Source organism: Ruditapes philippinarum, unplaced genomic scaffold (assembly GCF_026571515.1).
Source record: "Ruditapes philippinarum isolate M1 unplaced genomic scaffold, ASM2657151v2 ctg1239_1_1_1_1, whole genome shotgun sequence".
Taxonomy (NCBI): domain Eukaryota; kingdom Metazoa; phylum Mollusca; class Bivalvia; order Venerida; family Veneridae; genus Ruditapes; species Ruditapes philippinarum.
Window position 1 is genome coordinate 7,049 of NW_026866030.1, and position 241,253 is coordinate 248,301.

Here is a 241,253-nt window from a genome sequence, read left to right on the forward strand (position 1 = left end):
CTCATGTAGACAATATTTAATTGATTTAATCTTGTTCAATTAATTTGAACTTTGATACACGCATAGTTCCTAACATGACATATACATGCATATTGAATATTAAAATATTTCACGCCCGCTAAATTACGCTTTCAATTTTATCTCATCAAATGGCATGGACTAAATATCACTAAATATATTCTTACAAAGCAGGTTCAAATTGCAATACAAATGAAAAGGCACAATATGAGAATAGTAAATTTATGGAAAAAAATATATCAACTCGAAGAGTAGTACGAATAAGACAAAGAGACATGGAGACAAACAGATATCATGACAGTGTAAGAGCTATTGTATCCGTATCAAAAATGAATATGTTGCTGTCGATTAAGGATTTAAGTATATATTTTATACATAATAAACTAAAGCAAACAATCTTGGTATACATAGGTCAAACAGATTGATGACTCCTAAGTTCAACTTTTTAAACCCTGACATAATTATATAGAACCATATCTAAAACGGTCTTTATCTAAGGCCTTATCTATATAAACAAATCTAACAAATTGTGGTGTCTTTAATTTTTCTACACAAAACCAAATGGATATTATTAGTATATTAGTGTTGGTAACAGTTGCCCTGATTAATGTCGTCACATGTGACGATGGAATATCCAATAGTGAAACGTATACAGAAAATATCATTCCAGATGATGTAAAGAAATATGTATCTAGTAAAATAGAAGACTTAACAAATACATATGAAACACGAATTCGCGCTCTTGATGATACAGTTAGAAAACTTCAACAAAAATCTCACAAACAAGGGAAAATAGTTAAGAAGCTTGAAAAGGAAAATTACAAGCTACAGAAATCTATTTCGCAATTGGAAAATCAAGTTAGACATGATGTCAATAATACAATTTGCGCTTCTGCTTCTAGATCAAACGGCAATACTAAGCCTCGGGAAAATGGTGAGTACTAGTACTTTATAATAACAAACCATTAGACAACCGTCGCTTAGTTTTGCATGATAGATTTAAACAAATATTCTCATCAACAGAGCATGTATAATAGCTCGCTGTTTCATTGACATTTAAATTCACTACAAGATATTTATGCAATAATTATCAAATTATCAAGATAAATATCTATATTGCAGGATACATTGGCAGGGAGAGCAGAAGTAGCATCAACGGTCGGGTTGCATTTTACGCATACAAGTCTACACCAACGCCTCATCTTGGTGAAGGTCAAGGCATCGTATTTGATCACCTGACAACGAATATAGGCAATGCCTTTAACGTACATAACGGTATTTTCGTCGCTCCCGTTACCGGAGTTTATGTTTTTGGTGTGACACTTGGACATTATAGTACTTTTGTTCAGTCGGACAACGGTGATGGAAACTTAGTTGTGAACGGTGTAATTGTAGCAGGCTTATTTATGAGCAATGATCAGTCATCCCAGATGGTTGTTGTCAAGCTCATGATTGGTGACAATGTCGCAGTGCTTAACAGAGACGCCGATGAAGGGATAGATGGCAAAGCTTACAGCTCATTCTGTGGATTTCTGTTGTATGAATATACGATAATGTAGTAATATACGATAATGTAGAACAACATCTGTTGGTTAAGACAATAAATATAAACAAATATATTGATTGTTATGGATTATTTCGATAGGGGCTGCTTCAGTTGTAACCTAAGAATTTAATCAGGATGATTTTATTTGAAAGCATTTTAACTTGCGTTTTGTCACTATCAGTTATAGATATTTTTGTTCCATTCTTTTTGATAATAAAATAGGGCGTTCTTAGAAAATGTTACTTCACAACTTGTTTGGAAAGGTCCTTAATATGGAAATATTAAAAGTGCGGTTTTTTTTGTTAGAGACAGAATCACACATTTACAACAAAATGTATTACAATATAAAAGGGTATACCGGTGTATGCATTGCTTATACACAATAACTGAACTATTTCTTTTTGTGACAATTTGGGCATGAATTTATGCTTCTGTTATATACCAACTAGTATTCCTCTCTGTCAAACTCCTGGTTTACCTTTATTACCACTAGGTGACACTGAACGTCTCATTTAACTCAGCATTAGTTTATTAAACTACTACATACAATGTACATGATAATTATGTACATGTGCGTTCTTCCTTAATTAGGGTCCTTACGCCCGGATGATTCTAAAGATAGCAATGGACCCGGTCATTTAACCATCGGCATTTAAAGAGTAGGCTAATTTAAGATGTGGTGCGATGAAAAGATAAGTAGGTGGGTCGGTGGTTGGATGGTCGGGTGGGTTTTTGTCGGTCGACAGATAGGCAGGTAAGCAGACAGGGCACAGCAGGACATCTGCAAAGAACTTCTAGAAAGGCCTATAACTGTGGGTTTGGTCAGCTTGACTGTATCCCTTGAGGCTGGAACCGGACTAAGATTTCTGTTAAGAACTATAAGAAATGCCTACCACCATGGGTTGGTTAGCTTGACTGTATTCCATGAGGCTAGAAACGGACTTTCCTTTAAGAACAACTGCAAAGGCATATCACGGTGGGTTTGGTCAACTAGACTGTATTCCAAGATTAGTTTTCCATTAAGAACTACTCTACTAGAAATGCCTTCCATCGCTGGTTGGGTCAGTTTGACTGTATGCCTTGAGGCTAGATCCGGTTTTGGTTTTCCGTTCTAAAAGTTCTTAATGGTAAACCAAGTCAGGTTCTACTCTCAGGGAATACAGACAAGGTGACCAAACCCACGGTAATAGGCATTACTTGTAGTTCTTAACGGACAGAAAAGTTCGGTCTTAGCCATAGAGAATACTGTTAAGCAAACCAATCCCACGATGATAGATATTACAAGTACAGTATAGTTCTAAACGGAATACTGAGTCCGGTTCTAGCCTCAGGGAATACAGTCCAGCTGACCAAACCCACGGTGATAGGCCTCTCTAGTACATTTTAACGGAAAACAAAGTCCGGTTGTAACCTCAAGGAATACAACGAAGCAGACCAAACCGACAGTGATACCCTTTTAAAGTAGTTTAGTAAGTTTCCTATCGAACTGTACCTTTTTCGAGGACGAAATTTTCATAGTTTTCAAAATCAAAATTATTCAGACTTTCTTAGACGTCTGAATGTAGACAAAATTGCAAAAAAAAGATATACTTAAGAGATCTATCTAGATTTCAAAGATAAATCTAGAACCTTCAAAAACACTTTTGACTTCTGAGACCATGATCATAAGACATCAAATACTCTTTTCAAAATAATTTTTATTTTTTCATTTATAGAAGGCATTTGCACTAAACTATATTAAAATAACTTCAAATTTCGATTGGGACCTTTTGTGAAGAAGCTGGTACAATTTGGAAAACAAACACTTTACATTTACGTAAGCTTTGACACGTGCAATTAATGCAATGAAAAGAGAGAGAATATTTTATGAAAGTACTTATTTCAGATAATTATTATTTTCCCTGTCAGTAATTTAAGAATGACGGACTATTTAAATTTAAAGTGAATATACATAGCATAGTACTTTTAAAATTAAAGTACATTTAATTTTATAAACATATCCTGAGGAAAATCTCAAAGCATCAGAAGAAAAAGGTTGAAAAATAACAAAGTATATGACGAATGAAATTATATTGTACAAACTATATTGTTCTATTGCGAACGTTAGTTACTTAATAACTTTAAAAAACGACGTTCAAAAGTTGTGTAAAATCGTTATGGGCTACTCCTATAGATATTTCTCGACAGTGACTTAAATTGATTGTTATAAGAAATCTTGTTCTATTCTCGAACCGCAGTATGCTTATGCGGTACTTTACTGTTTAAACATATATGTCGTTCATTGCGGATATTCTTCCACGCCGCATACTCTGTCCATCCGGAGAGAAACCTTAAAGCACTTACAAACCAATGATCTAGTCATATTATCATGAATTTATGTATTTTTTTATCCGCCGATGTCTTTACTGACTGAAAGCAAAGAAAAACGTATTTGTTTATGAAGATTGTGGAGAGATGAGGCACATTCAATTTTCTCTTGTGAAAATATTTTTTTTAAATTGAGGTCACGAGACCATTACTTCGTCTGGACCGCGCATGGACGTGTGCACAAGAAACCCCAACTACCTTGAAATACACCGATACAAAAAAAGAATTATGTAAAAGCTGAGTTAAGAATAACTATATTAAATTTTTTCAACTCCTTGGGTTAGTTTTCAAAATTCTTTTTAAATTGAAAGGTATTGAACAGCTTTCTGAAAAAGCGGATTAATATTAAAAATCGTGTTGGTAGTAAAATATGTTGTTTTTTTAATTTTGAATTAAAGTGTTCTTTAACTATACAAAATATATCTCTGTAATAATGTTTCTCATCTGATAGTAAAAAAAAAATAAAAAAAAAATTTAAAAATTTAAAAAAAAAACAAAAATATTAAAAACAGTTTTTGAAAAATAAAAAAAATTAAAAAATTTTAAAAACAAAACAAAAATTGAATTTTTTAATTTTTCCTTTTCAAAAAAAAAAAAGAAAAAAAAATTTTAAAATTTAAAAAAAATTTAAAAAATTTGAAAAAATGTTTAAAATTTTTAAAAAAATTTAAAATTTTTAAGGATTTCTAAAATTTGGCCAGAATTTTTCCCCTTTAAATTTTCAGTAATTTCAATTAAAATTCCCCTTTTTTGACCAAAAAAATATTTTTAAGAATTGAGAATTTGCACAATTTTTTATTATTTTTAAAAATTGATTCCAACCCCTTTCTGCCGGGGAAAAGGCTTTTTACCCCAAAACTAAATTTTTTCGAAAAAAAAGAAAATTTTTAAAAAGTAAAAAAAACAAAAATTTTTCATTTTTATTTAAATTTAAAATTTTTAATTTTTTTAAAGGTTTAAAAAAAAATTTAAAAAAAAAAATTTAAAATTTAAAAAAGGCCCCTTTTAAAACCATATATTTGGTTTTAAATTTAATAGAAACAAAAACAATTATATAACAATCAAACACTTAAAGTAAACAGAGGTAATGTTAAATAATTTTAAATAAAGGAATATTGCGAAGTTCGTGTATATACAAGTGATTTGTTGTTTAAATTAGGTTATAGCCCAATTGAACTCATTGATAATTCATTTCATTGAATGCCAAATTATTTGTCACCATACTTAAACTATGTCCTTTGGTTCAAACAACCATCACACTCCTTTTTTGTACTACAGTTGAAAAAACCATGTCATAACAGTAAACGTGTCAGCTAAGCTGTCTTCTTTATTTTTTTAAGAACCTTGCAGTACAATATAAACACTTGAATTAATTGCATCGTTACAAGTGGCCGGCACCGTTACACTGAGAGTGAGACAATAAACAATTAGAAGCATAGCTAAATATGCTAAATTCATATAAAAACATATGATATAACTGTTAAGTAAAGCGTCGTGCTCAGTACTGTTCATATGTTAACATTGAACAATCCACGTCAGCAAAAATGAAAATTGGATATATTATTTTTCTGCATTTTTTAAGGAATTGTCTAGGTAAGATAAAAAAAATACTTTTTCCACAATTCAATTATCATAGCTGATAGAAAATAAATGATTGTAGATCATTTTGGTAGATTACAAAAATATTAAAAGTAATCAAATTATCACTGAAATCCTGAAATTTATATGATAAATCACCAAGAAAGTACTCCAAAAGCTTTGTATGTAAAACTTTCGTAAGTAAATCTGATAGCTTATGTGTATCACCTGTAGGTCAATGCGTCGAGAAGTCCAAAAATTGCTGCAAAATTGTACTTCATGCAATTTGGTTGCAAAACTATTCCTATCATTTATAATCAATATCAAACTGCAAAAAGGTTTAAAAAGGATCATGTTTATTAATCACAGATATTTCCTGGACAATTTGATACAATTGTGTTATTTTACTTGCTTTTATCAATATTATTTTATGGCTTTAACATTTTTAAGTGTTTCCTAATTTCGTTGGCAATTGTTATCATTAATTGGTACGACCAGGCCTTGTTCCGCCTTTTATGACTCCACCTGCTTTTTGTTCAGTGCCCTACTGGTTGTATTTGGGGTGGATCAGTGTGGCAGGATATTGTCAGAGGCTGCATTCTTTAAATGCCGCTCTGTTTTGTTGATCTTTGTTCTTACACATTTATTTCCAACCATAAAACATGTTTGCACTTGTTAATTGTATTTTTCTCACTTCTTTAATAAAAAAATCTGGGAAATAAATTTTATAATTTAATGTTAAGTTGTCAACTAATTTAACAAAAGTTGGACGAGATCAAAATGAAATGAAAGTTGAAAATACTGTAGTGGCAAAGTGTGTCATCATAATAAAACTTCTTAATAACTTTCATCATGAATATTGAAGCGCAAGGACGTTTACGAGTTATGGCTAAGAGTTGCTGAAGTAAATGGGCAAGATCAGTTATATGTATCAAAAGCACAAGAAAAAAGTGGGTTTTTTTTTTCGAATATCACCAGTTTCTTATTTATTTTTATTGTGGGCTACATCTCACTTGAAAATAGTACATCTGATATTCACTCACAACCAACTCTTGTTCTTGCAATAATACAAATATCCTTTATTTTATGTTTGTACGTATTAATTACTTTGACCTGTCCTTTGAACCGTGTTGCAGAGGGAAGATGGTAAATTCAAATTAATAAATGACGAAACATGACGTTATTTCCTTTTTATCCGTTATTTCTTCATTAGCATTTTAGTAATTATCTTTGACGGATTCCAAATAAACAAAATATTACAAATAATTATTTCATCAAAGGAAAGTTCTATCAACACAATTTAAACAATATGATTGACGCATAGGTTTACAACAATAAATGCTTGAATTTGAACTTTGCAACAAAATTGCGTTTGAACACGATTTTTTGTATATAATTTTTATAGCAATAACAGAAACATATTTTGTCTTTTTTTATAAAGATATGAATAAATGTGAAGAAAAAAACGACCAGGAAAGTCACTTTTCAAATCTCAAAATGTGCACATGACAAATTTATATCTTCAATAACTTCGTCAAATTAGATACTAGGAAGCCGAAACTTAAAACTTAATTAGTGTGTCATAAACATAAACTTAAGGAATGGGCATATTAAAATAATACAAATGTATCTTGAGAAAAAACTTTCGACCTTTATAATTTTTTATGGCTCGGTATAATAATTGGACAGTCATATAAATGGCGGCAACTGTAAAGGAATATAACATTCTTTTCGTAGTGTTTCATAAACTGCTTTTAGCATCGCTGATTAAATCTTTGATAAATAGCAAAAGACTATGCATATTTTCAGTTACAGCTGTAGTTTCTACTAGGTAACCCTGAGAATTTCATGGACGAGTTTCAATACAGCGTGGGTTGATCTTTTAACTTATAAGCCGAGCAACTGTGTCAGAGGGAGGATAGCTTAATCGCTAGATACTCGGTATGGTCTTCCAAGGGTCATGGGTTCGAGTCCCGGTCAGGCTGCACAATTTCTCACCCTGTGACAAGATGATTTTCATAAATATATAAACGATTTTGAGGAATAGCACAGAAAACACAAAATACTACAGTAAAAAATTAAAAATTCATAAGCCCGTAATCAAACACTAAATAAATTGATAACTTGATTGACATGTAGTTTAAAATTATCTGTAACTCAAAAACAATTTATAACTTCATCTTTAGAAAGTGTTTCAAGTGAAGGTTTTACCAAACTTACATCATTAGCCTCAACAAATGTGTCTGTGAGATCTATAAAATCTAAATCAACGGTACCAGCAACATCTTTAGTGACAAGAACTGTTCTACCCCCGACTACGACAACGTTACCGCAGGTAATGTATTGTTGAATATTTAACTGTTACATCGGCATATTATCATCGTCATAACTGGATTTAACAAAGCAAAATAAATGCTGCAATGTCTTAATTACAGTCTTGGAGATTTGTGCATACCTTCTTTTCTGCTGTTTTAAAGGAAAGTGTGGCATTGGTTGGGAAAAGATTCCAAATTCAAACACATGCTATGAATTTGTTATCCAGCTCGCAACTTGGTCTGATGCAAGCGACAAATGTAACGAGGATGGTGGTAGTCTTGCAAGCATAACTTCTGATCAGGAACAGTCATATATTGCAGGTATATTGTTTCAGGCCAAAACTGGACTAACAGGTTCAATTGTAAAAATTTCGTTAAACTAATTTTAAGCAAATAATATAGTGTTTGTCAGATAAGGATTGCATGAGTTTGCTCATAACATATTTAATCTTTTATTATTGTTCACAATAACAAAGTAAAACGTGGTTTACTTTGAACAGTTCTTTGTTTGTCTAATATGCCCAAATGATGTTTTGTTCGAAGAAAAAAACGTACAATTATATGCATGTGAGGAGAGTAAATATACATGTCTTTTCAAATAAAAAAATGTTGTTTAAGAGTGAAGTTTGCCTAGCAGATATTTAAAGACGCATTTTATTTTTTTCAGGACGATTAAAGGGAATTACCATCGTGCCTGAAGCTATGTAGATAGGTGCTAATGACATTGACATTGAGGCAGGATGGAAATGGACTGATGGACAACCATTTGCCTACTTGAACTGGGCTCAGGGTAATACACCAAACTACAATAATAATTTCTAAAGTGGAAATGATATATGTTATATAACCCGATTCACTTTTTATAAATAAAGCATGAAAATTGGCAAATCTAGTTATAATTTTTCTGTATAAAATGTTATATATTTATTAGGGGCACCAAGCTATTATAAGACCGCAGACGATAATGATGGAACTGAAATTGCAGAAGATTGTGTAGTTATAATAACAGGCAACAACGCTAAATTTGGTCAATGGGAAGATTTACCTTGCTCTAAACAAGAAGGTTATGTGTGTAAGAAAAATGGTACGATGCAAGAACTTGACATTACGATTTTTTATTTAAGATATTGATAATTATAATGAAGATAAAATTCTTTAAACAAAAGAGGCAAAACGTAAAAGCGTAAAAGTAACAAAATAAACAAGGCATAGCACTTAATTCTGTGATTGAATTGTGTTTTCCTTTCGAGCAAAATGTCATTTTAAAGATGTATATTATGATGCATTGTCACGTTTTAAAATTGACTTGCATTTGAAGTGAACAATATGTAGTTGTTCATTTGAATCATCAAAAATCAAACTTTAAAACCGAAACGCCGTTAAATAGCTCAACCAACTACAAAATAGCCATAAAGACATAAAGTAAGCTTAGTTTCCATCGAGTTATTAAAATGACTTTAAGTACAGGCTTATTGTAGAAGCAGTATTCTTATTACGAAATTAAGTGGAATGTTGATATTGCAATTGAGTTGGTTAACCAATGTTCTGAACAATTCTCGAATTAATTAGAATTTTATGAGACAATATCAACACGTTTCCGAAAGTAAATGCATGTACATTGGAAGCCAATGTATAAGATGAATCAGTAATTTCTTTTATGTAAGGCCTTTTTTATAATATATTGATGACTTTTTATCTGCTACATGCATAGTTAAGTTTGCCTTTTTGAAAATAAGCGCATTAGAACATTATCATTACAGAATGTTTTTATCATAAATTCATATACAGTTGATGAAAGAAATGGCACCACTACTACAGAGATGCCCCCATATATCGCAGGTAAACTAATGTATTAAATTTTATATATTTTATGAAATCTTACCCTGGATTAAAAGAGTTTGCAATGTTACAACGACAAAGAAAATATTGCTTAGTAAGCATTATATTGAATACTAAATACTGCATAGGCGGTGATAGAGATTGTCGAGATATATCTGGGTTTTTTTTTCAAGAGTTAACTTTTAATTGCTTCTTACTGTGACATTAAAACGTTTAAGGTGTTAAGCGTTAATTTATATTGTTGTAAATCCGTGCATTCAGATCAAATGAAAAGATCAAATTATGATATTTGTATATACTATTTAATTTATTCATTTATTTCATGTGACAGTCATATAAAAATCAATATTTTTACAGCCATATGATGTGTCGTAATAAATAAAAAGTAAACAGATGTCTAAAAACATACATTGTTTTTTGCTTTCACTTAAATTTTATACATCTATCTTTGTTGTAAAATGTTGTTTTATTTTGTATATTGCAGAAACAGACATTGTGGAGGTCTATCAAAAACCAACTTATCGTGCCGACTTTAAATCTGTTGACCTGTTTGAGATGGGTGTACGAGTGATGAATTACTTCAGATTTTCAGTGAAAACTAAAAGAGATGCTCATGTTTTACTGCAGAATAAACGAACAGATTTTACAAATGATGTCTACAAAGTAATCATTGCTGGTTGGTGTGGTGGAAAGTCTATTATATTTCATGCTGGAAAGAGTGTTGAGTATTTACAAACTGGATTAGTATCGGCAGATACATTTACGTAAGAACATAAAACAATATAATACTAAAATGTCAACAATTAATAAACTGTTTAGCAAAAATGCTGAAAGGAAGGGCGTCTTCACGATAACAATCAATCTTAATGTATCACTTTAATTTAATATTCGTGTAACATTTCTTATGCTGTTAGATATATTCTACTTTATTTTAATCAATACTATGCCAGAAGAGTCAGCGTATTTCAGTACTTGTTACGTCATTTTTATGCTCCCCGAAGAATTTTGGGGGATCATATAGTCGCCGGGTTGTCCGTACGTCCGTCAGTCAGTCCGTCCGTACGCACGTATGTACGTCCCGAATTCATGTCCGGCCCATAACTTCGTTATTTGAAGTCAGATTTTACAACTATTTCACAGAAATTATCACCATATTATGACGACATGTTGCGCGCAACATTTGGGTCGCTACCTTGAAGGTTAAGGTCACTGCATGACCTTGCATCAAAATCGTGTCCGGCCCATAACTTCGTTATTTGAAGTCGGCTTTTACAACTATTTCACAGAAATGACCACCATATTGAGACGACGTGTGGCGCGCAACATTTTGGTCGTTACCTTGAAGGTCAAGGTCACACCATGACCTTGCAGCAAAATCGTGTCCGGCCAATATTTTTATGATTTGTCGTCGGATGTTACAAATATTTCACAGAAATGATCACCATATTAAGACGACGTGTCCCGCGCAAATTTGGGTCGCTATCATGAAAGTCAATGTCACAGCATGACCTTGCAGCAAATTTGTGTTCGGCCCATAACTTCGTTATCTGAAGTCGGATTTTATAACTGTTTCACAGACATAATCTTAATATTGAGACGACGTGTTGCGCGCAACATTTGTGTCGCTACCTTGAAGGTCAAGGTCACATGACCTTGCAGCAAAATCGTGTTTGGCCCATAACTTCGTTATTTGAAGTCGAATTTTTACCACTGTTTCACAGAAGTGATCACCATATTTAGACGACATGTCGCGCAACATTTGCGTACCTTGAAAGTCAAGGTCACAACATGACCTTGCAGCAAAATCGTGTTCGGCCTATAACGTTGCTATTAAAAGTCGGATTTTACAACTATTTCACAGAAATTATCACCATATTGAGACGACGTGTCACGTGCAACATTTGGGTTGCTAAAATGAAGGTCAAGGTCACAGCATGACCTTGCAGCAAAATTGTGTCAGGCCTATAACTTTGTTATTTGAAGTCGGATTTTACAATTATTTCACGGAAAGTATCACCATATTTAGACGACGAATCAAGCGCTAATTGTTGGTTGTTTTTACACTTTGAACTTCGTCTGTGACAAAACTCTGACACTACAAGAGGGATACCTTCCTGTTTCCAAAACCTATTCGGGTTCAACCGGCTCTTGTATCGTTTAATTATTATTATGAATTATCTTTGAACGTCCATGATCGAGTGGTTAAAGTCGTGGATTTAAAAAAAAACTTGCCTTTTATTGATGTGTTTAAATTACTCTAAAGACAATTCATTCCTTTGATTGAGGAAGGTTTTAGTAAGTTATCGAGCTAGTTTTGTATTTTTATTGTGTAAAAAAAAAAAGAAATTTGTCTGGAAATGTTTTGTTTTCTTATTGTGAATTTCAGCTGGTTTTGGATAACATGGACTTCAAAACATATTCAAGTGGGAATTTCAGAGGAGGTTGGAAAGAATATGATCTTAACATTCAAAGATGAAATAAGCGACATAAATTATGTATCAATTGGAACGGACTGGAGTACCGATGCTTATTGGCGTATTCCTAAAGGTTGGACAAACTGTTTTAATAAGCTCGGCTTTTTTGGCAGATAATTTTAGCTTTAGCTACGGTCAAGCCCTAAAAATGATAATGACCAACTAAAACAACCAACATGTTGCATTATACAAGTCTGACCTTTACTATAAACTGACCTTGTCTGTGAAGATTACAATTCTGGTTTTTGCTTAAATCTAGACAAATTTGTTAATCATTATATTAACAGATCTTATTTTTATTTGGACAAAACGACACAATCGCGAAAACTGATTAAAAATGACCTTGACCACATCTGCTTTTTACCATAAAATTAAACAATATTTAAATTTGCTTAAATTTTGTAAACTGTTATTCATTTAATATTTTGTCTTCTGTTTAGACAAAACGACACTTAAAGCCGACATGCTGAATTATTTAAGTTTTTTTTCTTGACCTTAAAATGTCTGTAACTGTCATCGGAAAAACATTGAAACTTGCTTGAACTGCGATAATTGCTATAGCTGCTATTCATCTACGAATTTCACCCATATTCACATAAACGTCACTTATAACCCAATCGACATGTTGAACAATTCAAATTTGATTTTGACTCTAAAATTATATTAACCGGCAAGGTTCAATTAAACGGTGATACGTGTAGGATCCATATACAGATTCGATTAAAATCTTTGGTCAATCAACTAGAGATAAATAAAGAATCCCTTAAAAAAGCCCAACAAGACAAAATTGAAAATGTTGCAGGCTCGGTTTGATTGAGCCTGTTAACACTTGTGATGAAGAATGTAAATTGGACCTTTGCCTTTAAGTGACAGTGGCCGATATGTTAAAGTGTGACTGAATTGTGGTTTAAATGCCACCACTTTCGATTTCAATTATATTGGATGCTCATACCTCTATATAGAAATACCTTAACATAGCGAAGAACTTTATGTATGAACAATAGGCTTATCACATTTATTAATATTCAATTATCATTACATTATGATATAAACATTTAGTTTTAAATATTTATTCTTTAGGTGATAAATATTACGGTTGCCCTGGTAAAGGATGGATAGGTCACAAAGGCTCTTGTTATCTTGTTGTTCAGGAGGAACTTGACTGGAACAGTGCAAATGATTTTTGTCATAAAGAAGTTTCTGAACTTGCAAGTATAAAAGATGAAAATGAGCAAAGTTTTCTATTTAGTCAGCTTCCTCAAGGTGAATGCACTTTCAATATTTTTTTTTCCAAAAGTTATGTATAAACTATGGATTCCGAAGATAAAATAAAGAAAACTTTAAATTCATAATAGCTTATATATAAATATATTGCTTTGTTTACCCGAATGCTATAATTATTTATATTACTTAGTAAATAAAAGAAAACGCCATAAAATTGTACAATTTAATTGCTTTTCTATTTGTTCATTAAAGATAGTTATTGCTTCAATACATTTCACAATAATACGATGTGTGACAAATGGGCAGAGTTCGGAGAATGTGAACGGAACCCGGTATGGATGGCCACAAACTGTCACCTTGCTTGTAAACATTGTATGCACAATTGTAGGGACATGTAAGAAACGTTATCTTAAAATCATTAACGTATAAACTAAAATATTAAATTAAAATTTATTTTTGAAGACAAGATTTTATTTTGTTTTGCAAATGTCGGTCGTTGTAGCAAGTTGTCGGTATGTCAGTTGGTCGTTTCCGTTCAATAATTTAATCTATAGCTTTAAGATTTCATAGGATGATAACTTTTATTTAAAATAAGATCCCTGCTGTTTTTTTGGAACTGATGGATTAAGATTAGGATCACAATGACCATGAATGTAAAACCAGTTTACGCTTAATTACTACAATAACCTCCAAACATCATAGAATGTGTATCATTTTGGGCGTTTTTGCATACAGGAAGAGGTCACAGTGACCTTGAGTGTAATTACGTTTCAGTTTGATAGTTAGAAAAAAAACATTTTTTTTTCAAATTGCAAACGGTGATTGGCATTGCGTTCAAGACCCAAGCTAATCGTGTGATTGACTGTGAAAACCGTTTTTACTCAATACTTAGAACATACGTTTAAATGATTGGTTACATTCTGATCGATTGTATCGGAAGACATGTGAAACATAGATCAGAACTTATTTTTGTTAAAGATATTTAGCTGTAACAGGTATAACATTTGAAAGCGTATAAAATAATTGAACATATAACTGTTACAGATATAAAAGCTTTAAGTGTTTAGAATGGACGAAACAAGGAGAATGTGCAAGAAACCCAAGATGGATGCTTAGAAATTGTGCAATGTCATGTGGGGTTTGTCAAGGAGGTATTCTAATTTAACGTGATACACGAAAAATGTATTTGACAGATCTAATCAGTACATAGTTTTTATATAAAAAAAACCTGACACATAGTTTTTATGGTCTGTTAATTGACTTTTATTCTTCTAGGTGAATTATTTTTATTTTTATTATTGTAAAGTAAGATTATTTTATGCATTTTATCTTTTTATAACTTAAAAATTAAAGTTGAAATTTAAATATCAAAATGCTTGGAGGATTACCTGAGGATTATCTTTTTTACAAGCACCGACACGAGGTTATTGGATAGGTTTGCAAAGCACTGGAATGGACCAAAGTTACAGATGGTCAGATCATAGTGAAGTTACACATACGAATTGGAACACTCATCAGCCCCTCTGGTTTAACCTTCGACCTCGAAGCTGCGTCGCCATGTTCGTGCAAGTCAGTCTTCTTGATTACAAATTTGAACATGGTGTCATATAAATAATATACAATCAAAATAGTTCTGTCATATTTTGATACATGAACTATTACAACGTTGTCATTCACGTGATTTGCTACCCGATACCTCTGTTTTTTCACGTTCCGCTACTTTACTTAAGGCCGTGTCATACGTTTTAACTTGAAATTAATATTTAACTCAATATTTTAAGGGAGAATGGTAGCCTAGTGGTTAAGGTGTCTGCCTCGCAACCCAGGGATCATAGGTTCGAGCCCGAATCGGGTCACGACCATGTTTCTTCATTTGACACCAGTTGGTTCCAGGAAGCGGACTCGAAAGTGATTAATATAAGTTGCAAGAACTTGTTTCGCAATCGAAGTTAAATAAATATGTTTAAACTAACTCAATTTTTCAATATAAATGTGTTCATTTTATAAAGGAATATTGTAAAATCTCCTCTGATATAACCAAATGTCATCATTGTCTTACTTCATATAGTCTGATTTTATTGACCTGTCAATTATGAATACATTATAGCACTCATTTACATATTCGATCCCACTTCGGTTTTTTCCGTTTATTTTACGAGAATTAATATGGAGTGTACCACTTACGTTTGGAAAACTCTCACTAGATTAATGTAGGTTCTTGTAACATCCGCAATAGCACAGTCGGTTAAGTGATAACCTAATGCATGAGGGGTCCGAGGTTCGATCCCTTTTTTGACATTCTTTTTAGACTTATTCTATCTTTATTTTTAAGAATATTTTAATGAAAATGGTCAAGCGCTTGCAATTTGTCTACACGGATATGAACCAACTAAAACACTGAATTGTCACATTTTATATTGTATAATTACATTTATTGATTTTAATCGGAATGAATTTTCAGTATTAATTCTTAAACATTGTTATATACAAATGTAAAGTATTTACAAAAAGGTGCAAAACATATTAAAAACGGAACAACCATAACTTAAAAAACATGTTGAAAATAGTAATGAATAAGAAAAATACTGGACATACTCTGTCTCGATCCTACAACACGTTGAACATTCAGATAAAATATACCAGTGGTTTACTCTAATGCACTATAACGGTCAGTGTAACTAAGTCAAAATAACAAGATGGATTTAATCACATCTTACTGCGCACATCTCACGGAATTTACCGAACATTTATCGAATATTAATATATTCTGTGCATTGACCGTATAATCAGTATGGAATTGACAGGTTAATAAAATCAAACAATAATATGTGAACTACATTGTATGTTACAAAACGCGTAGCTCATATCTTTATGGTTGTTCTCCAAAGAGAAGTAGCATGTCCCTGTTATTTTACACACACCGGTGTCAAAAGAAAAAATAAACGAATAACGAAAATTCTAATGAAGTGTGGTGTATAAACAGCAATTTAATGAAAACAAAACGATGAGCTAAGCTTCCAAATTTTTTTCAAAGTTTAAAATCCTGTATATTTTATTGTTCATAGTTTTTATAAATTCTTTTTGAAAACCAATTTTCAAACTCAAAGAATATGTTAAAAAAATCCACTGCAAAAAATTTTTTTCACTTATATCTAAATTCATTCATTCTTTTTTTTATTTGAATAATTTTACTCAGACTTTCAGAAAATAAATTTCTAAAATTATTTAAAGCATACGAAACGATGAGCTAAGCTTCCATTTTTTTACAAAGTTAAAAACCCTGTATATTGTTATTGAAGTTGTTACCATGCTGAAGTAAAATTTCATATGTGTATATAAATATGCTTCTGAAACAATTTTTTCAACGTTTTTTTCTAAACAATGGAGATAATGGATAATAACGATGAATATGGAACTTGCAACGTCTTCCACGCCACTAAGCCTTGACTTATTGATGTTTTTACATAAACATTTTTAATCAATGATTCCGAAGGACCAAAAATATAACAACACTTAAATGAAAGGGATGGGATTTTAATTTGAATGGCTTCATGCGCTGACTTTTGTTGTATAATACATGTACTGTGAAATTTATAACAAACATTAAACATTTGTACTGTAAAATTTACAACAATCATTGCACATTTGTATCTTCAAGTTGAAACAAATCAGATATTTTAGAAAGGTGATGATTTATTACAAATTTCTTTTAAGAATGGCCAATGGAATGATGGGCAGTGCTCTGATCCTCTCCCAGGATTTATATGTAAACAGCCAAAGATGCTCTTGTCCATAACAACTCAATCACCATTCAAAGAAGGCTGTTCTATGGTATGTAAACAACTTTCTCTAGAACGAAACTATATCAGTATTATTGATAATTACATAATTAAGATTATGTCACAATTAAATTTATTTATTTACTAACAGATTGAAATAAAATTCTAGGACAAAATAGAAAGTTTATACAAATTTAAAAGGCAAAGAGCAACAATAAATTTGAGTTTCTGTATCTTTGTGGTATAGGACATCGACTTTGAATCATTCACCCTCATAATTCGGTAGTCTAAATCTCACAAAAAAAATTGAATTTTCGCTGTTTGATCTAACCAGTTATGGAATGACAAGACCGAACCAGAACAAATTATAACATAACAGGTAATGTAGATGATTAAAATAGTACAGACAAGTATAGACGGTTCCATTACAAGGACATCATTGATGCACGAACTGAATAAATGGTAAAGGTGACAACTATGTAAGCTAACGCCTCAAGTTTTTATGTGTGTTGTACCTGCTCTCAACTGAATAATAAATTGTTGTATTCTTATTTATTGATTTGAACACAATTCTTGATTTGTCTATAGAAGAATGGGTACGGATATGGAGTGTACTGTTACGTTTATGTAAAGGAACAAAAAAGTTGGGTTGATGCGCAGAAAAACTGCGTTTCCAAAGGAGGTACATTGGCCTTTGTTGGAGATGCGTAAGTATTAATATCTGTTGAAAATGTAATAAAAGTCGGATAAAATTCATCTCTTGATACTTGTAAAGAAAGATATAGGTTCACAATTTGGATCATAATCAAAAATCAAAACATCCCATCAAGCGTGATGAAATTTCTTCTAATTGGACATTGTCTTATTAGGTGGAGACGCATAGCATAGTTGTCACAAACAGGTTTCAATTTTGTTAAAATGTGAACCAGTAGATTATAATGCCATTGAGCTTTCAATTTTGAGAGTAAATTTAAGCATTTATTTTACTGTTTCCATGTGAAAACAAATTTGCCATTGTCGTCATTCTATTTTTGGCATTATGTGCATTATATAAGAAATATGTGTAATCTTTAAAATCATGTTTAAAAAAAATCACTTTCAAAATTGTTATATTTGGCAAAATCGCCTCTTTAAGAATAATTTCGTTACAACTATCAGGTACATACAGGCGTTTGTTGATAGTGAACTGCAAAACCAACTACAAGATTATTGGATAGGACTGTCGGTTACAAATGGAAATTGGTCTTGGGATGGATACCAAATAGACGATATCAAGCGGACTCTGATACACTTGGATCGGAGTGTAAAAGGTTATAATGTGGATGTCCAACCATTGTGTTCTGTATTGTTTTAATAATTTATGGAATTGTTACACTAGTTTAAGACTGTTTTTATATGACTAGGTGAACAAATAAAAATCAAACTTGACCGCTCAAGCCGATGCTAGGGGGCGTGAGGGGTGTTGCACTTATTCATTATCCCTCATGTACAGACTCAATCAAACCGAGTCTGCAATACTTATGTAATTTTGTTGTGATTAAGGCTTCCGAGGGATCACTTTTTTCCATATTATTTTTACTTCACAACAGCAGGTGTCAAGTGCCGTGTGGCAGCTGTAAAAAGTTGCCCCGTACTTCACTTCAGTGTTGTTATATTTTTCTGGTCCTTCGTAATCATTGATGTCAGCTATATTAAGTGTTGAGAATTGAGTACCACTCAAGCCGGCGCTAGTGGGCGTGAGGGATGTTGCACTTATTCATTATCCCTCATGTACAGACTCAATCAAACCGAGTCTACAATTCTTATGTAATTTTGTTGTGATTAATGCTTCCGAGGGATCACTGTGTTTCCAGATTTTTGATTGAGACAGTAAATTACACTTTTACTGTATATTGAATACTATGAACTATAACAAACGCGACTCTGATTATAGTTGAGTTACGCCTCTTTTTGGTGATGTACTGATATACAATTTCATTAATCTTTTTTAAGTTAACGAAGTAACAGAAGGCTGCTTTGCAATGTCAGCTAAAAAACCTATCGGATTATGGAAGATACACACCAACTGTTCTTCCGAATTACCATCAGTATGTCAGGTACCAAGACCTGGATTCACCACCACGACTCCTCCAACAACAGTATCGTCAACTGAACCTCTTCCACCTTGCGAAGATCCTTGGCAATCATATGGGCAACATTGCTACAAGGTAAAGAGTTTGAAGTTAAGATTAAAGGCACAGTTTGTAAAAGTTATTAGAACAAATATACCCGTTACGGCTGCATGTCTGCCGTATGTCGATTTGTTCTAAATACCATAAGATTAGTTTTACATTGAACATGTATATACATCTTAAATGTGATGAAACGGAGCGGACATTATTTAATATAATTGTTTCAATGTAAACTCAAAGTAAACTCAACAATTTTATGCATTTTGATCAGAAAATTGATTGAGTGGCATTTACTTGTTCTTCAGCGTAACTTATAAACTTCTTTCAAGAATCAACTTGCAGAGGTTCTTAAAATGTTTATTACAATTTTATTTGGCAAGATGTTATATATTTGGAATTTTTTATTTATATTTCTACATAATACTTTCCTTTTGTGATAATTCAACTTGTACCTGTCTTAGAGAGATGCTGGATAAAGACGAAGTGTTTCAAACGAGAAATTCGAAAATTGAAAATACTTTATAGGTTAATTGAAATCATTTGTATATGGAGTTTTATTAAGACGTTTAAGAAAAGATATTGAGTTTTTCTGATACCTCTTCATGTATTTTTCTACACCACAAAGTTCTTCTAGTTATTTAATGCAAATTTTTTACCAGTCAAATTAATAGCGTGTTTTATATATAATTCATGTAACAGTAACTTTACAAAAAAGGTAGTCAATGTTTTATTCCTTTTTGGAATTCAGGTATCTGATGAAAAACAACAATGGCGCGTGGCCCGTGAGATATGTATTCATTATGGTGGTGCAATGGTCACCATTAATGATGCTGATGAAAACGATGCTATAAAAAGAATGTAACCATTATTTTTATATTCATATCCTTAATTTTAGTTTGCCGTGCTTAAAATCTCAATTTGCTAATTGTTAGCAATTAAATTTCTGTCTAAAAATGTTTCTTAATTTGAAATGAGTCTGGCATACTTTATAAATACCTGTCGTCTTAAACAACTCATTTATTGCCATCGCAATCATGAATTGTATTCTGAACAAAACCAGTTTTAATATTTGTTAGACTCATTCAATTAAAGCCGATTAGCTTAAAGAAACTCGTTTTTTATAGATGTTGAATATTATACACATTCAAATAACTAACAGCTTGATATTTTTATATATAACTTTGAAATTGTTCTAAAAGACACACCAGTATATAATAAACGAATTTGTTCTAGATAAAGCATGCCTTAACAAAATGATCTTAGTTATACTTATATTTATTTACATTATACTGTATATTTGAATAAAGTTGAACGTGAAAGAATCAAACAGCTGTATTTTCAGTGAATATGCTAGATTATTGATAAAAATATTTTATATTGGTCAAGTTTTTTTCCGATTGCTTTAAAATTATGTGCCGTGATAAGAAAATAGGGAAAAAAGAATGCTAAAGAATGTCCAAAACGGCAAAATAAAATTGAAAATTGGGAATTTAAATTGACTTATAAAATTGCAATGTTAAATAGGAGTTTTTCCTAATATTTTGTGCTCTATAAAATAATAAAATGGTGTCCATTTTATAGGTATATTGATTGCTGTATCCCCTATTACTTACGAAACCGTGGTGATAGATGTATAATTTACTGTAACTTTGTTATTTGCTTTTCATAGATACATTTGATTTTAATTTTACCCTTTATTGTTTCATTTTTCTTTCATAAAATTGTTATACTCTTTTTCCAATAGTATACATTTGAATGATATTCACTTCCTTTATTATTCAATGTGGGGCATTCAAGTTGTTAGGAATACATCTTGTTGTCTCATCTTAGGATTGATGAAAACACTTGGCTTGGTCTGCATGATACAGAAAATGAAGGTGGTAAGCATTAAAATTTCCAAGTAGCATACACATTTAAGTATTATAAAACAAACTCTAGCAACTAAATTGACTATTAATTTGCACTTGCGAATAAAGCAATGAATTCTTGATGTGTGGTTCTGATATTTTATAGACACTACCTTAACCCATATTCAACGATCCAGTGAAAATAGCCAAACATTTTCGTCATATTTGCTTTCCAAGAAGGCAATGACAGTTATATAAAAGAGTGTTTTGTCTTTCAAGCATGAATTCATGTTCTTTATTATACTTGGAAGTTCATTAGTTTGTCTTTGCTTGTTCCCAAGAAAAAGGGACATAAGCCAACTGAAACGATTGTCCGCCCGATGTCAAAAACCAAAACAAAACTAGCTTCATGTCTGCGCTCTTACGCATTCTTTGACACAAAATGACATAAAATATTTTTAAGATGCGCTCTTAGCCCTTTATGTATCGTGGTTTGACAAACATTTGTAAAATTGTTTAAGCACTAAGATTTGAAATTGACATCGAAATAGGTGAGAGCATGGGTTATTATGTTTGTATTTAATTTTTGAAATACACTTTAGTGTTTGTTTGGGAAGATGGATCCCCGACTCTGTATTCGTCTTGGAATTATAATGAACCAAACGATTTTGAATCTGACGAGGACTGTGCAGTTATTATGGGAGGTAACGGACTTTGGAACGATGTCAGATGTTACTTTGTGAGACGTTACATTTGCAAATTACCAAGAGGTACGTTCGATTCATTTGATACATGATAATTTAATAATACACTTACCAATTCAAGAATTACTTATATTGCCATTATATTGAACACTAAACGAATATGATAAAGTTTAGTTTATTCAACCATATTCACATTGACCAGTAGAATTTAAATGGCGACTATCCAACTTTCCTGGTGAAGAAAGCCTTAAAGTTTCACATTCATAATTTAAGAAGGTAGCAAGCGCCCGAGTGGATCCATTAACCTTTGGTAAGCTAGGTTTCACACATGAAAAAAACCCAATGTCCCCGACGAGATTCGAGCAATCAACAGTGAGGGATAAGTAGTTCAAAGTCAGCGAGATTTACCACTTGGTCAAGGAGGCTTTGTCCAATTAAAATGTTTTAGTATATTTCAGTTGGTAGATCCCTCTGACCTTTTATTTGAAAAACAATAGATTTAACCACAAACATTTCAGATGCCTTTTTGTTAACAAGTCTTTTATGGTGAAATTATAATTGTAATGCACTTATCTGATTATTTGAATTAGTTAAGTTAGGGTCATTCAGGGATCTATTCATTAAACTGTCAAATGATTTACATTTTTCTGTTGATTATATCAGATATTCGATAAGGTCAAGTATATAATGTGTTTAATTATTTGATATATAAATAACTATCACTAGCACCATCACTTTTTATCATGATAAGTAACTAGAGACATTTTCCTTTTGACCACATTGTTAGATAGAAAATTATTTTGAACACTTTTGACTTCACTTAAACCTAAGTCAATGTAGCTATATTGCCATTGTTGTTTATCGCTGTACCACTGATGTAAACTACTGTTGCTACATGTGGAAACAAAAAGACTTTAACATTTTTTCAAGATTTGTAATTTTTATTTGAATGATTTCTTTTTAATTCGTTTCAACGAAAAAACAGTTTCTTCAAAAATAATATGTCATGGAAAATAATGTTTATACATTTGGTTTCAAAGAAGCAATGACGTTACTTATAACTAAATAGCTACGTATTTTATATACCATAGCTACGTGTTATATATAATCAAATTATATATTAATTGCAGGAAAAAGCGTAAATAAAGATCCGCCTAAGATAAGCACTTTCCAAGGTATTTACGTTAACTTTAATTCATCTCTTAGTATCATGTAATGTTATGTTATTAAGCATTAATGCTATATAATTAAAAATAAAATAAAAATAAAGATGACTAAAGTAAATCAAGATTTTTTTCAAGCATAAAAATTTAAAGTATTAAAAAACCTTTTCAGAAAGCGAATTGTTGCATGCGTGAGAAAAGTGTTCCAATAGGCGGTACAATATTAATTTATGTAAGAATTTCCTTTAAAGAAATGTTCGAAACACAATATTGAATTCCATCTTTATGCTATTCCAGCGTGTGATGAAAGTAGTCCTGATGACGGGTGGAAAGTCTTTGGTGACTATTGTTACTTTTTTGGTTATAATGAACCACTAACCTGGCATGAAGCAAATGCAAACTGCTTGGACAAAGGCAGTAATTTAGTCAGCGTTCATTCTGAAGAGAAAAATCGTTTCTTACTAAGCATGGTTTGTATATAAATTAGTGTTAATCATGAGCTCTTAACAATCGGGAAATAACAACTAGGTTCGGGAATTATCGTAATCCACAAGCAAACCGCTGTCGATATCTTTCAACAGTTTTCTGAATACGTATATTTCATACATCCTTTTTATGCGAGATAGTGCTCATTATTAAAACAATACGAATTTTATTTGATGTTGACATACTTCCTTATTGGGTTTTACATATTCCATGTATTGTTGGCGAAATAAGGGTTGTATTAAAGACAAACACCCTGGTTTCCTTTCGCGAGAGAGTATGCTTACAGAAAATTAACAGCTTTTCTTCCCATATTTGACAAAAGAGAACAATTTCAATTAGATAAAAGTATTGTGTGTTTTTCTCTTATATTGTCATATGAACAGGTATTTCTTGTTGTAGGCATCACAAGAACTTGGTGTGTATTGGATTGGTTTTAATGACTTAGATCTCGACAATAGATTTAGGTACGCTACCTATTCAAATGTTGCTCAATTCTATTTTGACGTATAAAAAGATGAATAGAATGAAATCTAATTAAAATTAGTCTATAATACTATTATCATTTAACATTTATTACAAACAATCCAAACTATTATATAGAGATAATTAGAACAAATAGTTCGCATTTATTTTGAATACATTATGACATGTTGATTGTTAGTTCGGTTTTAGCCCTGTCAGGCAATGGCAGTACAAGCTTTTAGGATCGTTTTCTGTCCGTTTGTTATCAACATTTTATTCATATGACATGTTTTGTCAAATTCAAAGCAAGGCAAAACTGTACCGCAAATCAAGAAGGTATTAAAAGGAGCCTAACTATTTTCAAAAGACTTTGACATAACCATATTAATAATCGGTCGAATAATGTAAAAATGAAACATCGTTGTAAAATTGAAACATTTTATACTATATTATTTTCATAAATGATCTCTTCTTATCTACCAAACAGCTAACTAAAAATAACTATACAAATGTACTTTTCATGAGGTTAGCAAAATGAATATTAAATTAGTTTAGAATAAAAGGTACCACTTTAATTTTCAAGTTAAGGAATCTCTTTAACTAATACTTTAATTAAAGATATAACTTTATTCAGTTGGAGCGATGGATCTGTCGTTGATTTTACAAATTGGGCAAGCGGGCAACCAAATTATGGCGGAGAGAGGTGTGTCACGTTTTACTATCATGGTAATTAATCAATATTATCATTTTAGTTTTCTATTGTATAAAATTCATAAGACGGGTATAGAAGAATATTTGTTTCATTTCTTTTAGCGGTTTGAATACAAATCTCTTTCTATTTGCAATTTTTGTTGCAGAAATGACTAATAATTAACTTACCGAGTAAATTTGTTGTTTAGGATCATGGCACGATTATCCATGTAGCGACCGAAGACCGTATATTTGCATGAAAAGAAAGGATCGTGATACCATGTCGACAACAACACCAGCAAAAGTAGTAATAAATGGAGGATGTCCAGAAGGATTCAACCACACATTCGGTATTGTCTACCGTAACCACAATAATATTTCTTATTCAGTATAAAAAATAAAAAATTGAGTCAATAACTATAACTGTTTAAGAATCTATACTAAGGTTTAAAAGTCTGAAAACTTAGATTCAAATAAAGTTTACATAAGTCAACTAAGGGGCACTAATAACAGAAAAATATGCAAACGATTTTTGCGAAATATACTCAGAAATAAAATGAAAATCGTATTTTTGAGCCGTCAATCAAAATGTTCTGTCCCGTCATGTTAGAAAACCTTAGTGTAGCCCCTTTAAGTATTAAAAGTGTTATTGAGCTTTCAAGTACTTACATGTTGACTGAAACACACATTTTACCGGCATGATATTTTCCTTGGTGTAACCATTTGAAATACGTTATGTCTTTAGTCCATAATAATACATTTATTTATTTGATGATGTAGTGCATGTTTCAAGCTATCATTACATCATTACATAAAATTGACTTGTGGAGTTCTACTCTTTGCAATAAGTTTTGAAAAAAAGTAAAATTAACGAGGTATCGACTGCTTTGATTTGTTTTATGTTTTCAATTATATTCACTTTTTCTTTTATCTGTTATGCTTTATTTGATTTTTTAAATACAATAGTAATTGAAGACCTAATTTATTTCTTACTCAAATTTTTACAAATTTAATTCTAATTTGCTTTATTTTGCAGGCAACAAATGTTTCTACTTTAATTTTGATGACAAAACATACTGGGCCCATGCAAAAGATAAATGCGAAATGATACGAGGGCATCTACCAAGTATTCACTCTGAAATCGAAAAAGGTATTGCTTGCGAATAAACCAAGGCTGAATGAAAGCTGTTTGGCATTGTCCGCTAAACTATTCGTCCTTTCTTCTGTCTATTTTTTCGTCCTTCTGTCACACTTTAACTGTTACGTGAACCTAAAACTATATATGCTTATAACATAAATCTTCATATGTTTGTACATCTTATAAAGGAGAAAAGCAGTGCCTAAAAGAACCATGACTCTTTTTTGAATAATTTAAGTTATTTTCCTTTGAAATATCTAATACTGATCTTTTGCAATGGCATATTTCAAAAAGTAATAGAGATAACAACTTGATCTTTCAAACATTGATAGTTCTCATAAAAAATCATAACTCTCTTTCATGAATTGCTCTAGTGCTTTCTATACCTTTTGAGCTTAATTAACAAAAAGTTTAATTTGTTACATAATGCGACAGACACACTCTCACAGTTGTGAGCATTTATATCAAATCACATATTTGTGATTACTTAAATCATATAAACGGTTTCCTCTGCACATTACCTGAACAAAAAATAAACTTTGCGCACAGCTATATGCTTTACATTTACGGACATTTTGCGGAGTTATATGACAATTATTTTTAAATTAAGAAGTTGTGTCCTTGACCAGTGGCATTGAGGCCTGATTTTTGTGTGCATCGCTGCGTCTTATAAAGTTTAAAAATATATAAAACATGGATTATAGAACGCAATAGTATCTTTCCATCTAATTATTCTTCTCTGCTTACCTTGACCTTGTATATATTGGCCTGAATAATGCTGACAATACTAAGCCTTATGTAAAATTAGAAGATATGCTCTATACTAAATGAATGCTGCTTAGACATTTCATCTTGTATCTTTTGTCATTTATATATGAGCCTTTATTATGCTTGAAAGACTGGCCGAATGCTGGTGAACATTTTGATATATTGCATCGATTCATGTCTACTAAATAATCAAGTCACGTATTTTCATATGAACTTTGACTTTTAAATGTGATCTTGGCTAATACACAGGGACCTTGATATTGTGCGTAAAACATCGCCTAGCAATGATGAACTGCTTTGTCAAGATTTGTTAAAATCTCTTTATTCATGAACACATTTTGTTCTTGACAAGCGTTGTTAGTTGATCTCTAGGTTATACCTTGACCTTTGACCTAGAACTTGGTTAATACTCACGACACAACGACTAGACATCTCCCACAACGACTAACATCTCCCCAACAGAAAATTCCTTTCATTCCGGCCAAATTGTCCTTACACACAATTTCCACTTTTTATCTGACCTCCACGGTGTCCCGTTAGGGCCAACGCGTCATACACTATTTCGAACAACGAAAACATGATATAAGGACGGTGAAAAGTCGTTCGAGGAAACCACGATGTTAAAATGTTGCACGTACGATGATGAAAAGTTTAAACACACGATTGTGATATCTACCATCGTACTTCCGACCTTTCATCATCATGATTTCGTTATTTTGAACTTAAATAGTCGTGGTTTCGTATTTTCGAGTTTTCATCATTGTACTTTCATATCGCCAACAAAAGGCTTCGTGTCCCTGTATTTTGCGTTCCTTTGCTTGTATTATATAGATGTGTTCCAGTCAATGCGACTGCCCTTAAATATGGACTAGTCATAATGTTTCTATTTAATAAATGTAATTTGTAGTCTCTGTGGTACACATGTAACCACTCGATGGCTTTCATATGCCAAATATGAAGTATATAACTTCATAATCGTTAAATCATCAATACTTTTTGCTCTCCTTCCCTTTTTTCAGATTTCATAGCTTTGAACGTTTATGGAATATCTACTTCAGTCTGGTTAGGAATGCAAGATTTAAATACTGACGGTCATTTTGATTGGGCAGATAATTCTCCCCTGGACTACTCAAACTGGGCAACAAATGAACCATCTAGTAATCACTACGATGCCAACGCACATGTAACTTTATGTTCTTTAATTTATTTATCTATTCGTATTTTGGTTTTCTAGAACACATTATTATTTCAATCAAATATGAAAATGCCTACTTTTTATATTAAATGTTTTGGTCTTTCTAGAACACATTATAATCTCAATCAAATATGACAAATGCCTACTTTTTATAACAAATATATCATTTTAAGGGATAATTCTAGTCGAAAATATAACGACTTCTGTTGTTTGAAGTTTCCTGTTGGTAAATGAATGTTTCAAATTCAAATGGATATTTTGTAAGAAATGGAAAACAATGTGAAATTGTTAAAAAAAACAATTACAACAAAAATCATATTCATAATTCAGCAGGATAAAGGTTCGTTTAGAGGTCATAATATCATTTATGATCAGTCTGTTGATAATTTACAATGGCTATGTGGTAAGGTGTAGGATTTCCTAAGTTAGACTTTTTTACTTATCCATCTATCTATCTATTTAATTACATAAATTCTTGATTTTATTATTCTAAATGAGACGTATTTGATCATTTTAACACATAATTACATATCACACCAAGGATAATGTGTTAAAAAGATAATATATTGTTTTAAAGGAGCCATGTGTTGAAATGTGGACAGATGATGCTAATCTTGGTTTATGGAACGACGTAAAATGCTCTGTTCATAGAGGATTTTTGTGTTCAACATTTAAAGGTTTTCATCTCTTTTTATATAAGCATGTATTTGTTCAAAGGTATCATTAAAATAAAAGAAACCATTTTAATAAGGGGCCTTAGTCATGTAATATCATATTAAATTTTTTGTGGGCCCCAAATAACTGTTTACTTTCACAGATATATAAACAAATCTCGTATACAATATAACTGTCATTTTGTATATGTTTCAGACCCTTCGATGCCTATTCTGAGTGTATGTCCTAACGGGTATATTTTACTGAAACAGATATGCTATAAGGTGACAGCCGCAACACAATCTTGGAACCAAAGTCTGCAGTCATGTTCAAGTGATGGTGCCCAAATGATTTCAATTGCTAATCCAGTTGATTTCATCCTGTTAAGGGTGCTGTTAGGCTCTGTCGACCTGACTGAAGTTTGGGTAGGGGGAACTTTAAACGATGTAAGCTTTTTCTTATTTCTTTTACTGATTTACCAGCTGCGATTCTTATATAAACATTTTTAGAACATTCTGTATTTGAAGTTGACTATTCAACAATGAAGAGCTTGTCAGAATATACGGATGTGCAGACTGGTCCGGTTTTATTCTGGTAACAAAAGAATAATACATCATTTTCGGTTTCAAATGGAAACAAAACAAATACAACTTACCTTTTAATGTACGTAAAAAAGTCTAGTAAATAAATGTTGCTCATACTGACACTGCTTAATCAAAAAAATATATTTCAGTACTCTTGATAAACTGTTGTAGAAAACCTTCAATAAACATTGTACGAGATCAATATCTAGAGTTTTGATAAATAATCAAATTGTGTTTTTTTCTCAAAAGGCATCTCTTATCTTTCTGTGTTAATATTCAACAATTTATAGAACAATTTACAATGGAATGATGGATCGAGTCCAACTGTACCTGCTCGAACTTCGATATCAACAGGATGTCTTTATAGCCAGACAAATATCTTGTCAAGTGCTGAATGCAGCGAAAACCGTGCAGTTATTTGCAAAATAGATAACAGTAAGAAAATTTACTACGTACAATAACTTGTATTCATGTTTGAAGAAGAATCACAAATATCTCATTTAAATCATTAAGTGTTCAAGGCTTCGCACCATTTTGGGAATTCTTGAAAAACTTAAAGGTAGTTTGTCAAGCTAGCAACTTTGTCTTACCATTTGGTATTTTATATACATGTATTTCAATTTTTATCATCATTGGAGAGCATGACTTTAGATGAGTTTGTTTATAACAATACTGATATTGACCGTTTGTAACGTTGTAATTATAAAGTAGTTTTAAAGCTTGATGGCAGGCCACATGACTGTTTATAAACCCTTGTATGCTATGTAACCATTGCCTAGCGACTTTGGTTATGTATGCAAACAACCATTCATAGAGGGCCATATAACTAGTTGCAAATCTGATAACTGATAATATAAAACGGTTACTTGGCGAATTTGTTTCTAATCTAAGAATACAAGTTTACTTCCTTTAAGTAATGAATGGAACTGAGCCAAAAAGTCCTCTTAAAGTATTGAACCGATAAATTCTATCACGAACATGTGAAGATCATGGGAATCAAGAAAGAAATGTTTGCCAGTAAAATATTCATTGCAAGCTTTACAAAATGGAGCATCGTCTCGTGTTAAAATTTTAGAATGTGTAACTCTAGTATGCATCTAAGATGAACAAATTGACCATGACAGTTAAGGAGAGATGGAGATGTTGATTTATCAAGGCATGGGTTGACATCATGAAGTTTTTTAAATACAGCTTTGTCCTAATTCAGATGAAATAGGTTTACTTATTGCGGGTTTAAAATCCCTTTTTGTAATTCCTGATAATTCTAGTGGTTAAGAATTATGATTCTTTAGCCAAAATATATACTTTTTCATTTCCTCATATTTCTATGTGGCCTGGGATCCAACATGTTTTTAAGATATTATGAAATCGCAAAAATGTTTCTTAATTCTTATTTGATCTGTAAAGGACCTGACTTCCTACTTTTAAATAAAAATAACATGGAAAGTGAATTTGGAAAAAAATATGACAATCGTGCTGTGAAATGTATGGCACTGCAAGAAGAATGGCGTTAACTTCAGCAGTAAATATAGATGCATTTTCAGGTAATCTTAGTAAAGGTGTAAATGATTTTCAGAGACGATTGAACAAATTTACAACCATACTTGAGCAGTGTTAATTTGGACAAAATGTTCATGTACTTCTGTGAACAATGAAAACAACAACGGAAATTAAGCCTTCAATTTAAAAAAAAATAGTTTAGAAAACCTTAAATATGCCTAAAATATTTTCTTTAAAATGTCGGGAATGATATTCTTCAATGGACTTACAAATCCCCAGAAGTAAACATTAGTTTTTTCATTTTAAAAAAAGTTAACCAATCCTTTTAAAATTTTCAAAGGATGATGATGCAGTATATAAGAATGAATATCAATATAAAAACGTTGTCTACACATCATTATTATTTCAGGTGTAAGCGCTTCCACTTCATCCACTACAGCTGTTACAACCGTAACTGGGGGCCGTTTTATCAACGCTCTACGACACGTCGTAGGCTAGTTTTTTGTCGCAGACATGTCGCAGAACGTTAAGACCGTTTTATTACCGTTTGTCGTAGCCTACGACGTCGTAAAAAATGTCGCAGCTCTACGACAGGGTTAGGGCTGTCGTACGACGTTACTGTAACGTCAAGACTGGCGATCACTGTTTACATGTATACATGCTTAGCACATTAATTTTTATGAAATAACTTTTTCAGAATAAAAAAAAACAAACAACATATTTCAATTTGTTTTCTTTTAATGTCAATCGCTTATAAAGGGACTTTATACATGCGCTTTTATTTCACATTAATATTGGAAAAATCGTAATATTTTAACTAGATTTTACATAAATTTAGACATTTCTTTGAAGAAACCCATATGGTATAAAATCAAGGACACAGGAAAGTTACCGTGGTCATGACTCCGGAAAAACAATTTTAAAAAGAGAAAAAAAATAGTCAATAGAATATAAAAACGATCAACAAGACAAGGCGACATTGACTAAAAGTTACCGTGGATGAAAAGCACTAATGTTTAAGTTATCAAATTTTAAGATAAACTGCAATATACAGTGTACATATAATAATTCAGTCTGCACAGTCTGCACAATTTGCATGGTGTATTAATTATGCATTTTAAATCTTTAAAAAAATCTAGAATCCGAACTGTAATTACGTAATTTGCAATCCGGATGGGGAGTTATTTAGTATACTACAACTATATGAGATATACGTATATATATGTATAAGTAGCCTGTGATTCATGCGTTGATATATTGTTTGCTTATTCATAACTTACGCGCTATTTAATACTCGATCGTCATAGGTAACACAACATCTTTGGTTTTGATAGTATCAATATATGAGCCGCGTCATGACATGATCAGGATCCATGCTGTTCGCTCTCAGTTTCTCTACTTGTTATATGGTTTGTAAGCGAACAGCATGGATCCTGATCAGACTGCGCGGAGGTGCAGGCTGGTCAGGAGCCATGCTGGTCGCAAACCCACTATGTTGGTTTTGTCATGACGCGGCTCATATGTCAATTTGCCGACAAGAAGCACATAAAAATCGACAGATTGGAACCCAGGCTAATCTATGAGAAAAATTAATCCGCTTTCCGTAAAAAAACGCAACAACAACTAAAACAACAACAAAAAAGCTACATTTTAAAGTGAATTATTACATATAAATTACAACAAAAACAGCGTGGGGCGTTTCAATTTAAAAGCAGTGCGCTTAATATAACTTTACGAAAATATGTCAAAACATCAATTCATTATTTCAATACTTTAGCAATAGTAAATCTATAAGATTAATTATATATATTTATTTCAAACAACGAGAAGGAACAGAACTAGTTTGAAATCTTGTGTGTACTGAATTCCTCGGAAAATGGGTAAAAATGTGCGCCACACTTTATACTACATTGGGTGCCATTTAAGTAAATCATATGTACAAATATTGTTTCTAACGCGCAAAAATCTTTCATAAAGGCCCATAAAGCCCTAGAAATGCTTTTATTTTGTAAAGCTTTTTATTTATTTTTTTTATTATTTTTATTTCCATTATCATTAACCTGAACTAACGTTTTCTTCTGTTAATTTTTGCCAATCACGAACGGTGTTAATGATTTAGTAATTTGTATGAAAGTCAAAATTTTGCTACAGTAACAATTTTAATACTTTCACATTCACAACTACTTTCTTTAGAAATACAGGCAAAACAAAAATGTAAGTCTGCACAAACTGCATGATATATTAACAAGTTTGCTTCTTTAAAAAGAAGCATGCGAGAGGTCTTTTTGCTGCTGTGAGAGATTTGTGTAATTCGAAAATATTTGGGGATATTTTTTGCATAAAAGACACAATGAATGGTTATTAATTACAATTATTTAACAAAATAGAATTTATTATCATATAGTATCATAATGAAAGTTTGTTTTACACTTCATTTTTTAAAAATGTTTTGAAAGATTATATGTCGGAGATACTTAAAGCGATACTTTTTCTACAAAGGAAATAATTTGTGTTATGCCATCAAACTAAATTTAAAATAAATGATAAACACATGTATATATTTATATTAAAAGTAGTATCAAAAATAAAAGTGTCTTGTAAAATTCAATAAGCACATTTTCGGTTCATGTTTTGGTAAGTATACGGAAACATTTCCTCTACAATTTCCAAAACGGGCATGAAGTTTGTTAATCAATTTTAAGTCCCATAATTTACGTATACGTACACATGTCGAGACAAATCTTGGATACTCTACAAAAACTACTGCTTTGCAACTGTTTTAGATTTAACCAGCTTTCCTTACACAAAATGTTCCGAATACGGCATGGCTCTTGCAAGTATACATAGCGCAGACGAAGAGTACAACATAACGACACGAATATTACAAAGATATTCATCGGAAAGATATCACGGACACTACCCTTATTTTTGGATTTGTCTTTCATTGCTTACAGGTATAATGTTCGTTGTCATATTTCATACTCTGCTTGGTAAAGTGTTTTGAAAACATATGATGTTCCTTACTGAGTTGACATTTAAACTGTGAAATGTTATATTTTTAAACATCAGAAATATTGTGTTAGTGTTGTCTTAATTCAAGTCTTGTAGTATTTTTTCTGGTCCTTCAGATCGTTGTTTACAGCACTTTTTGTGTTGAAGTGCTACATTCGTTGCATTAAGAATGAGATATTTTCCAATAGTCTTGATCAAACATAGTCTGCCTATTTTCGCGTATTTTTAAGTTCTGTTCATTTCTCCCAAGGGATCTTTTTGTAAGAATTTTGATCATTTTTAAATGGAGTATTTTGAACAATTTAGGGGATGAGCCAGGAATAATGTGGACAGATGGTAGCAAAGTTGCTTACTCTAACTTTGACAAGGATGACAATAACAGAAGACAGGGCTGTGTGTATATGGTGCTAAATACACTCCAGTGGCGAGTAGGGTCCTGTATGGATAAACATTTTTATATTTGTAAAGGACCTGCAGGTAATATTATAATTCAAATTTCAGTATCTCTCATTACGTCATTATCACATGGCAAAGAATGTAATCAACGTAAAGAATATGATAAACTAGAAAGGTTTTTTGTCCCAAAAACCTATGTCTCCAAAACAAGGTAACAAAACTATGGCTCTGATCACTTCTGTGAAGTTTGGTCAAAATTCCGCCAGCACTTTGATCTTTGAAAGACGGCCATATTTTTTCTATTTAAAGCTCTGACAGCCATTTTGTGCAGAAAAGCGGAATATGCCAGCGACATACACAACTAAGGATGATACTGATCACTTCTGTGAAGTTTCATTGAAATTCTACCAGCAGTTTGACCTGTGAAAGCAGACAAAATATTTATATTTAATTTATAGCTCTGGCGGCCAATTTGTACAGAAAAGCGTAACGTGCCGGTGACATGCACAACTAGCAATTGTATTGATCACTCCTGAGTAGTTTCGTTGAAATCCCACGTGCAGCTCAGCCCATGAAAGCCAAACAATGTTTTTCTTTATATAGCTCTGGCAGCCATTTTGTTCAGCGGAGTGGAACATACCGACGATATGCACAACTAGGAATGGATAGTACTGATCACTTACATGCCGTTCAACCTGTGAAAGCCGGACAATATTTTCTAATCATAGCTCTGGTGGCCTTTGTGCAGCGGAGCGGAATGTTCCAGCGATATGCACAACTAGGGATGATACTGAAGTTTCAATGAAATCCAGGCAGAAGTTTGAGCTGTGAAAGTCGAACAAGCTGAATGCGGACGAACGGACAGGCGGCGAAGGCAAAAACAATATGTCTACCAAAAATGTTAGGAGGCATAATTCTATGAACATACAATGATGAACACAAGATGAATATTATAAATAAAAATACTAGGTGTATTTATTATAATGAATAGATTGAGCGCAAGTAATAAAATTTATGCAGAAAAACATATCATATCAAATTCTTCATTCTTAAATTACAATAAATAAGACTTTTAGTAAACACTCACTTTTCCTGTATGCCGAATAGGCACAAATGACGTCATCATATACGCCATAAATAAAAGTTCAGATATGTCAAAAATGTGTTTATTTCATATACATATTCATGTATATATAAATGCAGAACATGAGTTAGTAATATAATGACATTTGTTCTATGATTGATATGATAAAGGGGATATCAGATAACGGTAAAAAAACGGAATGGCCTAGATACCTTAATTATATAACAGGACGGTAAATACGTACTACGGGATTCTGTATACGTTACGCTAGTTAAATGATCCGAGATTCCAAGGGGAAATTTCCGTACGTGTTTAAATATACATAGCGAATAAACCAATCAATCAAACAGAATATCGACCATTATAACAGGCTTTAATGTGATGTACACCGAAAATGTCAAAATAAAAACTAAGTTTCGTAATCTTTATAGTATTACGTGTTTCTTTGTGTTTTTGTTTTTTCGTGTTTTTGTTGTTGTTGTTTTATATAATGTTTGTTATAATATTTTAAATGATTTCTTTTGTACAATTTATTCATTTCCTCTTTCGTAAAATTATCCTATGTATTGCAGATATCGCTCTTGTCCTGTCAAGTACAAGTCAAGCTGAAAATTCAACTTTATTATCAACACTGACAACACAGTTTAAATTGCAACATACTCACCATAGTATCAAAGCGGACCTAGGTTTCTCTATATTCATGATAACATTATTACTGTTTTAACTCTTATAGATGTAATCAAGCGTTTTAATTGTTTCCCTTTTTGTAGTGTGATCATTTGATATTTGAAAAGTCCATATCTCACAAATGAGATTAGAATGGTTTACTTTAAATCTTACCTTATTGGGACTTTTTGAAGTTTTATGCAAGTCAACGATGTTCAAAATTCTCTTAATTATTCTTAATAAAAACCCTTTTTCAACTTATTTAGATGGTTTTCAAATGCAATTGTATAGGCATTGACAGACCGATCAATTCGATTGTGATTTCAGCTGCAGACGACACTGGTTTGACTGGGGGACAGATAGCTGGCATCATTATAGGCGTTATTGGCTTATTATTCACCATTGGCAGCGTCGTGTACATCATAAAATCATGGCCATTCAAGAAACCCCGATGTAATTTTGCATCTCCTTCACTTGGATTTGATAATGCATTGTTCCATAAAAATCAGGACAATGTTGAAATAAGTTAAATTGTGTTACGAACATTAAAGTTACATAAGGACTATAGAAACTGAGATACTGATAAAATTGAGCGTATTTGCAATATATAGACATCAAAATATGATAGGCCTTAATGTTATACTAAAATAGAATAATGTGACATAAATGTTTAGATTGGTTTAGAAAGATTGTTATATGTGAACGTAATAAATATACCTTTCACATTGTTTTCATTGTTGTTGTTTTGGTTTTTTGTTGTTTTTTTAAGAATATGATTGATTTATTGATTTGGTTTTACGTCAAACCGAGACAGAATATGCCATATGGCGACGTTCGAGCTTAACTGGTTGGAAAAGACCTCTGGGGCCCTTCTGTGCATTAGTTCAGGCACGAACGGACACCTGAGTAGAATCACGGACTTTAAAAAGATTGAGGTATGGCTCAGAACCTTTAGTTCAAAGTCATCTAACAGTTGCGTAAGACAGGCTGTCTTAATATGCCTAAAAGAACATTTTAGCTAAGTTATTTCAAAATTTGTTGATGGGACAAATGGAGTCCATTTCTACATCCCCCTTTTTCTCTTCCAAAAGGCAGGGAACAATTATCATATACAGAGTTTATCTCTTATACTTTTGACGTCATTCTCTGGATACGAAACCACAAACTACGATATCTTTTAATTGTAAGTGTGACCTTGTCAGACCGAATTCATAATGTACCCTGTAACAGACTATATATTATTCTTTGCATTGACCTTAGTGTAGGCGACTGGTTATTGCACATGACACAACATATCATTATTGTGAACATTTGTGCCAAATATTTACAAAATCCCTTGATCTATGAACAAGTTATAGACCGGACACAAAATATACCCTATAACGGATTATGTTAATTGTTGGCCTCTGGGTGTGGCCTTGACCTAGGAGATAGAGGTGCATGTGTTGCGCATGACACATTATCTTATTATTGTGAAAAAACACCATATTCAAAAGCCAACCCTTTCAACACCATGTGTTTGATTTTGTTGCAGATTCGTTTTTGTTCATCTTTGGAGGGTTTTCTTTGTACAAAATTAAATCAAAGCCTTAGCCCAGGAAATTTCCGCGTGGCATTGCCATTTTTTGAACCGGCGATTAGTTTTTTGTCTATATAAATGTACTGAAAAAACACCATATTCAAGAGCCTACCGATTCAACACCATTTGTTTGATTTTGTTGAAGATTCGTTTTTTACAACTTTGGAGGGTCTTCTTTGTACAAAAATTAAAGCCCTAGCCCAAAATTTATAACCAGGAAATTTCCGCGTGGCATGCCCATATTTTGGACCGGCGATTTGTTCTTTGTCTATATAAATGTACTGAAAAAACACAATATTCAAGAGCCAACCCTTTCAACATAATTTGTTTGATTTTGTTGTAGATTCCTTTTTGTACAACTTTGGAGGGTCATCTTTGTACAAAATGAAAACCAAAGCCCTAATTCAACATATATGTTCAGGAGATTTCCGAGTGGCATGGTTATTTTTTGACCGGCGATTTGTTATATAATGGACACAAGGCACTCCTGAAATTGGCATTTTAATTGTTTTTGCGATCACAAATTGATAGGAATGAAATTAATTCGTGTTAGTCAAAACTGCGCTTTTGAGATAGTTCTTACAGGAATTCCGTCAAATGGACACAAGACAGGTGAGGAATTGCCGTCATTCACAGTAAGCAATTGTAAAATGAACGCTCTGTACTTGAATGAGAAAATAAATTGTGATGGTTTATAGAATCTTCCCCACAGCGATATAAGGCTGAACAATTTGGCTAACGTGATTGCAAGAGGCCCGCATAATATGGTCGCTTTTTTGGATAGGCGATTAGTTCTTTTGGTATATAATGTCTTACATATTTCGTTAAAAACACTATATTGTAGAGCCAACCGTTTAAACACCGTTTCTCTGATTCCGTTGCAGATTCGATTTTGTACAACTTTGATGGCTCTTCTTTGCACAAAATGAATACCAAAGCCTTAACTCAAACTATATTTTCAGTATTTTTCCGCATTGCATGGCCATTTTTTGGACCGGCGACTTGTTCTTTGTCTAAATAAATTTTCGTAAAAACAACATATTCTTGAGCGTACCGTTTCTACATTATTTGTCTAATTTTGTTGCAGAATCGTTTTTGTACACCTTTGGATTTGGAGGGTCTTCTTTGCACAAAAGAAGACCAAAGCCCTAACCCAAACTATATGATCAGTATTTTTCCGTATGGCATGGCACCGACGATTTTTTCTTTATCTATATAAAAGTACTGAAAAAAACACCATATTCAAGAGCCAACCATTTCGACACCATTTGTTTGATTTTGATGCAGATTCGTTTTTGTACAACTGTGGAGGATCTTCTTTGCACAAAATGAATACCAAATCCCTCACCCAAACTATATGTCCAGGAGATTTCCGCATGACATGGCCATTTTTTTGATCGACGATTTGTTCTTTGTCTATATAAATGTACTCTGACAAATCACCATATTCAAGAGCCAACCCTTTCAACACCACTTGTTTGATGTTGATGCAGATTCGTTTTTGTACAACTATAGAGGGTGTTCTTTGCAAAAAATGAAGACCAAATCCCTGAATCACAGTAGTGGTCAGGAGATTTCCAGCGGCATGTCTTTTTTTGTCTGGGACCGGGATTTTTCCTTTTACTAATTTGCCCGACAGAACCGCCTATAAATTACTCAAATTTTAATTATTGTTGCGTGTCATTGATAGGAATTATACTTGAATTCTGTTAAAAATTCGTTTCTTTGAAAGCCTTAGACGAATTTGGTCATTCACAGTTATCCTTGTAGAATGAATTGGCTTATTCAATAAAGAAACAGAAAAGGAATAATAAATTGTGTGTTTTGATCAAGCTTGGCTAACATTTGAGCTAAAACAATTTGTTTCCGTTAAGGGGAAATAAAAAAGGCCTTTCACTTAGTTTACTCAGTTCCCTGTATTTCATTAGCTAGAACCGAGACTGGTTGCCGTTAAGAACTTTTAAAGGCCTATCACCGTGGGTTTGGTCAGTTTGATTGTTTTTCCAGAGGTTATAACCGGATCAGATTTTCCGTTATTAAATTCTAGCAAGGTCTATCACAGTGGGTTTGGTCTGCGACACAATATTCCCTATAGTCTAGTAAAAGAAATGCCTATCACCGTGCGTTTGATCTGCCTGACTGTAATCCCTGATGCTAGAACCGGACTTTGTTTTTCGTTAAGAACTACTAGAACGGACTATCACCGTGAGTTTGGTCAGTTTAGTTTGACTGTATTTCCAGCGGCTATAAAAGGACTTGGTTTTCCAATAAGATATACTAGAAAGGCCTATCACCGTGGATTCATTCTGCATGACTATTTTCCCTGAGGCTAGAACCGGCCTTACATTGAAATCTACTCGTAAGGCCTTTCACCGTGTGTTTGATCACTTGACCGTGTTCATTATGGCTAATTATGGACTTGGAATTCTGTTTAGAATTCTGTTTTTTTTTAGAAAAGTCTATCACCGTAAGTTTGGTCAGCTTGACTGTTTTCCCTTATGCTAGAACCTGAATTGGTTTTCTAATTAGAACTTCTAGAAAGGCATATCACCGTGGGTTTGGTCAGCTTGGCGGTATTCTTAGAGACTAGAACAGGACTTGGTGTTCCTTGGTGTTAGAAGTATTAAAAAGGTCTTTCACTGTAGTTTACGTCAGTTTGACTCTATTTCATTAGGCTAGAACCGGACTTAAATGTCCGTTACGAACTATTACTTAGGCCTATTACCGTGGGCTTGGTCTGCTTTACTGTAATCCCTGATTTTTGAAAAGGCCTTTTATTCCTGAGAAATAGTAGAAATGCCTATTACTGTTGGATTGATCTGCTTGAAGGTAATCCTCGAGTTACAACTTAACTTTCCTTTATAAACTATAAGTTAGGCTTATCACCGTGTCATTGATGAGCTTGACTGTATGCAATGAGGCAAGAAATAGACTTGGCTTTCCGTTAAGAACTACTAGAAAGGTCGTGGTTTAGGTCAGCTTGACTGTATTCCCTGAGACTACGACCGTACTTGGTTCTTTTGAATATTAGGACAAACGTTGCCTACGACTGGCTGGGTTTGTTTGACTGTATTTCCAGAGGCTAGAATTTGACTTGGGTCGTGGGTTTAGTCAGCTATACTCTATTACCTGAACGTATAATCTGGAATGGTTTTCCGTAATAACTTCTAGAAACGCTTACCACCGTGGGTTTGGTCAGCTTGACTATATTCTCTGAGGCTTAAACAGTACTTGGTTATGGGCTAAGTATTACGTGTAAGGCCTATCAACGTGGGTTTGGTTTGCTTCATTTTATTCTCTAAGGCTATAAACGGATTTTTTCTTCTTCTTCTTGAGAAGTAGTAAAGATACCTATGACCGTCCGTTTGGTCTGCTTCTCTATATTCCCTGAGGCTAGAACCGGACATGTTTTTTAAGAAATAATTGAGATGCCTATCACCATCGGTTTGTCTTCTTGACTGTATTCCCTGAGGCTAAATCCAGACTTAGTTTTCCGTTAAGAGCTACTAAGAAAGCCTATCACCGTGGGTTTGGTCTGCTTCACTGTATTCCTTATATTTTTGCCTTTACTATAAAAGACTATCACTGTTGGTTTTGTCAGTTTGACTGTATTTCTAGAGGCTAGACCCGGACTTGGTTTTCAAAAGATAACCACTAGAATGGCCTTTCGCCGTGGATTTGATCAGCTTGACTGTATTCCTTTAGGTTAATTAGAACTGGACTTGGTTTTCCATTTAGAACTACTAGAAAAGCCTATCATCGTGGGTTTGGTAAGCTAGACTGTATTTTTTGAGGCAAGATATTGACTAGGATTTCTATATAAAAACTACTACAAAATCATATCACCGTAGGTTTGGTCACCTTGACAGTTTTCCCTCAAACAAAATCTGAATTGGTTTTCCGATAAGATCTACCAGCAAGACCTATCAACGTAGATATGATCAGCTTCACTGTATTCTTTCAGGCTAGAACCGGACGAGGTTTTCTTATCAGAACTACTAGTAAGGCCTATCACCGTGGCTTTGGTCTACTTTACCGTATTCCCTTAGGCTAGAACCAGACTTAGTTTTCCTTTAACCACTTCTTAAAGGCCTATCACCGAGGGTTTGGTCAGCTTGAATATTTTTCCTGAGGCAAGAGCCGGACTTGGTTTTGCGTTAAGAACTACTAGAAATGCTTATCACCATGGGTTTGGTCAGCTTGACTCTATTCCCTGCGGCTATAACCAGACTTGGTTTTCCCTAAAGAACGACTAGAAAAGCATGTCACCGTGGGATTTGTAAGATTGACTTACTTAATTCCAAAAGGCTAGTACCAGACTTGGTTTTCCGTTAAGAACTACTAGAAAGGTCTATCACCGTGGTTTGGTCAGCTTGACTGTACTCCCTGAGGCTAGATTTGGACTTGGCTATCTGGTAAGAACTTCTAGGAAGGCCTCTTACCGTGGGTTTGGTCAGCTTGACTGTATTCAATGAGGCTTGAACCGGACGTGCATTTCCGATAAGACCTACTAGAAATGCCTATCGCCATAGGTTTGATCACCTTGACTGTCTTCCCTGAGGCGAGAACCAGACTTGGTTTTCCGTAAAGAACTTTAAGTAAGGCCTTTCACCTTGGAATTAGTCTGCTTCATATTATTCCCTCCGGCTAGAACCGAACTTGGTTTTTTGTTACAAAGTAGTAGAGATGCCTATCACCGTGGTTAAGTTAGCTTGACTGTACTCAAAGAGGCTAGATATGTACTTGGTTTTCCGTTAATAACTACAAGAAAGGCCTATCACCGTGGGTTTGGTCAGCTTGACTGTTTTCCTGAGGCTATAACAGAACTTGGTTTTTCCGTTAAGAACTACTAAAATGGCATGTCATCTTAGGTTTTGTAAGATTGACTTTATTCCCTGATGCAGAAACTTGAACTGAATTACTAGAAAAGCAAATCACCTTGGTAAGATCAGCTTGACTATATTCTTTGAGGCTAGATTTGGACTTGACTTTACGGTAAGAACTACTAGAAAGCTCTATTACCGATTGTTTGTTGAACTTGACTGCACTCCCTGATATGGACTTGGTTTTCCGGTACGAACTACTATAAAGGCCCATCACCGTGGCTTTCTTCTGCCTTGCTTTATTCCCTATGAATAGAACCAGACTTGGTTCTTTTGTTAATAAGGACTAAAGATGCCTATTGCCGTTGGCTTGGTCTGATAACTGTATTTTCAGAGGCTACTATTGGACTTTGTTTTCTGTTAAGAACTACTAGAAAGGCCCATCACCGTCGATTTTCTGAGCTTGAATGTATTCCCTGAAGCTAGAAATGGACATGACTTTCCGTTAAGAACTACTAGACAGGCCTATCACCGTGGGTTTGGTCATCTTGACTGTATTACCTGTGGCAAGATCCGGACTTGGTTTTTGTTAGGAAAAAATAGAGATGCCTATCACCAAGGGTTTGTTCAGCTTGACAGTATTTTCTGAGGCTAAAATCGGACTTAGTTTTGCGTTAAGAACTACTAGAAAGGCCTATCACCATAGGCTGGGTGGGCTTGACTGCATTCCCTGAGGTTAGAAATGGACATGGCTTTCCGTTAAGAACTACTAAAAAGGTTAAGCACCTCGGGTTTGATCAGCTTGGCTGTATTCCCTTATTCTAAAACCGGACCTTTAGAGTTTTGGCTGTATTACCTGAGGCAAGAACCGGGCTTGGTTTTACGTTAAGAACGACTAGAAAGGCCTATCGCCGTGTGTTTGGTCAGCTTGACGGTATTCCCTGAGGCTAGAACCGGTTTTGGTTTCCTGATAACGCATTTCAACATGTGTTTGATCTGCTTGAATGTATACCCTGAGGCTAGAACTGGACTTGTTGTTTTGTTAAGAAGTTCTGGAGAGGCCTATCACCGTGTCTGCTTGACTATAGTCCCTAAAGCTAGAACCGGACTTGGTTTTCCGTTCAGAACTACTAGAAAGGCCTATCACCGTATGTTTGGTCTGCTTGACTGTATTGCCTGAGGGTAGAGCCGGAGACTTGGTTTTTCGTAAAGCAGTTCTATGAATGCCTATCGCCATGGGTTTGGATCACATCAGCTTGATTGTATTCCCTGAGGCTTGATTTTCGGGTTTGATCAGCTTGGCTGTATTTCCCCTAGTCTTAAACCGGACCTTTAGAGAGTTTATAGCAATAAAACCCAATTTGATAGACTCAAAAAGTTCCCTAGAGTTCACACAACCCACAGTGGAGAGGGTTCTGTGCTAGACGCTGGATATACAGTAACGGTGAAAGAAATTTTCTAGGGTTTTTAAACATTTTATGGCAATAAAACGCACGGTGATAGCCTCAGGGAATACAGTAAAGCTCACAAAACCCACAGTAATAAGCCTTTTCGATGTTTCCTATCGAAACAAGACACACGGTGATATTTTCAAATATTAAAGTAAGGCTCACAGAATCCACGGTGATAGATCTTTTAAAAGTTCTTATCGAAATGAATGCGATTGTGATAGTGTCAGGGAATACAGTACACCTCACACAACCCACGGTGATGGGTCTTTTATAGGGTTATTATCGCAATAATACACACGGTGATAGCCTCAGGGAATACAGTTAAGCTCACATTAGCAACGACAATATGCCTTTTGGAGTTTGTTATCGAAACAAGTACAAATGTTGTTGAAATGCAGCAATTGAGAAGATCCGCGCAAAAAATGCGCTCATTACAGATACCTTATTAAATCATTCCTACACACATGTCATTTTCTATTTAGATTAAGTACTAAAATATGCTTTCACTGATGGCTACCTAGTAAGGAAAGTAATTCCAATACAAACAAGACTTACAAGACTTGTAATGTGACATGACGGTAGTGCAATATTGTTCTGTTTATGTCACTTATGTAGTCAGTAATTTTGTATGATAAAAAATATCAAAGCATGTCCATTTTCTTTTTACCTATAATGCTACTCATTTTCTACAAATATCAACACCTAATCATGCTAAGAAATGTAAGAATCCATATGTAAATAAGCCAAAACAAAAACTTTCATCGATTTTTCAAAATGTCTATTACATGTTTCGGGGTAAATGATGTGTCATGATATAACAAGAAAAGCATTGATGCAAAGCAGCGTAAACCAGTTCACTTTCGCTGGTTATCTTTGATTTATACCAGAATTTTTTATCAATGATAATGGATGACGAATGATACATTAGTTGCACAAAGACACTTTCGCGGCAGGCTTGCTAGACATTAGAATATTGAATGTATTTATTTGGAAGATACAAAACAGAAGTCAAAATATTAAAGTCTTTTTATTATTATTTGAATTGTAACAAATGTACCAACAGTACATTAAAATAGTGCCTAACGGGACAAATATAGCGTATTACATGCATTGTTTCATGAACAAAAATAAGAAAAAGCGCTACACGAAATACTGGTTTCGTTTAAGTTCAGACTCGCTAAAAAAAATTATAAAAAATATTTTGATTATACGATGTCTAAGGTAAATTATTTATAGCTATCGAATTATGTACAGACATGGAATACATACTATCCATGTGCACTAAATAATTAAGTAATTCCTGTAAAGATACAATTAAAATAAATTACCGAATTAAGTTTACGCGTTAACAAAAATAGTGGTACATTAAAAATCATAAATAAATTTGCATGGTATGTTGATATGGTGAAACATTATTTATCAGTATAATGAAAGACTGTTACCTGATTTTTGAGAAATGAGGTAGTCTGTTTACATTCCTATCAATAAACCCATAACACCTCATGTTAAAACTGCAGACGAAAGTTTCTGTTGTTAAAATGTCACAATATTCGACAAATCAACATTCCATACAAACCACCATACATAAAACCGACAAAAATCGGGAAATCAGGGTCGATTTAAATATTCACTGTAAAAAATGTCAGAAGTACAATAAGGGCCGTAAAGAAGGAGGTATTAATTAACCTGAAAGAACCTTCAGAAAAAGCAATTTCAAAAATGATAATGCTATGATATAACAATTCGTAAAAATGGCCTACTTAATTTTTTTTTATAAATTTATAAAGAGTGCAATTTATTGTTGAATACGTTTGCATTTCATTTCCTGCAACATTCTCCAGTTCGTTGTTTATTACAATAGCGCGACCATACAACTGTTTCGTTTAGTTTCAGACTCGCTTAAATTAAACTACTTCTATAAAAAGATTTTTGAACTAACACGATGTTAAGGTAAATCTATTTATAGCTTTCGAATTCATGTACAGCAATAAAATACATATATAGCCAACTGTGTACTACAAAATAATAAGTAATTTCCTGTAGAAGATACAAATGTAAAAATTAATTACCGAATCTAAGTTTATATTTTGCGAATCATGCTGCGAATCACCGAAGGGGAAACCAATATATGACTTAACATAATAGAAAGCGAAGGGATTAATGGATAAAAAGCGGGTCCATGGACAAAAAAATAGTAAAAACAAATAGCTCCGCGCCTATGGGCGCGGAATAATAGCACACGGTGATTTCGTCAAGAAATAAAGTAAAACTCTCAGAACCCATTGTGATAGGCCTTTTCAAATGTATTTATTGCAATAAAATCACGTTGATAGCCTCATGAAATACAGTAAAGTTCATACAAGCCACGATGACAGCCTCCGGGAATACAGTAAAGCTCACAGAACCTACGGTAATACCCCTTTTAGATGGTTCTACTCGCAATAAAATCAATCGTGATAGTCTAGGAAAATTAGGTAAAGCTCACACAACCCACGGTGGTGGACCTTTTTGAGGGTTCGTTTTGCAAAGAAACCCGCGGAGAAAGCCTCGGGGGAATAGAATAAATGCTCACACGAAGGAACCCAGTATTACAACTATAATAAGCGAGGGTTATGGATAAAATCAACAATAGTAAAAATAGCTCCGCGCTATGGCGCGAGTAGAACTAACGTAATTCTCAGGAAATAAGTAAAACTCTCAGAACCCATTGTGATAGGCCTTTTTGTATTTATCGCAATAAAATCACGTTAATAGCCTCATAAAATATAGTAAAATGCAGCGAAGGTGACCCTAGGTGATAGGCCTTTTAGAGGGTTCTTATCGTAATAAAGCCCATTTTAGTCTCAGGAAATACAATAAAGTTCACACAATCCTAAGTGATAGGTCTTTAAGAGGGTTATTATCGCAAATTAACCCACAGTGATAGCCTCAGGGAATGCAGTAAAATCTTACAACCCACGGTGATAGAGCTATTAGAGAGCGCTTACACGGTAATAGACTCATGAAATACCGTTAACTTCAAACAACCCACGGTGGTAGGTCTGTCTTATCCCACGGTGATAGCCTCAAGGAATAAAGAATCATATTTTATACATTAAGCCATCTCCTGTTTCTGTTCAGACTATTAATTTGAAGCTCTCTCTCTCTCTCTCTCTCTCTCTCTCTCTCTCTCTCTCTCTCTCTCCCTCTCTCTCTCTCTCTCTCCCTCTCTCATTTCATATAAAAATAAACATATCATATTGTCTCATTGAAAAGATATTAGAAATAAGTACGTGTACATGTAATTGTTATAGAATATAGAAATATGGATATTTCTAGTTTTTGCAATTGATAAATATGACAATAATTTTTTTTTTATTTTACGATCCAATAACATACTTATTATGTTTTGTCAATCATTTAACAGATACCATTTTTGTTTTAATTCTAATTCATAAAGTCTCATAATTGTCTATTCACTCTTTTGTTGCATGGTATTTGAATACATAGATCTAGAGCTTGATTTCATTTACAGTCAATTTTCGAAAATCAAAAATGTCAAAAACCATCAATCATTTAATGGATATAATGTACATAAAGGAGGTTACCTGAAGCGTTTTAAGTTTAGAAGTTATATAAGGAAACAAAACAGAAGGAAACGAAAACGCATGTCTGTGGTTAACACTGCCTGACCTCAAGCATTTTAAAGTACAAAATTTACGCCATTTTTTTTTTATTTATTTCAGATAGACAGACAGGCGACATTTTTAGTAATAAACTGTGATATAGTAAATAAAATTGTTTGTCTAGAAAAAAGTTAATTGTAATAACATTTGCAAACGTATACTCTTTTGATACTAGTGTATTACCGTTGAAATAGTATGTGTTTATATGAACTTTGTTACTGCTCTTCGGCGTTTCATATGATATTCCCACGACATATAGCTCATTATCACATAAACCACGGCGCAGGAGTGTAATAAAGCCATTTAATAAAAACGATATTACACTTAGTGTAATAACACTTTTTATCACACACCCGTGCCGATTTTGCGACTCCGTAAATAATTATGGTATTGCACGGCCGTGCATATATTTTGACGTGACGTCATTAGCACATAGTGTAAAGACGCGCTAAATGTTAGGGTCATACTAAAGGCGCGTCAATGAAAAATGACTCTTATTTCACTTTAAACGGTCTTTATTTTGAAAATGTGATAAATAGAATATTAAATTCGTCTAAGTTCATTACTGAATTTATTGCACATGTTGAATAAAGCCAGAGGCTCGCATAATTAATTTTATTCAACTCGTGCAATATCCTCTATGACTTGACGTCATTTGCGCTTTATAATACTGCACGTTTGTAACGTCGCTTTTCATTGGATAATCGTGACGATTTTTGTTCTGCTGTCGATTTTTGAAAATATCTTACTTTTTCCAAACAGAATGATGCTTGCTGTATGATAAATTCGTTATAAAGATTCCTGACATGCTATATGGCCCTATATAAACGGCTGTTTGCAATATAACCCTCGCCTAACGGCTCGGGTTATATTTACGAACAGCCGTTTATATTATATGTTTTTTTGGTTTTGGAGTGATATATGTGGATATATTACCTGTCAAAATTTTATATCACCCGAGCCGTCAGGCGAGTGATATATTTTATCTTGGCAGGTAATATATCCACATATATCACTCCAAAACCAAAATAATAATTTTATTACCCTTCCCCTGTCGAGTTAAAACGATTTTAAAATAAATCATTGCTACTTCAAATGAAACGTCAAAATAAGATTCCCTTTAGTGTACCCCTTCACCACTACATGACGTCACATAAATACATGACGTATTTTCTTTCGAACCAAACGAATGTAAACAAGAGAAAAGGATTAGTCTGTTGAACGCACTATTTTGGAATTAATATCAAGCTTTCACAAGGTCATATTTGTTTTCAATACTGATGAGAATAAGGATGATTACTCTATTTTTGGTAAATATTTATCATTTGACAGTTAAAAAGTGCTTGTAAATCGGACTTTACATCGCGTAAAATCAAACCGTACGTGCATCGCCACAGCGCATGTTGTTTAGAACTAGGGTTACCCAACGGGGAAATTTAGTGTGTATATTACCCGTCTGGCTCGGTAATATCAATTTCTTTCGGGTGATCAATACCCAATCAAAAAGGCGAGGAAAATCTGGAAGGGTAATAAAGGGCCATATAACCTGTCAACAATCTTTATAACTAATAATATAGAAGCATAGCGTTAAAGCGCGCTAATGTAAGCGTTACACTTTAGGCGCGTCATTGAAAAAAAAACTCATTTTAACAGTTTACTGTTCTTATTTCATATATGTGATTATATGTGATAAATAGAATATTATATTCGTGTAGATTCAATACTAAATTTATTGAACTCGTTGAATAAAACAATATTATGCTCGCCAGAGGCTCGCATAATATGATTTTATTCAACTCGTTCAATGAATTTAGTATTAAGCAACACTCATTCAATATCCTCTTGCATGTATACTTTATCCTGCATTCTGCAATTTGGTACAAACAGCAGGCTAGAGAGTAAAGTAGGGAAACAATTCAATTACAAAACATGCAAAGTTATATTGCCTGTCTACTTTTATTTCAATTTAAATTCGAAAATGAATTCATCCTGAAATATGTGCTAAAGATGGTATTTAAATGTTATTTAAGATCAGACATTGCTGAAAAAAATGTTAAAGGCCCATTATGTACCAGAAATATTTTTTTCTAAGAAGCTTTAAATTTCTATTTTTGGTGTCGTGTGAATAGTATCCAAACTGTGTCTCAATGGCGAAATACCTGAGTTATCGTGTTTCTGTTGTTTTTTGGCAAATGGTACAAATAGCGGTTACGTATTTTGAATGCAAAACAAATACTACTTTGTTAACATTTTGCTACTTTAATGACAAAGAATTTCCCATTGAGCTTAACTTTCTTAAAGTTAGTGACAAGTATCTTACATGCTCTAAAAATATTTGTCTTTTCTGAAGATGCAAAGTCCAGAGTTTCCGAGGCATAATGCGCCTATAAAACACTGTTATTCCAGTTTTAACCAGCAATTTAACGATTTATATTCAAAATTATGACTTATATGACATACAAATATAATCATAAAGAAAATTTCAATTTCATTTCACGAATCGTATGTATGTTGTTTCTTCATGCCACAGATTGTTGAGATGTCAGTTATGCATTCATAATAGCAGCGTTGTGAACTTCGGACCGCGGGACAGCACATTCCTCTGAATAAAAAAAAACAAACGCAAAATTGAGCAGCGTCACGACAAAACCAACATAGTGCGTTTGCGACCAGCATGGATCCAGACCAGCCTGCGCATCCGCGCAGTCTGATCAGGATCCATGCTGTTCGCTTACAAACCCTATTACAAGTAGAGAAACTGATAGCGACCAGCATGATCCTGATCAGACTGCGAGGATGCGCAGGCTGGTCTGGATCCATGCTGGTCGCAATCGCATAACGTTGGTTTTGTCATGACGCGGCTCATTAATGGTATTGTCCAAAATAGAAAATGCGAGTACATGTAAAAACCATTACAGCAGTTTACATATACAACAGTTATTGACAGAAAGGAAACTATGTAAAAGAGCTATAAATATAATAAGGCCAAATCACGGAGTCCCCCCCCACACACACACACACCTACACTCACACACATCCGCCTTTATTCTTTCTCTCATTTGAATTTGTTTGCTTTTGAATTATAGAATTTCATGTCTTACACTTTTTCTATAACTATGAAGGAAATTAACTAATACACTTTTATTTCTATTTAGCTACGCTCATTATGCGATACTATTTTATCATGATAGGAAACGCTGAGCAATGATTTTGCTTAAGCCCCATGTACACAGTCCCGGTTTGGCATCCCGGTTTGCCACGGTTTTGTCCACCGCGATCACCTGTGGTAAACCGGCTTAGGGCCGTAGCGATTCCGTGAAGTACCGGGACAAACTGTGGTGAACCGGGACAAGCCGGGAGATCGCCACGGTTGTATTAAAATGTTTAATATAGCCGGGGCTCACCAGCACATAAGGGAAGGAAGCCTAGAACCGTGTTATGTCGGCTTGGCATCGGGAATCGCCGTGGAACCCCCGTAGCTATACCGCATCCAAACCGTGACAAACAGTGGCAAACCGGGATGCGTGTTAATCAATGGCATAGTCCCGGTGATGACACGAGGTCGCCACGGTAAAAACAGGCAAAGCTACGATAAAGTCAGGGTGCATTGCGATTATTGGCGACAACACTTCGGTTTGACCCGACAATGTCCCAGATACTGTCGTCTAGTCACGGTTATACAATGATAGATGGTGGCGTCACGACCACATGTGATAACATATACATGTGTATACACTTGAAGTGCTACTTTGGATCATTTTGTTTTCTTCTTCACCTTTCCATTTGGTGGCATCTCTGCTGTCTTTTTATCAAATGTCAAATGGCAGTTTTATTCTAATAACTGTGAACCGGGAAGCATCGGTGCATTACCGGGGTGTCACTCTGGCAGTATCGGCATCATCAAAAGCGTTAGCGTGGCGAAATCAGCAATGGTCGGGATGGACCGTGATGAAACCGTGTATAGTCGGGTTTCCACCGGGATCAACCTGAAATACACCGGGTTACCATCGGCACTTGCCGAATAAATCCGGTGCTATATCGGGTACTGAACCAGGAATACACCTGGGCTATGTCGGGGATGTGTAAACGCAATTTGATTTTTGTTTTTCAGAAAAACACCACGGAACACTCGGGTTCACCAGTTTAAGACGCCGTAGCGATACCATGGCCATTATCGGGACAGTGTAAATGGGACTTTCAACAAAGATATACATCCTGAGATAAACCCCTACCTCCGCGCCAAACCCAGTTCACCTGTGGGTGAGTGTCGTCCTTAAACTTTTGACCGAAACAATTTATCATTGATCTTTCTATTTCGCTCCATGGAATGTCATTTAGCTTGAGTTGCCCCTCTGGAACACCGTCCCCACCAAGGTTCCAATCTCTCTCATCCTTGTGAAAAATACATGATAAAATAAGTATTTAAAAACAGTTTCTAAGTAAAAATTCAGTTCAATTGAAAATGTAATCAAGATAGCGTATAATAGCATAAAAGCATTTGCTTTTTATAATTTAAAACAAATAAAAAATACCCTAATTTCTTGTAAAACAAATAAATAAGCGCGTAGTAAATTAAATGGATTTTTAAAATACAGTGTACTATTCATTGTCCCCCTGCTTTATTTAGGTATGAAATCAAGATTAATAAAAGTATAAAGCGAATCTCCATAATCATGGGATTATATTCTGATATGAAATAAAACGAAAGGCCTTCTATAGTTATGTGCATATCTTTTCCTTGATCATGTTAGCACATATATACTTATTTATTGAGAAATAATTCATGTACCTTAACAAGTAATATTACTATTCCAAGAGGACATCTGCCGTCTCGTTGGTTTAGCGCCTCATAGCAGAAGAAATATAAGAGGTATTTACTAGGATAGGAGCTTACCACATAGTCCTCTCTTGCAGGAAATAGAAGAGAATTACCTGGAATTATTAATTAATGTTTCTTTATATAACTTTTATTTGTGACAAAGCTTTCAGCCAGCGTACAGAACGTCTCAGGTGCCAGTTTGTGCCTGAAACAATGTACAGTGGGGCACCTGAGGTCTTGCTCCACCAGTAAAGCTGAAGAAACACCCTATGACCTATACTGTGTTGGTGCGACGTAAACCGTAACCAAAAAATACAATATTTTTTACTCATTATTAAAATTGAAAGTTGATTATTGTTCTGGAATGACAAAGGTAAGGAAGCATGGTGGGGAAATTCTTTATTTCTTTATAAATGTTATTTGAATTTGCATTGTATGGTATGAAAGATTTCAGCATTGGTAACATTGACCAAAGTATGATTTTGAAATTAAGCAGTTGGTAAAAAAATAAATGTTTTACCTGTTCTAGGTCGAAAAACAGCCTTTCCGTCACGTACACGCTGTTCTGTTCCCCATATATATAGGCACTGGTTCAGAGCTTCTACTCTGTAAAAATCAAATTGTTTGAAAATATATTAAGTCGTAAGAACAAGAGATCTCACGCCGAATACCATTTTAGTGGATAAAGTTATTGTCCGATTGAAGAATAAAAAAATGTAAACAATAGACGTGTGTCTTAATCTGTTTGTAAAACATGGACAGTAATTGCTGATGAAAGTCATCAACCAAATTTAATCAAATTTCTTGGGCAGACGTATAAAAGCAACGTGTATAATACTCTAAGAAGTGAGAGACTTGCAATAGATTTTCGCGTTGCACATATGAAAATATGGATTGTGAAAATACACAGCAATGTGGGATACATATATATTCACGAAAAACGAGCACAATTTCTTTTTATTTGTCGGCCAGAATATTCTTTTTAAAGCAATGTTTCCATGGTAGCGATATTAAGAAGGTGACATGTAAGACGCTCAACGCCGCAGGTATAAAAATAAGTAAGTCAAGTTAATAGTTACTTTGCGGTGTAACTTTTAAAACTTTTTGATATCAAGTAAAGTTTAAGAAAATTAAATCGTGAAATATGACTTTACAAACAAAATACAACAATTTAGCGTGTTTGAAAAGTTACAAATTTACGAAATTATACAAATAAAAATGTACGGATTAGACCGTAGATGAAATACTCTGAATTTTTACAGATAAAACCCGGTATACCATTGGTTCGCATACTTATTACCTCAAAAATTACGTCAGATATAAAGTTATTAAACCATATAACAAACCGTATACTGGCATCTCGTCTAATGTGCGTATCATTGACCAGATTCCAATGTTATAGCCCCTGGAAAAAGTGCATCATCATCATCTATATCGTAGATGTCCAGCCAGTTTCTACCAACAACCTATTATAATACAAAGATAATAATAATAATAAAAATGTTAAAAATAATAATAATTATAATACACCTAAATTGTGAAAAATGAAACAAAGACCAAGAAGAAAGATAATTACTGATATTTGAACATTTAGTTGCCATCATCATTTTTGTGTATACATGTATATTAACTATGGAATGTCAAATGAATATCCAAATAACATGTACTCGCAATGTCTGAATAACAATATTATAATCAAAAGATAAGTGACTCAATGGAGCCAGTTAACTTAAATAAGTACTGGTGTCTTCTTTTCAAAATTGCATATAAGTGCATATCTTTGTTAGAAAAAAAGGCAAATCGTATATGGGAAACGTTACATAGCTATTCATAGGAAAGTTACATTATGGTTAAAGACTTGGAAAAAGAACCAGTAAAAAACATACAGTAACTCTAACGCGGTACCACCTTTTAAATGGGCATGCCATATCAATCTTTCAATATGGACAAAATCTTATATCAATTGTTTTATCAAAAATTTCAAAAACACGTAATATAGGCAATGGACATGTCGGCTGATCTTGGACTGCACTAACTGCATGGATATAATCAGTTCCCTCGTGGTAACATCAGTTATCTCATGGATAGAATCAGTTACCTCATGGGTAAAATCGGTTACCTCAATGGTAGAATCAGTTACCTCATGGGTAGAATGAGTGACGTCATAGATAGAATCAGTTACCTCATGTATAAAATCAGTTGCCGCTAGGCAGAATCAGTTACCCCTTAGGTAGAATCAGTTACCTCAAGGGTAGAATCAGTTACCTCATGGGTAGAATCAGTTACCTAATGGGTAGAATCAGTTACGTCATGGGTAGAATCAGTTACCTCATGGGTAGAATCAGTTACCTCATGGGTAGAATCAGTTACCTCATGGGTAGAAACAGTTACCTCATGGGTAGAATCAGTTACCTCATGGTAGAATCAGTTACCTCATGGGTAGAATCAGTTACCTCATGGGTAGAATCAGTTACCTCATGGGCAGAATCAGTTACCCCTTAGGTAGAATCAGTTACCTCATGGGTAGAATCAGTTACCTCATGGGTAGAATCAGTTACCTAATGGGTAGAATCAGTTACGCCATAGATAGAATCAGTAACCTCATGGATACTAGTAGAATCAGTTACCCCTTGGGTAGAATCAGTTACCTCATGGGTAGAATCAGTTACCTCATGGGTAGAATCGGTTACGTCATAGATAGAATCAGTAACCTCATGGATATTAGTAAAATCAGTTGCCGATTGGGTTGAATCAGTTACCTCAAGGGTATAATCAGTTACCTCATGGGTAGAATCGGTTACGTCATAGATAGAATCAGTAACCTCATGGATACTAGTAAAATCAGTTGCCGATTGGGTTGAATCAGTTACCTCAAGGGTATAATCAGTTACCTCATGAGTAGAATCAGTTACCTCAAGGGTAGAATTAGTAACCTCATAAGTAGAATTAGTTACCTCATAAGTAGAATCAGTTACCTCATAGATAAAATCAGTTGCCGCTTCGGTAGAAACAATTACCCCATGGTTAGAATCACTTACCCCATGGGTATGATAAGTAACCTCAAGGGTAGAATCAGTAACCTCATCGGAGAATCAGTTACCTCATATGAAGAATCAGTTACCTCATGGATAAAGTCAGTTGCCACTTGGGTAGAATCAGTAACCCAATGGGTAGAATCAGTACCTCAAGGGTAAAATCAGTAACCTCATGGGTAGAAACAGTTACCTAATGGGTAGAATCAGTAACGTCATAGATAGAATCAGTAACCTCATGGATAAAATCAGTTGCCGCTTGGGTAGAATCAGTTACCCAATGGGTAGAATCAGAAACCTCAAAGGTAAAGTTAGTTACCTCATGGGTAGAATCAGTTACCTCATGGATAGAATAACTTACTTCATGGATAAAATCAGTTACCTCATGGATAAAATGAGTTGCCGCTTGGGTAGAAACAGTAACCTCATGGGTGGAATCAGTGACCCCATGGGTAGAATCAGTAACCCCATAGGTAGAATGAGTTAACCCATAGGTAGAAGCAGTTATAGTATTCCCCTAGTCTTCCCCGTGGGTACCGCGTCCTTGCCCATTCCGATGTAATCAGACAATTTGTTTCTTTACACATTGAATGCCACCAAATACTGTTTCCACCATTAAAGTGAAAGTGGGAGTGCTCCTTTTTGTGAATTTGGATAGAAATTGTTAGAATTTTTTTCATTTCAAATAAATTCTGTCATTGATAGGAAAATCCAAAGTTGCCTGTGTGTGCTGAAAAAACTTCTTTACTTTACCCCATATTTAACGGTTAAACTTATAATTTCATATTCCGACAAGTGAAGGTCGTCTGCTGAAACTGTAGTCAGCATATTCTGTTACAAAAAAATATACTGAAGCCAAAAAAGGGCCATCAATTAACATACCACGGTACCATAGTGCTCTCCGTATAACCTCCCATTCTAAACATGGCTGACGGACCATAGATGTTTCTAATTAAAATCATTGAGTTATTCTATGAATGACATGTGTATTTTAAAGTCAAGATGCGACAGCTAAACACAATTTAATAAAATAGTAAATATAAGTTCTTTTTATTTGTACAATTTGTTGGAAATAATAAGAACAGTGGCACCACAGGGGACCATCCTACCTCATGGATAAAATCAGTAACCTCATGGTTAGAATCAGTTACCTCTTTGGTGAATCAGTGACCTCATGGATAAAATCAGTTGCCGCTTGGGTAGAATCAGGTTAATGGTTCATTAATACAGGGACCGAATAACTAGTTTACCAGGTTCACTTTATGCATGCACGGGTATGTGGTAATGACCATTATGCCTTTTATTTTTAGATCTATTTGAATTTTAGTTATACTGAACGAGTCCACAAATTTAAGTTCCCATAAAAATGTTCTTTGTGACAAAACCACGAAATTTCATGCCTACGAAATTAAGTGATTTCACATTATTTAGCGTAAATTAATTATACTCACGTGCTCTTTAAACTGGTCCCATGATATAATACATTCATCCGGAGGTATCCGTATACCTATCTCGTCTGCTTTCTGCTCATCTTCCGGACTAATTGTTACTTTCTCGGGCGTAGTTCCTGGCTCACTGGTCGTGGTAAACGGCGGGTAAACAGTGGGATATCGAGGTATATAGTTTGATTGTCGTCGAAAATGTTGAATACTTCCACCATGTTGGTAAAGGTCGTGGTAAATGCCGAAAGCCGGTTGCATCAGCAGGAACAGCAAAGCCACAAACATGTTTCTAAAACTGATTTTTGTCTTTTTAAGCCTGCAATCATTCGCATATTCAATATGAAAATATAGGACAAATAAAAAAAAACATCAGCGAAATTGTCTGCTATAAATAGATCTATATATTATATTGATCTTGTATGCAGTACTAACCAGATACAGATACAGACCTTTCAATATACACCAATTCACTTTAATACATTATCCGAACTGTCTTTTTTTTTCAAAATAGCAATTACCTCTGACTGATAAGTGATGGTTTATATAAAACTGGGTACTGGATATTTTTTGTAATGCTCAAGTTAAGTTATAAAAAAGCTACCCTTAGCGCACAGGCTATTCTAACTTATCATGCAAATATGCATTAAAGCAGCTTTCCACTTTTATTTTCTGTTGGAATAGCAATTCTGATTGTTTCAAACCAAATATTTCAGTAATTTTATCTTTACTTGGAGCTTAAAAACAGCGTCCTGAGAGTTATCTATAATTAACGAGTCAGTGATTTCGTAATTTAAATATAGAGGGTGGACAGGTTATCAGAGGTTACGATGGGTTTCCTTATTGTTTATGTATTTACCATCGGCAAATTTCATTTTCTACCTGAATTATTTTATTTGACTAGCGATTTACCTAAAAATAGCATAATATTACATTCAGAAAAGTGAAGGCCGCTTTAAAGGCCCGTACTGATAACAAGGAGATAATATGAAAAAAATATTCGTGATTCTACACGTAAATCAGTTATACATTCTTAATTATCAAGGTTATCTTCATATTTATCTAATTAGTACGATAATTCAGAACAATTAGGTAAATGACACTTCTAGATATTTTCAAACTTTTTTCTTAAAAGTTTCCTACCTTTTTACTACTCTATTATTTTCATACCAAGAAAACGAGATACATCCAATTTATCTGAACATATACTTGCATAGACTGTTATATAAGTTTACACATAATATCTTATTCCGCTATTTTAATTAAAAGTGCAAACACATTTTATTTTACATTTCCGCTACTTTGGCTTGTGGTTATGTTGCGGCATCTTCCTTTTTGATTACCTTAATACACTTACACATTTTTTTTGCAACAACATTCCCTTGAACTATTTTAAAGAGAAATTAATGTTTTTCTTTCTGTACGAAATCTGCTGTGGTCATAGTATTATTTTTACAAAAGCTTAAGCTCTTAAATTTGGTTTGCTATTGCAAATCATGGTCATGCAACTACATAGTTAGGTAAAGAAGCAGACGCTTGTTTTGGTTGAGTCTATTATGTTTTGTTTAGGGGGTAAATGTCATACACAAATTTACAATTTATATGCAATTATTTTTTTCCAATGATTGTTATTATCTTCTGGGATCGTTGTTTTATCAATTCGTAAATAAGATTATTATATGTCTATTAACGGAATAATTTTAATGAACACGAAATTAGTTCACACCTACATTTTGAATTGCAAGTATTTTTTCATATCTTTTCGGCAGGATAAACTGTCCGAATGTATGTAATATTTTTTCTTGTTACATATATATTAGATAATTATGTGACAGCACATGCAACTCGATGTGAACTACTGACACATTATTTTACTTATCTGAATAACCTTTAGGTCAAAAACTTTCTTGATTAACAAGAGGTCCAAGATGGCCCTAGATCGCTCACCTGACCGATCGAACTCATCCGAGCAATTTCTGTGAACTACTTTTTGACCGGAGTAACCCATGTTAACAACCCAAATGTTGACGCACAATCCACGGCGCACGAAGACGGACACCGGACATAGCTCCATCACTATACTTCACATTGACCACTTTGTGGTCAGTTGAGCCAGTAAAAACGAACCACAGGGAATCAAAGCAATAAATGATTACGTAGAAAATATGCCACATTTGAGACCTCCTGAAATAGACACAATTATTGTGTAACATCAGGAAATGTAAAACAAAACACTTAACAACAATGCCGAGACTATTACTGGGTGTCCTTTGTAATATACAACAAGAGGGCCATGACGGCCCTGAGGTCCCTCACCTGTATATAGCCCCCCATCCCCCCACCCATAAGAAGATGTTTCATGCTAAACATCTAAGCTCTAGCTCATTGGGCTTTTTAAAAGAAGATTTGTTTAAGTTTTTACTATAAACATATAGTTAAAAACAATGACACCCCTGGGGCGGGGCCAGTTTTGACCCCAGGGCTTTTATTTGAACAAACTTTGAAGACACTTACTAGTAGATGTTTCATGCTTATTATCTAAACTCTAGCTATTAGGGTTTTTTCAAAGAAGATTTTAAGTTTTTGCTATACACATATAAGGAAAATCAATGACCCCCGGGGCGGGGCCAATTTTGACTCACTAGAAGATGTTTCATGCTATATATCTAAACTCTAGCTATTTGGGTTTTATCAAAAAAGATTTTTTAAGTTTTTGCTATACACATATTAGGAAAATCAATGACCCCCGGGGCGGGGCCAATTTTGATCCCAGGGCTTTTATTTGAACAAACTTGGTAGACACCCATAAGAAAATGTTTCATGCTAAACATTTAAGCTCTAGCTCATTGGGCTTTTTAAAAGAAGATTGTTTTAAGTTTTTACTATACACATATATAGTTAAAAACAATGACACCCCTGGGACGGGGCCAGTTTTGACCCCAGGGCTTTTATTTGAACAAACATTGTAGACACTTACTAGAAGATGTTTCATGCTTAATATCTAAACTCTAGCTATTTGAGTTTTTTCAAAGAAGATTTTAAGTTTTTGCTATACACATATAAGGAAAATCAATGACCCCCGGGGCGGGGCTAATTTTGACCCCAGGGCTTTTATTTGAACAAACTTTGAAGACACTCACTAGAAGATGTTTCATGCTTAATATCTAAACTCTAGCTATTTGGGTTTTTTCAAAGAAGATTTTTTAAGTTTTTGCTATACACATATAAGGAAAATCAATGACCCCCTGGGCGACCCTAATTTTGACCCCAGGGCTTTTATTTGAACAAACTTGGTAGACACCTATTAGAACATGTTTGATGCTAAATATCTTAGCCATAGCTCTTTGAGTTCTTTAAAAGAAGATTTTTAAGTTTTTACTATATGCATATAGGGAAAGTCAATGACCCCCTGGGGCGGGGCTAATTTTGACCCCAGGGCTTTTATTTGAACAAACTTGGTAGACACTCATTAGAACATGTTTCATGCTAAATATCTTAGATCTAGCTCTTTGGGACCTTTAAAAGAAGATTTTTTAAGTTTTTACTATATGCATATAGGGAAAATCAATGACCCCCTGGGGCGGGGCCAATTTTGACCCAAGGGCTTTTATTTGAACACACTTGGTAGATGCTCACTAGAAGATGTTTCATGCCAAATATCTAAGCTCTAGCTCTTAGGGGTTTTTAAAAGAAGATATTTAAAGTTTTTTTCTTTCGGTTGCCATGGCAACCAGAGATCTGCATGGAATTAAATTCTTTGAACAATTTTTAAAGGTGACCACCAAAGGAACATTCCTGTGAAGTTTGGATGAAATTGGCCTTGTGGTTTATGAGGAGATGTCATTTATAGTAAAAGTTTACGGACGACGGACGGAGGCCGGATGAAAAGTGATCACAAAAGCTCACCCTGTCACTTTGTGACAGGTGAGCTAAAAAGCCACAAGTCTCCGAGCGTTGTTTTGAGAGACTGAATTAATGGTACAGTAAATACAAGTACTGAATTGCACTGAGGCTTTATAAACGCATGTACAGTAACCTCCTTTGAATGTATTAAATTGCCAAGAAAAATTACTTACAAAATCATCAACACTTTTTGAAACAATAAGATAATATTTTTTATAAATCAAGCGACTTTCCGTGAATATCCTTTTACGATCAATAACCTGTTTCCTTCTTTGTTTGTGTATCTCTCCAATCAAGTCATCTCACAATTTACGTTGTGTACCTTCCCTGCTAAAAAAAAGTTCAAACTTCAAACATATAATGAAACCCATTTGTACTAATACTTAAAAGATAGTCCGTATATTTTCTTCAATGTAACTATTCTTCATGGAGCCAAACCGTATATTTTCTTCAATGTAACTATTCTTCATGGAGCCAAACCGTATATTTTCTTCAATGTAACTATTCTTCATGGAGCCAAACCGTATATTTTCTTCAATGTAACTATTCTTCTTGGAGCCAAACGTATATTTTCTTCAATGTAACTATTCTTCATGGAGCCAAACCGTATATTTTCTTCAATGTAACTATTCTTCATGGAGCCAAACCGTATATTTTCTTCAATGTAACTATTCTTCATGGAGCCAAACCGTATATTTTCTTCAATGTAACTATTCTTCATGGAGCCAAACCGTATATTTTCTTCAATGTAACTATTCTTCATGGAGCCAAACCGCATATTTTCTTCTATGTAACTATTCTTCATGGAGCCAAGCTGATTTTGATTAACGATTCAAGGTTAAACTTTTTTCATTGTGTCATACATAAAAGCACTTGCTGTAAACGTTTCTTTTATTTTGACTTTTTTTCATCATAATATTATATATTATCTTTTGATAATGAATAAAAACAAAGAACACCAGCAATAAATTTCAACAACTTTTTAATATGAAGCAATGAAATAAATATAATTATTTTTCATTAAACGAAAAAAATATTCCAAAAAGTTTATTGTACAAATATATAGGAGCAGGCTATTAAAACACATATACAGTCACCTACTTTGAAGGTATTAACATTGCCTTGAAAAATTACTTACAAAATCATCAACACTTTTCAAACAAGTTGTTTTTTATTAAACACAAATATCTTGTCCCTAATATATTATTACATGTAAATAATGATTAATTTCCTGAAATTTGATAAATGACAAACATTTAGTTAAAAAAAAACACAAACACTCTGGTCTAGAGGTTCTTTGTGTCAAAGTATGGACATCCTTGCATTTAAACTGAAGCCTTTAAAATGATGATGCTTTGTGTCATATACGGGAAGAGCAATACCTTGTCCATGGACGATAATTGGTTAATTGAAACAGTGTATAGACAAAGTAAGAAATGCCTGCTGATAGGGAGTCGCAACATAACCAAAACAATATGGTCCTAGATAAAAGGGGTGTAGGGAATGGCATATGATTGTAGCCATCAAAGTATTTTGAAGACTCAGTCTATCTTTTTATAATCTAACCTTAATATTGAATATCATGAATAATAAATTACACAAATTAGGGCATGCAAGCAGTTGTTTATAATAATAATTTTATCATATTTAATTTCGTCTGAAAACTAAAATAAATTTCATGAAGTATAATTACAAAAATATTGCCACAGCTACGCAATTGTGTTGTCATAAATTTCTAATACAATATTATTTTTTTTGAAGTATTACAATACAGAAAGTACCAAAAATATGGGCTAGATTCAACGAAGCCAAGAAAAAATTTCAAACAATAAAATTTGCTTAGAATTGTACAAAAAAAAAAAATTGTTAACAAAAAGATATAGCATTTTTCCTGGAATTTCTCCAGACCCACTTCTGCTGGTCAAGCAAATGAAACAAATTTTAATATTACATGAATATGAAGAAACACTTTGTACCCTCTATAATGAACCATAATTATACATTTTTGAAAACGTAATATAATGTGGAAGATTTTTTCTTAAATATTAGAAAAAACAATGACAGACATGTGCAACATTATTATCTTTATATTAAATGAAAAACTTTGTAATTCACAATGTAAATTTTCCTTACATAGATAAATAAAGAAAACAGACTATTGTTATAAAAATGAACAATATTTCACAAGTTTATTGCAGCATCCTACTGAGTGTAACAGAGGTGGTTGTGGGGGTGGGGCGCGGTCCAAAAGGACAATAATATAGTTCAAAGCATTTTATACATCATACTATTATATTGTCCTCCCAGTCAGATATGAATGGTCCTCAACCTCCAGCCTGTTAAATTTTTTGGACTGTATGACCTACTGATTGACGTCACTATAACGTTAAAATGTGGACAGTGCTGTGTACTACATTGTATTTCTTGATTTTGAGTCTTATAATTTACAGGTTTTTAAAAATAAAATAAATAAAATAATGCTCAAAAATAGGTTCAGCACCATAAGGATTAATTCCTGAAAGTCGAACTTTTTACTGGAAGCCATATCAATATTTCAGACATAATTTTCAGATTACAGACTGGCATAGAATTTTAATTCTTATTTTGTTACTACCTATCAATCTAATTTAAACGTTGTAAATGTATGTAATAACATGAAATAAAAATTGTATTTATATATAAACATATATCTACAAAATACTTTATATAAAAAATGTTTCAAATGTTAAAAGTTTATAAAGGCAATTTCCCTATAAAACATGTTTTGCATAAAAAAAAATCTACCAACTTTTTATTAGAATACCATTTTAGTCATTTATTCAAAATACACATAATATTATATCTATAAAACACACATAATATTATATCTATAAAATACACATAACATTATATCTATACAAAATTCTGGAACACACTTTTTCCCTGTCAATAAATAATCAGAAAACAAAATACACATTTCAAACAAAGACAAATTGCACCAAAATAGTACATGTAACATAACTTATCAATAAAAATAAATTTCATATCAGAAATATATTTTGCATTTCCTGAAAACACCCATCCATTTACTTTACTCTAACCCTACTGAATTAAAAAAAAATCTTACTTTGAATTTACAGCTCATTGGTATTTAAAGGCCTAGTATGCATCAGAAATGCTTATATTTTTATTTTTTCAAAAGCATTTTTTTACAGTTGTATAATAGTTTTCAATAAGTTTCTTATTGGCCAATTACCTTAACCATTATTTGCTACTGCTGCCTTTTGCAAATAAACACAGTTTTAGTGATAACTATTTTGTATGGAAGACAAACACTACATTGTTTACATTTTGCTAATTTTATGACAAATAATTTTATATTCAGTCCATCTTTCTTTAGGTGTTTTAAATGTTATAAAACTTATGTTTGCCCTTCTAAACAAGTGAAAATTCATGTATTTCTGAGACATAATATGCCTTTGAATGGATTACAGAACGAAATATTGATGTCAGAACTTAAACAGTTAGGTAAAACTGTATTCATTCATAAAATTGTTCATATACAAGGGATTTAAAATAATGCCTCAGGCTGCATAAAATCATACAAAAATCACAATAAACGTTTGTACAACAGACAGAAATATTATCTTCATAATACAATGAACATAATAAAAAGTGGAGAGTTCCCTAAATCTGCTTCCAAAAAACAAATAGTAACCCATGACATGATTGTAATTATTCAAACTTAATAAATGTCCTTTAACCCCTTCAGGCAGGAGGAATTTAGTACCATTGGAAATAACCGCAAAACCAAGTCAATGTATACACCCAAGAATGAATTAATTTCAATAAAACTAGTGTAATAATGATAAAATGATCACTTTTCCAAATTAATCACTGTGTCCAAAAGTAAGTCCGTTGGTTCACAAATAAAGGAAATCTGCATGACTTGGTTACATAACATTGCTTTTTAATTAATAATATCTAAAACGACTAAAAATAGTCGAAGAAGATGTTTTTTGCACCTTCCAAAAAATATTGTAATAAATAAAGAAAACATACAATATCTGATCCTAAATATCAAGCTCAGAGACAAACTTGAATTATTTTTTTTAAATATAAAAATTAGAACCAAAAAAAAAAATCTGAAAAGTTAAAATATTAATCATTTAAGGTCCTTTTCTTACATTTTTCATAACAAACATATTTTAAGATTGCAGAGTATTTAGGTAAAGAACCTGGGTCATTTTTCAAAGTATGTATCCATGGACCAGCCAAAGAGAAAGATGTCACTAAATCACCAAAAGTACCAGGATACCTCATAACATATTGGAGATTTTTACCTGACAATCTGGTCATTATAAAACCTGTGAGTATAAGACCTTTTTTGTTTTGTCTCACTTAAACATTAAATGTTGTCAAAATAATTAGTACAGAACTTAAATTTTTTTAACTTTATACATGTATTTTGTTCCATAAAAATAAAAGTTTTTAATCAAAACTGGACATTGGCACACATTCTCAACTATACACTATAAAATCAATTAAATAACATGAAATACTAATGGAAGTCCATTTTAGAATTAGCTAATCCCATTTTTCATATATATTTAACACATTCAATACAACATGTACAATAATCATCCGGTCTTGCATAATATGATCATATTAATTTTAGTTTATTTAGTAAAAACAATCTGCATCATTCAACAACTGTCAAAAAGTGAAATTAGACCAGTGGAGATGGTGATTCATGGATAATAATAGGTTTAACCCTTTACCTCATATAGACGTGTTTTGACATTTTGACCCCCCCCCCCCCTTGAGGTCTCAAACAGTGAAAAAAATGCCCTTTTTTGGCCCCAAACACTGTTTCTTTGTTTGAGAAATGTTGTTAAAAAAGTGATCACTTTTCTGGCGCCACCCCTCTCAAAATGATACATCAAGGGGTTGTCAAAAGGGGGATGTGCCCCCTTTCTGTTTGGGGAGTTTGAAGGGGAGGCGGCACCTCATCGCCAAGAAAATTTTGGACATGTAAAAATGGCCTCAGGTCGATCTTAGGGTAACTCAGTAACCAACACTGAAAAGCCTTTTACTCTATCTCATTCCATTGAGAAGTTGCAGCACTCTGAAATCAGTTTTGATGATTAAAAAAACAATGCAGAATAGTGATTTTTCGCAATTTTGAGAAATTTATGATTGAGCATGCCTTAACAGAGGTTATGGTCCAGTCAACAATTGTACCAAGTTTCATGAAGCATTTTTCATTGTTTCATAGCAGTTTGAACTTGTAACAGGAGGCTTTTCAATGAAAAAGGCCATTTTTCACAAAATGCTCATGAAAGAAATGGTTAACTTAAAATAAACCATTTCAAATCAAGTGACATCTTATACTTATACATGCAAGTATTTTAGCATTTGGATACCACACTGGTGAATACAAAATAAATTGTGTACAAACAGATTTTACATATGTTTTTCAACAATATAAATTAATACTTTTACATTCTCAATTGAAATGAAAAACTATTTCCTTTTAAAAAAATATAGGTCTCAAAGATGCAATTCAAAAACAAACAGCTTGTAAATCAACAGCTAGATCATGGATTTTTGCATACTGAATATAGAATGTAGCATGTTTGTTGTGAAACTATACAAATAATGTGATGTTTTACATGATAAATTTGTAGATTTTGTTCAAATCTAGTAATAAAATGTTAAAAGTTTATGCAATGTTTTGTTCTCATTAGAGCCCCTGATAAAGTTTTTAGTTCAATGTATAGTTTTGGAGGAGTTTGTTTTTTGTTCTGATTTGCTTGAAATATATGAAATGTATCGATATATCTGTTCTTTGGACTAATTAGAAGACAATTATTGCCTATTAAGAAACAACTGTTAAAGATAAATTTTAAAACATAAAACTTAAAACACTGAAAACTTGATAGATGGTCATGTGGTTATGTGGTCTGCAACCTAATAAATTATACTGTAGCAGTTATGAATATAAAAAAAACACTATTTTAAGTATACAAGGTTACTTTACAGGTTTTCATAGGAGAACTAGACTTGTTACAACGGTGTACATTCAAAATCAAAATTTTGCTCATGTTGTCCGGTCTAACATTTCCTTTCTTTTTCTGATTGGCTAATTTCAATTAAACCAATAAGTATTTACAGACTGATCTCCAAAGCAAAATTTTCACACATTTAGGCCTGCTAAAAACTTATATATAAGTATATATCCATCATCCAAGAATTTCTGCAGTGTCTTACATGTTGAATATCCATACATTCTTCGGCGCTTTGGTGCAAGTGGTTTATAAAATCTATGATCTAAAATGACCTATCACAGAACTTTGTAAACACTAGATGTAATATGGCTATAATCCATTAGATCTTTGTGATACAACTTCTTTATAATGTTCTATTAATAATTTGAAATATGATGACAATACCCCTGACATTGCTTGATCTATTGCAGCTTGTGGTAACCAGCCCTGAAAAAATACAAATGTTACATTATTAACACATATTTGTTTTGTCAGGTTTTAACCAAACTATTCAATCTCTTTGTTTGTTTGATTGGGTTTTACCTTGTACGTCATATAGCGATGTTCCATATTTACTGGTGGAAGACCTCAGATGCCCTTCCGTACATTATTTCAGGCACCAATGGGCACCTGAGAAGAACCACCAACATTCCGAAAGCTAGCTGGATAGCTTCCTCATATGAAAGAATGTCCCTGTTGGGATTCGAACCCACAGCGGTCAGGGACAAGTGGTTTGAAGTCAACAACCTTAACCATTAAGCCACGGGCGCCCCTCAATCTCTTGGTAATACAAAAGGTGAATTTCCCCAAGCAGACAACAATATCATCTCTGCACAAATCCTCCTACATTTCTCAAGGGAATTCAAACAAACTTTCAAAGAATGATTGCCAACAAGTACCCGAGCACATAATTGTCATGATTTAATGATATTATTATTTTAGCAAATTTAAAACTCTTTGTTTTTTGTTCAAGATATTACATGACTGTATGTAATATTTGCGAAAAATAAGGTTTTGTTGTTATTTTTTATCACTTAAGATTTGTTTTCATAAAACTAAAACAAATGTACAAAATGCACATAAGTGCTTTTTGTTTGTTAGTGTAGGTTTTAAGCTGCACTAATGATGTAAAGGTGATGGAAGATATCAGACATCCTTCTTTGCAATATTTCAGGCATGAGTTGGCACCCGGGTAGAACCACTGACGTTCTATTAGCTAGTTAAAGAGCTTCCTCGCATATATATTCCAAAGTCCCTGGCGGAATTCAAACTGACTGCAGTTTGAAGTCAAAGACCTGAATGCACATGAAAGGTCCTACAAAATTTTCTTGGTTGAAGAACAACCAACCTGCCTTCCATGACTGACCATAAAACATGCTTAAAGCTTTAATCAAAATATTTCCTCTATAAACTGTAGGACAACAACGCATAAATTGATAGTTTTTGGTTTTTGTGTCATTTTTCATGATAGGATTAAAAATAATTTTCCAGGATTTGTATACCAATTTGTATAATTGATATACTTCTGAACAAATAACTTGTGTGCAAAATTTCAGGCCATTCCCTCGTCCTATTTTTCCAGAATAATCAATTTTAATGTGAAAAAATTAAAAGTTTTATGATGCTGTTTACTCAAAATCCCTTTTATAATCCATCTGCAGATTTTTTCTATTTCAAGTGCTTTATTTGATTTTCTTAAAATTTTCAAATTTTCTGTTTTTAAGCCTTTTGACTTCAGTGGAGTTAATTTTATTTAACAAACTAGGTTTTAGGTCTAGTATGTAAAATATGGTATATTGTACATAAAGTTTCTAAAATCCAAAAACTGTTTAACCATTCAGCTTGCTGATATGAACACATTTTTCTTATAGGTAGTGATTACTTTACCTTTAGATTAGTGTTTACAATCCAAGTAAACAAGCATCGGTTGGGTTCATTCTCCACATTTTCAAATGCCCAACCTCCGGGTCCATTATCACCCCTGAAATAATAAAAATATTTATCAATGTTAAGTTCAAATTATCTCTCCTCAAATATTTGGACATATTTATCATTATCTCCCCTTAAAATTTGGAAATATTTAGCGTTAACTGTTTGTGGTATATCCTCATTCATAATAATCACTGTAACTTCCTATTCACTAAGCCACATCAAATAAAGGTAAAAACCAAATAAGAAATAATATATTATAAACTGACATTATAAACCACAAAACTGATATATTTTGGTCAGGTTTTTAATGGATTCTAGAACATTTTTCCATTCAGACATTTGTCCCATTTCTTACCATGGTGGACATGTTTAGAAAAGGAATACATTATATTGACCCCCTTGATGCAACTTGACTGAGCTAAATAAACATTGTCCGGTTGTAAGGAAATGTACCTACATGTACCACAGAAACTTGAAATTCCATCATTACAAGTTATGTTACTCTAATTATTAATATAATTTGCTATTTTTATATATAAAAATACTTATTCACTGAAGTTCCAAAATTACCTCCATAAGATATATATAAGATAATGGTCAAAATATGGAGGTGTTTCAAGAAACAAAATGTACAGACTTTATAACACACTCAAATGCAGTGTCATGTACTGACATAAGATACTCAAAGGCATAAGACATTTTCATGTACTAACATTCAGCTGCGCAAGAAAGTGTCATGTATTGACATAAGACATTCAGCTGCGCAAGAAAGTGTCATTTACTGACATAAGACATTCAGCTGCGCAAGAAAGTGTCATGTATTGACATAAGACATTCAGCTGCGCAAGAAAGTGTCATGTACTGACATAAGACATTCAGCTGCGCAAGAAAGTGTCATGTACTGACATAAGACATTCAGCTGCGCAAGAAAGTGTCATGTACATTTGATAGGGTCATGTTTGACTATATTTAATGTCTTACAACATTTATTAAACATGATTTATAGATTTAATTCTGACAAAAGCCTTAAAATGCCCCAAATGCAATGTAATTACCCCTACAAAAGACTTAATTGCCTTTATATCACAAAGGACACCAAAACACACAAAAACCTGCATCAGACACTAACCTGGCTTTGCCATCAAGACACTAAATTAACAGAACAACATACTGTCATTTGACTTAAATGTTCCAGACATATTATAGTCAAATTCTGACAGCGGAAAACTAAAATACAAGAACCTTAACTTTTACAAAAAAGATACTTTTAAACTTAAGATTCCCACAAGACATTCTTAAAAAAAATGAGTTAAACAAAAGGGCCATGATGGCCCTGAAATCGCTCACCTAAATATAAAATTTTCCATGACAAGATTTAGAAACAAGTAATATTGTTATCTATAAAAAAAGCAGATATAAAATCTAAAACTGATATCACAAAGTTCATATTTGCATCTGAAAAAGTGTTTGTGTTATCACTGGATCCAGTTTATGTGTAAAATTTGCCATATTTTCAGTCTATTTGTTGCTATAGCAACCAGGATTTCCAACATAGGGAGAAAAGAAAAAAATGTGCATAATCTCCAGACTGCCATCTACCCATATTTCAAGTTTCATCAAAATATTTCCGGTACTTTTTGCGTTATCTATCACTGGATCATGTTTATGTGAAAAACTTGCCATATTTTCAGTCTATTTGTTGCCATAGCAACCAGAATTTTCAACATAGGAAGAAAAGAAAAAGACGAGCATAATCTCCATACAGCCATCTATCCATATATCAAGTTTCATATAAAAATTTTCAGTACTTTTTGCGTTATCGCGGGATCCAGTTTTGTGGACGGACGGACTGACAGACGGATGTTCTCACAGGACAGTAATTATGTGGATACTCTATTGTTCTTTTTAGCCATAGAAAAGAAAATAAATAGCCACATAAAAGCATTACGGAATGAATGACATCAAAGAGAAAGAACAGTTACCTATTGTCCCTCTAGCCACATAATAACTGTCCTGTGAGTGCGGACAGACAGATGGAAGGACGGACGGACGGACGGACGGAGGGTAAACCTAAAGTCTCCTCCAGTAAACCGGTAGGGGACTAAAAATATCTAAGCTCTAGCTCTTTCAGTTTTTTAAAAGAAGATATTTTAAGTTTTTTCTTTTGGGTGCCATGGAAACCAAAGTTCTGCATGAAATTAAATTCTTTGTACAATTTCTAAGGTGACTAACAAAGTAACATTCTTGTGAAGTTTGAATGAAATTGGCTTAGCAGTTTATGAGGAGATGTCATTTAAAGTAAAAGTTTACAGATGGACGGATGCCAGACAAAGAGTGATCACAAAAGCTCACCATGTCACTTTGTGACCAGTGTGCTTTAAAAAAAGGTTTTATTAAAAATTGAGTATTTTAATCAAACTAGATAACTGCATCACATCTAATTAGGAGACTTCAGAAAAGAGCATAAAAAAGGGCCAAAAATACAAAATTTGAATAAATAACCTAACTAAATTAAATTTATTTAAAAACTGTTGTTTAGAAAAAAAAATGTTTTTCCCGGTAAAAAAATTAAAGGGGTAGAAAAGCCCGCAAGAGAAAAAAAAAGAAAAAAAAAAATTCCCAATTTTTTTTCTGTATACATAGATACTATAAAACTCAATGATAAAAATATTATAGATAAAATTTAATTTAACTTTGAGGAAGAAACTTTAATATGTTTGATTGGATGCTGCCACCATTAATTACATTTACGTCACAAACTAAAATTTAATCCACCCCCCCTCCCTTTCCCCCTATCTTTGTAAAAAAACACACTCCCTTTTTAACCAAAATTTAGTAATAAACCCATCATACTAAGCTACCCATAAACCCATCCCTAAAAATTTCTTTGAACATTTCCCCTTTTTAAAAAACCCCAACCCCATCAAAAATATTTTTGGGGGCTTTTTTTTGGACAACCAGGACAACTTCCCCTCCCTTTATTTCGTAAAATATAACTGTAAAGGAATTATCCAAGTTGTCACAAAAAATGTAATAGGAATCGTCCAGAAAGGGAAATGTCCAGTTCCTTAACATCAAGCTATGTCTAGCCATTAAGCCATGCCTAACCATCAAGCCATGCCTAGTCATTAAGCCATGTCTAGCTTACACCCTGTGATAATATTGTAGCACACTTTGCCTTGGATCATAAAATATATAATTATATCCACAGAGAATAAACTATACAAAAGTCTTGTTTACATGTTAATAAATACAAGAGAAAAGTACTGCAAACCAATCATCTTTGACAATTATCATCTGTGATATTTACTGTCATCATATTTGTTTTTTTTTCTCTTCAGAGAAGTCAAAAAATCTCTACCAGTAATAAAGTTGAAATATATTTCCTTTTCTTTTCTAAATGGATAATGACCCAACATATCAGGCATAATTTCAAACACCAAAAGAATGTAAGTAAAGCCACAAATGCTCAGTTAGCTAGCCAGAAAGCTCCATGGCAGAATTCTCTTTTTCCAAAAATTTTAGCTTATCATCAAATTCAGTTTTAACAGAAATCTAACCAAAAAATCCAAATTTGAAATATTTTCAGATATTATAATATGCAAACAAAAGTTTCATCAAAACATTGTTATGAATTGTTGTTTTAAGGTCTAAATATGTCTCATTTAAAAGATAATTAGTAAGCAGTAAAGCTGAATATACTATGTGATATATAATTTCGATAGAAGAGCACGTGCGGCAGGAGAAAAGCACGTCTAGGAATACGCATACCTGACGTATTTTTTCTGCACAGGCATATCTGCATATGCACAGCCTACACCATATGATATATACATGTCTTGCTCTATCTGCAGCCACTGGCGTACATTTATAAAATCTCGTGCAGATACGAGGCCGCCCGCAGCCTCGGCAGAAATGTTGTATGTAATCTCAGAATTGCCTTCTATTACCTGAAGCGTCTGTAAATAAGATACAAAAACGCATGCGGGTTACACACACAAAAAAACACCGTTTATATCTGGTTACGTAAATCGGCTTTCGACACGTACCTTACATATTTTTTGGTAGGGGGCATGTCTGGATGTGTTGTGCCAATACTGGCAGCTATATACATTGAGTTGTTGTAACATATCCACTGACGTAGACTAACAAAATCTCGAGACGATACGAGACCACCGCCTCCCTCGGCCGCAACGCTGTAGGTTATCTCTGTACAGTCGTCTACCTCCTGTAACGTCTGTAACAAATGTCTTCATAGCTAAACCATTTCAAAGTCTACAATAATTTCTTTTATCACATACCCATGCCAATTTTGCAACCCAGTAAAAATGCTATGACACTGCCGAGTATATATTTTGACATGCCGTCATTTACGTTATATAAACATAGCGTTAAGATGAGCTAAATGTTAGCATTATACTGTAGGCACATCAATGAAAAATAGTTGTTTTTTCACTTCAAACAGTCTTTATTTTTGGTATGTGATAAATAGAATATTAAATTTGTGTTAAGTTCATAATACTGAATTTATTGAACTCGTTGAATAAAGTAATATTATGCTTGCCAGAGGCTCATAGAATATAATTTTATTCAACTTGTTCAATAAATTCAGTATTAAACTTTCACTCATTCAATATCTTCTATATCTCAGATATAAGTGGTTTTCAACACAATTCAACTTCCAGACAACTTTGGTTCCCACTTATTTATTTTGACTGATATTTTGTAAGCCAGGACAACTCCTTACTTGTAGTTTTAACAGAGAAAAATTCTCCTTCCCTGTAAAGTAATGAATGTTTCCTACTTTTTAGATTCATATCAACAATGTTTGCCAATTAAAACCGCTCCAACACATCTTTCATATTTTAGTGATTATGTTGTTTATTTTAAAATATATTCTTGGGTGTAAACAAGATAATTATCAAAATTGTGCAACACTGTATAAACTGTGCTAACCATCAATGTATAATCTTGTCAAAGTCAGAGGTCAATTTAATTCTTGTCAAAGTCGGAGGTCAATTAAATTCTTGTCAAAATCAAAGGTCAATTAAATTCTTGTCAAAATGAAAGGTCAATTAAATTCTTGTCAAAATCAAAGGTCAAGTAAATTCTTGTCAAAATCAAAGGTCAATTAAATTCTTGTCAAAATCAAAGGTCAATTAAAGTCTTGTCAAAATCAAAGGTCAATTAAAGTCTTGTCAAAGTCAGAGGTCAATTAAATTCTTATCAAAGTCAGAGGTCAATTAAATTCTTATCAAAGTCAGAGGTCAATTAAATTCTTATCAAAGTCAGAGGTCAATTAAATTCTTATCAAAGTCAGAGGTCAATTAAATTCTTGTCAAAGTCAGAGGTCAATTAAATTCTTATCAAAGTCAGAGGTCAATTAAATTCTTGTCAAAGTCAAAGGTCAATTAAGTTCTTGGTCAATTTAATTCTTGTCAAAGTCGGAGGTCAATTAAATTCTTGTCAAAGTCAGAGGTCAATTAAGTTCTTGTCAAAGTCAGAGGTCAATTAAATTCTTATCAAAGTCAGAGGTCAATTTAATTCTTGTCAAAGTCAGAGGTCAATTAAGTTCTTGTCAAAGTCAAAGGTCAATTAAGTTCTTATCAAAGTCAGAGGTCAATTTAATTCTTGTCAAAGTCAGAGGTCAATTAAGTTCCTGTCGAAGTCAAAGGTCAATTAAATTCTTGTCAAAGTCAAATGTTATTGTACACATATAAGTAAGCATTTATTTTGCTCAACACACTCTTTACTTATTTTGTTTTTATTATTTTTTGCACATACAAACAGAATATTACAAGTAAGCTTTATTCAAAGAAAGCTATATTCTACTTTTGTTAAGTCTTTATGTTATATTAAACTGTTCTACTTGTGCATTGTTATTATGATATTTGGCTGATACATTTTTTTGCCAATACATGTCATAATAAAGTTAAACCTTTTAACACAAATTGGTCCCATTTTTGTGCATATTACCTGAAATGTTAAACTTTTCGTATGCTAGAAACACAAACATTATAATTATACTTCATTTATAGTTAATTTCTTTCTGTGCGTTGAATTATATACTAAGAAAAACATATACACCAGAATGATACTTCTTAAATTAGCCGTCTCTGTTTTCTAAAAGTATTTTTTTTTCAATATGCAATGCAGTTTAGAACTAATCTGAAGTAACTTAAATGAACATTCATTCTAATATATATAAATCATTTATTTTTATTAGTTCCTAAAAATCCTACTCTGATAATACTTTGCACAGTATATGTTATACATTTTTCAACACATTGCACCAGGTAGGGGGAGGCAAGCTGACATAAAAAAAAAATACTTTCTTTCTTTATAACAAAAACAATTTGTCAAAATCTCTAAATAGCAGATAATCTGTAAATTCTATAGGGCACTAAAGATTTCAAGTCTTCTTTCCTGGAAACCTGGACCAGCTTGTCTCGGAGTCTTTCTTGTAAAAAATAATCTTTCTGTCATAAGTCATGATCTTTCCTGCCAGACCCACACCCTTTAGTAGCAAAATATTGGTAACAAACATAGGAAATTGCCTGTCAGTCCCACCCCCGTCAAGTTGCAAAATATTGGTAAAAACATTGGAAAAACGACCCTTTTTAACCCTTTATATAAAGAACCACTTAAAAAATTTATATTCATAATTTGCGAAGAAAAACAAATTTTCTGATAACTCACCTACTTTCAAAAATGGGTTGGTTTCCCACTTCGGGAAATCATTTAAACGTAGTCCCCTTTCATCCCATAGGGTCGTAGGGGTGACATATTTTTAATCAACCCTAAATTTGATAAATACATTTTTGAAATCATTAACCCTTATTCCTCCCGGCCCTTTTTTGTACTTGAATGGCTGGCTTACGGAAAATTTTAAAACCTTTTAAAAAATTTTGAAAGTATGAAAATGTTAGAAATACTCATTTAAAAAGTCTAGCTAGTCTGGCTTCTTTTATACTAGTCACATAGACTAGCTTATTTTTGTCATCAACACTCAAATGGATAAACAGTTATTATACAAAAGAACAATCAAATTGTTCAAAGTTATCAAAAAAAATTAAAAATAAAAGAAGAGACCATGTTTTTATAAAAGTCATGCCTTATTCATATACCGATTTCAAATTTAACTCAAATTTTGAAGAAGAAAAAAGTGAAAAAAGTGCAGCTGCATTTATCTTCTATAGATTGATATTTGTTTTGTTACATTTTTCTATTATTTCTATATTCATTATTTTTATTTCTTTTTATTTTTGGGGGGAGGCGTTGATGTGCTATTTTCTTTTCTTATTTCTTTTTTATTACAACACTGATTTCAATTCCCAAAAGGTCACACACCTTATCACCTAAAACATACATGAACATACATTTTGAAACTTTTTTTATCTGAACTCATAAACTGTTTCATGTGATTGTGTAAACAGTTAGATAAGGATTTCAACTATGTAAACAATAGTGAAACATGTCCTTTGCCACTTTTATGTTAATATCAAAGCTTTTTTATCTGTTTACACTTTCTCTTGTTCAATAACAGGAATGTCAAGACGACAGTGTGTAGCCACTTAAGGGTAACTAGGTCTACTAATAACTCTACACAGGTGTAAATAAAACTAACCTTTCGCAAAAGAACAAATATTACGAAAATCAGAGTACAGTATGTTGAAATACTGTAAAAAAATAAGATTTTAATTGACTTGCAAAATTCAATTTCATCAAGTATATAATGGTAATGTCAATATGACAAAGTGTAAGCCACTTAAGGGTAACTAAATCTACTAGACACACGTGTAATAAGAACAAAGCATGTTGACAAAAGCAACTTTATAAAAATACTTTATTGTAATTATTCTTATAAATGAAATATCGAGAAAAACTGATGAAACAAAATGCATATTTCATTTTCCATATTTTCACTGTAAAAATTTATTTTTCACTGCAGTGAAACATATTTTCCCTATTTTCACTGGTGTCTTGCCAGACTACTTTCTTCTAAATTTAGCTGAAACACAAAATTTCATGGTGAAGTCTTTCAAGTCATAATGAGTTAAATAAGTTGAAGGTGAGCAATGGCCTAGTGGTTAAGCTGGGTAATGGGTTCGAGCCCTAATCGGGTCACGACCATGTTTCTTCATATGACACCAATACTGGCTGGTTCTAGAAAGCAGACTCGAAAGTGATTAATATAAGTTGAAAGAACTTGTTTCACAATCTAGCTTAAATAAATATGTTAAAACCAAATCATAATAAGATAATTACCTGAAGTTTGAAAAGTTTCCTGCCAAATTTTTTGATATTTTGACTGTAAATGATTCCTTCTTCAAGACTTTTACCCGATTCTAATTTCCAGCCGTCCATATGAAATAATTCCAAGAAGGCCGTTTTTGCCTCCTCCAGCAACTGATTGTAGTGTTCAGCGTCCTGTACAAAAAGTAAACATATAAAAATAAAATAAGACATTTCATGAAAACAAAAAAGACAAAAAATATTGCTATATTCTTATGTTTATGTTCATTAAATAACAATACTAGGAATAAACTAAAATCCCTAAAATTATTAAGAAATGTCACTACAGAGAGCATAAATAACATTTAAATTCAAGTAAAAGAGCATAAATAACATTTAAATTCAAGTAAAACAGCATGAAAAACATTTAAATTCAAGTAAAAAAGCATAAAAAAATAATATTTAAATTCAAGTAAAAGAGCATGAGTAACATTAAAATTCAAGTAAAAGAGCATGAGTAACATTTAAATTCAAGTAAAAGAGCATGAGTAACATTAAAATTCAAGTAAAAGAGCATGATTAAAAAAGCATAAAAAAATAATATTTAAATTCAAGTAAAAGAGCATGAGTAACATTAAAATTCAAGTAAAAGAGCATGAGTAACATTTAAATTCAAGTAAAAGAGCATGAGTAACATTAAAATTCAAGTAAAAGAGCATGAGTAACATTTAAATTCAAGTAAAAGAGCATGAAAAACATTTAAATTCAAGTAAGAGAGCATGAAAAACATTTAAATTCAAGTAAAAAAGCATAAAAAATATTTAAAATTCAAGTAAAAAAGCATGAAAACATTTACATAAAAGTAAAATTCTAAAATTAAGAAGAAAATATCACTATAGAAAGCACAACATTCAATATTCAAGTGTTTTACTTAAAAAAGCTCTCTATAGCAACCAAATTATTTTCTAACAATTTTCTTATCAGATATGGCCAAATAATACATCCAATGAATTACATTTACTCAATTGAATATTTATTATATAACTAACTTAGGTTTCATATTTGTACTGGAAGTTTAGTAGATATAATTTTGTACTGTCAATTTTCTTCTGACCTTTTAAACTCTCTACAATAAATATTGTTTAATGGACTTGTCCTGATACTAATTTGGGAATGTCCATTAATGAAAATAAGAGGTGTATGACATCAAAAAAACAAAACTAACAGTCAAAAGTAAATCTATTCAGATTGCATGTATTTGTATGTACAGCCCAGCATAATATTGATGGCATAAGTCTACAAATCTGGAAGCATTCAAAGGGTTTAACCCCTAAACCTGCTGAATTTCTTAAATGGACTCGTCCAGCTTCCATTTTAGGAACAGTCCATTATCATTTTTTGGTATATGGAGATGACAATTTGAAGTTGATCAACCAACAGTATAGAGCCTGGTCAAGACTGAATGGATTATACAGACTGGCCTGGCTCTATACTCACCCAGTGGCAAAAGCTAACACATTTTTGTCCCAGCAGAGCAAGGGTTAAATAAAATTTAATTGATTTTTTTTAATTGCTTATACAGTAGATTATCCTAAGTTTAAATCAAGACTGTTGTATCTGCTTCAAGTTAAGTTAAGTCTGTAGGATACTTTTGCTCTATGATGACAGAATGTACGACTATAAAAAATGGTAGAAATTTTAATTTAGAACCATTTCATTGCATAATTGACCTTTAGAAATAGGTCAACAAAACATTTCAATACAAATCATGACATAAAACTTTTATATTTCAAATATCTAATCTAAAGAGAGCAATAAAAGCATAATTTAATTTTGCATGCAATTGTTAGATTGATTCCAGTTTGACCAAAATTGAAATATTTAAATGATCCTAAGTTGTTTGGGTTTATGACTGGGGTAACAGGAAACAGATTTCAGACTGTCTAAATATGAATGCTAATTAATCAAATCAATTCACTCAGGTTTAACCATGTTTTTTTTTTTTCCTTTTTTCTTTTCTTTCTTTTTCTTTTATGTTTTTTTTTAAAAAAGAGAAGGCTATCTATCCATCAAGGTGATGATTTTTACTCAGGTACCCATTTTTTTAGCTCTTTCTCCACAAGTAAAGCTGTGACAAAACCCAACCCGAAAATAAAATTACTATATTTTTTTGTTACACATTTTGTACATTGCTGTTCATTATTCTCATATGTTTCCAAAAAAAAAGTAAAAACACAAAAAAAATGTGTCATCAAAATAAAGGTTTTACTGTATTTTCTACTAATGAAGTTTAATGTTTGTAATCTAAACACTCTAAAAAATTCAAAATCTTAAATCAACCTTAGACCTAAAATAAATGATCAATTTTAATATTTATTTAATTTACTACTTCAGAATTTCGGGCCATTTTAATATTTGTTTAATTTATGACTTCAGGTCAAAGTGTTAGACATTTAATCACTTTTTCATGTCTAAAGCAGGTAATATCAATGCAATTTGGAAATCAAAGCATTTAATACATGTAATATGTAGGGAACTTTATTGTTTGCTGTTGGGGGTGGTAGGGTGGAGGTTGGGTGGGGTGTTGATTTTTTTAAGGTCATATGTAATATTTATAATTGTGTATGACTTCTACATAAAAAGATCTAACTTTTACTAATCTAAATTAGTGCCGTAAATTGTCATTATTGACGAATATAGTCCTTTTTATACTGTTAAAATTTCACATAAATAAGGTGTAAAAAGTTATATCACATGTTGGAAATGCCTTAATTTGTGCTAAACACATTATTAACAAATAATTAAACAAAGTTTAATAGTTAAATGTTTTAAAGTTTGAATTTTATTTAACAATTGTGAAAAAAAGGATACATTTTGGCTTTATGATAGGGTCCTTATAATATTGGCTTATTACCCATAACTTCATATCGATGTCTTTTTACGCCTTTTCACCCCCTTTTTTTTTGAGGCCTCAAATGGTGAAAAAAATGCCCTATTTGATTTCGTTTGAGACATGGTGTTAAAAAAAAGATTACTTTTTCGGCGCCATCCCATTTCCTCAGTCTTTTTTATATTGAGCCCAAAGCTCTTTGCCACAAATAAATTGGTTTAAACTACACAATACATGTATATCAAAACCTATTAACAATTGAAAACATTCGTTTTTTAAGTAGAGGAATTTACCGAATACTGAAATATTTAATATATAAACTCATTACTGTTTCAAATATTTGAGTTTCCCCATAAATCAATTATAATCCGGTTAACTTTTTTTATCTCAAAAGACAAACATGCTCCGACTGAAGGGTTTTTCTACCAGTCATTCTGCACAGCACATTATTTTCAAGTGTAAACATATTTAGTTCTTGTTTAGCAACCAAACTGCATTTGAAATATGTAACAAACGTTGAACAATTGCGATGTTTGTCTTAAACAGTCAATTAATGTGAGTGGTGGCATAGTGGTTTAGGTGTTTGACAATTAACCCACCAAACACCACAGATTTGAGCTTTATTGCGGTTAATAGCAAGTTTTCTGACAATTATTTGTTAATTCCTGGAAGAAGACTTAAAGGAGTGGTTTGTAATACATGTTAACTTATCAGGAAAGTGATAAGTCATGAATGGACCATTATCTATACAAGGACCATTTTCTCTTCATACCATGGATTTGAATAATTTCTGTGCTAATCAGTTGCAATAATAATAAGCAATTTAATTACAATTTAAAAAGATATGTGTATATCAATTATGATTTTCATGAAATGTTTATTCAGTATTGTTTAAAGGCAGAAGTGGCCAAGTGAATAGAGAACCTCAACAAAGGGTTCAAGACCTTCAGTGCTAGGTAGTACATGAAGTATGCTTTCAAGAATTTATATACTATGTTTCCAATTGTTAAGTGCTCGGTGGCAGCTGTAAAAAGGCTGCTTTATTCTTACTATATCTCAGAGTTGTTGTTTTTTATTTATCTGGTCCTTCAGGGTCAAAGGTCCCAATACTTTAAGTTTGAGAATTCAATATGACTTAAGCCAGTTCTAGAGGGCATGCAAGATACTGTTCTTTACATTTCTCTCATGAACCCACTTGATTAAACCGAGTGTGCTATTTTTTTCTTTTTGTTAACACTTCTCTCATGGGATCTTTGGTCGGGTTTCTTTACATCGCACCAAAAAAGTAAAGGTCATATGACGACTTTCAGCTTTACTGGTGGAAGAAGACCCCACTTATGTTCGGTAAGCTAGCTGAATAGTTTCCTCACAGGAAAGAATCAAAAGTACCTGTCACAAATGCGAACCCCTCGTGGCATCTCCCATTGCTGGAAGCTCCAAGCTTTCATCACAATGAAGCACAAATAAGTACATCTAAACTAAACACCATCAATATTTCATGCTTATATTCTTATAATTTATATGGGTTTTTTATACAAAGAAGCTAAAGTAAAAAGAAGACTGTATAATTATACATATACAAACCTGGTGTAAATATCTTAAGCATTGGAATAGGTACCATGGCTGTTGTTGCCTTCCAGGATGAAGAATGAAGCATTAAGTAATTACTATAAACTAAGATTGTCGAAGACCTATGACAAGCCTTTTGTCAAACTTTTGACCTCTCATAGGGTGACTTTAACCTTAGAAGTATGAACACTTCTTAGGCATGTTTGACCAATAGGCCAAGCAGTTTCCTAAAGTAATAAATCCTCAAACTGCTGAATATTTAAGCATTGGATTTTTCCTGGTTTGAAACTGGAACAATCCATTCCAATTTTAAGGGATTTCGATGGCAAAATACAAACTTTGAGCTGAGCCGGGTTCTATATGTATTAGTGGAGAGGCTAATCACATTTGGTTGCAGCAGGGTAAGAGATAATGAAGAAGATTATTTATGGTTCATGCAACTAAATCTCTCCCTATATGTAACTTCTGACCTTAAAATGTGACACTAACCTTGGAGCTACAGGCAGTGTAACTTGATCTTAAAGTGTGATATTGACCTTGGCCCTAAAGGCACTCACAGATCTTAAAATGTGACACTAACCTTGGAGATATAGGCAGTTTAACTTGATCTTAAAGTGTAATATTGACCTTGGCGCGCTAAAGGCACTCACAGATCTTAAAATGTGACACTAACCTTGGAGATATAGGCAGTTTAACTTGATCTTAAAGTGTGATATTGACCTTGGCGCTAAAGGCACTCACAGATCTTAAAATGTGACACTAACCTTGGAGATATAGGCAGTTTAACTTGATCTTAAAGTGTGATATTGACCTTGGCGCTAAAGGCACTCACAGATCTTAAAATGTGACACTAACCTTGGAGATATAGGCAGTTTAACTTGATCTTAAAGTGTAATATTGACCTTGGCGCGAAAGGCACTCACAGATCTTAAAATGTGACACTAACCTTGGAGCTACAGGCAGTGTAACTTGATCTTAAAGTGTGATATTGACCTTGGCGCGAAAGGCACTCACAGATCTTAAAATGTGACACTAACCTTGGAGATATAGGCAGTTTAACTTCTGATCTTAAAGTGTGAAATTGACATTGGAGCTAAATGCACTGTCCTTTTAAAATGTGATATTGACCTCAAAGCTGTCTCCAATGTGACAAAAGAATTTATAATGATGAAAAATTGGTGCAAAATTGCAATATCACATTTGAGGATAATTGAACATACACATGCAAACTAGGGATTAAAGACATTCTCACAAATCTGCCACTAATAGCTCTCAGTATGGTTATATAGTAATTGACTGAATGGGTGTTTTACAATGGGAGCTTCAATATAATTAAAATTTGCAGGTGCAAAAGCTACTGTGCTGAGTAAATACTGATGCCTAGATTTTACACGGAATTTCATTTACCAAATTTTATACTGTACAGTGAAGCATATAATGATAATACAGTATATTGAATCATTCCAGGGAATTTTGGGATATTACAACAGCTTGCCGGTGCACTGGTGGACTGCGCTGGTGGGGATCCTGGTGCTCAGATCTCACAAAGAACACCACTTACCACAGAACTAACGGTACTAGTCACACTATAGAGGGAAGCGTCACTTGCCTTTCGACTGATGCTACTGGTGATCGAACTCTGGTCACCGTGCCGGTGACGGTGATGGTGATTATGATGATGTGGATTGTGACCATGGTTAACACCGTGCAGATGGTCCCCTTCATCCTCAGAGCCTAAAAATATAGTACATGATTATGCCTATCACAAATATAGAGTATGGGTATCAAAAGTTTAAGCAAAAATATCCAATGAAATCATGGGTATCAAAAGTTTAGGAAAAATATCCAATGAAATCACAGGTATCAAAAATTTAGGGAAAAATATCCAATGAAATCATGGTTATCAAAAGTTTAAGGAAAATTATCCATTAAAATGACAGGTATCAAAAGTTTATGGAAAAATAATCTAATGAAATCATACTTTCAATGTCTTGAACAGATCCATTACACAGGCGGCAGTATCAGTGTTTGGACACCCCACCCCTATCTGCCCCTGGACCCCAACTACAATCCTGAAAAAAAATTCAACACTCTAAGGCTTACTATAAGGTACCAAATACAAAACCACCGATGAAATTATATATATAAAAAAATTTTCCACTATCAAAATTATAGTTATAGAAAGGTGTAAAGCCTACTATATGTCCATTTGCCAAACAATGTGGAACACGGGAAATCGTCGTTTCGGCGACTGAGGCGCACTCCGGCGGGATTTCCCTGCATCATTCATTTACATTAATAAAAAGAACTTGAATTCCACAGCTTACTTAATTCAAGTCCAATGAATATCAATATTCTATCGATTTTTTCTATTTCACGGTAATTTTTGACTTGTCGTTGCCATTTTGGATTCTGATACCTGTGTGTTATACGCGATCTGATTGGACGTCCAATTTGGCTCGCATATTTCAACCCAGGTATCAGACTGCAAAATGGCTACGACAATTCAAAAATTACCGTGAAACAGAAAAAATCGGAATGATAGTGATATTCGTTGGACTTGAATTACATAAACTGAGGAATTCTAGTTCTTTTTATTAATGTTAATGAAAGATGCAGCGAAATCCCGCCGGAATGCGCCTCAGTCGCCGAAACGACGATTTCCCGTGTTCCACATTGTTTGGCAAATGGACATATAGTAGGCTTTACACCTTTCTATAACTATAATTTTGATAGTGGAAAATTTTTTTATATATATAATTTCATCAGTGGTTTTGTATTTGGTACCTTATAGTAAGCCTTAGAGTGTTGATTTTTTTTTCAGGATTGTAGTAGGGGTCCAGGGGCAGATAGGGGTGGGGTGTCCAAACACTGATACTGCCGCCTGTGATCCATTAAAGCCAAAATATGACAATATGGGGCAACAACAAACTATTGTCATCTTGTTGAGTTCCATACAAATAAATTAAAATTATGGAAATGATCAAGTTTGTGCTTTAATTAATTTCAAGTTTATCGGTTTGTAATATAAGATTTCAAATATAAACATGTAAGAAGGGACTTGTTGTTTGTTCAGCACATTATATATATGGCAATATCTCTTAAGATTTTAACACAAATCTGACTGCCACAGACCAAGTGCTTTACTTAAGCTTATAGGCTTTACCGGCAAAACTTAAAGCATAGAAATATATAGTTATATGGTCATACATAAATCACAAAGGTACACTGATTGAGACTTGCATAAGAAACATTTATATACATGTACATTTAAAAAAAAGAAAATAGTAAAAAAGTATTCTGATTTTCAAACCCTTTCAGACCAATTATTAAATTATCTGTCCAATCTTACATGGTTTCAGAATAAACGCTGGAGAAAATTTATTGAAACCACTGAAGTATAGTATTGATCAGAATAATTCCTCAATATCATATTTCAAGTTCGATGAACAAAAAAAAACAATATTCATATTGATTAATGGAAATACAATACACTATTCACCTTATAGAAAGTTATTTACATATTTAATCACAATATTCTACCGCACCATTTGCTTGTGTCAATTTAAAACTATTTGTATAGTAATCTTTAACAAGAAGGTCAATTAGTAAATATTTAATGAAGGAACGAAGGTAAAAAGTAAATCTGAAATCCAGATAATCACTGTTGACAATGCTTATTTATTGATCGTGGCAATTTTCTCCTATTAAAATTTCCTGCTTTTCCCAGTCTTTTACCTGATGACTCAAAGCCATAAATTGTTTTAAAGGCCCCCTCATGGTAAGTTTGTATCCCACTAAATTCAGATTGTGAAATGAGAAAGCTTATTAATAAACCAGCTTAAGAATGACACGTCCTGGTTTACTAATACAGAAATACTAACAGAGGGGTCACTATAGAGGTCTTCCTCCACCTCACCGCAGTTCAGCTGGAAAGTTGCCATTTGACATTAATTTTACTTGTCATTGTGACTTTATACTCGAATGAAAAAATATAAAGCCTTGTTTCTTATTTTGAAATCTGACATTGCAAAGTTCTTAAAGTTGTACCAAATTTTGTTCCATTACCTATGTTTAGGTTAAATGCCACAGACTAATTTAAGGACATAAATTTGAGAACAAATCTAGACCTGCCAGTGCTAAACAATTGCAATTCTAATGATTTATTAAAGGGTATACACCCTTCTTGTGCAATGTACAATACGGTATCATTTCACATAAATCTTTTTTAATTAAATGTCTATGAGCCCTAATAACCTGCTGGTGGCAACTCTGATTCTAACCACATGGAACAAGCACAGACCAAGACCAGTAGGTACATCCTTGCCTTCAGAGACAAGCCCGTCTGCTCTGGCACTACCCTTAATTCAGTCAGTACATAATTATTATGACATTTTTCTCCATAAAAAAGATGGAATGTCTTGTTCAGAAAGATAGACAAGTCTATGTAAAATATTTTGCAAGGTTAGGGTGAACAATTCTTTGCTATCGAATTATTCAAACCTTTGTATGCTCATGGAAATATTAGTGAAATTCAAATTTGGTTTTTTTTATTTATAAATTGTCATTGTCTTTAGAAGTATGAAAATGAAATATTCAAATTTTATTACACATTTCACACAGAAATCTGATTATAGCCTTATTTATTTTTGGTATTTTGATAACCATACACTTATAATGGAATGTTCCACACTGAATGCAGGGTAAATCCATTACATACATTCGGTGGGGTTAAGGTAACTCAGGAGTAAACAAATAACATTATAACCAATGACAGTTTGTAAGTCCTCTTTGTGCACTTACTTGAATTTCTTTGTTTCAGCAATCTTAAGATCTAAAATATGACATTTCAATACCATGTAAGACTGTAAATAAATTGATCTCCGTGGCTTGAAATGGGGACACAAATTTATATAATTTATGTCAGGTAAAATATCCATAATCATTTATACCCATGGCATTTTTTTTTTAAATCTTCTGTAATTTTTGTTCTGAAATAGGGATCACACCTAAGTTGTAATACTCATTTATAATACTTATTGATTTTACTGACATAAATGCTCAAATAGAATTTCTGTTCAAATTTGCATTTCAAGTGTTGCTCTCTTTAACTTACATTTTAATCAATTTCTATATGATAATGATGACAAAGCAAATTTGACTGGCATGATCTATTCTGTAAAACTGTTTTTAAAAACCACTTGATCAAACCAGGCACTTGATTGCAATTTGAACTTGACACTACACAAACCAAACACTGTTTTTCCTTTTTCAACCACCAGTATGTCAATCAGACTGAAAATTGCATGTTATAATCATTAATGATTTATAGAAATATTAAAGCAGCAGGCCTTCAGATCCATGCTAATTTTCCTGATTTGTTTTCAAATGTCTAAAAAGAATAAAAAATGTATAAAAATTACACAAATAGGCCAGAACATGCAAAACAGCCCTTAAATATTGAATATTTCTATTTTAAAATTTGAGTACATTTTGCTAAAAATTGATTATTGTGGCTCATCAGGACGCATGCAGCTTTAATAATACTTAAATATAATATTTATATTTATTTAATTATTTAATGCTAAAATATAATGTGAAAATCATTGTTATATATACATGTACCTATTTATAATTAATTATTTAAAAAAAATTACTTTGTTCCATTTCTCTTTTAAATCTCATTACAAATTGTTTCTACAACAATGGCACTTTCTTATCATAGATCTTAACATTCTTTCTGCCTTATATGTATACTTTTTAAATCACTAACTTAAATTAGTCCAAACATTTCAAAGGAATGACTTTTTACCATATAATTATGGTGATATTTTCTATTGATAATGAAATTACTATCTTGACTACTACCTCACTGCAATAGCCTTAACATACTAAATATCTTCAATGGACTCTTCCATCATTAAATTTGGACAAAACCATTCATCATTTTTGGGGGGAAAGAAATGACAGCTGATCTTGGTATGCACTGGTTGCATATGCAGATTCTGATGATGCCAGCAAGGTAATGGCTACAATTTTGGTATAAATCTATTTTTGCATCAACTGTATAATTATGGTAAAACATTTCTTTATAAATTTATATTTATATTTAAAGAATAATATGTAATGTATTTCAATAAAGCAGGATGGACGTGCATGCAAAAAATCATCACCAATTTCAGATTATTTTTACCTGCTTAAAAAAATTCTACCTTTTTTAAAAAATTTTCTTTGAAATTCTTTCTTTTTTATAATCTTTCTTTTTAAAAGTGTGTTTTATAACATATATTGTTTAGAAGATACCATTGCAAAACATGAAATCTATCAAATCTTTTTGTGCATTTCAAATTTTTCTTGTACATTTCACTAGCTTATTTAATATAGCAAAATTCACCCTTCAAGTTGTACTGTACAGTAATGATAATTTGACTAACCATGGCAGAATAACAATAAAGAAAATAATTACCTTAAAGTAAATACACATATTTCTCATGTACACTTAATACAAATAATACTACCAAATTCCAACTACTTTAAATATGCTTTGCTCAGCAAAATAATATTAATTACAAAAATAAACCAAAAAATTCGGAAATATTTATAAAACTACTTTATTCTGTTTTTCTTTTTCTGTAATATTGATTCTACAATATATTAAGCAACATTTTTTTTTCAACTGTATTATTCTTTTTTATATATCAGACACTACTCTTAATTAATATTTATTCAACCATTTTTTAAAATTCTTTAAAAGATCAATACTACATGTATATATTCATTCATCATTAAGTCAATTACCTTTCTTTTTCTTTTTTATTTTGGAGAAAAATCCTGACATTTTTAGATATATTTCTTTAGCTGCCCAATAATCCTTTAACAGTCCAAAAAGTCAAACTAATGAAGTATTCAATGGAATAATTTAATGACCAACTTTTTATGAACTTAACCAATACGCCACTTCTAAAAATATTCAAACGTATCATAAATGCCACTCCATAACAACTTCGTAATATACAGTAAACACTGTCCAGCGATGAATACCTGTCAAAATTACCACATTACCACATGGTTTCGATAGTCAATGCAATGCCACTACAATTATGCCTCTACCATACTATGGTATTGATCAAAGGCAAAAAAAAAATCAAAGATTAGTTTAACCATTAAAAGTATTCAATCATATATATATAAAACATTATTTAAAAAGCTGACTGGCCCTTTCAATACCCGCGTATTTCCAATAATTGGTCAACTATGACCGAGTTGCGAAACCAACCAAACACAAGTAAATACATGCACACTCCAAAGTCAATAACTGTGTCATTTCTATTTCATACTGATTTAAATCCAAATCTCTTCAGGGTGGGTATTTTGTTGGTGGTATTATGACTGTGAGACATAAATTGGTAACGTTGATTTATACAAACAGAGATAAGAATATATACACATTTGACAAAATGAAAATGAAAGTAAAATGTAATTTTTAAAAGTTAAGCGGACTGTTCTTCTCCGGACGTTATTGATTAAGTTGCAATATAACAGATTAAACAGTTCTATATTAAGAATATGACCCACTCGTGGAAATTAACTAAATATTATTTTTATTTTTTAAGTGAAAAGTAAGAAAACAATTATTTGAAAGAAAGGATTGGTTTATGTGAAGAAACTGTCTTAATTAAAATGTTTAAAGCTAATTATACTATCTGCTGTTTGTAGCTTAAAAAAATATTGTTTGCAATTTGAAACAAAACAATTTCAAAATACTAGAATAAAAGAAATAACTATGTTTGTATATATCTCCTTAGTCAATGGATGGCATATGTACGTAATCATTGCTAAATGGTTGAAACTCTGTTTATAATAGCCACATAATATTTTGTTTGTTACATTCTGTTTATGTGTTTTAAATAAAATAGTGACACCTACTGTTACATATAACTGTATATAACAATAGGGAATCAAGTTCAATCAACCATAAGATTATGGGGACAGCATACGTATGACACCAGTCTGACGAAAATAAATTATAAGCATCTCAATATTATAACCTTAATATTTAAATTACCTAATTAACTAATGGACTCCTCTAAATTCGAAGCTGGACAAGTCAATTACACAGTTATACAGGGTAAATGTTTATATAGTCTGTCTAATGTACAATAGGAAATATGTGTAGGATATTAAAAACCCTAACAAATGCAGTACAGTATTATGTAAAATTGTTAAAGGGAGGAAATAACAGAATCACATCTTAATAATATTGACATGTTATCAAACCTTAGGCAACAGTCATATTAATTAACAATGTAGAGATCGATTAAAAAAGTATTTTCTTTTAAAAATATCTAAAATATGGTAGCAAACAACCACAATTTAAATTTACCACTGCTGTGCAATTTTATTTTCTTTCTTGTTATATTTTACACTTAACCTGCCGGACTCAAAAGTGATTAGCTTTTGCCATCAGTTACAAGTCAGGCAAGTCTGCACATACCTACTGTTTTGTAGCTCAATTTTGTATTTTGATAAAGAAATCCCTTAAACTTTAAATGGACTGCTCCAAGTTCAAAGCATGACAAATTCATTACAAAAATTCAGGAAGGTTAAGTGTGTTCAATTTAGCTTGATTACAGGATATCCAACTTATACTCTTCTTCTACCTGGACTTCCTGTAAAGCTGATGTCATATGACAAAATAATAGGCATGCCCTTTGCGGACTCAAACCTACAATTCCTTAATTCAATAACAAGTCAAAAAAATTTCTTTTTTATTTTTATTTTTTTTGAAAATATTGAAAAAAGAGACCATTTCAATTTGGAAATGGGGCCAATATGGCGTTAGGAAGAATGCCCTGAAGATAGCTGAGAGATATTGTAAAGCAATCTAAACTTGTTGAATTTCTACCCTGGGTTTATAAATGCATCTTACTATTAAATGATAAAAGGGGCAGAAATCTGAACACAATAGAAGCAGTAAAATCCTCTACTTTTTGCATGAAAAAAAAAACAACATCTTTTGTCTTAATTTCATTATGCCTTGAACCTTTTGGGTAGAAGCAGTAATGTAATGAACCAAAAGAAAACATACCAACCCAACTGACAAGGTTGTAACAAATTACATTTTTTTTAAAACAATCATAACAACATTTTCAACTACTTGGGGATATATTTTTATAAATAACAAATCTTATAGCTACTATTTACAATAACTACATGTACTAGAAAATCCTAACAAATGTGGCAGGGAGAATTACTTAATATCTACATAATAATCTATTCTAAATTTAGTAAGAGTGTCAAAGTTAATTATGTGAACCTTGAAAACAATTATTTTTCACATTTTGAATGTATATATACATGTATAAAGTCACTATGATTAAAGAAATCCATACGAAATGATAGTAATCCTTCTTTGTATGAAAATTAAATAACAAGACATAATTATCTAAATAACAGTTTAAAGAGTATAAATTTATATATCTTATGAAATATTTTCATAAAATTTATCAACAGAAATATTTTATTGGTTCCATAATCTTAATGTCAATTCTCGAAAAAGTTGTGACATAGAATGTCTCTGTTATCTAAAGTAATACACTGATTATTGTTTGTAAACAGAATAAAATGTTCCGGAACAAAATATTATTCTGCTATTAAAGTAGGGTTATGTTGGTTTAGCAATGATTTTGTGCATGGGCTTTTCCCTTTTAAGGCAATTTACTACCATATTTATTTCATACAAGCATTTTGGAAATATTCATTTTTTTAATTAAAACAACAATTTTTGCAGCATTTATAATATTTAAACACATTAATTGGGGTACATATAATAAATCAAATCTGTCACATGATAATTTTCACTGAGTGATAACATGACTTTAGGTTAATGATATATTTTCATTATACAATCCTCAACTAATACCACTAAAATTAAAGATCCTGTATGTTGTAATTAAGGTTGTTACCGCACTGAAGTGAAATCTTATATATTATCATTATGCTTCTAAAAAAAAAATTCAAACATTGAAGAATTTGTAAAATATTTACTGCAAATATTTGTGCAGATTATATGTAATTATTGAAATATATCCATTCATTTCTTATTAAAAAATTTGACTTAAGCAATATAGAAAATAAATTTCTAATTACCTCCCTTTCATTATTATGAAATGTAAATTTGGTAATATCTTTACAAATAATGCTTTTTTGAATTTACAATATTGATAAATCTTTATTTGAGCATTATATTTATGATATAAAACCATATAAAAATTGTGTTACAGGATCTTTAATAATATAGCTACATGTCACAGCACCTGGTGTAAAATTTGTTTATTAGAAAAAATAGTGCCATTAACAGATTGAATATAAAATTTTAGTATGAAACAATTCCATTACAGGTCCATGAGACCATGACCTCGTCCGTATTGAACATGTTATATCATTGGCGGCCAGTTAAAGTTAGAAATCTTATCTTATACAAAATATTGCTAAAATTGAAAACAAGCTATATGCCAAGAATTGAACTGTTTGCAAAAAAAGTTCACACTTCATGGTAGGAGTCAGACCCAAAATGGGGTAAAATTGACCCCTAATTCAGTGAACTTGACCATACAATTACTGAGACCTCTAGCTAAAGATATTGTATATATAGTTTTGAGGTTATTTACAAAATATCAAGCAAGGGTATTCCAAATATTGTAAAGGTCATATGGTAATTTCCACTTTTACTGCTGGAAAAAAGACCCAAGCAGCCCATCCATGCGTTATTTCAGATACAAGCTGGTGCAATAAATCTATATATAGCATACCTTCTGGAGTGTTCATTGGAGAATAAAATTCCCTCGTGTCCTCTATAGAATGCCTGTCAATACGACGAGAATGATGGGAATGATGGTACAGCAGCGGGTCACTTTCATCATCCGAGTGCTCAGCTGAAATAAAACAAAAATTGTAAAATTAAACTTAATACTACTTAAACAAAAAAATATTTTATTCAGAATCTATGTTGCAGTTATCTGTCTTTAACAGTGATCTTTATTCATAATCTCAAAGGTATGAGATTTAAAGTGAATACCTTTAGTGGTTGTCGAGATCTTACACATAATGATAACATAACTACAATGTACCAGCAGGAGGGTCTGTTTCATAAAGAATCATAGGGCCGATTTAAGTCTTAAGAACAAAACTGGGATAAAACTGTCATGACTATTTCTTGGGGTGTCTTATGTTTCAGACTAACGATTCTTTATGAAAAGCACCCCATAGTTTCAATTCAGTCAAAATCTATTCATGAGTTACAGGTCTTAAAAACTGGTCTCAATTGTTTTTCAGAGACATTTGTGAAGCTATGAATGAATACCTTCAATACTTTTGGAGAAGTTGCATGCAAACTTTACTGCAACCAGCAATTATATGTTCACAATGCCATAATTAAATAAAACCTCATGCTAAAATGATAGACTTTTAAATTTTCTACCTGAAAATCAATGCTAGAGTGCCTTTGACAGTGACCTACAATATTTATCCTGATGATATGTGTAACGTTTTTAGTGAATATTGAAACATTAAATTACAAACAAAACCTCAACCAAACAACACACTTTTGCCTAGACACAAATGAGTATGATACCCTCATTTAAAATCATTTTTATTATTAGTTATAAAGATTTTTGACCAGTTATAAGACCATACATGTATATAAATGTATTTTTGCAAATATAGCCGAGCCAATTGGCAAGGGTTATATTGCAAACAACCATTAATTCATGGCCATATAACCTGTAAGGAATATTTATAACCAAGAACTGATAATACTGCAAGCATACATGTTGTACTCTTTTTTAGAGAAAAAGTCATATTGCTTCATTAACTGACAGCAGCCGTGTATATAAAACAATATAGACATCACGATTATCCAATGAAAAGTGGCGTTACAAACATGCAGTATTATAATGTTTCTTATATGTTATTACCTCTATGCCGGACTCTCTTTTCTGTGGGTACAACTTTAAAATCGAGCATCCACGTTTCAATCCACGCCAATATAAAACATACTATAAGAACTATATAGCTAAGTGGATTCTTGCCACCTAATAATGAATCGTTGAACTGAAACGGAAACACAAATATACATTTACGTGCTTGTTTCATATAAAAGGGCAATAACTCTTACCCTGCTCGGACCAAAAGTGATAATCTAGAGCCAGGCCAACCTACACATCTGTGCAGTCTGACCAGGCTCTATACTGTTGGTCTTTTGTTACTGAAATTCCTTAAATTTGAAAGGACAGATCCAAATTCAAACAAAAACAAGTCTATTTAAGAAATTTACGTTATATTTTGGTTAGAAAAATAAATATTAAACTATATCACCTAAATTTTACATTAAGTGTATAAAGCTATATAAAAGCTGCAAAAAATAATTGTATGGAAAATATATGGCAGTAAATTGCCTTAAATGGGAATTGTACATGTAACATAATCATTGCTAAATGGATAAAAAACATAATCATTGCTAAATGGATAAAACACTACGTAAAATGACAGAATACTATTTTGTTCTAGGAACATTTTATTTTGTTAATGTAGTACTACAATATTCATGTTGAATAACAGACACATTTCATGTTACAACTCTTTCAAAAATCGACCTTAAGATTATTGAACCCATAAAATCTTACTCTTGATAAATCTTATAAAAATATTTCATAAGACATAACTTTATAATCTTTTAAGACTTGATTTATTTTTAATTTCTAACTGGCTATTTATAGTTTAAAGGACTTAATAATGAAAGCATACTGACATACTAAAGCTAATGAGTCAATAGTATATGTCTGCATGTACTGATAAGGATTAATACTGGCTGAATGGGCAAGTAATTATGACCCCTAGCATTTTACAGTCTCCACAAAAACAAACACAAATGTGACTTACCTCAAACAAAAAACATTTAAAAAGTAGATATATACAAGTCATGCTGGTTGATATCTGAAAATAAAGCAATGAATGGTACATAAATAATCAGGACAGTTTCTCCATAGAACCAAATTTCTAAATTTTACCAAAGTGGTGATTAACTTTTTTCCTAATTTAAATCAAACATTATTTTCCAAATAGCTGGGGGAAAAACGGATATTTAAATATGGTGTACTAAAAATTTCATGATTTAAAATCTAACAAAACTTTAAATCACTAAAACAAACTGTCAATGCACGATACAATGATTAATATTTTTTTTTATGTTTGATTTCAACACACTTTTGGTCATATATTAGCAGTAAGTCTACCTAAATGGCTTTTCTGGATAACTAACAAGTGAGTGATTACCAATTTCTCTGCAAGTGATCGACGACTAATTCAACATGTTTTTTGAATGAACAGAGAGAGACAAATATCCATTAGAATCAATTGTCATGGAAACATTTGGCCTTGTATGAGAATGGAACCAGCAACTTCTAGATTATAAACCCAATGCTCATCTTATTGAGCTTTCAGGACTGGCCTCAACAATGAAGAAAATAATATTTTTATGAATGTGATTACGATTAGATTACTGCATTACCAGTTATAAACAAAACAAAGATCTGCTAAATTTGCACATTATTAAAACTCTTAGCCTGCTTGCAGTAACTGATTTTGTAATAGTGGTTGAGTGGTTGACGCATTGGACTAGTTATCTAAAAATTGCTGGCCACTTGTGTTCAAACCCTGTCAGGGGCATGCCTTTGTTTACTTGAGCAAGACACTTTCCTTGCTCAGTACTGGTTGGTTCCAGGATTGGATCTGAGAGTGTTTCTATAAGCTAATAGGTTCCAACACAATCAAATTAGAGATAAATTTGTATAAAATAACTGATTCTACTCCTCCAACCAGTGCAGACCATGAAGATTAGCCAGTACATCTGTGATGTCTGATCATGGTCTGCACTGTTCACTATTCAATCATTACAAATTTTGAAAATTTCCCCTTAAACTGATGAATGGTTTTGTCTAGAATAAAAGGTGCCAACAAATAAAGTCCATTTATGATATTCAGCTAAGTTACGATTAAAGATCATTAATTTTACTTACTGCAATAACCCACCAATGGCTGATTCTGAATAAAGCATACGCCAGAATTATAAATGTAAATCGAGCTGTAGAAATCATCTGAAAAATAAATTTTCAAAATATATTCACATCTCCCATTGTTTTACTTTAGCCCTTTCTGCAAGTACAAGTACACATACTAACCCAAAGAATTATAAATTAGCAAAAAGTATTACTTTTCCTACTATTAAATTGTAATTAAGAGGTAAATATACAGTACAGAGTGGTCTAAAAGGTGATAATCTCACCCTAAATGAATAGACTTACTCCGGAATCATGAATATTTTTGGTGTTTCCCAGCTAATCCAGGGGTACAAACACTTTTACAGTTACAGCTTTGAAAACAAGCGCAACAGGTTGACTTACCTATTGTCACTGGGAGAGCATCTTGAAGCTAAAACGGTAACAATTTGTTTGTGCCGGGCATTAGCTTGGAAAAACCCATATAATTGCCGAGTTCTGGATAACATCTATTGTGGACCGCTTCGGGTCAATATTATTCAAATTAACAATATCAGTTTTCGTACAAAGTAAAAATATACTGACATTTGTTATATTTCACTTTTTTCACCTCCCATCTGTATTCAAAAGTTTATTTCTACTTAAGTTTTTAAATATGTTTTAAACAACAAAGGAAAGGACATACCACTGTGTCAAACAGAGATGCTTCAAATGTGTATTTATATACTTGGTCTTCAAACGCCTTCCATATTGGTGAAATACCTATTAACTGAAATAATCATCATTTTATTAGTCAAGGTGTTTCTTAAAAAAAGCATAAAACATGTATATTCAAATTATAACACAATGCATCAATATAAAGCATTTTTTGGTGGGAGGGCAATTTGGTTTTACCAACACTGCATAGGCTATGTGAAGACTTTCTAGTTTTACTGATGGAGCTCTATGCCCCTCCTTGCATAATTTCTAGCACTTTTGTAAACCACCAACATTACAGCAGCTACAAATATAGCTGGATAGCTTCATCACATGAAATTTATCACTACAAAAACCCGGCTGTGGTTTGATCCAACAGCAGTCAGGTGCAAGTGGTTAGAAGTCAGCAACTTAATTCAATCAGCAACATTGAGTCACACCTCAATTTTTCAACTATTCCATGATGCATAATCAGCATAATTTTGCCTTTTTTTAAGGATATAAAGCTATATTGGACTGGCTGTATTCTGTACAATATTTTTTTGTATCTAAATAAAATTAATTCCAAAGTACCTATACAAATGTATAATTTTTTAAGTACCTAAATAGTACCTTAACTATAACCCCTATGTAAAAGGGAATAATAAAATTTCTTTTTCTGTATCAAAATTTTCTCCAATTACCTGTGTATAAATGACCCATAGTATAAAGGTAAGAATTAGATCAAAAGTTGTAAAGAGACAGAATGTTCGACGCGCAGGTGACATCTTCGTTCCCTGGGGATCCCATTCTCGTGGCAGAGACTGTGACTGGCTTGAATCATTGGGAATACTGTAGTAACTGTAAATATAAGATATGCTAACATTACTATATGAAATATTAACAGTTGCATAATTATAAAAATAAATGAATTTTCAACATGTTTGTTTGATATTAACACATTTTTGGTAATATATTAACAGTTTGTATTAACCTCACTGACTCTCCTGGAGGACTAACCAGGATCCAAGGTTATACAGAGATTTTCTGAACTCAAACTTAGATTTCAGGCATCAGATTGGTCAGAAACTGGCACAGTTATGTACACTAGCCAATGAAAATTCTGATACTGTAGGACAAGCTCAGTTAAGGCGAGTAAATCGAGTAAATACCAATTTCTACAGAATTTATACTATCAAACAAGTTTAATGGATTATGCTAAAACAAATTGCATAAAAAGTAAGTGAAATTACAAATATCCAATTATTATTAGAGAAGTAAATATACTTATTACAATATTGAAAAGTATGTTAGAGTTGCACTAAACAAAGAAATTTCAATTGAATCATTATCATGAATTATAACAACTGATTATCCTGCATGGTTTGTCAGAATACATGTATACCTATTAGGAAAACAATGAATACACGAAGTATTTATAAAAAGTAATATATTTTTTGATAATCTGTCCATTTATTCAAAGATATTGATCTGCACCAGTCCTGTGCGCTAATATGTTACAGTTTTCCTATTTTTAGTTCTAGTGACCCCTAAAATAAGGCCAACTTATTTTTTTTTAGGACCTTCTTAAACTATATTAGTAATGATCCATCCATTACTTTTTAACTTTGCATATGATGAGGTTATTCTTTTTTAGTTCTTGTGTGGGCATTTTTTAAGCAAACAAAATAAGACCATACATGCAAAACTGCCATACATGCTGTATAAATTTCTCCTGCTGTACAGATGAGTATGATAATCTGAACTCCTATAATTATGCACAACAAGTTCATTACATAAATAAGTCAGGGGAAACTGTTTACATTACTTACTTGGTACCAGATGCTGATCTATCCATGGCTGACTGAGAATAGACCATGTCCCTCCTATCCTGAAATTCATTAATAAATCAATCATTATTTTCAATGTTTTGATAAATCTATCACAGAATTTGCACACACAAAACTTTTTCAAATAAGTAATCAACATATTTGAGGAGTTTTTTTATTTGATAAAATCTAAATTTTATTCTTAATCACTACATGTTTAACCCCAAACCTGGTGGAACTGTAAGTGTTAAGCCTGACAGTCCAATCAGTATAAATCCAGGCTACCCTGCACATCTATACAGTCTTACCAGGCTGACAGTATAATGTTAATTGTTAGATTAATTTTTGCTTTTTGATACTAAAACCCCTTAAACTTGGAATGAACTGTTCCAAGTTCAATGCAGGGCAAGTTCATTTACACAAATTCAGTAGGTTAAGGAATAGGATTAGTCAGATCAATGACTGTTTAAAAGGCTCGAACATCAATTTCAAAAACCTTTGCATGCCAGTCAGTAGGCTATAAATTAGTATAATAACTTCCATGTGTTACCAGTATCATGTCCAACTGTCTAACACAGTCTAATACAGTCTTAACAATATGTTAAACCATTCTGTTCAATTCAAGCATTTCACTAAAGATATCCCATAAAACAACAACATTTCCGAATGGACAAGTCTATTAAACAAATACTGCTATAGTGGTGTAACAGTGATGTAACAGTGATGTAACAGTGATGTAACAGTTTCATTCACTGGTATCTTAATCTTCATTGATAATTGTCAAGCTTTATCCTGCTAAATTTGTTTAATGAAAGTCTTTGCAAAGTCATACTAGTATTAAAATTCTTTAACCTTAACAGACTGGAACCAAAAATGGTTAGCCTTTACCTCCACTATGGAGGGAATATTACCAGCCTGCAAGTCGGTGCACTTCAACCAGGCCCTATACTGTTGATACCTCTATTTTTGCATTTTGATATTGAAATCACTTAAAATTCAAATGGACTATTATATTATAATATATATATTGTATGATATTGCATTCCTTACTCATTTATATAAGTTCAAACATGATGCTGCAGCTTTCAGCTCAGCTTATCTGACAAACCCTGTATTTAATTTCCTGTACTGGGATCCTACATGTTTACCGGACAATCAGTTTACCGGACAAAATCTATTCCTGTCAAATAAGGCTTTAACTTTGCTTCGATTAAAAAAATCATCCGGTCCTAATCGTACAAACACTTTCTATTTCAAAGTAAACAAGATATGTTTGTAAAACATGTATGCCCCCTATCAGCAGCCAATTAGTCATGTAATAAGGTTATTATGCATGACTTCTGACCCAGTGATCAAACAATTAATAAGCGTTATCAAGTATCTACTGGTCATGACCTTAACCTTTGACCCCTTGACCCAAAACTCAATAGGGGTCATCTGCTGGTCACGACCAATCATCATACAAAGTTTGAAGTTCCTATGCCTAAGCATTTTTAGTTAATTGATCGGAAACCGTTTTTACCTACAAGGTCAATGTGACCTTGACCTTTGACCCCTTGACCCCAAAATCAATAGGTCATCTGCTGGTCATGACCAATCACCATACCAAGTTTGAAGTTCCTAGGCCTAAGGGTTCTTTAGTTATTGATCTGAAACCGTTTTAACATACAAGGTCAATGTGACCTTGACCTTTGACCCCAAAATCAATAGGGGTTATCTGCTGGTCATGACCAATCACCATGCCAAGTTTGAAGTTCCTAGGCCGAAGCGTTCTTTAGTTATTGATCAGAAACCGTTTTTACTTACAATGTCAATGTGACCTTGACCTTTGACCCCTTGATCCCAAAATCAATAGGGGTAATCTGCTGGTCATGACAAATCACCATACCAAGTTTGAAGTTCCTTGGCCTAAGCGTTTTTAGTTAATTGATCGGAAACTCTTTTTACCTACAAGGTCAATGTGACCTTGACCTTTGACCCCTTGACCCCAAAATCAATAGGTCATCTGCTGGTCATGACCAATCACCATACCAAGTTTGAAGTTCCTAGGCCTAAGGGTTCTTTTAGTTATTGATTGGAAAGCATTTTTACCTACAAGGTCAATGTGACCTTGCCCTTTGACCCCTTAACCCCAATATCAATAGGGGTCATCTGCTGGTCATGTACCAATCACCATACTAAGTTTGAAGTTCCTAGGCCTAAGGGTTCTTTTAGTTATTGATCGGAAACCGTTTTTACCTAAGAGGTCAATGTGACCTTGACCTTTGACCCCTTGACCCCAAAATCAATAGGGGTCATCTACTGATCATGACCAATCACCATATCAAGTTTGAAGTCCCTAGGCCTAAGGGTTCTTTCGTTATTGATCGGAAACCGTTTTTACCTACAAGGTCAATGTGACCTTGACCTTTGACCCCTTGACCCCAAAATCAATAGGGGTCATCTACTGATCATAACCAATCACCATACCAAGTTTGAAGTTCCTAGGCCTAAGGGTTCTTTTGTTATTGATCAGAAACCGTTTTTACCCAAGAGGTCAATGTGACCTTGACCTTTGACCCCTTGACCCCAAAATCAATAGGGGTCATCTACTGATCATGACCAATCACCATACCAAGTTTGAAGTTCCTAGGCCTTAAAGTTCTTTAGTTATTGATCGGAAACCGTTTTTACCTACAAGGTCAATGTGACCTTGACCTTTGACCCCTTAACCCCAAAATCAATAGGGGTCATCTGCTGGTCATAACCAATCACCATACCAAGTTTGAAGTTCCTAGGCCTAAGGGTTCTTTTGTTATTGATCAGAAACCGTTTTTACCCAAGAGGTCATTGTGACCTTGACCTTTGACCCCTTGACCCCAAAATCAATAGGGGTCATCTACTGATCATGACCAATCACCATACCAAGTTTGAAGTTCCTAGGCCTTAAAGTTCTTTAGTTATTGATCGGAAACCGTTTTTTGCTTACAAGGTCAATGTGACCTTGACCTTTCACCCCTTGACCCAAAATCAATAGGGGTCATCTACTGATCATGACCAATCATCATACCAAGTTTGAAGTTCCTAGGCCTTAAGGTTCTTTAGTTATTGATCGGAAACCGTTTTTGCTTACAAGGTCAATGTGACCTTGACCTTTGACCCCTTGACCCCAAAATCAATAGGGGTCATCTACTGGTCATGACCAATCACCATACCAAGTTTGAAGTTCCTAGGCCTAAGGTTCTTTAGTTATCACTCGGAAACCATTTGGTCTACGGACCGACGGACCGACGGACCGACGGACCGACAAGTGCAAAGCAATATACCCCCTTTTCTTCGAAATGGGGGCATAATAACAACAAAACCACTCTCAGGTTAATTTTGTTGATTCAGTTCTTTATTTACTAACATGCCCTTATGTTAACTAGTTATTCCATGACCTGGTCATGCGGGGGAATAATCTGTTCTGCGCATTCCCGAATATTGAGGCCCTTAATGGGTTATTTTAGATAGGTTTTACTTTTAATTCTTCTCAACGTTATCTCAGGAGACAATCGTAACATATTTTAATGATAAAAAGTAATTTTAAATTTCGTTTAAACAATATCTCGTTGTTGTCTTTTACAAAGAAATGCAAATTAAAAAACATATACGGAAACGGGTTACGCCCATGGGAGGAAACTCTACATGGAATGTACAAAAAATAGACTTTATGGCTTTTGCAACATGCTACATGATGACCAAAAGGAAACTGTATGAGAAAGAACAGAATTACATTTGAATATCAAAATGTGTCATACGTTTAAGGATCATTTAAGGATCATGAAGAATCAATACGTTAATTGAGTTAATAGTGTTAATTTCAATTACACCCCTACATACATTGGCCTCTTCTTAACAAGCATGACTGCCGTGTCTATTTTAGTGACATACTGGGTTTTTCCAGCATCTTAACTTTGCCATTCAATAGTCGTAGTTTCCTTTCTTAGTTTCAATTTAAGACTTCAAAAAATTTTGAAACACAATGTCCGGTAAATTGAGTTGTTTACACGATTTTTCCCTCTTTTAAGGCCCTACTTTAAAGACACTTTTCTACGGTTAAATGTATAATTTTATGTTTGATAAAGAAATGCTTACGTATATTAAGAACTCACAATTATTTGGGTAAAATTTCATTCTTTTTTATTATTTTAAATAAAAGTTACAGCGAAAAAACATCATATTTTGTCCGGTAATATGTAGGATCCCAGTACATACGGAGATGTTGTAGTGATCCCACTGTTACAGAGATAGGCAAAAACTATAATAGAAGTAAGATAATTTTCGTATTTTTATTAGGTTTTTGTCATTGACACCAATATTGTAAGGGTCATATTATATTGACAATTTTAACCCAGCTTTTCATAAGGAGGAAAACCTTATTATATGGTTAGCTTCTCCAAGCATTATTTACAACAGCAGTCTGCACATTAATGTAGAACCACAACCTTTAATTATTCTATAAGCCCTCTTATTAAAAAACTTAAAGTTATACTATGCTCATCTTCGAGTAAAATATTTTGATCGAAGAAATGTATTAAAACCTATTAAATTCTTACTGAATATGTCTAATTTGAATAAAAAATGTATAAAACTATGCATTGGAAGTCACATTCTCTATTATAGAACAAGTAAAGTTAGTCTTTTCTTAAAAAAACTGCCAGTTTTTTTAACGACACTATATATTAATATTGTGACCACCTATAGTATGAAGTGTGTTAAACATGACATATCAACTTTGTGTTAAGTCAAAACATGTTTGTTTCATATTTACAAAGAGACAATGAAGCAATTATTAATATTTTCTGATATCAAATTTGAGCATAGTATATCTTTAAGTCTTATGTGGGAGTCGACCCCACAGTAAGAAAGGCAAATGATTCAAAATAAGCAACCTTGACCAGCTAGTCAGAAAGGGAACCTATCATACATATTATCACATGAGTACAAATATTATGCATAGTTTATCACATATAAGCAAATATTGTACCAATTTTCTAGTATGAATTAAATACACTTACTCTCTGCACACTTCTTTCAGGTTTGTTTGAAAATTTCATCCCTTATTTTAACATTCATTAAACATATATTTCCAAATTTCAAAATCTATATCAATTATCATTCACAAAATATAGCAAATATTCTTAATATCCATTCATGGTCATGTCACATATTATTTTACTATTAGCACATAGCTCTCTTTTCTTTTTTTAACAAAGAAATAGTATACACTTTAACATGTCAACAAGTTCATATATTGACATTAACACCAATAGTTACATAGTCAATCAGAGATAATGTCCAGCCAGATTATGACACTGTAGCTTACATCACTAGTAGATATAGATTCTTATACAAATTGTAACACACAATACATGTATTACATGTATTATTACATTCAGCTAAGTCAGTCGATACTTCTATGACAATGGAAACACTTGCTTAAGCAATTGAGACATATTAAAATGTTACAATTTAAAATCCCAGTGTCACCTTTTGCAACTTCAACCAAATTCAATCACCCCTCACTGATGAATGCCTGCTTTTTACCAACCAGACTTAAAATCCCATATCACCTTTTTTGAACAAAAACCAAATTCTATCACTCACTAGTTCTACCATTCAGAAACATTTTAATTTGTTACAGAAAAGTACTGAGCAGGCACTTTGATGAAAGAAATATTTTTTTTTTTTTTTTACAGATTCTTAATACTGGTTGATTGTATAAGTTAACATACAATATTCAAAATCCAATTAGGTCATGTCACATGCCTTCTAAAATAGCGCTAATAAAACACCAGCTTAAAACGACAGTTTATAGACAGATATTGCGCAATATTGTAATCCATTCATAAATCAGGCAATCTTGCCATCTTATTGTCCGAAGTCTTTACTTTCTATTTGTCCTTTCTAGCGATCTTATTGTAAATCTTACTTGTCTTACTTCCTACTTTGTAACTTAAAAGATAGGTACTGCATATTGCATTCTGATTAAACACAATAATAAGTAATCAAGTTGTTCTTCTGTAAGCTATTTATAACAATTAGTAAAATACACTAATCATATGATCCACCTATGTACTTAAGTATCACATTACATCTTTTTAAAATAGTAAGTACTAATGTATACAATGTGAAACCAGCAACTGTGTATATAAAATGTCCCTTATACATACTGCAGATTATGTATTATAATATGAGCCAAGTGTTAACGCAATACCAACATATCTCGACAACTATTCAGCAAGAAGTTGTGATGTTGCTGCAATCAATTTTTATCCGGTTTCAAAATTTTGTACTTGAAAATGAACATTATCAGTAATAATCAAATCAAGGGTAGTTAATAATGTTATCACGTAATAACAAATCCATCTTACATTATGAAATAGACAAAATGGGGAAAAAAAGATGAAATTAGCATATTATAATATTTTGAAATATTCTGTCTAGACTAAGAAATAAAAAGAAAAAGAAAAATACAAACATCTAAATGTTCACTTCCTTTTTGCAAAAGCTAAGGTTAAGCACATTACTACTGTTTGAAAACAAAAAATTACTACAGTAGGCTCTGAAACATGCAGTAAACCGGAAATGATAAACCTTTGCTACCAGTATAGGACCAGGCCGGCCTGCTCATCTGAGCCGTCTGCCCAGGATCTATATTCGTAGAAACTCAATTTTTTATATTTTTGTAATGAAAATCCCTGAACTTTGAATGGACTGTTCTAAAATCAATGCAGGGCATATCCATTACCCAAATTCATCAGATTTAGGGTTTACCATTAAGGATTGTACAAAAGGATGTATTTTACCACGAAAGATGATAATCAAATATACTCAGTATTCACATAGTAAAGTATCATATTATATTTTGTAAAAAGCAGCTATATGTTATGTGTTTTGTTGGGTTTTACTGCACACCAACACAATTTAGGTCATAAGGCCCCAAAAAAAACAGAAAAGATGACTTTGGTTAACCCGGATTTTACTTACCTAAAGCAACACCGGGGGTCAAAAGCACCTCACCTGCTGGAGCTAACAGATGCATAGACTCCAGATATTCAAACCTATTTAGTCACTTCTTATGATTATGCACGGCAATTCTAATTCCTCAACTTTTAAAGGCAACCCCACAAGGGGGAGCTATAGGTTAAATTGACAGTACATGTAACTTATAGGTGACCTGTAATTTGTAGATTTATATTATTATAACTGCCCTCTTTATCCCTACATCCATGATTAGATATCAACTGATATCCTCATTGTTTCTACATACAGAGCAAGCCCGCCATATCACATGAATATAACCTGATAAAAGATGTCACCTATGTTAAACAACAGGTACTTAATGTATTTGAGTAATTGCAAGATTTAAATCAAAAGTAATCAAATATCAGTTTATAAATGAAACTGATAGGGGGTAATATCATGTGCTATTTAAGTATTTAAACTTTCATGCCTGAATTTTGTCTATATTCATATCCTCGATGTTTGCTTCCGAGAGTAAAAAAATAATAATATATATTAATATTTTTTGTAACTTTGTAACTAGTTTAATAAAAAAATGTTCATTTCCTGCAAAAACTGTTCAAAATATCTATAAATTTTAACAATCATGTAAACTTTCAGTGAAAATGGGTAACCCACTTCAATTTGTTTTTATTAATGATATTATATAAAGATTATAAATTTCATTCAGTGTGTATACGTCCTGTTTTAAAAGTAGCATACATAACATCAACTACATGTATATTGTATTTCAATAAGCTGTGATCCCAATAAAAATTTTGAATATCCAGTTAAAACGCTGTCTGGCAAATACGGTTTATTACGCCAGCAGTTCTTTCTACGGAAGCAAACTCGGGCTTAAGTTTTGTGGAGGGCATGGAATAAGGAGTTAACTTAAATGCCTATTTAAAATTGTCTAGTCTGTCTCAATTGACAAAGCTATATGCTGAAATTCACCTAATGTTTATTTACTATAAATTTAGAGTTACAAAAATATTAAAATCAAGGCAGTTTAAAAGTTGTTATCTTGTCACTTATTTATGGTACTGTTACTTTATTTTGCGACTCTTTTACATAAAAATTATGTTCCATGGTAATGTATATGATCCATTTTAAAGCTGCATCCTTACAGATGAGCCAAGATATTTCAAGCAATCAACTTTAAGAAAAATGTAATTAGATTTTGGAGAAAAATAAAAATTCCACAATTCAAAAAATAAATCACATGTTACATGCAACTGATGATGGATTCTGCAGTATTTATTAACATATTTCTACAGTGTGACAAATGCAGTAATGGCTATTTTTGAAAAAAAAAATTACCTATTTTTGGAAATTTTCATAGATTTTAATTGACATTTGCAATGTGTAAATTACTTTAAAGATAAATACCCTCTAAATGCTTCTTTGAAGGTTCAGTTGTCATTAAGCCTCCTGTAATAAATTACTGCTACATGTACTCCCTAAAAGTTGAAACTTCTCTATAAAATACAATTTTAAACAAACTACCAACATCCCCTTACAAGTTATATGCATTACATCATATCCTAGCCAGACAATTAAAGTCCTGAGGACAATAACAAGTGCTGGTGAGGCAAAAAAGGTCTCGATTTCAGTCTCCCTACCTACAGGTACATGTATCCTTTATTAAATAGCCAAGCCTCGACTTTTTTCTGCCTTTCCACTTTCTTTATACTATGTATATATTCCTACATAACTACATTCATTTTGGAAGGAAGGAGGGGGTCTATGGTCTGACACCATAAACAGAACTTTTGTTTGTTTGGCCTGACATAATTCTCGTTTTCATTGATGACAAGATGCAGTACAATTTAACAATTGTTTTGACTAATTAAGCTGAGGGTTTTACCCATGGCAGAACAATAACATACTTTAGATATATTTCCTATTCTCATTGCATTGATTGGTTAAAACCACAAAAAGTGTCAATAACATCAATTGTTTTTTAAATGAGTTATAAAAATACCACAAAATTTCAAGGATACACTTATCCTAAGTTATCAACTCAATGAAAAATTAAATACATATTTACTTTGTTTATCAGAGTCTGAATATTTCGTTAGTCCCTAACTATAGAAAGTTCATCCTCAAGCATTCAAATCTGAGAAGATTCCTTTAATGTTCAATGAAATTAAAATTTAATATCTGTTCAGTTTAATCCTACAATAAAGGATAAACAAGCAGAGCGCAGTTATCACTGTCGCAATTTATTTTAAGCTTGAGTCTCAATGATAAAAAAAACAAGAGCCCGGTTTGAGCCGGGTGATGCTCCCCGAATAGGTTTTGGACACAGGAAAGTACACCTCTTGTAGTTTCAGAGTTATGTCTGTGGAAAAAGTTCAAAGTGCAATAATTCCAAAATTAGGCAAGGCAGAGTTACAGTTCTTTGCACTGAACTTCTAATCACTGTGATCTATCAACCTACAAAGTTTCTTGATGATATCTCTTATGATTTCCGAGTTATGTCTAGGACAATTCAAAAAGTAAAAATAAACAAAGGGCAATAACTCCAGAATTAGGCAAGGTAGAGTTATGATTATTGTGCACTGCACATCTACCCATTGAGATTTATCTACCTACAAAGTTTCATGTTGATATCTCTTATAGTTTTACAGCTATGTCCTGGACAAGATTTTTCTAAAAGGGGAGATTATTCAAAAATAAGGCTTAACAGAGTTATGGTTCTTTTGCACTGCACCTCTACTCAATGAGATCTATTTACCTACAATGTTTCATGTTGATATCTCTTATAGTTTTAGAGTTATGCCCCGGACGAGAATTTTCTATAAGGGGAGATAATTAAAAAACCAGGCAAAACAGAGTTATGGTTCTTTGACACTGCACTCCCCATCAATGCCCTCTACCACTGTATGAAGTTTCAACAAATTATATCCAAGGGTTTTAAAGTTATATTCCTGACAAAGTTCAATTTCAAAGTATTAAAATAAACAAAGGGCAATAACTCCAAAATTAGTACAAAAAGAGTTATTGTTCTTATGCACTGCACATCTACCCATTGAGATCTATTAACCAACAAAGTTTCATGTTGATATCTCTTATAGTTTTAGAGTTATGCCCCGGACAAGATTTTTTTTTAAGGGGAGATAATTCAAAAACCGGGCAAAATAGAGTTATGGTTCTTTGACACTGCACTCCCCCTTGATGCCCTCTACCACTGTATGAAGTTTAAACAAATTATCTCCAAGGGTTTTCAAGTTATGTTCCGGACAAAGTTCTAAGTATTAAAATTAACAAAGGGCAATAACTCCAAAATTAGGATGAAAAGAGTTATTGTTCTTGTGCACTGCACATCTACCCATTGAGATCTATTCACCTACAAAGTTTCATGTTGATATCTCTTATAGTTTTAGAGTTATGCCCCGGACAAGATTTTTCTATAAGGGGAGATAATTCAAAAACCGGGCAAAATAGAGTTATGGTTCTTTGACACTGCACTCCCCCTTGATGCCCTCTACCACTGTATGAAGTTTCAACAAATTATCTCCAAGGGTTTTCAAGTTATGCTCCGGACAAGACAACGGACGGACAGACGGACAGACGGACGGACGGACAGACGGACGGACGGACAGACGGACAGACGGACAAAGCGCCGACTATATGCTCCCCCGAAATTTTTCGGGGAGCATAAAAAAGATAACAGCCTTGAAATGACTAATTGAAAAAAATACTTTTACTGAAGAACATACTTAAGTGTATTATTTTTTCTAAGCATTGATACAATTTATTTGGCAAAGAAACCACAAAATAATTACTAAGTGAGTGAAGGTGTGACTACTGATAATAAATACCGTTTAATTGGAATAAAAATGGAAACACATAAACTAATACAATGCACTGAGATTCAAGTGCAAATTCAAACTAAACCATGGCATGTCTTTAATATTATTACACTGTACTTCAAAACTCTTTTAGAGATGGACGGCTATGCATCAGTCATATCAACCCCCACCTCCCTCAACATGAAAGAGGAAGATATCAAATGACTTTCTTCTGCCCCAAAAACTGACAGGTGATTAAGGATATAACATTTATCTGTAATGCTAGGGTATTTGGTACAGATTTTACTTCCTAGTTATTGCCATGTAGCAAGTGTTGTACCTGAGATTTTCTGGTCTCAACTTACTACTGCCTATGTGTGGGGTAGCTTCTAGTGCTGCAAGGGCTGGTACATTATAACCTCATTCTAACCACATCTAAGACCTATAACATTATTTTCTGTCTCATCCTGCTTTTTTGAAAGAAAGGGGCCTCTGGCTTAAATTAAGGGAAAATATGCATCATTTTGGTAAATTATTTGAGAATTTTCAAATAGTTTAAAACCACCTTGTAAATGACATTTAAGTTCAATTCATACATGTATATTATTATACATGTACATATGTAGATTGTAGATATGAAAAAATCCTTTACCTGTAAATATCATCCTAACACTATCAAGCTAAATCTCTCTTTATCATTAATTCTCCAAACTGTTTATAAATTTTATATTACAATTTTTTAGATAAATCATGAATGTTAAAAACAATAACAATCATGTGGTTATGAGTCAGAAAGATAAGTAACCCTAAGCAATGAATGGTCTAAAATAATAACCAATAAATGCATTGGAACTAACAAATGTTCTTTGAGTCAAGAGATACCATATATATGATATTTTTTTTTGGCAAGTATCTAATTTTTGCTATATTTTGCACAAAATATATATGTTAAAAGTTAACCAGATTCACAAGTTCTTGTATTAGGAGGACTAATCCTACATTAGTTTAATCATAAATTTTACATGTTGTATTACAACTATCAAATACACTGAACCAATATACATTGTACATTGTATAAATATTAGGTATTCCATATTATTGAGCATTTAATGTTTTGAAAATACACAATGACACAATAAGTGAAAATGTGGCCGTGAAAATGTGTTTTTATTTGTTTGTTTTACCGATTGTCAAAAAAAGCTAATTTAATTAATACATGTGTACAAGCACTGAGGTAGCTTGACATGTTAACAATAAGGTGAAAAAAACAATACCAAATACTTACAAATAGGAAACTTTAAAAACAAAATTTAACATCACTGTCTTAAATAGAGTGATGTCGCTTTGTCAGCAGGAAAAAAATGCAAAAACAGACAACAGTCTTATAAATTTATTTGGCATGAATATGTTGACCCATTTTAAAAATGCCAGCGTCTGTGCAGAATAGGAAAATGCAGTTTATGGTTGGAAAAAAATATTGCCAAATTATAGGCAAATAATTCTAATTTGCTGGACTAGCTTTGAGATATTTATACTTCTTAAACTTCTTCAAGTTCATTAAAAATTTTATTATAAGCACAAAAATTTTGAATCAATAATACTGTATCATCACAGTCATCATAATATATGAAATATACACCTTTGTCTTTTTCTCAAAGTTCTGCCAAATGCATAATTATAGTTCATAGACTAAACACTGGTACGAACACGACCAGGTACGAAAAACACAATGACATTAAAATATTTCAATATAAAACACTGAAATTATACAAACCCTATTGAGAGACATGACGCTTAGAACGTTTCCACATCAATAATTTATTATGATACACATTAAACATAACATAAGCAGGAAGTTAATACACTACTCTGCGTCATTTTTCTTCCTTATATTTTTGGACGATGATCCGATCTATTTACTTTCGGTTACCGCATTGAGTTGAGTGTAAATGCCAGTATACGGTATTTCAATCCGTTTTTTAATGTTCCAAGGTACAGTTTTTAGCTTGATAAAATTTACCATGTATTACTTACCATGGATTTCATGTAATATAAATCCGTAATTGGAACATAGTGTGGCATAAAGTTTTTGAATTATTCGTCCGTCGTTAACGATACCTAGATCTTTAGATCAAAAGTCAGGTCAAACTTGGGCTTCATGGTCTAAACCAAAGGGACCCGGCACAGTGATAGTCTAGAAAAAAAAATAAAGTTTATATATACTATACAGTATATTACATATAAACTATATATTTTTTTCTAGAATTACTTTTTTACACCATGCAAACATTGTGCCGGGTCCCTATGGTCTAAACTGGCCAGCTGTATACTATAGATGTGTTCAGGTTTTGAAGCTGCATGCCGCCAGATAAGCCAAAATACATGTATTTAAAGAAAATCAATCTTAAAAAAAATGCACTAGTAAAAATTTTAAGAATAATAAATGATTCAAGATTCAAGTAATAATTAACATGTTATGAGCGATTAATGACTCATTTTGCAATACATTGTATTTACACGTAGTAACGACTTTTTTTTTATTTTGACCCCTTTTTAGTAATTTACGTGCACTGTAATTAAGCGCCGTTTGCAATGTGTAAATTCACATATCTTTGTCCACTTCACAATATTTAAATTCTTTTTTATACATAATATTATATATTTTGAATATTTTCAAAATTTGCATGAATCTTAATGTACCAGTTTGAATTATGTTCTCGTAATCAAATTACCACTGTCTTTGTTGTTGTTGGGGTCCACTGTGTACTGTGGCCCACAGCACGGCCGTTTTTTTAACGTGCAATGCAGGGTTTTCACAGAATATCTAAACCATATGGCAAATGTTTTGTTTGGCATGTAGACGTCGTAAACACATACACACACGCGCGCGCACATGCCGCTCACCGCGCGCACACAAGAGACCAACACAATTCTTTGTATATATAATACGAAAGGGTCTGATAAGTATTTGTTTGTTGGAGTTCAAGTCACATCGGCACTGTAAAGGTTATACATTGTGGCGGTGCCTCAATTGGTGCATTATTTTAGCACGAATATATAAGCTAGCTGGATAGCTACATCTCATGAACAATTCTATAATGTCCCTGACCAACTATATGGTGAGTATTTTGGGGTCCCAATGCCCCCTTTACGTGACATCGACCCAAAACAAGTCTGTTCGTTGCACAATTTTAGGACATTTATTCAAAGTTTGGTGTTCTGCAATTGAAACTTGCCAAATCACCACGGACGCCATGGATGGTCAATAATTGTAGGACATGTACAATTACGTACATACAGTATACTGGAACACGCGGAGATCATTATAATAATGTACTTGTAGATTACACGTAGTTCCATCGTTAGGCACGTATGCGGGAGGGAATTTCGTTGCAACAGACGATTTGAACATTTTGTACATGCGGTATTCTGGTTCACGGAGATCATTTCATGGACGTCTTACACGTCTGCGGGATGCTCATTGCAACACCCGAATCACTAACTTAGCCATTCAAGTTTTATCCTTTGCAGAGAAACTCACGTGAAATATATGTAGCTAAATATACATACAAATCTGTTATTCTTAGAAACAAAATTACAATTTCACTCGGGAGTCTGTGGAAAAGTAAAGCTACGAACGCTTTTTTTTTAAAGTATTTTAAAATAAAACTTTGTTTTAAAGTGTGAAATATGTTTTTCAGATGTTTTGTGTATGTAAATGTACAAGACATGACGTTTTGATTTATTGATTTAGTATTTTTATTCTCTTTTGTAAGAGAATTTTATGTCTAAAACGTTATTTTTTTTAAGAGAATTTTATGTCATAAACGTTATTACACCGTTATCTAAATACTCGTACATGTATACGGAGAAATTTATGTAGTAAACGTTTTCTCACTTAAAACCTTGTACGTATTTATACAAGTATAATATAAGTGTGTGAAGTTATAAGCAAATGTCTTTGTAGATTGATGTGATATAATGTTGTTCAAGAAGTTGCATATGAAATTATTACCAAAGAGTTACGACGATGCCAACGCATTGGTGGAGAAAGAGAGCCCCACTATTCTTTGAAAGTCGTTGCTAAAAATTAATAAGTACAATAAAACAAACCATAACATTGTATTTGTCTTGTTTTATTTACCATATCAACAATATGTTAATATGACAATCAATTTTGTTTTTGTTGAAAGTATTTTCTTAGGTAGTGTTTCTTACACACAATTTATTCGTACATGTATTTATATGTACATGTATATATTTTTCAAATGATCGTAACATGATCGTAAATATTTTTTTAACAAACAAACAGAAAATAATTTAGGTATGTTAGCAAGCTAAAACTCAAATTAATAAATCACATAACTCTCACCTTTATTATATTTGTTCAACAATTTGAACATTTAGCATTCATTGTACATGTAAAAAAGTCCATCTACTTAATTTAATTTAAAATTAGATCTACTAAATCTACAGAAACTGTGCTTCTTAACACAGTCGTACTATTTCTTGAGTGATAATCTTTTAAGTAATTGATGATAATTCATTTTTGAAAGTTTGTAATTTTTTAACATTATGGAAAATAAAAATCAATTAAGCAATGGATTTTCCACTTTGATGAAACTGAAAGCATGACTGTACTAAGAGGAAAACCAGAAAAATACTAGTATATTCTTAACATTAGACACCTTGGTCCTATAACATGAAACTACTTGTGAGTATATAAGATCTTTTATAGAGGTTATAAACACATCTTATGTCTTATATATCAGTCAATAAATTAAAGTGATAAAAAGTATGAGCTTAGAGACAAACTAGCAACCGTAGTTTCATCAAAATATTGATGGAAATAAACAATGTAGATTACTTAAGCATGAAGCATGTTGCAAAGACCAGGTTTTACCCTGGTTTAAAATTTCTTAAAGCTAAGTGTGACTGTCATTTCATACATTTTTTTTTATCTAAATAGCATATCATGGACAAAAAATCCTTTAGTCAAATAATAATTTCTATAGCCAAACTAGTAAAACTGTATCAAATGGCTAAAATGGCTCTTGACAGAGTGAGCCCTGAAGACCATAATTACAGTATCTAAGTATCAGGTGGTGTGGATCACGCAGCAAGCCACATTGAATTTACCAATCATCGTACGATAAGATTTCCAAAATCGTACAATCGTTAATAAGATGTACGGGGCCCAGAGCACAGTTCAGCGTAAATACTAAATATCAGTGGTGGTGGTGGTGGTGTTGGTAGCTACCCAGATGGATCAAGCAGCGAGCCACACATGCACACCACAACACAGTTATTCACATCACCGTTCCTGGGCAAGTTTTTGTAAAGCGTTTACCCTTTTAAAATGTTTACTTTCCAAGGGGACTCTAGTTTCTTTTGACATGCAAAACAAGGTAAGACGAAGACCGTAGAAAATTCCCGTCAATACAAGGAAAAACCCGCACCTCGGGTCGCCCGATTAAAAGTCCCAAAGCTCTCCTATGAGACGGACGGGGTTTTAAAAATCAGAAACTGTAAGATCCTTATAAGGGCTAACACAAACCCCCTGGGGGCAATATTTCTTACCCAAAGGGGGACAGGGGTTTGTTGATCACAATTTGATTTTTTTCCCGTAAATGTTTTTTCCTTGATAATCTTGTTTATATGTTGGGACAAAATGGTTTGGGAAATTTCCCTTTTCTACTAGGCCCTGGAATACTTTCATTTGTTTGTTCTTTGTATCTTTTAGATGCCTCTTCTGTCAAATTTTGCCAAGATTTTTTCATCTTCTTCACTTTAGTATTCGGATTTTGCTCTCTATTCATTTTCTTACCCGTCACTTTTTGCGTTTTAATTACCAGACCATCTTGATTTCTTACTTTTATATCCCTTGATACTTGTTTCAACTCATCGATTACACTTATTTCATTAATTTCAATTTCTTCAACATTAATGTGCGCCTTTTTGATATGTTTCTTGCATAAATCTTTTCTGGAGTATTGGCGACTGCAGGCACCACACTCGTACCTAAATTTTGCCGAATGCATTTTCTCGTGCCGGACCAGACTGCTTCCGTCACTAAACTGTTGATCGCAGGAAGAACATTTGTACGGTTTCTCACCGGTGTGTGTTCGGATATGTTTTTTGAGGTCAGAGGTTATCACAAAAGATTTCCCACAATGCTCGCAGACATGTTCCTTCTCACCGAGATGACGCTTGTAATGTTGCCTATATGTCCCTCGATCTGAAAAAAAAAACAATTTTTAGTTTTAAGAATTTAAAAATTTTTATTTTAAATGTAAATTCCAAATTTTATAAAATTTATATATTAAACACATAAGAAACTGCGCATGTTTCGTTGTAGCAAAACTATAGTTATATTGGTGATACACGCATGTTTGACAACGGGTACATGCCTTAATTGTACATAAAGCTGAAAAGTTAACGTTTTGCATTTTTTTGCCGTATACCATCTTGATAAATGTTAAATTTGTAATAAAATGCGTAAATACTACTAATTTAAAAAAAACCTGGTCGACTTCGAACTGAGAGGTCTCACGTAACTGGCGTCATTTAGAAATGGCTCGTACAAGATGTCGTTTCAAAACTAGGAGGGTTTAATTATACAAAGGCATATAGGGCAAGTGATCAAAAAGGTCAATGAAGTATGACCTCTAGTCACAAATGTAATATTTGGTTGCAGATTATTGTCCATCATTCATTCACCTTAAGGTATCTCGGAGCCTTCATACAGTGCATACACTTGGAGGAACCAACGACTAAATTGTCAACAAAATGTACCAGTCATGCCATTTATCTGAATTATTAATAATTATACACACAAACCTCTGAATTTCCTGAAACAGATGTCACAAGAAAATCTCAATTCCTCGTCATGCTGGTTCATATGTGCTTTCAGGTTTGATGGTCCACGAAAACCCAGACCACACACCTCACATTGCCAGGGCCTCTCTCCCGTGTGCTGATTTATGTGAATATCCATGTTCTGTTTTATAGTCATTTCCTTTCCACACATTATACACTGATACATCTTTTTACCTAAAATAATTACGTATGGTAGAGTCAAATCTTTCCAAAAGAGCATATTAACCTTACATGATCAGTCAAGGAAAATGGCCAAATGGTCAGACTGCACGGAAGTGCAGGCTGGCCTGGCTCTTTACTGGGGGCAAAGGATCACTTTCGGTTCCAGAAGGTTAAAAGGGTATTTTTTAGGAACAATGGGTATTTTTTTTAAATAGCACCAACACAGTGATAGTCATACTGCGTGTTACTGGTGAACGAATACCTCAGGAGCCCTTCCCTGCACTATTTCATGCACGAACAAGCTCCTGAATAGAACCAAAGACGTTCCGTAAGCTAGTTGGATAGCTTCCTCACATGAAGAATCCAAAGTCCCTGACGGGATTTCAACCCAAAGGGACGAGGGGCAAGAAGTTTTAAGTAAGCAACCTCAACCACTCTCCGTGGAGGTTAATAGTTAATACATGTAGTAAATAATGAGCTATGCAGATTATAAATGGTAATGGTTCACTGAAAATCAATGCTGCAGTTATGGAACTTGTTTAGTGGGCTATAATCATGACCCTATGCACCCATGCGACATTTCAAACTTTTAATGGTTGTTGTTGTAGAACGTGTATGCAAAACCTTGACCGGGACATTTCTAAATTCACAAAAGAGAGTTATTTAGAGGTACAAGTAAATTATGTTGGTCAGTGATTAATAATTTAATATGAACTTGCAAGATAATAAACTTTTTTTTATACTTTTTGCCTAGTTTGCTAAAATTGTAGCTTATGCCAACAGGCATGAGCCAGGTCAGGCTTCCACCTATCAGTAATTAAACGGTTGCAGTAGTATTTTGATACAGAAATCTATGAAATGAAACATATGAATGATAAACATTTTATACATTTTGTCCTCAACTCAAAAGGATAACACATTTCTCCTGTGATTTACAGGCAGCACTACAGATGTTTACATTTCCTTATTTAGTGCTCGCCAATTTTTTTAAGCCAATCACCGACGAGGATTTTTCTAATTTTCAGGTTACAAATCTTAATAGAACAGATTTTATATAAACTGGACGTTTTATATTATAAAACGCAAGTGGGCGGAGCACTAAGCCGGTTAGAGTGCATATTGGTTGTTCTTCGTAAATAAGAAAGTTACAGTCGCTTCGCAAGCTCCGCTCCTTTTTAGCTTTCTTATTTACGAAGAACACCCAATATGCACTCTAACCTATACTTGGAACATATAGAATGGAAAAATACAAGGAAAGAGGAATAACATTTTCATATTATTTGAAATTATCAACAAGACATCAACTTTCTTTTCAGTCCTTTTATAAGTTTATACATATCATCTCATAAAAGGATTATTCATATTCTCATTCAACAATGTAAAACTTAAATCTGTGCTTGGTATACAGACATGCCAACCGGCCCCACCCCTGCCAGCCCCTACCCCCACCCCTGCCAGCCCCTACCCCCACTGATCTGCCAGCCCCTACCCCCACTGATCTTTTTTCTTATAAGATTTTTCTTGCTGTAACTTGCCAAAACTACATACCACAAGTGTATTTAAGAGGACATGAATGGAGAAAAGAATATCACAAATTTTGGTGCTCACCATACCTATTTTCTAAAAACATTGAGGCAAAATGAATGTTGCAGTAAAATAACTAGCTAAGAATTTGGACCTTTGTGTTGATGTGTATAGTATAAATTCATTGATACAGAATAACCAACAGACCAGAATAGATTAAGCATAGTCCTATTTGAAAAGGGAAATAACCAGAGCAAAATGAGAGTCCACTACCATGCTACTTGCCAAACGCATGGACATTTCATTGTCAAGAATATGTTAAAATATTAAGTCATTGGTACATGTAGAAACTTAAAGTGGATTGACCTACAATGGGCTCATTTTCCATCAGTATTTCAAATATTGATAAAAAAAAACAACATAGAAATGTATTGTTTGGATATTCTGATGAAATATTTCTTAAAATGAAAATTTTGATAGGGTTCCGAGTCATTTAGTATGAGCATTTATGTAACACAGAACAATATTTTGTTCTTTTTTTGTTCTTATTATCTGCTAATATATAAAGATATGTAATTTCAGATCATGTATCATACACTTGTAAATAATTCATCTGTGATTTGTTGTCAAACATAACACTAGATACTATAAACATAATTATTCATGGTATGACAGACCTTCCATTATTGACCAATTCAATTTAAGATATATTTAAATTACCAGAATACTAGGTTAACCTAGTACAGACAGATGGACAAGCAGTTCAATTAAAACAAGAACTGTCGGAGGACAGTAACGCTCGACTATTCGAAAATTTGTCACAAGGGTGTTTCATTGAGTATAATAATGCTTACCTATATGAATACATAAAATTGTCCGAAAAGGTACAAACTCTTCAAGTTTCAATACATTCCCTTCAGTAGTTATGGAGAGACAAGCTTACATGCAAAAACTTTACCAAGAATTCATGAGTCGAAAAAGGGGCATAATTATGCAAAAAAAGCAAATCAGAGTTATGGGACTTGTACCAATCATCTTAGATAATCACAGAGAACAAGTGTGTGAAGTTTCAATCCATTCCCTTCAGTAGTTATGGAGATAACAGCTTACATGCAAAAAAACTTAACCAAGAATTTTCTAAGTCGAAAAAAGGGGCATAATTATGTAAAAAAGCAATCAGAGTTATGGGACTTGTGGCAATATCTTAGATAATCACAGAAAACAAGTGTGTGAAGTTTCAATCCATTCCCTTCAGTAGTTATGGAGATACCAGCTTACACGCAAAAACTTAACAAGAATTTCTAAGTCGAAAAAGGGGCATAATTATGTAAAAAAGCAAATCAGAGTTATGGGACTTGTGCCAATCATCTTAGATAATCACAGAGAACAAGTGTTGTGAAGTTTCAATCAATTCCCTTCAGTAGTTATGGAGATAACAGCTTACATACAAAAACTTAACCAAGAATTTCTAAGTCGAAAAAAGGGGCATAATTATGAAAAAAAAAGCAAATCAGAGTTATGGGACTTGTGCCAATCATCTTAGATAATCACAGAGAACAAGTGTGTGAAGTTTCAATCCATTCCCTTCAGTAGTTATGGAGATAACAGCTTACATACAAAACTTAACCAAGAATTTCTAAGTCGAAAAAGGGGCATAATTATGAAAAAAAGCAAATCAGAGTTATGGGACTTGTGCCAATCATCTTAGATAATCACAGAGAACAAGTGTGTGAAGTTTCAATCCATTCCCTTCAGTAGTTATGGAGATAACAGCTTACATACAAAAAACTTAACCAAGAATTTCTAAGTCGAAAAAGGGGCATAATTATGAAAAAAAGCAAATCAGAGTTATGGGACTTGTGCCAATCATCTTAGATAATCACAGAGAACAAGTGTGTGAAGTTTCAATCCATTCCCTTCAGTAGTTATGGAGATACCAGCTTACATACAAAAACTTAACCACAGGGACGCCGACGCCGACAAATGGGTGACTGCATTAGCTCGATTATTCTGCGAATAGTCGAGCTAAAAATTAAAGTGAATTTTAAAACACACCAATACATTTTTTTTCTATTTACAAATATTCCATGTTCTTTATTGCATTCATTCCATTTATATTTAAGATATGTAAATAACTATAATACAGTCTTCTACAATATTGTAAAACTATCTACAACTGTAGTCAAATTAACCATAGATGGATTTTCTATTGTAGCCCCTGCAGTAATATGATCATTTCTAGTCAATTTTTCATTTTCTAACTTTGTATCAATCACAAATGATTCCAATTTCTCTCTATCCATTTTCCCAAGAGCATACTGTTCCTTGTGGCATTTCTGCAAATGGCTTATCACAGAGTTTTTCCTAGAAAATGCCCGATTACACAGAGAACACAAGAATGGTTTCGGTATGACATGGTTTTCTGTATGTCTATACAAGGCACTTATATCAGAGAACTGTTTATCGCAATGTTTACAACTGTATGGTGTAGCACCGGTGTGTGAGCGGGTGTGCTTGTTTAAATCTCCTTTCGTCACAAACTCCTTGGAACAATATTCACAAACAAAAGCCTTCAAGTCAAGGTGTCTCAGTAGATGCTGCTTCAGTACTCGATTACCTGAAGTGAGATGTTCACATAAGACATGAGCTAGAAAATTGTATTTGGAATAGTTTATCATAAAATGTCACACAGATACTTTACAGGTTAAATGGCAACTCTAGCTTTACTGGTAAAGAATGGTACCCATTTGTGAATTATTTCAGGCACAAAAAGACTAGTGATGACCTAATATGAAAGACAATTAAGGGAGTAGTTATCGGCTCCCAAAAATGACTTACTAGTAAAAGTTAAAGGTGCAGAAAAGAGAGATACGAACTGACCCTCCCCATTTCCCTTTTTTTATCATCAATAATTGATTCTCAATGATTGTCTTTAATCATGCAAAGTTAAACAAAAATATCTATGATAGTTTAAATTTTCCTTCTTTGCCTTTGAATAAAACTTTCATTACTCCAGGAAGCATCTTAACAAGCATTCAAATTCCTGGCACAATCAAAACCTACAACACTGCCAGCCATTTCAATTCTTTAACACAAATACATTATACTTGTGTTTTTAATCTTTCATTTTAATTTCTGTTTTCTTTGGACATTTTGGAAAGCTGCTCCAGAATAATTATTGGCCATCAAAATTCTGTAGTTCTAAATAATGTACTATAAAACAGTAATTAAAACGAAATTGTCTGAAAAATATCCATTTCAAATTTTATGTGATCATATGAAGGATGCTATAGATGGCTTATCAGCAGCTATCAAAGTCCTATTCATCAGTGGAAGTATGGGAGTCATTAACTCTTGACTTTGGCTTAGGACTTATAAAATATAATGTTTTTCCTTCTTTACCTATATAATGTGACTCCCAATGTCAAACATTTTTGCAGTCTCTTACTTCCAGGAACCACAGGCGCTTGTCACATAATCAAATATTTTACATAATCAGCCTATAAATGTACATTAACCCTTTCCCCCATGAGCATATTGTGAAAAATGGCCGTTTTCACTGAAAAGCTTCCTGTTACAAGTTCAAACTGCTATGAAACTATGAAAAATGTTTCAATACTAATCAAACTTGGCACAAATGTTGACTGGACCATTGCCTTTGTAATGACATGATCAGTCTTCAATTTCCGGTTACCATGGCAACGAGGGGACATCTCAAAATTGCCAAAAATCACTATTTTGCCTCGATATTTTCCATCAAAATTTATTTCAAAGTGCTGCAACTGCTCAAGGGATTGAGATAGAGTCAAAGGCTTTTCAGCGTTGGTTAAAAATTACATTATGATCGACCTGGGGTCATTTTTAGCCTCTCACAAGTCCAAAATTTTCTTGGCGATGAGGGGGACCCCGCCCCCCTTCATACCCCCCTAACAGTAGGGGGCACATCCCCCTTCTGGCAACCCCCTGATGTATCTTTTGGATGGGGAGCGGCGCTGAAAAAGTGCTCAATTTTTTAAGCAACATTTCTCAAACGAAAACTTATGTTTGGGGCCCAACCAGGACATTTTTTCACTATTTGAGGCCTAAAAAAAGGGGGGGGGGGGGGGGGGTCGAAAGTGCGTTGTTTCGCGTATATATGTGGTAAAGGGTTAAGGTATCTTATTATAGTATATAGCCCATATAAAACATAAAAAAAGTTTGTCTCAAGCACCTGTGTTTGGAACTTAATGGAAGCCCTGAAGCCCTGATTTACATTGTAACTTAATATTAATGTAGACAATTTTTTTTAATATTAATGCAGACAATTTTTTTTTCTAAACAAATAAAAGGCATCTTACATTTAAACGTCTGTGGACACAGTGGACATTGGAAAGGTCTCTCCTCTTGGTGAACTATTTTATGCTTCTGAAGATTGTTGTTGCTTTTAAAACTACTTCCACATATTTCACACACAAAGTCTCTTGTCGCTGTATGCTCGTATATGTGCTTTTTGGCATTATGGCGGTATTTTGACGAGTAGCCGCACTTCGGGCAGCCATACATTGGTATACCTAAATAACATTAAACAAAACATTTCTTTTAAGCTGTACAAAACTTAAATCAGATTGAATTCTAATTCAAACACTTAAAAGTGCTCAACTAAAGGTCAAAAAGCTTGAAAAACATAAAACTTGAATTTTTGTTTAATAAGTCCTTGGCATTGAAAATGGAGCAATATGCAAAAGATAATTAAGAAATATATTCAGAACTACATTTGTAAACTTCAAATGAATTTAAGAATGATTCTAAGCCAGATTCTTGATAAAAGCATTTGTATGTTTTTCATTTTTGGGTCATTTTGTACAATAAAAAAGATTCAAAACTATTTTTCGAGAAAAACAGAGTAAACTTAAACATTTCAGGCACAAGTGGGCACAGATCTACCTTTTCCTTGATTTTATGAATGAGTGCATGTAAAAAATTTAAGATTTTAGTGACGGAATAATCAATTTGAATGCCATTTGTAGAAATTTTTGATTTTTAGAATTTTTTATCGCTTTTTATTGCAATAAAATATTGATTATTTCAATATTAATGAAATTAAGCATTTCAATACTTCTATCATTTTAAACAAAATTCAAGTAAAATTACTATAATCATATTCTTTAAACATACATAGAAAAATGATCTGACGAAGAAAACACTTACCATGATTTTACAAAATTCCTGACATCATTTTCTAGGTGAAGTAAGAAACACAAAAATATCGTATCCTAAACACTCATTTTTTGGCGTAAAACAGACATTTTCCTTATAATCGATTAAAATGTTGAAAATTTCCATAGAGTACCCACAAGGTTCAAAATGTATAAAGAAGATTTATTTCCTATCAGCACGAATCTTTTTGGTAACTGTATTTGTATATATATGAATATAATAACGTTAGCATCTATATTTTAAAGTTTAACCATCTATAAACTGAATAACATTTAAGATGATGTATAATATAATATATATGTATTGATTTTGTTCTATTTCCCCCATTATTCCAACATCACCCCATTATTCCAAAATCACCACACTGAAATTTCCAATTAAGATTGGTCTGTGCTTAAACCTTTTTATTACACGGCTTAGCGGATGGGAATGTCACATTTTATATTAAATTTTATTTTCCAGATGTTTCGAAAAACACAATTCTTAGAAATGAAGTTCAAAGAAAAAAATAAGTTATACTTGTACATATGTAAATGTACATAATACTAATATAGAACAGTAATATATCTAACTACATGTATTATTTCCTAATTGAAACAATTTCCCTAATTTAAAAGATCCGGCTGAAAACAGCAAAAAAAGTCATGCAAATATCTCATATAAAAAAGATCATTTTCCTAAGTAAATTTTTAAGACTGCTACTAATATCAAAAATTTGTACAAATGGCTATTCTAAGTGATGAAATTGTATGCTTTACAACAAACAAAATAATCTTTGTTAAAAGAAAGAAACAAAAGTTTGTAATCAGTAATGACTTGTTAAAGTAAAAATCACACCTGAACAAGATGCATGCCATAAGACTACAAGAACGTGTATATGGATATTTGAAATACTGCTTTGGCCTTCCAATTGTACATACATTTACACATACATGTAATCAGTATTCATAATTCAAATTCAAAACCAACCTGCATTTATTTAAACTTTTAGAAAACTTTTAAAATGTTCATAATTACTTTTCAGGGTAGAAAAAATAAGACACAAACCTTCCTCCGATATCATAACAGTGTACAGCTGTGTAGTCTCTCCTTTCTTCTTGACAGTGCTGCTCGGATTTGCATTTGACTCCTTCTTCTCTACCACATTCCTAGTTTTCCTCTTTTTTGTATTTGTACCTGTTGATTTATCACCCTCAATATCACCTTTATCATCATTTTTACTGCTGATTTCCGTTTCTTTCAAAGTTTCTGATTTTTCAATATTATCATCATAACCCTCTACTTCAATTTCTACATTGTAATCTTCAACATCAGCAGTATCTTCTAAATTTGTGTTTTCTGTACTATAAACAATGTCAGGATCTGTATCAGGTACTTTAACATTTTCTCCCATATTTTCATCTTTTATTATAGGATCTTTATTATCTTTCAGAGAGTCTTCTATTACAGGTTTAATGTCTTTCAGAGAGGTTGTTTTAACTTTTTTTGCGATTGTTCTTTTACATTTTATCTTTGAATGTTTTAGACATTTCAACTTACTTGCTCTTTTAACTTTGTTCTTCCCTTTTTCAGAACTATTTGTTTCTTCACTACTGGCCTGTAAGACATTTTCAGGGGCAGTGAGCTTCATAAAATATTTTGTAAAACCATTAGTGGTTTCACCTTTCTCTATGGTACTAACATATAACTCATTTTCAATATCCATCTCAATCATTAAGAACCTATTTGGATTCACAAGTTTTAAAGTGATTGGTTCAAGACGGAGCACACATTTTTCATCAGACTTAAAAAGTCTACAAAAGTCCTCCTGCATCCTACTTTCAACATCACCTTCCAACGTGTTGTCTTGAACTTGTTCTTCATTGTCATATAAGTTATCAAGTTTTGGCAATTTGCAAGACCCTTTTGATTGAGGCACAGACTTTTTGCGTTTCAGTGCTCTGTTTTCCCTTTTTAACTTTGCACAATCTGTATCATTCTCATGCTTTCTGAAAGACTCTGATGTTTTTCTGGAACTTTTTATAGCTTGATCTTGTATTCGTCTACATCTTAATGTCATCGTTTTAGTCTTGACAGTTTTATTTTTATTTATTTTATTGAAAGATTTCATTACATTTGCATCTTTATTTATAAGTTTATCACAACTGACATTTTCCTCTTCATCAGCCTCTTGATCTCTTTGCAAAGGTTTTTGCAAACTTTCAATCACTTCTGATTCTAGACTTTCTACCACAATTTCATCTTTGACACTACTGTGTGTATCTCTATTTACCTGAAGAAAGTCTGAAGTATTTTGAGGTTCATCCAAAGGTAATACTTTTTGTATATCTGAGGATCTACTAATCACCATATCAGATGTTACTATTGTATCTTCAGTTATTGTTTCATCATGTAAATGCGTATTAGCTATTCCACATTCAGCACCAAAACCTGAATTCTCAACTTCAGTAACTTTCTCATTTACATCTGCTTTTGTCAGTTCCGAAACTTCAGTTTTAGGTTTACCTTTTTCTAAGTACTCTTCAAAAACTTCTTTCTTTGATTTCCCAGCACTATTTAAATCATCCAGGGAAAATTTCTGTAAATGTGATGATGATTGTTTTCTTTCAGTGATGACACTCTTTCTCTGTTTTCCTTTCACACCTTTAGGTCTACATTTCCTTGTATCTGAAATCACTTCTGTATCATTTTCTGTCCAGTTCTGTTTACCTTGAATCACCTGTATCTCTCTGACCTCCCCCCGGCTGTTTGTGCAAACTAGGTAGCTCTTATCAGCCAGAGATCCACTCTCTGAAGTAACAACATTTGTATCACCAGCAACTGCAGTATCCGTTATATTGGCAACAGCATCTTCCAGTTCTTTATTACTATCCAGATTCAACTGATTATCAGCAGTGTTTGGTAAATGAATAAAAGTACTTTGAGCATTAACAGATGTATCACTAAGAAATGGCTGAATTATCACAAACTGCTGTATTCCCTGAGAATTTCCAACAGTGTTAGTAAGATTGTAACTAATATTTGAGTTCTCAATGGGCTGGTATGAAACCATATTATCATTATGTAAAGAGGTCAGTTCTTGGTTGGTGAATGTTGATGTTGCATAGTCAGTGTCAGATATAACATCAGCAATTGGTTGAGCTGAATACTCATCAGTTTGCTGTATGGTTGCTATGTCAGCAAGAAGTGAAACATAACTGCCTTGTGCAGATGTTACATCAGGTTGGGAAAGGGCCTGAGGGCACTGACTATCTATCTGCCCTAATGGAAGACTATCCCCTTGTCCAAGATCACCAGGATTCCCAAGCTCATGTGAGGTCATTTCATGAACTGTTTGTGCCTCATTTTCAAATTGAGCATTTATAGTTTGGTTTTCGTCAGTATTACTTGAGACTGGTACTGTAAACATTTTCTGGAATAAAATAAAATGAAAATCAAATTACAAACAAGATAAGAGTGAGATAATTGCCCTTTTATCCTTCCAAAACTAAATACAAAATTGTACTTCTCTATATTTTTTTTTGTACATTTGTAAGTAACATACATGCAATGATTTGTGCACACCAGTTTCTTTAGAGTCCTTTTTTTCCTTCTACATCAGGGCAGAGATTGAAAATTCCACTTGTCAGCTAGTATTAGTAATTACATGTAGAATTTAATTCAATGCTTGAGGAATTTTACAAGCATTATGATTTCTGTTCGCTATATTTTGCTGATTTTGTTCATCGGCAATAAATGTGCATACATTTGTACTTCCATGCATGGACTTTGGAAAATTTGCAGTTATAAACATATTTTCTGCGTGAAATTAAAATGCGTTATTGTGCCTGACTTGGCATGCTGGCAAAGAAAACTACAAAAAGATTCTAGTTAATATAAAAAACACATGTCTCAAATTTACTATTGAACAATCTAAATAGGTATAACCGAGGTCAATGTCCTGTTTTTTGTTTGACAGGTATAACCGTATTACAAATTTATGGAGTGAGGTAGGGTGAGAGTGGTTTCGTCGAACTACCGGTTCGGCGAACTTATCTTATATAATTAAACAGGTAGTGGTTTCGGTGAACTTAATTTATATAGTGCAAACAATAATTATTGTATAATGGGCATGCCAATTACCGTGGTTTATCACACATTCTCATGCAATTAACGACAAAATATTGAAAATTTTAACCTATTATTTTCTTTAGTATAATAGTAATATTTACATAAAAGCATTACACAATACAAAAGAACAACATCATAGAAATATATACACGTATATATAAGTAAAACCTGGGAAAAAAACGAATTTATAAAAAATATTGATGATAAAAACATTATATTTATGAACCATGTGTACTTTGCCTTTAATTACTTTATAAGATCGATGAAACCACTTTCTCACCTCTTCATAAATTAAGTTCGCCGAACCGGTAGTTTGACGAAACCACCATAATTCGTGAGGTATACATACAGTTTGATTAACTAGATTGACATTTATAAATTTTTACGAAACATCAGTTGTGTTAAGAGAAACACCACTGAGATAAGGAAAATCTTACTCGCCCTATTTGGCCCGACCCAAACTTTCACTCAAACTTTCACTGGCAAATATGAGCAGGCGAGGACTTTGTCGAGGTCTGCAAGATCAATTTTGAAAGTACATAAATAAATAACTTAAAATTTTAAGAAATAGTATTGGCTTTATTTTGAGAGTTTGCTATTGTTTTAAAGACAATCGTGTAGCCAACACTATTTTAAGTGCTTAAAAATATGAACTATCCGAATACTATGACACTTGCACGAGTTAAATCAAAGAGCTATATTAATATAATTTATGATGCAACATACATATTACAATATACAAACATACTTAACACTATTTTCCCTACTTTTGCTAAGATTTTACTTCCATCAGCCCGTATTCTCTTCGTATTAACTGGAAATTATTTATCAATTAACTCAGGTTGTTGTTGTTTTATAATTCGCTTACGACTTAGCAATGGTGAATCGTTATCATCCAACGAACTAAGTGCAACGACAAGGCCCGTGTCCCAAAATTAAAAAAAAAAACACAGGAAAAATATGATGATACTTATTCAAAACATTATTTAACGTTACAGGAACATACAATAGGCAACTATATATATTGGTGGACCATCCTTCCTTCCCCTTCCCCGCAAAAAACAAACAAACTATTTATCATGTATATATATAGCACGGATTTATATTGTCAATTAAAGTCCGTGGTTCAGGTCACGATTGTATAGAACTTAACACCATATATACCATCAGATGACTACGTTAAAGTACCACATATCCACTTTATATATATTTCTTCATATACATATGTAATAGCGCTAGTTAATTGTTAACGTTGTCCTTACAATCATCAGCAGCAGCAGTAACAGCATATCGACCCATTAATCTCTCTTCTCGCTAGAATGTCATGCATGGTGCTAGTTCATGGTAGTAATTGTTGTACATATATAGTGTAGAGGTAGCTAGTGTAACTGTTCAAGTGGTGGTGCTAGAGGCAGATGGTGGCGGTAGTAATAATTTCTATAAGGGTTAAGGTAGCAACAGAAGCAGCAGTTAGCTACAGCTGCAGTATATGCACTGTAGTTGTCTATGTACTGCACAAATACATGTACTTCTAATGCTATAAATATAAATTACAACTGCTTTCTTGCTACCACTAACACGGCTACCACAACTGTTGCATGAATATAACACACTAGTTAGAACGATTGCTGTATTGTATTTGGTATATGAATGCATTTATGCCATGCTAAATTGGACAATAGACTTATTAACTTTTATCCAATGAAAATCGATGTTAATTTTCTAACTTTCAGTCTTATCAAACATCAAGGTTGCGTTTCATTGAAAGTCCTATAAGTCTTAGATTAGTCCAAAGAGCAAACCTAGCTGAGACATTTTTGCATTTCAAACAAAATGACCTAACCTTGTATGACATCTCTGTTATGACTCGATAAAATGCCGAATAGCAATTTAACTTTGCCATGATAGTGTTCAATTTTATACTTTACTATAAAAAGTAAATCAAGAATCCATGTGACCGACGGAAATTTCTATTAATATCGTTCAGAACGTATTGGTAATGCTCAAGTCTTTAACACAGAGAGAGAGGCCGTCTTTTTTATAATTTAGGCAATTGTTATATTGTATCAGAAACTTTTTCATAATCAATTATTGTTCATTGTGAATTTTAAATATATTACTAACTTGACAGCGAGAAAATGAGCATTATGTCTGAGAACAAATTTAATTTAAGTCTTATGTTTTTAACTTAAGATAATCATTTTTATTAATTTTAATTAAAACTATCCTACGATTGTCCTCAAATTGGTCTTATGTCCTACTACTTAGATACACTGAGGACTTGGGATACACTCGCAATCCTGGTCAGTTACCTATGTAGGCCTAATTAATATGATATAACGGCGTTTTTGGTATGATGCAAAAATGCCAAACTAGCGTTGCTATATTTTTACGTATACATGACCGTCATATATTATTCTACACCTGTTTAATAGAACCCACATGATGAGATTGGTTATCACGAGCCAAAGAACCGGTGCTGAACACATGATTTTGTCTGTAATTTAAATTAATTGTTTACGTGTTGTCCTTTTAAGACCCCAAATATCTTAATGCATAAATAAACAAGTACATACTAGACACTTGTTTAGCGTTATATACTTGTATAGAAGCTGAAATAGTCATTTTCTATGCGTGTAAGACGATCTTGAAGGCATGACTAAAACCTTCCTAATGATTAATCTGGAAAATTGGCATTCCAGGAAATGACCTCAGTCCGCGAAGACAGTGTATTGAAATGAATAAATCTTCATTCGTAATGTTTTGATGTAAGATGAACTGTGTCAGAGTTACACCTAGCACGTCAAGTATCTTAAATGGACTTGTACATCTTTCAATATGGATAAAACCATTTATAACTTTTAGGGAAAATTTCATTTTTTTACTAAATAACGAACCGTACAAATCAAAGAGACGACATATTTATGTCTGACTTTGGTCCTGCACTGGTTGCATGGGTAGTCTGCTAGTGTCTACAGGCTTAAGGTTTAGCACAAGAATCTCTCCGTGATTAACACAATGCAACAAATAAAGACATGATATCATTTTTTATTGACATGAAACAAACAATTATATACATGTATATCTACAAATACAACATTTTATGACCACACAAACGGCACAACACTCTTTTGTAGACGTTTTATCATCCAGTGCATTTGTGCACGATCTCCTTTTGATATAAAATGGAAATAATATATTTTGGGATGAAATCGAAAATTTGTACATATAAATTTAAAAATACACATCCGCCTGGATCCAAAGATATTATCCGTAAGATAATAAAAATGGGTTTATCTTTTTTGCTTATTAAGCTCGACTCTGCTTGGTAGCAGAATGGGTAAAAATTTGGACTTGTATAAGAGTTCTGAACAGTCACTAATGAGATTGACGATACAGTTCTTTAGTTTACTATGTATAATCTTTAGTTTGGCATAAACTGCTTTGAAAAGACAAAAAATAACAATCAAAAATATTATTTATTATAAAATGTTTGAAGGGTTTAAATTTGTGAATGCGGTGTTAAAAGTATATGTAAAAACAAAAGGTTTCCGAAAGGTCAAGATTTCACAACCCAGCATCCTAGACCTCTGCGTTGTTATAAAACTTTTAGAGATTTTTTCGCCAATTTTGTTCGTTTATTGGCTTGCTACAGACAGACACCCGGACCTTTCCTACGAAAAGGGCATGTGTAGCATTATATAGCATTACAATATCTTCTACCATTTCATTTCTAAATACATTGTATTTATTCTGAATTCCACTTCACTAGCACGCCAACTTTCATCTCTACAATTAATGCCACGAAAAATATAAAATATATTCTTTGACTAGGATTATATTAAGTTATATGGTTATTCTTTTCTCTATTTCAAACATTTTGACATAATACACAAACAAAAAATAGCAAACATACATTTTCACTATAAAGGAACTCTGCTGAGGTTCATAAAAATTCACTCAGAAAGTATGCGAAAGATAATCAGAAATAAATTGAAAATCATATTTTTCTGCTATTCTTAGTGCGCTTTGAGTGAAAAACGTTACAACGCTTTTTAATTTTGGATTATTTTTCACAATTATTATTAGAAAAAAATACTCTGGAAAAAATGATCTGAAATTTTTCACACAAGTTGGTCTAGACATTATTAATGTCGAAAAATTAGTTCCAGTCCCGTCATGTCAAAAAAACCTCAGTGGCGTCCCTTTAAAGTAAGCAGACAATAGTGAAAACAGCTGCACATTAACGATGGACAACGGCAAAGGAACACATATTATTATGCAATATTTTGAGTATATATGGTAAATTAGAAAGTGTATATATACTATAACTAAATCAAAATATAAAGAAATAAAAGTCACTAAAACTCTATATGTCTCCGAGGCTGAATGAGTCATTTATATGTGCACGTGGTATTCGAAAATGCTCTTGTTTGGGAAGAGGCATCGTTTTGTAGTCTGTCGTTTTTGCTCTTCTCTTGAGAGTGATACAAGAGAGCAAGAAGCAGGCGACAAGCAGAGCAAACACCGCTGTTCCAAGAACCGCGACTACCGCTGTTACTTCTTCGTGAGCCAAACATTTTTCGAATGAGTTCAAATCCTCAGATGCTGAAAATGAAAAAAGGTTGGTAAACGAGTTGCCCAATATACAGACGGAAATGAACAATAAGTTGAGGAAGAAACAGTTATTAATTTTTAATTTCATGTGTCAAATATATAAATATTTGAATATGATTATTTCATGAACTATAAATGCACCCATGTTCTTTTTAAGATGCATGCACTTTGTCAGTAATAGGTAAACATTTGGGATAAACATCACAAAGATACCGGTATACGACGCTCATCGAGATAAGATTCAGTATGATGAATGGGAATGGCGAGCAGTGCTCAATAAACATAACGGGATAAAGAGATACATCAACTGCCAAACGGACATATGACTGCCAGTGAAACAAAAATGTTTCTGTTTTGTTCTCATTCATTGCTTCTTTTGTATTCCATCCTTTGGGTTACGGCGAAAATTATAGCCACCAAATACTTCGACGGTTAGTTTAGTTTCATTCAAATAATGAATAATGCTACAAGGAAAGTAAGGCTCAGTGAATTAAGTCATGATTTAATTGATAATGATTAGTTAACTAGTTGAAATCACAGGCCCTATCCATGGCAAATGGTAGGTTATAGAAAATCAACGCTAATTAAAAGTCTTGTCACTGCGGTCTAGAAAAATCCTCGGCTACTTTGGTGCCAAAACAAAACCACCATATTGACCACGCACAGACGAAAGGTAAATATTTGGCTCATCAGTGAATAATGTTTACAAAGTAAGTAATTTACTCAGTGAAGGATGAACATAGTATGCAATAGTTGTGTTCATGAAGTCAGCAATGTCTTTTTATTAACGTTCAATTAAGGAATGCCCTTTATACAGTATGACCTTCTACCGTTGCTTTTTGTTTCGCCTGCCATACAGCCAACCTCTTACCAAACAAAATAAAGAGGAAAGTATGTTTTGTACCTGTCAGTCTGCTTTGTCTGTAACCATAAGGATCAACTACTGTAAGCACAGTTGACACTATTGCCTCTTCCTCAACCTTATCGTCACCAGCAGCTCTTCTCTTCCTTCTGATAACCGGTGTCTCGGTAGGGGTCTCCACGGGTGTTTCAACAGGTGTTTCTACTGGGGTTTCCACCGGAGTCTCTACTGGAGTTTCTACTGGCGTCTCTACTGGGGTTTCTACTGGGGTTTCTACCGGTGTTTCAGTAGGAGCATTAACAACTGGCTGAGCATTTGGATCTTGATTCATAACTTCATTACAATTTGGTGGCTTTAACAGAATGGTAATATTTATTGTAAACTCTTTATATTGTATATTTTAAATGATCATTAATTACACCACTTTACAAATTAAGGTAAGAATATGAACAAAACATTCTACAAACTATGGAATTTAAATTGTTTCGTTCTGTTTATTTTATTTTTGTACAAATGCATATCCCTTGCTGTAAAAAAAAATCGCTTAAAGGGTATAAATGTGAAATTTTACGAACATCATCACTTCTTAACTTTTAAAATATACAAATCAGTATACTTTCCAACTTACAACTTGACAACTCGTGTCGCCTGGTTTGCAAACCTTTGCGGAGCAGACGATACCTATGTTGCTTGAATCAACAAACTTGAAAGCCTCGATTGATAAAACTTTACCACTTGTTTTCACAGGCGTTCCGTCGGGTAAAGTTGTATCATACATTTTGACCACCTGACCTGGGGTCAGACGTTTACTTTGCTTTGTAGGACATCTAAAATATTGAAGAAATAATTAATCAGGAATTAAATTGCTGAAAAGGTTAAAACTCAATGACTTCTTTATCAAATATCTATATAAGTTTTAGCACTATCTAATTCTAGCACTACGGTATCTAAGTCAGTTTTAACACTTTCTATTTAACTAAGCTTTAGTGCAGTTTTAGCAATATCTAAGTTCTAGCACAATCTATTATATCGTTATGAGTTAAAGCAAGTTATTCATCTTTCAGTTTTACCTAACTAACGTTTAACATTTTAGCACCATTTAACTAACTTAAGCACACTTACTTAAGCACTGTCAATTTGACTTTTAGCACTTTTACGTGGATTTTCTCTTTCTAAATATTCTATGAAGAAAGATTAAAATCTTAAATATCATCGATAATAAATTGCCTGCCTGTCTGTATGGTGTAACTTTGTTTAGAGAAACTAAAAAGTATAAACTTTTTTAATATCCAGTGTTATGTACAACACATGACATTTTTGTTTGAGTTTATTTGTTTTGAATTATTCATTTTGAATGTTTTGTTTGACAAACCATGTCCCGTTATTTATAAACTGTTCAGATGTAAATTTCGAAATTCGAAATGTCAAACGTGTTATGAATTATAAATGTTCATATATGTTTATATCCGTTGCTACTAGCTGCCCCATTCACACAACAAGCGTTTACAAAGAGAGTGGAAAATATGTTGAGTCTAAAGACCTTACCCCCTGTCCAACACAACAAATGTTTTCTGGTCAGTATTTTCCAGGGTGTTATTGGTGGAACATCGTTCGATTAAGACATCATTAAAAGCTGAAAAGTAAAAGAATATGTTCCATCATGAAATGTTAAAAAAATAAGAAGTATTTTTTAAATAAATACTCGTCTTTAGATATTTTGCGCTATTATTGTGTCGGTTTTGCATTATTTCTAAGTCAGAACAGATTGTTATTTATTGATTATGCTGAGCCAATAAGAAAGAAGGCCTTAACCATTTGCTCACACTATTTCCGAAGTTAGAGCGAATTGTTAGCCTGATCATATAATGTTTGAACTTTCATTATATTCATTTTTACTTTTAATGTGAAATATATTTTCGTATGCATAAATATTTCTGCCTCTTTTCAGTAGAATGATTTATTTTGTGTAAATTTGCCATTAGTTACTTACAGTAGAAGGAAAATGTCGCCAAAAGACAAAAAAAAATTCCCAAACAGTGACAGGATTTAATGATGCTTTCACTCTTTAAAATGCTGAGAAAAAAAAACGTATTGCCTAAGAAATTGCATGTTATTAAGTATTAAAATACTGTAAACTTATGAGATTTATAGTGGTTTTTCAGTTACCACATGCAGTCACAAGTAAAAGATAGTGCAGAACATAATGATTATCATCAAAATTGCCATCACCATTATCATAGAAAAAAAACAACAACAACAAGTTACCTAATTCGTCAGTTAGATAGACATGAAGTTGGAAAACGTCCCCGACGAATAATTGGGTGTCAGGAGCCAATGGGTTACCCAGATCATCTAACACCGACAACTCTACAGGGCTGTACGTCTCATTAAAATCTGACTGTGTCAAATTCTCACTGAAAATGATTAAGTAGACAGCATGTTAGCCATTACGAATGCATTTGAAATATCTAGCGAAGCATAAGGTGTATATCTTTCAAAGTAAGATCGTGGATTCGAGCCCTGCTCGGGTCAGGACCATAGTACTTCATATGATACTATTCTGGTTATAGTTCCATGAATAAATGTAAGTTGAATTTAGAATCTATTTCAAAATTGAGCTAAAAATCAAACTTAACCTTGACTGTGAAATAACGAAGAAAAATACACCTTTGTATACTAAATAATGATTTTTTTTGTCGAATTAGTTTCTAAATACATTGTATTTGTTATACTGTTTAAGACTTCACATGTGATTCCTTTAAAAATTCTAGTAGCTTGGAAAACTGTGCTACGCCGTGTTACTATCATTTGAATAGTCGGACTAATATAATTAGTTATTAATTTTCTTGTCATGCCCACTTTTAAAACTTTAAAATAAGAAATACAGATCAGAAAATAAGAATTTCTATACAGGCTTTGTATCGGAATAAAATAGAAAATGATTTAAAATTGTATACACGTGAGGAACAATTTTCTTAATGATTTAATTGAAAGTGTTTAGCTTTATATATAAATTTGGATCATCCACAATACTGAGATATGTGAATCAATTGTAATTCAGAAATAAAAATGAAATAAAGGTAAGAATTTGCATACTTGACCATTCACAATACTGAATTATGTAAAACAATTGTAATTCTGAAAAAAAATATATAAAGGTAAAAATTTGCATACTTGACCACGTCCAGATTTGTGAAGGACTGCGATAATTGGATATCAGAACTCTCGTGAGAACACGTCAGGTTGTATATCTCATCAAGCGACGTTGTCACCATTTGTAAATAATTCACTTGAAATAGTCCAGAATATTCCGTGTCCCCTGTCTGCAAAATGAATGTACATTATTTGTTAACGTGTATTTTTTGTTCTTTTTTGCGAAAAAAGCATGAGTGATATATCTGTTCTGTAGTCAGAAACTTGTCAGGTTGTAGTCAGAAGCTGGTTAGATTGTGATCAGAAACTGGTTAGATTGTGATCAGAAACTGGTTAGCTTGTGATCAGAAACTGGTAAGATTGTGATCAGAAACTGGTTAGATTGTGATCAGAAACTGGTTAGATTGTGATCAGAAACTGGTTTGATTGTGATCAGAAACTGGTTAGATTGTGACCAGAAACTGGTTAGATTGTGGTCAGAAACTGGTTAGATTGTGGTAAGAAACTGGTTAGATTGTGATCAGAAACTGGTTAGATTGTGGTAAGAAACTGGTTAGGTTGTAGTCAGAAACTAGTTAGATTTTGATCAGAAATTGGTTAGGTTGTGATTAGAAACTGGTTAGACTGTGATCAGAAACTGGTTAGATTGTGATCAGAAACTGGTTAGATTGTGGTCAGAAACTGGTTAGATTGTAGTCAGAAACTGGTAAGATTGTAGTCAGAAACTGTTTGATCGTGGTCAGAAACTGGTTAGACTGTGATCAGAAAATGATCTACAAATGGTCATATTATGACAAAAAAGACGTCGGAAAATGTTCATGTCCTATTATTTTGCCGACGTCAGAATGCGACGTTGATAGGACGTCCATTGTTTGCTAGAGAAGTTCTACTATGATTGCAAACATTTTGTAAACAATACATTTGTTATATAGCAATTGCAAACTGGATATGGTTTCAAAAATGTTTGTCATAAAACCTAAACTTTAACAAACGCACCAAATTTTATTCTACATACATGTATGTAAATGTATAATCAAGATACCGGTATGTACTGATGTAATGACATTCGATGATAATATATCTTCTTTCAGTGAAAACAGGTGTCAAATGAATTGATCAATACTACTTTAATATGTTCTTTATATTTCGGAATAATTAAAAATGATAAATGAAAACGGACTACCTCTATTCACCATTATGAATATTTCTATGCATTTACGTATATATTGATGCATCACAGTTCAATAGGTTAAATAAATGTAGGTGGTATATGCAAATAAAGTAAAGCAATATTAAGTACCTCAAGATCTGTGACAGTCTCGATATTTGTCATATTGCATCCAGCCTCGTTTCCAGAGATATCGACCTTGACCGAGTATGACTTCATGTTTAGTTCATTGTCGTCCGTTTCTTTCAAAACACACTCGGGTGCATCACTGAACATTTGGACTGTGCCAGCAAAGTATGTTGGAAATGTCATTTTAAAATCTACCGTATTTCCTTCACAGTCTATGACCACTGCAAAAGAAAAACATGTATATATATAGGAGCTTATCTTTCGTTTTCAATGGGTTTTTTGTATTTTCTGATCGCAAGATCAGTAAATACAAAGCTAACATCTACGGTCTAACACAAAATTTCCTTACATACCTAACAACGCAAAGTAGTTCTCACTCAAAACTGATTAAAAACCAGCAATTTAAAAGAAAGAATAATTTTTAATGTAGGTATTTAACGAATTACAGTGCATTAAAAGTTTAGATTAGTCAATAGAAATATGAGGTTACAATCACAAATTTCGCGGATGAGTATCTTTTTTTACCCAATGAAAAATGTTCGGCTATTTCCGTAAAGCTTAATCAATGAAAATGCTATTTTTAGCTATGTCGATTACCGTAGTACACAAATAAATCTGACTGTCGAGTAGTGGAATATATACATGCCGGACTGTTTCGGCGAAATTATTTTCATCAGTGTTAAACAACAGGTTTATCGTGAACAAAATACCTCGAAATTAATAAGGATTACAAACGCGAAATAGAAACTCTCAATTTAGAATTATAATTTATTTGTTTTTATTCAAGCTGCATATGTATTACTTCACCGTGGTGCAGAGGTAGCGCGCTCGTTTAGGGTGTGAGAGGCATAATGTTCAAATCCTAGTCGAGGTAACTTTTTTGAAGTGTCTTTTTAAGGAAGTAGCTACGATATGCAAGGATAAAGTGTGGCTGTCATAAAAAATGAAAAATGATTTTTTGATACAACTCTAGTCATGCAAAATTCCATATGTATCAATCTCAAACTGTTATAGAAAAAAATCTAAACGCAGTCGCTGCGTAAGATGAATTATAGTATATAAAAATAAACTTATACAGGAAAATACATGCAGATAGTCAGTATGACTTAGATTGCAAAGATCAGAAAATACCACAGAGCTTGCAGCCCTTTGATTTTATCATGGACTGTTTATTTTGTTTTATGATTTTTTGGGGGGATTCCATATCTATGCAAATGCTTTGAAACAAATTCAAACTGTAATATTAAGTTTCAGTAGATTCATTAACATCGTCACCATCATCATCATCACCATCATCATCATCACTATTATCATCAACAACAACGACAACGAAAATAAAAGCAAAATTCTATGGGTTCCAAATAAGCGTTTACATTTGTAAATTTCTTTGCAAATATGATGGTTTATCTTTTATCAACACATATAAGGAATAGTTTTGATATTTAGTGATTTCAAAAATACGTGAAGTTAGACTCTAGTTAACGTTGTAAGGCAGTAAATTTAGTGGCCCCCGTAGGCTGACACTATCTCTTGAGAATACTGAGTACTCGTGTGGGATATTGACCCAGACCTATTCGATGTCAAACTGACTAACACATATGTAATATTTTCTCTGATTTGTGTGACCAAGACCAAGACAAAGAAATTTTAACTTATTTTGAACAACCCTATGTGCAGACTGCAGCTTTTACACTGACTAACTATATGTTTTCTTTAATTAATTCATTTTAAGTTAATATATTTTTTTAAAAGAAGAACGTACATGAAACTTATTCAAAAACCAGTCTTTACAAAATATCATACACTTGTATTATTAACTTCCTAATTCTGGAAATTGTCAAACAGTTCCCTAAGGTCATCTGAGAAAATACTAGAATCAGATAAAGATGTTTTCACCTTATTCCGATCAAAATAAAGAATGAAAACTGGACTGAATACGGTTGTTTTTAATTCTCACACGACCTTTTCAGGTAGCGGACTTTATTGTTTTGCGATAGGCTTTATCGATTTGTAAACACTTTTTTTAATTTTGTAACCCTTCCGACAGGGACAAAAATTGTTATTTATTCATCTTAAAAAACTGTTATTCATTGTCTAAAAATACGTAAAATCAAACTATTGTGACACATTAAGGTGTTAGCACTTCCCATTGTCGGCTATTAATGTGATAATTTGTATATAAAAGGACTTCCAAAATAGTTATTTATCAGAGCGGGCGCCGTGGTGCAGTGGTAACGCTGTTTGACTACGAATCAAGGGGTCGCAGGTTCGATCCCCCGCTACTCCACTAAAATTACTAACAAACACTGTCACACTACACTACTCACACATAGCACATTACTCACAGACTTATACTCACACATTTCTCACAGTACACTACTCACACATAGTACATAACTCACACACAGAACATAACTCACAGTACACTTATCACACACAGATCATTACTCACAGTACACTACACACATACAGAACATAACTCACAGTACATAACTCACACATAGAATATAACTCACACACAGAACATAACTCACAGTACACTACACACACATAGACCATAACTCACAGTACACTACTCACACATAGAACATAACTCACAGTACACTACACACACACAGAACATAACTCACAGTACACTACACACACACAGAACATAACTCACAGTACACTACACACACACAGAACATGACTCACAGTACATCACAGTACACTACTCACACATAGAACATAACTCACACACAGAACGTAACTCACAGTACACTACTCACGCATAGTACATAGCTCACACACAGAACGTAACTCACAGTACACTACTCACACATAGAACATAACTCACAGTACACTACTCACACATAGAACATAACTCACAGTACACTACTCACACACAGAACATAACTCACAGTACACTTCTCACACATAGAACGTAACTCACAGTACACTACACACACACAGAACGTAACTCACAGTACACCACTCACACATAGAACGTAACTCACAGTACACTACTCACACATAGAACATTACTCACAGTACACTGCACACAGTCATACAGAACGTAACTCACAGTACACTACACACACATAGAACATAACTCACAGTACACTACTCACACATAGAACATAACTCACAGTACAGTGACACTACTCACACACAGATCATTACTCACAGTACACTACTCACACTCAGAACATAAAGCACGGTACACTACACATACATTACTCACAGTATATATTCACACACAGAACATTACTCACGGTACACTACACACACATATAGAACAGTAGTCATAGTACACTACTCACACATAGAACATTTCACACGGTACACTACACAAACATAGCGGTTACCTGTTTTATTCTCGCATCTTTTCCCGACGAAACCATAGGGACAAGCACACAGATCTGCTGTTCCATCATTGTAACATACCCCTTCATTCTGACAAAAACCTGCCTCAGCCGTGCAAGCTGTCGCCGTAGCTGTTGTGTCCAAAAGCATAGAATGTAATAAATTGAGATGTTGTATTTAAAAACGAACGAACAAATCAAACAATAAATCAATCAATTGATAAGTATATAATTCAACAAATGTCTAAGCGATGTATTATCCTAGAAAAGACAGATGTACTATTTAGTTGCTGGAAAAAAAAAGAAACATCAAGTCTTATTTTCTTAATATAATGTAACTCTGCAAAGCCAATTCCTCAGATAAACTTGTATTTATCAGTAATTATATAACAAAAACATAAAAAGGGAAGATCAACAAGGGGGAAAACATCCCTCGCAGTACTCAGACAAACATGACCATCGATAATGCATCCAGCAAGGCAGAATGGCGGACCAAGAAAGGAGTGTACGAAATCAGTTTTTATTGTCTTCTTTTATCACAATATTTATTTAGATACTCTCTTTTATCCCTGCTTGTATGGCTTTTTTTCTTCTTTTTTTATGTATCAAAGGATATTTGATCACCGACTTCTCAAATTTAGGCATTATTTACCCGTGTCATAGCCACAGTTGTAGCCTCCAAAGGTTCCTTTACACGTGCAGTCATTCTCTACGCACGTGCCTCCATTTTGACAATCTTCCATCCTCCGACAGTCATATTTATATTGGCACTTTACTGAAATATACAATAAATTTATATAAAAAACGCAACAAATGTTTTTATTACTTCAATCACGCGACATCTTTGGCAAGTTTCATTTTTAAAACCCACAAACCTAATCGTCTGCAGGATAAGACTTACAGACAAGCTCTTAAATAAACGGGAACATCTGCCCGCATAAAAAACGAAACCAATTTGAATAAATATACAAAAACGTTTTATAACAATATCATGAAAATCGACATAGACTTGAACTTATTGCAATTTAGTCTTGCTCAATTACAGTATATTAATAACGACAAAAACAGTAACAACAAAAAAGCAACATCATAAATTAAAGTTCCATGGCGCTTATAATAATAGGTATTTAACCTTTATGCCCAGTCCGCGTCAAAACACCTACTTAAACTTCATAATGACATACCGATTTGGATTTTTCATTGCAAACAATTTTGCAAAACAACGACGAAAAAACTTTAGGAGCATGTTATAAATGATGAATGAATTCATTAAATTAATGATGTAAATAATTATCTGGTGACTCTTTAAAGTTTATATTCTATACTACAACGTACAAATTTAGTATAAAATTTCTCATGTTTCGAAAGTCAGATTTATCATTCAATATTAGGGTTATTAATTGCATACTGTATTTTAATAATATAGTAATAACAATATAAAAACAAAGGTCTCATATGCACATATACAGAAATCGCCTCTTAATAAAGTTTTTATTATTAAAATCTTTTAAGATACTGTCTCATAGAAAATATAAATGCAATTTCATTTTACTCTATGAAAAAGTCATTTGCCAAAATAATTCATATATCTAAAAATACGTATTTACATGTACACTTTATACAGCAAAAGAACAAAATGCCGGTCTATAAAACGACCATGTCACGCGGAAATCTCCCAGTCATATTCCTTGACCTAGCGCTTTGTGCTTTATATTATCGTAAAAAAGAACACTTATGTAATTTCCAATTTTCAACGGAATCACACACTTAGTGTTTTAACGGTTGGCATTAGAAAATGGTATTTTTACCAAAAATTGTACACTTTATATAGAAAATGAAAAAATGGCCGGTCCAAAAAACGAAAAAAAAAAAAAACCTATACAACGGGAATATATCTGGACCATATTCCATGGCCTAGAGCTTTGTGCCTTATATAACTGTAAAGATGAACATCCAAACTGATACAATTTCCAATTCGAATTTTAACGGAATAACACAAAATTAATGGTGTTTGAACGGTTGGCATTAGAAAATGGTGTTTTTTACAACAAAAAAAATGTACACTTTATATAGAAAAAAAATAAATGGCCGGTCAAAAAAAAAAAAAAACAACCATACCACTGGAAAATATCTGCTTTGTGTCTTATAAGACTGCAAAGAAGAACATCCAAACTAATATCATTTCAAATTTACAGCGGAATCACACAAACGGTGTTTGAACGGTTGGCATTAGAATATGGTGTTGTTTTTTTTTACCAAATATTGTACACTAAATTTAGAAGGTGAACAAGTGCCCGGTCAAAAAAAAAAAAAACGACCATACCACGCGGAAATCTCTGGGTCATAGTATTTGACCTAGAGCTTTATGCCTATATTACTATCAAGAAAAACCTCTAAACTGATACAATTTCCAATTTTCAACGAAATCACTGAAATGATGTTTTAACAGTTGGCGTAAAAATGGTATTTTTTACCAAAAATTGTACACTTTATACAGAAAATGAACAAATGGCCGGTCCAAAAAACGAACATCCCAGGTAATATTCTTTGGCCTAGAGCTTTATGCCTTATATACCTGTAAAGAAGAATCTCTTAACTGAAACAATTTTTAATTTTCAACGGAATCACACAAATGGTGTTTTAACGATTGGAATTAGAAAATGGTGTTCTTTTTTCCCCAAAAATCGTACATGTATATATGTAATACGACCGTTGAACTTCACTAATTAAAAGCATCATAATATGCAACTCACATATTAAAATAAAAAAAAACTTTGAGAATGCAGTGATCCCGAAGGCTACTTTAACAACAACAACGAAATTAATAAACATTGACAAAAACAACAGTAACAGTATTAAAAGCTAAAACAAAAATTACTACATCGAAAGTACCAAATTGCGAACAAGACAAAAATAACCAATTAAACCGCACTCTACAACAATCATGATGACTAAAACACACAGCAGCACAACAACGGCAAAAATAGCTAGCTAACACAACACCAACACAGTAATAATCTCAGCAGCCATAACATAGAAGAAATTGGCAACAACAACAACAACAACAGCAGCAGCAACAACCCCGGCAACAGTAACAGTCTCGGCTATAACACAGTAGAAGCATTGGCAACAACAACAGCAGCAGCAACAACAACAACACCGACAACAGTAGCAGTCTAGGCTATATTTGCAACAACAGCAACAACCCCGGCAAAAAACAGTTTCAGCCGTGACACAGTAAAAGCATTGCTTAAAGATGCAACAGCAACAACCACGGCAACAGTAGCAGTTTCAATCATAACACAGTAGAAGCAATGGCAACAACAGCACAGCAACAACACCGACAACAATAGCAGTATTGGCCATAACACAATAGAAGCATTGTCAACAACAACAACAACAACACATTTTGGGATAGTGCTGTGTGGAAAACACACAAACAACCCCAGCAACAATAGCAGTCTCGGATATAACACGGTAGAAGCATTGGCAACAGCTGCAGCAACAACCCCAGCAACATTAGCAGTTTCAGTCATAACACAGAAGAAGCATAGGTAACAACAACAGTAACCAGTTTTCTTCTTATTTATCAATCCATTAGGCAATAACACAAGACAAGAATTTGCAAACTACTGCATTTTTTATTGTTTTGACATACATTGTAATGATTTATAATGACTGCATAGGTTATAAACGCCTAAAATTGTGATAAATTGGTGTCATTTATTATATGTTTCTCCACTTGTTTTAACCTAGTTCATAGTTTCGGAAGCTTCTTGTCTTTCACTCTTAATATATCACTATATTTTTGCAATCATCACTTAATTCAACTAATAATTATTACAAGTTGAATGTGTAAAAAATGCTAGAGTCAGCACTTTGACTTAACGGAATTAAGGCTAATTGAGTATTAAATTACACTGAAGAACATTTTTTTAAATTTAAGATTACAGATAGTGGAGTTTTATAGGTCAATTTAATTATCACAAAACATTATTTACTGTAACAATCATACGAGAATATTTACATTACTGAACACATGAACTTTATCATATCATTATCCAGAATAAAGAAAAGGATGCATTTCAGACAGATAAAATTTAGCCGTTATCACTTTTCAGTGCTGGAAAGTCACAAGCAAAATTGACTGCTTGGTAGATGATGAGACTATGACTTAACCTTTGTAAATGCAATTAAACCTCTGCAAAGCGACCGGTTACAGAACATAACTCATTTTAACACCTACGATATGGATTGTCCCCAAAGTAACATTTCCCAACAAAGCCAACCTCCCTAGAACAACATTATTCATTTTGTGCCCTAAAGGGTGTTGATTTAAAGAGTTTTGCAGGCTAAGATTGAACACTACTTGAACATCGCTAGTCTGTCATGGACAAATAAATACTTTCCCCTCCGTATTCTTTAAGCTTTATGCAAAGGTTCCTTTATTTCAGATTTTTTACAGATCAAAGTATGTAAAGATAGTGTGAATCTGATGGGCCAGATATAGTATTCCGAAACTGGACTTAAATCAAACTTATCAGAGTAACTCATGCAAGAATTCATAAAATATAACTGGAACTTAATCCTTCAGAGACAAAAAAAGGCATGTACCAAACGTGTCATGATTTGAGAGTTCTATTGATCCATATGAAAAGAGGATGTGATATGAAGTCTTGATGTTTTGCAGTAACATCTTTTTGTCTTTATTATACTTACATCGTTGGATTATGATTAATGCTTTGTCTTTCATATATACATTGTACAAATGAATTAAATGTTAACCTTTAAACCCTCTAACTTATTAAATCTTAAAATATTATTAACACTTGTCTAATGTCGATATAAATAGACAATATGACGTGACAAAATCAAGAAATGCTTTTAACCCACCTTGATCTGCATTAAAACGCAATTAATATGAATTTGTTGAATAAATTAAATATATAAATATCGAGGATAGGGGACAGATATCAGACCGCATAATTTAACAACCATCGAGATATATTTGATATTAGTCAATATTATTTATTTATTCAATATCGCAGACGCAAGTTTCGAAATAATTGAACTTTCTGTGCTTCTTATTCAACTTATTTGCTACAACAACAAAATTTGCTATGTAAATGCAATACAAATTACATTCTTATCAAATATGAGTAAACACAAATAACGTCATGCTTTTGTTTTGGAGGGGAGGGGGTTTGCATATTTGTAAGAAGATTTTAATATTGCCATATACGTCAAACATATTAAACCTTTGTTTTATTTACATGCATGTTACGGAAACAAGGTCGGCTTATTAACTTATTATACCTTTTGTGCTATGACACGTCTCGTCTGATAATATAATTATGTTGAATAACTGTTCAATGATACAGAATTATGTTTGCTATTTGGTTAAAATGTAGATCAATATTTATTATACATGTATAATAGCGATAGGGAAAATTGAAAAATGATATTTTATCATGACATTGCAATATCTTGCCAATTTGTAAATCTTGGATACATTTACCAGTGATTAAGGTATCAGAAGTGATATCGCCAATGGGTTATATTGAATATTTTTATAAATCAAGATGATTTAGATTAAATATTTTACCAAAAGGTTATATTGAATATCAGTAATCAATATGACAGAAACTACATATTTAACCAGTAGGTTATATTGAATAAAAGCAATCTAAATGACAGCATTTTGAATTTTATCCTATAACTTTGATTGAATATCTGTAATCGAGGTGACAGAAGATATTTTGACCAATATTAGATATTAGATTAATTAATCAAGATGATTGAGGTTATATTGAATATCAGTAATCAATATGATTGAAAATAATTGGTTAAGCAATAAGTAAATTAAATCTTGAAAATTACAGCAACTAGATATTTTTACCAATAGGTTATATTTAATATCAGTAATAAAAATGAGAGAATGAAATATTTTAACAATTATTGGTAATAATGAATATCAGTTTTCTAATGACAGAAATAAAAACGGTTAACCATTAGGTAATGTTGAATATCCGTAATATAATAATATAATTGAAATATTTTTAGGTAATAGTGAATATCAGTAACAACCAAATATCAGAAATGAAATATTTTTACCGTTAGGTAAAACTGAATATCAGTAACCAGATGTCAGAAATAAAATATTTGGGTATGGTGATGTTTAGTTAATTAAAGTCGGATAACCCTATACTAGTGATCTTCTCATTGGCTTATAAGCCTAATGTAAGTAAATGATTTAATCTTAGAGCTATTATATTAATACCTCTGTTAGGCTAAAAATAATAATTCAGCGGTATATATCATTATACACTATAAACATGTTATATTGCAAACATTTAAAGTAATATACAATTATGTACTATTGTCGATAGTTAATTCTTACAATATACTTCTGATTCATGACAGAATGTTCATTTTCAATATCTTAATCTTTCTAGAAAACAATCGAGATATATATGTATTAAGCTAGTTATAATCGTGCTGTATTGTAATATTTTAACACATAATAATTGTTATAATTTATGTAAATTTCAATTTATCACCACGTTTGTAATCAGCCAATAATTATGCGAGACTTGTGGTTAAGCACCACTAAATTTTCGTGAAATAATCTGAATGATGTCAATGTCTCAATCAAATTCAATTGTTTATCTTTGTTCGAAATTGTAGGAAGTTATAAGCTTATTTATAAATACTCTCTCGAATACGTCCCTGGACAAACCAGTACTGGGCAATGATTCTAGTACAGTTTCCAGCTCAAGGAAGCAATTCAGCCAGTATTGGCTTAGACATCAGCAAAAGCTCGTAAGTTCAGTCCTAAAATCATTGCAAATGATTTATTCAAAATGACAATATTTGTGACAAGATTATTGTCCTTTAAGAAATTATACGACTTTTAGGGCCGCCACACAGCAGTGATCTCAGGGCATTAAATTACAATTCGGAATATATAGAAATGTTTCGTTAAATCAAATGATAGTCTAAATTCGAAACAAGATCGACGGAAATGAAGAAAGAAAAGCGCTTGTTCATATAACAGTTCAATAAGAAAACAATTTATTGTTAAATTTACAATATCATACAATGTCAAAGAAAAAAGGCTTGAAAGCAATAAAGCAAGAACAAACAAACAAACAAACAACCAAAAACAGATGACAAGAATTTATGTTAAAACAACAGCAACAACAACAAAAACAGTGTTCAATAATAATAAAGTCCAACATATTTGTGTATAAATTGCATGTTTTAGAATGTCAACTTCAACAATTAAATGAATAAAAAGAAAATTTAAGACCTACCTGTCACAATGTAAAGGGAGATAACTATAATCAGTTGTAATCTCATGCTTGGAATCTGGAAGTAGAAATTGTAACTTTTAAAAACTGTACCAAAATATCTCAGAAAAAGTAGAAATATATATTTGGGTACCTTTCAAAACTTTACCAATGGCAAACATAATCTGCAACATAACCGAAGGCTTAACAAAAAGAACTCCTTCTTTATGTCATTAGTTACAGCAATTTTGCACAAGAAAGAAAGACAACAATATATTTGTTAAAAAAATAAAAACAACGTATATAATATGTTTATGAACTTAAAATAAATTTTATTCTAAACATACTCTTTATGTATTTAGAGTTTAGGGGAAAATGCATCCCATATATCTCATACGATTCAAACTAAAGAAATATCCAAAAATAAAAGGAAAATCGAATTTCATAAATTTTGCTAATTTTAAAAATCCTCTTTTTTGCAGATTAACCAAGATATATAAATATAGATATTACCAAAAGTAGTATAATCACACGCACTTGATTCGGAACACACAACTTTAAAGTTAATACTATTTAATTATCAACAAATACCGTAGTACTAGTGAAATGGATAATCAGTAATAAACCTTATTACAGCGTTTCACATAACACTTAATGTTCCTAATATGAATACGTCACGGGCGTTCATTATAATTTATTATGACATTTGTATTTAATAACTACAATTGATGTACAAAAAACCTTACCTTGATTTAATTCATACATAAATTGTTTATAAAGCGCGTGGTTCTGGTGCTTATTTAAATGCACATTGTGGTGGAATAATAGTGTTTTAAAGGCACATGATGCCTCAGAAACAAATAAGTTTTTATTTTTCTATAAAGGGCAGACATGACTTTAATAATATTTAAGTAATGGCTTTAATGGTTTTAGGGCATATTACATACTTATCATCTGAAGAAAGAAATGCTGAACATAACATTATTTGTCATAAAAGTAACAAAATGTAAACGACTTACATAGAAAATACAGTATAACTTTATGAATTGCAAAAAAAAGCAACAGAAGCAAAAATGCAGATACATGTAATTGGTCAATTAGTTACTTTTTCGAAACTATATCAGGACCAATACAAAAAAGCTTAAATGAAAAATAAAAATAAAGCATTTCTGAGGCATCATTGGCCTTAAATTATAGAAAACGCCTCCGTTTTTTATGTATTGCATATTGTTTATTTAAAAAAGAAGTGTCGCACGATATTTCAACATTATTTTTATCTATTTATTTTTTAGTTTGGTTCTTCGTCGCACCAACAAACTGATAGGTCATATGGCTATTTTCTGAAGTTTTCTTGGTGAAGGGAGACCTCAGGTGCCCTTACGTATATTATTTAAGGCACGAATGAGCACCTGAGTAAAACCACCGACATTCCGTTTACAAGCTAGCTCGATATCTCCCTCACATAATAATCCAAACTTTCGGGATTCGAAATCACAGCGGTTAGGGTTAAGTGGTTTGGATGTCTGCGCACGTTCTTACTTTACGCAGTTGTCTGGAATCAACAGCGTCGTATTCATTATAATCAAGCAACAAAGTGCACGACACGTTAAGTCTCACTTATAAACGATTATTCATTTTAGAACATGAATTGTAAAAACAAGCATCATCAAAAAAGTTAGCAACTGTAAAACACATTAATAATGTTAACTCGACTGCCACCCAACCTGACTTAACACTTTCTATGTATTCATTAATTGAAGGAATGATCCATTAAACAGCCAGATATAGTTTGACATAATGACTTCCCATCTTATATAAAGAATCATTTGTTAATAAAATCAGTTTTGACGTATTGCATTGAGCATTTGAAATATGTTCTATCTATTAATTCGAACAGACAGATCGATCAATCATACAGTGATCTGTTCAAGGCCAAGCCCCGTCCTATCAGTAGGTATTTACCATATATACATATTATTATATCTGAAGTTGATTTTTATACGTCAGAACTTACCCATAGTTGTTCATCTCTTATAATGCAACACTAATATAAATATAGTTTTGTTATCAATAACAATTAGAATGATGACAGTTATGATGATGATGACATTAATGATGATGATGATGATGATGACGATGATGATGATAATGATGATGATGATGATGATTGATGACGATGATGATGATGATGATGATGATGATGACGATGATGATGATGATGATGATGATGATGATGATGATGATGATGACGATGATGATGACGATGATGATGATGACGATGATGATGATGATGATGATGATGATGATGATGATGATGATGATGATGATGATGATGATGATGATAATGATGATGATGACGATGATGATGACGATGATGATGACGATGACGATAATTATGATGATGATGATGATGACATTAATGATGATGGTGATGACGATGATGATGTGAACCATTTAAGTGTGTGGTCAGAAAACCCGCCAAAACATTTCCTTGCAAGCTATTCGCCAATGAAATCACTGGTTTTATCATCGATAATTGTGGTTTTGTTGTTGCTGTTGTTGTTGCTGCTGCTGCTGCTGCTGCTGCTGCTGATGATGATGATGATGATGGTGGTGGTGGTGGTGGTGGTGGTGATTACGATAATGGTGGTGATGATGAATGAACATTCAAAATTATTTCACATGTTTTTTTTTATAAATAAATATCATTAAATAAATAAATAAATGAATATTATAAAATAAATTTATAAATAAATAAATATTATAAAACAAATAAATAAATAATGAACATTCATAATTATTTCACATATAAAATGTTTTATTATGATTTCCTGTCATTTAAACAACAAAACATTGATCAATTGTTCATTAATATTTCTTATTCTTTAATGCAATAAAAAATAATACAATATCATAATATCATTCTGAAAAATACATAAAAATGTTATCTAAAAACATGTTCATCATGATCAAATCATTATTTGTATTAGTAAAGCCCTGCATACTCCAAAAAATAAAGAATTTTATTTTAATTTACCTTATCGTTGCAAGATAGAAAATCTGTATCACTCAACAACCACTGCGCATACTAATCAACACATTAAACGATATGATTTAGTTAAAATTTACACGTATCGTTTCACATTACATTTTTTAAAAGATGTGTTTGTTTCAATCATTTTTATTTCACCACTATTTCATATATACGTGACAGAATCTTGTTAACGCCTTTTTTCCGACGTGGAATAGTTAAAGCGACTGGTTCACAATTTTAATATTGTCATATTTTCTCTAAAGCTATTTATATCAATTTTCATTTTCAGAAATGCTTCATTAATGCTTCATTAATGTAAAAAAGAATGATTATATGTGACTTTGAGGTATGGTCATTACCCTATTTTAAGGGTACTCCACTGAGGTTTTTTGACATGACGGAACTGGAAATATTTTTTCGATTTGATGTAGGTCTAGACAAATAACTTGTGTTCAAATTTTCCGATCATTGCTTTTTTTTTCAGAAAGATTATAATAACTGTGAAAAATTATCCACAGATGAAAAACGTTGCAACGCTTTTCACTTTAATCGGGCTAAAAATAGCAAAGAACTACGATTTTCAATTTATTTTGTTTTATATAAACCTAATATGCAAATGATTAAAATAATCAAATAAATAAGCTTAACACTGAAAAGTGATGTAAAATTACTTTATGATCAATTAAAGTTAAAGAAGAACCCTTAATTGCATAAGTGTCTAAAAAATAATAAAACGGTAAGCAATGCTTTTGAAATGAGGAAGGTAAAAGGTATTTTTTTTAGTTGTATTCTTTGAACTTTGGGAATACATGTATATAATTTACATATAAATATACTTATATCTTTTTTTTTCGATGAGATATAAAAAAATATCAGGAATATAAAAGTTTAACATTCTAATTTTGAGAACTACATTCACGGCATATGTGAGCGGGCTACTTTAAAACAGCTGGTATATATAATACTTTTCTATAACTATAAATACCGGTCCTTTTTTTCCCAAACAATTATGTACTGCAAAAAATATAAACCATATTACACTTACTTTAAAAAAACAGTAGGTTTGATATTTAAACGTTTAAGTATTTAAAATGTCAACTCACTTAAAAACTTATACACAACATTGTGTCAAACAATAAAACATTCGTTGAGAAAAATATTCATATACAGAAAACATAACATACCAGTAACTGCAAAAATATTTCGGCAATAAAAAAGGCTCAAACCTGTCTGATTGTCTCCAAAATCCAGAACTGGACTGATCAGCTGCCTTAACGAAGGTAAATAAACAAGCATGGTAAATTTTGGAGGACCCGCCTATTTAAGCAAGGGCGTTTAACATAATCCCTGTCAAAAAGGTTCGGGAGAAGATTAATACTTGGGCAAAAAACTTAATGAAAGCCTGTTGCGAAACAATCATTCAATTTAACAATTATACAGTTTAATATGTGTCAGAATTTATTGTTCCTTTGATATCTTTAATGCAGCAAAAGGCGCGGTCTATAATTAAGCATGCATGGTGTTTATATAATTGTATTACAAATTTTAACGAGGATTCAGACACATAGAAAAAACTATTTAAATTAAGTTATGCAATGATATTAAAAATGACTAAAAATATGACTGAGTAGTGTATTCGTTATTTAAGAATATTGTTTCAAGTTCGCCTGTGGTAACTGTAAGAAGTCTATAACAATCTTCAGTTCAAGTCAAGGGTGCGAAATTTTTTGAACGCCAATGCCTTTAAATGAATGCTTTCGACAGTGATTCGGCCAATCAGTTGGTCAGAATTTGGTAATTTTACATAGAGATAATGCTAATTCTGATACGTTCAGTAACCGCCCGAGAATTTATGCCAAAAAAAACCCCCACAACTCCATTTCTCCCCCACAAACCAATCAAATAATTTAACTGATTATATTATTTCAGTGAGTGTATAGGATCTATGTTAAAGGCTGAATGCTTTCGTTTTTATGTGTCTTGCTATAGTTTTCAAATTGTTACTCATTGGCAAGTAACATGAATCAAATTGTTTTTGTGTTACATTCTAGGAATTAGTACAGCTGAAGTGATTTGAGCCGCGTCATGACAAAACCAACATAATGGGTTTGCGACCAGCATGGATCAAGACCAGCCTGCACTATGTTGGTTTTGTCGTGACGCGGCTCATTTAGTATTTTGTATGGAAATCAAGATAGTTCTTTGTTTAAATGTTGCTACTTTCATGACCAATAATTTACCGTAACAATATTAGCATCTAACATGTTCTAAAAGCATTATTTTATTGTTGTAAAACTCATGTTTGCCCTTTCTAAAGAAGTTTTCTGAGGCATAAACGAGACAAAATCCTATATCCTTATTTAAAAGATTTTATGGCATTTATTGGAGTTTTTTTCTATAATTTTTCTTCTGTTTATCATGTATAAGTTAAAAATACAATACATACAGTATATATATGATAAAAATACATTGTTCTTGATGTGTGTATATGGTAACACGGTCACCACAAACCCCATTGTCCTGGCGCGTATGTTAGCGCATGGTCTACTTCTAACCATCGTCCAAAATGTGTTTGTCGTCGCACGATGACTTTCACCGCATTGTCCTTGATGCATGTATGTGGTTGCACCGCCAACACCACCTTTCGTGTAAACCCACTGAGCACGTCAACATTACTCATCGGAGTTACTCACACCATGAATATAACTCAATGGTCACTACTCAACACCGAGATTATTACTTATTACACAATGCTCAAGACGTGAACTTTACACAACTTATAAATGCCATGAACATTGTCTGTGAGCAGGATACTCACTAAAGTGAACATTACTCACTGAAGATTCGCGAAATCTTTGTACTTCATGTGAACTCAAAGTTTCCATCAATAGAATTTTCAAAGTGATGATTTTTTTTCTAGAAACACAAATGTTGCATAATAGCATGAAATTACATGTTTTTCTTTCCTGAAATGTTCTTTGATTTATTATTGAAATTAAGTACACTATAGTTAGATGTTATTAATGTTCCCAATTCATGTAATTATGACAATTAGATGATGAAATTCAATTCAACGAATTCAATGGGGAATTTTAGAAAGTAGAAAAATGAAATAGTTGCTGCCAGCCATGTATATTTATCCATACAAAGGATCACTTCATGTCGGCCAAGGGAAGTAACATATTGCCGAACTTATTGTCTCACATTATTGGCTTTTTAAAGTGTTCTCCCTTGGAAGCACGCCATTTGCAAGGGAACGCGCAAAATCAGTGACGCCCGTGAAAAACATGTCTTCCAAATACACAGGAAAATTCCATGGTATATTTAATCTTAGATCTAGTACAATTATTCTTTTACTGATCAGATTTTGAAATGTTTACCTTCTCTGGATCCTGTGGGGACCAGACTCAATTACGCAGAACCGCACATGGTGGGCAAATGGAATACGTCTGACACTACTGTCACTATCACTCAGTTTATTCCAATCGACAATTGCTTGTGGGAAAAATGATTGATTATAACTTAAAGTTTTACACTGCACAGTTTTAAAGCATTTAGAGTGATTTATTATCTGGTTTTCAATAATGTTTTCTGTGGCACAATTCTCAAGTCTTCTTTCACTCTGCGTTTATTTACTCGGTCAGGCGTCAAGTAGGAAGAACAGGCCTTTTACCTGCGTAACATAAGTTATGGCCCTTGAAAGAGGCAACATGCAAAGTTGGCCACATTTGTGCCCCGACTATGGGGGGGGGGGGGGGGGTTTGGCATTTGCATTTACCTTTGAGTCACATGTAGCTCAAAAAGTGTTTGACCTAGAGTCATGAAACTATACAGAATATTGGTCAGCATGTGTAGGGTGTTTGCTGGATGTTTGCGTGTGGATTTATTAAGTATTTGTAGAGTTATGCTCTAAGTGAAATTTGCAATTTTCAACTGGTGTCATACGTACAGTAGCTCAAAAAGCATTTGACCTAGGGGCATAAAACTTTACAGGAATATTGCCCAGCATGTGAAGTTGTACACACAACTGCACATGGGGTTTCGCTTGTTGATTCATTCTGTTTTGTCTGAGTTATGGCCCTTGACTTTAAAAATTTGCAATTTTCAACTTGTGTCGCATGTAGCAGTCAACACAAGAAGTATTTGACCTAGAGTCATGAAACTTTACTGAAGTGTTAGTCACATATGTAGTTGTGCATTAAAAATAATAATAATAAAAATCATTCCAAACATGTTGTGTTATGTGTTTGTACCTTGAGTGCTTGAGTTAGAACTTAAACATTTGTTTAGATTTTAAACAAACTACACAGAACAAAAAAATCAAGTGTAGAATCTTAGGTTACTTTTGATCCAATCATACATGACAGAGTGGATGGTCCCTGTCAGGACCAGGCTTGAATATTTTGCCTTATTATATATATTTAACTTAATAGCAGTTTCATCTGTAAAGATTGATTTGAATCAACATTTTATATGACCTCATGTGATAAGTCACAATAAGGTCGATGTTCCCTTTAAAGCCCATGCTTATCTGAATGATGTGATACAGACAGTGAGGCACTGATTTTATGTCAATCCCCTTGGTTACACCCCTGTGTATATTTCAGGAATAAAACCTGTATATATAGTAAGACTATGTAAGAAAATGGAATGAACCACATATATACTCCTGGTTTAGACCCTGAGGGCTATTCCAGGATATAGCCAATTTTATCTCGCTCTACTTGGTAATTGTATTTATCTTGATTCTTGTCTGTATCTAAAGTCAAACAAAAACTAGGTCTTTATTTCTTATTTTTTACTGGCCAGTTCTAAGTGAGTCATTGGTGCTAGAGTTATGGGTCCTTAAAGGATCAATATTGACCTTTTTTCAATTAATAAATTCTAAAAGTAAAAAAACTGTTTTGCCAATAGCTAACGATTGTCTTATAAAAAGCATTTCCTGATGGCCTTTTCTGTACATTCATGTTTTTGATATCACGACTAAAAGTGGGTCAAAGTTGGAAGACCCAGGTTTAACTGAAATAACCGCCTCCGTGGTCGAAGGGTTAGAGTCGATGACTTCTAATCCAGTTACCTCTCTGGAGTGGGTTCGATCCCCTAGAGATGCTTTGGTAGTTTAGCGCGGAAGAAGGTAGTCTAGTATTGGTGTAAGTCTCCAGGAACGATTGTTAGGAAACTACCCGCCTATATGACTTAAATACTGTTTGGAAATGGCGTAAAATGAACCAAACAAACAAAACAAACAAAAGTTAAAACTTGTATAAGTGAAGAATCAGAAATCTTATAAGCAACTGCAGAAAAGCCTAGATTATTTTTTTATTAAAAATGTAACTTAAATGGCCTTATATCAAGAATTTTAAATTCCTGGTCCAGGGATTAAATTTGGTCCTGTTCTTGGGTCTTTTAACACATATATAAAATGACACATTTAAACAATTAACAATTCTTTATTTTCTTCCATTTCATGAATGAAAACAAATAGAATATTCACACTTTAAATTAACATTTCAAGAAGCGTAAATTCTTTCATGAATATTTTATACATACAATCAATGGTTAAAGTAAGCACTAGCCTAAAAGCTTAAAGCAGCATGCCTCCAAATTCATGCTTATTTTCATGAAAATTTTAGAACTATTTCAAAGTGAAATATTGTTAAGTGAACAAAGAAAATAATTCACATATTATAAAACAGCTCTTGCAACTATGTATATAAATAAAAAAGAGGTCAAAATAAGAAAACATAGCTGTTACTGCGTTAGTAACACAGTATAAATATGGTGATCATTGATGCAAAATTAGTACTATATTAAACATATAAATTATTACTTAATCCTAAAACTTTTTACCTTTTTAAGAAACTTAGGTTATTTTTCTAAAGTTTAATTTTTTTGCAATATTTTGATTCATATGCAGCTTTAAATATGCAGCATATGCATGCAGCTTTAAAACTTGTAGATTTTCTCGAACATGCATGGAAAACATTTTTTTACCGCTGTTGTTGAAAATTAATTAGTTACTAGCCAACCTTGCTTGAAAAGTATAAATGCTTATTAATATGACTTCATATGAACATAATTTAACATCAGCAGTTAGGCCTGCCATAAAAATATCTTTGTTTCCCTTCCAGCAACCAGTTCCAGTCTGAAGAGGTTATATTGTAGGTTAAGGTAGGTAAAAATTTATTAAACTAAAATATTTTCATTTATTAAACACATTTATAATCATTCATGAATTAAAACAAGATATTGTGAATGAAGAACCAGTTTCAAAGATTTATAGAAATACAAGAAAGTTTGTAACTTTGATATATTAATGAAAAAATGAGATGTGATTCTAATTTACAGGCAACTTCCATGTTAAACCCAATTTTTTTTGCTTGGCAATAACATTTTTTGGGTACCAAAATTTTTATGGGTTAGTAGCTGAAAGGAAAACAAACAATATATGTTATTTTGGTTTTGGAGTGATATATGTGGATATATTACCTGTCAAGATTTTATATCACCTGAGCCGTCGGGCGAGGATGATATTTTATCTTGACAGGTAATATATCCACATATATCACTCCAAAACCAAAATAATAATTTTATTACCCTTCCCGTGCCTAGATTAGACGATTTTAAAACAAATCATTGCTACTTTAAATGAAACATCGAAATAAGATTCCCTTTAGGGTACCCCTTCACCACAACATGACGTCACGTAAATACATGACGTATTTTCTTTCGAACATAACGAATGTAAACATGAGAAAAGGAGTAGACTGTTGAATGCACTTTTTTGGAATTAATATCAAGCTTTCACAAGGTCATATTTGTTTCCTATACTGACGAGAATATGTATCATTACTCTATTTTGGTAAATATTTATCATTTGACAGTTTAAAAGTGCTTGTAAATCGGAATTTATATCGCGTAAAATCAAACCGTACGCGCATCGCACGGCACATGTTGTTTACAACGTGGGGTACCCTTCGGGGAAATTTAATGTGTATATTACCTGTCTGGCTCGGTAATATCAATTTCTTTCGGGTGATCAATATCCAATCAAAAAGGCCGAAAAAATCTGGAAGGGTAATAATATTTTATCTTAAGCCTTATCACAGTATCAACAGCTATCACAATAGGTTATTCAACCATTTTCATCAAATTATATACATGCAAACAGTTTTATTTTTCAATTTCCATTTAATTTAAAATGAGTGCTTAAAAGTGTATAAAAATGTATAAAGCTGTAAATTTGCTTCCTGTAGTTTACAAAAACAAAAATACTGGTTGAATTGTTTGAAAATGAATGAGTACCTTTCTTAAAAAAATATATGTTTGTGTATAATTTTCTTAAGAACAAATGGCACATGCATGATATTATCACTAAACAGATTAATCAGTACAGTATAATATTTTGATCTGTAACATTTTATTCAGTTTACGTACATTGTCCATGTGTATTAAATAACATAGACATTTTATGGCACAACTCTTTTGAGAACATTATAGAAGCAACATAAATTTACTTTCAATGGATTTTATCAACAAATTTCATTAGATACAGCTTTAGTTCTTTTCAGCTTTGACTCCAAACCGTGCAAAAAATGCTATATCTTGACATGAAGTTAAAAAATCATTCACAGCATTTGTTTTATCCACAGTTTGAATGAGTTTTTGTATTTTAATTTTACTTTAAACATTCGTTCAGTTACATGTAGGCAATAGTTTCTACAAATGTTTATAGTGCAATGCCCATCTCTAGGATATGTTGGATGTATCACAAATAAACTTCCATGCTGTCGACACAAAATGTGTTACTGCCAAGAATTGAGCACACATCGCACCCAGCAAAGTTGGTGAATGCTCTACTGTTTTGCCACACTTATGTTTGATTAACAAATGAGTTCTAATTGCAAAGTTGACCATACACTCCCCTCTATATTTCTTTTAAATCCAAATAAATTAAAGTGAACCAGAGATTAGGATATTTCATCCAATAATTTCATTTGAACTTTTTCCTGCCTTGTTCAACACTTCTTTTAACACACTTAATATATCCCTTTGCACAACTTGAAGTACGGTCTGATAAGAAGTGGAAATAATCAAATCCATTTATAATACTTAACTCAGATATCAGATCCTTGCAATCGTTGGTCACCCATATTGGAATTACCCTATTCTGTTTTCCCTTTCCATCTTTTATTCCTTTAGATAGTATATTTTCCTCTAAAAACCTAGCAAAGCTGTCGTCTGCTAGGTTTTGAGTACCAAGAACTAGAATGTTTCTATATTTTTCATGTAATTGTTCCAGGCTCCTCATTACTGTTCTACCGCTGTCAATCTCAGAAAATAGGTCAGCTGTGAAGCTCTGAAATCCTGTACCAATTTCCTCAGTGAGATGATCCCTGCATGTCTGAGCTAGGTCTGTGTCAGCCTCAGCATGAAGAAGTACTATGTCTCGCCGCCCTTCCCTTGTTAAGCTTGATTCTAAATATTTAAGAATTGAACATTTTAGAAAATACCAAAAAACTTAACTTTACTATTATAGATAAAAAGGAAGTTGATGACAGTTTTTTCAGTCCTGGAAAATAGCTATAATTTTAGCATTGCCCTAATATGAGCCTGATAATAAAATTTTTTAAAGTCCTTATAAAGGCCTTGAAGATTGTGTGGATAGTGATGAGGGTACTTTAAATGATACAACATGCAAAACGTTAAACTGGCATTAAAAAGTCCTGAATGTGTTATCTTTCTGAACCAAACTTCCTTTTGTCCTTGAATTTTCTTGTTAAAACAGAATCATGAAGTGCATACCTCAATCTAGTTGAATGTGGATGAAATGGTTTTGACCCCAGGTGTTGCTTTAAGTATGTAACACCCGACAAAATATATAAACCATAACAACACAAAGATGCCGACTTACCTGATCTGCAATTTGGTGATATTGTTGCTGTTGGGATAGAACTTGGTCTGACATTATTGGAAAATATTGTGGATTGTTCAGAAGTCTCTGTTGATAACATTGAAGATAATGCTGAAGAATTTCTTGAAGAGGTGGTAGGAAACATTGAAGGCGTAAAACAGTCAACTTCTGGAGGTGACAAGTTGTCTGTGAGTGATTCTGCTCTGTCTGACTGTCTACCCAATGAGCCAAGGTCATTCAAATGACTGGTGTGTTCTCTACTACTTGTTGCATCTATAAACAATACAAGAAATATCTAAATGTGTTTAAGTCAATGCTTACTGGAATAGTCTTTATGCATTAGTGATGTAGTACCAACGAGTGATTCCTTAAACAAATATAAATTATTCTACAAAAAATATTATTCCTTCATTGAATTAATACAAAATTCAATTTCAAGACTTAAATGTCCTTCTTCTTGGCATATATTAATTAATACAGTTTTAAAATAACATGAGCAATTGTTAATTAGAACAAGATATTATTTATATTGGATTTGGGATATTTTCATCCAAGAAATTTATGTTAGATTTATGAGTAGTGGTAAACAAACAGCACTAAAATATTGTTGTCATTCAAATTTTCACAGAAAAAAACTATTGCCAGGATTTGAATTAAAATGGTCTGGCAAGCCTAGTCTGTTACTGAGCTTAATAAGTAGGTTACAAGATTTAGTTTATACAAATTTTGTTCTGAAGGAGCTATAAGCTTACAGACATACTGTTGAATCCATTCCTGGAACTAACCAGTTCTAAGAAATGAGTGTAAAGCTTGTCGCTCAAAGAAACAATGGCTTGCCCGTATTAGGGGGTTCAAACCTACATGACCAGCAATCCTTAGGCTCGTAGTCTGACTCGTCAACCATTAGGCCACACCACTATGGTAGAATAAAGGTTAAGCATTGAGATTTTTATTGTAATTGTTGTGAGAGGTAACAAGCTACACACTTACCTGTTATAGAAACTTGTAAAGCTGATCTAACAGGTTTTGATCTTGCATTTGCTGCTGCTGGTGTTATTGTTGTTGTAATTGGTGTTGTTGTTATTGTAGTAATTGTTGTAGTTTCAGATGATATTGATGATGTTGATGTAACAAATGTTAAAGGTTCATTTGGTGATGATGATACTGATGATGATGGTAGTGATACTGATAGAGATGTTGGTACTGATGGTGATGATGATGATTGTTGTGATGATGGAGGTGGTGGTTTTTCTGGTGATACTGTTTGTAATGATGCTGTTGACACTGGGGATACTGTTATTGATGACTGTTTTGTTGAATGATTTTCATCTGATTTTGATGTGGTTGTTGGTGTGGAAACACCGTCATCTGATTTTGATGTGGTTGTTGGTGTGGTAACACCATCTACTGATTTTGGTGTTGTTGTTGGTGTGGAAACACCGTCATCTGATTTTGATGTGGTTGTTGGTGTGGTAATACCATCTACTGATTTTGATGTTGTTGTTGGTGTGGTAACACCGTCATCTGATTTTGATATGATTGTTTCAGTGGTAACACAGACACTTGATTTCCATATAGAAGTTGGTGTGGTAACACTGTCATCTGATTTTGATGCGGTTGTTGTGTGGTAACACCGTCATCTGATTTCGATATAGAAGTTGGTGTGGAAACACCGTCACCTAATTTTGATGTGGTTGTGGTGTGGAAACACCGTCACCTGATTTCGATGTGGTTGTTGGTGTGGAAACACCGTCACCTGATTTTGATGTGGTTGTTGGTGTGGAAACACCGTCACCTGATTCTGATGTGGTTGTTGGTGTGGAAACACCGTCATCTAATTTTGATGTGGTTGTTGGTGTGGAAACACCGTCACCTGATTTTGATGTGGTTGTTGGTGTGGAAACACCGTCACCTAATTTTGATGTGGTTGTTGGTGTGGAAACACCGTCACCCGATTTTGATGTGGTTGTTGGTGTGGAAACACTGTCACCTGATTTTGATGTGGTTGTTGGTGTGGTAACACCGTCACCTGATTTTGATGTGGTTGTTGGTGTGGAAACACTGTCACCTGATTTTGATGTGGTTGTTGGTGTGGAAACATCGTCAGAAACACCGTCACCTGATTTTGATGTGGTTGTTGGTGTGGAAACACTGTCAGAAACACCGTCACCTGATTTTGATGTGGTTGTTGGTGTGGAAACACCGTCAGAAACACCGTCACCTGATTTTGATGTGGTTGTTGGTGTGGAAAATACTGTCACCTGATTTTGATGTGGTTGTTGGTGTGGTAACACTGTCAAGCTTAACAGTTGTTGCTGATGAGATCGAAATTGTTTGCTTTATTTTTCAGTCAATCTAGCATCAATGCTATCTAGAGAATCAGAAATGTTGGCTGATGCTTGATCTGTTTGGTCTGCAATTTCTCCATCATTTTCGGGAATGGACCAATGGCTACTTATTGATTTAGGACTTGTATTCTCACAAAAAGACTGGGAATGTAATAATGTTGCATTTTCTTTGGAATTTTTCATCAATTCTGTAGTTGATTTAGACTTTCTAAGAACGGCATTCTTATTCTTCCCTTTTTTTGTTTTTAGTTGTTGAGGATCAAGGGGAAGCTGTTGCTTAGCTGTCTCTTTTGATGCTTTGACATTCTCCTCTTTGTCCAGGATTGCTTCATTTTCTGCCATTTTGTTTTCTGAATGAAAAGAAATAATTATGTTTAATGAGATAAAAAAAGTAATATAATCAATTGTATTATCATTTATTATTTGAATATATTGCATTCAAGAAAAAAGGGTGAATGGGAATAAATTTAATCTTAGTTATCCCTCTTTGGTTTTCATTTCATGACCTAATGGTTTCTAATTTACCTGATAACCTTTTTTTTTAATAATCAATTTTACAGCTCCTGATTGATAAATCAGGAGAACAAATTGTTTTTGGTCTCTGTCTGAACTTTAACCTGGGTTTTTTATAAACACTGAAGTCTGTCCATCATAGTACTGCCTTCAATCTTCAAAAGTGCATGCACCTTGATGATCTGTAATTGTCAGACATACTAAGAGGTCATGGGTCAAAAATCAAGGTCATGCACAGATATGACCAAACAAGTGTTAAAATCTGTGTAAAGACAATTTTAAGCATATTTTAAAGTAGAGGTCAATTAAAGGTCAAAGTCATATGATAATTCAACATGTTGATTTTGTGTTCTTTTATCATAGTATAAATCAAATTTGTAAATAAATAACATTATAAGTTATGACAATTTAAGCAAATTTAAATGGTTTGACCTTGACAGTCAAGGTCAATTAAAGGTTAATTGATATCAAGTGATTTGTCATATGTGTTATTTTGTCTGTAAATAAATAACAAAAAGTTGAACTAATTTCAATAATTTGACATTGATGGTCATAGTCATTTAAAGGTCAAGGTCATTATTGAATAACTTAACATGTTAGAATGATGTATTATAAGTGTTCTTTTGTGCAAGTATAAATCAGATCCATAAATAAATAACAAAAATGTGGCCAACTGTAGCAAAATTCACTATTTTGACCTTCAGTGTGACAGTGTCATGGTCAAATTTAAGTCAATGTCAAGTTCAATTCAATCTCCTTTAATATCGTGTCCCAAGGATTGTTGTGCCCAAGACAATTTATTTATTACTTAAAAAGGTATGGCCAATTAGCAAAAAAAAAACCCCAAAAAACCATGAAAATTTACACTCATTTGACCCTTAAGGTCAAGGTCATTTATAAATCAATGTCTAATACAATTCTTTAAGATATTGTCCAAGATAGTTATGCACAAGTATCAAGACATTCCATTTATAAATTATTGCAAAATTCAATAATTGAACCTTGAAGGTCAATGTCAATGAGTGAAGGTTACAATCAATTTGGCCTACATAAAGGTCTTGTCCAAAGGATTGTTGTGTGTAAATATCCAGACAATCCATTAAGAAATAAAAAAAAATAATAGCCTGACTGTTAAAGTTTTTTGTTGGCAAAGCTGGGAACAGACTTCATGATTGTAGAAGAACCTTAAATGTTTTCTTTAAAAAAAAGTGTGGCAAATTTGAGTTGATAGATATGAAAAATTATTGTACTTTTGTAGAAAACTACAAATTAATGCTACATGCCCTATTAAAGTTCTGGGCTTTTATAGTTTAGGAATTAATAATTTCAATAACTAAGTGACCCCCAGAGTGGAGCCAGTCTTAACGATTTATGTAACTTTTGTAGAGGTCAACTAAGCAATGCCACATACCAAATATCTAAGCTGGGGCATTTTAGTTTCACACAATTAGACTTAAATGTGTTATCATATTAATCTATATTAACTAAGTGACCCCTTGGGCGGGGCAAATATTGACCAAAGGGGAATGATCTGTATCAGTTTTAAGGAGGTTCACATGACAATGCTACATAGGAAAAATTAAAACTGTTGTTGTGAAAAGAGGGCCACATTACCGAGGTAAGACTGTATTAGACATACTCGGTTATAAATTTGCTAAGGTTACTGACCATGTCAATACTGGTTTAGATGTTATAGTATTAGGAAGCTAGGAAAAACAAGTGCATTCTTAGATTTATTTATTCTTTAAAATTCAAAACCAATGATGAACAGGGTGAGCAAATGTGCAGCCTGAACAGAACTTGAACTCAGGACCCCCTGGAATACCTTTCCGCAGCTCTGCCAACTGAGCCATCCCACCCTTTACACATTTTTCCCCCGTATTAGTGAACAGTTCTGAACCATGACATACTATCCTGCTATATAGAAAATCGTCCGATTACAAGGCATTTGAATAAAACTATGAACTCTATGCAGTCACGACCCCACGTCTCCTTTTTTGTGGCCTTAAATTGGCAGAATAATACATGATTTAAGCATCATCTTTGGATCTGATCTTTCCTTGAAAAATGGACCCAATTAAGGTTTCTGCCAATTTAAGGTCCCAAAAAAAAAAGAAGACGTGGTCAGATCACTTCATACTGATAATTTTCATTAAATGATATATGATATTTATCTATGTTAATTAATTTTAAAGGATATGATATTTATACCCCCACCACAAAATGTGGGGGGGGGGGGGCTATAATAGATATGCTTTGTCGCGTCGGTCGGTCCGTTCGTCCGTCTCCATTTTCGTGTCCACTCTATAAATCCTATACCAATTGAAGGATTTCTTCAAACTTGGCTCAAATGTTTACCTCAACAAGGGGATGTGCAGAACCCATGTTGTCCGTGTGTCAGCTCAAAGGTCACAATTGAAGGTCAAATATCAAAACAATCAAATATTAGGACAGTATGTCGTGTCCGCTCTGTAAGTCCTACACTAATTGAAAAGATTTTCTTCAAACTTGGCTCAAATGTTCACCTCAACAAGGGGATGTGCAGAACCCATGTTGCCATGTATCAGCTCAAGGTCTAAGGTCACAAATTGAAGGTCAAATATCAAACAATCAAATATTAGACAGTATGTTGTGTCCGCTCTGTAGGTCCTACACAAATTGAAAGATTTTCTTCAAACTTGGCTCAAATGTTCACCTCAACAAGGGGATGTGCAGAACCCATGTTGCCCATGTGTCAGCTCAAGGTCAAGGTCACAATTGAAGGTCAAATATCAAACAATCAAATATTAGACAGTATGTTGTGTCCGCTCTGTAAGTCCTACACTAATTGAAAGACTTTCTTCAAACTTGGTTCAAATGTTCACCTCAACAAGGGGATGTGCAGAACCCATGTCACCCTTTTGCCGGCTTAAGGTCAAGGTCACACTTGAAGGTAAAAAATTGACCTAGAAAATATTCTTAAATCTTAACATGTATTTGAATATTTCTGAAACTAGAATAGGTATTTGCTTGAAACTTAAAAAATACATGAAGTGTCACAATTAAGATATGCAGGTCAAGTTTCATAACTCTGTATTGCATTTTAACAAAGTTATGCTCCTTTTTAGCTCAACTATACGAAGTATATGGAGAGCTGTCCTACTCGCCCCGGCGTCGGCGTCCACGTCCAGATTTCAGATTAAAGTTTTGGTGCAGTAAAATATTTTTCACTATAACTTTGTCATTTCAAGTATCAACTTCAAACTTCAAATATATGTTCCTTATCATCAACCACATCTTATGTGACAAGGTTCATAACTCTAGCACAAATATTTTCAGATTTATCTCCCCTTGAACTTAGAATTTTCCTCAAAAAATACTATTTTTTACTGTTACTTCTTTATTTCTTAAGGGATCAACCTCATACTTCAAATATATGTACCTTATCGTCATCCCCATCTTATGTGACAAGGTTCATAACTCTAGCACCAATATTTTCAGATTTATCTTCCCTTGAACTTAGAATTTTCCTTAAAAAATACTATTTTTTACTGTTACTTATTTATTTCTAAAGGGATCAACTTCATACTTCAAATATATGTAACTTATCATCATCCACATCTTATGTGGCAAGATTCATTACTCTTGCACTAATATTGCAAGAATTATCTACCCATAAACTTAGATTTTTTTACTAGAAAAATGTTATTTTTTACTGAATAACTTTTTTTTAGTTTTAAAGGTATCTACCTCAAACTTCTCAAATACTTATTCCTTATCATCAATTACATTTTATGTGTCAATGTTCGTAACTCTTCGAAAGCAATATTTAACAGATTTATCTTTCTTTGAACTTAGGATTTTCTTTAAGAAATATTATAACTTCTTTACTTTTTAAGGTATCTACTTCAAACTTCAAATATATATTTCTTATCATTACACACATGTTGTGTGAAAGGTTCATAACTCTAGCACAGGGCCGGCAAAATCTGATTTTGACTAACTTGTCCGTTTTTACTTTAAGCATTTCTTTACTTGTCCGTATGATACTTATATAGTAAATTTTAGAAAATTTCCACTTGTCCGTACAGGCTGTGGGACAACCTGGACAATACGGACAATTGATTTTGCCGCCCCTGTAGCATGACTTTTTCTAGAATTATTCCCCTTGATCTTGGAATTAATGTTAATAAATGATATTTTTTTACTATAACTTAATACATAATTATATATAATTGGTTTTTCTTTCATTCTATACTAATGGAAGGATTTTCTTCAAACTTTACTCAAATGTTCTCCCCAACTGGGCAATGTGCATAACCCATCTTACCCTTGTGCCAGCTTAAGGTCAAGACCACACGTGAAGGTAAAAAATTGACTAGGAAATGTTTAGTACATTGGGAAAATGAAAGGTTATTAGTCCCCTACCGGTTTAACCGGAGGGGTCTTTAGGTTTACCCTCCATCCATCTGTCTGACCGTCTGTCAGTCTGTCTGTCCACAAAACTGGATCCCGCAATAACGCAAAAAGTACTGAAAATATTTTAATGAAAGTTGATATATGGATAGATGGCAGTATGGAGATTATGCACATCTTTTTCTTTTCTTCCTATGTTGAAAATTCTGGTTGCTATGGCAACAAATAGTCTGAAAATATGGCAAATTCAACACATAAACTGGATCCAGTGGTAACTCAAAAAGTACTGAAAATATTTTTATGAAACTTAAAATATGGGTAGATGGCAGTCTGGAGATTATGCACATCTTTTTCTTTTTTTCTATGTTGAAAATTCTGGTTGCTATGGCAACAAATAGACTGAATTTCAAGATTTCTGATTTAAATTTTTAAGCTTTTTCACTATAAGTTCTTTGTGTGTGTACGTATTCCTAACGTCACTAGAAAATATGACGTCATTTACCTTATTGTAACAGTCGTAAACAAACATTTGTGTGTGGTCGTCAATACTGTAATTACATGAAAATGTCAGTCGCTAAACGTCTTGAAATACGGATGATCATTAAATTTTGTGCAAGTATTGGTAAAACACCAACACTGCAGGCTGTCCAGCGTCCCTAAAATTCCTAAAAAATCCTAATTTTTTTCTGTTTGGCTAAAATTCCTAAAAAAATGAAAAATTCAAAGGGAATTCCTAAAAAAGCCCTATTTTTTCACTTACATTCCTAATTTTTTATCTTTTGTGATAAACATATCGCGAAACAACCATGTTTCAATCACAACCTCAATTCGAACACAGTCAGTGGAGCTGATGTCATGTCTGACTAAATTGCATAAAGTCACATGTATTTACTTCAACTCCTGCAGAAATGCCATACTTGATTAATTGCCAGATGTTATCAGAAAAATAATAAGAAACTGTTTGTTTTAAATGGAACAATGAAAATTGTCCGACTGTGACTATATCAAAATAGTCACCAGTGTTTAAAATTGTGATAAAAAAATTTCCAAGGAAGTTACATTTTTATTGGCTACAGAGTTTTACCATTTACCTCAGTCTTAGGTGTATTTAAAGCAACTATTTACATGATGAACCACTAAATTTCATCAAACTTTATGTAGGGGTCCTTATTAATAAAATCTTAATTTGTAATCAAGTTATCTGTAGAACAGATCTTTTGTAAGTGATACCAGCTGGCAGATCTAGACAAGTTTCCATTGCTAATTATAAAGTGGGTAAGGTAAACTGAAAGTAATGATTGGATGCTTTAACCATATTGCTACCCAATTAGGGTACTAAGAAGTGACACCTTCAGCTGCCCTTTTTGTACATATTAACATGTACTGAACATATGTTATAACATATAGTGTAAGTTTTTTAAAATCTGGAAAAAAATCTGTTGAAAATCATTAAAAAAACTGACACTGTTGTGAAATTTTCTACAATTGTTAGTAGCCTGATTTATCTTTAACAAATTCTTCATAGGTGTATACCCTGCTGTTTGAATTTAAGTTTTTATATTCCTGGGAATGACTTGAGTGGGTCATTTTTTTTAAATTTTTTTTTAGAAAGATCAAGACTTGTTGAAAATGTACCAACCTTAAAATGAATAAATGTTTATAATAAATGCATTTATAGCAGCATAATTTCCCCTTCCTTTTATTATTGGCTAAGCAAAGCTTAACTAATTGAATATTGGTTGTTCCGGGATACTTATAACTTTGAAAATATTATCATTCTAGTTATGTTTTAATGTAGTTTTTCAGCTCTTTATAAAGGCAGTTGACCAGTGCATCCATTTCTTCACTGGTGACTATGGAACACTGGTAACACCTTTGCTATAACCCAACTAGAGCATTATTTGTGAGTTACTTTTGTGTCAAATATACAAAGTTGAGCCCATATCATGGTCTTTTGAGGCCATAATTTAGTTATGAAATTCCAAATTTTAGCCCTAAAATTTCTTTTATTTACCCTAAAATTCCTAATTTTAGCCCTAAAATTTCTTAAAAATTGCCCTAAAATTTGCCCTAATTTTTTGTCAGAAGGTGCTGGACAGCCTGCAACAGATACCTACAAAGAAGTTCTGAAAAAACTTAAAAGGGCAAGCGGGACAAGTTCAATGTCACGCAGGCTGGTTTTTAAATGGCACAAACGCTCTGTAGAAGGGCGAGAGTCAGAAGACGATGACAACCCGTCAGGCAGACGTCCGGCCGTAATGCCGGCTTATGTGACGAGGGTTGTCCAATATCTTCGTGCATTGGTGGAATATGTTACATGTTTGTTGCATAAGAACAATAAAAACTACAAAATACTTTGCACCCAATCATTTCTCTGTTGACAGTAAAACAAATTATAACATAAAAAGCAAATGCCACTTCACAAGCAACAAACAATTAATACAATTACAGTAATAAACTAACCTAATTTTTTGTTGTGCGCCGGTATTACGTTACTAAGGTAACTTAATGACCATTCTTTTATACGACTCGCCGGTTACTCGGCTTTTTCTTTTGTTTTCTTATTTGAGACAAATTTTCCCTTCAAGTGATATATAATTAATTTGTTTTTATTAATAACTCTCCCGACAATAACTGCAGTTCACGAATTTTTTGGACAACCCTCGTATGTCATGGCTCAGAACTGGGACCCAATTAAGGCCTTGCTACAGTCCCCTGACAGTCTAAACTTTCCTGACACAACTGTAAATGATCAATTGAGGTAGAATATGGACCAAAAACTCGCCAGAATGCATCATTTTATTCCTTCGAAATATAAATTGGCATTGTGCTTTTACCACTGACTGACTGCCCATTCGGCTAGGGCTGTAACAATACAGTGTAAATTGTATTTAAAAAAAAAAAGTATAATTAATGTGAACTGGTTCAAAATTCTTTTCCTCTGTACTGCAATATATCAGTGCACCAGTAAACCATTACAGCCCTACCCTCCCCCCTCACATCACTTTAACCCGAAATCCTGGATCCAACCCTGAACACTAGTATAAAGTCTTACTGTATTCATAGAAATTATATGAAATAGATATATACAGCTAAATTGGGAACAAATTTAGCACTTTTTTACGAGTGAAGGGTTACAACTAAATAATAATTTTTTGAAAATATACTTGCAATATGAATAAGGAACTTTTAATGCAAACTGAAAAAAGTATGAACAGTGTGACGTAGATAGAGAAAAAATGTTATTTATAGTAGGCCTATTTTCAAAGGCAAAAAAAAAAAAAGATAGCTTGGTAAACATAGTTAATAATTAAAGTTATAAAATATCATTATGTTCAAACAATGATAAAATATCATTATGTTTAAACAATATAAAGAATATATTTACCAATTTGGTTGGAGTTAATAGTCCTGCATTAAACTTAAACTTCGTAAAATTCTCTACTGATAATAGAAAGCTAATTTTAGGTTCAGGAAGCTATAGGGGATTACCCAGTCTGTATATTTTTTTTTGCATATTTACTTACGTGACATTGAACTTGTGTCATTTTTTAGCTCACCTGAGCATGCTCAGGGTGAGCTTTTAGGATCGATGATTGTCCGTCGTCCGTCCGTCGTCCGTCCATTCACATTTAGTTGTTAACACTCTAGCGGTCGCATTTTTGCCTTAATCATCATCAAACTTGGTCAGGATGCTTATCTAGTTGAAACCTCGGATGAGTTTAAACATGGGTCATCTCGGATGAAAAACTAGGTCACAAGAGCTATAAAAAGAAAAACCTTGTTAACACTCTAGAGGTCACATTTTTGCCTCAATCATCATCAAACTTGGTCAGTATGTTTGTCTAGGTGATAGCTCGGATGAGTTGGAACATGGGTCATTTCGGATGAAAAAGTAGGTCACCGGAGCTAAAAATAGAAAAACCTTGTTAACACTCTAGCGGTCACATTTTTGCATCAATCATCATCAAACTTGGTCAGGATGCTTATCTAGTTGATAGCTCGGATGAGTTTGAACATGGATCATCTCGGATGAAAAAGTAGGTCACTGGAGCTAAAAATAGAAAAACCTTGTTAACACTCTAACGGTCACATTTTTGCATCAATCATCATCAAACTTGGTCAAGATGCTTGTCTAGGTGATAGCTCGGATGAGTTCGAACATGGGTCATCTCGGATGAAAAAGTAGGTCACCAGAGGTAAAAATAGAAAAACCTTGTTAACACTCTAGCGGTCACATTTTTGCATCAATCATCATCAAACTTGGTCAGGATGCTTATCTAGTTGATAGCTCAGATGAGTTTAAACATGGGTCATCTCGGATGAAAAAGTAGGTCACTGGAGCTAAAAATAGAAAAACATTGTTAACACTCAAGCGGTCACAATTTTGCATCAATCATCATCAAACTTGGTCAAGATGCTTGTCTAGGTGATAGCTCGAATGAGTTTGAACATGGGTCATCTCAGATGAAAAAGTAGGTCACGGAGCTAAAAATAGAAAAACCTTGTTAACACTCTAGCGGTCACATTTTTGCATCAGTCATCATCAAACTTGATCAAGATGCTTGTCTAGGTGATAGTTCGGATGAGTTCGAACATGAGTCATCTCGGATGAAAAACTAGGTCACAGGAGCTAAAAATAAAAAAACCTTGTTAACACTCTAGTGGTCACAATTTTGACTCAATTGTCATCAAACTTGGTCAGGAAACTTGTCTATGTCATTGCTGGGAATAAATCGAACATGGGTCATCTCGGATGAAAAACTAGGTCACAGGAGCTAAAAATAGAAAAATCATGTTAACACTCTAGTGGCTACTGTTGTGATCCAAATATTCTGTTAATTGGTCTGAAAGTTTGTTTTGATGATTTCTAAGTCAAGATCGAACATGGGTCATCTTGGATGAAAAACTAGGTCACACCGCCCAAATATGGAAAAACCTTGTTAACATTCTAGTGGTCACATTTTCGACTCAATTATCATCAAACTTGGTCAGGATGCTTGTCTAGGTAATTGCTTGGATGAGTTCGAAATCGCATGTGAAACTAGGTCACCGGAGCAAAAAATAGAAAAATCTTGTTAACACTCTAGTTGCTACTGTTTTGATCCAAGTATCCTGGAAATTGGTCTGAAAGTTTGTTTTGATGATTTCTAGGTCAAGTTTAAGTATGTGTCACCTGGGTAAAAAACTAGGTCGCACTGCTCAAATATGGATAATCCTTGTTAACACTGTAGTGGTCACATTTTTGACTCACCTGTCATGAGACTTGGTCAGAATGCTTGTCTAGGTAATTGTTTGGATGAGTTTGATAAGTCAGGTGAGCAATGTAGGGCCATCATGGCCCTCTTGTTATCTAAAATGATATAAGACCAATAATAGTTTATATAGAACTTTATTTATGACAACAAATAAATCGAAGATTTTTTTACAACTTTTTACAATATTTATGCCCCCATTTCGAAGAAAAGGGGGTATATTGCTTTGCACTTGTCGGTCCATCAGTCCGTCGGTCCGTTGGTCGGTCGGTCCGTAGACCAAATGGTTTCCGAGTGATAACTAAAGAACCCTTAGGCCTAGGAACTTCAAACTTGGTATGGTGTTTGGTCATGACCAGTAGATGACCCCTATTGATTTTGGGGTCAAGGGGTCAAAGGTCAAGGTCACATTAACCTTGTAAGCAAAAACGGTTTCCGATCAATAACTAAAGAACCTTAAGGCCTAGGAACTTCAAACTTGGTATGGTGATTGGTCATGATCAGTAGATGATCCCTATTGATTTTGGGGTCAAGGGGTCAACGGTCAAGGTCACATTGACCTTGTAAGCAAAAACGGTTTCCGATCAATAACTAAAGAACTTTAAGGCCTAGGAACTTCAAACATGGTATGGTGATTGGTCATGACCAGTAGATGACCCCTATTGATTTTGGGGTCAAGGGGTCAAAGGTCAAGGTCACATTGACCTTGTAAGCAAAAACGGTTTCCGATTAATAACTAAAGAACCTTAATGCCTAGGAACTTCAAACTTGGTATGGTGATTGGTCATGACCAGTAGATGACCCCTATTGATTTTGGGGTCAAAGGGTCAAAGGTCAAGGTCACATTGACCTTGTAAGCAAAAACAGTTTCCGATCAATAACTAAAGAACCTAAAGGCCTAGGAACTTCAAACTTGGTATGGTGATAGGTCATGATCAGTAGATGATCCCTATTGATTTTGGGGTCAAGGGGTCAAAGGTCAAGGTCACATTGACCTTGTAAGCAATAACGGTTTCTGATCAATAACTAAAGAACTTTAAGGCCTAGGAACTTCAAACTTGGTATTGTGATTGGTCATGACCAGTAGATGACCCTTATTGATTTTGGGGTCAAGGGGACAAAGGTCAAGGTCACATTGACCTCTTGGGTAAAAACGGTTTCTGATCAATAACAATAGAACCCTTAGGCCTAGGAACTTCAAACTTGGTATGGTGATTGGTCATGACCAGCAAATGACCCCTATTGATTTTGGGGTTAAGGGGTCAAAGGTCAAGGTCACATTGACCTTGTAGGTATAAACGATTTCCGATCAATAACGAAAGAACCCTTAGGCCTAGGAACTTCAAACTTGGTATGGTGATTGGTCATGACCAGCAGATGACCCCTATTGATTTTGGGGTTAAGGGGTCAAAGGTCAAGGTCACATTGACTTTGTAGGTAAAAACAGTTTCTGATCAATAACAAAAGAACCCTTAGGCCTAGGGACTCCAAACTTGATATGGTGATTGGTCATGACCAGCAGATGACCCCTATTGATTTTGGGGTTAAGGGGTCAAAGGTCAAGGTCACATTGACTTTGTAGGTAAAAACAGTTTCCGATCAATAACAAAAGAACCCTTAGGCCTAGGGACTTCAAACTTGATATGGTGATTGGTCATGATCAGTAGATGCCCCTATTGATTTTGGGGTCAAGGGGTCAAAGGTCAAGGTCAAATTTACCTTTTAAGTAAAAACGTTTTCCGATCAATTACTAAAGAACCCTTAGGCCTAGGAACTTCAAACTTGGTATGGTGATTGGTCATGACCAGTAGATGACCCCTATTGATATTGGGGTTAAGGGGTCAAAGGGCAAGGTCACATTGACCTTGTAGGTAAAAATGCTTTCAAATCAATAACTTAAGAACCCTTTTGGCCTAGGAACTTCAAACATGGTATGGTGATTGGTCATGACCAGCAGATGACCGCTATTGATTTTGGGGTCAAGGGGTCAAAGGTCAAGGTCACATTGACCTTGTATGTTAAAACGGTTCCCGATCAATTAACTAAAAAGGCTTAGGCCTAGGAACTTCAAACTTTGTATGATGATTGGTCGTGACGAGCAGATGACCCCTATTGAGTTTTGGGTCAAGGGGTCAAAGGTTAAGGTCATGACCAGTAGATACTTGATAACCCTTATTAATTGTTTGATCACTGGGTCAGAAGTCATGCATAATAACCCTATCACATGACTAATTGGCTGCTGATAGGGGGCATACATGTTTTACAAACATATCTTGTTTAGTTAATCTCCAATTTTTATACGCCCGTTTGAAAAACGGGACGTATTATGGGAATGCCCCTGGCGGGCGGGCGGTCGGGCGTATGGGCGGGCGGCGTCTAATTTTGTCCGGAGCATATCTCCTGCATGTATGGAGGGATTTTAATGAAACTTCATAGAAATGTTCACCACTATGAGGAGCAGTGTCGCGCACATGAACCAGGTCTCTAGGTCAAAGGTCAAGGTCACACTTAGAGCTCATTGAAAAATGCTTGTCAGGAGCAAAACTTCCACATGTATAGAGGGATTTCAATATTACTTGGCACAAATGTTCACCATTGTGAGGCGGAGTGTCGCGCGCAAGATTCAGGTCCTTGCGGCCAAGGTCAAGGGCACACATAGAGGTCAAAGTTTAGATAAAAATATGAAGATGTGTATATGGACCATTTAGTCATCATTTATTGAGGGATTGTAACACAAATGGTCATTATCAAGACTATGGCTGTGATACATATAATTTAGGTCAATATATACAAGGTCAAGGTCACTAAAGATGATGAAATATCAAGATTTTGTCCGGAGCATATCTCCTACACGCATGGAGGGATTTTAATGAAATTTCATAGAAATGTTCACCATTATGAGAAGCCATGTCACGCACATGAACTAGGTCTCTAGGTCAAAGGTCAAGGTCACACTTAGAGCTCATTGAAAAACGCTTGTCCGGAGCAAAACTTCCACATGCATGGAGGGATTTCAATATAACTTGGCACAAATGTTCACCATTGTGAGGCGGAGTGTCGCGCACAAAATTCAGGTCCCTGCAGCCAAGGTCAAGGTCACACATAGAGGTCAAAGTTTAGATAAAAATATGAAGATGTGTATAGGGACGATTTAATCATCATTTATTGATGGATTGTAACACAAATGGTCATTATCATGACAACGGCTGTGACACATGTACTTTAGGTCAATATATGCAAGGTCAAGGTCACTAAAGATGGTGAAATATCCAGATTTTGTCTGCAGCATATCTCCTACATGTATGGAAGAATTTTTATAATACTTTATGGAAATGTTCACCACCATGATATGTATTGCTCCATGCATGATCCAGGTCTCCAGGTCAAAGGTCAAGGTCACACTTAGAGCTCCAAAAAAGTTAAACTAATGAAAATATACTGTGTATTTTTTTTATTATTAATTATTATCATTGTTATTCCTGTAATTTAGTGATGTTGATCATTATTTCTGTAAAGTTGGTTGATTCTAACTCATTAGCACTCAAGGAACAAATAACACAACATAATGAAACAGTTTTTACGAAGTCAAGGGAAATAACTCTACAAATACGGGATAAATCCACAAGCGGAACCCAAGGTGCACAACTACATATGCTGACCGACCTTCCCGTAAGGTTTAATGACTCTATGTCAAATCCTTTTTGATTTACATGCAACAAGTTGAAAATTGCAAAAAATTTCTAAGTGAAGGTCAATAACTCTAAAAATACTATATAAATCCAGACAAAAATACCCAGGTGCACAACTACAGATGCTGATCAACATTCCTGTAAAGTTTCATGACTCTACGTCAAATACTTTTTGAGTTACATCCGACACAAAAGAGAACTGACGGACAAGGGTAAATCTAAATGCCCGCCACTAAAGTGGGGCCACAAAAATATCTTGTTCAAGCGTGTTCAACCACTTCACGTCCTGCCCCCTAATACAATAACAGATTACAGTCATCGAATTTAGCACTGGCCCGGTGGCCCATGACCAGTGTAAATTTTAAGAGAATTTAGTTAAATATATAGTAGAATAAATTCAAAACTGGAATTTGGACGAGTATATTCAAAAATCTTAAATTCAATGACTGAGATTAAGGCAATGTATTCAGGTTAGTGCTTAAAGTATGACACTGTTTGTGCTATTTTTGTTCTTTGCAAATCATCATGTGGGATTTATTTTAATGGACCAGTATTCAGATTCTCTAGTATAGGCTTAGACAGTGTCAAAGACAAACCATTTTAGCTAGGCTGTCACCTGGACCACTGAATGACCGATAAATTTTGGTGGCCTAGACAACTTTTTAGTGGTCCAATAATTCCTATACATGCACAGAAATCTAGAGATTAAATCACACACAAACACACACAAACAAATCAAAAACAAACAGAAAACATGATTTCTGTTTCAAATAAATTTTTGGAGGTATCTTATTGTGATTTAAAAATACAGTCAGTAATGTGTTATTTTAAAACACAGACATGATGTAGGCTTATTAAACATCATCTTTTCTTGTTGATCTTGTTTATCATATTCTAATATATAATATTATAACTAGATCTACATAAATTAATGGTGATATAAAAATATTGTTTCTTTATGAAAAACTTTTTTTTTCTAATACAAGTTCAAAATTGCTAAGGTAGTGAACTGTCTGCATACTATGGTATTGAACTCAACTGTCTGGGGGTAAAAAAAAACTTGCTAGCCATGCATTTTTCAAAACAATATTTTAAACTTTTAGGGGGCATAGGCAAATAATTTCCTGCATGGAAGCACAGCCATCTTCAACGATGCTTTGTTTTTTATTTATTATTATTATATCTTTCCTGTTCAACAAAGAAATAAATAAAAACAGGTCGCGAAAATATGTCACAAATGTCCGTTTACGCATTTTTCCAGTAAGGTTTAAGTATCTTAACTGTAACTAGGAATAAGCTGGAAATACAATTATTATTTCTATTGTTACAGTCGGCAAATTGTTACAAAATAATGCTTTTAGAAGTGAAGAAAGGTCATTAAAATAATCTCTAGACTCTTCATTTTTTTCTAGGGGTCATAAACACGCCGGCTCTGTTTGGAAAAAATCAGTGCGTTTATGATAATACTTTACAGTGAATTTCACCGATTGCAGCTTTGAAGGTCTTCCTCTGATAATTTGCTTGAGCTATTTCACCTTCCTCGTTGTATCTGTCTTTATTGGGGAGACATATCAGTTCACTGTTGATAGAGACGAAGTGTGTCTGCCTCTTTGAATTATTAGCGCGCACAATAAACCTGTGTTCTACGTAATAAAAAACCTGTATACCTACGTCAGTAACATGTGCTTGATTCGCAAAATTCCGTGTAGTTCCGTTTTTTGCCGTCAATACAATGACTGAATAAATTTCAATTATATCGTTGAATTTTTATTTCACAAAATCTATTATTTTAAGCCCAACAAGCGCTTGAATTTCATACAAAGCTACAGTAGTTTCCAAAACAATTGTGTTGCTACGTCATCAGTATATACGTATCCAATACGTCATGAAATTTATGCTCGTCTCGGTTAGCGTAAATATACGGATATTTGCTCGAGTACGTATAATCGTAAAGGTTCGCTGGTTAGTTAAAGACTAAGTTATCATCGTTTAATTTCCGTCAGCATAAATATGACCTGCCACATATAGGCCTACTTTAATTCAGGACTCTCGATTGACGCGGGGATTCGGGGGGTTTTGACTCGTGAAAATTTTGGAAATGCACAAATTTGACACGTGAAAAAATCTGCACAAGAGTCAATTTGTCACATGGGATTTTCAACTATGCAATAATAATCACCTTAAATCCACCCCTTATTAGATTCTACATATGTTCAAATCACACTCAATAAAAAATGTCAACACTAGGCAGTATAAGCCGTGTATGAAGTGGTTTATACACACAGCCTGTGCACTGAAGCATTGACATCAGTGGATGCAATTTGACAGCGCTAAAAGTAGCTCTACAAACTGATAAAAATTACATACTTCAGGATGTCAATTATTTTTTAAGGTTTATAATACGTTTTTGATTTACTTGGAGTGCCTGTACATTTGTTATTTCTTTTTGGATTATATATTCCTATTATCTATTAATTAAATGGCCAATGATAAAATTGTCATAATGCAGGTTGACCATTAAGGTCAATTGATTATTAAATTTCAATTAAATAATAATAATAATAGTAATCCTAGAAAAATATTATCAAATGGATCTAGATCAGTATGTTGTTTTATTTAAAAAAAGAAAGAAAACATTTTTATTTTCAATTTTATTGTCTTCCTTCTTTATTCAACAAAGAGAATTCCTAGTCTTTAGGAATTTATGTAAGATTCAAGGAATTTAGCACAGATGTTAAGGATTTTGTTCTACAAGATAAATTCTAAGTAATTTTGGAAAATCTTAAGTCTTAGAAATCTCAGAAAATAAATTACAATTCCTAGTTTAACTTAGAAATTGATGAGTTGTTTAAAAATTATTAGAAATGCCTAGTTCTCAGTAACTGGTATTTCCTAGGCCATACTAGAATAGCCAAGACTGGTTTTAACATTCTGGAATTTTCTAGGATAATAACTGGGAAATACTGGGACTTTTTAAATACCAGTATATATTTCTGCAAGGGTAGCTAAAGAATTGTGTGCTCTTAAATATACAAAACATTGTTATAGAGGATTATTTTACCCTTTTCATGCATTAACATCTACAGAAGCGCGATGACCCATTTAAAGCCCTCATCCTATTAACACAGGATTTAACTTCTACAGATCTATGTGGATGCACAAAAACATGTATTAGAGTCATTCTTGCATAAATGGATGTGACTGTTTCGGTGATACTACGATATGTTGTTTTCCGCAGAAAGAAACTCGCTTATATGTTATGTTTTGATAATAAGGTAACATGGGGCCATCGTTAAAATTAGCGGTTAGCATGGTGTAAAAATCATGCACATAAACAAGAGCTATCAGTAGGACATCATTGAGTGTTCGACAGTTCTCAATGCTTGATAGCTAAAAACAAGAACCTAGATAATGAAGAATTCTCTACATTCAAAAGGGCCATAATTCTGTCAAAATCCATTATAGAGTTATTGGCCTTTGTGACCTTATATTATGCTCATAAATAAGTGTATGTGGTTTATACCTATTCTATTATGTAATTTTTACAAAACCAATTTGCATGCAAAACCTTAGCCAAACTGGAAAACTGACGTCTTCTGTGTACAATATCACTCCCTATTCTTCGAAATATCAAGCAAAATAATGTGCTCTCATGGTTAAATTCATAAATGCAAGTTTTTTTCTCTGTGAATGTACACCTATGTGTGCAGTTTTTGTGCAGGATGACCAGTTTATTAGTGTGTTATGTGTATGAACAGTGTTGATCATATAAATTATCCATATCATAGAAAGTTGTTCAAAAATCATTATTTAATGGCGGCCATCTTGGATTTGGAAGCCATATTGAATCTTATACTAAATGCTACTAAAGCTTTTTTCCAAGAAATTACTATTTTGACCTACAATGTCATTTATATCATTTTCATGCCATAAATAATTTCATTTTCTCATGTACATTGTACAGTTTGGCGGCCATCTAGGATTTTGGCGGCCATCTTGGATTTTAAAAATGTGGATCCCAGGCTGAAATGAATTGAAATATCATTTCCTGTTACCATGCCAAGTTTCATGCTTTTCACAGAAGGTGCACAATTATTTCACTAATTTCTTGGACTATAGTTTACAAAAACAAAAATACTGTTTTAATTGTTTGAAAAAAGAATGATACCCTTTTTTTAAAAAAAATTTTTTTGTTTGTGTATAATTTTCCCTTTAAAAACAAATGGGACATGCATTTATTTTAAACCCCTAAAAAAAAATTTAAAAGTTCAGTTTTAATTTTAATCCTTTTTTAAAATTTTTTTTTTACATTTCTTTTTTTCCCAATGTGTTTTTAAATAACTAGAAAATTTTTTTTGGGACAAATTTTTTGAAACATTTTTTTAAAGCAAAAATAAATTTCTTTCAATGGAAATTTTTTCAAAAAAATTTTATTTTGATATAGCCTTTTTTTAATTCCCGTTTTAAGGTGAAATTGACTCTTTACATGAAGTTGGAAAAAATTCGTTTCACTTTTGAATGAGGTCCTTTGTTATTTATCAACATTTTTCAATTCAGTTAATGTAGGCTATAGCTTTTCTACTTTGTGTATACTCAAATTGTTTTAATGCGTTAAATTGCTCCCATCTTTCTTAGGATGTGTTTGGATTTTTATTTACAAATTAAACTTCCATGTGTTACACAAAATGTATATTAACTGCCATGGATTTTTTGACCTCATTAACTCCAGCAAGATTTGGGTTGAATGCTCTATTTTGCCACAATTTATGTTTTGATTAACAAAGAGTTTTATAATTAGATCGTTGCCATTACACTTCCTCTCTTATTTTCTTTTAAATCCAAATAAATTAAAGTGAATGAAAAATGCAAACATAAAACAGAGATTTCGGATATTTCATTCCAAAAAAATTTCATTTGGAAATTTTTTTTCTGGGCCTTTTGATTAAACTGTTCTTCTTTTAACAAATCTAATATATCGCTTGGCCACCAACCCTTGAATTACCGGTTTTAATTAAGAAGTGAAATATTCAAAATCCTTTTTATAATACTTAAACTCCTTATCAGATTCCTCTGCAATCATTGGTCAGGCCCAGATTGGAATTACTCCCTATCTTCTTTTTTCCAATTTTCCATCTTTAATCCTTTAGTTAAATTATTTTTCATGTTAGAAACATTGCTAAATGTCATTCTTTTAGGTTTTTGCAGTACCAAGAACTTAGAATGTGTTTTATTATAATTTATATGTTAAAATTTTTCCAGGCTCCTCATTGTTTTCTACCCACTGGTCTCAATCTCAGAAAATAGATCCCAGGCTGTAAAGTTTATGAATTTTCCTGTACCAACATCCTCAGTGAGGATGTATCCCTCGCATGTCTGAGCTAGGTCTGTGTCAGCCTCAGCATGAAGAAGTACTATGTCTCGCCGCCCTTCCCTTGTTAAGCTTGATTCTAAATATTTAAGAATTGAAAGTTTAAGAAAATATAAAAAATTCAACTTTACTATCATAGATAAAAAAGAAAGCTGAACATAGTTCTTTTAGACCTGGAAATGAACTATAATTTTAGCATTGTCCTAAAAATGAGAATGACAATAAAAAGGCCTTACAGTCTCTAAAAAAGACAGTGTGGATAGTGATGAGGAGACTTTAAATGAGACAATGTGCAAAACCTTAAACTGGCCTTTTAAAGTCCTGAATGCAGACTTCCTTTTGTCGTTAAATTTTTACATTAAACAGAATGAATCGCATACCTTAATCTAGTTATTGTGAAGTGCATACCTTAATCTAGTTATTGACTACTTTGATATGTGCATTCTATGCATCTTTAGCAGGTGATGTTGTTTTTAGCTCTGGTGTTGTTAAAAGTTTGTAACACCCAATGTTAGCCAAAATCAATTTTACTGTTTCAGCTCCTTATAACCTAAATTGTGAAACGAAAAAAAAAAAACAACAAGAAAAATCCAATGAACCTGTAAGCATTACTTAGTTTGCCAATCTACGTAATCTACCAAATTGGTGAATATTGTTGCTGTTTTGGATAGAAGCTCTGTCTGACCATCATTCGATGACATTGTGGATTGGTTCAGGGAAGTCTCTGTTGAGGACATTGGTTAGATAAATGTTGAAGAATTTCTGTGAAGAGGTTGTAGGAAACATTTGAAGGTGAAAAACAGTCAACTTCTGGAGGTGACAGGTTTGTCTGTGAGTTGATTCTGCCTCTGGTCTACTGTCTTCCCAATGAGCCAAGGTCATTCAAATGACGGGTGGTGTTCTCTACTACTTGTTGGCATCTGTAAAAATGCAAGAAATATCTAAAAGTGGTTTAAGTTCAGGCTTAAATTGGAAAAGTGTTTTGCATATTTAAGTGAATATGTCATACCAAAGAGTGATTAAAAACTATTTTTCTTTTAAAAAAATTCCCTTTATTTTTAATTAATACAAAATTCAATATTTAAGACTTTAAAGCTTTTCCTTCTTTGGGCATTTTCCAAAAATTAAATTGGGTTTAATATTTTTAAAAAAGTCATGGTTTTTATAGAAAAATTTTTTTATAGGTAAATTTTAATTTTACCTAGGGTTTATCATTCAATAAAGGAAGTAAACAAATGGCTCTAAAATATTGTGTCAATCAAATTTTTACAGAAAAACTATTGCCAGGATTTGAATGAAAATCGTCTGTAAGCCCAACACTGAGCTAAATAATTAGATTACAAGATTTAGTTTATACAGAATTTACTTCAGTTTCATTGTGTAGGAATCTATAAGCTTACAGACACACTTTCGAATCCATTTCTGGAAGTAGCCAGTACTAAGCAATGAGTGTAAAGTTTTTAGGAAACTATGGCTTGCCCTTAAGGCGGTTCAAACCCACACCGGCAGCAATCCTTAAGTTCCTAGTCTAATGTGTAAACTAAACCACTTAGTCACATCACCATGATAGAATAAAGGTTAATCATTGACATTTTGATTTCAATTGTTTTGAAATGTAACAAGCTACATTTCTTACCTGTTTTTTGTTTTATTTGGAATTTTGGAAAATTTTTTATCTCTCAACCCCCTTTTTCCTTTTTGTTTTTTGTAAATTGGGGTAAATTAAAGGGGTTTAAAGATGATTGGGTTGGGAATTTTAAAAAAATTTTTTAGGGGTTACATTTTGTGATGATAATGAAAGAAGATTTGGGGTTTATACTGATGGTATTTTGGTATGTGGGTTTTTTTGGTGATAAATCCCCTTGGGAATGATGCTTTTGGGTACTTTCAATTTTGTTTTGATGAAATTTCTTTTTTGAATGAGCCCAAAATTTGCTTATTTTTAAAAGTGCAATGGAGATTTTTAAATTTTTGGCTCTTTTTTGTGATTTGAATCTTTTGGGAAATTGGGTTTTTTGCCCCCTCTTGTGAAACGCTTCAAAGAGCCCGTTGGGTTTTAATCTCTTTTTATTTTTAAACTCTTTTTTTCTTCATTTGAGGGCAGTGTTTCTCCATGGAATGGCTCAATTTATTTTTTTACAGTTTTCATGCCATGTTTTCTTTGTAGACTTTTAAAATATATTTAAGGTTGGTTGAAGATGAGTGTAAAAGGACATTGGTTTTCCTTGTATGGGCATTGGATTGTTCATTCATACATAGTTTGTCTCTCTTGGAGGCTTATCCCTTGTTGGCTTGAACTGTTGTTTCTGTTTAATGGGAACGACAGAAATGTTTAGTTTTGATCATTTTGATTATCTTGTTATATAATTTTGAAGTGTTTGGGTAGCTTGTATAAGTTCTCCGATGTTGTTGTTGAGGTGACTCAATACTGGTTGGGTTTGTTGATAATAAAAGAACAGCTGAAATTTCGATATACAGTTGGTGGTGTTTGGTAACACAGACAGCGCTGATTTTTGATATAGTTGTTGGTTGTGGTAACACAAGTGATTTGATTTTTGATATAGTTGATTGGTGTTGGTAAAAAACGTTGATCTTTGAATTCAATATAGTTGTTGGTGTGGTAACACAGTGATCTGATTTTGATGTAGTTATCGTTGTGGTAACACCGTCATCTGGATTCGATATTGTTGCTGGTGTGGTAACACCGTCATCTGGGTTCGTTGTAGTTGTCGGTGTGGTAACACCGTCATCTGGGTTCGATGTTGTTGCCGGTGTGGTAACACCGTCATCTGGGTTGAATGTTGTTGCCGGTGTGGTAACACAGTTCATCTGGGTTCGATGTTGTTGCCCGGTTTGTGGTAACACCGTCATCTGGGTTTGATGTTGTTGCCGGTGTGGTAACGACCGTCATCTGGGTTCGATGTTGTTGTAGGTGTGGTAACACCGTCATCTGGGTTCGATGTAGTTATCGGTGTGGTAAACACCGTCATCTGGGTTCGATGTTGTTGTAGGTTTTTGGTAACACCGTCATCGCTGGGTTCGATGTTTGTTGTCGTTGTGTGGTAAACGAGTCATCTGGGTTTCGATGTTGTTGTCGGTGTGGTAACACCGTATCTGGGTTCGATGTTGTCTTTGCCGTGTGGTAACAACCGTCATCTGGGTTCGATGTTTGTTATCGGTGTGGTAACACGTCATCTTCGGGTTCGAATGTTGTTGTAGGTGTGGTAAACACCGTCATCCTGGGTTCGATGTAGTTTGTAGGTGTGGGTAACACCCGTCATCTGGGTTCGATGTAGTTATCGGGTGTGGTAACACCGTTCAAATCTGGATTCGCATGTTGTTGTAGCTTTTTTGGTAACAACCGTCATCTGGGTTCGATGTTGTTGTTAAAGGTGTGGTTAACCGTCATCTGGGTTCGATGTCGTTATCGTTGTTGTATACAACCGTCATCTGGGTTCGATGTTGTTGATGGTGTGGTAACACCGTCCAATCTTGGGGTTCGATGTTGTTATCGCTGTTTGGTTAACCACCGTCATCTGGGTTCGATTGTTGTTTGTTAGGTGTGGTAACAAACCGTCATCTGGGTTCAAAAATTTTAGTTGCCGGTGTGGGTCTAACACCGTTCATCTTGGTTCGATGTTTTGTTTCCTCAAGTGTTTTTTTGGTAACAACGTCATCTGGGTTTCGATTTTGTTATCCCGGTTTTTTTTGTGGTAACCACCGTCCATCTTTTGGGTTCGATGGGTTGTTGTAGGTGTGGTTAACACCGTCATCTTGGGTTCGATGTAGTTAATTCGGTTGTGGTAACACCGTTCATTCTGATTTTGATATGATTGTTTCAGTTGTGGTAACACTAACACTTGATTTCCATTGTTAGAAGTTGTTTTTTTTCTTGTTTAACACTGTCAAGCTTTAACCAGTTGTTGCTGATGAGATCGAAATTGTTTGTTCAGTCAATCTTATTAGCATCCAATACTATCTAGAGAATCAGAAATGTTGGTCGATGCTTTGATCTGTTTGGTCTGCAATTTCTCTCATTTTCAAGAATGGACCATTGGCTACCCTTATTGATTTAGGACTTGAATTCTCACAAAAAGACTGGGAATGCAGTAATGTTGCATTTTCTTTGGAATGTTTTGGCAATTCTGTAGTTGATTTAGACTTTCTAAGAACAGCATTCTTATTCTTCCCTCTTTTTGTTATTAGTGAATTGTTTGTAAGGGTAGTATTACCAGTGTTACTTAAACCAGTCTGCCTGAAGTTTTGAACATTGCTTCTTGATATATCATTTTCTGTATTGTTTCTCTCAATGTCTTTTATTTGTTTAGGATCAATAGGAAGCTGTTGCTTATTTATCTCTTTTGATGCTTTGACATTCTCCTCTTTGTCCAGTGTTGCTTCATTTTCTGCCATTTTGTTTTCTGACTGGAAAAAAATGATTATGTTTTATTAGATAAAATAAATCATAATCAATTGTATTATCATTTATTATATGTGATTTTATTGCATTAATGGAAAAAGGGTGAATGGGAATACCTTTTATCTTAGTTATCCCTTTTTGAATTTTCATTTCATGACCTGAAGGTTTCTAATTTACCTGATAATGATTTTTGTGTCCCCACTATAGGGGGGGGCATTTAGATTTACCCTTGTCAGTCTGTCCGTCCGTTCCCTTTTTTTGTCGCACGTAGCTCAAAAAGTTATTGACCTAGAGTCATGAAACCTTACAGAAATATTGATCAGCATGTGAAGTTGTGCACCTGGGTATTTTCATGTGGATATATTTATTAGTATTTTTATTGTTATTGCTCTTGACTTATTAAAATTTGCAATTTTTAACTTGTGTTGCAGGTAACTCAAAAAAGATTTGACCTAGAGTCATGAAACCTTACTGGAATGTTGATAAGCATGACTGTGTAGTTGTGCACCTGGGTATTTTTGTATGGATATATTTAGTACTTTTAGAGTTATTGCCCTTAAATTAGTAAAAATTTCCAATTTTCAACTTGTGTCGCACGTAACTAAAAAAGTATTAGACCTAGAGTCATGAAACCTTACAAGAATGTTGGTCAGCATGTGTAGTTGTGCACCTTGATATTTTGTGCGGATTTTTTAAGTATTTTTAGAGTTATTTTCCTTGACTTAGTAAAAATTTCCAATTTTCAACTTGTGTCGCACGTAACTCAAGAAATAGTTGACCTAGAGTCATGAAACCTTACAGGAATGTTGATCAGCATTTGTAGTTGTTCACCTTGGTATTTTTGTGTGGATATTTTTAGCTCACTTGTCACAAAGTGACAGGGTGAGCTTTTGTGATCGCTTTTCGTCCGGCGTCCGTCGGGTGTCCGTCGTCCGTTGTCCATAAACTTTTACTTTAAATGACATCTCCTCATAAACCACTAAGCCAATTTCATCCAAACTTCGCAGGAATGTTCCTTTGGTGGTCAACTTCTAGTGAGTGTCTACCAAGTTTGTTCAAATAAAAGCCCTGGGGTCAAAATTGGCCCCACGCCCTAGGGGGTCATTGATTTTCCCTATATGCATATAGTAAAAACTTAAAAATTCTTCTTTTAAAGAACCCAAAGAGCTAGAGTTTAGATATTAAGCATGAAACATCTTCTAGTGTCTACAAAGTTTGTTCAAATAAAAGCCCTGGGGTCAAAATTGGCCCCACCCCGGGGTTCATTGATTTTCCTTATATGTGTATAGCAAAAACTTAAAAATCTTCTTCGAAAAATCCGAATAGCTAGAGTTCAGATATTAAGCATGAAGATTGTTCAAATAAAAGCCCTTGGGTCCAAACTGGCCCTGCCTCAGGTGTGTCATTGTTTTTAACTATATGTGTAAAGAAAAAACTTGACCAGCTAGACCTTAGATGTTTAGCATGAAACATCTTCTAATGGGTGTCTACAAAGTTTGTTCCAATAAAAGCCCTGGGGTTAAAACTGGCCCCCCTACGGGGGCCTATATACAGGTGAGCGACTTCAGGGCCATCATTGCCCTCTTGTTTGTTTTTTTAGAGTTATTGCCCTTGACTTATTAAAAATTTACAATATTTAACTTGTGTTGCACGTAACTCAAAAAGTTTATGACCTGTAGGCCTGAAAGTTTACAAGAATGTTGGTCAGCATGTGTACTTATGCACCTCGGGGTTTTTGTGTCGCCTCTACGGAGTAGTGGCGACATATAGGGATCACTTCTCCGTCGTCTGTCTGTCGGTCTGTGTCTGTCTGTCCGTCTGTCCGTCCGCCCGTCATAAAACTTGTCCGGACTACTCCTCATAAACTACTGGTGCAATTTCATCCAAACTTTACAGGAATGATCAGTACCAAGTCTAGTTGTGCATATTGTCAGCATTTTCCGGTTCAATGATTTTTGTCAGAGTTATAATTTTTAATTTTAAAGTTTGTCCGTACTATTTCTCTTATACCACTAATGCAATTTCAATGAAACTTTACAGGATTGATCTGTAGCTCAAGTCCTTGCGCATATTGCAAGGGTTTTCCAGTTGAATGATTTTTGGCCGAGTTATGGCCCTTTGATAAAAAGGTTTCTTTTTCTGTGTGTTGCCAGATACACAAAAGCTTGTCCGGACTACTCCTCATAAACTACAGGTGCAATTTCATCCAAAGTTTACAGGAATGATCAGTACCAAGTCTAGTTGTGCATATTGTCAGCATTTTCCGGTTCAATGATTTTTGTTAGAGTTATGGCCCTTTAATAATTTTTATTTTTAAAGTTTGTCTGGACTACTTCTCTTATACCACTAATGCAATTTCAATGAAACTTAACAGGATTGATCTGTAGCTCAAGTCCTTGCGCATATTGCACGGGTTTTCCGGTTGAATGATTTTTGGCTGAGTAATGGCCCTTTGATAAAAAGGTGTTTTTTTTCTGTGTGTTGCAAGATACGCAAAAGCTTGTCCGGACTACCCTCATAAACTACTGGTGCAATTTTATCCAAACTTTACAGGAATGATCAGTACCAAGTCTAGTTGTGCACTGTCCGTCTGTCTGTCCGTCTGTCACAAAATTTGTCCCAACATGAAATTGGCCATCATGAGGCGACACATGTGATTACTGATCGCTCTTGTCTTGTGGATGTATTCAGTATTTGCCTTTACTTAATAAAAGATTTTTAGTTTTCAACTTGGGCACATGTAGCCAAAAAAAAAAATTTGACCTAGAGTCATAAGATTGACAAATCGGTGGAGTGTGGGGGCACCCGTGTCCTATGGACACATTTCTAGTTATAATTTTTGCAGCTCCTGATAGATAATAAACTGAGCGAACTGTCTTTGGTCTCTTTTTCTGAACTTAAACCAGGGTTTTCTTTATAAACATATAAACACTGAAGTCTGTCCATGTACAGCCTTCAAAAATCACAAGTGCATGCCGTCAGACATACTTAGAGGTCATGGGTCAAAGATCAAGGTCATATATGACTGAGGGATTGTCTGCACAGATAAGACAAAAAACAAGTGTTGAAATCTGTGCAAAGTTATGACAATTTTAAGCAAATTTCAATAATTTGACTTTTAAAGTAAAGGTCAATTGGAGGTCAAAGTCATATGAGAATAATTCAACATGTTGGTTTTATGTTCTTTTATCATAGTATAAATCAAATTTGTACATAAATAACATAGTTATGACAATTTAAGCAAATTTGAATAGTTTGACCTTGATTGTCAAGGTCAATTAAAGGCTAATGTGATATCATGTGATTTGTCATTTGTGTTCTTTTGTCCAAGTATAAATCATGTCTGTAAATAAATAACAAAGTTGCACTAATTTCAATAATTTGACATTGATGGTCATAGTCATTGAAAGGTAAAGGTCATTATTGAATAACTTAACATGTTAGAATGATGTATTATATGTGTTCTTTTGTGCAAGTATGAATCAGATCCATAAATAAATAACAAAAATGTGGCCAATTGTAGCAAAATTCACTATTTTGACCTTTAGTGTGACAGTGTCATGGTCAAATTAAAGTCAATGTCAAGTTCTATTCAATCTCCTTTAATGTCGTGTCCCAAAGATTGCTGTGCCCAAGACAATCTATTTATTACTAAAAATAGTATAGCCAATTAGCAAAAAAAAACCCCACAAAAACCCCTGAAAATTTACACTCATTTGACCTTTAAGGTCAAGGTCATTTATAATTCAATGTCTAATACAATTCTTTAAGATATTGTCCAAGATAGTTATGCACAAGTATCAAGACATTCCATTTATAAATTATAGAAAAATTCAATAATTGAACCTTGAAGGTCAATGTCAATGAGTGAAGGTTACAATCAATTTGGCCTACATAAAGGTCTTGTCCAAATAATTGTTGTATGTAAATATCAAGACAATCCATTAAGAAATAAAAAAAAGATAATGGCCAATATTAAAGTTTTTGTTGGCAAAGCTGGGAACAGACTTCATGATTGTAGAAGAACCTCAAATGTTTTCTTTAAAAAAAAGTTTGGCAAATTTCAGTTGATAGATATGAAATATTATTGTACTTTTGTAGAAAACTAAAAATTAATGCTACATGCCTTATTAAAGTTCTGGGCTTTTATAGTTTAGGAATTAATAATTTCAATAACTAAGTGACCCCCAGAGTCTAAACAATTTATTTAACTTTTGTAGAGGTCAACTAAGCAATGCCACATACCAAATATCTAAGCTGGGGCATTTTAATTTCACATAATATTGACCCAAGGAGAATGATATGTATCAATTTTATGGAGGTTCATATGGCAATGCTACATAGGAAAAATTTAAACTGTTGTTGTGAAAAGAGGGCCACGTTACCGAGGTTAGACTGTATAAGACATACTCAGTTTTGAATTTGCTAAGGTTACTGACCATGTCAAGACTGGGTTAGAGGTTATAGTATTAGGAAGCTAGGAAAAACAATTGCATTCTTAGATTTATTTTTTCTTTAAAATTCAAAACAAATGATGAACAGGGTGAGCAAATGTGCAGCCTGAACATGACTTGAACTCAGGACCCCAGAAATACCTTTCCACAGCTCTACCAACTGAGGTATACTGCCCTTTACACATTTTTCCCCTGTATTAAGTGAACAGTTCTGAACCATGACATACTATCCCGTTATATTGAAATTCGTTCTCAAATTTCTATGGGTCACAAAGCAATTTGAATTAAACTCTGAACTCTATGCAGTCACGACCCCACATCTCCTTTTTTGTGGCCTTAAATTGGCAGAATAATACATGATTTAAGCATCAATCTTGGATCTGCTGTCAAGGGACAAAATGGGACCCAATTAAGGTTTCTGCCAATTTAAGGTCCCCCCCAAAAAAAGAAGATGTGGTCAGATCACTTCATACTGATAATTTTCATTAATTGATATATGATATTTATCTATGTTAATTGATTTTAAAGGATATGATATTTATGTCATGGTTCAAAACTGTCCACTATTCATAGGAAAAGTGGCAGGATAGCTCTGTAAGAAGATTCTCGGAACAATATTCTGAAGATCCCGGGTTCGAGTCCCGGTCAGGCTACACATTTTTCTCACCCTGTGACATTTGGCACCCAACGTGGGGCGGTGACAGTGCATAGTATTCAGAGTTAAATTCAAATTGCTTTGTGACCCTGAGAAATTCAAGGACGTATTTCAATATAGCAGGATAGTATGTCATGGCTCAGAACTGGGACCCAATTAAGGCCTTACTACACCCCTGACAGTCTAAACTTTGGTGACACAACTGTAAATGATCAATTGAGGTGAAATATGGACCAAAAACTCGCCAGAATGCATCATTTTATTCCTTCAAAATATAAATTTGCATTGTGCTTTTACCACCGACTGACTGCCCATTCGGCTAGGACTGTAACACTTATACAGTGACTTTAAAAAAAAAAGTGTAATCTTAATGTGAACTGGTGCAAAATTCTTTTCCTCTGTACGTGCACCAGTAAACCATTACAGCCCTACCCTCCCCCCTCACATTCTTTAACCTGAAATCCTGGATCCACCCCTGAACACTAGTATAAAGTCTTACTGTATTCATGTAAAGTCTTACTTTATTCATAGAAATTATTTCAAATGAAATACATATATTCGGCTAAATTGGGAACAAATTTAGCACATTTTTACGAGTGAAGGGTTACAACTAAATAATAATTTTTTGAAATATACTTGCAATATGAATAAGGAACTTTTTATGCAAACTGAAAAATGTATGAACAGACACGTGACCTAGATAGAGAAAAAACTTACGTTGTTCATAGTAGGCCTATTTGCAAAAGCAAAAAGAAAATATAGCTTAGTTAACTTAGTAAATAAGTTATAAAATATCATTATGTTCAAACCTAAATAAAATATTATTATGTTTAAACCATATAAAGAATATATTTACCAATTTGGTCAAAGTTAAATAGTCCTGCATTAAACTTATAAACTTCGTAAAATTCTCTCTATGAAAATCTAATAATAGAAAGCTAATTTTAGATTCAGGCAGCTATAGGGGATTACCCAGTCTGTATATTTTTTTTGCATATTTAATTACGTGACATTGAACTTGTGTCATTTATTATCTAAAATGATATAAGACCAATATTAGTTTATATAGAACTTTATTTATGGCAACAAATAAATCAGAAGATTTTTTTTACAACTTTTTACAATATTTCAGTTAATCTCCAATTTTTGCCATTTATAATGTAAGTGTATAATTATAGCAAATATATTAATATGTATATAGGTTATGTACATAGAATCTAATTGCCTGATTTTAATTTATCTTGTAACGTTGAAAAATACATTGAAAAAATACATTGAAAAATATAATTTTGACATTTTAAAAACGTAAATGTTTAAACACTTTGAAAACAGTTAATAATTATATTTATTTATGAAAAACTAGGCCTGCTTTAAAATTATCTTTGTTTCCCCACCTGCGACCCATGCCAGCTTGGGTAGGTAATCTAGGTAGGTCGATAAAATATTCTTTTTATCAAAAATATTTTTTTTCTGTCAATATTATACTGAGTTCAATACAAAATTGAGCAGCGCCATGACAAAACCAACATAATGGGTGTGCGACCAGCATGGATCCAGACCAGCCTGCTCTGGATCCATGCTGTTAGCTATCAGTTTCTCTACTTGTTATAGGGTTTGTTAGCGAATAGCTTTATTGTCTATTAACCATTTTTCCACTTTATTGGTCCGTTTAGTTTAACCTTTTCCCTTATAGAAGCGAGAATCGCCGTCTTTTACCATTCCCTGATAGAAGCGAGAATCGACGGCTTTATCGATTACCGCATGTAAGCGAGAATCGCCGACATGCATGATCTCAATGGAAGTGACTTTCGCCGACTTCAATATTTACCTGTCCAAAAATCAACAATTTTCCCGGAAAATAGACCTGTAAATTGTGTTATCGTAAAGATCAACATTTCATGAGGGGATTCCGTGCATAAAATTATGGTGTTACTATTTAAAGTTTTTGTATAATTAGCAACCAACCAGGTGAGGGGTTTTCCTTATGTCACGCAGTTAATGAGTGCGCGGGTCAATGAAATAAATATAGAACGTATCGTAAGACAGGAACAAAAGTGTCTAAAAATAGCATCTAATGAATAAATAGTATTTATATGATCACGGGTCGTTCACGTGCCAGGCATGGTATAATGGATTTGATGTTTGTTTTGGTTTATGATAGCTGACATGTGTATACACGGATTAATTAACATCCTGACTAGGGGTATCTCTCTGGCCCCTGCAATAAAATATTTCCGGTAGCAGCGGCGATTTTTTTAAGAAAATGACCGACAAAGAAATGTTTATTAGTTTAAATTCTTTCATGTGCGCTATTGTTTTCATAACAGACACAGCATGGGGCCGTGTATTATACGACATGATAAAATCATATCCCATATATCATCTTTGATGTCGGCAACATGAAAATGCCGAAAAGGCCGTGGAACTCGAGGATGTCTTTCCTTTATCATCATTTGATCTAAATTAGATCTATAAATGATAAAATTTAATTAAATTCATAATTCATGAAGAAAATATATGACCGTGACAGCAGAAATTCTGAAATATTTCATTCAACAGTTATATACATGTATTACAGAAATGACAGTTACTATTATGAAATAAATTATAAAAAAAACTGATAAAATAAATAAAAAAAAACAAAGTGAGATTTCTTTTTACTGGTATAAAAAAAGGTAAAAAATTAACTTGTTGTTATTTATTTCACTAAAAATGAATGCTGCATAAACCAAAAAAATTAATAATAAATTAGCCATATTTCCCTAATGAGAGAAAAATTATACATCATTTTATTGTTTATAACTACTGTAATTATACTGTTATAAAGCCCACAAATATAAAATTTATACCACTGGAAAGATAATTCAAATCTTTACAAATCTTACATTGACATATATATTGTCAAACTTGTAATTAAACCATTTCACATTAGTTAAAACACATAAGTAGCCTAATTTATCTGAAACAATGGAGAAAAAAACACCATCAAGTATATAGTTTATTACTTTTTAACTCATTTAGACATATTTGTATAAACCCAACAAATATGATATTTATACCATTGGAAAGGTATTTCAATTCTCTACAAACATTTTATGGATACAAAAATTGTCAAAACACAACTTAATACTTTATTTTCCAGTTAAAGTATATCGGTATCTAATTTGACCAATTTTACCTATAATTTATCATACCCTATATGGAGATAGTGTGTGACTCCTTATCAGTAGGATATTGATTATTGATTATCTATCTGGCTACTGTATTATGGGGTGTAAAGCAGTAAATTAAGGGGGCTGTATCAGGGAAAAGGTTAATAGGATAATCATCAGCATCATAATCATCATCAGCAGCAGCAGCAGCACCACCACCACTACCATCACCACCACAACCATCACCACCATCACCACCACCATCACCACCACCACCATCATCACCACCACCACCATCATCATCATCATCATCATCATCATCATCATCGGGCAAGGTGAGTATTTTTCTATGACAATTGATCTTTGACATTGAGTCTAATGGTCGTTAATGTCTCTCACTTCTGTTTTAGAAATCATGATTGTGGGATAAGTAGTCAGTCACTTACAGAGAAATTGGTCATTTAACTGGTTAATTACTCAAGAATGCTGGACCGACAGCCAAGATATATGACTAAAATATGTGTCAAATTTGAAAATTTGAAACCAGGCAATAACATTCATGAACAACTTTTGTCCTTGATGAGGCTTTATGAACAGAAGCTACAACTGACAGTTTCAATGTTGCTGGATTGGACTTCTTAAAGGATCCTGTTTTTCTCTATTCAATCAAACCAATTAAGCCATCACCATGCCAATTTGCTACTGTTGGATGGTCAAATTAAGGTCTAAGTTGTTCTGAATTGTCTGGTTCTAACCTGATCTGTTGAAAAAAATCCACTTGACAAATGACTGCTCTTTTAAATCTTGACCAGTTTTTATAAGTCAAGATATAAGGTCAGATTTATTACATGTTGCTCATCTCTATATTTCTATATTATATTTCTATAAATTTGGTCTTGACCAAGGTATGGTCTCAACATTAAGTCATACAAAAGTCTCTGCCTACAATGTATTCATAAAATCATTCATATAATATAATAATAATGCCAGTTTTAATGTACTTTAATATACAAATGTATAATTAGAAGCTGTCAAGCAAACTGTGTGGCTCCTGTGCTGGGGCACTATAACGAGTTGAATAAATTATGAAGGGTCAAAAACAAAAACAATACATTCAGTATCATATAGAAATTTGATCGTAGTTTATTGCTATTCCTTTACTGAAATTCTTGTGTAAGATTAGTTATATCCAATTAAAAGTTGTTTTTTTTGTCTGCACCTTCTTAAAGTCATCAATAAACTATAGGCACAAGGAATTCCATTTAATCATTTATGGAAATTTTAACCGTGGCCGAGTCGTGGCCGAGTGGTTAAGGTTGTTAACTTCAAACCACTTGCCCCTCACCTCTGTGGGTTCGAATCCCAACAGGGACTTTTGATTCTTTCATGTGAGGAAGCTATCCAGCTAGCTTATGGAACTTTGGTGGTTCTACTCAGGTGCCTGTTTGTACCTGAAATAATGTATGGAAGGGCACCTGAGGTCTTCCTCCATCAGTAAAGCTGGACTGTCGGGATATGACCTATACTGTGTCGATGTGACGTAAAATCCAAAACGAACAAATTAACCAAGTACAATGTTTTGCTTTTTAAAATTCAAATGTTATTTATATTGAATAATTCTCAGTAAAAAAAGGTTCAAATCACTTAACAATTAGTCAGTATTTCCTTGGTAGTGGGGAAGTAGATGTACTTGAATTAAATTTCCCAACCTTAGTAGATTAATTTTGCTTTGCATTCTCCAATTACATAATAAATTTAAGTACAAGACTGTTAATGATTACCATATGTAACAAAAATGTATAGACATAATAGATTTATCTATTTATCAAGCATTTGAATAAGGACATGTTCATCATCTTAAACGTTACAATAAGAGCAGTTATCATTTAACTGTGTAAAATTATAAAAGAATGACTTATACCTAAATTACACATCAGCTACTGATAGGTCATTAAAGGGAAAATACATGATGCTACTTCAACAAAGTTACTGTATGGTATTAAAGATAACTTTTTTCTAATTTGTTCACAAATATACTATAACCATAAGATGATATATCAGTTTTTTCATGCTTCATGTTGTAGGAATAACCTCCCTTATACCAATAAGCATGTCTTATTCATGCATTATCCCCATGTACAGACTCAATCAAACCGAGTCTGCAATTTTCATATAATTTTGTTGTGATTAATGCTTCCAAGGATTCATTTTGTTTCCAGAGTTTTTTTTTACAAAAATTAGTGTACATTGTAAATATGCAGCAAAAATTACTGAAGCCTTACATTATGTCTACCTCAACAAAGTTTCGTACATCTATAGCTGAGGGCCGCCAGAAGGGCCTCACAGTTCTTTGGGGTCATGCAGGGAATTAGGCTGGCTGGGGTAGTGAGTGCCCTACACTGAGAAACCCTCAGTTGGCTGGGGTGCCCGAGATACTGGTTTAAGAGTTCCTTTTCTTGTATCAGTGACTCCCAGTATCCTTTGTAAATGATTGTATTTTATAACAAGAAAGTCCAGTGTTGAAAATATTTTATTTATTTCTTTATATGGTGATGGAAAGTTCTCAAATATAAAATGATAATATAATCCATATATACAGTTTCACAGCTAGCACCTGAATTTGCTTCAGTTATTGTAAAGTTGTAAGTATTCATAGTATAATTTGACTTGATGTTACAAGTAAACCAACATTCAAAATATTTAGATCCTTGCTCTTCAAAATTAGTTATCATTTAGACCAATTTAAAATATGAAAATCAAAAATATAAATTGAGAAAATTAATGGGTGCCTTCAGTTGCACAGCTCTCAAAACAAACCAATCAAGGATAATTGGTGGCATTGTTTTATGACCATAATTAGATAATCAGTGTTTTATAAGCTTCTTACACAAAGTTATATATCCACACTTTAATTTTGGCTCAATTAATTTTAACCACATAATAATAAAATTAACAAAAATTACATTCTCATACATCTTAATTAGTTTTTGATAAATAACAATATAAAATTTAAAAAAGATATAGAAGATTAAATTACATGCACTTTAAAATCATCTGAATAGTAGCTAAGTTGATGTAAGTCAGTAAGCTGTTCAATGATTTTGTAGTTTTGTATTTATAAATAATCATCACAAGTTCATCTAAAACAAACCATTAGCTCAAAAAATTTTATGCTGGCCATAAAATGTTAAGAGCAAGATTTATCATACTACTAGTTATTTTTATATGACTGGTTAAAGATTTTTTACATTGCCCATAAAAATTATTATCTGTACACTATATTGATAAATCAGTAGTCAATTGTTAAAAATCATATGCAGTAAAGGGTTTAAATATCCAAAAGCATTTATTTATATCCGTTTAATGTCCAAAGGTATGTATTTTATGCTCAAAGACATCCATTTAATATCCAAAGCATTTTATGCTCAGAGGCATCCATTTGAATTATAATGTCCAAAGGCATCCATTTAATGACCAATGGTATGCATTTTATGCTCAAAGGCATTCCATTTAATGTCCAAATGCATCTATTTAATGTCCAAAGGTATGCATTATATGCTCAAAGTCATCCATTTAATGTCCAAAGACATCCTTTTACACCCATTTCATGCTCAAAGGCAATGTTCCAAGGCATTCATTCATATCCATCTAAGGTCCACAGGCATCCATTTAATGCTCAGGCATCTATTTAGTGTCCAAATGCATCCATTTATATCCATTTAATGTCCAAAGGCATCCATTAAATGGCCCCTAATAATCAATGTAGCTATACAATCCTTTCCTTATTCATTGTTGGTAGGTAATACTGTTCTAATTAAGCCTGATGATACAGTAGTGACATCAGCTCAAGATATAATACTGTTAGAATATTGCATTGCTTTTTATTATGCCTCAAGAGAAACATTTTATTCTTGTCTTTAAACTTGAGGTCACACTGCTGGTGACAGCCACTGTGCAGACCAAGATCAGCCCCCACATCTATGATGTCAGATCATGATCTTCATTTTTTGCTATTCAATCGGTACTTAGTTTATAATTTTCTTTTAAAATGATGAATTGTTTCCTGCAGGTCGAAAGATGAAGAAATCTGTTAAAGTATAGTAAAGGTTCAATATCACTATTTAAACACTTGTTTTTAATCGTTATCGTAGTAGTTGAAAAGTTGGTACCTTTTATTATGCCCCAACTATAGGGGGGCATTTAGATTTACCCTTGTCCGTCTGTCCTTCCCTCAATCCATCCGTCCGTTCTCTTTTTGTGTCGTATGTAGCTCAAAAAGTAATTGACCTAGAGTCATGAAACCTTACAGGAATGTTGATCAGCATGTGAAGTTGTGCACCTGGGTATTTTCATGTGGATATATTTAGTATTTTTAGAGTTATTGCCCTTGTCTTAGTAAAAATTTGTAATTTTCAACTTGTGTCGCACGTAACTAAAAAAATATTTGACCTAGAGTCATGAAACCTTACAGGGATGTTGATCAGCATGTGAAGTTTTGCACCTGGGTATTTTTGTGTGGATATATTTTGTATTTTTAGAGTTATTGCCCTTGAATTAGTAAAAATTTACAATATTCAACTTATGTTGCACATAACTCAAAAAGTATTTGACCTGTAGGCCTGAAAGTTTACAAGAAGTTGGTGTTTTCTTGGGGATTTATTCAGTATTTGTCGTATTTGCCCTTTACTTAATAAAAGATTTTTAGATTTCAGCTTGGGCACATGTAGCCAAAAAAAAAAATTTGACCTAGAGACATAAGATTGACAAATTGGTGGAGTGTGGGGGCACCCATGTCCTATGGACACATTTCTAGTTTAAATGTACCTTTTATGTTAATATTCCACAAGTTCAAAATATTATGGAAATTTTACTCTTCCCATTTTAAAAAGACTTTTGACACTGTTAAGATAAGCCTCTCTGAGGGAAGGTTTTGTAGACTTGAAATTAAAGTACCTTAAACTAGTTATACAACAAAGAACTTGGTCTTCATATTGACAACCTGTTAATACAGGTACAACCCTATCTCTTTTTTCATCGTTATTTTTCTGGCCTTTTTCATTTTTCAGACCACGTATTAGTACTATTTCATTTATGAATTGCGTATACCAATCATCTTCAAGGTTATCTGTCACAAATATCAAAATGTATCTAAAAGAATCGTGAAGAGTTGCTGCCTTTCGCAATTCAGATTTCCCAAGGCCAACATTATCAAATGTCTCTACTGTGAGGTTGGAGATTCCAAAATCATTGTGTAAATGTTTCTTGAAGACTTGTACTCCTTCTGAATCAGCTTTTGTATGAATGATGACAAAATCTTTCATATGCCCTGAAAATACAGGTTATTTTTGAAAATATCAAGTTGTTTTTTAGATATACATGTATTTTCAAACTGTGAGGTATGATAAATTAACAGTTCTGGAGTGGGATAAAAGATTCAAAATGGAATGGACATCTAGATGCTATTAAGAGAAAGTGGCTTTGCAAAACCCTCTTTGGAACAATTTTGGAGTTACTGTTCTTTGTAATTTTTTGTAAGAGCATAATTTTAGTATCATCATGAATAGATGGATAGATATTTTTTGGACAAGTACAATACAGATGAACCAATACAGAGATTTTATGCATTATTTTAGAGTTATTGACCTTTAAAATATTAATTTATTTTCATGATAAGTTTTTGTTTGAAATATAATAACTTGGAGACTACATAATTATAGGGATTTGATTTCAGAATTTCAGGTTTTTTTTTCTAGCATCAGTTCCAGTTTACAAATTTAGAATATAATACCTTGCGATTTAGGTTGGATAGAAGATGCTGCCATACTGTAGCTGGATACTGACTTGTAAGATGGGGTTGTATTAAAATTTGGACCATTTCCATTTGGTCCATGGTTTTCAGAAATTTCAGTATTTTTCAGGTCAGTTGGAAATGTACTTTTTTTTACATCACTTTTAACAGGGTGAATCCTGGCTCCTTTTCCTCTGTTATTTTTATTTTCTTTTTTTGTTTCACTTTGCACCTGATCCTTTGGAATCACAGAAACTGGTTGCGTACAACAGTGTTCTAATGATTGACCAACTTCATCACAGCCGTTTTGATCTGATGGTAATTCTTGACCTTCTTCATCAGTTATTTCTAGACATTCAAATTCATTTTCAAATCTCTTATCACTGCCTTCAGAATCAGTATCACTGCCAGGGTTACCATCCTCTTCAAGTAAAGATACTTGTGTGTTTAATACATCCTTGTTGTCATTTGACAAAGGTGTACTTGTATCAGACTGAATGTTTGATTGTCTAATATTGCTTTTGTTATCTATTACTTTTGAGCATTTATTGTCTTCCGTAGATTTTTTTTCACTCGTGTTGTCAGGAACTAGTTCAGTCTTATCCCCAGATGATTTGATGTTGAGAGCTGTTTGCTCAGTCTCAGTCACTGTCTCAGTCACAGTTACTGTTGCCATTTAGTATTGATCAGTGAACAACATGAATTATAGTGTCTACAAAGCAAAAATAATATAACAGTTATAGAAATGCATTTGTAAAATGTAAAAGTTTTGTAGATTTTGAAAGGTGTTAATGCCTTTTATATGGTACACTTTCTTTTAATACGCCCTTTTGAAAAACAGGTCTTATACTTTCCCCCCCTGGCAGACGGGCTGTTTGTTGGTTGGGCGGGCATACTGCGTCCAATTTTGTCTGGAGCATATCTATCCATGCATTGAGGAATTTTTAATGAAACTTCATTGAAATGTTCACCAGTGTCAGAAGCTATGTCACACACATAAACCAAGTCTCTAGGTCGAAGGTCAAGGTCACACTTAGAAGTCATTGAAAATGCTTATCTGGAAAAAAACTTCTACATGCATAGAGGGATTTCAATGTAACTTGGCACAAATGTTCCCGTGCAAAATTCAAGTGCCTGTGGCCAAGGTCAAGGTCACACATAGGGATCAAAGTTCAGATAAAAATATGAAAATGTGTATTCAGACCATTTAGTCATCATATATTGTGGGATTGAACCACAAATGGTCATTTGTTTGTTTGTTTGTTTCAATTTACGCCTTTTCCCAATATAGGCGGATAGTTTCCTAACCATCGTTCCTGGAGAGTTACACCAGTACTAGACCACATTCCTCCCTGCTAAACTACTTGGGATCGAACCCATGCCAGAGAGGTAACTGGATTAGAAGTCATCGACTTTAACCACTCGACCACGGAGGCGGTTACAAATGGTCATTACTATGACTATCATTGTGAATCTTAGTATTGCGCACATAATTTAGGTCCCTGCTACCAAAGTCAAGGTCCCATAGAGAGGTCAAAGTTTGTGTATGGGGACCGCATTTAGTCATCATTTATTGATGGATTGTAACTCAAGTGTGACACATGTAATTTAGGTTAGTATTTGCAAGGTCAAGGTCACTAGAGATAATAAAATATTCAGATATTTTTTGGATATTGACCAGAGCATATCTCCTATATGTATATCTATAATGCCCAAAGCTTTGACGACGGGTGTATTTTGCGACAATGTTGCCCTTTTTCAAGAATATGGACTGCACATTGTGCTCTAAGGTTTGTACATCTATCAACAGCAGGAATGGAACCAACATCATGGGTGAGAAAAGGAAGTGAATCAAACATAATCCTGATCGTTGGAGGCATACCACTTCTTACCCTGTCAATTCTCCCCGACTGGTACCCCTTCCCACACCACACTTACACCTTTAACCTTACAATCTGCATTTATTGTTTGGAAATTTAATTATAAATTTACACATGTTTTGTCATACATGTACTAAAACTAAAATAGTTATGTAAACTAGTACATTATAATTGTGTTTTGACTTTTCATAATCTGACGAAATAAAAAAAATTTAAGATTCTTTTTTGTCCCACAATAAATTAGCAGCTATTTAAAAAAAGAAATACATATGTATTTAATAACAATAGATAAATTGTAAATAAATAACTGACATACCTTTTCTTTAAAAGTTCCATTTGTAATAAATGTGTATATATTCTTTCATTTACTTGAATGGTTTATACAGGAAACTGGTGTTTGAGAGTTTATTTTATTGCCTGCATAAATTTTGCATACAAACTTCAAGAGTTTGTTGACACAAGATATATCGCATAATAGGGAAACCATTATAGTTATAAAAATAGAGTTTGAACGGTTCTATAAATAGAAATTAAGGAAATCCAAATGTGCTACTTAATATAGGTAAACTCTAAATCATTAAATATTTTAAATTGACTACAACTAAACCTGGCAGATTTACCTGTCAATGCATTTCTCTACATTGTTGTCGAGATCTATACTGAGCTTTAACTGGAGGCTCATTTAAAGATTTTTGACATAAATATTTAATAAACCCTTTGGCAGCTAGAACTGAAAGTGACTATCCTATATAAGCCACCAGCTAGTACGGTATATAGCCAGGCCAACCGACATTTCCATGGAGTCTGATTAGGCTCTTTACTGTCGGTAGCAAAATTTTAGTATTTTGATGCTGAAAGCCCTTTTAAGGTTCAAATGTACTGTTCCAAATTAAAAGATGGAAAAGTCCATCAATGCATTAAGTCTTCAGGTTAATAAAAGGTTAAATGCCAATATGCCTAAGCACTGTCATAGAGACTTCTCAAAACAAGCTAGGATTTTCGAAAATTATTTTTTCTGTACTAAACAAGCTACAGATGATTATATATTTCCATAAATGACTTCAGTTTTGACACCAGGGGACCCATAAAATTCAACTTGACAAATTTCCAGGATATTTGGACTGAAAATGTTTCAAAAAGTGTTAACAAGGTTTTTCCTTGACCTAGAAATCATCTAAACAACCTTTTTGACCAATTTCCAGGATATTTGAACAGAAACAATAGCCCCTAGAGTGTTAACAAGTTTTTTTCATATTTGGGCTGTGTTACCTTAAGTTTTTTTGACCCAGGGTGAACCATATAGAAATCATCAAAACAACCTTTCAGGCCAATTTCCAGGATAATTGGACAGAAACAGTAGCCACTGGAGTGTTAACAAGATTTTTCTATTTTTTATGACCTAGTTTTTCATCCGAGATGATTCATGTTAGAACTTATCTGATCAATTACTTGGAGAAACATTCTGACTAAGTTTGATTACAATTGAAGCAAAAATGTGACCACTACAGTGTTAATGCACTAAATAAGGACAGACGACTAAAAGCTCAACATCAGCCAGCCCAGCTGGTGAGCTTAAAAAAAAAAGAAGGAAACAGTCCAGAGAATGACTGGTACTTTTTAATTTAAATTAGCATTCATCCAATCATTTAAGAATTGAAGAATAAACCTCAAATTGTTTATTTGTAACACTATCGGAAATTTTTCTATATAAACAAAGAAGGCCCAAAACGTGCAGTATTCTACAACAATGCACTCGCCGTTCTTATTATCTCCCTGTGTATTTTATTCACATTGAGGGCGCCATTTTGTTCAAGTTCTTTCAAATAGCATCAGAATTTTTTCTGCCTAAATATAAGGGCAATTTCTACTCGATGCTCTTGATTCTTATATTCATGTTTTTTGAAAATGTTACATCTTGTAGATCAAGCTTATCATATAACGACCCGAGGTCTTCGTTTACATTTTAGGAAACATGACTTTCTCCGGTTCATCTTCATATGAAGAGTACTTCGTCAATGGCTACACAATTTAAACAACAGAGACTTGCTGTAGAGAAATCAAACGTTGCTTTCACAAGAAAAGTAGACAGTTTAGAGAAAAATCTCCAGGTTGACTTTTTTTTAGTTTACAAAAATGGTTTATTTATGATTCAAACTCACTTTGTTAAATCATAACAGGCAAAAGTTCATTAAATTTCCATTTTGAATGGGACAGACTCTAGGGAAAAGTATAATTGAATATATTTTGAGAACAAGACAAACCCAATAAGGTGCAATATTAAATATTATTTTATTACAGAAATAAACAAGAGATAAATTTATTTTTAGACTTGCTTCAAGGAAATTTAGCTCTCCCTGTTTTAACAAGATTTTTTACACAGTTAACATATGATTCACTCATGAGAGTGCTATTTGAACGGAAATTGAAATATTGTAGTCCACCAAGTATACTTAGTTCTATAATGTTACAGTAACCTCTTCTGGTTAATACTGGCACTACTCTTTCTTCTTTCCCATTTGCTTCCCGTAGACCTAATGTCAACACAATTTCATCCAAGTACCTACAATATTTATCACTTTCAAGATTCTTTGTTACATATGTCAAAATGTATCTATAATTATCATGTAAAGTTGCCAAACTTTGCATCCCAGGTTTTCCTGCATCAATGTTACTGAGCAAATCTACAGTAAGGTCTGGTATCCCAATGTCTCTTTGAAGATGCTCCATAAAAGAACCTGCAGCTTCCAGATCATCATCAGTGTGAAGAATGACAAAGTCTGACATTCCACCTGAAATTGGTAAGAACAAAAAAGTTTTCATTAGTCTTAGTGTAAATTTGTTCATGCAGAAACACTAGCGAGATTCTTAAATGAAACAATCTAAGTCAAGTACAATGATAATTTAACGTTTAAAATAAATATTAGTGTTTAAAATAAATTTCCTTTCATGGTTTAAAACCCATATTTGGCTAGAAGAAAAAAGGAGAAAAAAAAACAAGAAGGAAAAAGAAAAAAAAGGAGCATGTAACTGTAACACTCTAATTAGAATCGCCCTTCCATAGGTTTGATGTTTTTAACATGCTGCAAAATTCTTAGAGATTGAAAAAGAAATTCAGTTTTCTAAATCATTATTGGTTGCATCATAATTGGTTGCAAAAAGAATAAGCTAGCAATAATTCTGTTGTGAAAAGCAAACTGTTAAATGATATTCCTGATTTTGATAAGACAGAGTTGCTTTGCATATTCATTTCAACTAAGGAATTGATCGTAAATCATATTTTCTAAAGAATACTGTCAGAAATTGATAAATCAGGTCGTTAACTTCAAACCACTTGCTCTTCACCGCTGTGGGTTCGAATCCCGACAGGGACTTTGGATTATTTCATGTGAGGAAACTATCCAGCTAGCTTATGGAACGTCGGTGGTTCTACTCAGGTGCCCGTTAATGCCTGAAATAATGCACGGAAGGGCACCTGAGGTCTTCCTCTACCAGTAAAGCTGGAACGTTGCGATATGACCTATACTGTGTCGATGTGATTTAAAACCCAAAACAAACAAACATTGGTCAGAAACCAGTAAAGAATATATACTGACCAATGAAAGTCCTTAGATTTGAGTCAGAACTCGAGGCCTGGACTTACTTAATAAGGGTAAAAAAAACTACTGGACTACTTACGTCTTGAACAAGAAGACAGGGAAGATGCTGTAATGCTTAAAGCTAATGAAGATTCTCCACTCAGTTCTGGATTAACTCGTAAGTATTGTGCTTGAGATCTTTCTCCATCTATTTCTGTTTGTTCAGGCACCCTTTGATCTGATAGGTGACTCTGGAATACGTGGCATTCTGGTTTTTCAGGGACAGGCTGTATCCTGTTCTGTTTGAATTTAACTTTCCTTTTAACATCATACACTTGAGTAGCGGTTGGTACAGGCACTTTTGGTGTACAATAAAATGGTGGTTGGCACTGGAACTGAATGAAGGACTGCGATAATCTGAGCCTTTTGCTTCTTCACAAACCTTTGGTGTTGTTTCTTCCAACTCAAGCTTAAGTAATGAATCAAGTGACATCCAATTGCTAGAACCTATAGCACTGTCTGTTTCACCATCAACTTCTGCCTTTGAAACTTGTGCTTCATAGGCATGCTGATCTTTGGCCTGAGGTTCTTCAAGTTTTGTTTCTAAGTTTTCACAACTCTGTGCAGATTTTGATTGCCTTAAATTGGCGTTCTTGTTCTTCTTCCATTTTTGAATAATTTAATTCAGGGCTATTTTCAGAATTCTGATTGGTTTTGTGTTCTGAAGACTTTATAATAACAGAGCTGGTTTCTGACTTTGTTCTTTGTTCAGATTTGGTAAATGTGATGGTTGCCATTGTTGATATATCCTGTAAAAGAAAACAAGTCTGCTGTAAGTATATCATAATTGTCATCAGATAAAGGCATGTGTATATTAATTATTACTCCACACTTATGTATAAAAATTATAGATTTTATTACATATAGAACCTCTATACTTTATTTCATGGCATTGGTGATGGAAATGTAAATAGAACCACTAATAATCTTCAGAAAACTATCAAGATAGCTCTTTCACATATTTTTGTCAATATTACTTAGCAGAACTGATTAACTTGTCAGAGATGTCTGGGGGGAGGGTGCATGCATGTCATTTTCCAACTGTTTCAAAGCCGGAAAAAAATCTCTAAAATGGGTCAAACCCTCCATACTGAGTGAATTAGTAAGGGTAACATAAATTGAACCCACAACTGACATCTTGAAGTCATGCACTAAATTAATAGGGGACGTTTGCATAAATTGGAAAATTTTGTAGATTTTTATTCATTATTCTGATTTATAGCTTAAGTGTGGAACTGAAATATATGCAGACAGTTTTTACTTATTACAAGTTGAATCTTTAAATGAGGTCATGTACGTAGTTAAACTATTAACATTTGTCAGAGAGACATCAGTGTAATGTTTGGATGAGTGATGAAAATGTCTGTAAGAAAAGCATTTTAACTTAAAAATATTTTACAACAATGACAATGTAACCCCCCCCAAAAAACATGTTATTACCTGAAATGAAAGTTCCCATTTTAATTTTTAAGTCTGTTAATACATGATTTGTGAATTATTCCTCCTTTTAAAGTTTTATGTGTATAGTACAGTTGTAGATCTACAGCAGTTGTACAGGTTAAACATTTGTTGGGAACCCAAATTACACAACTGAATGGGATCCCTAACATTTTGTTTCTTTAAATAGAGTGAATAAATGTTGAAAAGGATATGTCTGTAATGTTTTGAAAAAGAAATTTTACCTGTAAGTATGATCAGTTATGTCTAAATCTTACTTCTTTTTCAATAAAAATGGTCTACTTTCTTTTTCACAAAGGGGAATTCCCGTACTGTCTCTCTTGGATATTTTTAGATTTATGGGAGGTAACTCTAAAGTGTCTTATAATGATGTTCATAAGGCTGCAGTATTTACTTCCCTTTCTTGAAATAAACTACATGTAATTAAATGTTAGTTTAATGTCTCATATAAAGGCGAGTTTTTTTTTAGAAACAATATTACAATTAGCCATGTAATTTAAAATGAATGGGGTTATTTGTTGGCCCATGTTCAACATCACAAGTGACCAAGTTTTATTATAAAGTTAAAACCCGATGATCCCCAAGTTTGAAATGACATTAGCCTACATTACATTAATTATTGCCTGACCCTAACTCTTCCCAATCTACCCTCCCTCAACATCCCGCTTTATATAATTAACATATTTTTGCTGTATCAATGACATTTATTGAAGAATGACATAAATCTAATATTTTTCCAATGTTTTGCCTTTAATATAAAAACTTCATAGGATGATGGATCTCATTGAGAAGAAGTGCAGTGCACAAGAACTTGTACTCTGCACTTCATGATTTTTGAGTTATTGCCCTTTGTTAATTTTCATACTTAATAGGCTTGGCCAGAGCATAACTTGGTCACTATGAATTTGATTGACTCCAAATATTGTATGCAAGCTTTTTTCATTGACCTGAAGTGCAGTGCTTAAGAATCCATCACAGAGTTCTCCATTTGATTTGTTAGTGTAAAACTTTTCCATGTTTTTGATAATATTAGTTTTATTAATCCTATTGTAACATTGTTACAATAATTTCAAATGCCACTTAAGTTAAAGGTACATGTACATTGCAAGAACAGTGTTTATAAATAACCTATATTTTAAGAAGAAAATGCCTAAGTGACAGCTATACTGTTCACAAGGCGACATATCCAACTTGCGGAGTTCTAGTTAATAACTTACCTTGCATTTCTGTGAGCTTGAATCCAGATAAAGAACATTCAAGTTCTTTAAAGCAAGCATAGGTAAGTGGTTCTACTGAGAGATGTGGGCTCGGCCCTGATGACACAAACAGCATATTTCTGTTCTAGCTTGAACTATACAGATACAATACTTAGGTCAGTTACAAACATTTTGTTATCTGTCTATACAGTGAAAGTGTTCTTTTATGTTACAGAGTAAATAGTTGAGTAAAACCATTTAACAGTCATGTATTATTAACTTGATATAATATTATAATACTCTCTTTCAGTGTGGATGGAATTTGTCACCTACGTGGTAAATGTACAAGAATGGAAGGGAGTGCTTCCGAAGAATTACAGAATTGAGAAAGGTAAGAGACTGTGCTGTTGGTTTTCCAAACTTTGATATATGAGACTTTAAAGTGGCACACTTCCAGGTGAGTAAGTTTAAACATTACACTTGACAACATTTTTACTTATTTGAACAAATTTTTAACTTTTCAGAAACAATTTAACACTTATCTGGAGTTGTGCTGAATTTAACACTTCATTGTTAAAGTGGCATACATCTAGGCCCGTATTCAATATACATCTTAAGAATTTTCTTATCCTTACGTGATATTTTCCTTAACTAAAGATAAGATATTTCTTATCCTTAAACAGTACTTAAAAAGCTACTTAAGTAATTTCTTAGCTAAAATTTTTCTTAAGGTTAAGAATTTTCTTATTTCGTTTGAGAAAATTCTTAAGTACGTTGCTAGGCTATTCTGGTTTTTCCATCGCTTAAAATAGTAATGGAAATGAGAATTATGCGCGCGCAGCGTCTCATTCAACATGGCGGAGGCAGCAGACGTAAAGAAACGCCGAAACGCCAATTTTTCGGCGAATGACTGCTTATTGCTGGCAAACATTATGGGGCAGTCATCAAACTTAAATAAAACACTGACGAATTACCAGTACGTTCGCCATAAGTTCAACAGCAGTAAGTATTTTGCCAATATTACGATGAAATGTTACATTTGACAGATGGCGGGAGTTGAAGGGAGATAACCAGCTACAATTCATTCTTCGATCTTTGACTAACGATGTATTTTAAACTCACTGAATCCGATTATTGTTATGTTGAAATAAACTTTAACACTTAATAATAGAAGAAACATGCTTTTGTTGTTGATATAAAGTGACAGTGATTGATCGACAACCACTGAACAAAACAAAAATATATATCAGGAATTATCTTGGCTGTCAGGGTTTGGTGGTTGTCTGCATTTGGTGGTCCCCACTCCCCAACCAGTACAGAATTATAAACACAGCAAAAACTTATACTTTTATTAACCATTTAGTACTATCTAAATGCACTCATCTGTGGTGAATTTTTCTCTTTTTATGACATTTTGTTGCAAAAACGCAAAAACTACAATGTGTGGGATAGTAGGCATAGATAAGAGATACTAAGGAGGCAGGGTAATAAAATTGGATAAAAATATGATAACTTAAAAAAGGTGCATTTATTCATTTGTATGCTTTAATATTGAATCCTTGTAAATATTAAAATTCCACAGTGCTACTGTAGACTAATATATCCCTTTATATAAATATACATGTATGGAGGATGTTTTTTTCTAGAAACTTAAAGATTACTGTAATTGTTGATATGAACTTTCAAGTTCCTGTTAACCAACATATACTATTGAAATTTAAATTTGATTCACTTTGTATTTGATTGTCTACCTGGCTGATAGAAACTACAGTTGACTCTCAATAAGTCAAAATCGCTTTACTCAAAATTCCGCGTTAGTCGAAGAATTTCTAAAGTCCCGTCAAATTTCCTTCTTTATCTTTGTATTTTAACTCCGCTTAGGTCAAATTTTGACTTACCGAGACTCCTGTTTAGTCGAAAAGAAAATTTGGTCCCGTCAATTAAAGTCCAACATATTTTCATTTCAATTAGTCGAAGTGTGAAAACAGACGACTGATCAAAAGTCGGCGACATCAAGGTGAGATGTTGTCACTCGTGATTTACACGTTTCATAGTATTTTTTAATTGGTCATCATGTATTATTAACACGTCGTATAAGTGGCTTTAATCCGTTTCAGCACTTAATTGGTTTTAACAGTTAGATAACTAAATTAAAATTTAATTACATTTCTTTAAGAAAGGTGACTCGTGCCAGTATGACGGGTGTTAGTCAAATAACAGCCAAGGTATTGATTTGTGTTATCAACGTAAATGACATTTGTATAATTAATGTTCGGTCATTTTGCATACATTTATTTGTACTTCCGGTTCACGATAGTTGCTACTTTCGTTTTCGTCCGATGATCAATTAAATCAAATATAATTGTATGTTTATGTTTCACTATTTATATACTGTATTAAAATTTTGAATGATATATTTTTGTTCATTATGATTTGTAGTTGTAAGTAATTTACCGTCATTTCAACGGTTAAATATTGCAGCATTGCCGCTAACAACAATAACAAACCTACTTCTTTGCACATTTAATCAGGCACATGTATAAATACATGTACGACTGTCAAGGTAATTGCGGCAGTTCCACGTTACTCGAATTCCGTTTCTCTCGAAGTAAAATGCCCAGTCCCTTGGATTTCGAGTAACCGAGAGTCAACTGTATATCCACAGTGTTTTCACATTTAAGAGAGACTCTGTATATATGGTGTTATAAATTTAGCATGTTAGCATGCTAAAATTTGAATTTTAAAATTATCAATAATTGCTACACAGTCTCTTTGAATGTATAAAATAAAAATGTTTCGACTTCATTTAAAGTAGATATGTTATGTTTTGAACTCGTCATACTATAGGAGGTCACAATATGAATATATATATATATAGTGTCATTAAAAAAACTGGCAGTTTTTTAAGAAAAGATCAACTTCACTTGACATGTAATAGGGAATGCAGTTTCCCATACATAGTATTACAGTGTAGTATATTCATTATTTTATCAATTTTAAACATATTCAGTAAGAATTTCATGAATTTCAATACATTTCTAAGGTTAAAATATCTTACCTACAGATGAGCATAGTATATCTTTAAAGTGTATGGAAACCCAAGCATTATATTTTATTGCTCATCAATATGCATTTCCTTTTTTGCTCAGGCATAACATCATCAACAAAGAAAATAAACTGGACCAAAATAACTGAGAACTTTAATACTGTGGCAGAAGTTCCAAGGAAGACAGAGGACATTGTTAAAAAATGGGACAACCTGGTACAAACACACAGGTTAAAGTATCAGGACTTCCAGAGGGAACAGTCTGCTACAGGTAACATACAATTTTTTTAATATTCAAGCATGAGTAAAGCAAATGTTTATATTATGTGTTGTAGGTGTTTGAGGCTTTTCTATATTCAATCTGTTACTTGGATAATCTTGGATAATCTTATCATTATTACAAGTATAAATAAGAAATGGAACCACATTGGCCCACTAGCACCAACGACATGTAGGTATAGTATTCAATCTTTTTTTAAAAATGTATCATTTAAATTAAGAAATTCCTTTACATCAATATTAACAATCAATGTCAAGAATAATGATAACATGATGCATATATTCACTTTATCTGAGTTATAGCCTAACTTTTTTATCTTTCAGGTGGTGGTCCACAACCAGGAAAGATGTCTGCAATTACTGAGGCAGTGATGGATGTAATTGGGAGGAATTCAGTAAATACAGTAGGAATTCCTGGTTCTACAAATTATGATTCTTCCTTGATGATGTTAGAAAGGTATCATTTTATTAATCATTTAACACAGTAAACACTTAACCTATAAATGAATAGTTGTATACAGTTTGTTTTGTTTCATAATATTATGTAACAATACAGACATTTTATAAAACTTTTTCCATTAGCTGTCAGAAAATTGTGTTATCAAAATTCAGAATTTAAGAACATCATAATCATGTCAGTTAAACCCAATTCTTTGATGCATAGAAAATACTTATTTACATCACAAAATTGTATAAACTGATAAAGGTATATTTTGTGTATGATAATTTGATAAAGCCAGTCTGTTTTTATACAGCATACAAGATAACACATATGCTGTACATGTATGTACAAATGTACACTGAAAGTTCTAGACCTAGCAGGTGATAGTTCATTTCAAAATAACAGTTCATCTGAAGCAGTTTTATTATATTTAAATTCTAAAACATTCATATTTATTGTGTTTTAACAGGCTATTGACATGTAACAATTTTAATTTTCAATTACTGATTTTGCAATACTTTATACAAAAATGTTGGATGTGTCTAAGCCTATTATCTTGTAATGAACTTGAATTAATGGTCTCTTTTGATTACATCAACAATGCTTATCTGGAATTCAAAAAAATATCAGCTTTTCATAAAGGTTATCATTTATCCTTTACCATTTCTATGAAATAAAATGTGTACAAACATTGTTTTCTTCAGTGATTCATAGAAATATATTGTAGTCATGTTTGAGTTTAATGTTACAAACTCTATTTTCACAAGATTTCATTTCTATTAATACATGTATCTATTTTTTCTGTTTTTTGTCCAGACTGACACAGAAGACCACAGACAACACCAAAACAACAGAGGATATTGACATGTAAAATTTACTTTTAAATTATTGATTTTGTAATACTTAATTGAGAAAATATGAGATATGTCTTTGCCTGTTATCTCAAAATTATCATAAACTATTTTTCAGTTTGTGTTAACTTTTGATATTAAATGCTGTTTGTTCTCTGTTGGACAATGCTTATATCTGAATTAAAAAGAAACATCTGCTTTCCTTAAATAATATTTTATTGTGTACTGAAAAATAACTTTTTACTCAATACATTTTCACTTTCCACTAAACTGATTCATTATTTACAGTATAACAGAAATTATGTTATCGGATCATGACAGTGAGGTAGATCTAGTGGGGCTGAAAACATCAAAAAGAAGTCTTCCATCAACATCAACATCTTGCGCAAAGTGCCAATGTTTAGACTGTTCAAGTATGAGACAACTGAAAAGAAAGAAACTTGAACTTCAAATTCAGTATTTTTCAAAAATTGAACAATGAATGCTGGTTTTTGTGTCGCCTCTACAGAGTAGTGGCGACATATAGGGATCACTTCTCCGTTGTCTGTCTGTCTGTCCGTCTGTCTGTTACAAAACTTGTCCGGACTACTCCTCATAAACTACTGGTGCAATTTCATCCAAACTTTACAGGAATGATCAGTACCAAGTCTAGTTGTGCATATTGTCAGCATTTTCCAGTTCAATGAATTTTGTCAGAGTTATGGCCCTTTAATAATTTTTTTTTAATTTGTCTGGGCTACTTTTCTTATACCACTTATGCAATTTCAATGAAACTTTACAGGATTGATTTGTAGCTCAAGTCCTTGTGCATATTGCACTGGTTTTCCGGTTGAATGGTTTTTGGTCGAGTTATGGCTCTTTGATAAAAAGGTGTTATTTCTGTGTGTTGCCAGATACACAAAAGCTTGTCCGGACTACTCCTCATAAACTACTGGTGCAATTTCATCCAAACTTTACAGGAATGATCAGTACCAAGTCTAGTTGTGCACTGTCCGTCTGTCTGTCCGTCTGTCACAAAACTTGTTCATTCAGATATAGTCCGGCTACAGTGAAAATTATATTTTATAAATTTCACTAGTGATTAATCAGAATATAATCATCTGATATATTACAATAAAACACTGGAAAGCATGAAATAATGAAATGTTTCAAATTAGCTTAAACAATGTTTTTACAGACATATAAGTGAATAACATTTTATATTTGTTCTAGTAAACTTTATTAGCTGCTAAATATAGATATATTACTAACTTAGAAAAATTGTCACTTTGCCTGGAACTTACAATTACTTGTATACCAACAGGCACAATTTAAATGTCCAGCAAAAAGGAATCAAGAAGCACTTGGATTTAAAAGCATAATATTATGTCTGTTTATTAGTTTGAGCAAATGAACTTCATTTTTGAGTTTTTCATTTTGAATTATACAATAACATTTACTTACTTATCATCAAAAGTATGTCTGTACTATATGATCTCTGAATCTTAGACCATTCTGAAAAGCAGCATTGTTTCCATTGATTGTATTGTCTTGAGCATTACTGTTATCATCATTGTCATCATCATCATCATCTTGTAATGGCATTTGAATGTTTAGCCTCTTGCAAATGTTATGTAACACTGCACATGCTAGTACTACTCTATAAATACATAAGTGCAAACAATTCCATATAAAATACATTTAAGCATATGCACACAATGCTATGATGAACTTGTAAATTAATGAAAATGTCATACATGCACATAATGTACTTTATTATAAAAAAAAAATTGCATTTAAGAACTTTCGGGACATTTACTGTATATGTATGTAAGGTATATATAAGGTGTCTTATGACTTTTTATATTCAAAATTCAAAGATACATTTTGGCATTTCTTAGTTGTAGCAATATTGGTATTTCATATTAAATATTTGTTTTTTAAATGCACATTGAATCATTATTTCTATGAATTTGTTCTAATATTAATGGGCCACTTCTTGAAACAAATTAATTGACAATCATATTTGATTTATCTAAACACAATAAATCACAAGTTTACCGATAATAATCCAGGTCCCTGCTACCAAAAGTCAAGGTCACATAGAGAGGTCAAATTTTGTTTGGGGAGCATTTAGTCATCATTTATTGATGGATTGTAACACAAATGCTAATTATCATGACCATAAGTGGTACACATGCAATTTAGGTTAATATTTGCAAAGTAAAGGTCACTAGAGATGATGAAATATCCAGGAATTTTCCGGATATTGCCAAGAGCATATCTACTACATTTCTTTTATGCCCAAATCTCTGTCAAAACTTTTAAGGGTGTATTTGTCGACAATTTTGCCCTTGTATATTTTTTTGGACATGATTTATACTAGAACCAGCTGTTCGGGGGTTTATATGAAGAATAATAAGAAAAATAAATGTTTTTACTTGCAAACTTTTTCAGGCTTTAATGACACTTCTCGATGCAAAACTCCAAATCTCCGCTTCAGCTGTCCAATTCCACGTTCTACTTTGGCCCTTGTAATTTTATGACTCCTGCATAGTTTGCCAAATTTTTCAGTAAGTTCAAAACTTGTATGTTGATAATGATGAAATATTATATCAAAGGCTTAATGGGCCTTTAATGTCAAATTCTTTCTATTATATGTTTGTTAATTAACTTTACTGTTAAATGTATTGTACAAATATATATATATTAGTTAGATGTTCTGAATTCTTAAATAATTGTATTTAAAGAAATTGAATTACATTGAATAATATTTCTGACTTAAATAAAAAAGTTATTATAGATTAACTATTATAACATGTTTACTTATAATCTAGTTTATTTACCTGTTGTATCCAATTTCACCACTAGTTTGGGGATTTATAAATGGTGTGAGCAACCATTTCTTACATGGATAGCCTGAATCTCCCAGCAGATGGTACTGTCCCACTGGCATGTGTCCACCTTCAAATATTGTTGTTAAGCCACTTTGCTGTAGTATTCTGCTGTCATGAACAGATCCAGGCCATTTACATACTACATCTATGATCTGATCAAAGGGATCAAATGCTAGCTGAACATTCAATGAATGAAAGCCTTTCCGGTTAACATACAGCTCTTCATTATTTGCAGGTGCCTGTATTCTTATGTGTGTGCCGTCAATCACACCTACAACTTTAGGGAATTTGGCAATGCCATAAAATTCTTGTTGATTTTTAATCAGTTCCTCTCTGGTGCAAGGGAATTTGATAAATTGTCCAACAATGTCTGGACTGTTTAAAGCTGAGACTACCTCAGTCACAACTCTGCTAACTGTAGGCTGACTTACACCATGTATGTCAGCATCATTAAGCTGAATGGGTCCGGTGGCCAAGTACCTCAGAGTTACCAAAATCTTGTCTCTGACAGACAAACTGTTATTTCTCCTAGCCAGGGGTTGAATCTTGTTATACAATAACTGCTCCAAATACCCTATTCCACCTTTGTCAAGCCTGTACCTATTTAGAACCTCTAAGTTAGGCATTGTGTCTATTGAAGTTAGGCGGTTTGTCATTTCTGTTTAAGGTTTTAAAAAATAAAATGTAATCTTAAGTTCAGTAAGCACAGATTTTAGTTAAAATATAACAGTTACATAAACTATTTAACTCTCTATTAAGAGACAATCCCTATCAGTCACACTCTACTTTGTAAAACTAGAAAATATAACAAGGTGTTCTTTTAAGATTGGTTTTGAAAAAGATTGATTATACAAAATTTACTTGATTCAATTACATTACAATTTACATATCAAATGCAATCCGGCAAATAAATTATCCACACAAAAAGCCAGATAATACTTGGGTATAATGTGATGTACATTTGTTTGCAATTCTGGTTCTTTTTATTAGTATAAGTTCCTCTAGCTGTCTTTTAATAATACTCATAAGTTTCAAGACAATTACATTCCTAGTTTAAGAGGTATACAATTTGAAATAAAAAAAAATAAAGAAAGGGAGACAATTAACGACAGCAACCAGACAGTTCCTGTATTTGTCTTACATGACATTTGCTTACACTTTAATTTTCACGGTCATCATTTGTTGGAGTGGTATGCACTGAAATTAAGACATTAAATGCAGGGAAATAACTTCCATTTGTCATATATTATTCTTTTTAAATATACCCAGTAGGTTTCATGTCAATATGTTGTTTAACTATCAAGTTATGCTCAGGACAAAAATTTGTGACATACAGACAAAGACTTTTACCCTGGGGTAAATAATTTAACAGTACGAGATTTTAATATACATCCCTTCAGGTTTCAATGCTATAGACAGTAATACAATTTATTTATGACTACTCTTCAATTTGAGGTAATGCCTCACTATATGTTATAAAGAAGAAAAGCCTAGAAGTTAAAATATTACAATTGAAGTGAATTCAATGCTAATTGGACAAAAGATAATTGTAACTCATGATAAACACAGTGAATTTGGGTGTATGACAGATAACTGACAAAAAGCAATCATATCAACTAGTCCATGAGCATGTAATGTTTAAGCTACATTACATTAAAATGAGTGATTAGTGATCACATGTGTAGCCTTATAATAGCCATGTTAGCAGTTGTATTGTGGGGCAAATGAACACCCTATATTTCAGGAATACTGTGTAGAATATTTGCACCTTCTGCGCAGCAAGAGACACAAAAACAAAAATCATCAACAGGCTAAAACATCTTTTTTCTATTCAAGGGCCATTATTGAGTCAAACAGCAGAACTAGAGCTGTCAGTAGGATAGCAACGCTCGACTATTCTTAGTGCTCGATAGTAAAAGAGCCTTGATAATGTAAAAATTTCTGAGTTAATAACAAAAGGACAAAAGTTTTCATTAAATCCATGTTACAGTTATAGGCCTTGGAGAGAGTCCTATTATGCTCTCAAAGAATACTATAAAATTTCAACTTGTTTCAATAGAATATGAAAATTCTGAAGTGGTACGCAAACCTAAAAACACATTTTAATTTGAAAAAGGGGCATAATCTGTTAAAATGCTTGATACAGTTACCTCCTCCTGTCAGGTTGGGGTCATAATGGTGAACAAGTGTGCATAGTTGCAAAGCCATATGTCAATGGACTTTGAAAATATTTAAGGTATTACAAAAACTTTAACATAAGTGGTAACGCAGACACCAACGCTGACACTCGGGTGACTACATAAATAGCTTTACTTATTCTTCTGGAATAGTCGAGCTAAAAACTTTCACAAGTACTTGAGGTACCAATTAATCCTTGAACATTTCAGTTTAAATGCCCAAGTCATCTAAGAGAATACTGTGTCAGCTCTGTATACAATACAGTGGTCTATAGTAGGTCTAAGCCAGTAAAGATGTATTGCTTCAACTTTGAAGCAAGGTTTTTTTTCATAATCATAATGGCAGCATTTAAGTAAATGATGAATAATTCATATGGGTGCAACAACAAGCTCATTATATTGCAAAATTTTATTTATAAATTTATTCACTTATAGTTTCAATTATCATTGACTTGCTCTCTACACATATACTTCACAACATATTATAAATATCAAAATGTTCAATTTTTATAGGTTCATGTGGTGCTTTAAATACTGGATTATTTAATGAGATACTTTTTTAACTCAGTTCCAATTAAGATTTTCATGGCAGGGGCCTTTTTGAACAATACTGAAATGCAATAATGAAATGTTCAGTTCATAAGTTCATAAAAATCTTGACTTGATTTTCTTTTAAATTCCTATTAATTAAATCGGCCATTCATTGAATGTTTCCTTAAACCGTGTCTTTCCTGCACAACAAGCTTTTGAAAAAAAATCACTGTTTGCTTGAAGAGAAAAAGTGTCCATCCAATAGTGGAACTTTTAGATGCAAGAATTCACGAAAATACATCATCCAGTGACTGAGAACCTGAAATAACAAAAAAAAATACATAATAATTATATAAGACTTAAAATGATGTTAAATTACTAGTCTATATAGTCTGCATGAACTCAATATAATCATTATTTAATGGAAGCAAATAAAGTTATCATAAACAGCAATTTTAATGAACTTCAACACACGGCGGCACGAAATACCCTAACATACCCAAATCTGTTTTAATCAGTGATTTTTTTTTCAATTTTCCAAAAAACCTGGCTTTAAGGTGAAAATATAGAGTGATAAAGCAAAAAAAGGGGGAGAACCTGAAATCAAATTCCAGTAAATGAAAATGGACTTTACCCACAGATTTGATGTGAAAAAAAATAATATCAATTCAGTACATAGCAGAGGCTGTATAGGGGCAGATTTCTATCCTCTAGGTGATATAAGTCAGATGCAGATTCTGTTAAGTCATGGTTCTGGGAAAGAAGAATACAAGGCATTTTAGGGGAAAAATTAAATATTAGCATTTTTGGGGGAAAATATACCTATTTTGGGCTAGGGGAAACAGCCTTTCTACAACTGTAATATACAGTGAAAAAAATCACTGCAAATGCACCCAAACATAGCAATATAAATTTTTGTTTGTATAAAATTAGATTATAATAATAAAATGTTTGATATTAATAAAATAATATGACCTAGCAGGCTATAACTTTCATTAATTTCGTTGAAATGGGCAGTTCTGATGTTGTTAGAAAATAAACTTGTGACATTTGCTTACCTAGGTTCATTAATGAATATACATGTGATTTAAAATTAAGGTATATATATTGTCTATATTTAAATGTTAATTGTAAAATTTTGTTAAAAATTCATACAAGTGTCCATTTAAAATTAATAGCTTTAATGGAGTATACTGTATTTGGGTATATTTTGGTTCAAAACACAATGATAAGAAAATGTATATTTGGGTATTTTTGAATATACCTTTTTAAGGCTTAGTGAGAGTGTATATTGTAAATCATAATTAAAGTCTTAAACATTTATTTTTTAGTATATTTCAAATTTTGGGTATTAATATTTGGGTATTTCATGCATGCCGAACATACATATGAGCCGCATCACGACAAAACCAACATAAAGGGTTTGCGACCAGCATGGATCCAGACCAGTCTGCACATCTGCGCTGATGTGCAGAATCCATGCTGTTCGCAAACCAACTCTATAAAAAGTAGAGAAACTGATAGCGAACAGCATGGATCCTGATCGTGCAGGCTGGTCTGGATCCATGCTGGTCGCAAACCCTTTATGTTGGTTTTGTCCTGACGCGGCTCATATGTATGTTTGGCATGCATGAAATACCCAAATATTACCCAAAATTTGAAATAAACGCTAAACTACCAAAGCATCTCCTGGGGATCAAACCTATGCCAGAGGTAACTGGATTAGAAATCATCAACTCTAACCCCTCGACCACAGAGGCAGTCAAATACACATCATACATGATAAAAGACTAAGAGATGCTACGATATTTTACATGTTCCTACACACACACATATATATATATATATAAGAATATCTCCTGGACAAGACCCTGCTGTATATTTCAGGGGGAGGGGGGTTACTTGAATGTATCAATTAAAATACTAATGTACAATAAAGAAAACAGATGAAGATTTTATAGACAATAAGGTCTTTTCCATGATAAAGTGATATTAAAATCACGAAGTTTAAAGGTTACAAACCTGTAAATCCTCAACATCAACGGTGTTGTTCATATAAAAGTAATCCAGTGTGCCCATTTTTATATAAGCTTCCGGTTGAAGATGTGCTTTCATGCAGTGTCATCGTCGTTTTTATTTAACCAATTAAACACTTCATTGTTTATAACTGGTAACAGTTACCGGAAGTTATTGTTGAAGAGTTTGTGGATCATAATATAATAGCATGTAAACAAGATGTTTAGTCTACTTCAATCATAGTTGTAAACTCGCGAATTCCGGTTACAAATCACATACGTAACCACAACAAAACATATGCGCATTTAGCCAATGCTATGGTATCTCTTGAGTCTGTTAATCATTTGTCTTCTAAATGTTCGCCTCCAATAGTGGCAATATTTTAGGAAAATTGAGCTTAAACGATGTAAACATTCGACCTGTGACGCGCGACTTTTACGGAACATTACATCGATTATCGCCCTTCAAATTAGCAAATAAGCATATAAAATCATTTTTGAACGAAAAATATTTCAATTAACACGCATGTACATCGTAAGATATATACTTGCCCGAGAAAATGGCGTCTTTGATGAATCAATCTAAATTCCTTATTTCTAAGAGCAAAGTTAAGGTTGCTATGTGGCTTCCTTAAAGTTAAGGACTAAAAATCATATTTTTAAGGAAAAACTTAAGATAAGACGTTTATTAAATATCACTTAAGATTTTTCTTAGAAAAAACGCTGACTTTAAGATTTTCTTATCTTTGAGGTCATATTTAAGGATAAGATTAACTTAAGATGTATATTGAATACGGGCCCAGCTTCCATTTTGGGGACTATTCATTTTCAATATTTGGGATATTGAGATGAAAATTTGAAATTTGGTCATGCAACAGTATAGTGCCTTGTCGGACTGCACAAATGTGCATACTGGTCTCAGGCTGTATTATACTGCGGTGACCTTGGCTTATTACATTTTGTTCTTTTAATCAGACATAGCAAAAATATGAAATGGATATCATTAAAATTTGAAATTATGTATGTAGGGTAATGTTGTGGAAAGTCATTCTGGGCATTTAAAAAAAAAATTCCTGTAAGAATGTGATTATTGAAATTCATTCTGGGCGTTTAAGAAAAACAGTTACTATTTCCTGTAAGAATATGTGGAAATTCATTGTGGGCCTTTAAGAAAAACTATTTTCTGTATGAATATGTAAAAATTTGTTGTGGGCCTTTAAGAAAATCTATTTCCTGTATGAATATGTGAACATTTGTTGTGGGCCATTAAGAAAAACTATTTCCTGTATGAATATATGGAAATTTGTTGTTGGCCTTTAAGAAAAACTATTTCCTGTATGAATATATGGAAATTTGTTGTTGGCCTTTAAGAAAAACTATTTCCTGTAAGAATATATGGAAATTTGTTGTGGGCCTTTAAGATAAACTATTTGCTATAAGAATTGGCTATAATATGAGGAGATTGATTGATGTAAGGGAAAATATTGATAAGCTGCAATGTTTTTTAACTTCTATACGCCTAGCATGCATGTATTTTATCAGATAAAAGATTAACGTTGATGTATGCTTAGCCAAGTAGACAATTCTTAATCTGCCTGTGTTGCTGAACACTACTTTTACTTTCAAGGTCATAAATAAGGTGCATCTCAATGCACAGGTACAAAAAGAATATAAAATTTTAAGAGTTTCGCAGACATTTTTATAAGGTTTTAACAGAGAAGTTTATATGTTTTCAGAGAGATTTTGTTTGGTCTAAAAGAGAGGTTTTGAGGGTTTCATAGATTGTTATAGGGTTTTACTAAAAAATCTTTATAGAGATTTTTTAAGTGTTTGTGGAGATTTTTTTTGTGATATTTTATAATGTAGCTATGTCAGTGTAAAGTTATTAATTATGTAATCAGTGCTGACACGGCCAAGTGAGTCATGACAGTAGCTCTGCTTATTAAAAATTCTTTTTTCTAAAAATGTAATTTTGAAAATCTCCAGTAATAGCAAACAAACATATTTTATTTTGGCCTTATATAAATCTGTTTAATTGGTACCATGAAGCATTTATTGTGTTATATTTTTCTTATTACTCACAGAAAGTTAGATAATAAGAAAAAAAGGTTATTATAACATTAAAAACTTGCATAAAAACCAGCATTAAAACCAGCATAAAGCAAAAATTTCTTTTAAGAATTTTGAATGTAAATTTTATGATAATGAAATAATAAGATACAGGGATTTCCTCTGAGATTAAAGGCAAAAAAAGAGTGTTGTTAACAAACAAAAAGGTATTGCATTCTTATCTGATTAAGTGTTTTTTTTGTAAAATTATGTATAGAAACCCCATAAAATCATTTCTTGAGAAATATCCTCCAAACCCTAAACCCCCCCCCCCCAACAATACATAGCATGGTATATGCATGCATTTGCATTTTTTTTAAAATTTTTGAACTGTTGTAAAGAAAAATGTTGATTATAATAAAGACATTTATAAGCCAATAACATATATACATTTGTGTATTTAAGAGGTGATTTTTGAATTCTGGCTAAAATTTATTTCAAATACTGAGCTTTGAAATAAGAACATGGTCTTTTAAGACAGATGGCCATTAAGCACAGGTATGTAAAACTAGCAGATTTAAAAGGAGGACATCTATAGTGAATTTCCTTTTGTTCAGTTTTGAATAAGGAACAGGTATTTAGTTTAAGGACTATTTTCATAATTGTCTTAAATAAAATCAAAGAAATTTTTGATATTCTTCAGGTTATATTTTATCTTTTATAATATAAGAAACAAATAATAAATTGGAAATGGCCTTGATGATAGCACATACTATATTTCTTACAAATATCTCTGAATTTGTTTTTATTTTTTTTTGTCTTTCGGTTTATAAGTATTAGTTGTATTGAGTCATATGGCACCTGAACATAAAACACCAATATGGTGATTAATTTTTCCGGATTGAACTTTTCGTCAGCTTTCAATGTAAGAACATGTCTTACCTGGAATACTTGATTCATATCTATATAGTTGTACAGAGAATAAAGTAGTGAATAAAGTTTGTGGTCGTGATATCCGACTTGTAAAATGCACTTGCTGTTTTTATTGAATGATAAGTGTGCACTTGTAAGCGATCAAAATCCATGTAATGTTCGAAAGTATTGAAACCCTGCAGTGGGTAATGTTTTTTTGAAAATGAAAATGAGTTTTGCAAATAAGATTTTGTTCCAAAATATGTTCATGCATTGCTTTTGGAGATACAGATAATTACTAGAAGAAAGGTAATATTTTGTTATATTTGTAGTTTAAATAGGCTATTTTTTTTATTAACAATGGTGATTATGATGAATTTATAATGATGCTTATATTGATTATGTAAGTGAAATGTATTCCAGTGTTATAAAGATAATAGTGCTAGACCTTTAAAATATAATCTAAAAGAATAATTCAAGTTTTAATATTAGTAGAATGCACAGTCTTTATGATTAATTATCTAAGTAAAAAAAACATATCAAACTTGGTCTTACAGACCACCCCTGTATTTAGGTAACATAAAAATTTGAATCTGAAATTTGTAATCTATTGATAGCAATGGAAATTAGTTAATAAGTTTTTATGAGAGACATTATGAGTTGTGTAAAATTATCTTTTCATAAGAGACATAAATAGTGTAAAATTATCTTTTTACGAGAGATATTTTGAATAGTTCATAAGAGACATTATAAATACTGTAAATTTATCTAATCCTGAGAAACATTATGAATAATGTGAAATTATCTTTTTATAAAAAACATTATAAATTGTGTAAACTTATCAGTTCATGAGGAACATTATAAATTGTGTAAAATCTAAAATCAGTTAATGAGAGACATTATAAATTGTGTAAAGTTATCAGAACATACGTTATAAATTGTGTAAAAAGAACATTATAAATTATGTAAAATTATCACTTCATGATTGTGTAAAAGTATCTGTTCATGAAGAACATTATAAATTGTGTAAAATTATCAGTTCATGTAGAACTTTATAAATTGTGTAAAAGTATCTGCTCATGAAGAACATTATAAATTGTTTAAAATTATCTGTTCATGAAGAACATTATAAATTGTGTAAAATTATCAGTTCATGAAGAACATTATAAATTGTGTAAAATTATCAGTTCATGAAGAACATTATAAATTGTGTAAAATTATCAGTTCATGAAGAACATTATAAATTGTGTAAAAGTATCTGTTCATGAAGAACATTATAAATTGTGTAAAATTATCTGTTCATGAAGAACATTATAAATTGTGTAAAAATATCAATTCATGAAGAACATTATAAATTGTGTAAAATTATCTGTTCATGAGAGACATTATAAATTGTGTAAAATTATCTTTTTATGAAGAACTTTATAAATTGTGTAAAATTATCAGTTCATGAAGAACATTATAAATTGTTTAAAATTATCTGTTCATGAAGAACATTATAAATTGTGTAAAATTATCAGTTCATGAAGAACATTATAAATTGTGTAAAAGTATCAGTTCATGAAGAACATTATAAATTGTGTAAAATTATCAGTTCATGAAGAACATTATAAATTGTGTAAAATTATCTGCTCATGAAGAACATTATAAATTGTTTAAAATTATCTGTTCATGAAGAACATTATAAATTGTGTAAAATTATCAGTTCATGAAGAACATTATAAATTGTGTAAAATTATCTGCTCATGAAGAACATTATAAATTGTGTAAAATTATCTGTTCATGAAGAACATTATAAATTGTGTAAAATTATCAGTTCATGAAGAACATTATAAATTGTGTAAAATTATCAGTTCATGAAGAACATTATAAATTGTGTAAAATTATCAGTTCATGAAGAACATTATAAATTGTGTAAAAGTATCTGTTCATGAAGAACATTATAAATTGTGTAAAATTATCTGTTCATGAAGAACATTATAAATTGTGTAAAAATATCAATTCATGAAGAACATTATAAATTGTGTAAAATTATCTGTTCATGAGAGACATTATAAATTGTGTAAAATTATCTTTTTATGAAGAACATTATAAATTGTGTAAAATTATCTTTTTATGAAGAACTTTATAAATTGTGTAAAATTATCAGTTCATGAAGAACATTTTAAATTGTATAAAAGTATCTGTTCATAAAGAACATTATAAATTATGTAAAAATATCAATTCATGAAGAACAATATAAATTGTGTAAAATTATCTGTTCATGAGAGACATTATAAATTGTGTAAAAATATCTGTTCATGAAGAACATTATAAATTGTGTAAAATTATCAGTTCATGTAGAACTTTATAAATTGTGTAAAAGTATCTGCTCATGAAGACCATTATAAATTGTTTAAAATTATCTGTTCATGAAGAACATTATAAATTGTGTAAAATTATCAGTTCATGAAGAACATTATAAATTGTGTAAAAGTATCAGTTCATGAAGAACATTATAAATTGTGTAAAATTATCAGTTCATGAAGAACATTATAAATTGTGTAAAATTATCTGCTCATGAAGAACATTATAAATTGTTTAAAATTATCTGTTCATGAAGAACATTATAAATTGTGTAAAATTATCAGTTCATGAAGAACATTATAAATTGTGTAAAATTATCAGTTCATGAAGAACATTATAAATTGTGTAAAATTATCAGTTCATGAAGAACATTATAAATTGTGTAAAAGTATCTGTTCATGAAGAACATTATAAATTGTGTAAAATTATCTGTTCATGAAGAACATTATAAATTGTGTAAAAATATCAATTCATGAAGAACATTATAAATTGTGTAAAATTATCTGTTCATGAGAGACATTATAAATTGTGTAAAATTATCTTTTTATGAAGAACTTTATAAATTGTGTAAAATTATCAGTTCATGAAGAACATTTTAAATTGTATAAAAGTATCTGTTCATAAAGAACATTATAAATTATGTAAAAATATCAATTCATGAAGAACATTATAAATTGTGTAAAATTATCTGTTCATGAGAGACATTATAAATTGTGTAAAAATATCTGTTCATGAAGAACATTATAAATTGTGTAAAATTATCAGTTCATGTAGAACTTTATAAATTGTGTAAAAGTATCTGCTCATGAAGAACATTATAAATTGTTTAAAATTATCTGTTCATGAAGAACATTATAAATTGTGTAAAATTATCAGTTCATGAAGAACATTATAAATTGTGTAAAAGTATCTGTTCATGAAGAACATTATAAATTGTGTAAAATTATCAGTTCATGTAGAACTTTATAAATTGTGTAAAAGTATCTGCTCATGAAGAACATTATAAATTGTTTAAAATTATCTGTTCATGAAGAACATTATAAATTGTGTAAAATTATCTTTTTATGAAGAACATTATAAATTGTGTAAAAGTATCTGTTCATGAAGAACATTATAAATTGTGTAAAATTATCTGTTCATGAAGAACATTATAAATTGTGTAAAAATATCAATTCATGAAGAACATTATAAATTGTGTAAAATTATCTGTTCATGAGAGACATTATAAATTGTGTAAAATTATCTTTTTATGAAGAACTTTATAAATTGTGTAAAATTATCAGTTCATGAAGAACATTATAAATTGTATAAAAGTATCTGTTCATAAAGAACATTATAAATTATGTAAAAATATCAATTCATGAAGAACATTATAAATTGTGTAAAATTATCTGTTCATGAAGAACATTATAAATTGTGTAAAATTATCAGTTCATGAAGAACATTATAAATTGTGTAAAAATATCAATTCATGAAGAACATTATAAATTGTGTAAAATTATCTGTTCATGAAGAACATTATAAATTGTGTAAAATTATCAGTTCATGTAGAACTTTATAAATTGTGTAAAAGTATCTGTTCATGAAGAACATTATAAATTGTGTAAAATTATCAGTTCATGAAGAACATTATAAAGTGTGTAAAAATATCAATTCATGAAGAACATTATAAATTGTGTAAAAGTATCTGTTCATGAAGAACATTATAAATTGTGTAAAATTATCTGTTCATGAAGAACATTATAAATTGTGTAAAAGTATTCTGTTCATGCAGTTCATTAGAGCCATTATAAATTGTGTAAAATTATCTGTTCATGAGAACCATTATAAATTGTGTAAAATTATTATAAAAATTCTGGTCTCCTTTGCAGAATGGTTAAATTTGCTGATATTTTTTTTCAAATTAATTGTCTCTTCAAAATATTGCTTTAGGTTGACTTTGAATTGTTTTGATTGGTGATCCTACATCCGTGCACCTAGCATTATTTCAGGCACAAGTAGGACATGGCACCTCGCATGGATAAGAATATAGTAGCTGGAAAGTAACCATTATTAAAAATTGAAAAAAAAGAAAAGAAAAAAAAAGAAAAAGAAAACAATGTCTTAAAGAGATTTACATTATTAGACATTGCTATGAATTATTACTTTCCACATTGTAGTTAAGCACATTAATGTAACAGCTTTTACTGTATAATTATACCTAATGTATTAAAACCATTGAATACTGGCCTGGATAATTTTACTTACAGAAAAAAAAGAGCTATAATTGTTGTGACCCACTCATCTAAGTTGTTGTTAATTAGCTTTTTTGTTAACGTCCCTTTTCCCAGAAACTATCCAAGCTATTCACTTTAAACATGTTCAATCCTAAAATTAAAAAGTTATGCCCCTTTTTGGTCGACTAATTATACTAAGAAAAAATTGAGCATGCTGTCCTCTGAAAGGCCTGAACTTACAAAAATCCATGATTTAGTGGCAGAAACCTTTACCATTATGTGCTATCACTACATTCTAATATAATTTCTGTAGCCATTTTAAATATATTTTTATCAGCAGCTAACCACTATGCAGCAGCAGACTATATTATAATGTTGGCTATTTGATTATTGTAATCCCCCAAAAAATATTAATGGACTGTTCTGTATTCAAAACGGGGCAAGTCTATTTAGAAAAATTCATTATATTACAGCTGACATTTTACATAAGAGTTGTAATGTTACATTCCTGCAACAAGACATTAATCCCTTACAGCACATTTATTACAAGTTTTATGAAAATGTTTGATTGAATTTACCACATGCTTGTGCCAATGATAATAAAGCTTTCAAGTTTTTGTATAATAAATGTTTCAATAAATAAATCCCAGACATACATTAACATATGGATGGGTTTTTTACCTGGCTTGAATGAATTAATAATGCCATAAAAACATCAGAATGTAATTTATCTCTCCCACCGTCATGAGGCTTTGTAAGTTGGGCTTTGAACCCAGGAACCACTTGGCCACTGTTCCTACATGAGAAATTGTTGTGATGGTACTTAATTAAAAGGATGCAAATACATGTATTATGGAGCAATATTAAAAACATGTAAGAAAACTCAGAAATTTCTTCTTTGAGAATGAATTCAAGGGAAATAATTATCTCTTTTAAGAATTAACTCAATTAAAATAATTTGAGGGCAAAGTGATACACAGTTGTAATCAATTCTTTATATTAATCAATTCTTTATATTATTAAGTCTTTGCCTTACAACAGTGTTTGTAAACGTTGTTTCTCCTTTAACTGAATTCTCAGAAAAATTGCTTGTTGTTTTTTTTATTTTCAGTGTTTTATTGGCACTAACATGTTAAAACCATTTATTTTCATCTTGTTCCTGTAATAGTTGATTGAATCTGCATGAGGAAATATCTTTTGAAGTAAATGTTGTAACTCTCAATCTCTTGAAAGTATGGAAGCCTTGAAACGCTATTGTTAATTTGCTGAAAAAAACTGCAGGAAGTCTCAGAGGATGCTATTGTTGTTTTGGCTTAAAACCTATTTGAAGCCTTATGGTTTGGCTTAAAAATGGTGTGAAGCATGGACATGCTATTGCTGATTTCTTAAAAACTATCTGGCCTAAACGTGTTATTATTGATTTGTCTTCAAGAAGACACAGGTTATGCTGATGTTAGTTTGGCTTAAAAATAGAAATTTTGAAGCCTGATAGTGCATTTTTTTTACAAATTTTGAAACCTGATAGTGCATAAAAATGGTGTGGAGTATACAGATGCTATTGTTGATTTGGCTTCAAAACTATTTGATCTTTGAGTACTATTTTTCACTTGGCTAAAAAATGGTGTGAAGCATGGACATGCTCTTGTGGATTTGCTTAAAAAACCATTTGGCCTAAAGTTGTTTTTGTTGATTTGTCTTAAAAAACTTCAGGAAGACTCAGGATATGCTGATGTTGATTTGGCTTTAAAATATTTAAAGCCTAACATTTAAGGGCGTAAAAATGGTGTGCAGCATGTAGATGCTATTGTTCAAAACCATTTGACCTTAAGGTACTAATTTTGATTTGGCTTAAAACTTATTTGAAGCCTGAAGGTACTATTTGTTGATTTTACTTAAAAACCATTTGGCCTTAATGTGCTGTTGTTGATTTGGCTTCCAAACCATTTAGCCTAAATATGCTATTGTTGATTTGGTTTCCTTAAAAATGCTTCTGTTAATTTGGCTTCAAAACCATTTGGCCTTATCATGCTGTTGTTGATTTTGCTTCAAAACCATTTAACCTTAATATGCTGTTGTTGATTTGGCCATAAGGTGCTATTGTTGATTTGGCTTAAAACCATTTGGCCATAAGGTGCTATTGTTGATTTGGCTTAAAACCATTTGGCCATAATGTGCTATTGTTGATTTGGCTTAAAACCATTTGGCCATAAGATGCTATTGTTGATTTGGCTTAAAACCATTTGGCCATAAGGTGCTATTGTTGATTTGGCTTAAAAACTAAGCAAAGTCTGGTGATGCATTGATTGGCTTAAAAACTATTTGGAGTCAAAAAGTGCAATAATTGTTCATTTGGCTTAAAGATGATGTAAAGTCTGGAGATGCTATTGTTGTCTTAAAGATTATTGGAAACCAGGAGGTGCTATTTAGATTAAGCTTAAAATTTATGGGAAGCCTTAAAGTGTTATTTTGATTTGGCTGAACAACTATGGGAAGCTTAAGGTGGTAGTGTTAATCTGACTTAAGAACTGTTAAAGGCCTAAATATACTGTTTTATATTATTGAAGAAGACTGTTGGTTCCAGCATTGAAATATTTTAAATTTACCATACCTTATTTAAAAGCTAAAAAAATTTTTTTTATTTTTAGCTCGACTATTCGATAAGAATAAGTAGAGCTTTTGTAGTCACCTGAGCGTCGGCGTCGGCGTAACCACTTACGTTAAAGTTTTTGTAATACCTCAAATATTTTCAAAGTCCATTGACATATGGCTTTGAAACTTTGCACACTTGTTCACCATCATGACCCCAACCTGCAGACAGGAGGAGATAACTGTATCAAGCATTTTGACAGACTTATGCCCCTTTTTCGACTTAGAATTTACGTTAAAGTTTTTGTAATACACTTCAGCCTCATTAAAACGCTCATGTTGGGGTCAAATGTCTCAACACCGCGTTCTAACGAGGCTCTCATTAGAACGCTCATTGCGAAATTACCGCATTACCCCACCCACTACATATATATTATAACGCTGATTTTTTTTACTTACTGTTCAATGAATATCGACATTATCTTTTTCTAAAACCATTCAATTATGTAAACATATATTATATTCACAAATAATACTAATTATATTCAAAAGAAAGGAAAAACTTTCGAAAGAAAATTATAAATCATGAATGAAGTGTAAACAGTAAGCCATTACTGTAATGGCGTTAGATTAATTAGGGGACACAACTAAAGCTGGACTGTTAATTACATTGTAATTTACAGTCCAGCTTTAGTTGTGTCCCCTAGTAAATCAAACGCCAATTACTTCCTGTCAATTGGCCGCTTTATTTACAGTGCAGGATTTTAAATTGATTTTGGGCTTGTGGGTTATTTCATTCAGCGAGGTTTACATGTCAAAGATATGTGTGTGAATTTTAGTTTATTTATACTCACCACCGGTTGCCATTGTCACAGTTATGATATGAATTTGAGATTTTGGAAACAATTTGAAGACAGGTAAAACAACAAAAGAGCGGATAAACGCTTACCTGGGCATGTTTTTCACACCTTTGCCGCTCATAAATGTCCTAATAACAATTGTTTATTGTACTTGACTATCAAATTGAGCAAGTGTTATAGCGCGCTATAAATCTAAGTCTTCTTAAAAAAAAAAAATATTTTTTTTTGGGAAGTTTTTTTTTTTTTTTTGGGGAGCCAAGGTCTATGAGCGCTATACTGAGATAAGCGCTATACTGAAGAGCGAGTTATCGAGGCTACAGTGTACCTCAAATATTTTCAAAGTCCATTGACATATGGCTTTGAAACTTTGCACACTTGTTCACCATCATGACCCCAACCTGTAGACAGGAGGAGATTACTGTATCAAGCATTTTGACAGAGTTATGCCCCTTTTTCGACTTAGAATTTACGTTAAAGTTTTTGTAATACCTCTAATATTTTCAAAGTCCATTGACATATGGCTTTAAAACTTTGCACACTTGTTCACCATCATGACCCCAATCCGTACACAGTAGGAGATAACTGTATCAAGCATTTTGACAGAATTGTACCCCTTTTCTGACTTAGAATTTACGTTAAAGTTTGCATACCACCTCAGATATTTTCATATACTATTGACATCTGGCTTTGAAACAAGTTGAAATTTTATACTCTTCTTTAAGAGCATAATAGGACTCTCTTCAAGGCCTATAACAGTAACATGGATTTAAAGGAAAATTTGGCCCATTTGTTAACTTAGAAAATTTTACATTATCAAGGCTCTTTTACTATCAAGCACTAAGAATAGTCGAGCGTTGCTGTCCTACCGACAGCTCTTGTTACAATAACAATTTATTGATATATACGTTGCAAATATTACAATATTGTTCATTATTGTTTGATTTGCTATTTTGTTCAGTTTGAAAACTTTTCTATATCACTGAAAAATTCTGTACCAGCTGTTTTATTGACTGCATAATTTGCTGATATAAGAAAAATGTATTGCAATTGAGTGATAAAGACTTTGTGAGTCATTCAAATCCTACAGATAGACAAGAGTCAGCAAATAACAGGCCATATGTTTTTATTCTCTATATAACAATATAGTATAATATATATTTTTTTAATGAAATTTTCTTTCTTCAAAGAGAATTTTAACGTTAAAACTATCAACATATGAGGATCATAATAATTCGTTTTGATATGATAGAAGTAATAACAATGTTGTAAGTTTTCTGTTTTCAAGGGAGATAAAATAGTCCAAGAGTGACAGCTTTTTTCTTTATTATAGTTAAGGCTTCTGTCCCTTTGAGATCCACATAATAACTGAACATGTTACAGGCTCTTCTATTGAGCCTATTCATGGATGGTAGTGGTAAATACAAGCCACTTTGCACCAGCTGAAGCTGTATTCAACATTTAAACATGAAATATGTGAAAACATTAATTTGCTGATGTGCCAAAAAAAAAGAGAAAAAAGGGGAAGGAAACATGGCACAGTGCAACTCTTGCATGAGATAACCCATGAGAAAAACCACTTTAAAAGCAAAAAAAAAATTATGTTACTATTTCCTGTATAGAGGTTTCAAATTTAGTCACAGAGAATTAAGTCTCAAGTGGTCCCCCTTAAATAAATACATGCTTAATACTGAAGTATGTTGATTCCTTATCTTGGTGTATAGTACGTTTGATATCTCAGACAGCTAACGGAAAAAAACAGCTTGAAAGTTTCTTTAATCTGACACTCCACCCCTTTTCACATAAATTTATTGGGAAGGCATATTAACCCTAAATATTTGAAATGGACTTGTCCGTCTTTCAATTGGGACAAAACCATTCATCATTTTGAGAGAAGTTTTGTCAAAATAGCAAACAGTGCAGACCATGATCAGATGGCATGGACATATTGATATTCAGGTCTGCACTGGTTGCATGGGTAGATTGAGTTTCCGCTAGCAGGCAAAAGGTTGATTAATTATAGTGTATACAGTGTTTTTGATAGCCCTTATTCAAAGCATGGTAAATCTTTAGCCCAGTAAACTGAAAAACAATTAATACACAGTACTAAAAAAAGTCTTCTTAGAACTGAATGTAAAGTATTTATCTTTATTGACTTGCAGGTTTTGATAAATCTTTGCTAATGTCTCTAGTCATTTGGAACATTTTTATCTCTTTTGTATCATCATTATTAGCTGATAATTTGAAGAAGCATTCAGGTCCTGTTTTAATGTGGCAAATTTCACTTTTTTATGTTCACAATAAATAATATATATGACATTATACACCACTGTATTCTTTAATTTGTCCCCTACTGACTTCACAGGAATAGACTATAGGACTGGTGTCCCACCGGCTTTCCGTCTGTTTGCCATTCTGTCCATCAAGAAACGTTGGTTTACTCTATGGACGATAGAAAAGTGTTTCTGAAAAAAAAAAAAATGGATGGATTTTTTATGGATATTTCTTCGTTATAATTTCAGGCTTCCTTAAATTGAAGGTGGTCTTATTGGCAGGCTTTTTCACTAGAATAAACTGGAGAATATATAAGAGCTTGATATTGCTAGAGTGGCACCTTATTAACTCAGATCAGAATAATATCATAAATCTGGCCATGGTTCTATTTTCTAATTTCCCATATGGAAATCTGAACCAAATGTCATGGAGGTAAAAAGGGCAGATAAATCTTTCACCTCCTGTCAAAGCAGATACTTTTTATAGAGGGGAAAAGTGGTTTTTTATTAGGAATGCACTTCTTGAATGTCATTTTGTAGTGTTCCGGGGATGCATTAAGTACTTTCTTATTACCATATCTACGAATTAGGATCTTAAAACTCAGGGGTTTAATGGAATACTGCTTTAACTTAAGATACAGGAAGAATCAATTAAGACTTGTGTTGCGATGAAATCCAAGAAATGATGGTTACTAGAAACATGTGTTTTCTGCTTTACTTACCTGTACCCTATTAAATTAGATTTCTTTTAATGGATTAGCCATGGTTTGAAATTTGGAACAGTCCATAAAAATTATGAAGTTTAAGGGATTTCAATAACGAAATACAAAAAATAAGCTATTGTCAGTAACAGCATGGATTTGGACACTGGCCTTGAATTTAGAATGTTGGCCAGTCTTTTTTATTTCCGGTAGGATTTCAATATCATAGGATTCAACAAGCCAACAGGTTGTACAGACCTGTAGGCCCAGGCCTGGCTTATTGTACTGGAATCATCACCTTCGCTACCCACGGTACACATTCCATATATTCGGCATTTACCAGTACTGGTATATGGTAAATAGCCCCAGGGTTACAGAGGATGTGGAATCATAAGCCTTAATTTAATTAAAGCTACTAGTTATATCATGACTGTCTATAAGTGGAGAAAAAAAAAAAACATACAAAAAAATGTGAAATTTAACATCATACCTTTTTTACCAGCTCTTTTTATTTTCAAAGGTTGTTTTTGTGTTTTTTCCAGTTATTTTGTTTTTTTGTTTTCATTTATTTACCCATCTCTAAGCAAAGCATCTCAAATGCTCATTAGTTGAGCATATGTTTTGGTTGTCCCGATTACAGAGATAGGCCTTACAGGAATGTCATTTTACTCTCGATATCTCTATCTTCCTATAATCTCTACTCGGTATGAAAACTGCATCTACTATGTCTGGCAGGAACTCAACATGTAATCCTGATTTACTTTTTTTTTCCTGATTTATTGATGGATGATTTAAACGGAAATGTTAAAACATTTAGGTATGTATTCTTTCAGGATTTTTTTCCCCTTCTCCTTTCTGTCAGTATTTTTAAAAAGTCATTTGAATTGAGTTTAAAGTTAGTTTCATTCTTTCTTTTTCTTTCCTGAATCAGGAATTTCGTTAAATTATGTAATGTAATGTAAGTGTTGATTTTTTTCCCTATTTTTATTTTATAGAAAGTTGAAATTATACTTGTACTTACTTACAACTGTCAAGAGCCAATGTTTTGTCATTTTGAGTTATAGAACATATCTTTATACATGGATGTAATGGATGCATTATTTATGCAGATATCCTGTGGTGAACTGTTGAGTTATAGGAAATCATTTGTCAAATTTTGAATATTTATTTTGTTATTCTGGTAGGATATACTTTTATGAATGATAAATGACAATGTCAGTTTTGGATATTCACAGTGCTTAATGTGTTAATATATTTAATCGATTTAAATTTTAGCTGATATTTGTATAATGAAATAGTTACAATTTCTTACATTGGATCCGATTATGAATTAGAATTTTGTTGAATTTATAATGCTTTTAATGTATTAAATTAATGCATATTTTAAACCTCATTTATGGACACTTAAGGGATATAATTGATATTGACTGAATGGATGGATATAAATAGACTGGATTCAGGGAGTTTTCATGAAAGGGCGGCTGTCGTATGCCATTTGGGGGGCCTCAAAACATAGAAAACAATCTATGTTATGTGTATTAAAACAAAAAAAAATTCAAAACAAACTGTCTATGTTTTTCTAATAACCCTCATTGGATTGATACATGTACTATATTAATTGGATTTGGATAAATGAATATATATTAATTGGAATGATTTATATATTATTGATTGATGTATGGATATAGAGTTGAATTGGATGGATATATTAATGGTGAAGTTAAATTGCATACAAATAATGTTAAGGAACAGATTGTGGTAAGTTTATTACATATAATAAACATTTTTATTTGACATTTAAAAAAGTTACATCCTTAAAATATAGCAAAAAAGGAGTATTTTAGTCTTTTTCAAATATTTAGTTGATGTGCTAAACTATTTCTTAGTCACTATGTTAAATGAGTTTATATTAAATTTAAAGAACATTACTTGGATAGACAATCATGTATTTATGTATATATGTATAATTGTGTATTTTAGTATTGAGGGTGGTTTATTTCTAATTAGCACAAATTATACTGGACAAGGTTTAGTCTTATTTATTCAAATATTTAGTCACAATTGACTGGAAATATTATATAATGATAAGCCTAATTTGTTCACAGCTGACTGGACTATGCAAAATTAAGCCTATAATATTCACAGCCGACTGTACTACAAAAAAAATTAAGGCAATTATATTCACACCTGACTGGACTATGCAAGATTTAGCCTAATGTATTCACAATTGACTTGGCTATGCAAGAGAAAGCCTAATTCATTCACAGTTGACTGATCTACTCAAGAGTACACCTAGTTTATTCACAGATGACTGGACTTTGCAAGAGTAAGCCTAATTTGATTGCAATAAATTTGTTTATGCAAGAGTAGTCATATTTATACATAGTTGACTGGGCTATGCAATTAAAGGTATGCCTAATTTGTTCCAAGTAGACTAGGCCATGCAAAAATAAGCCTCATTTGGTCACAGCTGTCTTGTTTATGCAAGTGCAAGCCTTATTTATTCACAATTGACTATACTTAGGGTAGGGATAGCCCAATTTATGGGTAGTTACCTGGACTGGGTCAGGGAAGTTTGAACTTTTTATTGGAGTAGACTTACTTTGTTAAGTTGATACCAAGTCCGGTTTTGATACATCAAAGGATAAATTGAGTGGCATACAATTATAATAATTGTTTTGTAAAACCTAATGTTAAATATCTGTTATCTTAGTCTTATGTCTGTATATATTTAAGGATAAGTGAAGGATTAAAGTAATCTCTATGTTGAATAAGATACATACTTTTGGGAAAGATATTGATTTATAATTTGCTAGACTCACTGTCTGAAAATTTTAAAAGAATATTTCAGTGATTTTTATACCCCCAAAAACGAAGTTTGGGGGGGTATATAGGAGTCACCCGGTGGTCGGTTGGTCGGTCGGGCGGTCGGTCGGTTGTCCGTTGCATTTTCCTTGTCCGGACCATAACTTGAAGACTAATGGTTGGAATTCAATATAACTACATACAATGGTCAAGCACATTGAGAGGAAGTGCAGTGCACAAAAACCATAACTCTATCTTGACTAATTACAGAGTTATTGCCCTTTGTTACTTTTCCTTGTCCGGGGCATAACTTGAAAACTACTGGTTGGAATTCAAAACAACTTCATACAATTGTCAAACACAATAAGGGGAAGTGCAGTGCACAAGAACCATAACTCTATCTAAAGTAATTACAGAGTAATTGCCCTTTGTTACTTTTCCATTGCTTTCTTTTGTCCGGACCATAACTTGAAGACTAATGGTTGGAATTCAATATAACTACATACAATGGTCAAGCACATTGAGAGGTAGTGCAGTGCACAAGAACCATAACTCTATCTTGACTAATTACAGAGTTATTGCCCTTTGTTACTTTTCCTTGTTCGGGGCATAACTTGAAAATTACTGGTTGGAATTCAAAACAACTTCATACAATTGTCAAACACAGTAAGGGGAAGTGCAGTGCATAAGAACCATAACTATCTAAAGTAATTACAGAGTTATTGCCCTTTGTAACTTTTCCATTGCTTTCTTTTGTCCGGAGTATAACTTGAAGACTAAATGTTGGAATTCATTATAACTGCATTCAATGGTCAAGCACATTGAGAGGAAGTGCAGTGCACAAGAACCATAACTCCATCTTGACTAATTACAGAGTTACTGCCCTTTGTTACTTTTCCATTGCTTTTTTTTGTCCGGAGCATAACTTGAAGACTAATGGTTGGAATTCAATATAACTTCATACAATGGTCAAGCACATTGAGAGGAAGTGCAGTGCACAAGAACCATTACTCCATCTTGACAAATTACAGAGTTATTGCCCTTTGTTACTTTTCCTTGTCCAGAGCATAACTTGAAAACTACTGTTTGGAATTCAATACAACTTCATACAGTTGTCAAGGACATTAAAAGGAAGTGCAGTGCATAAGAGCCATAACTCCATTTTGACAAAATACAGAGTTACTGCCCTTTGATACTTTTCCTTGTCTGGAGCATAACTTAAAACGTACTGGTTGAAATTCAAAACAACTTCATACAATGGTCAAGCACAAAAAGAGGAAGTGCAGTGCACAAGAACTATAACTCCATCTTCACTATTTATAGAGTTATTGCCCTTTGTTCCTTTTATTTGTCTTTCTGGACTTATTACAGAGTAATTCAATAAAACTTCATCAATGGCCAACCACATTGAAAGGAAATGCAATATACAAGAACCACAACTATCTTTAATTGCCCACAACCATAACTGTATATTTCAATTCTTTTACAAGATATTCTGTTACTAGTAACATCCTCATTTCCAAAGCAGTCTTGTGGGGGTATTAATCACATTTAGTGATAGTTTTAGTTTATCCTAAATTTATTTACTTATTCTCATTATAACCTTAACAGAACAAAGAATATCTACATTTAATTTTAAGTGTTAGAATTTTAGTGTTTTCCTTATAGAGTCTGATATTCTTTTAACAGGCTTTTTGTGCCCCCACTTTAGTGGCGGGCATTTAGATTTACCCTTGTCCGTCAGTCCTTCCGTCCGTCCGTTCTCTTTTGTGTCGCACGTTACTCTAAAAGTATTTGACCTAGAGTCATGAAACTGTACAGGAATGCTGATCAGCATGTGTAATTGTGCACTTGGGTATTTTCGTCTGGATATTTTTAGTATTTTTAGAGTTATTGCCCTTGACAAGTTTACAAGAATGTTGGTCAGCATGTGTACTTATGCACCTTGGGGTTTGCTTGTGGATTTATTCAGTATTTGTAACCTAGAGTCATAAGATTGACAGAACAGTGGCGCGGTGGGGGCACCCGTGTCCTATGGACACATTTCTAGTTGTCCATACATTTAGTTGAGTTGTTTTGAAGAGCAAAGTATTAAAATTCTAGTAAATGTTTTATACTTCATGGATATGCCCAGACAGCTTATGATTATGTTATAAATATTAGTTCTATATGTATTCAATACATTTGTTCCAAAAGGGACCAAAGGGCGTCTGTGGCACAGTGGTTGAGGTTGTTGACCTCAAACCACTTGCCACTCAGTGCTGTGGTTTCATGTGAGGAAGCCATCCAGCTTGCTCATGGAACGTCTGTGGTTCTATTACAGTGCCTGTTTGTGCCTGAAATAATGCAAGAAAGGGTGCCTGAAGTCTTCCTTTACAAATAAAGATGGAAAGTCGCCATATGACCTTTACTGTGTTCGCAACCAAAAAAAAAAAAAGAACATGTTTCTGATGCTCATTGATGTTAAATTACAACACTTAGAGTAAGGAAATAGACCCATTAGGAATCTAAGATGTTTGTCTATTGCTTGCATATTTTTTTCCTAAATTGCTCTTGAATGAAAGGAGAAAGTCATTAAATCAACTTTGATAAACTTGAAAAAAATGGTAATATATATGTTTAATTCATGCTTATTTATGTATTACCCCACCCACACCTGGTTACTATTGGTCAATATTTATATATTCTAAATTTTCGAGAAGGATATTTTTATGGGTATTTTGTTAAAAAAATTGTACCAAAGAACATAAATTGGAAGAAATACGTTTGTATATTTCTATGTGTAAAATTATGATTTAATATGTTAAACAAGTAGTTAAAAATGTTATTAAGTGCCTTCATTTTATTTTATTTTAAATCAATGTGTTATTTATTATCTAATAATTGGAGACTCATTTTGTATATATTATCTTATAGAATATAACCTTAAGAATATTATGTTCAGTGTTACTATATATATTTTGCTCCTTAATGTTACTAAGTGTATATATGGAGGATAAATAGAGGATATTTATTTTTTTCTACAAATGCAGGATTTATTTTCATCAAGTGGTGTGAAATATGATCATTTTCATACCACAAGATAAAATCCTATATTTATAGAAAAAACTTTCTGTTTATTACATACATTTTTCTCTTTCTTGTAATTACAAGTTGGAAGACTTCCTCTTAAATTTTGTGTATTATGGCTGAATAAAGAAGAAAGTAGTCCATTAAAACACCTGTTCAAATGCAGAAAATATGTTTCACTGCATTGAAAAATAAGTTTTTACAGTGAAAATACGGAAAATAAAAATACACATTTTATTTCATCAATATTTCATATATTTCCTTTGTAAATATAATATAAATAAAACTGTAGTTACTATAAAGTTACTGACTCCAGCTGAACCAGGAAGACCTTCCTGCTGCAACACAAACTAGACATGTATTCTTTTAAGTTCAAAGCAGGGCAAATTAAATCAGGAAATGAATAAATAAAATGCATTTATAATCATGCAATGTAAAAATGTATTTCCTTTTTAGCTGACTTGGAAAACAAAGTGCTCAAAGGTGAGCTTTTGTGATAGCATGAAGCCTATTGTCTGTACAGGTAGATTTTGACCAAACTTTACAGAAATAATCCTAAGGTGACCATCTATAAAAGGCATATGTATCATTAGGTTCCAGAAATGTTTGCATTGGTCACAGAGGCTAAAATAATAAAGACTAAGAAATGAAAACTACTTCTCAGAAACATCAATGCCCTGAGCATAGATATTAAGGATGCAAACATCACTTTGCAGTCTTCTTCAAAAAGTATATAAATAAGTGCAGCCCCCCTCCCCAGGGTCAAAAATGGCAGCACCCTACGGGTCCATTGTTTAACATAGACATGTCATTGTTGAAACATTGTTTATTTTGTTTCTGCTAGTAAAATTGTTTGAACTCTGAAACATTTTACACTCAGTAGGTGGGTTAGTGTTTTTTTCTAAATAACTTCATAGCGAATTGTTTTTTGAATAAAACTGTTTTGAATTATGACATATGATAAAATTGTGGGAAAATTGTTGCAAATATGAGCTATTGACTGTACATGGACATTTTTCTGTCTGTATTGAAATGTCAGACCCACTGCCGTAAAGGTTATATTTAGATATGTGAAATGATGCATTGTGCATGATTTGTTATTAAATATTGAAAAATGTCAAATGGATATCAAATTACACTGCATGTCATATCATTAAATATGCTGGTTTCAGGTCTATTTCCTTTTATAAAATTAAAAGGACCACTTGAGCTTGAACACTTGCCCCACAATGCTCTTGGTTTGAATCCTGCGAGGGATATTTGATCTAGATAATAGAAAGTTACTTGTGCTTCTCTGATGCCTACTTGACAGAAATAAAGTTTTCATTAAGTTAAACTATACCTCTACAGTTGTCATTAAGTTAAACTTAATACCTCTACAGTTGTCATAAAGTTAAATTTTATACCTCTACAGTTGTCATAAAGTTATGCTTTACCTCTACAATTGTCATAATGTTAAACTTTATTCCTGTACAGTTGTCATAAAGTTAAACATAATACCTCTACAGTTGTCATAAAGTTAAACCTTATACCTCTACAGTTGTCATATAGTTAAACTTTACCTCTGCAGTTGTCATAAAGTTAAACTTTATACCTCTACAGTTGTCATATAGTTAAACTTTATACCTCTACAGTTGTCATATAGTTAAACTTTACCTCTGCAGTTGTCATTAAGTGAAACTTTACCTCTGCAGTTGTCATAAAGTTAAACATTATACCTCTACAGTTGTCATAAAGTTAAACTTTTTACCTCTACAGTTGTCATAAAGTTAAACTTTATACCTCTACAGTTGTCATAAAGTTAAACTTTATACCTCTACAGTTGTCATATAGTCAAACTTTACCTCTACAGTTGTCATAAAGTTAAACTTTATACCTCTACAGTTGTCATAAAGTTAAACTTTATACCTCTACAGTTGTCATAAAGTTAAACTTAATACCTCTACAGTTGTCATAAAGTTAAACTTTATACCTCTACAGTTGTCATAAAGTTAAACTTTACCTCTACAGTTGTCATTAGTTAAGTTTTACTTCTACAGTACTGTTATCTTAAAATTAAACATTAAAAAAGTTAAATTTTATACCTCTACAGTTGTCATAAAGTTAAACTTTACCTCTCTAGTTGTCATAAAGAAAAACTTTACCCCTACAGTTGTCATAAAGTTATACATGTACGAGTTTCAAAGCATTGCATAATAAATAAATAAATCTATGAACATGCA

At 32.8% G+C, this 241,253-nt stretch overlaps 13 protein-coding genes and 1 long non-coding RNA gene across 16 annotated transcripts; 4 read left to right on the plus strand and 10 right to left on the minus strand.

The window, feature by feature from the left end:
• The first annotated feature begins 543 nt into the window (after window positions 1-543).
• LOC132731048 (cerebellin-1-like) lies at window positions 544-1,635 on the plus strand. Its single transcript, XM_060717149.1, has 2 exons — window positions 544-952; window positions 1,141-1,635. Exons 1-2 carry the CDS (start codon window positions 580-582, stop codon window positions 1,575-1,577), a joined length of 810 nt encoding a protein of 269 aa, XP_060573132.1. The 5' UTR covers window positions 544-579; the 3' UTR covers window positions 1,578-1,635.
• Window positions 1,636-8,755: 7,120 nt separating this feature from the next.
• Window positions 8,756-31,236, plus strand: LOC132731065 (macrophage mannose receptor 1-like). Its single transcript, XM_060717175.1, has 26 exons — window positions 8,756-8,908; window positions 9,613-9,663; window positions 10,148-10,427; window positions 12,050-12,210; window positions 13,218-13,400; window positions 13,614-13,755; window positions 14,406-14,512; window positions 14,773-14,930; window positions 17,076-17,192; window positions 17,729-17,847; window positions 18,299-18,450; window positions 19,133-19,347; window positions 20,060-20,169; window positions 21,142-21,191; window positions 21,761-21,928; window positions 22,993-23,037; window positions 23,323-23,495; window positions 23,911-23,975; window positions 24,608-24,699; window positions 24,873-25,013; window positions 25,700-25,813; window positions 27,589-27,752; window positions 28,342-28,441; window positions 28,635-28,864; window positions 29,293-29,437; window positions 30,912-31,236. The coding sequence occupies exons 2-26, from the start codon at window positions 9,645-9,647 to the stop codon at window positions 30,998-31,000; spliced, it is 3,339 nt and encodes a 1,112-aa protein (XP_060573158.1). The 5' UTR covers window positions 8,756-8,908; window positions 9,613-9,644; the 3' UTR covers window positions 31,001-31,236.
• Window positions 31,237-33,193: 1,957 nt separating this feature from the next.
• LOC132731066 (uncharacterized) lies at window positions 33,194-36,390 on the plus strand. Its single transcript, XM_060717176.1, has 4 exons — window positions 33,194-33,456; window positions 33,821-33,991; window positions 35,567-35,680; window positions 35,988-36,390. The coding sequence occupies exons 1-4, from the start codon at window positions 33,327-33,329 to the stop codon at window positions 36,188-36,190; spliced, it is 618 nt and encodes a 205-aa protein (XP_060573159.1). The 5' UTR covers window positions 33,194-33,326; the 3' UTR covers window positions 36,191-36,390.
• A 16,983-nt stretch (window positions 36,391-53,373) lies between these two features.
• Window positions 53,374-57,731, minus strand: LOC132731055 (uncharacterized). The gene is made up of 3 exons (XM_060717165.1): window positions 57,612-57,731; window positions 56,481-56,787; window positions 53,374-53,463 (listed from the first exon to the last, which is right to left on the minus strand). Exons 2-3 carry the CDS (start codon window positions 56,754-56,756, stop codon window positions 53,374-53,376), a joined length of 366 nt encoding a protein of 121 aa, XP_060573148.1. The 5' UTR covers window positions 56,757-56,787; window positions 57,612-57,731.
• A 3,605-nt stretch (window positions 57,732-61,336) lies between these two features.
• Window positions 61,337-103,115, minus strand: LOC132731056 (stAR-related lipid transfer protein 3-like). The gene is made up of 15 exons (XM_060717166.1): window positions 102,624-103,115; window positions 97,588-97,646; window positions 96,460-96,616; window positions 95,766-95,849; window positions 95,102-95,179; window positions 93,966-94,019; window positions 93,002-93,137; window positions 91,838-91,960; window positions 82,588-82,760; window positions 76,601-76,762; window positions 75,683-75,690; window positions 72,382-72,582; window positions 72,104-72,322; window positions 68,288-68,381; window positions 61,337-66,847 (listed from the first exon to the last, which is right to left on the minus strand). Exons 1-15 carry the CDS (start codon window positions 102,660-102,662, stop codon window positions 66,731-66,733), a joined length of 1,704 nt encoding a protein of 567 aa, XP_060573149.1. The 5' UTR covers window positions 102,663-103,115; the 3' UTR covers window positions 61,337-66,730.
• Window positions 103,116-114,064: 10,949 nt separating this feature from the next.
• On the minus strand, window positions 114,065-127,159 carry LOC132731057 (uncharacterized). Its single transcript, XM_060717167.1, has 4 exons — window positions 127,030-127,159; window positions 123,219-125,583; window positions 115,251-115,463; window positions 114,065-114,648 (listed from the first exon to the last, which is right to left on the minus strand). The coding sequence occupies exons 2-4, from the start codon at window positions 125,578-125,580 to the stop codon at window positions 114,065-114,067; spliced, it is 3,159 nt and encodes a 1,052-aa protein (XP_060573150.1). The 5' UTR covers window positions 125,581-125,583; window positions 127,030-127,159.
• A 2,193-nt stretch (window positions 127,160-129,352) lies between these two features.
• On the minus strand, window positions 129,353-151,185 carry LOC132731046 (EGF-like domain-containing protein 1). 3 transcript variants are annotated; one of them, XM_060717145.1, is made up of 11 exons: window positions 151,107-151,185; window positions 146,871-146,925; window positions 140,207-140,329; window positions 139,558-139,686; window positions 136,214-136,431; window positions 134,935-135,083; window positions 134,026-134,174; window positions 133,306-133,393; window positions 132,389-132,587; window positions 131,803-132,112; window positions 129,353-130,889 (listed from the first exon to the last, which is right to left on the minus strand). In XM_060717145.1, the coding sequence occupies exons 2-11, from the start codon at window positions 146,914-146,916 to the stop codon at window positions 130,651-130,653; spliced, it is 1,650 nt and encodes a 549-aa protein (XP_060573128.1). In that variant the 5' UTR covers window positions 146,917-146,925; window positions 151,107-151,185; the 3' UTR covers window positions 129,353-130,650. The 3 variants fall into 3 exon arrangements, with proteins under 3 accessions (XP_060573128.1, XP_060573129.1, XP_060573127.1); XM_060717146.1 differs by lacking the exon at window positions 151,107-151,185 and adding an exon at window positions 147,360-147,450; XM_060717144.1 differs by lacking the exon at window positions 151,107-151,185 and adding an exon at window positions 149,884-150,119 and having other exon boundaries at window positions 129,354-130,889.
• Window positions 151,186-156,427: 5,242 nt separating this feature from the next.
• LOC132731058 (mucin-2-like) lies at window positions 156,428-160,895 on the minus strand. The gene is made up of 5 exons (XM_060717168.1): window positions 160,816-160,895; window positions 160,512-160,777; window positions 159,785-160,396; window positions 158,795-159,067; window positions 156,428-158,358 (listed from the first exon to the last, which is right to left on the minus strand). The coding sequence occupies exons 1-5, from the start codon at window positions 160,893-160,895 to the stop codon at window positions 157,874-157,876; spliced, it is 1,716 nt and encodes a 571-aa protein (XP_060573151.1). The 3' UTR covers window positions 156,428-157,873.
• A 21,777-nt stretch (window positions 160,896-182,672) lies between these two features.
• On the minus strand, window positions 182,673-183,233 carry LOC132731060 (integumentary mucin C.1-like). The gene has a single exon (XM_060717169.1). It carries the CDS (start codon window positions 183,231-183,233, stop codon window positions 182,673-182,675), a length of 561 nt encoding a protein of 186 aa, XP_060573152.1.
• A 13,263-nt stretch (window positions 183,234-196,496) lies between these two features.
• On the minus strand, window positions 196,497-201,169 carry LOC132731049 (uncharacterized). Its single transcript, XM_060717150.1, has 3 exons — window positions 201,028-201,169; window positions 198,832-199,543; window positions 196,497-198,369 (listed from the first exon to the last, which is right to left on the minus strand). Exons 2-3 carry the CDS (start codon window positions 199,505-199,507, stop codon window positions 197,900-197,902), a joined length of 1,146 nt encoding a protein of 381 aa, XP_060573133.1. The 5' UTR covers window positions 199,508-199,543; window positions 201,028-201,169; the 3' UTR covers window positions 196,497-197,899.
• Window positions 201,170-202,983: 1,814 nt separating this feature from the next.
• On the minus strand, window positions 202,984-207,081 carry LOC132731061 (uncharacterized). Its single transcript, XM_060717170.1, has 4 exons — window positions 207,022-207,081; window positions 205,043-205,095; window positions 204,387-204,715; window positions 202,984-203,500 (listed from the first exon to the last, which is right to left on the minus strand). The coding sequence occupies exons 1-4, from the start codon at window positions 207,079-207,081 to the stop codon at window positions 203,046-203,048; spliced, it is 897 nt and encodes a 298-aa protein (XP_060573153.1). The 3' UTR covers window positions 202,984-203,045.
• A 767-nt stretch (window positions 207,082-207,848) lies between these two features.
• Window positions 207,849-213,114, plus strand: LOC132731064 (uncharacterized). Its single transcript, XM_060717174.1, has 5 exons — window positions 207,849-208,002; window positions 210,150-210,317; window positions 210,650-210,782; window positions 211,584-211,634; window positions 211,907-213,114. The coding sequence occupies exons 1-5, from the start codon at window positions 207,855-207,857 to the stop codon at window positions 212,097-212,099; spliced, it is 693 nt and encodes a 230-aa protein (XP_060573157.1). The 5' UTR covers window positions 207,849-207,854; the 3' UTR covers window positions 212,100-213,114.
• On the minus strand, window positions 211,906-215,535 carry LOC132731063 (putative nuclease HARBI1). Its single transcript, XM_060717173.1, has 4 exons — window positions 214,444-215,535; window positions 214,039-214,146; window positions 213,062-213,257; window positions 211,906-212,042 (listed from the first exon to the last, which is right to left on the minus strand). The coding sequence occupies exons 1-3, from the start codon at window positions 215,148-215,150 to the stop codon at window positions 213,068-213,070; spliced, it is 1,005 nt and encodes a 334-aa protein (XP_060573156.1). The 5' UTR covers window positions 215,151-215,535; the 3' UTR covers window positions 211,906-212,042; window positions 213,062-213,067.
• A 1,530-nt stretch (window positions 215,536-217,065) lies between these two features.
• LOC132731050 (uncharacterized) lies at window positions 217,066-219,751 on the minus strand. Its single transcript, XR_009625830.1, has 2 exons — window positions 219,225-219,751; window positions 217,066-217,521 (listed from the first exon to the last, which is right to left on the minus strand). It is a non-coding gene; the product is annotated as an uncharacterized LOC132731050 (long non-coding RNA).
• Window positions 219,752-241,253: the final 21,502 nt, after the last annotated feature.

Bases quoted from the DNA above. Each gene is read 5' to 3' on its own strand.
- LOC132731048 (XM_060717149.1), top strand. From the start codon at position 580: ATGGATATTATTAGTATATTAGTGTTGGTAACAGTTGCCCTGATTAAT. The intron at 953-1,140 runs GTGAGTACTAGT...TCTATATTGCAG, and splicing joins TACTAAGCCTCGGGAAAATG to GATACATTGGCAGGGAGAGC.
- LOC132731065 (XM_060717175.1), top strand. The intron at 17,848-18,298 runs GTAAGTATTAAT...TACAACTATCAG, and splicing joins TTGGCCTTTGTTGGAGATGC to GTACATACAGGCGTTTGTTG. The intron at 23,038-23,322 runs GTATTTACGTTA...ATGCTATTCCAG, and splicing joins TAAGATAAGCACTTTCCAAG to CGTGTGATGAAAGTAGTCCT.
- LOC132731066 (XM_060717176.1), top strand. From the start codon at position 33,327: ATGGCTCTTGCAAGTATACATAGCGCAGACGAAGAGTACAACATAACG. The intron at 33,457-33,820 runs GTATAATGTTCG...TGAACAATTTAG, and splicing joins TTGTCTTTCATTGCTTACAG to GGGATGAGCCAGGAATAATG. The intron at 33,992-35,566 runs GTAATATTATAA...TATGTATTGCAG, and splicing joins TATTTGTAAAGGACCTGCAG to ATATCGCTCTTGTCCTGTCA.
- LOC132731055 (XM_060717165.1), bottom strand. From the start codon at position 56,756: ATGTTTGTGGCTTTGCTGTTCCTGCTGATGCAACCGGCTTTCGGCATT. The intron at 53,464-56,480 runs GTGAGTATAATT...GTATTATAATAG, and splicing joins GGGACCAGTTTAAAGAGCAC to GTTGTTGGTAGAAACTGGCT.
- LOC132731056 (XM_060717166.1), bottom strand. From the start codon at position 102,662: ATGAAATTTTCAAACAAACCTGAAAGAAGTGTGCAGAGA. The intron at 95,180-95,765 runs GTATGTCCTTTC...TTTATTTTTCAG, and splicing joins CATCTCTGTTTGACACAGTG to ATGATTTCTACAGCTCGATT. The intron at 76,763-82,587 runs GTAAGTGGTGTT...CTTTTTGTACAG, and splicing joins CTAGTACCGTTAGTTCTGTG to GACGCTGAACACTACAATCA.
- LOC132731057 (XM_060717167.1), bottom strand. From the start codon at position 125,580: ATGTTTACAGTACCAGTCTCAAGTAATACTGACGAAAACCAAACTATA. The intron at 115,464-123,218 runs GTTTGTGTCTTA...TAATTATTTTAG, and splicing joins TGTTATGATATCGGAGGAAG to GTAAAAAGATGTATCAGTGT. The intron at 114,649-115,250 runs GTTTGTGTGTAT...TTTTTTTTTCAG, and splicing joins CTGTTTCAGGAAATTCAGAG to ATCGAGGGACATATAGGCAA.
- LOC132731046 (XM_060717145.1), bottom strand. From the start codon at position 146,916: ATGAGATTACAACTGATTATAGTTATCTCCCTTTACATTGTGACAG. The intron at 134,175-134,934 runs GTATGCAAATTT...AATCATTTTCAG, and splicing joins ACAAATCTGGACGTGGTCAA to TGAGAATTTGACACAGTCAG. The intron at 132,588-133,305 runs GTAAGGTCTTTA...TCAATATTTTAG, and splicing joins TTTGTTGTGTTGGACAGGGG to ATGTCCTACAAAGCAAAGTA.
- LOC132731058 (XM_060717168.1), bottom strand. From the start codon at position 160,895: ATGTTTCCACACCAACAACCACATCAAAATCAGGTGACAGTGTTTCCA. The intron at 160,778-160,815 runs GTTACCACACCA...ATCAGGTGACAG, and splicing joins CATCAAAATCAGGTGACGGT to TGTTTCCACACCAACAACCA. The intron at 159,068-159,784 runs GTAAGTGTGTAG...TATTGTTTATAG, and splicing joins TTTACAAGTTTCTATAACAG to ATGCAACAAGTAGTAGAGAA.
- LOC132731060 (XM_060717169.1), bottom strand. From the start codon at position 183,233: ATGACGGTGTTACCACAAACCGGGCAACAACATCGAACCCAGATGAAC.
- LOC132731049 (XM_060717150.1), bottom strand. From the start codon at position 199,507: ATGGCAACAGTAACTGTGACTGAGACAGTGACTGAGACTGAGCAAACA. The intron at 198,370-198,831 runs GTATTATATTCT...CTGTATTTTCAG, and splicing joins TATCCAACCTAAATCGCAAG to GGCATATGAAAGATTTTGTC.
- LOC132731061 (XM_060717170.1), bottom strand. From the start codon at position 207,081: ATGCTTGCTTTAAAGAACTTGAATGTTCTTTATCTGGATTCAAGCTCA. The intron at 205,096-207,021 runs GTAAGTTATTAA...TTTCTTTTACAG, and splicing joins CAAGCTCACAGAAATGCAAG to GATATATCAACAATGGCAAC. The intron at 204,716-205,042 runs GTCAGAAACCAG...TTTGTGAAGAAG, and splicing joins AAATCTGAACAAAGAACAAA to CAAAAGGCTCAGATTATCGC.
- LOC132731064 (XM_060717174.1), top strand. From the start codon at position 207,855: ATGGCGGAGGCAGCAGACGTAAAGAAACGCCGAAACGCCAATTTTTCG. The intron at 210,318-210,649 runs GTAACATACAAT...TTTATCTTTCAG, and splicing joins GAGGGAACAGTCTGCTACAG to GTGGTGGTCCACAACCAGGA. The intron at 211,635-211,906 runs GTAAAATTTACT...CATTATTTACAG, and splicing joins ACAACAGAGGATATTGACAT to TATAACAGAAATTATGTTAT.
- LOC132731063 (XM_060717173.1), bottom strand. From the start codon at position 215,150: ATGACAAACCGCCTAACTTCAATAGACACAATGCCTAACTTAGAGGTT. The intron at 214,147-214,443 runs GTAAATAAACTA...CAAACTATGCAG, and splicing joins GGTGAAATTGGATACAACAG to GAGTCATAAAATTACAAGGG. The intron at 213,258-214,038 runs GTAAAAACATTT...ATGTATTTATAG, and splicing joins AAGCCTGAAAAAGTTTGCAA to AGTAGTACTAGCATGTGCAG.